Source organism: Schistocerca serialis, chromosome 3 (assembly GCF_023864345.2).
Source record: "Schistocerca serialis cubense isolate TAMUIC-IGC-003099 chromosome 3, iqSchSeri2.2, whole genome shotgun sequence".
NCBI classification, from domain to species: Eukaryota; Metazoa; Arthropoda; class Insecta; order Orthoptera; family Acrididae; genus Schistocerca; species Schistocerca serialis.
In genome coordinates this window covers 528754021-528959808 of record NC_064640.1, presented here as the reverse complement: position 1 = coordinate 528959808, position 205788 = coordinate 528754021, and the positions used below count along the sequence as shown (strand labels likewise).

The window sequence follows — 205788 nt, the reverse complement described above, 5'->3', positions numbered from 1 at the left end:
ACTGCGCGGAAAGAAGCGGTGTGATTTTCCTTTAATAGCGTGACAACCAAACATGTTATGAAGCGATATAAGACGGGTAAATTACAGACGAATTTCCCTAACAGCGGTTTGCTGCAGATTTGTTGAACATATTCTCAGTTCGATATAATAAAATTTCAGGAGGCCGAGAAGCTTGTGTCCACGAATCACCAAAGTTTTGGAAAGCATTGCTACGGTGAAACTCAGCTTGCCATTTTCTCTCATGACATATGAGAACTTCGGATGAAGGGAAACAGGTAAATTCCATGTTTCCAGATTTCCAGAAAGCATTTGACACGGTGTCCCCCAGCAAACTGTTAATGAAGGTACGAGCATATGGAATAGATTCCCAGATACGCGAGTGGGTCGAAGATTTCTTAATTAATAGATCCCAATATGTTGTTCTTGACGGCGGTTGTTCATCAGAGAGAAGGGAATCGTCAGGAGCACGCCTGGGAAGTGTAATAGGAGCGCTGTTCCTTTCTATACACATAAAAATCTGGCGGACACGGAGGGCAGCAATTTGCGGTTGTTTGCTTGCTGATAATGCTGTGGTTTAGGGGACGATGTCGAAGTCGAGTGACTGTAAGAGGATACAAGATGACTTAGACAAAATTTCTTTGGATATGATGGAAGGCAGTTAGCTCTAAATGTAGAAAAATGTAAGTTGATGTGGATGACTACGAAAAACAAACCCGTTATGTTCGGGTACAAAATTAGTAGTGTCCTACTTAACACAGTCATTGCGTTTAAATATCTGGACGTAACGTTGGAAAGCGATATGAAATAAAATGAGCATGTAAGGATTGTTGTTACGGAAGAGAAATAGTTGACCTTGTTTTTTTGGGAGAATTTGAGGAAAGTGTGATTCATCTGTAAAGGAGACAGCGTATAGCATGCTAGTATGACATATTCTTGAGTACAGCGCGAATGTATGGGATCCATATCAGGTCGAATTAAAGGAAGACATTGAAGCATTTCAGTGGCTGGCTGTCAGATTTCTTACCGTTAGGTTCGAACATCACGTAAGTGGTACGGAGATGCTCCAGGAACTCGAATAGGAGTCCCTGGAGGGAAGTCGACGTTCTTTTCGAGGAACACTATTGAGAAAATTTAGAGTACCCAGTATTTCAAACTGATTGCATAATGATTCTGTTGTCACCAACACACATTTCACGTTAGGACAACGAAGATAAGGTACGAGAAATTACGGCTCATATGGAGGCATAGAGACAGTCGTTTTTCCATCACTCTATTTTCGAGTGTAACAGGAAAGCAAATCACTAGTAGTAGTACAGCGTATCCTCTGTCAGGCATCGTACGATGGTTTACGGAGTATTATGTAGATGCAGATTACTAAAGGATGTAATTTTTCATTGTGTCCGTCCATGTCATGCTATAACCGCCCAGCCTTGCGGTTTAACCAAGTAATATCCACTTATTTCTAGAAGCGTACGAGAATTCTGTAACGAACATAAAGTTGATACTCCCGTCTGATCCAACCGTTTGGAAACGATCGATGAAGACAAGTTGTGGTGTGTTGTGCACTATGAACTTGACAGACACAAATGATAGATGACGCACGCGAATAACAGAGAGAACCATCGGGTGAGGTGACGCAGTGGTTAGCACACTGCTCGCACTCGGAAGGCGTGTAGTTCAAACCCGTGTCCGGCCATCCAGATTTAGGTTTCCTGTTATTTCCCTAATTGGCTCCAGGCAGATGCAGGGATGATTCCTTTAATATGGCATGGCTGATTTCCTGCTCCATCCCTGACACAATCCGAGCTCCTGCTCCCTCATGTCGACGGAACGTTGAACCCATTCTTCCTTCCTTTCTCAATAGTATGCGCGACATTTTCGATTTTGTTTTTTATGTTTTCAGAAAAAATTCTCTTTTAAAATTTACTGTAAATGTTTTATTACATTTTATAATTTTTTTCGTTTTTAAGACATAATTAACGTTTTTATGCTACATGTAACCATTTACACAGGCCAGCGTGAGCCAGGATGGGCCCTGAGGAACGAGTCAGTGTGTCCTCTGACTTGACTACTAAAAGTACATATTTTTCTTAACACTTTTCAAGGTCTATAAGTGGGATTGACACAGTAATGTTGACAAAAGAAGCACTGTTTTTATTGCACAGTATATTATTTAAATATAACAATAGTATATGCGAATTCTAACAAGATTGTCGGTGAGGTTTCTGATGCATCGACTGAATTAAAATGCTCGTAATCGATATTGACTACTTTCCGATCACTAACAACTTTAGGCAGAAAACAGCACTGTGTATACTGGATGTAAGATGCCAACAAATGATTTCAAAATAAATTGCAAATAACATTTCAGCGATCATTAACTAGGCGTATCGTTTTCTGCTCTCGAAGATGTAGATGTGCTAAACAGTGTTTTCAGCTAGTTCACGTCAGTTGCAGTTAGAATCAGTTAATACCCGTCGATGTCATTTGAATTCCATCGATTTAACTAGTCTCATCAGCCAGCTTACCGAGAGTTTTCTTAAAGTGTGCATGTAGTACGTGCACAGCAACTCACAATATAGAAGAGAATGGGGGACATACGGCCTAGTAAGATTTTGCAATCTACAGTACGAGGAATTATATTATCCCAACGGTCGGGCTACGCCTTCAGTCAACTTGACAACAGTACTTCGAGGAAAGGCAATAATAGAAGACGACATGCATAAGCCAGCCGCGGTGGCCGAGCGGTTCTAGGCGCTTCAGTCCGAAACCGCGGGACTGCTATTGTCGCAGGTTCGAATCCTGCCTCGGGCATGATGTGTGTGATGTCCTTAGGTTAGTTAGGTTTAAGTAGTCCTAAGTTTTAGGGGACTGATGACCTCAGATGTTAAGTCACATAGTACTCAGAGCCATTTGAACCATTTTTGACATGCATAAAAGAGAGGCCTTTTTCGCGCTTCCCTTTGTTGCGCTTCCCTTTGTTGCTAAAAAGTGCAGAAGGGGGAAGACTCAAAAGGGAAAGAAACTTACTCTCTATAATTCTTATTCAAAAAATGGTTCAAGTGGCCTCAAGCACTATGGGACTTAACATCTGACGTCATCATCCCCTAGACTTAGAACTACTTAAACCTAACTAACCTAAGGGCATCACGCACACCCATGCCCGAGGCAGGATTCGAACCTGAGACCGTAGCAGCAGCGCGGTTCCGGACTGAAGCGCCTAGAACCGCACGGCCACAGAGGCCGGCCCCCATTCTTATTACTTTGTAACAGAGAAGGTAGTATTCTTCGTGTCATAAATTGAAACTGCTATAGGAAAACTCGCCTTTCTTACAAATGGCTCTGAGCACTATGGGACTTAACTGCTGAGATCATCGGTTCCCTAGAACTTAGAACTAGTTAAACCTAACTAACCTAAGGACATCACACACATCCATGCCCGAGGCAGGATTCGAACCTGCGACCGTAGCGGTCACGCGGTCCCAGACTGAAGCGCCTAGAACCGCTCGGCCACTCCGGCCGGCTCGCCTTTCTTACAGTCACACTCAAAATTGTCGAATTAGTGCCTGCTATCCACGCCTCTTTGAGCAGTCTAATCCTTGGGGTAGCAACTGTGTCCCTACCCTCTCCCATCAGTCTTGCGTAGACGTAACGATTCTCTATATATGGTATTCAGTTCTACATGGTATGTGATACAAGAAATAAAAATGTTGCCCTGTGAAGTCTTAGCAGAAATTTGCAATCTATGTTAAAGAGGGCTATTATCAACATTGCAATTCAACACCAATTCAGCCTGGTAGGTGCTCTAGCTCCTGAAATTAGGCAAACCATCCCAAGGGGCGTCGAAGGGGCCGCCTAAGCCTCAGACCCTAGAGCAGCTGCCAGGCTGATTTAGTGTCGATATTTCCATAAGTGCTCTTTTAACGTGCTGTACAAAGGTACGGAGGGTGTTGCCAAACTGGGAGCCTTAGAGGGGCCCTTTGCCGTTCTATTCATGCGCATGTTAATGTTGCACTCCTGCGTGATCCACCACTGGAGGGCGGAAAACAGGTGGGCTGAAAATGCTTGGAATCATGTTCAAATTTCGTCGAATGGTTTTCAACCGTTCCTAGAGTTTCCAATCCGTACGCGCAGGAAAAAATTGCGGTCGCGCTGCACTCTAAAGGCGTGCGATCACGTTCGGTGAGGATGTAGCCCCACAATGTCCTTATAAAAAGGATGAAATGTCCGAGAGTGTCAGCAGTATCAAATGTTATCAAGAACGTCTTCCTGTTGCTCATAGCACTGCGAACTGTCGTTTCAAACAGCGAAATGTGTGGGAAATAACTGCGCTGAAAAAGGGGTGATTTCATTGACGTCCTTCCCCCCCCTCCCCGCGAGGCCCTTGCGTGTCGATTCTCAGCGGAGTTGTGTCTGAATTGTTTTCCTCGGTCACCCATAAGAAAATCACGTAATTTCAACAGTGGGACGCGGTTCTGACCTCCATCGCAGAGACTTCAAAGGAAGGGATGAAATGTAAGAGGGCCTGTGACGGGCTTCTCATCGTGTAACACGTCCGCGGTGGCGTTGGCAGAAATTGCGGTGAAATTTCATGCCAATATGACATCCTTAACCCGCCTTACAGCGCACGTGATCTTCCGAGCTGTCACCTTTTGTTCGCGTGTGACGACACATTGCTGTTTGAAGCGTCGGCTAGCCCGAGGGTGATGTCGCAGAGCGCTACGTTTTTGCAACATTACAGAGGAAGGCTGTAAGCACCTTTGACCCAAATTTCAAAATTATGCTCCCTAATGCGAGTCAATTATGAGGTTTCGAAAAGGTGATCCTGTAATTTTGTTGCGCATTGTAGTTAAGCTAATCCTTTAGAGATAGAATAGCACAGTTGGACGTGAACTACTGTATGTTAATATTCCACAGTTTTAAGGTAATTCGAGGCTTTGGTGTTTAACTTGTTAATTCGAATTTCTGCCCTGCTACTAGATCAAGACATGTGCTCCTTCAATATTTCTACGTTGCTATTTTTTTTTTTTTTTTTTTTTGTAAATTACATCAGGGAAGACCACTAGAGAGGAAGCAACAGGGTGAGTTACATAAAACGTGTCATTACTAACCTTGCAACCCTGCACAAATTTATCCGTATGGCAGTGACCCTCTTAGGATATTTTTCTCTGGAAAAAGCTAAAAGGCACTACTTACGAGTACATACCGACGACACCAAGTGATATGAAACGACTTGTTACAGCAGTCAGCGCTGAAATTTATGATGAAATGCAAGAAACTGTACATCAGCCTCTACGTGACGGACTAGTAGCTTGTACACAAGATGGTGGTCGGCATTTTGAACTCCACCTTTAAAAGCCAATTCCCTTTCATTTTCAGAATAAAAAGCGTTTGTTTGATCACTTTTTCACTTGATGTTGTGCAGATGCGTGAAGCAGACAAGTGCTGGTATTTACAATCTTCATACTGCGGTTGCTCGTTATTACGCCAAGGTGAAGTTGGAGTAAGGAGGCCACTCTAAAAGAAATTTAATTTTTACCAAACCATGGTTATTGATAGGTGCTTTCCACTTACATATTTTGAAACTAAAAATTAAGGTACCACATTGAATAAGTTACTGTAACTGTAAGATGGAAGTCAAGGGGCGGAACGATTGATTGAGTGTTAGGAGGCCGTTACTTTTCATATACATTTATTTAAAAAAACTAAGACACTCTAAACATTAATAAAATTCAACACGCAATAGTGTCTGAACTCATTGATTAACAACAGTTGCCCATAATTTAAAAAACACCACAGTAAACAAAATCTCTATTAAAAAACAGACCTGCAGCCTTCAGGCTCCTCAACATACCCAAACGTTAGATAAGAAAATATTCCAACTATTAAGTAAAAACTGGTACCTTCATGAAAAATCTCCAGTTGACAATAAGAAAATTTACACAGAGTCCTCCCAGACATGACTTGGCGACTTCTGCACAATCAAACATAATAACAGTACAAAACGTGACAGAGGAACAGCTCCTCTATGTTGTTGTTGTTGTTGTCTTCAGTCCTGAGACTGGTTTGATGCAGCTCTCCATGCTACTCTATCCTGTGCAAGCTTCCTCATCTACCAGTACTTACTGCAACCTACATCCTTTTGAATCTGCTTAGTGTATTCATCTCTTGGTCTCCCTCTACGATTTTTACCCTCCACGTTGCCCTCCAATCCTAAATTGGTGATCCCTTGATGCCCCAGAACATGTCCTACCAACCGGTCCCTTCTTCTAGTCAAGTTGTGCCACAAACTCCTCTTCTCCCCAATTCTATTCAATACCTCCTCATTAGTTATGTGATCTACCCATCTAATCTTCAGCATTCTTCTGTAGCACCACATTTCGAAAGCTTCTATTCTCTTCTTGTCCAAACTACTTATCGTCCATGTTTCACTTCCATACATGGCTACACTCCATACAAATACTTTCAGAAATGACTTCCTGACACTTAAATCAATACTCGATGTTAACAAATTTCTCTTCTTCAGAAATGCTTTCCTTGCCATTGCCAGTCTACATTTTACATTCTCTCTACTTCGACCATCATCATTTATTTTGCTCCCCAAATAGCAAAACTCCTTTACTACTTTAAGTGACTCATTTCCTAATCGAGTTCCCTCAGCATCACCCGACTTAATTCGACTACATTCCATTATCTTCGTTTTGCTTTTGTTGATGTTCATCTTATGTTCTCCTTTCAAGACACTGTCCATTCCGTTCAACTGCTCTTCCAAGTCCTTTGCTGTCTCTGACAGAATTACAATGTCATCGGCGAACCTCAAAGTTTTTATTTCTTCTCCATGAATTTTAATACCTACTCCGAATTTTTCTTTTGTTTCCTTTACTGCTTGCTCAATATACAGATTGAACAACATCAGGGAGAGGCTACAACCCTGTCTTACTCCCTTCCCAACCACTGCTTCCCTTTCATGTCCCTCGACTCTTATAACTGCCATCTGGTTTCTGTACAAATTGTAAATAGCCTTTCGCTCCCTGTATTTTACCCCTGCCACCTTTAGAATTTGAAAGAGAGAATTCCAGTCAACATTGTCAAAAGCTTTCTCTAAGTCTACAAATGCTAGAAACGTAGGTTTGCCTTCGTAGGGTGAGTATTGCCTCACGTGTTCCAACATTTCTGCGGAATCCAAACTGATCTTCACCGAGGTCGGCTTCTACCAGTTTTTCGATTCGTCTGTAAAGAATTCGCGTTAGTATTTTGCAGCTGTGACTTGTTAAACTGTTAGTTCGGTAATTTTCATATCTGTCAACACCTGCTTTCTTTGGGATTGGAATTATTATATTCTTCTTGAAGTCTGAGAGTATTTCGCCTGTCTCGTACATCTTGCTCACCAGATGGTAGAGTTTTGTCAGGACTGGCTCTCCCAAGGCCGTCAGTAGTTCCAATGGAATGTTGTCTACTCCCGGGGCCTTGTTTCGACTCAGGTCCTTCAGTGCTCTGTCAAACTCTTCACGCAGTATCGTATCTCCTATTTCATCTTCATCTACATCCTCTTCTATTTCCATAATATTGTCCTCAAGTACATCGCCCTTGTACAGACCCTCTGTATACTCCTTCCACCGTTCTGCTTTCCCTTCTTTGCTTAGAACTGGGTTTCCATCTGACCTCTTGATATTCATACAAGTGGTTCTCTTTTCTCCAAAGGTCTCTTTAATTTTCCTGTAGGCAGTATCTATCTTACCCCTAGTGAGATAAGCCCCTACATCCTTACATTTGTCCTCTAGCCATCACTGCTTAGCCATCTTGCACTTCCTGTCAATCTCATTTTTGAGACGTCTGTATTCCTTTTTACCTGCTTCATTTACTGCGTTTTTATATTTTCTCCTTTCATCAATTAAATTCAATATTTCTTCTGTTACCCAAGGATTTCTACTAGCCCTCGTCTTTTTACCTACTTGATCCTCTGCTGCCTTCACTACTTCGTCCCTCAGAGCTACCCATTCTTCTTCTACTGTATTTCTTTCCCCCATTCTTGTCAATTGTTCCCTTATGCGCTCCCTGAAACTCTGTACAACCTCTGGTTCTTTCAGTTTATCCAGGTCCCATCTCCTTAAATTCCCACCTTTTTGCAGTTTCTTCAGTTTTAATCTACAGTTCATAACCAATAGATTGTGGTCAGAGTCCACATCTGCCCCTGGAAATGTCTTACAATTTAAAACCTGATTCCTAAATCTCTGTCTTACCATTATATAATCTATCTGATACCTTCTAGTATCTCCAGGATTCTTCCATGTATACAACCTTCTTTTATGATTCTTGAACCAAGTGTTAGCTATGATTAAGTTATGCTCTGTGCAAAATTCTACCAGGCGGCTTCCTGTTTCATTTCTCTCCCCCAATCCATATTCACCCACTATGTTTCCTTCTCTCCCTTTTCCTACTCTCGAATTCCAGTCATCCATGACTATTAAATTTTCGTCTCACTTCACTACCTGAATAATTTCTTTTATCTCATCATACAATTCATCAATTTCTTCATCATCTGAAGAGCTAGTTGGCATATAAACTTGTACTACTGTAGTAGGCATGGGCTTCGTGTCTATCTTGGCCACAATAATGCGTTCACTATGTTCTTGGTAGTAGCTTACCCGCACTCCTATTTTTTTATTCATTATTAAACCTACTCCTGTATTACCCCTATTTGATTTTGTATTTATAACCCTGTATTCACCTGACCAGAAGACTTGTTCCTCCTGCCATCGAACTTCACTAATTCCCACTATATGTAACTTCAACCTATCCATTTCCCTTTTTAAATTTTCTAACCTACGTGCCCGATTAAGGGATATGACATTCCACTCTCCGATCCGTAAAACGCCAGTTTTCTTTCTCCTGATAACGACGTCCTCCTGAGTAGTCCCCGCCCGGAGATCCGAATGGGGGACTATTTTACCTCCAGAATATTTTACGCAAGAGGACGCCATCATCATTTAACCACACAGTAGAGCTGCATGCCCTCGGGAAAAGTTACTGCTGTAGTTTCCCCTTGCTTTCAGCCGTTCGCATTACCAGCACAGCAAGGCTGTTTTGGTTAGTGTTACAAGGCCAGATCAGTCAATCATTCAGACTGTTGCCCCTGCAACTACTGAAAAGGCTGCTGCCCCTCTTCAGGAACCACACGTTTGACTGGCCACTCAACAGATACCCCTCCGTTGTGGTTGCACCTACGGTACGGCCATCTGTATCGCTGAGGCACGCAAGCCTCCTCACCAACGGCAAGGTCCATGGTTCATGTGGGTAGGTCCTCTATGTTAGAGTCGCCCATTCTTTATGTCCATTCAATGATACCAGTAACAGCACTTGATGAAAGACAGAATAGCATATAATTGTGGTGCATTAAAGTTAATTCTTCAAGAGAAACAATATCATTATCATTGAACAAAATAAATATTGCAAACAGGCACATATAAAAAACAGTTTACTACAACTATTAAAGAAATGAAGCAACATGTCTTGCCTTCTATTACTGTGTTGCTGCTGAGTCAAATACTTCCATACGAAGTCAGTCTTTCCTCTCGATTCTTGCTTCTCCCGTCAGTAATGGTTCTCTCACACAAATCTGCTTTCGTGCTTGCGGGACAACACAGTGCAATAAAATGCGACCTGTAACAAACCTGAGTTAATAACCTGCAGGAACAGTGTTGACAGGTAGTCAGTTCCACAGTCATCCACAAGGCCACTTCGCTGGAAGCGCTATAAGCACTATAAGTGATTTACTATGACACTGTACTGCAGGGCTTAACAACAGGCCGGTTTTGGCGCGAGTACTCGCGTCTGCTCAGGCACGTGCTCGCGAGCAGGTGCAAGATCGTGGAGTAGGGAGGGAGGGGAAATGCGCGCGCACGTTTGAATGTGATCTCGCGTTCTTAGCAGATTTAACTAGCCATCTGAATGCTTTGAACATTTTACTACAAGGTAAAGATCTGCTAATTACTCATTTCATAGATCGAATACGAGCTTTTAAAATGAAATTGACACTTTGGGTGAGTCAGCTGGAAACAGGAAACCTAGCTCATTTTCCTAAATTATCATCCATGCAAGATGTTCACAAAGACTGTGAACGTTATTCACATAGTTTAGTTGATCAGCGCTTTCAAGATCTGACAGCACTAGACAGTGATTTTGATCTGTTCTCTCCATATTCAGCGAATATTTAAGAGCTTCGTCCTGAACTGCAGCAAGATATTATTGACCTGCAGTGTGACAGAGAATACAGAGACAAATTTCAGAACAAGAAAAACATTTTGGAATTCTACAGAGACTTCCCTCGGGATAGCTTTCCTCGTTTGAACAAACTGGCGGCTACAATAATACCAATGTTCGGTTCCACGTATGTTTGTGAACAACTGTTCACTGCAATGAAATGTAACAAGACGCGCCTGAGAAACGCACTGTCTGATCGAAATTTAAACTGCACGCTGTGCCTAAAATGCACAAGAACAATTACTCCGAACATAGACGCAATTGTAAAGGGCAAAAAGTACAAGATAACCGAGAATCCCACACTTCAGTGACACCTTTTATTGTGTAACAGTTCACAAATTAATGCAAATGTAAAGGCGTACACTAAGCTAATAAAATTATGTGGCAAGTGTACATTCTCCTTTATTTGTTTCATTTGTCGCAGTAATAATTCGTGAGTGATATCCCTGCCGGTGGCCGCGGATTTACATTGACTGGCGGCAGCTGTTGTGTGCCCCACGTGACTTTCCCCACTCTCCGCTCTGGTCCGGTAGTGGGGGTAGCGTGCTCGCGCTGCTCCGTGCTCGCGCCTTGCTGCTCACAGCTTGCTCCGCGAGCACGTATGTTGTGAAGCCCTGCTGTACTGTATATGGTCAGGGTAGGGGGAGTAGGTTATTACATACACCTCATGACGACAGTCTGCAGGAGGTCGAGCGGTCAGGACTTGAGAGTGGGCATCCAGGGCTGCCGTTAAGTGACAGAACAGGAAATTAGGTGCAATTGTTGTTGTTGTGGTCTTCAGTCCTGAGACTGGTTTGATGCAGCTCTCCATGCTACTCTATCCTGTGCAAGCTTTTTCATCTGCCAGTACCTACTGCAACCTACATCCTTCTGAATCTGCTTAGTGTATTCATCTCTTGGTCTCCCTCTACGATTTTTACCCTCCACGCTGCCCTCCAATCCTAAATTGGTGATCCCTTGATGCCTCAGAACATGTCCTACCAACCGATCCCTTCTTCTGGTCAAGTTGTGCCACAAACTTCTCTTCTCCCCAATCCTATTCAATACTTCCTCATTAGTTATGTGATCTACCCATGTAATCTTCAGCATTCTTCTGTAGCACCACATTTCAAAAGCTTCTATTCTCTTCTTGTCCAAACTATTTATCGTCCATGTTTCACTTCCATACATGGCTACACTCCATACGAATACTTTCAGAAATGACTTCCTGACACTTAAATCTATACTGGATGTTAACAAATTTCTCTTCTTCAGAAATGCTTTCCTTGCCATTGCCAGCCTACATTTTATATCCTCTCTACTTCGACCATCATCAGTTATTTTCCTCCCCAAATAGCAAAACTCCTTTACTACTTTAAGTGACTCATTTCCTAATCTAATTCCCTCAGCATCACCCGACTTAATTCGACTACATTCCATTATCCTCGTTTTGCTTTTGTTGATGTTCATCTTATGTTCTCCTTTCAAGACACTGTCCATTCCGTTCAACTGCTCTTCCAAGTCCTTTGCTGTCTCTGACAGAATTACAATGTCATCGGCGAACCTCAAAGTTTTTATTTCTTCTCCATGAATTTTAATACCTACTCCGAATTTTTCTTTTGTTTCCTTTACTGCTTGCTCAATATACAGATTGAACAACATCGGGGAGAGGCTACAACCCTGTCTTACTCCCTTCCCAACCACTGCTTCCCTTTCATGTCCCTCGACTCTTATAACTGCCATCTGGTTTCTGTACAAATTGTAAATAGCCTTTCGCTCCCTGTATTTTACCCCTGCCACCTTTAGAATTTGAAAGAGAGAATTCCAGTCAACATTGTCAAAAGCTTTCTCTAAGTCTACAAATGCTAGAAACGTAGGTTTGCCTTTCCTTAATCTTTCTTCTAAGATAAGTCGTAAGGTCAGTATTGCCTCACGTGTTCCAGTGTTTCTACGGAATCCAAACTGATCTTCCCCGAGGTTGGATTCTACTAGTTTTTCCATTCGTCTGTAAAGAATTCGTGTTAGTATTTTGCAGCTGTGACTTATTAAGCTGATAGTTCGGTAATTTTCACATCTGTCAACACCTGCTTTCTTTGGGATTGGAATTATTATATTCTTCTTGAAGTCTGAGGGTATTTCGCCTGTTTCATACATCTTGCTCACCAGATGGTAGAGTTTTGTCAGGACTGGCTCTCCCACGGCCGTCAATAGTTCCAATGGAATATTGTCTACTCCGGGGGCCTTGTTTCGACTCAGGTCTTTCAGTGCTCTGTCAAACTCTTCACACAGTATCATATCTCCCATTTCATCTTCATCTACACCCTCTTCCATTTCCATAATATTGTCCTCAAGTACATCGCCCTTGTATAGACCCTCTATATACTCCTTCCACCTTTCTGCTTTCCCTTCTTTGCTTAGAACTGGGTTTCCATCTGAGCTCTTGATATTCATACAAGTCGTTCTCTTATCTCCAAAGGTCTCTTTAATTTTCCTGTAGGCGGTATCTATCTTACCCCTAGTGAGATAGGCCTCTACATCCTTACATTTGTCCTCTAGCCATCCCTGCTTAGCCATTTTGCACTTCCTGTCGATCTCATTTTTGAGACGTTTGTATTCCTTTTTGCCTGTTTCACTTACTGCATTTTTATATTTTCCCCTTTCATCAATTAAATTCAATATTTCTTCTGTTACCCAAGGATTTCTACTAGCCCTCGTCTTTTTACCTACTTGATCCTCTGCTGCCTTCACTACTTCATCCCTCAAAGCTACCCATTCTTCTTCTACTGTATTTATTTCCCCCATTCCTGTCAATTGCTCCCTTATGCTCTCCCTGAATCTCTGTACAACCTCTGGTTCTTTTAGTTTATCCAGGTCCCATCTCCTTAAATTCCCACCTTTTTGCAGTTTCTTCAGTTTTAATCTACAGGTCATAACCAATAGATTGTGGTCAGAGTCCACATCTGCCCCTGGAAATGTCTTACAATTTAAAACCTGGTTCCTAAATCTCTGTCTTACCATTATATAATCTATCTGATACCTTTTAGTATCTCCAGGGTTCTTCCATGTATACAACCTTCTTTCATGATTCTTAAACCAAGTGTTAGTTATGATTATGTTGTGCTCTGTGCAAAATTCGACCAGGCGGCTTCCTCTTTCATTTCTGTCCCCCAATCCATATTCACCTACTATGTTTCCTTCTCTCCCTTTTCCTACACTCGAATTCCAGTCATCCATGACTATTAAATTTTCGTCTCCCTTCACAATCTGAATAATTTCTTTTATTTCATCATACATTTCTTCAATTTCTTCGTCATCTGCAGAGCTAGTTGGCATATAAACTTATACTACTGTAGTAGGCGTGGGCTTCGTATCTATCTTGGCCACAATAATGCGTTCACTATGCTGTTTGTAGTAGCTTACCCGCATTCCTATTGTCCTATTCATTATTAAACCTACTCCTGCATTACCCCTATTTGATTTTGTGTTTATAACCCTGTAGTCACCTGACCAGAAGTCTTGTTCCTCCTGCCACCGAACTTCACTAATTCCCACTATATCTAACTTCAACCTATCCATTTCCCTTTTTAAATTTTCTAACCTACCTGCCCGATTAAGGGATCTGACATTCCACGCTCCGATCCGTAGAACGCCAGTTTTCTTTCTCCTGATAACAACATCCTCTTGAGTAGTCCCCGCCCGGAGATCCGAATGGGGGACTATTTTACCTCCGGAATATTTTACCCAAGAGGACGCCATCATCATGTAATCATACAGTAAAGCTGCATGCCCTCGGGAAAAATTACGGCTGTAGTTTCCCCTTGCTTTCAGCCGTTCGCAGTACCAGCACAGCAAGGCCGTTTTGGTTATTGTTACAAGGCCAGATCAGTCAATCATCCAGACTGTTGCCCTTGCAACTACTGAAAAAGCTGCTGCCCCTCTTCAGGAACCACACGTTTGTCTGGCCTCTCAACAGATACCCCTCCGTTGTGGTTGCACCTACGGTACGGCTATCTGTATCGCTGAGGCACGCAAGCCTCCCCACCAACGGCAAGGTCCATGGTTCATGGGGGGTAGGTGCAATAAAGAGAGTATATTTCAATGTGTGGCATACAAGAGGCGCGCCTAGGGTCGCAAGTTACCAGGTTTAGGCCAGTCTAGGAGGTCGACCAATTAATTGAAATGGGCAACAGAAGGGGAAGCGGTTCATGTTAACTTATGTTGGTGGCCAGTCATGAAAAGCAGACACAGAGGGCCTGCCTTCTGGAAAGACGTCTGTTCGGCTCGAGGTCTGGATTACAACAGAGAGAGGCAACTGTGTTACGCGCTACAGAACACTCCAGCGTCTATACACGTGACATGTATTCCACGCACTCTGTTAGCTACAACCAATGGCGTGAATTCGCAAGAAGTTTCAGCAGAGGTCTCAGGGCGTCTCTTGTCAGCAGCTTTAACTGGGAAGAGCTGCCTCCGTTTTGAAATACAGGCACCTTGTGTCACGTAGGCACAGCGTAAGTTGTTCTAGGGGTAAACTTGTAAAGGTTTGACTGGGCCTCTGAAATAAATTTTTAAATCAATTCCCTAAAATACTCCTTGACTGGCTGCAACCATGTACATTCCTTCCCCCTTCCAGAGAAGTGGTGACAAAAATTGTTTACAAAATGGCGCCAGTCACTCCCCAGAAAGACGGTTTGGCCTAGTAGGAGCCTTAATACTATGGGAGGGGTCTGTTACAATATTTCATTTAGTGTATGTATGCAGGAGGGGACTTACATGCAGTCAAGTTTATCAGATTTCTTGAGTTAAGGAAATAATAAAATATTAATTATCAAATTTTGTGAAGAAATACAATGTTTTCTCCAATAACTGAAATCATTAGTGTCACAAAATACAACGGAATATCCACGATTATAACAAAATGTTTAATTCTATGGTAATCGAAATATTTGAGTAAGAAATATAATAAGTCGACTTATTGCAGCGCATTAACACCTGGCTTGGTTAGAATTGGATTAAGTACATTTGAAAGAGAGGAATAACATTAGTAAAATCTTGCTATGTCATCTGATTATTTTTGAGGGTAGTAGTTGCACAAAGTTGCTCAGGCTATGAAATATTAACACATTTCAGTAAAATGGAGGATTCACATACAAAGTCCAAGAGATAGGGTACCATAAAACACATATAATACAAATCTTATCTATATTAGTCCATGTTAAAATACAGAGTACAAAGTCTTTTCTTATACTGACAAAACACTGGAATTAAGGATGAAATCAGGGGATAGAAAAGCCTACACATTTAAATTACCGCAGTGGGTAATTTTTCTTATGCACATCACTTAATTTGTCATGTAAATTAATTAGTTAAAAGTGAGGCAAATGAAAATTAACGAGGTTGAAATGTGAGCAAGTTGTGGTCTGAATGGTTGAGAACTTCTCACTCGTCACACAGTTCCAAAATTTTTTCTAGTAGTGTCATTCAACCACAATGTTTTACAAACCTGTCACAGTAATCATTAACAAACTGTTCTCTATAGTAAAATTACAACTAGAAAAACTGAAGAACAAGACCAGAACTACCCTTGTTTGATTGTCAATTGGAAATGAGTATTGGTTACAACCTTACTTTTTCCTCTAAAACGGTAAAGTTGAAGAATAATATATGTCCTGTCAACTATTCTTAGAGTTTACAGTTTTCAGATTAACAGGGAACTGTCATATGACATAAAATAAGTTTGTAAAACACAGTTATAGACATGGAGAAACACAGAGGCAAAACCGTAGAAAAGATAATTAAAATGTGTGTCCACGGTGACAAAACAGCTAACAGTATCCTCGTCCTATTCATAAAACTTCACATAAAAAAGGGAAAGAATGCAGTGAGTTTATAATCAGTTCATTAAATACGAAAAGATTCACATCTGTAATGTGGTTCTGTGCGACAGAAGGGCAAGCACTGTTTGTAAACAAACTTTGACCCACCGGGAGAAGAGCACGTGGCTTGTCCGGTGGGGAAGGAGAGAGATGTTTGTGTAAAGGTGCGTTTACACTGCGATTTGTATCGGCACATGTATGAGATACATGTATATGCGACTTTGCGACATGTATCGCGACTTGTATGAGTTGACAAGTATCAACCTCATACATGTATGAGCGTGCGTTTACACTGGTTGATATGTATCACTGTGCGATAGCTTCCGACGACGATTTGGAAGTTTTCACATTTTGCTCTTTTGGAAGATGATAGGAAGAAAAGGCGGAGGAAGCGTAGATGATGGCACAGAGAGTTTCTCGCGAATTAACGCTAGAGGATGGCGTATATTTTAGAAATTATGTTAGGATGAGTATGGAGGATTTCCGCGGTTTGTTATCACTTGTGACTCTTCTTGTGTCCAAAACCAACACAAACTTTCGGGAAGCGATTCCACCAGAGGATCAGTTGGCAGTAACACTCCGTTTTTTAGCCACTGGGGATTCCTCGTGAAACGAAGATTTCATGACAAAACATTTGCATTGTCGCGCGATTGCTAATGCCAACGTCTCACACACGATTGTCGGCATCCGTTGTCAACATTATCACGCGAGGCCGCCGGAATAACAGCAAAACATTGATATACGTGTCAGATGCATGAAAAAATTATTTAATGTATGACATACTCTGATATATATAAAACTTTTACCTTCACTTCTTGGGATAAAACTTGCACAATGGCCTCGCAAACACGAAGAATAATGTTGCATATGGCACTTTTTGATATTCTATGCAGATACATTAACGTCGAAACGACAGTCGGCACCTTCAAAACTCAAACAGCCGCCAAAGAGCCTGGTACTACGCATGCGCTAATCGTCGAAATAAGCGGCAGTCGACAAGACGACAGGAAATGATAGTACTGCGCATGCGCGAGTTCTTCAAATGTCGCTCATACATGTCGCGTATATGGCCAAAAAGCGATATACAAAATGTATACGCGACATGTATGAGCTCGAGGGTCCGCATACAAGTTCCGTGAATTTTTGTATGAGGTGATGTATCGCGACATGTCAAATTGACATGTCGCTCATACATGTCGCGATACATGTATCCCAGTGTAAACGTACCTTAATGTCGACAGACTTTAATGGCGCTTCTCTCTAGTAGGGTGATGGAGGGGGTATTATCTGTGGCGTAACGCACGTCTTGCGGGGGAGTGGGAGGGGGGGAGAACGCAGAGGTAAGCGCAAGGGATGAGAAAGCGCGAGAGGGGCGAAGGGGAAGTGGCAGTGGCACTTTCAGCACAGGTGTGCCTGCTAAGGCAATCTTGAAGCAAACGTGTTTTGAAGCTCAGCTGGCGGCGTGTACCGGCGGTATAATGCAAAGTATGCGTAAAAACAGAGAAAAACAATGCTGGCTAACAGCCGGTCAAACACCGGTAATGATCCGCACAGAACAACACGAAATTTGTATATGAAGAGATCCTAACTGTTATAGGACAAAATCAAATGCATGGAGGCACGGTAAACAACGTTTAAGAAGGCTCAGTTAAGATCGTTAGTACAATACTTGCGTTAATTCTTAAACAGATATTGGACGACAGAGTGCAGCTCTATGTGTTGGTTTTCAACAAACACAAAATTCATGAAACTCTGGCCATCCCTTTAAGGAATTCGTTGTCTGCATAAAGACTACAACAGAGTCGCCTCAAGACGACGAAAGTTCTGACACGTAATGGTCGGAGCGTATGGCAGAGTACTGCAGGACTTAATATACTGTGCACAAGACGTAGGTAAGAAGAAAAGAAATGTTAATTTCACTGGACACAGGTCAGGAAAGTTTTATAGAGAGAGACTGAAGGGAAACAGTCAATTCTGCAGACATGAGAGTTAAACTCGTGTAATCATTTTTAACTCTTAGTGACAGCTTAAAAGAAAACATGGAAGTAAACGCTTCTAAACTGAAAATGGACTTAGTTCATCTGAAAAGCAGAGGAACATTAGTTCCAAAAGTTAGATGAAACTTCGAAGTATCACAATCCATTGGACAATAAAAGACAAATATAATAGACACCGCAAGGAGGAGCTCCACTTGTTTGACAACAAAACGAATCGTTCAACGACGTACGCTTGTAAAAAGTAGCATTGTAGAAAAACTTAAGTAAGGTAAAGTTGTTGCATTCTTTCGAAAGGCAAAACAAAAGCCTTGTCAATAAAAGAGATCTGCAAGTGAAATACAGTGCAACACCAAAATTCTGCAGCACAATTGAATAATGCAAGTAGCTTAATTCACCACAGCACAAAGACCTATACAGTAGTTGAGAGAGGGTACCTTTAAACACCTCAAATTCTTCAAAATACCTAAACTTCCCACATAATACAAATACTGTAGGTGTATGCCTGGGTCATCCAGTTCATACAAAATAGTAACTGTTACTTACAACCACTTAATATTTATACTCTATATAATACTCCCCATACATTCTCAATCAAAACTTACACAATAAATGACTTATAAATCGTATGAAAGTTAGACTTAATTACGACAGACAAGACGAAGAATAGGGAGAGAAGTGGTAGCGTTTGGGGGCGTGATTGGCTTATCGCAAGGCGACAGCTGTGCTAGTCCACGCGCTTGCACCATGCTCTGCTTATAGTAAGCGTTCACTGGTAACATAACATACAATTTAAACGACTCCAAAACTTTGTATCAACTGGAAACTCGTTGCATGGTAAAATGAATCATGGCTAGCGGTTCTTCTCTGACCTCTGGGGTGGCAGCATAAAACAGACCATTTAACATCACCTGCAACAACACACACAGGAACTCTTGCCTGTATGTAATTATTTTCAACCACATGACCACAGGACCTCGTGCCTGCTCACAAATAACCCCAATAAAACAATGTATTACATATCTTCATATCAAAAAAACTTCACTGCCCTCTGGGGGGTAACAGCTGGAAGCCATCTATCCTCTCTTATCAACTTACAGGGGTAGAACAAATCAATTCTCTTTCATCATTATAACTCTTATTACGGTACATCATGTAATACATCGTAGCTTTGTGCATTGAGTTAACCAATCAAAGAACTACCACTTACGAAAAACGGAAGGCATGGACAGAAAAAGAATGAATGGTCCGGAAAGAGGATGCAGAGAGACGGGAAAGAAAAGAATCAGAAGGTAGGAAAAGTTCATTTCTTTCGTTTCGCTATCCGGCATGTCACACAGCGTCCTATCGGTTTCGGCGACACATGTGCTAATCGTGTAATTACGACTGTGTATGAGCTTGGGGCCTAAAGTCGCCTAGTACCAATAGTAATCAGCAGAAATCACCAGGACCATCAGAATCCAATGGTTTATCGCTTTTCTTACAAGACCTAAACGCTGATTTCGCGTCTGTGCCTGGCCTTGCAATAAAAACAAACTCCCATCAAGGTAAAAAGATTTAGTGCGCCAACGATTTCGGAAACCTTGCAGACGCGGTATAACGGCACAGGGTTTACAGAGCCCTTAAAGCGTACACGTCTCTGGATCAAGGAGAAGGAACCTACTTTCATCATAGGGCGGAGAAATGATGCTTATAGGAAAGATGAAAGAAAAAAGAGTTGGTCATGACACGAAAACGAAACGGAAGGAAATGCCGTGAACGGCTGGGAGACTCTGTGGTTGCCAAATACATTGCGCAAGCTGCACATACCTGGAGATTAATCAATAGCTGTCAGAAAAATCTTAAAAAAAACTTTTTAACCAGCCAACCATAAAAGAGGTGAAGTGCTTGTCTACGAACAAGTTCAAATCGTCCTAGGTAAAGACACCTTCAAAAAACAGGCACTAACTGCATAAGACGCAAAATTTAGCTGTTTACTGTAATTTACCGATATCTTCACTGAACAAATGGCTGCAAGTGTCTCCCTACATGTCAACACTCACAGTACAGTCGTTGCGACACGACGTGCAGAAGCGGAGGCAGCTAAGGGACGTACGCACGCGGTACCCGCGTAGCAGCGGCGTGGGCGGCGGTGCGGCACTGCAAGTACGCGCCCCGGACGTTGAGGCCAGGACCTAAACGCAGATGGCAGCGGGGAGCTGACCGGCGGCCAACGTGGGGCGGCAGGTGGGCGGCGCCAGCGGCAGGGAAGGCGCGCCGACCGTGAATAGCGCGCCCATGCGCTCAGCGAGCCACGGCACCGGCGAGGACGCATCGCGCGGTTTCCTTTCGTGCTTCCGCGCCAACTCAGTCCGAGAAGCTGGGCCGTTTGGACCGTCAACTGAGGCCGGAGCGCACAAACTAAGCACGTGGGCTGTGAGGCACAGCTCGCTGTACTCAGCGCACGCGTGTTGATGCGGCGCGCTGCGAGAGGCAGGCGGTGGACTTTGTAATGGGTGCTGGTATGTGCGGACGCAGCATTCGGAGCGGCACCGTAGCTGATGCGCTGCAACATCCAGGAGCGGCTAGCAGCGGAATAACAGTGGTGAATATTGACCGACCACACACCGCCAAAAATGAACCAAAAGTAAGCGGCCACCCTATGGACCAAACGGAGCGAACGAATCGCGATTCTGACATCAATGCACTGTATATTTTTCAGGGAAGGGGGGAGAAGGCTGTTACATATGCCCCGTGACGGCAGTGTGGATGAGGTCGAACGGTCAGGACCTGAGAGTGGGCATCCAGTGCTGCCGTTAAGTGACAGAACAGGAAATTAGGTTCAATAAAGAGAGTATATATCAACGTGTGGCATACAAGGGGCGCGCATAGTGTCGGAAGTTGCCAGATTTACTCCAGTCTAGGAGGTCGACCAATTAATTGAAATGGGCAATGGAAGGGGAAACGGTTCATGTTAACTTATGTTGGTGGCTGGTCGGAAAAGCAGAGGCTCTGCCTTCCGAAAAGACGTCTGTCCTGTTCGAAGTGTGGATTACAAGAGAGAGAGGCAACTATGTTCCGCACCGCAGAACACTCCAGCGTCCACACACGTGACCTGTATCCCACGCACGCTATTGGCTAAAACCAAGGGCGTGAATTCGCTAGCAGTTTCAGCAGTTTGAAAGCCAGGCACCTTGTGTCACGTACGCACAGCGTAAATTGTTCTAGGAGTAAACTTATAAAGATTTGACTGGGCCTTTGAATAAATTTTTTAAACCAATTTCCTGAAATACTCCGTGACTGGCTGCCACCATGTACAATACTGTGACCAATACCAGTCTCCCCTATCAGAAACACTTAGCACCCTCAGCGGAATTGCCTATCCCCTTGGAAATAATCACAGCTTGGACATATAATCCACAATGCATGTCAAACGTGGCCACCCGAGTTCGTCCAGGCCGCCACGGTAACTTCCCTCGAGCCACACCGTCTCACCGCCCTCCTCGTCCCGTTGCATGCCTCACGCGCGCCAACGAGACTGCTGCCATCGAATAGCCGCGTCCTCTGTCGGAGTCGGACATGAACTCGATGTCTGTCGTAGATGTAGTCGCGAGTCGCAAGCGGCACCAGTGCCGACTCGACACTATTCAACTAAGAAGTTATGTAATGAGCAGGACCTATATGCATTTTTCTGAAGCCTTACATAGTGGCTACTTATCCCTGTCTAACGGGGTGAAGTGCCCAGTGAGGGTATACATACTCAGAAAGTGGACAGCAACCGTCTTCCGACTGAAGCAACGCTACCGGCTTGACGTCTTCCTGTAAATGTAAAGCTTGGATGAATTATATGAGAACATCTCCGGCGGTACTCCGAAAGGATACCGCCCTTCGATTCTGCCATTCCAGCACTAATCGAAGCGCTAGGTTTTCAGGTGCCAGCCAGCCGAGCAGCAGCGGTCCAGCCGAGCAGCAGCAGCAGCAGCAGCAGCGGTCCCGGCCAGCAGCAGCGGTCCAGCCGGCAGCAGCCAGCCAGCCCTCCAGCAGCAGCGGTCCAGCCAGCCAGCCAGCCAGCCAGCCAGCTAGCCCTCCCGCAGCAGCAGCAGCAGCAGCAGCGGCCCGGCCCCGTCCGCGGCAGCAGCAGCAGCAGCAGCAGCAGCTGCGGCATTCCTGCCAGCCGTCGTCAGCGCAAGCAGCGTGAGACTCTGGTCTTCGTCCGTCTTCGTCTTCGTCTTCGTCTGTCTCCAGTTTTTTTTTCCTTTCATTTTCGTCCTGTGCATTTTTGTTTATCCCTGTCGTCATGTCAGCCCCCACCACCACTACCACCACTACCACCACAGCCATAGTTTATACTTCCCCCTCCGTCGCCACCACCACCATTACATGGTGTGGACAGTCACAGCCCCGTCTTTCCATCCGTCCTCTTCTCACTCTCCCTTCGCCCTCGCTCTTTGTCGCCCCCTCTCCAGCTTCTTCCTCCCGCTCCTCTCCCTCAGATTCTTCCCCCCCCCCCCCCCCCACTCCCACAGCCTGTCACTGCAGCTCCAGCTAGGGTGGTGGCCCGTCGGGCCACTGCCCATGCCCAACTCTCCCCATCGCCTTCGCCATCACCGCCACCACCGTCGCCGTCGCCTTCACCGTCACCATCTCCGGCGCCGACTGCTGCGTCCACACTGGGACCTGCCTCTTCCCGCCACCTCCCTATAGCTCCCATCCCTCATATCACCACCCACCCTTCTGCCGCCGTTAAACGCCCTAGTGGCACCACCACCTCCTCCGCTCCCAAAAAGGCCCCGCCCCATTCTCCTTCCCCCCGCCCCCCACGGATGCCATCGATGTCTCCCCACCTGGCCATGCTCCCTCCGCCTCCTCCTCCTCCTTCTCCCCCCCTCTTTAAACAAATACCTCCTCTCCCATCTCAATCCTTCCCTTCTCGAGGCCCAGAATCTCTCCCTCCTCCTCCGCCAACACCTCCCTGGTGCCCCCATCTCCCTCCTCACTCCCAGACGGGATTCCATTCTCATCTCATCCCCCAGCCCCACCCTCCATACTGACATCCTCTCCCGCCTCCCCATCAACCGTTTTGGCCCCAACGCCTCCCTCACCCCTGCTCCTTCTCCATCTCCTACCCGCCAACCCCAACCCCCGTGTCGCCCACCGACCCTCACCGCTGTGATCACTCGGCTCAGTCCGACGAGCACGGAGGAGGAGGTGTTGGTGGAGCTCAAGGTGCATCCCACACTGGAGGTGCGGGCGGTCCGCCACATTTTCAACTCGGCCGGCCCCACCTGCCTTATGCGGGTTTTCTCCGAGGACGCCCCCTCCATTGACCATCTCCTCAAGGAGGGTGCCCTCCTCTTCAACCAGTGCTATAAGGTCGACCCCTCCCGTTCCCCTCCTCAATCCCTGCGCTGCCAGAGGTGTCTGCGCTATAACACACACCCAACAGCTGAGTGCTGCGAGGCCCCCACCTGCCCGCATTTTAGGCAAGTGCACTTCCTCCGGCAGTGCCCTAACCTTCAATCCCCTCCCTCCTGTAATACCTGCAATCTCCCCCATCCCACCTACTCCCAGAAGTGTAAAGGCCGACCCCTCTGACCACTCCTGAACTCACCGTCCCTGCCCGTCCTCTGGACGCCCCCACCCCTCCTGGCAATTCCCTTCGCCTCCCCCCCCCCACCGCTGAGGACATCATCAGGTTCCTCACCATTGTCCTACAAAACGTCCACCCTTTCCAGCGCCCTCACACCCTCCAACAGGTCTCCCTCGCCGCCCGTTCCATTTTCCACTTAAAAATGTATGCCACCTACTCCAACAACCAGGCCCATTTCACCTTCTCCCGTCTTGACACCCTTGTCTAAATTCCTGTCATGGCGCGACAGCACCGTATCCTTTTCAACAACATCCGCTCCCATCCCGCCAACAATTACCTCTTCCTGCACACCCTTGCCACCCACCATGTAGATGCCTTCCTCCTCAATGAAACCTTCCTCCAACCCCACCACACCGTCCACACGTCGCCCTACCTCCTTCACCGCTCCGATAATCCCCTCCCGATTGCGCGTGGTGGAGTTGCCATTGGTCACCACCGCCAGATCCCAGTTTGGCTCCAATCTCTCCTTCCCGATCCCACCGAACACCTGATCCTCAGTCTCTTCTTCCCGGGCCTTACCGTCACCTGCGCCACCATCTATGTCCGCCCTAACGCCCCTATTCCCTTCGACTTCCTCTCCCACAGTGACTGTACCTTCTCCTCCTACGTGACCGCTGCAGACCTCAACATCCATAGTCGTTCCACCACCCAGTTATGGCGGTGGCATCGGTTCCTCTCCTCCCTTCAAGGCGACCTCATCCCCATCCCCCAGCACACCCATCCCGAATCCAACTCCACTCCCAATGTTATCCTTTCCTCCCCTAACCTCCTTGGCCGCATAACGGTGGATGTCCTGGAGCCTATTGGTAGCGACCATCTCCCTGTCCTCCTCACCGTTTCAGACGGTCGTCGCCCCCACCCCGACCCTCGTACTGACCCTCTCCCAAAGTACGTCCATGACTATTCCTGTTCCAACTGGAATGCCTACCACGATACCCTCTCCACCCAGGTCGATAGCCACCCCTTCACCTCCCGCCACCCTGACGATGTAACCCATGCCAACTCCTTTCTCCAGCAGACCTTGTCTGAGGCCGTCGAGGCCCATGTCCCTACTGTCACCATCCACCCCCACCGTCCTACCCTACCCCCACAGGCTGTCCTCCTCCTCCGTGAATCCCGTCGTCTCTACCGTGCCTTTCTCCACACGCGTGACCCAGACACACTCTGACGCCACTGGCAACTCCAGCGACACATTCGTAATTTTCTCGCGGCTAAGAAACGCTGGGACTGGCGACAGACATGCACCCGTTTAAATGCTACCCTACCTATAAACTCGTCCAAGTTCTGGTCAGCCTTCTGTCGCCTTACCGTAACTAAACCCTCCCCCTACTATCCTCTTCCCCATAATGATCATCCCTTCCCTGACACCTTTAGTAAGGACAATCACTTTGCCTCTTACCTCTCTGATGTCTTTTCCATCCCCGATGATCCCCAGTTCGATTACTCCCTCTTCCCGGATGTCCACAATCGAACTGACACCTCTGTCCCTCCCCTCACACCTGGTTTCCAGTACTTGGACAACATGGCCCTATCACTACAGAGGATCTCATTGCTACACTCCGCACGAAACGCAACACCTCTCCTGGTCACGATCGAGTCACCTACCGTCACCTTCGTGAAGCTCCTGTCTCTTTCCCCTCCACCCTGGCCAGGCTGTACAATGTAGTCCTGTCCACCGGTTACTACCCTGACCTGTGGAAAACCTCCCGTATCCTGATGTTCCTTAAACCTGGTAAACCACCGTCCACCATCTCCTCCTACCGTCCCATCAGCCTTACCTCGGTCTTCAGCAAGGTCCTGGAATCTATCCTCACCTGTCGCATCCACCAGCATCTCCGCCAGCACCGCCTCCTTCCCATTACCCAGTGTGGCTTTCGGCCGTCCTTCTCTTCCGACGACCTTCTCCTTCACCTCACTCATCACCTTTCCGAACAGCTTAATTCCCGTCGCTCTGCAATCTTCCTCTCACTGGACCTCAAACGTGCTTATGACCGTGTATGGCATTCCGGTCTCTTCTTCAAGCTCCAAACCTTTGCCCTTCCCATTAATTACGTCCGTCTGATCGGCTCCTTTCTCTCCCAACGTCCTTCCTACGTCACCATCCATAATACGGATTCCTACACCTTTTTTCCCTCCGCCAGTGTGCCCCAAGGCTCTGTCCTCTCCCCCCTTCTGTACCTTTTATATACGGCGGACATGCCGCCGCCGTCACCCCCCATCCACCTTCTCCAGTTTGCTGATGACACCGCCTTCCTTGCCCTTGCCCCCACCCTGCAGCGCTCCCAACATCTTCTCCAATCCCATCTTGACCAGTTCACCGCTTGGTGCAACCAGTGGTTGCTCAAAGTCAATCCCTCCAAAACCCAGGCGATCATTGTAGGCAAAACAACCCTTTCCTTCTGCCTCCTTGATTTCTATCTCACCATCTATAGCCGTCCTATCGTCCTCACCCCCACCCTTAAGTACCTTGGCGTCACCCTCCACCGTCGACTCTCCTGGACCCCCCATCTCTGGACAATCCAAGCCAAGGCACGCTCCCGACTCCGTCTCCTCAAGCTCCTTTCCGGCCGTACGTGGGGTCTGGACCCCTCCACCACACTCCACACCTATAAATCCCTCATCCGCCCTATCCTTTGTTACACCCATCCGGCCTGGATCTCCGCCCCCCCTACCTTTTATAAATCCCTTCAAATCCTTGAACGCCATACTCTCCGCCTCGCCTATCGTATCCGTCTCCCCTCCCCCACATGGATCCTGTACGATCTCATTCCGTTCCCCCACCTCCTCCTTTTCCTTGTAAAGCTCGATCTGCCTCACCCCCTTGTCTCGCCCATCCTCTCCCACCCCCACCCACTGCCGCGCCTGTATTCCCATGTCCCACCCGTTCTCCATCTCTCCACCCTCCTTACCCTCTCCCAAGGTGGCTTCCGCCGGCTCCCTCTCCCTGATGATGCCCTCCTCCCCTCCATCTACCCCTCCTACCAACTTTGATCCTCCCACCCTCTTCCTGTGTTTGCTCCTTTGGGCACCCTCCCTCCCTTCTCTCCCTCTTCCCTCCCTCCTCCATTTCTCCCCACTCCTCCCCCGGGCTTCCCCTCCCCTGTCCCTCTCCTCCTCCCCCCCATTTCCTTAGCCATTGGCATCCTTGTTGTCCCCTCTCCCCCACCTCACCCTTATTTCCCTCTTGGCAGGTCCCCGGACTCGCACACGCTAAGTGGACATTCGCGCGCCGCAGATCATCGCCATCAGTGTCTCGTGTGTGCCATCGTGTTTAGTGTTCAGTGTTCACCGTCACACTCCATCGTTTACCAGTGCCATCGACATTTTCAGTGTTTGCGCTTCGTGTCAACAGTTTGTAGTGTGGATTGTCATCGAGTGTGAACGGCTTCATGTTTTTTTATGTTCATGTGTCTACTGTTTTTTCCCCGTCGTTTTGTTCCAACTCATGTGTCTTCTCTGTTTTTATCACTGTACTATCTTTGGCTGAAGAGCGGCGTATTGTGCTGCTGCCAGTCTACCTGTTCTACGGGTTTTAAAATCACAATAAAGAAAAAAAATGAGAATGCAGGGCTTCTCCGCGAATCTCGATCATAAAATCTTCTCGGGTTGACAGCTGAGTCAATGTGTTATTTTCCAGCAACGTTTCAGCAAGTTTCTTACTTGCCATCTTCAGAAGATGACAAGTAAGTTGGATGAATTGTTTGCGGTTTTATCCACACTATAAATATTACAAGCGGGATGAAATTGTTTTTCTTGCACTGTTTTAAGGATATCAAAAATCTAGTCTACATTGACATTGTTAAAAGCTTGTCCTCTAGCCGACTAGTATTACGGTCTTTGCCGGCTATCTCCGACTGTTTGTTAACACGATGCGATACTTTGTTCCAGTAGACCAACTAGAATGCTGATCTCCATAGGTTGTTCACTGTAAAAACATAAAATTCTGTTTCCATTTCAAAAACTTAATCAGGGATTTCTTGTTCTTTTCGAACACACTCCACGAACTTTCTATAATCTTCTTACTGCTTGATAAATCTCTATTTTTTCCTAGCACTATTCTTTTCAGCGTATTAAGTGGAATTACTTTTCTGCTGTAGAAGCCTCAAATGGCTCTGAGCACTATGGGACTTAACATCTGAGGTCATTAGTCTCCTAGACTTAGAACTACTTAAACCTAACTAACCTAAGCACATCACACACATCCATGCCCGAGGCAGGATTCGAACCTGCGACCGTAGCAGCAGCGCGGTTCCGGACTGAAGCGCCTAAAACCGCTCGGCCATAACGGCCTGCAGAAGCCTCAGTCGCATTCTCCAACGCAAAGTTTATATTTCTGACTTCTGGACATATTTACTAGGCATTTTGATGCCGTGCTATCTGAAAAAATACCAAGCGGCTGGAGCACACCGTTTTCTATATTACAGAACAGAGATGGTTTTAAATAACCTTAGTTAATAAATTCAAAGTCTCCGGAAAAAGGTAGAATGAAGGGTGGTAGTTTAGTATGTAAGTGGATTGGGAAATCAGTCTGTGGTATGATGTGCGATGTGTGAAAGTAGTAACGGACGCTTATTCGAGTAAAAGGAGTAAAAATGTACTGTATGAAAGCGTGGCGTCTGTTCTTTCGGACATAAACTGAAGGAGGAAGGGGGAGAAATGAAAGGGACTACTGATATCAGCTGCATCAGGACTTCTTGCGACATCAGCGGCGAGGAGTGAAGATGTGTTCGGGACCAATATTCGAACCTGGGATCTTCTGCTTACCAGGCAGCTGTGCTAACCACTGCGTCATCTGGACATTGTTTCTATCGTCATTGCGCGGTCAGTTTCGGCAAGCCTTTCGAACATGTCTGAAAGAACAGACGCCACGCATTCACAGAACTGATTCGCCTCGATGGGCAACGCACCCACCACATTCAGTGCGGATGCACAATTACGTCCGACCTCCTGCGGAAATCTCGAAGTTGTGAGCATGGAGGACATGGACGGGGACTGCTAGGTGGGAATGTGGGTCGCCCGAGCGGCGTGCCCGCGTAGTCCACGCAGTGACGATAAATGTTGTTCCCGGTGGCGTAGTGGTTAACGCTACTGACTCGTAAGCTGGAAATCCTGGTCCGGCACACATTTTCACTCGTCGCCGCTGATGCAGCATTAAGTTCTGATGTAGCTGATATTTTATCCCCTCCTCCTTCAATTTACAGAACAAAAATGAACTGCAACGCGTAGACTAGCGATTTTTCCCGATCGGACGCCATGTCTGAATTAATGGCTCACAGATGAAACTATAATACCGAATGAAACAACAAGAAACTACTTTTGTAACCCAAAAGTATTGTTTGAACACTGATGTAAAGAGTGATATTCTATGTTAAAGTGAAGTAACAAGAATAGTGTAAATGACTTATAATACAACAGACGGCTGAAAATCGGAAAAAAATTACTAAAAAGTAATGGAAGACGCTTGCTCTGTCAAACACACTGACAGCAATCATGGTGCATATTAGAACTAGTCTGACCACTTTTCGACAGGAATCAACACTGTTCAGAGCAAAAAATATGCAATGGCCACTTTTGCCGCCCTGACCGTTTTACCCAACGTTCTCCTACTAGACTACTGAAAAAATACAACCATTGACGTACGAATTTACTCCCGTTTCATTTTGTTAGTACCAAGGGATATTGTTCCATTAAAAATTTGACTCTTTAAAGTAAATACACTTTCTAGTGATTATTAACACGTTTGTGTGCGCTTCTGGTGATGCAGTTAAGACAGGCTACCCTAAACGTCTCCAGAACGAGTAAATGTATCTAGGTGCGGTATTCATTAAGTTATAACGGACAATGTGGCTTATTTCTGGTGTAAGCAAGAAATTTATAGCGTTTGTAGCTGCCGAATTACGAAACTGTTTTTCGGTTTTCTTAAGTGAACTGTAAACATTTCACGGTAATGTTGGAAAGAGGCTTCGAAGAGAACCTGAACGATATAAAATGTTGATCAAACTGTAACAAACCATTGGCTCATCGTCTGACGAAGAGGTTCCAAAAAAGTCTGCCGTATTGCACCAAATACAAGCATACAAGTAACTATGGTATTAGACAGTAAACCGAGGTGGAGATCCGGTCAGGGTGGCAGCACCGACGTGTGTACGGCCGAGAAACAGGAACGGGAGGCAGTAGTAGCGCACATTACAGTATTCTCACAAGTGGAGCGCTGTCACGTGCCTCACGTCTATAAGCCAATGTCCTGACTGTACTTCTCGCAGTGACTAGTCATGGTGTAGTGCGTTTCAAACCACACTTCTTCTGAATAAAACACTGGCCGCTTTAACTGAAATACTTCGTTGTTTCCTAAAACCTTGATGTATATAGCCGTTTGCAACCATGTCGTCTCGTTCGCAACGTGACGGTTCGTTTATTCTGCCACCTTCAAAACCTAATCCCATAGAGCAGACAGAATAAACTTTCTCAGAATTTCCTTGATAGCCTCTAAGTCGAGCTCGGTGCGACAGTCTGTAAAGTCTTCTTGAAGTTGGTCATAGTACCTTAGAAACTGCTGAGTAATAACGTATTAACCCACTTCGTCAAGCGGATATTTATTGCGTGTACTTAGTTGCTTTTTCTTTGAGACAGATATTTGCCAGTGTCTCTCATGTGATAATTTGCACTCACCTTTAACATTTTCCTATGGCATTGCTATTCTCTACACTCCCAGACCTTTCCTCTGTACATTTAATGATGTTAACAGCAAGCCATCGCGGCTGCTTGTGGAAACTTTTTCGTGGTCACTTTACAAGCTTGCATTGCGAGATGACAAAGGGCACAATTTTGAATTGGATCACGACCGTGCCTAGTCACGTGATTAAGTTTGTTATTGCTGTTGCTGGGTCTACGGTTCAAATTGTTTATCATTAAGGTTTATGAGTTTATCAGTGCGTTTTATGCCCATCAGTCTGTGCTCTGCTATTGTAGCGACTAGGCAGCTTCCTCGTGAAGCTTGCAGACTTTTAAAATGTATACGACTGCTGAAAGCGGGGTTTTTGATTTTGGTTTACTGTGAATGTCACCAAATTGCAGTTAAAGCAGCGGTGCAGTTGCATGCAAAAAGGTATCCTGATCGTGCCAAGCCCTCGCAATCTTTCTACGTGCCGGCCGGTGTGGCCGTGCGGTTCTAGGCGCTTCAGTCTGGAACCGCGTGACCGCTACGGTCGCAGGTTCGAATCCTGCCTCGGGCATGGATGTGTGTGATGTCCTTTAACTAGTTCTAAGTTCTAGGCGACTGATGACCTCTGAAGTTATGTCGCATAGTGCTCAGAGCCATTTTTTTCTTTCTACGTAAACACTATAAAAATTTCGAGAAACGGGTACTGTGAAGAATAAGATACACTAGCTAATGAAAAAATTGTAACTATCATTTTATCAGTGGTAATACACAACCCACTGTCACTTCGAGTCGGCTTGATTGTGGTATGGTATCAGTCAAAGGTGTGTTCTGCGATTACTCCGTTCGAACACATTTCGTCTTTTCCACTTTTCGCTCGATCAGCAGCTTCATGGCAATGACTTTCAAAACCCGTTACAGTTCTCGAATGGTGTTTATGAAAACTGTAAAGTGATATGGTGTCTCTATAAAGTATTTTGTTTACAGATGAAGTATCGTCTACAACCAAAGCCAAGTCAATCTTCGCAATATGCACTGCGCCTCTGCTGAAAATCCACATGACATAGAAAAGTAGGTAAACTACGACCTTGGCTTGTCAACTTCTGGTGCGGGCTTTCCAAGAATCGCATCATTGATCCCTGTTTGCCTGTTGGAACACTAAATAACTATAGTTCCTCACAAGGGAACCTCCCCATCGCACCCCCCTCAGATTTAGTTATAAGTTGGCACATTGGATAGGCCTTGAAAAACTGAACACAGATCAATTGAGAAGACAGGAAGAAGTTGTGTGGAACTGTGAAAAAATAAGCAAAATATACAAACTAAGTAGTTCATGGGAACATATGCAACATCAAGGACGCTAGGATCGCACCAGCGCCATGGTCTCGTGGTAACGTGGGCAGCTGCGGAACGAAAGGTCCTTGGTTCAAATCTTCCATTGAGTGAAAATTTTTATTTTTTATTTTCAGTTTATGTGACAAACTCTTATGTTTTCATCACTTTTTTGGGAGTGATTATCACATCCACAAGAAAACCTAAATCGGGCAAGGTAGAAGAATCTTTTTACCCATTCGCCAAGTGTACAAGTTACGTCGGTCGAAAACATATTCCTGTCATGTGACGCACATGCCGTCACCAGTGTCGTATAGAATACACTCCTGGAAATGGAAAAAAGAACACATTGACACCGGTGTGTCAGACCCACCATACTTGCTCCGGACACTGCGAGAGGGCTGTACAAGCAATGATCACACGGACGGCACAGCGGACACACCAGGAACCGCGGTGTTGGCCGTCGAATGGCGCTAGCTGCGCAGCATTTGTGCACCGCCGCCGTCAGTGCCAGCCAGTTTGCCGTGTCATACGGAGCTCCATCGCAGTCTTTAACACTGGTAGCATGCCGCGACAGCGTGGACGTGAACCGTATGTGCAGTTGACGGACTTTGAGCGAGGGCGTATAGTGGGCATGCGGGAGGCCGGGTGGACGTACCGCCGAATTGCTCAACACGTGGGGCGTGAGGTCTCCACAGTACATCGATGTTGTCGCCAGTGGTCGGCGGAAGGTGCACGCGCCCGTCGACCTGGGACCGGACCGCAGCGACGCTCGGATGCACGCCAAGACCGTAGGATCCTACGCAGTGCCGTAGGGGACCGCACCGCCACTTCCCAGCAAATTAGGGACACTGTTGCTCCTGGGGTATCGGCGAGGACCATTCGCAACCGTCTCCATGAAGCTGGGCTACGGTCCCGCACACCGTTAGGCCGTCTTCCGCTCACGCCCCAACATCGTGCAGCCCGCCTCCAGTGGTGTCGCGACAGGCGTGAATGGAGGGACGAATGGAGACGTGTCGTCTTCAGCGATGAGAGTCGCTTCTGCCTTGGTGCCAATGATGGTCGTATGCGTGTTTGGCGCCGTGCAGGTGAGCGCCACAATCAGGACTGCATACGACCGAGGCACACAGGGCCAACACCCGGCATCATGGTGTGGGGAGCGATCTCCTACACTGGCCGTACACCACTGGTGATCGTCGAGGGGACACTGTATAGTGCACGGTACATCCAAACCGTCATCGAACCCATCGTTCTACCATTCCTAGACCGGCAAGGGAACTTGCTGTTCCAACAGGGCAATGCACGTCCGCATGTATCCCGTGCCACCCAAAGTGCTCTAGAAGGTGTAAGTCAACTACCCTGGCCAGCAAGATCTCCGGATCTGTCCCCCATTGAGCATGTTTGGGACTGGATGAAGCGTCGTCTCACGCGGTCTGCACGTCCAGCACGAACGCTGGTCCAACTGAGGCGCCAGGTGGAAATGGCATGGCAAGCCATTCCACAGGACTACATCCAGCATCTCTACGATCGTCTCCATGGGAGAATAGCAGCCTGCATTGCTGCGAAAGGTGGATATACACTGTACTAGTGCCGACATTGTGCATGCTCTGTTGCCTGTGTCTATGTGCCTGTGGTTCTGTCAATGTGATCATGTGATGTATCTGACCCCAGGAATGTGTCAATAAAGTTTCCCCTTCCTGGGACAATGAATTCACGGTGTTCTTATTTCAATTTCCAGGAGTGTATATCAGATGTGTTTTCCTGTGGAGGGATCGGTTGACCTATGACCTTGCGATCAAATGTTTTCGGTTCCCATTGGAGAGGCACGTGCTTTCGTCTACTAATCGCACGGTTTTGCGATGCGGTCGCAAAACACAGACACTAAACTTATTACAGTGAACAGAGACGTCAATGAACGGATGGACAGATAATAACTATGCAAAAATAAATAAAGTAAAATTTTCACTCCGGGGAAGACTTGAACCAAGGACCTCTCCTTCGGCAGCTGCTCATGCTACCACGGGACCACAGCGCTCCTGAGTTCGCATTTGGATGATGTTGCTTATGTGGCCCATGGACTACTCAGTTTGTATATTTTGCTTATTTTTTCACAGTTCCACACAACTTCTTCCTGTTTTCTCAATTGATCTGTGTTCAGTTTATCAAGGCCTATCCACTGTGCCAACTTATAACTAAATCTGAGGGGGGTGCGATGGGGAGGTTCCCTTGTCAGTTATATACTGCCACAATAGTTGCGGACATCCCACTGGAAACTAAACAATCCATGTGGTAGCAACTTGATGAATGTTCCGCCCATTCAGCAAAGATAATTACAGGCATTCCTAACAGAGTATTTGGAGATCGTTGTAGCGGTCGCTCGCGAAACGGAAAATAGCCTGCACGCTCACCAGGCTTAGCACTTCAGGACTATTGCCTGCAACGAAATTAACCGTACAAGTGTACACTAGAGTCAATCTGACCCGAAAGATTTTTGTTTGTTATTGTGCATACTCCATCGGACATACACAGCCCGCTGCCAGCAATGCAAATTCAGCACTGTGTGACACCTATTAGAGGACGGACGTTCAGACTTGTGAGATAATATTCTTTGATTAATTTGGCAGAAATATTTTTTAAAGGGTCACTGTGACCCTGCAGTACACATTGTTAATTGTTCTGTCTCTGAGTGTAAAGTATATTTATGTGAAAATGGCACTTAGGAATGATATTTTACTAACGGAAGATGATAAACGGGAAGTATTTTTAGAAGAACTTAGTCGTTAAAGTGACGTAAGTGACTTTCCTGATGAAAGTGATTCTAAAGCTGATGATTGTGCAGCAGTTATGGACAATCGTGAAACTGACCATTCTGCCGAATTTTCGGACAGCGATGAAGAAAATGTAGGGCGTGCATAATTAAAACTCCAGTTTCAAAACGCTGTAGAAAAAAGAACCACAGATCAGAATGACATCAAATATGACCAGCATCTTATTGAAGCTAAGGGAAACGTCATGGAAAAAAAATTGACGACAACTTGACCAACAGATGATGCTGTAAGCGTCAGAATATGCACACCAAGAGGCACGCGGCAAACGGCTGTTTCTCAGTTTGCGTCCGAGACGCTCAACTTGACTGTCTACGTGAAGGATCGCTCATTGCTGGTGAAGCTCTTTTACATGCTGCATTGTTGTCCATAAAAATCATCCATGTTCAGAAGTTGCTTCCTGCTGACCTACCAGCAATTCAGGCGTTCGCTCTGGAATTTCTTGCTCACATGGAAGTGAAGAATTAATGGCCATGGAACATTCTGTGGACAGACGTTGCTCATTTCAAAGTCCAAGGACATACGAGGTGCGACAGTAAAGTAATGAGACTGATGTGAAAAAAAATGTTGCTTACCGTTTTAGTCAAGTTTAGTTTTGTCCCCTTCAAAGTATTTCCCTTCTGATTGCACACACTTTTTCCAGCGCTTCTACCATTGATGGTAATATTTCTGGAACTCATCTTCTGTAATATCCTCCAAGACCCTCGTCACAGCTTTTTGGACATCTCGTGTTGTTTGAAAATGGTGGCCCTTGACCGCCGTTCTGACTCTTGGAAATAGAAAAAGTCGCACAGAGCGATATCTGGTGAATAAGGTGGCTGTGGTAGTAGTGAAATTTGTTTTGAGATTAAAAATTCCTGTACTGACAGAGCAGTATTGGACGACGCATTATCGTGATGCAGAATCCAAATATCAGCAATGTTGGCACGGACACGAAGAACTCTTTTACAAAGTCTTTCTAAAATTTCTTTGTAGTAATATTGGTTAACTGTTTGTCCAGGAGCCACCCACTACTTATGAACAATTCCCTTGGAATCAAAGAGTTTGACAGTCGTCCACTGCACTCTTCACCTTCAACATTCGTTCTGCCTTCACTAAACATTTTATGCCTACGAAAAACTTGAGCTCTTGACATAACCTCCTCTCCAAAAGCCTTCTGAAGCTTACCGTAAGTTGTCGTCGCGTTTTCATTCAATTTAACGCAAAAAGAAATGGCATACCGTTGAACAATATTATGCGGACGAGAGACACAAACACGTGTTAACTTACTACAGCACAACTCACGACTCAGCAGTTGCATCGATGTCCCACTTGGACTAGAAGCAGCTTATAGACCAAGGTCAAAGAAATTGTGCCTACGCAAGCCTGCAGGGTTGCCACATCTTGCAAAGAAAATCAGTCTCATTACTTTATTGTCACACCTCATATCAATACGCAGAATTGCAGAATATGAGCAATGGAAAATCCGCACGCCCATCACCCCGTTCCACTTTATTCTGCAAAGTTGAATGTGTGGTGCAAGTCGTAGGGCTGTGATTTTTCGAGGAGATGAGTCCTGTGGGTCATATTACCTATACTGTCACTAATAAACTCTGTGAGTGCTTTTGTTCACCAACGTTATTCCAACCCTTCAACAGCATGGATGAATGAGTAGGATCATTTTTAAGCAAGATGGGTCTCCTCCGCACATTGCACAGCCAGTGAAGGGGCTGCTGCAGAGACATTTTGGAGATGCTAGAATTATCAGTCATCATTTTCCTACAGCCTGGCCGTCCAGATCACCTGATCTTACCTGTGTGATTTTTGCCTGTGGGGTTATCTGAAAGATGTGTTCAGTGCTCCAGCTACAAACGTAGCTAAACTGAAGGCATGCATTGCGCAACGCATTCTGAACGTGACCCGCGAGACACTCCTATATGCTGTGGAACGTGTTGTTTCTCGATTGCAGCTTTTGGCAGAATCCGGCGGACAGTATACTGAACATTTCTTGCGCCAGTCTCGTGACAGTTAAAAGCCAATGTCATTTTGATTTTTATGACGTTTTTGGCCCCGGGACAATTAAAAACCGATGTCATTTTCCTTTTTAAGCGATTTTTGGCACCAAGAAAAGTAAAAGCTGCTGGAAATTTGCGTTTTACGCTATTTTTGGCGTCAGAACAATTAAAACTGATTTTTTTTCCATTCGATGTGGTACAACCTTGCCGTGCTGGGTCGACTTACCTAACTAATACAGCCACAACTGTTAACTACCGATCTTGTGCAGTCGTGCACATTGAACAGTACAAATGTTGTAATGTGCAGCTCAAACCATAACCGTCATATTGCAGTTCATCTGTCATTTGTAGTCGACCAGATTAACGTTAAGACGATTACAGCGCCAACTATTGGTAAAATTTCCGTTAATTTTTTAAAAATTTCATGACGTTTCCCCCTGCGTGATTAATGTACTGTTCAAATTCGAAGTCATTCTAAGCAATGGTTCTCTTTCTACAGCGTTTTGAAACTGGAACTTTAATTACACACACCCTGTACATCACAGAGGTGAAATGGAATGTGTTTTCTATATCAGAGTCCAGTTTCCTTAAAAATATTCAATATTCAGGCAATTTATACAGCAAGCAACTGAGGGTCATTGCGCTCATCGTGTACAGTTGTGTGACAGTTTCAGGAGTTTACAGGACTGGAGTTAAGATAAGACGACTCCTGAGGACATGAAGTGTGGTATAACTCTGGCCAATGCTGCAATCAGTCCAGATGAAATACTACGTGCAGCGTTGTTTGTCTGGCGTAGCCTTATTCCGTGTATCAGTGCCCAAGATCCGATATAAGAGTACTACGAATAAACACTTTAACCGTAACTGAGTTACCTGTCTTCTTACATCTGGTACAATTCTTTGTGGTACGTGTTGTCCTGACGACGAGACACGGTTTACAGCGCTGCTACATGGTTATTATTTGATCAAGTTCCATACAAATTATGCCGTGGAAATAATCTTTGAAGACACTTTCAAAGGACACTGAAAAAGTTACATTAAAATATCACCGTCACTTTCATAATTCGGTCGTTACAAAAGTAAAAAGTAGCTTCCGTACGTCAGAAATTTCAGCACATTATTCGCTGACACTTGGCCAAAACCGCACCTCGATGTATTTAATTTTGATGGCTTGTCTCATTAGCTATCTCACGCTGTGTGTGAATATGTTTCCCTACTCTGCAACGTAGCCAGTACTTTTCGCGTAGAATGTCTTACTAAGATAATTATGACTTCTTCAAGGGTATCACGTGCATGGTCACCTATATAGCTTTTTAAAGATGAGGACAAAAACCGGAGACGTCAGTATTTAATCCACTGACACATGATCGTTTAACAACACCGAAGGCTCAGAATTTCGTGTTTTCCTCCCAAGATGGGTAGCATCAAAGCAAAGAGTAGTTTCAGTTGTAGTGTGTGTGTGTGTGTGTGTGTGTGTGTGTGTGTGTGTGTGTGTGCGTGTGAGAGAGAGAGAGAGAGAGAGAGAGAGAGAGAGAGAGAGAGAGACAGTGTGCGTGAGTGCATGTGCGTGCATGTGTGTATGTGTGCGTGTAAATAAACGAGTGAGATAGCGGGCAGCTGTTTGTACACAGATAAGGGTTGTGAATGACTTAGGCTCAAATGCGACCTTGTTTGTCGGTGGAAGATAACTCCGAGTAAACTGCAGCGGCAGCAGCAGCTCTAGCGTGCTTGAAGCATTAGCTTCAGCAGCAGTTGCTGCTGATGCTGCTGCTGAAGCTAGCGCTTCAAGCACGCTAGAGTCGTTTTTTTTAGCAGCCTCACTGAGTAGAGACAGAAAATTTAAATATCTTTGCACGGAAACCATTCAGAGATTACAAATCTACTACTGTTATATTTAATGACTCCTGTTATATAAGCAGCAAAATTTTACCTTCAGAGTTTTCAATAAAGCTCTGAAGTCATTGTCGCAGAGGTATCTGGTTAGAGTTGTGAAGGTAGGTTCAATCTTGGCGCTTCGTTTTTAATACTATGAAGCTTTCTAGACAATCCTCATCGTTCCCAAATTGCAAAGGACTTACCACGTTGCTGTCAAGACTACAGCGAACTGAATGGCTTACTTACCCTTTCCGCGCGGAGTGGCCGCGCGGTTAGAAGCGCCATATCGTTAATTGGGCGGCCCCTCCCGCCGGAGGTTCTAGTCCTCCCTCGGGCGTGGGTATGTGTTGTATTGTCCATAGCGTAAGTTAGTTTAAGTAGTACGTAATTCTAGGGACCAATGACCTCAGCAGTTTGGTCCCTTAGGAATACATACAGATTTGAACATTTTGAAATTACCCTTGTTTGCTAAAAATCTGCAATATTGCATTGAATATCTTACGGAACAGCGTCATGTAAAATAGTCACTCCTATATAATAAGCTGGAGGCATCCTCCCCATCATTCACAAAGCACTAAATGTAACGCGACCTGTTACTTTTCCAATTTTTATCGGTATTTTCAATTATTCATCACGTTGGTGGGGTGTCAGGTGGCATTGCCTGCAGCCCACATTTCTTAAAAATTGTACAACTGTATACAATATTAAAAGACGCTCAGAAAGAGAATTCAAACATATGTAATGCTATTATGCTTATGGCGAAGCTCATGATATGCAGATGCACGCTAGTGGTGGATGGGTGATTGCTGGTAGTAAATGTGGATGAACTGCTGCATGCCACAAGTATCAGCGATTGTGGTGGGCAGGTTGAAAGAAGAACTGGTTGTGGGAGTTACGGTCGTTAAGGTTGGCATTTGAATTCAAAGGACGCAAGTCCATACACTGCGGTTTCTACTGTATGGTGAACTGCTCTGTGCTGTGCCTAGCTCTGATGCTTCACGTGTTCAGGCTAACAAGGAGACCAAACGGCAATCAGATTTTTGAATTTTCTTTATATTTGTAGTATGTGAAGTTCAGACCTAAGATATCAATTGACCTAAGCAGTTGATTGCAACTTGCAGAAATTCTCAAAAAAATCGAATCTGAAGCTCTACAAATGTCTTTAACTGCCCAAACAGAGGTAGATTTTCGAAGGGCTGGATGGTTCTGTGATGCTTGTCTGCTATGCATGTGCTGGAGGGTGAATTTCTGTACATTGTAAGTCTTAAAACAAAGGATCATGTTTCACGAATATTTCTCTGAAAAGTAAAATTCTGAAACATAAAAAGTTAATTCATAATATTTTTAATTTAAAAATCTTTGTTAATTATATTTTGTAAAATATGAGTTACGTAATTTATATTTGAAATTAAAGCTGGATTTCTATGTACTGATGTACTCAGAAATAAATATATGCATTTTTCATTATAAAGTTAGATATGCGATTATTAGCATATATTTGAGGCACTTTACATTTAAATGACATAGGTATTCAAGCTGAACAGATATATGAAAAAAATGACCGAAATGAGACTTGAATCTATGATCCATCAATTACCAGTCTATAATTTTACGAACTTTTTTCCTTTTTTGGTTTTTATGCTTCTTGGAAATGTTTGTAGAACATGTACTTTTGTTTGAAAATTGTATCAGCTATGAATCGAACCAAGGTCGCCTACATGACGGACAAGTACTGTACTATAGTGCCACACCTCTGTTCAATAAATAATTCTCAGTTTTGGGAATTAACAACAACCAGAAAAAATTAATGTCAATTTTCTCGAGGATTTTTGAGAGTTGCAAGTAGCTGTTTTGGCGGATTGACATGAGTTCTGAACTTTATGTACTATAAACATAAAAAAATAGAAAACTTCTATTGCCATGTGGTCTCCTTGTAAGTGCCGACTGGATCCAATAGCCTGAAGTGGACTTGTACGACTTCATTGTTCTAAAAATGTTTTTATGTTAATGAAAGTAGACACAATCTGATATTGGAGTTAGCTTATTAATTAGTGTATTACTTTTCCTCAGACAAAAAAGAAAACATCTGTTTCTCACTTTGTACGATTTTTTGGACTACAACTTTTCTCACTCACTTTTGAAAAAAATGTTTGCTGAAAATATCTGAATTTTTAGTACGCAATAGGATAATATTTTAGCCTCATAGCAAACGCCCCAGTTGTCATAATTTGTCATGCTCTTTGCAAAATCTCATCATTAGTCAAGCATGTGCACATGATTCATGAATGTTGTATTGAAAAATTATGATTGGGTGTAACTTACTGTTCACTACATTTTGTAGCATATCTTAAGAGCATACGAAATGTACCTGAGGATTCAAAGAAGATTTAATCTTGGCAAGGTACTGACCTATATCTCCATTCATGAATGAGTGGTTGTGAAGTAAAAGTATTAGTACTATGTTCTGTATCATGTCAGTGGCAGAAAGCGTCAGCTGCAGAACAACTGTTGGCTTCTGCTCCCCACAGGTGATTATTTATAGCAACAATCTTAGCTGAACTTTCAGTGAAGACGAATAGCAATCATTTACTTGATTTGTAGATTCATCATCGAGAACAGTGTCAGATAATCCGCTGCATTAAAGAGATTAATAAAAACAGAGAGCCGCTTCGTGCTTTTCGACTCAGTCTGAATAACTAAGGCTCAACAAGAACAAACTCTTTTTAAATTTTTACTGAAACCCTATTGCAGGTTTCGACAAGATGCGCTCTCAGTTGATGAAACTACAATTGTAAAATTCCAAAATGAATTTTATTCCTGCCATCGAAGTGCTGGCGATTAGAATAATGTAAACAGTTATATCGATAAAGCTTTATATCAAAACACGAGAACATTAAATGAAAAGTTACAAGTCTCAAACCATTATGATAACTCAGAACTATTGTCAAAACTAACTTGTACTACTGCAGACTCTGTTCTGTCTATGGAGAGGTCGATGTGATCAGTAGGTTCTTCTAGCTCTAGAGTTTTCAAAATGGTTCAAATGGCTCTAAGCACTATGGGACTTAACATCTGAGGTCATCAGTCCCCAAGACTTAGAACTACTTAAACCTAACTAACCTAAGGACAACACACACATCCATGCCCGAGGCAGTATTCGAACCTGAGACAGTAGCAGCAGCGCGGTTCTGGACTGGTGCGCCTAGAACCGCTCGGTCACAATGGTCGGCTCTAGAGTTTTAAATTTACTTGATGTGAAAGAAGATGTCAGAATCTTTCTTTCTATAAGGTTACATATCTTACAACTCTTATGACAATACTGCGATTCTGATCTGATGACTTGGCAAGACTTTCTGAACTTAAAATTTTTGCATTAAACTCAGTGCTGTCATTTGGAGAGTGATGAAAGTATACTCACTGATGTCATTCATTGACCTCCTCAGTGTATGATTTTTTCCCTGTGTCTAGAGCCCGACAGTGCAAACAGTGTACACTTCTCTTGAGGCATTCATAGACCAGCTGTGATCTTTGTGTACATCTGTAGTCTCATAATGGAGCACAGGCGTTTCCTGCACCAAAGTCATTAATTCCTCTTTGTCGATTTCAGTGACCATTTTCCCACAACAGTACCATACACTCAATAAAGAGTGAAATGCTGTCGTTGTGCAGGAGCCAAGTTCTCGCCGTTAGCTTTCAAGTCATTGTTGGGAGATCGCCATTGCCTCACATCATCCTCCGCAAGTGGATAAAGGTATCCAACCATAGTGCAGCCAGCTTCTCAGTGCCAGACAGCAATTGCCAGAGTTCTATAGAACCCAACATAACACTGTGGGCTACTGAATAGCTGGCAATTTGCCACACGGTGAAAATCGTTGTGTGTAAAACATACCTGAGTGGAAGCATATGAGGAAGAACATGAAGGTCTATGAAAACTGCTGACTGGACCCAAACCAGGTATCAACTGCACGAAGGAAAGTAACCATTGTGAATGGAAGATATTATTTTATACTCTATACCACTACAGAGTTGGCTCATTGCGAATGAGAACGTAGAGGAATGCAAAAAGTAGCGATTTGGCACAAAGTATATGTGTAGAGAATACATGTGAGTATCAAAACAATTACAACACTCGATAGAAACGGAGAAAGATTAGAGTTTAATATCATGTTTGTTGTGGATTGGCAAGACAGCCAACCCATTATGAGAGGAAGCTGAAAGGCATGTGTTTTAGCTCATGCAGGCTGGCGTGAGGTCTGGAACAGGTCAAGGAAATGAGACTAACCAAAAACGCACGTAGCTGCTGGAATACTTAACTTTAATCAATAATTGGTGAACATCGCTCTTGATGGTACATGTTTTACAGCATCAATAGTAACTGGTAATGGCGCCTTGCTAGGTCGTAGCAAATGACGTAGCTGAAGGCAATGCTAACTATCGTCTCGGCAAATGAGAGCGTATTTTGTCAGTGAACCATCGCTAGCAAAGTCGGCTGTACAACTGGGGCGAGTGCTAGGAAATCTCTCTAGACCTGCCGTGTGGCGGCGCTCGGTCTGCAATCACTGATAGTGGCGACACGTGGGTCTGACGTATACTAACGGACCGCGGCCGATTTACAGGCTACCACCTAGCAAGTGTGGTGTCTGGCAGTGACACCACATTGTTCGTAATGAGGTCATTACAAACAGAGTGCAAACTCAGATTAGGGGATGATGCACGAGAAATTGGCCTAGTCCTTTCAGAGGAACTATCTTGTCATTAGGCTTCTAAGTGATTTAGGGAATCTTGGAAAACCTAAATCTTTATCTGAACCATAGTCTCCAGAATCAAAGTACAGTGTGCTAAACACTACCCTATGTTGCTGGTTCCCATCCATAATTCAGAGCCTGCCAAAGTAATGCGTAGGAAGAATATAAAAACAACAGAAATGATCTGATTTGGGCACAAATTGCATGCAGGAAAGAATACTTGAGAGTAATAAGGTACTTTGAGAAAGTGCCTTATTAGTTATTCAGCAGCAATATTTCTGGTGAAGTGTTAATAATAAATAAATCATCATGAAATAAGTGTTCAGTCCATATATAAATCCTCAAATTGAGTCATTTTCATTTTCTTGAAAATTTATCAGACATTTGAAAATTTTTTACAGCAAAATGTCTGTCAGAATGATGTTTACTGATCATTAAGGCAGTAGAAATATCAATGATACAAGAAAAACTAGGATATTTTAACATAATCTACTTGAAAACTTAAAAATTAATGAATATTGCTCATTTATAGCCTAAAATCACACAACTACAATTGTAATAATCAATAGATTATAAACATGAGTGTTAAGCTGATGAATAAATCATCAAAAAGAGATATTTTTCATTATCTTTAAATTTTATAGCACATTTACTAACGTTTGACCCTAAAATGCAATTTAGAATGTTGTTCATAAACCAATAAATGAGAATACAATATCTGAAATATTAACAGAAATGTTGCGTATTAACATATCCTATTTCAAAACTCAAAAATTAAGAAATAATGATCATTTTAAACATAAAAATAGCATGAGTGCAATATTATAAATCATCATCTTATCATCAAAATTAGTGTTACATTAAAGAATAAATTATCAAATATAGATGTTTGTCATTTTCTTTAGATTTCATCATGCATCAGCTAATGTTCAAAATAAAAATGATAATTACAATGAGATTTTTACATTAGTAGCATAGGTGAAGATATCTAATTAACCAAAATGGTTAAATTCGTGTATATAAACATAAAAATAGCATGAGTGCAATATTATAAATCATCATCTTATCATCAAAATTAGTGTTACATTAAAGAATAAATTATCAAATATAGATGTTTGTCATTTTCTGAAGATACCTTTCAAAATTATCTTCAAAAATTCTCACAATTTTGTTTATTTTTGACACCAAAATGCCAATTACGATGATATTAAAAAATTATTAAATCAGTTGAAATATTACATTCTCAAAAATTAACAATTAATGTTCATTTATAATCTAAAATCAGATAAAAACAATTTTAATAATCAGTAAGAGAATGTAGTAACATGCATTTTATCTCCATTTTCTTATTTATGTTAACCCTTTATGTGTTTCATCAATATGGTGTATGTCTATCACTACTGAATAATTCTTCTCTATTTTTAACATATCTATCAGTAAGTGAATTTTACACTTATCATCCAAAATGCGCTTTCTTGCTACCACAGTTGTTGTCAACTAATTTGAAGTGAGTATCATTATATATTCTATTTTTCTCTTGCTCTGAGATTAAAATTGAATATCGTTTTCAAATTGAATGAAACTAATTTTCAATTTCTGTTACTTTTATTAGACTTAAAGAATTCAAAATCAAATATAAACATGAAGAAGACATATCAAGTGTTTCCTTTACAATTTTTATTTATTTAAAGAATTTCCTTTACAACTATATGTGCTGCCAATATGCAACATTATTTTAACATATATAACTATCTACACAAACGTTTTTGAGGCATTTCATCATTAAAGTTGGCACACACTTTCATACTATTTTGTATAGCTGTTACATTTGTTCTATAATATGTACTGACACCACAATTAGGACAATTATGTATAGTATTATGTGGATTAACATAAACATTTACATTTTTATTGCATGACTATTGTGGATATATCTTCTTACGATAGGTATTATATACTTTTGCACAATAAAATAGTGATATCTGTATATGTTACTGGCTTTGTAACAAAATTTTCAATTACTTTAAGATTATTTTACCTTCATTTGCTATAAAATTTGTTCCATCTCTTTGCGCAACAAAAGTTTCATTTATAATTGAGCATGACTGAGACGAACCCACCCACCATGACCTTAATATTAATTCCAGCATCATTGTTAAGAATATTTAAATCGTTCTTGGTCCTCTCATTGAAACAGAATGAATGAAATTCGTAACTTTCAATTGTGTTCATTTCTACATAAATTTTAAAAAAGGAAAATTCTGTCATGTCAAAAATTATGATTCAATAGCACCATTAAAAGCAAACAATTTATCATTTAAATGAGTTATGGTTGTTCCTATATACTGAATTTTATCACAAACTGGAGGAAATAAAGGATTATTAATCTCATAAATGGCCGAATATCCAAATTAAAATTCAGCATAGAGGGTGCAATATTGTTAGATGTAGTTTTATATTTGGTTCCGCATTTCGATTATTAAAGCCTAAGAACTATCTATACTATTATCTTCATCGATGTAGACTTTTATATGAGTTTGTTAGTATTCCACATAACAGTTTATCTTCTCTGACATTTATACCTGTATTCTTTGTGCTTGTATATTTCTTTTGTTTATTTTTTCACAAATATTACCCCTCTGGTTAAGGTATGTTCTGTTTTACAATACAATTTGATACTTTTGAATTTTACATTAGGTGTGAAATCCATTAATGCTGTATGGTTTCTGACTGGCATATTTAATTTCCTTTTCTAGAACTGATGAATATACAATTAACTGAAATACACTGGAGAGCCAAAGAAAGTGGCACATCTGCCTGATACTGTGCAGGGCCCCCATGAAACCACAGAAGTGCTGCAACACAATATTGCATGGACTCAACTAATGTCTGAAGTAGTTCTGGAGGGAATTAACACCATGAATCCTTCAGGGTTGTCCTTAAATCCATAAGAGTATGACAAGGTGAAGATCTCTTCCATATGGCGCATTGCAAGGCATCCCAGATATGCTCAATAATGTTCATGTCTGGGGAGTCCGGATGCCAGCGGAAGTGTTTAAACTCAGAAGTGTGTTCCTGGAGCCACTCAGCAGGAATTTTGGATGTGTGGTGTCACACTGTCCTACAGGAATTGCCCAAGTCCGTCGGAATGCACACTGGACATGAATGGATGGAAGTGATCAGGCAGGATGCTTTCATATGTGTCACCTGTCAGAGTCATATCTAGACATACACTATATTATCAGAAGTATCTGGACACATGGCTGAAAATGACTTACAAGTTCGTGGCGCCCTCGCCTTGATGACAGCTTATACTGTCGCAGGCATATGTTCATTCAGATGCTGGAAGGTTTCTAGAGGAATGGTAGCGAATTCTTCACGGTATGCTGCACTCAGGAGAGATATCGATGTTGGTCAGTGAGGCCTGGCACGAAGTTGGTGTTCCAAAGCATCTCAAAGGTGTTCTATAGGATTTCGGTCAGGACTCTGTGCAGGCCAGTCCATTACAGGGATGTTATTGTCGTGTAACCACTCCACACAGGCCGTGCATTATGAACAAGTGCTCGATTGTGTTGAAAGATGCAATCGCCGTCCTCGAATTGCTCTTCAACACTGTGAAGCAATAAGGTGCTTAAAACATCAATGTAGGCCTGTGCTGTGATAGTGCCACACAAAACAACAAAGGATGCAAAACATGACCACACCATAACAGCATCTATTGGCACTACACACACTGGCAGATGACGTCCACCAAGCATTCGCAATACCCACACAATGCAATCGGATCACAACATTGTGTACCTTGATTCTTCACTCCACATAATGTTTTTTCACTGTTCAATCGTCCAATGTATATACTCCTTTCACCAAGTGAGGCGTCGTTTGGCGCTTAACGGCGTGATGTGTGGCAGTTTTCTCATGTCCCACCTAACTTTCATAGTACTTGCAGTGGATCCTCATGATGTTTGGAATTCCTGTGTGATGGTCTGGATAGATGACTACCTATTACACGTTATGACCCTCTTGAATTGTCGGCAGTCTCTGTCAGTCAACAGATGAGATCAGCCTGTACAGTTTTGTGCTATAAGTGTCCCTTCATGTTTCCATTTCACTATCACATCGGAAACTGTGGACATAGGGATCTTTAAGAGTGTGGAATCTCGAGTACAGACGTATGACACAAGTGACACCCAATCACCTGGCCATGTTCGAAGTGTGTGGGTTCTGCAGGGTGCCCCATTCTGCTCTCTCACGATGTCTAATTACTACCGAGGTTGCTGATATGGGGTACCTGGCAGTAGGTGGCAGCACAATGCACCTAATATAAAAAACGTATGCTTACGGGGTTGTCCGGATACTTTCGATCACATAGTGTATCAGGGGTCCCATATCACTCCAAGTGCAGAGCCTCCACCAGCTTGAAAAGTTGACATGTGGGTTCCCTGGATACATGAGGTTGTTTCCATACCTGCACATGTCCATCTGCTCAATACAATTTGAAAAAAGATTTGTCTGACCAGGTAACAAGTTTTCAGTCATCAACAGTCCAATACCAATGTGATGGGCCCAGTCAAGTCAGGGGTACACGAGTGGGCCTTTGGCTCTGAAAACCCATATCGATTGAATGGTTCACAAGCTAACACTTTTTGATTGCACAGCATGGAACTGCCCAGGAATTTGCAGAAATGTTGCACTTCTGTCACATTGAACGATTCTCTGCAGTCAATGTTGGTCCCGTTCTTGCAGGATATTTTTCCAGTTGCACTGCTGTTGGAGAGTTGGTTGTATACTGGAATTATGATATTCACAGTACACTTGTGAAATGCTCATAGGGTAAAATCTCCACATTATCACTTACCTTGGAGATGCTGTGTCTCATCACTCATGTGCCGAATATAGGACTACTTTTAAGCTCACTTAAATCTTGATAACCTGCCATTGTAGCAGTAGTAACTCATCTGACAATTGCGCTAGATGCTTGTTGTCTTACATAGGCATTGCCAACGACAGCACCGTATTCTGACTGTTCACATACTGCTGTATTTGAATACACATGCCTATACCAGTTTCTTTCATTCTTCAGTGTAATATACAAAATCTATTATAAATCAATAGATAATTTTGACTGGGATCTGAATATAACAATGAGAGATAAACATGTACATAATAAACATTCAGATAATAAACATTGTAATTATTGCAAGATTCTATTTTGTCAGCTATTTTTGGATTTAGTAGATGTGTTGGAATAACAGTAATGATAGACGATTTTTCATCAACAACAGGATGGATAAACTGGGATAAAATTAGTTATTTATATGTACATTCTAAAAGTTTAGGTCGTTATAAATACTTGCAAAATACAAATACATCAATATGACAAACGGCCAGAGCTGAAAAACAGCTCTTTTTATTATTTGGTGACAGTTTTAGGTTTTTTATTCACAACCTCAACCTCAAACCATCAATCGAATCAGAATAAATATTACTCCTCATAGGAAAAAGAATCATGGCAATCCTTATGCAAAAGAGTATAACACAATTGAAAACAGATCCGTTTATATCCAGTTTCATAATCACTTCCGTTGTACACCTTTGCTGAAGGACTGTCATGATTATTTTGCTATGAGGAGTAATACATATTCTGATTCGACGGATGATTTGAAAATGGATTATGAATAAAAGTTCGAACTAATCATTGCCAGGCAATAAAAAGAGCTATTTTGCAACTCTGGCTGTAAGTTATATTGAAACAGTATCAGAAGTTGCTAACCCTTCAACATCCCATCATGCCAGAAATCCATTAAAAATAAATTTTCAAAATTGAAGATAAATTTGCTGTCAGGAAAGTTACATTCGTTGAAAATAATGGATATATTATTCCAGTACATGAAATCAAAGTTTAAGTAAGAATATTATTTTATGATTTTATATTAAAATATGAAAACATTGTTATAGAACATTTTACTGGACATAAGCATAAAAATATTGATTGCTTTTACTTAATTCAGGAGGATACAATATTATCCAAACAATTATTAAGTAATAATTTAAAGTTTTAAACCAGTTTTAGACAAGATAAGCTAAATTTAAATCACATTTACCTGGAATATTTTGGTGATGATTTGAAATATGAATAAAAAAATATCAACAAAATCTCACGAATTTAGTATCAGTAATGGAAAAGGTATGCATTATTTCATTAGATTTTTTATTTTTTAATACATACTTGTTCTAAGACTGAGATACAAGAAAGAATGGTTTTTTAACATATTATTTAGTAAACCGCCATTTATATCCATTCATTTGGTTATGATGACTGTGGGCCAGACAGTAATTTACAAGACAGGTTACCTTGTGGTGGTAATGGAATAAATACCTTGTATAAAGGATGTAAGCAACATGATATTGCATAACAGAGATCATAAAGATACACAGAATAGACATATAACTGATAAACAATTACAAAACATAGCAAATTAGGAAATGAATAGCCCAGGTGCATCACATGGTTAAAAGTTTGCCTGCTATACCAATTACAGATAAAATATAGAGTAAAAGAAAATTAAAATTAGGAGTGAGATAAAATATAGATAATAATACTTAAGGATTATAAATTTGTAATTAATTTCTTTCATTATTTTGTTTAAGTTTCTTGTATACTTTTACATAATTTAAATCAATACTTGTACTATTGATAGTAATACCACACTATGTGGTAAAACTAATCCAAAATCTATAAAGGCTATTATTTCTGAAAATTATTTAAAATTGTAATATTTTATTATTACATATGTAACTCAAACACAAGGAAAACGATGCAATCGTTTGAAATTAATAGGTGGTGATGTAACTTTAATATTTTCTGTTCTATTAATAAAAGTATTTATGAATATCTAAATACTAACAAGGCACAATCGGGATGAAATAAACATGAGGGTGGATTTGTGTTATTAACATGAGTAGTATTAAGTGCAACAACACTGCATTTAGATGATGTTGGTGTAGTTGATTCACTGGATGTTGCACATGTAGCAGTTGCAAAGACAGTTATTAACATAAACAAAATTGAAAGAAAATTAACTAATTTAGTGAGAAAACAATAAAAAAATGAAACATGAAGTTTCAGCAGTTAAAAAATCATGTACATTATCCAACAAATGGTACTGAAATATAACAAAGTATTAAGTAACATTCTGTAAAAAAATTGTTAATTTATGAAAACTTCAATTTTTGAGATTTGAATAAAATTAACGAATAACCTAATATTACAAAAACATTGATTGTGAAAAAGTTAATTTATACACATTTAACCACCCTTGTACTTACTGGATTTGTTGTTACAAAAATAATAACCATACATATAACTTTTATTTCGTGACAATATAACATATTGGTGATTCTAATAATTTATTCTAGAATGAGGGGAAATTTTAAAATAATAGAAAATATACTGATGGTCATTATGATTATTTGTCTTAAAATTGTTTGCAGAGTGATATACATTTCGAAATTTTAAAACTTTTATGTAGATAAGTATCAGAACCAACATCTTAATAAACATATGTTAACCCAGATACAGAAAAATTAAATCAAGCTTGGACTCAAAAGTTTAATATAAAATAGATACTATAATAACTGACACAGACTCTAAATGTACTTAAGGAATATACAATAAATTTAAATATTAATTAGTTCCAAATCAAGAAAACAAATTAAATTACTGCATAGTTACTGAAGTAATTTATTCAAAAACACTAAATGGATATGAACAGCAACAAATTAACAGTTGTAAATCATCTACCTGATAAACTAAATGGAAGTAACAAAAATTTTAGCAAATAAATTAAATAAACATGCTACAAAAGCTCCATATAACGAACATCAAACACAGTTCATAACTACATTAGTATATCGCAATTTAATGAAGAGGAGAAAATCTAAATCTATCACATGGTAATGCTAGTAATTAATCAGAATGAATAATGCATGACACACAAGTAATTTAATTTACATTTATGATAGGAAATGAACGAGTGTACAATTTTGAGTATGAATTTGTACTGAAAAAAGCATTTTTATTAGTTAAAATATAAACAAATATTAAACATTTAATTATTTTAATTTTGAACTAAATATATGTGATAAACTATATTTAACAGATAATTAAAAATAAATCACTAACTGTACATTTATGTGATTTTCTAATCGTAAAACTAAAAAGTATCACTAGTGTTGTAATAGTTGATGTAAATTAATAATATTTGAACAATAATTGTCAGGTAAAGATAATTTTATGGTAAAAGTAGAGACTTAGAACTGTATAATGTGAGATACTTTTTATGTCAGTAAATGGATAGCTGTGGTTGATGCACAAAATATAAAAAACTGTGTTGATGTACACAAAAATATTAAAAGGAATTTTGTAAAAAGGAAGCCAATTCTGTGTTCATAAATTATTATAAATTATATAATGCAATGGTTCATCATTTCACTGTTGATACATACTGATACATACCGAAACATAGATTAACAATTAATGTTTTTTGTATGAATGCATTTGCTGATACAATTAACAATTAATGAGTTTAAAGTGAGACACAAGCATTAGATAATATGTTTCAAAGTAGATCAGCAAAAAACTTAGAAGGTGATAAGGAAAAAGATTTTTGAGATAATAATTGTAAACAACTGATGAAAAATGTAGTAATTATCAATATTCAACATACACTACAATAAAAGCACATGTTTATTAAATACAATTAGTTGATAAATGTTGCACACTGAGGGAGACACTACGAGAGTAGAACGTAGAGAACGTTGAAACACTGGTATTGATTAATGTGTAGAACACACACATTTATTGATTAGTACTCACCTTGGTGCAAATAGGCTCAGGCAACAGATCCTGAAATTCAGCCCCTATGCCACAAGCTACGGCTCGACATTTCTTGTCTCACTAGAATGTTCACTGAAGATGGGCTGGTGTGTACTCGCTAAATGCAGACAATGCATTGAGTACACAAGTAGGACATGGTTCTCTTGGTAGCTGAGCTAATTTGGAACAGCCTACTCTGCTGTGATTCGAGTGCATATCACTTCTCTGGCAGCACGTCCACTGCGACTTCTTGGTGCAGCAATTACTGGGTTACACACCATCTCTGGAGTGGATAGCCGACCTATCGACGCCTTTTGTGCTGCCTGGTGGTGCTTGCTGTGCTTACAACACCACATTCCTCCCTCCCAAATCTCCTGGCTTTGGTTGCATATGTTTGCGGTGTGAACTGATGGCAAGGGCGAGGTCTAGGTGCAGGTAGAGCAGGTGGGATGGGAACTGCGACTGAAGTCGGCGACTCTGCTCGGAAGGAAGGCCGCAGGGCACAGAGAAATTACCCAAGGTGACATGGGCAGCTGTGATGATGGCATTGTGGATGAGGGTGCATCCACCTCCATGGGCAGCTCCTTGGGCTAAGAAGCCATCTGGTTTGTGGTGGGTGTCCGTGACTCTGGATCCTGGCTGCATGATGAATCTGTAAGATAGAATGCAGCAACAAGGACATGGAGTCTCTGAGTGTGAATCTGGTCCTGGTGTCTATCGAGCAACGACCCTGCAGGTTGCATTGGATGATAGCCTAGCCCTAGCCATTCTCAATGTGTAAAAGTAAAACACCATACTGCACTGACAGGCTTGATGGTGAGTGAAGTATCAACGTTCTTCTGGACGAACAAGGTTTTAAATATTCTTATAAAATTAATAATGAGAAACATTGATAGAAATCTAATTAAATTGGTGTAATGTCATAAGATATGTCAAATATTCTACATAACATTTGTAATTAAGGGACATACAGTTTGTAGTAAATACAAAATTATATTTCAATTACATTTCAGTTCTCTGATATAAATTGATAGATTTTGTAGTAGTCCTTATGATCAACTGTTTATGGTAAGCATTTGATACAGCATTTTTGCAGTTAAGGAATATAAAATTATAATCATCATCAAATTTTTCCACTACTTTTAAAAACGAAATACTGATGTTAGATTCTTATTTTGAAAGTGTAGCATAATTAATCATTTTTCCATTAAAAACATTATCTGTAATACTAAGCATCATCTAAAATTGTAAGATCTCTCTGATTTCATTTACATCTTACAAATGGTTATTTTCTAATTTTCATGGGCTTAATCTGTTTTATATTATTTTATCCATTATGTCTAACTGACTGTATTACGTCTTCAGAATTTTTATCACTAACTTAATTTCATTTTATGGTTAAATTACACAAATAATATATACATGTAATAATTTGTAAATTTGTTTTACATATAATTTAACAGAATTTTTGGTTACAGTTACCAAAGAAATTACATGTTCCTTTTTATATAAATTAGAATAAATATGAGTGTACTATTATAAGACTGTTTGTTATTAATATTACCTATCACTGAGACCTTAAAAAGAAATTATCTTTATATGAATAATCGATGCCAAATCAAATAATGTGTACATTATTTTAGTTCTAATATAATCACAAAGTCAATAAAATAACAATAGATGATTAAAATATGTGTTAACCTCTAATTATATTAATAAAAAGATTAATACACACAGTACAGAGTACATGTATTCATTTAAATATTTCATAAATACATAAAATAATTTTTTTCAGTCAAATAAGTGATGGACAATGTACACAATATATTTTTGATTTGTGTATTGCAACATTTTAAAAATATGATTTAATCTGTAATTAAATAAATAATCTATGTTTGTACAAAGAGTAATTATTTTTAATTCAGTGAAAAGAGTTACCACAATACACAATATGATATACACTCCTGGAAATGGAAAAAAGAACACATTGACACCGGTGTGTCAGACCCACCATACTTGCTCTGGACACTGCGAGAGGGCTGTACAAGCAATGATCACACGCACGGCACAGCGGACACACCAGGAACAGCGGTGTTGGCCGTCGAATGGCGCTAGCTGCGCAGCATTTGTGCACCGCCGCCGTCAGTGTCAGCCAGTTTGCCGTGGCATACGGAGCTCCATCGCAGTCTTTAACACTGGTAGCATGCCGCGACAGCGTGGACGTGAACCGTATGTGCAGTTGACGGACTTTGAGCGAGGGCGTATAGTGGGCATGCGGGAGGCCGGGTGGACGTACCGCCGAATTGCTCAACACGTGGGGCGTGAGATCTCCACAGTACATCGATGTTGTCGCCAGTGGTCGGCAGAAGGTGCACGTGCCCGTCGACCTGGGACCGGACCGCAGCGACGCACGGATGCACGCCAAGACCGTAGGATCCTACGCAGTGCCGTAGGGGACCGCACCGCCACTTCCCAGCAAATTAGGGACACTGTTGCTCCTGGGGTATCGGCGAGGACCATTCGCAACCGTCTCCATGAAGCTGGGCTACGGTCCCGCACACCGTTAGGCCGTCTTCCGCTCACGCCCCAACATCGTGCAGCCCGCCTCCAGTGGTGTCGCGACAGGCGTGAATGGAGGAACGAATGGAGACGTGTCGTCTTCAGCGATGAGAGTCGCTTCTGCCTTGGTGCCAATGATGGTCGTATGCGTGTTTGGCGCCGTGCAGGTGAGCGCCACAATCAGGACTGCATACGACCGAGGCACACAGGGCCAACACCCGGCATCATGGTGTGGGGAGCGATCTCCTACACTGGCCGTACACCACTGGTGATCGTCGAGGGGACACTGAATAGTGCACGGTACATCCAAACCGTCATCGAACCCACCGTTCTACCATTCCTAGACCGGCAAGGGAACTTGCTGTTCCAACAGGACAATGCACGTCCGCATGTATCCCGTGCCACCCAACGTGCTCTAGAAGGTGTAAGTCAACTACCCTGGCCAGCAAGATCTCCGGATCTGTCCCCCATTGAGCATGTTTGGGACTGGATGAAGCGTCGTCTTACGCGGTCTGCACGTCCAGCACGAACGCTGGTCCAACTGAGGCGCCAGGTGGAAATGGCATGGCAAGCCGTTCCACAGGACTACATCCAGCATCTCTACGATCGTCTCCATGGGAGAATAGCAGCCTGCATTGCTGCGAAAGGTGGATATACACTGTACTAGTGCCGACATTGTGCATGCTCTGTTGCCTGTGTCTATGTGCCTGTGGTTCTGTCAGTGTGATCATGTGATGTATCTGACCCCAGGAATGTGTCAATAAAGTTTCCCCTTCCTGGGACAATGAATTCACGGTGTTCTTATTTCAATTTTCAGGAGTGTATTTTCTACATCAACTACATAACATGATTTTAAATCTTTGTGTTATCAACCATTTATAATGTGAATATGGTGTTGTATTAGTTTTGTGATTTAATGTAACTCTACTGTTTTCATGCGGGCATAAGAGTTTTTACTAGCTTCAAAAATATGAACTTCATTGTAGATACTTTTAATTAAGTATATAGTGCCATATTGGGATTTATTATTAAATAAACAATATTTTATTTAGCTTCTGTTATATTATTTTATACACCACTTTTTAATTTCACTTTATTTTTAATTTATTTGTTTCTTCTCTGTGTATATAAATCTTTGATCATAATCTGATCATATATCTATCATTATTATAAACTTATCATTTCAGACACTACTGTGTCAGTACATCTGTCAATCGATTTATCTAATATTTTTTATTTAATTATGGTTTATTACAAACATTGGTGGTGTAAATATAATTATGTCATATATATATATATATATATATATATATATATATATATATATATATATATATATATAAATAATCACAAAGTCAATAAAATAACAATGGATGATTAGAATATGTGTTAACCTCTAATTATATTAATAAAAAGATTAATACACACAGTACAGAGTACATGTATTCATTTAAATATTTCATAAATACATAAAATAATTTTTTTCAGCCAAATAAGTGATGGACAATGTACACAATATATATATATATATATATATATATATATATATATCAGCAATTTTGAAATATTATTATATTATATATTAAAGTCGACAGTCTAATAATTTAGGAATTCACAGTTACTTTATGGTGAATGCATCAAATAGTCCATCCATGTAAATAATTTGATTCAACATACACTATATATTTTCATTCGGCATTTATGTCATAATCCTTTGTATATATGTTATTTGCCTTAATGTCTCTCTTACAACTCTATGATACCTCACAACTAACACCAGTTTCAGCTATTGTAATGCATTACAGTCATTTACTAAGTCTACTGATTAATTAGTAAACATAAAATCGCATCCCATGACAATTTTTACAAAGTATTTCTAATTTTATGAATTTACACACATATCTCTAAAATGTTCGAACACATTTGCTAGTATTATTACTTCTGATTGTGATCAGCACAAAGTTCATTTAGGTAGAATTTTTTGTTATTAAACTCCACGTTGATACATTTTAACACTTATATGTCATCAAATTTGTTATAAATGTAATTTTAATGTGAAAATTTATTTTAATGTTATTCATTGAAAAAATTTAAGTAATAGTACTGGTAAATGCATATTCTGTAACTAAATCTTTGTTTTCATCTCAATAATGTATTGTAGCATTAGGCCTTTGACAGTTCTTATAGATCTGATACTAAACTGTCTAAGGAAGATGACACGCAATGAATGTGTCAAACAATCTAATATGCAATTTATTAGCTACTTTACAAAAGCTACATATTTGGTATTAAATTAACACCCGTTATCTCACCATAAGTCTTTTACAGAGAAATCTTAACCACATAAATCATGGAAAATATGGGTATAAAGGTGGGTTACTGATGAGTGACTACAATGGCTCTTGGCAATATCTCCCAATTATCCAGTTAAATGATCATGGTCTCACACTTTTATGGTGATTTCTTTTTCACTGTTATTTAGGCTTTCTAATTTCGTAAAATAATTTTTTTTGTAATTTTTAGAGTTTCCATTTCCTTTTTATTTTATTTATACTTGCTTGTTCCTACACACACTCTTATTTCCTTTTGTATTTAATTTTTTGTTCTAAATTACATTCTACACTCATCATATACATGGCATGTGGCATATTTAATTTCCTCACTGATTATAAAACGCTCAGTTTCCCTCTATTTCTTACCTGAAATATCTACCTCATTCAGAATTAATTCTTTAAATTATTTGTGTCTGTGACCATCTATATAGATAATTAGTAGTTTATTGTTTCATTATATATTTTATATAATACGAAAATCCAAATATCTTATGTTTCTGACACTTCATATTGTGAAACACATAATTTAATTTTAACTTAATAAGATTTGTTAGTTCATTGTTTGGTTTATATTTATCTTTTAATACATCCTTGTGTAAAACATTAATGAAACCATCCTCAGTCATTATTGGATACATTTCAATAAATTTAGCAATTTATTCACTGTTGGAGCAGGTTCATCTACGTCCACATCTACATCTGCATGGGTATTTTGCAAATGACTCTTAACTGCATGGCAGAGGATCCATCAAACTACCTTCACAATAATTCTGTATTATCCCACTCTCAAATAGAGCATGGAAAAACTAAACACCTATATGTTGCCTTGCATGCTATGATTTAACTTATTTTATTAAGATGATCAAATTTCCCTATGGAGGATGGTGTCAACAAAATATTTTCGCACTTGGAGGAGAAGGTTGGTCACTGAAGTTTTGTAGGAATATCCCACCACAATGAGAAACGCCTTGGTTTTAATGATGTCCACCACAAACCTATATCATGTCTGTGACACTCTCTCCCTTATTGCTTGAGAATATAAAATGTGCTGCCCTCCTTTGAACTTTCTCAGTGTATTCTGTTAATACTATCTGGTAAGGATTCCACACCATACAATACTACTCCAAAAGAGGATGGACAACGAAGGTGTAGGCAACCTTTTTAGTAAATCTGCTGCATCTTCTAAGTGTTCTACAAATAAAACCCAGTCTTTGGTTCCCATTCCTCACAACATTTTCTATGTCTTCTTTATAATTAAAACTGTTCATAATTATAATTCCTAGGTGTTAGGTTGAATTTACAGCCTTTACATTTGATTGATTTATTACATAGCCAAAGATTAAAGGATTTCTCTTAGTCCTCAAGTGGATGACCTCACACATTTCCTTTTTCAATTTGGCTGTATCTTTTTAAGAACTTTTCCAAAATCACCATAACTCTCAAATTCTGCGATATTGAAAATAAATGAGATTACATTTTGCGGGTAAAGAAATTGTAACTGGTCCACTTTTGTACAATTTTTTCGTGAATAATTAGTTTTGTTCTAAGTTGAAATGTATTAAATATCTCTCTCAAATTTTTTTCCATCTACTGGTTCAGTTAAAAGTATATCCAATAGCAATGTGCACAATAATGTGGTTAGCTTGTTTATTTTCTTTTATGTCTATTGCATATAAGACATAATGATAGTAATATGAATAGATGTTAGTAGATACATCTTTTTATTGTTCTGTCTTATAACTATGTTAATTTTAATGGGATATGAAAAGCATTTTTGATTATTATTTTTACAATGATACAAGATGTTTTTTCATATTTTCTAGTAAATTAATGAATTATGAATGCCTTCATCGACTGCGTTAATGCAGTGCCAAGTAATCTAGTTATCTTGTCCAATGAGTGCTTCTATCCTTTCTTTTGACAATTTATCTAACATATATTTATTTGCGTTTTTACATTTTTATGTGTATTAATAGCTTCATTAATAGTTACAAAACAATTATTTCATTGTAAGTAAGTAATTGAATTTGATTATTAGATTGTAGGTTAGCATTATAGTATAAATTAAATTAAGTTATAATCCAAGCTGAGCTCTCAGATTTTGCATTATTATGCTAGTAACTACATTTTAGATGATTTTCTTAAAAGTTATAGATATATTACATTATTATTGTATTCTTTATTAATTGTATGTAATATAATTTGTAATTCCTTTTAAATAAATCCTCTCATGTGAGGTCCTTTGAGACCACATATTGCTTATACTTTTTACACATCGTTACTAACTAATCCTGCAATGCTCATGGTCTCTGACATGTTCCTCATAGTTATGATCTAAAGGACTACTATAAAAAATACCAATAATTATCTGTTTCTTTTATTTATGGTGACTTAGTTTAGGAATCAACAAAACTGGGCGCTTGAGGTCTTCAAATACTGCAGCCTGACTCACTGTTGTCAGCAAATGGCTGAAGTTGGCAGAACTAATTAAAAATGTGTCTTACTCACTTGTTGAGCTTCAGGCAGCGTTGTTAGTGTGAAGGAAACATATGATGGCTGGCTTTGTTAGGCGAGTTTAGTGTTTGTTTCAAATCTTTCAGTTTCTGTTTGCATGATACTACTCATAAAAAGGAAGAAATGTCTGCTTATTACGACAAAAGTGACTCATGAATTATGATAATTGTGAGAATTTTTAGGAAAAGTAGTGTCTGATAACTTATGTTAGAATATAAATGTATAATAAATTTTTTATTCAGGGTTGATGGAAAACTTGTTCAGGCTTTTCCTCTTCAGATGTGAGATTATGCTGATGTTTATGAATGTGATGAATATTTGCTATTAGATAGTGAAAAGTAGGAAGACAGTAACATAAAGGAAAAGGAACAGAAAGAAGATGATGTAAGTCATTGTGATGATGATGTAATAATAAGTAATGATAACCCTATGAAAGATTGTTTCACTGGAAAAAATAGAATGATTTGGTACAGAGGACCTCCAACTAAGTGCCAAACTTCATCTCATAATATAATCCAGAATAAACCTAGCTCTAAAGTGACATCTTCCAATTGAACAAAAGGAGCCCTAAAGCTCCTAATTACACCAAAAATAATATCTATCGTGGTAAAGGAAGCTAACAGAGGGGCTAGGCGTGAAACCATCTAGTAGAATGAAGATTAATAGTTTACCTAATTATTTCAAGGAACTAGATAGGGAACGATTAGGAGCCTACATTGGTTTGGCTACATCTTCTGGATCCAAGAGATCAGGGAGGGAAGATCAGAGTGAACACTGGAATGAAGAATACAGTAGGCCCATTTTCAGGACAATAATGCCCCTGAAAAGATTTCAAGACATCACACATTTTCTCCGACTTTACAGTACAGAAACAAGTGCAGATCGTAGGATTCATTGTAAATTAGCTGCATTTAGAGATATTTGAAAAATGTTCATTTCATAGCTTTCTTCCACATACAGTCAAGGGTTTGACAAAACTGTTGATGAACAGCTTGTTGCGTTTAGAGGGAAATGTCCATTTCGATAATACGTTAAAAGTGATTCTAGAAATGCATTTTCTGTGAATGGACAGCTTTACTTGGGAAAACAGTCCAGCCATTGTCATAAAAGTTCTGTTTCAAAACGGTTCCAATAAAGCCTGCAGTGTTTCACTTGACAATTTTTTCGATATCATACCCTTAGCAAGGGAATTTAAATTCCTATGGAGATGCAGCCACATCGCTCAAGGGATGTCAATTCGTTAATTTTTTAATTTTCTGAATCTATCTCACTAGTATTATGTGTAAAAAAGAAATCAGCAGCAACTATATTTGTCTCCTCCCTTCACCTATTAAGAACTGTAGTGTGTGATGAAAAAAGGGAGTAATAGAGAATTGCAACAAACTCGAGGGAGGTGTTAACACTATGGATCAACTTGTGGGCACCTATAATGTGAAATGCAACAACAGGCATTGGTTTCTTGTACTATTCTACAATATGATAGACATTTCTGGAATCGCTCTAATGATTATATGCTTGTTTCATCACCCACCAAACCTGTCTTCAGAACAGAACAAGTGGCAGTTTATGTTGCAGTTAGGATGACAGCTTCTGCTTCCTTACATCAAAAGAAGACTACTTCATAAGAGGTACCTTCAAAAGGGAGCAAAATATGGTCTCCTTGTCCTTAGATGTGCCTATGAGCCTAAAGAACACAGTGTGCCTGTGAATCGCCAACGCAGGAACAAATGACAAATATGTTCTCAGTGTCCAAGAAACATAGACAAAAAAATGAAAGTAATTTCTGACATCTGTGGAAAATGTGTATACAGTCCCCACTCCAGCCTGATTGTGATGTGCTTAGAAGTTGAAAAAAGTGAGTAAGTGTTTTGTGTTACCATGACCATTTCTAAACATAGTAAAACTAGACAAGTATTTCATTGTAGTGAAGATTTAATTTTTACCATTTTTGTTGTGGTCACTATAGATATAACAAAAACTGAGAAACAGAACAAATTTCAGTTTCCTTCAAAAATGTAAAATGAAACAGTGTGTCCTGAAAATAGTTAATATGTAAGAATAACAATAGTATGTAAATTGTACAAAAGTAAACAAAGTTATTGTAACAAAAGGTTACATAAAACAAAATGTTGCCAAACATATAAGTAGAATTTTCTTCCACACAACATAAAAAACAAATTTTCATTGCCATATACGATCCACTAATCATAAAAGCAATGTGAAATACAATAATTTGAAGTTGCAATGAGGAAATGAGAACCAAATACAACAATAAACAAACTGCTCCAGAAAAATGAACTTTTTCAGTGTGCCCAGGGGAGGGCAAATATTACCAATTATCTGATTTTTTCTAGACAATTTACATACACTATCAGTGAAAGAAAATATAGTTTGTTGCTCAGCTGTTTCTAACTGAGATAGTTCTGATCCCAAGATTTCATTTAAGTAAGCATTATTAATTGGCAGTTCTGTAACTGTTAGCTTTTCGTTATATAAATATCTGTTTATAATATTAACTAACTTCATTTGTAATAACCTTTTGAGTTAGGTGATTTAATTAAAGTTCTTAATTCATTACCTTTAATAGCATTTGTGTTAGTCATTTGTGATGCTATTTATAAGGAATAATTATATTCAGAAACTGAACTTCATCTGCTGAATGTATAATGAAAAATTTATTATATGTTATTAATTGTAAACTTTTTATTTTCACAATAAACTTTTTCTTATAAAATTTTATTTAAGATTTTTCAGTAATATTTTCTCTATACAAATTTTACACCATGGTCAATTGTTATATATTATTTGCTTTTGCTTATTAAATTCATCAATGTTTTTTTCTTTGTTCTACTTTGTATGTATCTTATATATTTTACAATAATGTCTATTTAGCTATAAAAGTTTTTACATCTAAATAGATTCACAGTATTAAATATCTCACATGTGTTTAAGAAATAATGTGAATTGGAAATTAATAAACAGTACAATGCTACACACTTGAAATTAGTCAGCACCATATTTGATAAGAAATTTAACTGCACATAGGTAGTTAATATAATATTAACTTATCTGACATATATGTTCAAAAATATTTAAAAGCAATTTCAAAGTTATGAATATTTAACCTATTTACATAACATATATAGGATTAATAGAAATGAACAATGGAAATAAAATGCTTGATTCGTCCTTCACTTAACTATATCACTCATATCATTAGTATAATTAATATTCTCACACTTATATACATGAAGTTAAATATGAATATGCATTATTTGTTCATTTTTTAATACAAGTAGGTACGTTAAAACATTATATTTTTCACTTGTAAAGATATTCACGTGTAAATATATTTTCCACTGATATCACTGATCTATGAATATCATTTGAATTGGTATTTTGGTGTTGAAAATGAGCAAGTGCATGATGAAATCCTGAGAAAATGAGAAAAGTCTGTTTTTGAGGGTTTATGCATTGACTTAAAATTTATTTTTATTATAATTTATTGATTACTAAAATTGTATTTATTTGATTTTAGGCTATAAGTGAGCATTTTCCGATAATTTTTTGTATGAAGGAAGTTGTGTTATAAATGTTACATTTTAGCTAGTATTATATATATTCACTACTAATTTAATGAGTTATGAATAGCATTCTGTCATTTTTGCATCAAAAATAAGCAAATGGGTGACGAAATTTAAAGAAAATGAGAAATGTCTATTTCTGATGATTTATACATTGTTATTTTCTTTATTTTTGTGATACCTCCTAGTTATTAAAATTATCCCAGAACTCTCATATACCACTAGTCAACATCAGATATTATACCCTACAGCTCCACTCAGTATTCATGGTGAAAGGTCAGATCCTAGGTGTGGAGGTGGTGCTACTGAAAGCTATTGTGTGCAGCTGGCTATAAATTGTTCCCCACTTCCTTAACACAGCAGACAAATACAAGATGCAGCAACAGCTATCAATGTAGCAGAATAGGTGTGGCAACCACCTTTAGGTTTTTATGGATAGGTGACACCATCCACAGGTCCAATAAATATGTATGTACTGATTTAGTAGAGGGAGATTATCAGCCTCATCCATCACAGTAGGTAGCATTTGTATTTGCAGACCAGGAAAGAAAATTTTACTACAGGTTTAGTCAACTGCAGGTGCATCCATGGAAATGTCCCTTTTTTTCTGGAGGACTAATTAGTCGTCGTAACTGCCGTCTGCTTCACGTCTGCTGTGCAGTGAGCTACCTTAATTTAAGTATTAACTGTATTTTTCTTACTTGTCACTTCTTCCGTGTGTTTTTGCTTTTAGGAAGCTTTAATTGTCGAGTGCTAGTAATAGTGTTCCATAGATTTCGTGTTTGTTTTGAACTTAGTCAGAGAGAGTCCCTTTAGTCAACTATAGTGCCAGTAGTGCTAGTGTTTGTTTTCAATACAGTCCAGAGACAGGTAGCGCTATTTTCATTGTTTTATACAAGAAGTGGCTAGCAACCACAGTTTAGTCAACAATCAGCCGCCTTTAGTGAATTAGCAGTCTAGTTAAAAGTTGATTAACTCTCTACAGTAAATTGATGTCTTATGATGGATAGGATGTGTGACTGCTGTGTATGGACGCAGGAGGAGCTGGCCACTGTTCGCGAACAGCTGAACGTGTTGATGGCTGCGGTCAGCCGTCTTCATGCTGCTGCCTCGGAGTGTAGCGGCAGTAGGGAGTCTGGTGTGTCACATGGTTCTCCCCAGGTGTTACATGCTTCACCCACTGTCCCTGCTGTCGAGACATCTTCGCGGGTACCGGGTGCGGTTGGGCCACGCTCTCCCCAAGGGGAGTGGCGGGTTCAGCGACGTTCACGGCGCACGAGGCGGAGGGTCAATGTGGAGGCTAGCCGTGTGGCATCGCCCGCTCTGTCTGTGAGTGGACATGTGGCCGCTCCTTCGGCAAAGTCCAAGCAGGCACACGGGGGGAGGGGTTAATTAGTTATTGGGAGCTCCAACGTTAGGCGGGTGATGGAGCCCCTTAGGGAAATAGCGGAAAGGTTGGGGAAGAAGGCCAGTTTTCACCCTGTCTGCTTGCCGGGGAGTCTCATCCGAGATGTGGAGGAGGCCCTGCCGGCGGCGATAGAGAGCACTGGGTGCACCCGACTGCAAATTGTTGCTCATGTCAGCACCAATGACTCCTGCCGTCTGAGTTCAGAGGTCATCCTCAGTTCATACGGGCGGTTGGCGGAATGGTGAAGGCGGAAAGCCTCGCTCGCGGGGTGGAATCGGAGCTAACTATTTGTAGTATCGTTCCCAGAACCGATCGCGGTCCTCTGGTTTGGAGCCGAGTGGAAGGCTTAAACCAGAGGCTCAGACGATTCTGCGGAGATCTGGGGTGCAAATTTCTCGACCTCCGCTATCGGATGGAGAAATGTAGGGTCCCCCTGAATAGGTCAGGCATGCACTACACACCGGAAGCGGCTACAAGGGTAGCGGAGTACGTGTGGAGTGCACATGTGGGTTCTTTAGGTTAGAGAATTCCCTCCCTAGGCCCGACAAGACGCCTCCTGAGACGCGGCAAGGTAGGTTTAGGCAAAATGCAACAGGGAATAACAATATTAATGTGCTAATAGTAAACTGCAGGAGCGTCTATAGAAAGGTCCCAGAACTGCTCTCATTAATAAACGGTCACAATGCCCATATAATACTAGGGACAGAAAGTTGGCTGAAAACAGACGTAAACAGTAATGAAATCCTAAACTCAGATTGGAATGTATACCGCAGAGACAGGCTGGACAGTGAAGGGGGAGGCGTGTTTATAGCGATAAGAAGTGCAATAGTATCGAAGGAAATTGACGGAGATCCGAAATGTGAAACAATTTGGGTGAAGGTCACGGTTAAAGCAGGCTCACAAGGGAACCTCCCCATCGCACCCCCCTCAGATTTAGTTATAAGTTGGCACAGTGGATAGGCCTTGAAAAACTGAACAGAGATCATTTGAGAAAACAGGAAGAAGTTGTGTAGAACTGTGAAAAAATAAGCAAAATATACAAACTGAGTAGTTCAAGGGAAGATAAGTAACAATAAGGACAATACGAACGCAGGAGCGCCGTGGTCTCTTGGTAACGTGATTAGCTGCGGAACGAAGGGTCCTAGCTTCAAATCTTCCATCGGGTGTAAATTTCAATTTTTTATTTTCCGTTTATGTGACAAACTCTTATGTTTTCATCACTTTTTTGGGAGTGATTATCACATCCACAAGAAAACCTAAATCGGGCAAGATAGAAGAATCCTTTTTCCCATTCGCCAAGTGTACAAGTTTAGTGGGTCGACAACATATTCCTGTCATGTGACGCACATGCCGTCACCAGTGTCGTATAGAATATATCAGATGCGTTTCCCTGTGGAGGAATCGGTTGACCTATGACCTTACGATCAAATGTTTTCTGTTCCCATTGGAGAGGCACGTCCTTTCGTCTACTAATCGCACGGTTTTGCAGTGCGGTCGCAAAACACAGATACTAAACTTATTACAGTGAACAGAGATGTCAATGAACGAACGGACAGATAATAACTATGCAAAAATAAAGAAAGTAAAATTTTCAGTCGAGGGAAGACTTGAACCAAGGATCTCTTGTACAGTAGCGGCTCACGCTACCACGGGACCACGGCGCTTCTAAGCACACTTCTTCCATGATGTTGCTTATGTGGCCCATGGACTACTCAGTTTGATATTTTGCTTATTTTTTCACAGTTCCACACAACTTCTTCCTGTTTTCTCAATTGATCTGTGTTCAGTTTATCAAGGCCTATCCACTGTGCCAACTTATAACTAAATCTGAGGGGGGTGCGATGGGGAGGTTCCCTTGTCAGACATGGTAATTGGATGTCTCTATAGGCCCCCTGGCTCAGCAGCTGTTGTGGCTGAGCATCTGAAGGATAATTTGGATAATATTTCGAGTAGATTTCCCCACCATGTTATTGTTCTGGGTGGAGATTTTAATTTGCCGGATATAGACTGGGAGACTCAAACGTTCATAACGGGTGGCAGGGGCAAAGAATCCAGTGAAATTTTTTAAAGTGCTTTATCTGAAAACTACCTTGAGCAGTGATCAAAATGGTACTGGAACAGAGGATGACAGGCTAAAGGCCGAAATACTAAATGTCTTTTTCCAAAACTGTTTCACAGAGGAAGACTGCACTGTAGTTCCTTCTCTAGATTGTCGCACAGATGACAAAATGGTAGATATCGAAATAGACGACAGAGGGATGGAGAAACAATTAAAATCGCTCAAAAGAGGAAAGGCCGCTGGACCTGATGGGATACCAGTTCGATTTTACACAGAGGACGCGAAGGAACTTGCCCCCCCCCCCCCCCCCCCCCATCTTGCAGCGGTGTACCGTAGGTCTCTAGAAGAGCGTAGCGTTCCAAAGGATTGGAAAAGGCCACAGGTCATCCCAGTTTTCAAGAAGGGACGTCAAACAGATGTGCAGAACTATAGACCTATATCTCTAACGTCGATCAGTTGTAGAATTTTGGAACATGTATTATGTTCGAGTATAATGACTTTTCTGGAGACTAGAAATCTACTCTGTAGGAATCAGCATGGGTTTCGAAAAGACGGTCTTGTGAAACCCAGCTCGCGCTATTCGTCCACGAGACTCAGACAGCCATAGACACGGGTTCCCAGGTAGATGCTGTGTTTCTTGACTTCCGCAAGGCGTTCGATACAGTTCCCCAGAGTCGCTTGATGAACAAAGTAGGATCATATGGACTATCAGACCAATTTTGTGATTGGATTGAAGAGTTTCTAGGTAACAGAACGCAGCATGTCATTCTCAATGGAGAGAAGTCTTCCGAAGTAAGAGTGATTTCAGGTGTGCCGCAGGGGAGTGTCATAGGACCGTTGCTACTCACAATATACATAAATGACCTTGTGGATGACATAGGAAGTTCACTGAGACTTTTTGCAGATGATGCTGTGGTGTATCGAGAGGTTGTAACAATGGAAAATTGTACTGAAATGCAGGAGGATCTGCAGCGAATTGACGCATGGTGCAGGGAATGGCAATTGAATCTCAATGTAGACAAATGTAATGTGCTGCGAATACATAGAAAGATAGTTCCCTTATCATTTAGCTACAAAATAGCAGGTCAACAGCTGGAAGCAGTTAATTCCATAAATTATCTGGGAGTACGCATTGGGAGTGATTTAAAATGGAATGATCATATAAAGTTGATCGTCGGTAAAGCAGATGCCAGACTGAGATTCATTGGAAGAATTCTAAGGAAATGCAATCCGAAAACAAAGGAAGTAGGTTACAGTACGCTTGTTCACCCACTGCTTGACTACTGCTCAACAGTGTGGGATCCGTACCAGATAGGGTTGATAGAAGAGATAGAGAAGATCCAACGGAGAGCAGCGCGCTTCGTTACATGATCATTTAGTAATCGCGAAAGCGTTACGGAGATGATAGAGAAACTCCAGTGGAAGACTCTGCAGGAGAGACTCTCAGTAGCTCGGTACGGACTTTTGTTAAAGTTTCGAGAACATACCTTCACCGAAGAGTCAAGGAGTATATTGCTCCCTCCTATATATATCTCGCGAAGAGACCATGAGGATAAAATTAGAGAAATTAGAGCCCACACAGAGGCATACCGACAATCCTTCTTTCCACGAACAATACGAGACTGGAATAGAAGGGAGAACCGATAGAGGTACTCGGGGTACCCTCCGCCACACACCGTCAGGTGGCTTGCGGAGCGTGGATGTAGATGTAGATGTAGATGATAGTGGTGACATGTAGTGGCAAGGAGCAGTGTACCATGTGCCATTCCATCCAGTACCATTGTTTTGTCATGACTTGAGCAAGCACTTTGTGGTATGTGTAGAACATTTAGCATTAATTTTCGTGTTAGTTTAGATGTGGTGAGGTTATTTAATTACTAGAATGTTAATTATGCATGGCATAAAGCAAACACGACGAGTACTGCCATGATAAGCAACAGAGATAGTTTTCTGAGCTAAGAAGAGTCCAAAGCAGAAACAGTGGCCCAAAATAGCATTTATACAACTGATGCCAGTTACCAGGTTAGGCTGTGGCCTGAGCATGTGGTGTGGGACAAAGAGAATTTACTAGGAACAAGACAAAGGTTTCTTCTCGTCTCTCCACCCTCTTATTTTCACACAACTATGGTCTTTACTTATAACCAATAACAAAGCCCACACATCACTACAAACAAAATGCTGGCTGAAACCAGAGGTGAACAGCTAAGAAACTTTAAATTCCGATTGAAATGTGTGTTTATCACAAAGACTGTCTACACATCTGTGGCGGATGCCCTTTTCTAGCTATACGTAATATGATGATATTTGGTGAAGTTGGTATAGATTCTAAATGCGAAATCATTTTTGTGAAATAAAGTGTTCCAAGTCAAATGTTCTGCCTCAAAAGTTGTAGCGGTAGAATATTTCAAGGAAAACTTGAAGAATGTCATTTGTGAATTTTCTGATCGTATTAGAGTACTGCGGGAGATTTCAGTGTAATAGCTATAGATTCGAAGACTCAGCTGAACAGGGCAAGTTGTAGAGATAAGAATTCGTGGTATATCGTCATAGATTTACAAAATTTTCTTTCAGCTTCATCAAGGGGTTAACTATTCACCAGCTTTCAAATAAGTACTCCTTGGCAATTGTCAAATAGTGACTGTCATGTGATTGCTGTCTCCATCCTGCCATAGCTGTGGTATCACCTGAGGCGTTGCTGGTGCACAGTCGAGCATTAGTAAAGCTGCCGTTGTCATTATGTGCCCGCTGTGCCCACTCCAGCCTTCCAATGGGTGACTCCCAAGCTGTGCTTACTAACAAACCACCTGTAGCATTTTCCTTCTTAAAATGAGAGTTTCTCCCATGACACATTACTGTCTCAGACAAACTTACTGCGCAAGTTGTAGTTTTAGGTTACATATGGATGCCCTATGAGGAAATTCTAGCAATCTGCACTGATTCTTTCCTAGCTAATCAAGTACAGCCTAGCTTACCTCACTCTCCTAAAGCTGTCTTGATATCCTCATCGAATTTCTTGTCCTTAGGCCATGGCTCCTAAAATGCGATAAAAGATAATGAATTTTGGAGTGGCTTTAATGGATACTATTAGAACACTACAAGGAAGTCTTGATACATGGGTTGTCATCTTATCTATTAATTTAAACCTAAATGAGTAAATACATTTTCACAGTTAACCCTAAATGTGAGCCAGATTCAACCCATTAACCACAGAAGCGATTGTGTAATCTTATTACAAGCCTTCGAGCACATTAATATTCGACTGTCACAATTTTATCAGTAAACTGTCGAAGTACTCGTAATAAAGTTCCCGAATTTTCGGCCTTCCAGGAGAGTTCTCGCGTTCAAATTATTCTTGGGACCGAGAGCTGACTGAAACCCGAAGTGCAAAGCTCTGAGATATCTAGCGAGTCTTGGGATGTATATTGGAAACACAGATTAGAGGCCATAAGAGGAGAGTGTTCATTGCAGTTGACAAAAATATTGTGTCTATTGAGGTCATAGTTGACTGTGACAGTGAAATCATCTGGTCGCTTATAACAGGTGTAGGTGAAACCAAGTTAAGTTTTTACTGGCCACCCGATTCTGCTGTGACAGTTCTGGAGTCATTCAAAGAAAGTCTACAGATCATGCGATGCTGGTTGGAGGCGACTTTAACCTGTCGAGTATAGACTGGTATGTCTATGGATTCATTGCGGGGATACAGACAGACTGTCATGCGAAATACTTTGAGAGATTGCAGGGCACTCTCACTTCAGATTCGGTGTTATGCCACTTCATGTTCCTAGGGAAGATGATCTTTATTACTCTTTGACTTCATATATCATGATGAAATGGTGGGCAGTAGTTAATGTTCTTGCCTGTGTGCTCTATGGAAGGAATAACAGTAAGCTTTACCTGTGTTCAAATGGATAGGGTGCCGATTTAAACGACTGCAGTAAAAGCATGGCGACGGTGGGCCGAGGGAATCGTGTTTCCTCTGCGGACGCTGGGTGGAAACATTTCCGGACAGCTGAGTTCCGCGGTCTCATTGTGTAGACACGTTGGTTGGCGCTGGTCGGTCGGCATCCGCCTCCAGGTAGACTGACTAGTGCCGAGAAGTCGTAGCTGCAATGGCCAGTGTATTGTAGACTGGCAATAAAGCAGAGGATGGGCCCTTGTTAGGCAGGAAGCCGACAAGGCAACTGTGAGCGTTCTGCGAATTTCCGTGGGACAGGTCACTGGCGCCCAATCATACAGACTCTGTTAAAAAACATATTTATGAAAGCATGAGGGTTTTAGCGAGTTTATGGCCATTCTTTGGAAACTTCGAAATGGACGCAACAGGGGAGATAACAAGCTTTTTATCGAGGGGTGTGGTTCCATCCTGGTCATGTTGTTAGCAAAAGATATGGTGTAAACACGTGGGAAAGAGGCCGCGAAGCTAAATCTTTTTTCCTTTTCTCTCAATTAACTTTAAAGTCTCTGATTGGTCAAATCGGTGAATGCAGAGCAAGGGCGCTCTCCCAGCTTCGAATGCCATGCTCCAGCTCGTGATTGGCTTGTGCTAAAGTGGGGGAAGTCTAAGGTGTAAATGGGCTTTTGCTACTGAGCTGAGGAGGAAAGTGGACAGAAAGAGAAGATCACTCTTGTACTGGTGCTTCGCTAGTAAAGAACTTCAGGTCTCTACCTACACAGTGAGACTGGTGTCCTTTGCTAGTGTGCCACTTGGAGCCTGTGCCAGTCACCTCCTGAACCGTCAGAGGTACTGCTTCCAGCATCACGCACACAACGAGTGATGTGTGGGTGTCCTTATTTGTCTTGATTCGGCCGTCTAAACATTTGACATATTTCGTCACGCATAATCGTGGCACGGAGTCGAATTGGTATCGAACGCGAGACCGTGTACTTGCATTTTTCGGACGCTGGCCATTAATAATAGATTGCGACCGTCCATGACTTCAATCGCCGAATGCATCGTGTTGTGCTGTCTTGACCAGTAGGAAGGTAAAGTATTCGCTGCTACGGCGTATGGCTCCAATATATGTTTCTGAGCACCCTGTTCTTACGAACCATATTTTCCTTTTTTTAATAGCAGAGTACAGATGCTTGATGGTGCCGTAGTTTTTGTGCCAAAACCTGGATTCACGTGTATGAAGTCAGATAAAGCGATTAGTGTTCTGGTTAGTGTCGTCTGTCGATCCCCAGTTAATCACTTTGTCCTCCATAGACCCCATGTTAGTGAAAGCGTTTGTCAAATGAAAATGTTTGTGTGACGTTTCTTTAGTCATTTTTCTTTTTGCCTTAAAGTCCAGATTATAAAAGAAAGTAGTAAGCTTGCAACTTTTGAACACGTTTTCTGAAAATTGTCTCGAGCAGCTAGTTCGGCAGCCCACACGCAATGGAAATATCTTGGACCTTGTAGCTAGAAATAGGCCGGATCTTATCGATAGTGTCGGTATAGAAACGAGGATTCGTGATCGCGATGTCATTATACCAACTACGGTTGCAAAGGCTACTAAATCAGTCAAAGAGGCAAGGAGAGTGTTTCTGCTAGATAGAGCATATAAGCAGACATTAACATCTCACTTAGGAAGTGAACTGGCATCACCTAGTTACAGTAAGATGGATGTAGAAGAATTATGGACACAATTTAAGCAGATTGCAATTCATGGTCTGGAGACCTATGTTGCTAGTAAGTGGATAAATGATGGAAAAGACCCACCACGGTTTAATAACGAAATTCGGCAGGTGCTGAGAAAGCAGAGGCTGTTGCACTCTCGGTTCAAAAGCGAAAATTCGTGCGCCTGTGAGATCTATGTGCGAAGCATGCAGCTACCACCGTCACACCTTAGCAAAAGATCTGGCAGCGAACCTGAGAAAATTCTGGTCTATGTAAAATGGCTAAGCGGGACTAAGGCTTCCATTCACTCTCTTGTTGACCAGTCTGGCGTGGCAGTTGAAAATAGCAGAACGAATTCCGAAGTTTTCAATTTCACTTTCAAGAAATCTTTCACACATGAGAACCGTACAAACATACCGTCATTTGACCATCGGACAGACTCACGTATGGACGACATGGTAATAAGCATACCTGGCGTAGAGAAACAACTGAAGGATTGGAATGCAAATAAATCACCAGGTGCGGATGGAATCCCAGTTCGAATTTAAAAAGTGTGCTGTACGGTATTGACCCCTTACCTAGCTTTAATTTATCGTGAATCTCCCGACCACCCAAAGACGCAAGCTGGAAAAAAACGCAGGCGACTCCAATATATACGAATGGTAAAAGAACAGAACCGCAAAATTACAGACCAATATCCTTAACTTCTGTTTGCTCCAGAATCCTTGAACACATTCTCAGTTCGAATATAATAAACTTTCGTGAGATTGAGAAGCTTATGTTCACGAATCAGCATGGTTTTAGAAAGCATCGCTCGTGCGAAACTCAGCTTGCCCGTTTCTCACATGATATACTGAGAACGATGGATGACGGGCAACAGGCAGATTCCATATTTCTAGATCTCTGGAAAGCATTTGACACGGTGACCCACTGCAGGCTGTTAACGAAGGTGTGAGCATATTGTATAAGTTCACAAGTATGTAAGTGGCTCGAAGACTTCTTAAGTAATAGAAACCATTATGTTGTGCTCGACGGCGAGCGTTCATCAGAGGCAAGGGAATCGTCATGAGTATCCCAGGGAAGTGTGATAGGACGGCTGTTGTTCTCTATAAATGATTTGGAGGACATGGTGGACAGCTATCTGCGGTTGTTTGCTGATAATGCCGTGGTGTACGGTAAGGTGTCGAAGTTGAGGGACTGTAGGAAGATATAAGACGACTTAGACAAAAGTCCAGTCGGTATGACTAGCCCTAAATGTGGAAAAGCGGATGAGTAGGAAGATCAAACCTGAAATGTTTGGATACAGTATTACTAGTGTCCTGCTTGACACAATCAAGCCCATTAAATATCTGGGCATAACGTTGCAAAGCGATATGAGGAGGAACGAGCACTATTGAACTGTACTAGGGAAGACGAATGGTCGACTTAGGTTTATTGGGAGAATTTTAGGAAGGAATGGTTCACCTGTAAAGGAGACCGCATATAGGACGCTAGTGCGACTTATTCTTGAGTACTGCTCGAGTATTTGGGATCCGTGCAGCTCGGTCCGAAGGAAGACATCGAAGCAATACAACGGTGGGCTGCTAGATTTATTACTGATAGGTTCGAACAACACGTGTGACGGCGGTGCTTCGGAAACTCAAATGGGAATCCCTGGAGGGAAGGCGACGTTCTTTTCGAGAAACACTACTGATAAAATTTAGAGAATCGGCATTTGAAGCTGATTGCCGGACGATTCTACTGCCGCCAACGTATGTTGTGCGTAAGGACCATGAAGATAAGGTACGAGAAATTAGAGCTCATACGATGGGATACAGATAATCGTTTTTTGCTCTCCATCTCCGTGTGGAACAGGAAAGGAAATGACAAGTAGTGGTACAGGACACCCTCCGCCGTGCACCGTGTGGTGGCTTGCGGAATATGTATGTACATGTAGATGTACGTGGTGTTCTGGCATCCTGAGGATGACAAAGATAACAACAGTAATATGTCTCGAATCCTGTGGTCTGAAATCGCTATTTTACTGGAAACTACAAGTTTAGAAAAACCTAAAAAATAATTGTTATTAATTCAGCATTACCTTATAATATGAGGGAGTGCTGAAGAGTATAGCTTCTGAATTTTTTATGTGAAAACTATTAAACCTTTTTAAATAACACAAAAGTTACTAATATTCTACATCTTTATTCTCACGTCTACATATCTGCATACCGAGCGAGGTGGCTCAGTGGTTAGCACACTGGACTCGCATTCGGGAGGACGACTATTCAAACTCACGTCCGGCTATCCTGATTTAGGTTTTCCGTGATTTCCCTAAAGCGCTTCAGGCAAATGGCGAGATGGTTGCTTTGAAAGGACATGGCCGATTTCCTCCCCCACCCTTCCCTCTTCCTATGGGAGCGATGACCTCGCTGTTTGGATCCTCTCACAAAGCAACCAACCAACCTACATATTTGCAGACTTCTACCGCTAGAGGTCTCCAAATTATAGTGCGTAACATGGCAGTGTGTAACATAACCATGTCGGCACGAGAGAAATAGCGTACTGAAATCGAGTTTCAAATTCGAAGAGTTCGTCCGTACATGGGGCACCCTTCCCTTCATCATGACAATACCAGACCACACACGTGAGCTGCGACAATTGCAACAGTATGACGCCTTGCGTTCACTGTCATCGATCATCCTCCATAAACTCCCGACTTGGCCCCATGCGATGTTCATCTTTTCTAAAACTTAAAAAATACCTTCGAAGACGTCACTTTCATAGTGTTGAAGCAGTGGAAGCAGAGGCTGTAGCTTCGTCAACAAAGTCAAACATTAGCTTCGTCAACAAAGTCAAACATTCTACAGCGACGGCACAAAGAAACTGGTTTCTCGTTGAAAGAAATGTGTTCGTCGCCAGGGTTACGATGTTGAGAAAGAAGTATGTAGGAATGAAGAATAAAGACGTAGAATATTAATAACGTTGTTTTATTTAAAACTCTTCCAGAGTCTTCACAAAAAGAATTCGGAAGCATTACTTTTCAGCTCGCTTCGTATATTATGCATGTTCTATGACTGTTGAGATATTTCATCCCCATGTTTATATTTATTGTAGCATATCATCTGCAGTGTAGGTAAAATCTGTATCAGAAATTTTGCGCCTACATTATATCCTGAAAATCTTGTGCGTGGCGTATTTTAATTTTGATGCTTAAAGTTACTGTGTGGATCTCTTTTGGGTTGTGGTAGGTAAGTATTAGCGGTATACTATTTATTTACTAGTGTTTCTATGTCATTACAGTGGTGATTCTGTTATAAGAGGTGATTTGCAAATGTGGCAGACGTGTTTCTCTTCAGTTTTTTAGGTGTCCAGAGTATCTTATTCTAAAAATTATGTTTGTCTTTCATTATTATGCAGACTGACAGCCATTGAAGGTTAAATGACATTTGTTTTCCTGAATTTATGTGAAGATGTGCAGATTTTTTCTAATCTTGCTTTTCCATGTCATCACGAATCATCTCCGGTACGTAATACCACTTTTCTTTCTCCATCTCATGCAGTGGTTAAACTTGCCTCGTTATTCTAATAACTGGAGAAAGAGTGTACAGTACTACCTACGTTATTTTCGAGATGGGTATAGGTTAGAATAAATTCTAACCTCCTTGATAGCGCCAAAAACTGACAAAGTAGCCGGAGCCACTGTGAGCAAACCGGCAGCCGATATTATCGGGCGACCTCTGCGACGGTGTCTGCGACTGTTGTCGATGCCACTGTGGACACAACTTTAGATGTCTAGTGGTAGCGGAACTGCGGACATTGACATAAGGTACAGTGTTTCACAATTACAAACACTACCTTTCTGTCGTACTTCAAGCTGTTTATGACACCCACCGCTGCTTCACTGTTGTAGAAAATGTATGGCTCTGGATTCTCGCTTCATAAACTTGGATTTCGGGAAAAATTCTAAACGCAACAAAAAAATGACTCTGAGCACTATGGGACTTAACATCTATGGTCATCAGTCCCCAAGAACTTAGAACTACTTAAACCTAACTAACCTAAGGACAACACACAACACCCAGTCATCACGAGGCAGAGAAAATCCCTGACCCCGCCGGGAATTTGAACCCGGGAACCCGGACGCGGGAAGCGAGAACGCTACCCCACGACCACGAGCGGCGGACTTAAACGCAACATTTTATGTATCTAGCCCATGCTGTTTTCCATAGACCAAAAAGCCAGACATGTCATCTGTTTTTGTTGTTGATGAGGCAGTCGCTTTGCGCAAGAATTAGATGCGTGCTTTCGCCGAAAGAGCTTTGGTTTTGGGAAACAGAGTGTTTAAAGTGTATAATTACCGCCTGTCTAGATGAAGACATTTTACTGAATGTATATTTGGAGCATTTTCCAATAAGTGCCATGCCGGCCGCGGTGGTCTCGCGGTTCTAGGCGCGGAGTCCGGAACCGTGCGACTGCTACGGTCGCAGGTTCGAATCCTGCCTCGGGCATGGCTGTGTGTGATGTCCTTAGGTTAGTTAGGTTTAAGTAGTTCTAAGTTCTAGGGGACTAATGACCACAGCAGTTGAGTCCCATAGTGCTCAGAGCCATTTGAACCATTTGAATAAGTACCATATTTTTCACTGACCCTTCATTCTCCCTGTTGCGTTTTCATATTCCCAGTGCTTTAGTATACTTTTTTGTAACTATACTAGAGAATGCGAATAGCTGTATTCTTATATTTAATCCTTAAAAATTGTACAGATCAATAACGACAATTTGTAACTTTTGTCTTAAATTGGCATGGGAAGATCTGCAGTTGTACATGTATGTACGGTAAACATCTTTCTACAATTAATAAAATATTTTCTTATAATTTTCTACCCATGTGGTGACAATGTATGAAATTTTCTGTTTTATGTTTAACATATTTAAAACATTTTTAGTTTATTTAATTAATCAGATATGTCATTGTCCCACAGTACTGGCCTACTCGGTGTTTCTACAAAGAGCCTCACTACGTAGAATACAGTGATAATACGGGTAGCTGCTGGCAGACACTGCGTGCGAAGGACGCTAAGCAGTGACGCAACCGACTGGTGGCAAGCGACTCACTGCATTCCGTATGGAGGCTCGTATTTGAATAGATGGAAAGCGAGTAGGGGCGATTCTCTTTTCAAGCTAGACACCTACAGCTGTACTCTACAAACCACCATCAAGTGCATGGCAGAGAGCAGTTCACATTATACCAGTTATCAGGGCTAGTTGCCGTTGCATGAATGACTGTGTAAATTCCTCTGTATGAGCTGTAAGAAATAAAATCTCGCCCTCACTATCCCTACCGGAGCGATGCGTAGGTAGCTGTTGTATATTCCTAGACTCAGCTTGGTACTTGAGAAAGTTTGTAAGCAGGCTTCCACAATATAGTTTGCGTCCATCTTCAAAGGTCTGGCACATCAGGTTTTTCAGCTTCCCTATGACACTCTGCCACGGGTAAAAAAAAACTGTTTCCATTCCTGCTGCCCTGGTTTGTATAAGTTTAATATCCCTTGTCAGACTATTTGGCAACATTCTAGAATGAATCACATGAGTGTTTTGTAAGGAATCTGCTTTGTAAACTAATCGCATTTTCCTAGCATCTTACCAGAGAATCGATGACTTCATCCCTCTTTATCATCAGAGCTTACTTGATTGTTGAATTTACAATCAGGTGTTTGTATGAGTTACTCCATCTGTGAAACACTGACTTTGTACTCAAAAGATATTATGTCTTTTCCGTTTCTTGAGCTCACGAGTTTATATTTCCGAACAATTAAAGCAAGGGTCCCAGCAAATGTCATGAGGAATTCTGAAGATACTTCTACATTTATATCCAGCCAAGAGAACATGCTATCTCCTCCCTACCACAAAATCCTGAATCCAGTCACAATTTTCTCTTTAAACCACATATGATCATACTTTCGATAATATGTTGCTTGGCATGGTAGAAGTTATTATGATCCAGAGGTACACGTTCGAACTAACAGTATGTTCAAAGTTTCTGCAACAGGCGGATGTCAAAGATACTGGACGGTAGTTTTGTGGATAATTTCCACAACTTCTGCTAACGTCTTTTAGATGGGTGTGACTTGTGTTTTCTTCCAACTGCTGGGCACAGTTCTTTATTCGTGGGATCTACGGTATAATTAAAATAGGAGCAAATCCTGCACAAATTATTATAGGGTTCAGACTCTGTAGCTTTGTTCAGTTTTAGCGACATCAGCTGTTTCCCAACGCCACTCGAATTTCTCTCTCAGTCATCCTTGTAGTGGTGCGAGAATTATAATGGGGCAGTACCCCGGAGACAGTACCCCTGGATTTTACTTCGTAGAGGAACATTTAAAATGGCGTTCAAAATTTCTGATTTTGGTTTGTTATCTTCAGTTTCAATTCCTGTGTCAGTCATGAATGTCTTGACACTAATTTGTTGTCACTGACAGCCTTTATATATGATCAGAATTTCTTTGGATTTTGTAAGAGGTCTTTCAATAGGATTCAGCTAGGGCAGTCATTGAAGGCTTCACGCATAATGCTTTTGAGAGCCAAGCGCGTTTCATGTTACGTTTCTCTATCTACAGCCAAATGCTGTATTTTACCATATTTTTCAGCAGCCACTACGTCTTTGGAAATTTCTATACAGAAACTGTATACCATGGAGAGCCTCTCCCACAATGAACTATTCTGCTAGGTACACATACACTATGTGATCAAAAGTATCCGGACACCTGGCTTAAAATGACTTACAAGTTCGTGGTGCCCTCTATGGGTAATGCTGGAATTGAATAAGGTGTCGGCCCACCCTTAGCCTTGATGACAGCTTCCACTCTCGCAAGCATACGTTCAGTCAGGTGCAGGGAGGTTTCTTGGGGAATGGCAGCTCATTTTTCACGGAATGCTGCACTCAGGAGAGATACCTGTGTCGGTCGGTGAGACCTGGCACGAAGTCGGAGTTCCAAAACATCCCAAAGGTGTTCTATAGGATTCACGTCAGGACTCCGTGCGGGCCAGTCCATTAAAGGGATGTTATTGTCGTGTAACCACTCCACCACAATCCGTGCATTATGAACAAGTTCTCGATCGTGTTGAAAGATGCAATTGCCATCCCCGAATTGCTCTTCAACAGTGGGAAGCAAGAAGGTGCTCAAAACATCAATGTAGGCCTGCGCTGTGATAGTGCCACGCAAAACAATAAGGGGTGCAAGCCCCCTCCATGAAAAACACGACCACGCTATAACACCATCGCATCCGAATTTTACTGTTGGCACTACACACGCTGGCAGATGACGTTCATCGGGCGTTAGCCATACCCACACCCTGCCATCGGATCGCCACACTGTTTACCTTGAGTCGTCACTCCACACAAAGTTTTTCCACTGTTCAATCGTCCAATGTTTACGCTCCTTACACCAAGCAGGGCGTCGTTTGGCACTTACCGATGTGATATGTGGCTTATCAACAGCCGCTCGACCATGAAATCCAAGTTTTCTCACCTCAATCCTAACTGTCATAATACTTGCAGTGGATCCTGATGCAGTTTGGAATTACTGTGTGATGATCTGGATAGATGTCTGCCTACTACACATTACGACTCTCTTCAACAGTCGGCTGTCTCTGCCAGTCAACAGACGCGGTCGGCCTTTACGCATTTGTGCTGTACGTGTCCCTTCACGTTTCCACTTCGCTATCACATCGGAAACAGTGGACCGAGGGATGCTTGGGAGTGTGAAAATCTCGCGTACAGACGTATGACACAAGTGACACCCAATCACCTGAGCACGTTCGAAGTCCGTGAGTTCCGCTGAACACCCCATTTTGCTCTCTCACGATGTCTAATGACTACTGAGATCACTGATATGGAGTACCTGGCAATAGGTGGCAGCACAATTCACCTAATATGAAAAATGTATGTCTTGGGGGTGTCCGGATACTTTTGATCACATAGTGTAAAAACTTCGAAACAGTTCCTCTACATTCTCCTGCCCAGATCTGAACGTCAATAAATGTCACTGTAGGACCTCTTGATTTCCCATGTGACGGCCAAACGCGTTTTATGTAGCATCTCTGTATCCATAAAATTATTCTTTGTTTTACATTTATTGAGCAATAGCCACTGTTTCTTTAGCAGTTTCCTTACAGACACTGTATACCACAGAGGGTCACTCCCATCATGAACTAGCCGGCTGGTGTGGTTGTGCGGCTTTAGGCGCTTCAGTCTGGAACCGCGTGACCGCTACGGTCGCAGGTTCGAATCCTGCCTCGGGCATGGATGTGTGTGATGTCCTTAGGTTAGTTAGGTTTAAGTAGTTCTAAGTTCTAGGGGACTGATGACCACAGATGTTAAGTCCCATAGTGCTCAGAGCCATTTGAACCATTTTTGAACCCATCATGAACTGTTCCTCTAAATGGTCGTACCAGAGGTTCCTCAATGAGATATGATCCTACTGTCTCTTTATATAGTTTACTCGATATATAAATCTTTCTGCTTGTTTTAGTTGTCCTTTGTACATTAACAATCATTGTTGCTACAACCGCCCCATGGGCACTGATACCATATTCAACGTACATTTTGTCAAACAGGTAAGCACTATTTTTTGCGGTTGGATCCAGTATATTTCAATTATGAATCTGCTTCCGAATCATTTGTTCCAAGTGGTTTTCGGAGAAATCGTTCGCGGGATGTCTTCTCTTCCACTTACAAAACTGTAATAATCCCAATCGATTTTCAGTTGACTGAAGTCTCCTTTAAGGATGATAGCATGACTGGGAACATAGGTAGGCTCACTAGCGGTCTGGAATGTTCTCTAAAGTTGCCGTTTAGAACTTGGGGTGAGGGAGGTGGACGACAGAAACATACCATTATAAATTTATTCCCAACATCGATATTGAGTCTTGCCCACTCTTTTATGTAGCTCCTATTTCTATCTCCGTAGATCGGAGTTTCTTGTCTACTGCGACAAACACACCACCTTCATTTTCTCCTAGGCTAGCCCTCCTATATAAAGTTACACAGAAAACGCACTGCTGTCAATTTCGGGTTTTAACCACTATTTGTACATCTTATTGTGTGAGCGCAGCTGTTTTTAGGAGCGCTTCAAACTCGATACTTGGCGTGTTATTCCGTATGCTATTGCAGTTGATTTTAATGATTTTAGTACTATCGTCTGTGGGAAATGATACTAATACTTTGGGGTCTCCTACAGCTATCATTATCTGTAATGGATAGAGTCGCCTAATATAAAAAATCCTAGCGTTCACCCCGCACACAGTCAACTACTTGAGTAGCAGCCTCTGATGTACAGTGCACATCTGACCCATTTAATGGATAATCCAAATTATCATTTGCTGCCATTTCTCTAAGGGTATAATTATTTGCCTTATGGCTGGGCTTCCAATGATCAATATACTCCTACACTTTTTGCACTCGTTTCACCCTGATATGGGTCACAGCTAGCTTCGCAACAGGTGATATGTGTGTCACTCCTCAACGTCAGTTTCAGAAAAAAAAGCTAACACCTCAAATTAGTTTGTTACGGGGTGGATGTAATACCTTGAGTTCTGCCTTGTACCTGTTTCCCCTGCGTCCGCAGCTCGTGGTCGTGCAGGTAGCGTTCTCGCTTCCCACGCCCGGGTTCCCGGGTTCGATTCCCGGCGGGGTCAGGGATTTTCTCTGCCTCGTGATGACTGGGTGTTGTGTGATGCCCTTAGGTTAGTTAGGTTTAAGTAGTTCCAAGTTCTAGGGGACTGATGACCATAGATGTTAAGTCCCACAGTGCTCAGAGCCATTTGAACCATTTTTTTTGTTTCCCCTGCATACCACTGACAAGCCACACACTGTCAGATGGATGCGTGGTGATCGATTCTGTACTTCCTGTTGAGGAGGTAGTGCCTACAGGGAAGAGAAGACCAAGCTCTGTGCCTCTCGTGTGAAATAATACAAAAAGTCAATGTAGAATGAATTCCTACAGCTCTCTGCATTAAGATTGAGGTACGCCATTACTTTTTGACGGAAGTTATTGCGGTACCCTCCTCGTATGTTCTAACAGTCACCGCTGTTATAAAACAGTGAGCCATTAGTAACATGCACTAACAGATATATATGAAGACCTGTGTCAGCGAGACTGAAATATTGCGTTTATGCCTATAAAGGCAATTCCTTAACGGGACCTAAAGTGAGCGTGTTCAGTTTCCAGATTTACAAAAGTTAGGTGAGAAATGGACACCCTCGGTGCTCAGAGAAATTTTCATCCCAATGAAACAGTCCATAGTAAGTATGAATTAATATTTTTTCTTTCTGTGGCCTAAAATTTCTACTAATGAAGCAACTGTGATAATAATATTTATTGTGTGATATTCAGAGCCACAACACAAATTGTCGCACAGTCCAGCACACATTCACGTTTAGAAATCTAATTCTAACCCTTTCGTTATGTTTGCGGGTGTATAAACTAAATTTTCCGTCACATGCTGTAGATAATTTCCATGTTTCACTTGAGCGAAACTGGAGAAGTTTACGATGCTCCCTTAGATCGTCAATGTGTAAATAAAAGTTAGTTTCTTAACGAATGAGGTGATGTGAGCTTGTGATTTGCTTGTTCAAACTGGCTCTGAGCACTATGGGACTTAACTTCTAAGGTCATCAGTCCCCTAGAACATAGAACTACTTAAACCTAACTAACCTAAGGACATCACACACATCCATGCCCGAGGCAGGATTCGAACCTGCGACCGTAGCGGTCACGCGGTTCCCGACTGTAGCGCCTTGAACCGCACGGCCACCCCGGCCGGAGATTTGCTTGTGTTACGACTTCCCTATCCACCCCCCCCCCCCCGCACCCCCCCCCCCCAACTCACCCTCTTTCAACAGCTTTCATTCGTGGAAAGATTCGCAGTTGTATACTGAAAAAAAAAAAAAAATAGCAGCCTTGGTCCTATGCAAATGCATATATCATCGACGGATATGTGGCCTGGTATCGTGTATGAAGTGCGTGAATAACGTCAAATGTTATGTGATCACTGTGAAGGTCATGGAGATGTCATGTACTTGTATGAGACAGCGTTATAAGCCCCTGACACAGTTGGAAAGGAGGCTCGTTGTGAGTGGCTGGCTGGTAGAATCGTGAAATATATCCAAATTTTTGAGACATTCGGATGTGACAGTGGCCCGATATAGGACTACAGAGACAATTGGGGGCGGGCATACCCGTCGTCAGCATTGCAGTCGACAAAGCCTGGCCACCAGGGGAGGTTTGCTATGTCGTGCACCAAGCACACAGTAACCTCTTCACATCTGCGCCTGCCATCCGAGAATAAGAAACGGACTGTCTGCAACATTGTGTATCATTCCGCACCATTGGTCGGATGCTATCAGAAACCAGTCTAGGAAATTTGCAATCGCATGCGTAGGATCCCGTTAACATCACAACAGAAACGGCTGTGTTTGGAATGGTACCGTAACCAGGAAGCAAGGACTGATAATAAATGGGGCACATCTGGGTGTCTAACATTCCTTGTCAGGTAGCGTAGTTTTAACGTCAGTACTTCACGAAACACGTAAAACGTTTATCTATGTACATGGTTGTAGCACTGAAGAAAATATCTGTCTTGTGAAACGATAATGTTGTGTTTATTGATTCATCAAGGTTCAACTGGTGAAAACCGCAACAGCTGCATCAAAATGATAGGCTACTATCATGACATTATAGTCACCTTCAGGTGGCAAACTGTTGGTCTTCCAATACATAATGTTATTACGGTCCCGTAAGGGTAAGCAGTAGAAATTCGCTATCTTCCTGCACAAAATTGGCGTCATGAAGTTCGCAACTGTTGTGAATAAAACAACCAGAAAAACAAGAGCAGAATCCAACCCAGACATAGGCAGTACGTCTTCTCAGGAACAGCGATCAGCCAACTAGTGCAAGACATTCATCTAAGCCATGTGTCCGAGGCCATCACTCAGTGTTTACCTTTGTGTGGAATATATGTTACCTGTGTTACTTTTGAAGTTAGATGATTGCGGAAACTTCCTGATAACAAAAGATGACAACTGTAGTGGATGAAATAGTTAGTAATTGTCCTCAAAATTTAAATACACTCCTGGAAATTGAAATAAGAACACCGTGAATTCATTGTCCCAGGAAGGGGAAACTTTATTGACACATTCCTGGGGTCAGATACATCACATGATCACACTGACAGAACCACAGGCACATAGACACAGGCAACAGAGCATGCACAATGTCGGCACTAGTACAGTGTATATCCCCCTTTCGCAGCAATGCAGGCTGCTATTCTCCCATGCAGACGATCGTAGAGATGCTGGATGTAGTCCTGTGGAACGGCTTGCCGTGCCATTTCCACCTGGCGCCTCAGTTGGACCAGCGTTCGTGCTGGACGTGCAGACCGCGTGAGACGACGCTTCATCCAGTCCCAAACATGCTCAATGGGGGACAGATCCGGAGATCTTGCTGGCCAGGGTGGTTGACTTACACCTTCTAGAGCACGTTGGGTGGCACGGGATACATGCGGACGTGCATTGTCCTGTTGGAACAGCAAGTTCCCTTGCCGGTCTAGGAATGGTAGAACGATGGGTTCGATGACGGTTTGGATGTACCGTGCACTATTCAGTGTCCCCTCGACGATCACCAGTGGTGTACGGCCAGTGTAGGAGATCGCTCCCCACACCATGATGCCAGGTGTTGGCCCTGTGTGCCTCGGTCGTATGCAGTCCTGATTGTGGCTCTCACCTGCACGGCGCCAAACACGCATACGACCATCATTGGCACCAAGGCAGAAGCGACTCTCATCGCTGAAGACGACACGTCTCCATTCGTCCCTCCATTCACGCCTGTCGCGACACCACTGGAGGCGGGCTGCACGATGTTGGGGCGTGAGCGGAAGACGGCCTAACGGTGTGCGGGACCGTAGCCCAGCATCATGGAGACGGTTGCGAATGGTCCTCGCCGATACCCCAGGAGCAACAGTGTCCCTAATTTGCTGGGAAGTGGCGGTGCGGTCCCCTACGGCACTGCGTAGGATCCTACGGTCTTGGCGTGCATCCGTGCGTCGCTGCGGTCCGGTCCCAGGTCGACGGGCACGTGCACCTTCCGCCGACCACTGGCGACAACATCGATGTACTGTGGAGACCTCACGCCCCACGTGTTGAGCAATTCGGCGGTACGTCCACCCGGCCTCCCGCATGCCCACTATACGCCCTCGCTCAAAGTCCGTCAACTGCACATACGGTTCACGTCCACGCTGTCGCGGCATGCTACCAGTGTTAAAGACTGCGATGGAGCTCCGTATGCCACGGCAAACTGGCTGACACTGACGGCGGCGGTGCACAAATGCTGCGCAGCTAGCGCCATTCGACGGCCAACACCGCGGTTCCTGGTGTGTCCGCTGTGCCGTGCGTGTGATCATTGCTTGTACAGCCCTCTCGCAGTGTCCGGAGCAAGTATGGTGGGTCTGACACACCGGTGTCAATGTGTTCTTTTTTCCATTTCCAGGAGTGTATATTAGTGAAAGATGTTCTTGTTGTTGATGATAATGATAACGATATTGAGAGTCGGGATCAGTGGTCGTCAAACTTTCTTGATAAAGAGCCAATACTGACATTGTAAGGAGGCACCTCGTGCCGCCTATGTACCGATTTTGTTATTAGTTGGAAGCTTAGGTAAATTAGCGTGTTACGAACGCCCTATAGAGTAGCTATATTAAGGGCACGATAAGTCCTTCCACCTCCCCTTCCACCCCCCTCCCCCCTAGTACAGATCGTTTAAAGTCGATACTATTCGGATCGCTTCGTGTCATCTGTTCTCCATTTGAGATTGCTGCGACCCTCCGCGACCAGAGAGTTGTCACACTGTAATTACCTGTTTTGTTGTCGTTGTTGTTTTTGTTGCTGCTACTGTGCTGTCTTTGGCTGAATGATTAATTGGTTAATAATAGTAGTTGTACTTATATTTGAATGCAATGTGGGACCCAATCACAGATTCTTCATTTGTGTGGCCATAGAATCCTTAGTTGCTTTACAATTCTTGAAGGTATTTTTGTTCTGTCACTGCAGTTTCAAAAAAGGGTGATTTTTTTTCACCAGACGCGTTTTGCATTATTGAGGTAAAGCATCATTAGTGGTCTGTAATTAAATTATTTACATTGTGATTTGCTTTTAGATCGAAAAACAGTTCGTTAACAATATGTTGATTCATACTTACGGTGATTTTTGCTTGATTTTCTCGCTTATATAGGGAAATACCGTCTGCTAGCACGTCGTTGCTTTTCTGCGTTAGACGTTGATAATTTTGGTCTAATATTTAGTTGTTCTGTAGCACCCTGCATTTCTTATGTTTTTCACAACACACTTTTATGCACACCACTGCATAAAAGTGATCACAGAAACTAAATTGACAGAAAGAAACAGTGTTATACATCAAGTGATGGGGTTAATTTATGTTATCTAACTGTTGATGCTGTAGGCTATGTGTAGCTTACATTTAGGTTGTTTAGAATAAAATATTTGCACAAGCAGAAAAATTATTTCTGCGACAAAGAATCATTTTGCTGTTGAAGAGCGTGACAAATGATTTGTTTGTGGGTCATCAGTTTATAAATAACCGTAGTATAATATTTACGCTGAAGCAGAGTATATATTGCTCTGTCAACATAATACTTAACAATTATATGAACTGAATGAATGATGGTTTGAAAAATAAAAATGTCATGTCTGTAATATATTAAAAATGTGAATTTCTGTAATATACAAACTGAAAGAAATAAAGTATCATTTGGATTACTGTTGTCAGTAACATACCATGCTTTCTGAATACCTTTCTTTCGAACAAAGATATTCGTAGAACAAATTTTTTTATTTATAAAACAACAAACTTTCTTTCCCAGTTTGTATCTGTAATGGGTTAATGAGTGCTAATAGTTTCATGAAATAATCTTTTCTTGAAAACTCGGACCGGCCGGAGTGGCCGTGCGGTTCTGGGGGCTACAGTCTGGAACCGAGCGACCGCTACGGTCGCAGGTTCGAATCCGGCCTCGGGCATGGATGTGTGTGATGTCCTTAGGTTAGTTAGGTTTAATTAGTTCTAAGTTCTAGGCGACTGATGGCCTCAGCAGTTAAGTCGCATAGTGCTCAGAGCCATTTGAAAACTCGGGTAAGTGCTACGTCACCTAGTTTGGAGTTTTCGTTTTAGCACTTAAACATTGATAGCCGTAAGTACGAAACAGAGGCTATAGATACCGTTTTTATGTGGTCAACAGCCGTTTGCAGCATGAATTCCAAAGTTTTTGTAAGTACTAATTTACAATAACAGGTGGTACGTAGCGTTAACTCTTATGTAGCTGCTATCTAGACGCCGCGCGGAGTATCCTCGCTGTCTGAGGCGTCCTGTCACGGTTCGCGCGGCTCCCTCGTCGGAGGTTCGAGTCCTCCCTCGGGCATGGTTGTGTGTGTTGTCCTTAGCGAAAGTTAGTTGAAGTGTGTAAGCTTAGGGACCAATGACCTCAGCAGTTTGGTCCCGTAAGATCTTACCACAAATTTCCAAAATTGTTATCTAGACACAACTGCATAAATAACATTATAACAGTCGGAATATTATTTTTATAGTCACGATTACGTTTTAACATTCGAAATAACGTGCTGTTTCTATGGTAGTACGAATGACGTATTGTCAGTGTTTTCATTTATAGGATCATTACCGCGAGACTCAAGTATGCATTTACACCAGCGGATGGCACGTAGTGTTAATTGATATTTTACCAGTTATACCGAGACAATCATAACTGTCGGAACAACATTATAACAGTCGAAATAAAATGTTATTTCAATGATAGAACTCTAGGTACGCATATTGATAAACAGATGACGCACAGCTTTGGCTAGTATTGAAATAATGCATATATCGTGTTGTTAAGAAACTGTGAAATCTCAGATACTTGTTATTTACATGATATGACAAAAGTCATAGGATACCTCCTAATAACGTGTCGGACCTCCTTTTGCCCGGCGTAGTTCAGCAACTTGAGATAGCATTGACTCAACAATCGTTGGAAATCCTGTGCAGAAATATTGAGCCACACTGTCTCTATAGCCGTCCATAATGGCGGAAGTGGTACCGGTGCAGTATTGACGTGTCCATCATATCCCATAAATGTTTGACGGGACTCAGGTCGAGCGATCTTGGTGGCCAAATCATTCGCTCGAATTGTCCAGAAAGTTCTTCAAACCAGTCGCGAGCATGAAGTCCAATGAATGGCTACAAATGGTCTCCAAGTGGCCGAACGTAACCATTTCCAGTTAATGATCGGTTCATTTGGACAAGAGGACCAAGTCCATTCCATGTAAGCACAGCCCACACCATTATGGAGCCACTATCAGAGTGGTTTCGTGGATTCTACGCCACTCTCGAACCCTACCACCAGTTCCTACCAACTGAAATTGAGACTTAGCTGACCAGGCCACATTTTTCCAGTCGTCTAGGGTCCAAACGATATGGTCACGAACCCAGCAGAGGCGCTACAGGTGATATCGTGCTATTAGCAAAGGTACTAGCGTCGGTCGTCTGTTGCTATAGCCTATTGACGCCAAATTTCGCCACACTGCCCTAACGGATACGTTCATCGTACGCCTCACATTGAATTCTGCGGTTTTTTGATGCGATGTTGCTTGTCTGCTTGTCAACTCTAAACAAACGTCGCTGCACTCGGTCGTTAAGTGAAGGCCGTCGACCATTGGGTTGTCCGTGATGAGTGGTAATGTCTGAAATTTCATTGTCGGCACACTCTTGACACTATGAACATCGGAGGGATGAGTTCCATGACGTTTTTCGAAATGGAATGACCTATGCATCTAACTCATACTACACTACTGGCCATTAAAATTGCTACACCACGAAGAAGACGTGCTACAGACGAGAAATTTAACCGACAGGAAGAAGATGCTGTGATATGCAAATGATTAGCTTTTCAGAGCATTCACACAAGGTTGGCGCCGTTGGCGACACCTACAACATGCTGACATGAGGAAAGTTTCCAACCGATTTCTCAAACACAAACAGCAGTTGACCGGCGTTGCCTGGTGAAACGTTGTTGTGATGCCTCGCGTAAGGAGGAGAAATGCGTACCATCACGTTTCCGACTTTGATAAAGATCGGATTGTAGCCTATCGCGATTGCGGTTTATCGTATCGCGACATTGCTGCTCGCGTTGGTCGAGATCCAATGACTGTTAGCAGAATATGGAATAGGTGGGTTCAGGAGGGTAACACGGAACGCCGTGCTGGATTTTTGGTTGGTTGGTTGTTTGGGGAGGAGACCAGACAGCGTGGTCATCGGTCTCATCGGAACTGGGAAGGAAGTCGGCCGTGCCCTTTCAGAGGAGCCATCCCGGCATTTGCCTGGAATGATTTAGGGAAATCACGGAAAACCTAAATCAGGATGGCCGGACGCGGGATTGAATCGTCGTCCTCCCGAATGCGAGTCCAGTGTCTAACCACTGCGCCACCTCGCTCGGTGCCGTGATGGAACCCAACGGCCTCGTATCACTAGCAGTTGAGATGACAGGCATCTTATCCGCATGGCTGTAACGGATCGTGCAGCCACGTCTCGATCCCTGAATCAAAAAATGGTTTAAATGGCTCTGAGCACTATGGGACTTAACTTCTGAGGTAATCAGTCCCCTAGAACTTAGAACTACTTAAACCTAACTAACCTAAGGACATCACACACATCCATACTCGAGGCAGGATTCGAACCTGCGACCGTAGCGGTCTCGCGGATCTAGACTGTAGCCCCTACAACCGCTCGGCCACCCCGGCCGGCTCCCTGAGTCAACAGATGGAGACGTTTGCAAGACAACAACCATCTGCACAAACAGTTCGACGACGTTTGCAGCAGCATGGACTATCAGCTCGGAGACCATGGCTGCGGTTACCCTTGACGCTGCATCACAGACAGGAGCGCCTGCGATGGTGTACTCAACGACGAACCTGGGTGCACGAATGGCAAAACGTCATTTTTTCGGATGAATCCAGGTTCTTTTTACAGCGTCATGATGGTCGCATCCGTGTTTGGCGACATCGCGGTGAACGCACATTGGAAGCGTGTATTCGTCATCGCCATACTAGCGTATCACCCGGCGTGATGGTATGGGGTGCCATTGGTTACACGTCTCGGTCACCTATTGTTCGTATTGACGGCACTTTCAACAGTGGACGTTACGTTTCAGATGTGTTACGACCCGTGGCTCTACCCTTCATTCGATCCCTGCGAAACCCTATATTTCAGCAGGATAATGCACGACCGCATGTTGCAGGTCCTGTGCGGGCCTTTCTGGATACAGAAAATGTTCGACTGCTGACCTTCCAGCACATTCTCCAGATCTCCCACCAATTGAGAACGTCTGGTCAATGGTGGCCGAGCAACTGGCTCGTCGCCGTCCGCGGTGGTCTCGCGGTTCTAGGCGCTCAGTCCGGAACCGTGGGACTGCTACGGTCGCAGGTTCGAATCCTGCCTCGGGCATGGATGTGTGTGATGTCCGTAGGTTAGTTAGGTTTAAGTAGTTCTAAGTTCTAGGGGAATGATGACCACAGATGTTAAGTCCCATAGTGCTCAGAGCCATTTGAACCAGTTTTGAACTGGCTCGTCATAATACGGCAGTCACTACTCTTGATGAACTGTGGTACCGTGTTGAAGCTGCATGGGCAGCTGTACCTGTACACGCCATCCAAGCTCTGTTTGACTCAATGCCCAGGAGTATCAAGGCCGTTATTACGGCCAGAGGTGGTTGTTCTGGATACTGATTTCTGAGGATCTATGGACCAAAATTGCGTGAAAATGTAATCACATGTCAGTTCTAGTATAATATATTTTTCCAATGAATATCCGTTTATCATCTGCATTTCTTCTTGGTGTAGCAATTTTAATGGCCAGTAGTGTGCCGTTCCGCGTCCAAAGTCTGTCAATTACCGTCGTGCGGCCATAATCACGTCAGAAACCTTTTCACATGAATCACCTGAGAACAAAAGCCCCGCCTATGCACTGCCCTTTTGTACCTCGTGTACGTGATACTACATCCATCTATACATATGGGCTCATCACTGTCCCACGATTTTTGTCACCTCAGTGCACAGCACATAGGATATTGTTGCCAATTACTGCTCTGCATTCAGATGCACCACTGCCACGAGGGTACGAGAGGTATTTATAGCGCGAAGGAGGAGACAGTACGCTGTAGGGTGGGAGCATTTATTGAACGAGCGCGGTCGGCGGCCGGCGCTGGTAGGCGCGCGTGCGGCGCAGGTCCGGGCGGACGCAGGCGGTGAGCAGCAGCCCGGCGGTGAGCTGCGCGCAGAGGGCCGCGTGCGCCCAGCCGTGGCCAGCCGCCTCCAGCAGCCAGCCGTGCGGCAGCGTGACGGGCACGCCCGCGCTCTGACCCGCCGCCGTCAGGAACGCCGCCGACACGCTCTCCGGCTCGGGGTACGTCAGCTCCGCTGCGAACTCCATCGCCACCGGGATGAACCCTCCGGAAGCCAACCTGCGCACACACTCGTCTTACATCAACGAGTTTCTACACTGTTACTCTGCAATTCACACTTACTCATCGAAATAAGTGTCCAAGGAATAGAGAAGCAGCTGGAATCGCTCAACAGAGGAAAGTCCACTGCACCTGACGGGATACCAATTCGATTCTACACAGAGTACGGGAAAGAACTTGCCCCCCTTCTAACAGCCGTGTACCGCTCTCTAGAGGAACGGAAGGTTCCAAATGATTGGAAAAGAGCGCAGGTAGTCCCAGTCTTCAAGAAGGGTCGTCGAGCAGATGCGCAAAACTATAGACCTATATCTCTGACGTCGATCCGTTGTAGAATTTTAGAACGTGTTTTTTGCTCGCGTATCATGTCGTTTCTGGAAACCCAGAATCTACAATGTAGGAATGAACATGGATTCCGGAAACAGCGATCGTGTGAGACCCAACTCGCTTTATTTGTTCGTGAGACCCAGAAAATATTAGATACAGGCTCCCAGGTAGATGCTATTTTCCTTGACTTCCGGAAGGCGTTCGACACAGTTCCGCACTGTCGCCTGATAAACAAAGTAAGAGCCTATGGAATATCAGACCAGCTGTGTGGCTGGATTGAAGAGTTTTTAGAAAACAGAACACAGCATGTTGTTCTCAATGGAGAGACGTCTACAGACGTTAAAGTAACCTCTGACGTGCGACAGGGGAGTGTTATGGGACCATTGCTTTTCACAATATATATAAATGACCTAGTAGATAGTGTTGAAATTCCATGTGGCTTTTCGCGGATGATGCTGTAGTATACAGAGAAGTTGCAGCATTAGAAAATTGTAGCGAAATGCAGGAAGATCTGCAATGCATAGGCACTTGGTGCAGGGAGTGGCAACTGACCTTTAACATAGACAAATGTAATGTATTGCGAATACATAGAAAGAAGGATCCTTTATTGTACGATTATATGATAGTGGCACAAACACTGGTAGCAGTTATTTCTGTAAAATATCTGGGAGTATGCGTGCGGAACGATTTGAAGTGGAATGATCAAATAAAATTAATTGTTGGTAAGGCGGGTACCAGGTTGAGATTCATTGGGAGAGTCCTTAGAAAATGTAGTCCATCAACAAAGGAGGTGGCTTACAAAACACTCGTTCGACCTATACTTGAGTATTGCTCATCAGTGTGGGATCCGTACCAGATCGGGTTGACGGAGGAGATAGAGAAGATCCAAAGAAGAGCGGCGCGTTTCGTCACAGGGTTATTTGGTAACCGTGATAGCGTTACGGAGATGTTTAGCAAACTCAAGTGGCAGACTCTGCAAGAGAGGCGCTCTGCATCGCGGTGTAGCTTGCTGTCCAGGTTTCGAGAGGGTGCGTTTCTGGATGAGGTATCGAATATATTGCTTCCCCCTACTTATACCTGAGGAGATCACGAATGTAAAATTAGAGAGATTCGAGCGCGTACGGAGGCTTTCCGGCAGTCGTTCTTCCCGCGAACCATACATGACTGGAACAGAAAAGGGAGGTAATGACTGTGGCACGTAATGTGCCCTCCGCCATACACAGTTGGGTGGCTTGCGGAGTATAAATGTAGATGTAGATGTAGACGTGCCTGGCAAAGGGTTCATCGAACCATTTTCATACTACTCCTCTACGATTCCACTCTCGAATGGCTAGTGGGAAAAAGGAACACCTAAATCTTTCCGTTCGAGATCTGATTTCTCTTATTTTATTATGATGATCATTTCTCCCTACGTAGGTGGGTATCAACAAAATATTTAAGCATTCGGAAGAGAAAGTTGGTGATTGAAATTTCCTAAATAGATCTCACCGCAAAGAAAACCGCCTTTGTTACAGTGACTGCCACCCCAACTCCCGTATCGTATCAGTGACACACTCACCCCTATTGCGCCATAACAAGAAACTATCTGCCCTTCTTTGCACTTTTTCGACGTCCTCCTTCAATCCTACCTGGTAAGGATCCTATACCGTGCAACAATATTCCAGCAGAGGACGGACAAGTGTAATGTAGGCTGTCTCTTTAGTGGGTTTGTCGCATCTCATAAGCGTTCTACCAAGAAAGCGCAGTCTTTGTTTCGCCTTCCCCACAATATTATCTATGTGGTCTTTCCAATTTGAGTTGCTCGTAATTGTAGTTCCTAGGTATTTAGTCGAATTGACAGCCCTTAGATTTGTGCGATTTGTCGTATACCCAAAATTTATCGGATTTCTTTTAGTACTCATGTACGAGTAGATGACCTCGCACTTTTCTTTGTTTAGTGCCAATTGCCACTTTTCACACCACACAGAAATTCTCTCTAGATCATTTTGTAATTGGAATTGATCGTCTGATGATTTTACTAGACGGTAAATTACAGCGTCATCTGCAAACAATCTAAGGGGGCTGCTCAGATTATCACCTAGATCATTTATATAAATCAGGAACAGCAGAGGGCCTATGACAGTACCTTGCAGAACGCCAGATATCACTTCTGTTCTACTCGACGATTTATCGTCTATCATTACCAACTGTGACCTCTGTGAGAGAAAATCATAAATCCAGTCACACAACTGAGACGATACTCCATATGCACGCAATTTGATTAGTAGTCACTTGTGAGGAACGGTATCTTCTGGAAATCTAGGAATATGGAATCGATCTGAGATCCCTTGTCGACAGCACTCATTATTTCATGGGAATAAAGAGCTATCTGTGTTGCACAAGAACGATATTTTCTGAATTCGTGTTGGTTATGTATCAGTAAGTCATTTTCTTTAAGGCGATTCATAATGTTCGAATACCGTATATTCTCCAAAATCCTACTGCAAATTGAGGTCAGTGATATGGGTCTGTAATTCAATGGGTTACTCCTATTTCCTTTCTTGAATATTGGTGTGACCTGTGCTACTTTCCAGTCTTTAGGAACAGACCTTTCGTCAAGTGCTAAGAAAGGCGCTTTTGTGTCTGCATACTCTGAGAGGAACCTGACTGATATACCATCTGGACCGGAAGACTTGCCTTTCTTATGTGATTTGAGTTGTTTTGCAACACCTAAGATATCTACTTTTATGTCACTCATGCTAACAGCTGTTCTGGTTTCGAATTCTAGAATATTTACTTCGTCTTCTTTGGCAAAGGAATTACGGGAAACTGTATTTAGTAATTCCGCTTTAGTGGCACCATCATCGGTAACATTTCCATCGCTATCGCGCAGTGACGGTATTGACTGTTTTTTGCCACTGGTGTAGTCTACTCATAACCGGAATCTCTTTGGGTTTTCTACCATATTTGAGACAATATTTCATTTTGGAAACTATTAAAGACATCTCGCATTGACGTTCGCACTAAATTTCGAGTATCCGTAAAACTTAGCCAGTCTCAGGGATTTTGCGTTCTTCTGAATTTGGCATGCTTTATTCGTTTCTTCTGCAACAATGTTCTGACGTGTTTTGTGTACCATGGTGGATCAGTCCCGTCTCTTATTGTCTTATGCGGTATGAATCTATCTATTGCTGTCTACATCTACATGGATACTCTGCAAATCACATTCAAGTGTCTGGCAGAGGGTTCATCGAACCACCTTCACAATTCTCTATTATTCCAATCTCGTATAGCGCGCGGAATTGATTCAGAAAGAACATAAACAATAAGTTTACTATTATCAATTACAATGTATTTATAACGATAAACCGTTTCGAAGGTTTAAACCTCCATCATCAGGTGAATTTACATATGTTAGTATGACATATGTATGTGTTGTGTTACGATTTTGCAATAACTGTTTAGTATAGAAACAGGAACACTATTTCAGAACATGGTTTTGGGGAAATTTTTGACTAAAATGTAAGCTTATATCGAAAGTTGAAAATAAAACAAGCAAAATAGAGTACTTCCAGCGGTCACAGACTCTTTTCTCTGCCGTAACACATCACATGTAAACTGTCAAATTTTGTTTACAAATTATTTTGCTAAGAAAATATGACACTTCACATGTGATGTGTTACGTCAGAGGAACGAGTCTGTGACCACTGGAGGTATTCTATTTTCGTCTTTAGATATAAGCTCAGAGTTTAGTCAAAAACCTCTCCAAAACCATGTTGTGAAATACTGATTCTGTTTCTTCACTAGACAGTGCCACAAGTTACCCCAAAATCGTAACAACACACTCATATATCATACTAACACAGGTAAATCCACCTAATGAAGGAGGTGTAAACCTTCGAAACACGTTGCGGATATAAATAAACAGTGACTGGTAATGGTGAAATTGTTGTTTCATTCGATGTCAGTAACAGTCACGGTAAAGCCTAACCTAAAATGTTCCCATTTAAAGAAAGAACAGATTTCAATTGTTTATTGCAGACAAACTGTGAAAGATAGAAACACATTGCGCATGTCGCTGGATAGTGGAAGGTTCAAAGTTTTATGTTCTTGCAGACACTATACCATACACTCAACGTGATCGCCGTGAATTGCTCGAGAAACATCGAAACGGCAGTCCATTTCATTCCACACCCCAATCAACAGGTCCTGTTAATTGAATCGACAGCTTCAACAATTCGATTTCTCAGATCTTGAAGAGTAGCTGCCATAGAAGGGACAAAGACTCTGTCTTTTATGTAGCTCTGCAGAAAAAAATTGCAAGGTGTGAGGACTGGTGAAGCGGGAGGCCAGAAACATTGAACAAGATCTTGTTGTACACCTCTTCCAATACAACGTTGTAGAATGGCGTTGTTAAGATAACACTGCACCTCAAGTTGAAAGTAAGGTGGGGCACCCTCGTGCATAATAATGAAGTCACTGGAATATTCGTGAATTTGAGGAATCAATCAATTTTGTAGCATATGCAGTATGACATCCCTGTCATTGTTTCCTCCACAGAAAAGAAAGGTCCAAAAACTTTGTGAACAGAAACGACACAAGACACATTCAGTTTCGATGGGTCATGTTTGACGAGGATTTTGTGACCGTCAAATTCTTACGTTGTTACGCAGAAGTGTCAAGAGATAGATGGTGATCATTTTCAACGTCTGCTGTTGTCAGGTTACTACCGTACTTCCTTTCCTCTGCCGTGTTTCTTTGTGCCCTGGAACTCTGTTCTCCAGGTCACTTCTATTGGCCCCACCTTCTAGTTTGTCTGTGGTAAACAACAGAAATCTGTGCTTTCTTTTTGAATTACTCTGTACTAACTATAACCGAACAGTGGCCATGCAGGAACATCATAAATGAAGTGAGGCAGCTAAAGCCACCCCAAATAAGCACACTAGACAAAAAACCATTCCTCTGCTTCCTCCCCCCCCCCCCTTGCCCCTCAACCGCACGCACCCCCAGGAGACATCATGCCAATACTGTGTTAATGTATAATACCTAAAGTCTAGACACTGACCTCAATTTGAGGAGGAAAAAAGTCCACAAGGTTCTTACAGTGTGCCATAACAAGTTGAAGCTACTCACTGATGACTAGATCCCGTGTAGCTACCGTATTTCTGGATTGTTGATTGCAATGTTTCACCCACTATTTCTAATAATCCGAGGCATTTTCTATGAGATTCAGATCGAGTTATTTAGAGGGCCCATGGTTGTGTGATAAGGTGCCTGAATGTTCATCAAACAACGAAAGTATGCATGCAGTAGTGTGAACATTGCTGTTGTCATCAAGGAAGATGGGAGTGTCCTCAACATACTCTTCATGAAGCTGTAGAACAATACTTAGTAATCAAAAATGTTGAAATAAATACCCAGGTTAATCTTTACGGTGATCTGAATGAGAACTCATGATATGATGAACACACAAAACCATCACAGAACCGTCTCCTGCCTAAACTACACCCTCTGCATCACGTTCTTTCAAATCTGTCCCGTTAGACGGGACTCTGTGTGTTCTAGCCTGAGAGCTTCGCGGGCATGCGCAGGTTGTATAGGCTGCCCACTAGAGGAAAAAAATTCGTGTAGTTGCGAATTGTTGTACAGTAGTAGGGGAAGTGCACTGAACAACACACTAAAAATCCTCACCGGTGAGGTGAGAGTGGGGGGGGGGGGAGGGGGGGGAGGGGGAGAGGGGCTCTTGTAAAGATCACTTCTTTATGTTTTTCCTGAATATCTCTAAAGCGGCGGTTTCCATCGAAAAGGTTTCCCATTACTGAATTAAAATGCATCAAACTTCCTACAGAAAAGGTCCTCTTCATTTTTCTCTAGAAGTAATAGTTCCCAGGATGCAGGGGATGGAAATATCGCAGATTATTAAAAATAGTGTTTTAATGGTATAAAATTGATGTTTAATGGTAAATGAACTAGATTAAGAACAAATGTTAAATGTGTGTACCACATCTAAGTGTAGGATAACCGTATTAAGGGATAAATTCTGTTCTGAGTGGGTAACTGTGTGGAAAGAGAGGGGTCGAGGTTAGAGGCATGACGGCAGGGAGGTCGCCAGATAGTTTTCATGCAGTTCCCTCCTCCTTAAGTCTGCAAACTGAACAGCGACCAGGCGATTCCCCATTCTGTCTACCTCACTACATCACTAAAAGCAGCTGCAAGGTATTTCATACTTCCGCAGCTCGCCTTATGAATCACTAGTGACTGAATGTACAGACATGCCCAGGTCTGTGTATTTTCCACAATATGCTTCAACACGGTATGGAATACGTATATTAATTATTAATAACACTAACGTAATAAACGCATAAGAGCATAATCTACGTAAATCTCTCCACACTGTTCCACACTGCTAGAGGGGAAATTGATTCTTAGTCATATTGTATGGCAACATTTCTTGTCTATTTTTCCCATGTAAACAAAATAACTTCACTGAACTAGTGTTTACATAGTTGAGCTATTTTCAGCTTACTAAGTGAGTATTTATTTGCCGTTGTTACATGAGCTATTGTTTTAAAAAGCTCCACAGCAGGTGCTATCAGCTGTCTGCCAGATTTAAGAACTTCTGTAATGTAATGTGTTGGCAAAATGTATTCAACAATGTTGATTTCATTGACTCCACTATCAGTGCCTGGAATACTTTCCGCAGAATGAGAGGTAGAAAATGCATCACCCCAACATCTGAGGAGGGACCATTAGCTGGCTCTGTAACAGGAGCAGGTTGCCGTGGTGTTATGGAACTTCAGATATTTCAACATGAGTCCATCATTAGTGCAACTGCCATTCTAGATTTTAACATGATCAGTCCTATTCCATCAAACATACTAATACCCATCTTGCAAGATATTCTGTGGAAATGTGGCAAGTGACTCCACTCAGTGTAAGTGCCATCAATTCGTGAACTGATGAGATTGTTATAGTCTACTAGTAACACAGTTAATGGTGAGAGAAGTGTAGTAACTTTGTGGTCATCCATTAATTCACCAGCAAGTGACTACAACACAAGTACATGGCTTTGCAATATGCTGTCAACAACAGACAGCAGAAAGATGCCAAATTTACCAGTCCAATCGCTTTCCCACCAATACTACACAAGTCACTCACAAAATTACAGTTAAAATTAAACATTTCTCAGACAATGTTCATAGGAACGTATTTTATATAAATGTTCATTTAACAACTAAAATAATTACTTATTTAATAAACTGAAAACATCTTACTGTATAAAGATAAGCTCAGTGACGTTTTTTTGTCTACTCACATAAGAGAACTGGACAGTCTGTCTGCAAACTGAAAAGTGAACGGCACTTGTTGAAGGGGAAGTTGCTTTCCTGAAAGGACACTATAGTTGCCGTACAGGATGACTAAGAATCAATTTTCCCTCAAGCAGTCTAGAACAGTGTGCATAGATTTACGTAGAAACTGTCCATTAGCTTCTCTTTTGTTAGTAATCTAATTCCACTTCGCAATTCATATCTGTATTCAATATAGTGTTAACACATTCGTGCAAATACACCCCACCAACCCTCCCCCCCTCTCCCCCCCCCCCCCTCGCCATCCGACACCGGAAGTGTCTGCACACTGCATCTCCAGTCTCCAGTGATTCATAATGCGAACTGCGGAAGGGTTGATATAACTTTGTGAAATACCCTATAGTTGTTTTTTGTGATTTAGTAACTAGAGAGAGTGGGGACTCACATGCTCGCTCTGCGGTTCACAGACCTATAAAGGAACTGCATGGCCGCAAAATCACGACCTGCCTTCCCTCGCATATCAACTCTACACAGTCTCCGTCACCCTCTCCAACCAGTAACTACCCAATAACACAATTCTTCTCTTAATATGCTCTTGCACTTATATGTCCTAAACACGTTTAATATATGTTCTTCACCCACTTCATTTAACAATAAACGTTAATTTTATACCATTAAAACACTATTTTTAATAAATTGAGATTTATCTAGCCCCTGCAAAGCGGGAACTGTCAGTCCTACAGGAAAAACGAAGGGGTCATTTTTTGTAGGATATTTAAGGCAGTCTAATTTAGTTGTGGGAAATATTTTCACTAAAAGCCAAAGGTTTCGAGATATTCTAGAAAAACATAAAAAACTAAACTTGTAGCGCCATCTCCCCATCAGCATCATGCTCACGCCCCACTGTTCAGGATTTTTAGTATACTGTTCATGACACAAATGTTTTATTGAAGATGATTCTTGTAGTAGCAAGATAGATGATAGTGGAAACTAGCCGCATGGGAAGTTGCTCCCCAAACCGACATTCCGTTCTGTGCATTGTACAGGAGCATGTCTATGAAGGCATTACCCTCTGTCAGGGGTACAATATTGTTCTACGTCTGGAGCTTATGTTCGCTCGAATTGCACTGCGCTTGCTGTTTCGAAGCACTTATACAGGGGTTGCAAAGAAGTATGGAAACACCAAAAGCGCAAAACGTTTCCATGACTGTTAAGGTTTAGGAAACCTGTTGGCATTGAAAACAACTTCCAGTTGTCTTGGAATGAATCTATACAGATTCTGTATGGTTTTCAAATGAATCATATACTATTCCTCCTGCAAAATAGTGGCAAGATCAGGTAATAATGATGGAGGTGGATACCCATCACGTCGCCTTTTCTCCAAAGTAGACTAAGAAGGTTCAAGATATTGGGATCTGTGACTGTCATGGTCGGAGGAGATGCGACAGTTCATCCTCACGCTCACAAAACCAGTCCTGGACTATGCCAGCTGTGTGACCAGGAGCCCCGTCGTCTTGGAAAATAGCATCATCAATAGTGAACAAACATTTTACCTTGGAATGGACATGATCAGTCAAAATGGTCACGTGATGCTTGGTTGTAAAGCGACTGCGAAGAGTGCCGTCGGAAAACCACTGTATAGCTACTCAAATCATCACCGAATCCCCTTCACGTTTCACTTTTGGGATGTAAACTCGGCCAGAAGTTGGAAACAGTGTGAAGTAAGAGTCATTCGACCAAACTGCTTTCTTCCATTGCTCCACAGACCACGTGTTATGTCTTTATCATCATATTTTCCTGTTGCGGACATTTGCATCACTACTGAGTGCTTTTGGAATTCGGTTCTCCCTTTAAATACCGTGGTTATGGAGCTCCCTTCGTATTGTTTTGGTAATCACAAGGTTCGCGAGTGCGACATTCGTCCTACAGTGACTTTTGAAATTGTCGTCCTCTTATTTTTGGTCACAATCCTCTTGAATAACCGGTTGTCACGATCATACACTTTCATCCGCGTTGTGACTTACGGTGTCTCTTGAAACCCCAAACACTTCTGCTCTCTTGTTTACGGAAGGACCCATCATGCGAACATCAAGACGTAGCCCATTTTCTAATTCACGTAGCTCTGACATAATGCACTCAGAACTACGGAGAAAATTATGCTGACCACGACTGCCACTTGGAAGGTTCTGAGACACGGCACAGGTGCTGCATTTATGTTCAAGCATGGACGTCTCGCTGTTTTCCCATATTTTTGTCTAACCGTGTAGTTCCACAGAAATACAGCAGATACCCTCGTTGTGGTAAAGGAACGTAAGTCACCTAATATAAGCAAGTCTCCCAGCTAAGACTGTATACCAATTACGTATCTTTCACAGTATGGTGATGAAATCGATCGCTCTTTACCAGTCATGAACAACTGTTTGTTCGACAAAAGATCTGTACCTAAGGACTGGAACGTTGCGTCGGCCACACCGCGTTAGCACATTGTTCAAATGGCTCCAAGCACTATGGGACTTAACATCTGAGGTCATCAGTCCCCTACACTTAAAACTACTTAAACCTAACCAACCTAAGGACATCTCACACATCCATTCCCCAGACAGGATTCGAACTTGCGACCGTAGCAGCAGCGCGGTTCCGGACTCAAGCGCCTAGAACCGCTCAGCCACAGTGGCCGGCTAGAACACTGTGAAATGCCTCGAAGAAAATTACCTAGTGATACATAACCAGCATGGATTCAGAAATTACCGTTCTTTTGAAATACAAATGGCTGTGTTTTCACACTATGTAATGGAAATGAGCGTTTGGCGTCATTGGCCTGGAGGCCCCTTGCGGGGCAGGTCCGACCGCCTTAGTGCAGGTCTTATTACATTCGACACCACATTGGGCGACCTGTGAGCCGGATGAGGATGAAATGATGATGAAGACAACACAACACCCAGTCCCTGAGCGGAGAAAATCTCTTACCCAGCCGGGAATCGAGCCCGGGCCCGTAGGACGGCAATCCATCACGCTGACCACTCAGCTATCGGGGCGGACATACTAGGTAATAAGTGCTATCGGCAAAGGATCTCAACTTGATTCCGCATTGTCAGGGTATATACCTATAAGAATGACTGAAAACTTAAAAAGACAGACACGGCATCTTTTTGCGATGTGAGGAACAGGCGTCTGGGCTATAGTATGTTTTGACAATCACGGAGGCGTGCAGACCTTCTTGGGCTGAGATCTTAGAGGCCGCGCAAGAATCGCGTAGGAATGGGAAAAACGACCGGTTAAAACCGATACCGGTATTTTAGTTCTGAATAATCGGTATTTTTCGATATTTGTTTCGTCTCTGTTATAACAGGACTTCACATTTTTTACTAAAATCCGAGTAAAAAAACCAGCATATCAATTTATCATAGCAGCAGTGTGAAAATTTTTGGTTTTAAAATAAAACCCTTAAAAGTCACTAACATTTATTTGTAAAATTTCAATTTCTTTAAAATATTGGGTCATTCCAGAAATTGGAAAAGCCATGAACCCTATTTTAATAACAATGCCTGCAGTTAAAAACAAGCAACAGACACATAGCTTAAGAAGCGGTACAGCATTACAGAGACAATAACGTACCTGTTGCCGTGTGGCGTGATCTCTTTAGTTTGTACGCACGTACGTGCAATGTGGAAGACTTGCCTCCCACTTGGTCTATGCGGTAGTTTCTCGCTATCGTCGTCGGCTCAGACATTAGTTGTATTGCAGAATGATACCATTTTACGAAGTGCGGTAGCAATAGAAAAATCGACAGTCTTCCTAAGAAGTGAAGGTAAATTTGATCGATATATCTATAACTTCGTTGAAGTGCTTTAAACTTGGTGTAATAATTGATCCCTTAATTTTTTGGTTATTTCAGGGTGAAAAACTGATACCATACAAAAGTGACGCTGTAGGGAGGCAGTCATCTAGCGAGTTTTCGCTGTCGGTGTCACTAGGCTCGTCTCCTTCAGCTTCGCAATCTTTGCTGCCGACCATGAAATCTATTTCTGCTGCCCCTCAAGCTCATATCGATCGTGAGCTCCTACACCTTCACGTTCATTATAATTTTTCAATGTTTGTTTGAAATTTATGTTTATTACTGCAAGTGACAATAAGACCGAAGATCTATTATTTCGGAAACCAGTAATTTTTAGTGGTTTTAAGGGTCATGTTAAACTTCTACATCTACATCCACATCTACATGGATACTCTGCAAATCACATTTAAGTGCCTGGCAGAGGTTTCATCAAACCACCTTCACAATTCTCTATTATTACAATCTCATACAGCATGCGGAAAGAACGAACACCTATATCTTTCTGTACGAGCTCTGATTTCCCTTATTTTGTCATGGTGATCGTTTCTTTCTATGTAGGTCGGTTTCAACAAAATATTTTCGCATTCGGAGGAGAAAGTTAGTTGGAATTTTGTGAGATGATTCCGCTGCCACGAAAAAAGCCTTTAATGATGTCAGTAGCAGGGCAAGGATGGGGTCACACTACTCTGCATTGTTGCCAAATTTATTAAATATGGTGGGCCCAATATGGCAGCGATAGATGTGGCAATGTCGCAGTGATGTAATGGCAGGAAGTTCAAATTTTGGTGGGGAAACAGGTCAATTAGGCTACCTCCACTAACCTAACCCCTCTCCTGGCCTCCCCCCTCCCCTCTCTTCCACCTCCACAAAAAATGGCGGGAAATTCAATTTTGGTATGAAAAAAATGTCAGTTGGGCCACATCCACTAAACTAAGAAAATTGTGGAAAAAATGTCACTTGGGCTACCCCCAATAACCTAAGTCATCCAACCACCATCTCTTCCTTGGAACTGGAGGAAAAACGACACAGCCTGTGCTGGATAGGATGGACATAATTCTTTATTTTGTATGCAGTGTTTATTTAAACAATTTTAGTTGTCACAGGCAGTAGCTCCATCCAGTATGTTTACCATGAGGCCCAGAGACTAACTGAGCTAGTACCCAGTACTACCACAAGAGGACACTGTCCTCCCATGGCGGTCTGGGGAAAAATGGCAGGAAAAGGAATGAGTAGGTGACCGGATGATGGAGACAGGAAGAAATATACCTTATATATTTTGGAACAATTTATTTATGGATGGATTTCACTTAGTTCATTAATTACATATATACAAAATACTCGCTCTGACATGCTTGAGGTCATACTACATAGCATACAGACCTGCAAACTACTCATGTATCAGCGAAATAATGCAGTACACTGATGAACAGGCACGAAAAAAACTCGTAAATTGTCAAAATAATGCTTGTAAACCACTTACAAATACGCTTACTACTTGAAAACTGTCGAAATAATGCAGTGCACAAACACTCATTGCATGTAAAAACGCTTTTAGTGATCTGCACTTAACCTGTTGTTCTGCTCCATGTCACCAACCCACCCACCCCATCCCCTTAACTATTGCACCACTAACACCACGTTGATACAACAAATGTATGCAAATTAATTATGCATATTAATAAAAAAGCTATCCTTCACAAGTGGGGAAGCTTCTTTATTTCCCAGCACCCTATTGGTGGGGGAAATCTATCGAATATATTTTACACAAAAGATAACTAATAAAAAACATCCCGCCACCCGCCACCCGACGCAGATGCTGCCAAATCCGCACACGTGCTTTGCAGGGCCAGTCAGATCCGAGTCACTGTCGTAGAGATGAACGACGAGGCATGAGCCACTGCTCTCAGTCTGCTACCGCCTGCAGCCATGTCTGTTTATAGGTCTACAGTTAGAGTTCTTCGAGTTTTACATTGATGTCTCATGTCTATGTAAATAACAGTCAAGTTCCCCTCTGGACACAATATATAAATATTTTGCAATGCTTCCCACAGTAATACTCGGTGGATTATCCATGGTGAACCTGATGGGAGTCCCAGTCCCACGTGAAGGATATGTTGGACTGTGCGTTCATGTATAACGTTGCTCCAGCGATGATGCATAGCCTTTGTACCTGCAGTCCAGCGAAGACCTAATTGCCGAGCGACTCACCATCTCAAGCACAGCTAAAAGGTTGTCAATGTTATACTGACGTCACAGGCCTATGTAAATAAGAGCCAAGTCTCCCTCCGGATGCGCTATAGAAATCTTTTGCAGTGCTTTCAGAAACTGTTAACGAAAATAGTCCAGAATAACACCGAATGCATTCTTTCTGATGCTCCTAACGGCAGAGCCCGTTGATCACATATCGGCCTTCCATGAAAATCGTAAAGTGTCGCAGAAATAGTTATTGGTCGCTTTTGTTGCTGTTGTTGTTGTTGTTGTAAGAGCTTTAGTGATGTCTCAGCTTGTCTGCATGGAAATTCTTGCCCTAATAGGAGCTGTTTACAAAGTAGCTCAGAATAACACCGAATGCATTCTTTCTGATGGTGCTAACGAGACATCCCGTGCTAACCTTCCTGGAAATCGTGATGTCCTGCTTTCAACAAACGCATCTGAAATGGTAAACGTTCTCACCGCTATGTAGAGGCTCCTATGTGCCAGCACAAAGAATGTCTTGTGAATGAATCGAGCATTCTGATTGGCTCTTGCTGAATTTACCACGACAAATTACTGCTACTGCCAGTATGGGAGCACTGTCTCCCATTTTTTTCTGCAGACGAGACTTTCAGCAGCAAAAATATTTTTTACATATCGCCATATTGAACTGACAGTTAAACCTTGCAAAAGTGGTCTACACATCGTCAAATACGGGAAAACACTTCGACAATTACACTGATTTGCCACTGAGGACAGAAGCTTGAATATTTCAGCGTGAAACCGATATCCATGTACCATATCGATGTAATTAATACACAATTCGTATCCTGCGCCATACAAAATCACCACACCTGCATCCTGCATATAGCTATCTACCACCAGACCACTAGTACATATACCACAAAGACTGTTGTACAAAGGCTGAGTCTGGCGTGAGGTCAGTCGTTTGACGGCGCGTTTCGGGGCGGGCCCGCCCGCTGCCGGCGCGCCGTAGGGCACGGAAGCTCGCACTGGGGCGTATCGCTTTCCAGTCGGGTGTGCCGCGGCCGTCCTCACAGGGGAAGTGAAGCGTCTCTCATAGCCTCTCCTTCCCAAGTGGCTCTTTCCGCCTTCCCGTGGTGCCAGATGTTAAGCTTGGCGTTCTGCCTTGCGACAAAAGGGAGAGCTGCGACCCAACCCGATGCGAAAGCGAAGGGTGCGTGGCACAGGGGGAGCTGTGTCAAGGGACCGAACACCAGTCCCTTTCTGTTCGCAGGGCACAGACCAGCAGGTGCTCTGCATGCCGGCGACCTCGTTTGTCGGCGTGGGATCGCGGCGCGAGTCGGCAAGGGTGCTTCGCCGCGCCCCTGGGTAACCGGGGCGTGTTCTGCCAAACCCAGGAGGTGGTGACATCGCCTGGGCTAGGTTAGATGGGCCCAGACCGCCGAACGACTGGGGGACCGACCCACCACCTGAGTAGGAGTGGGTCCTTGGCCTTCCGGTGGAAACTCGGGCTAGTAGGCGGCGAAGGGCGAGGGGTGCATCCGCCTCTCCGGAGTGCGGGGTGCACTTGCCGAGGAGCGTCGAGTGAAATCGTCGACGACGAGGCCTTCGACGGGGACCAGTGCGCTGGCAACGGCGCGCTGAACCCTGCAGCTCTGGAGTGCCCTTGACCTAGGGGCGAGGTCGGTGGGCGAGCTGCAAGAGTCCCCCCCCATGCCAGAGGAGCCGGTCCGGGGCAAGAGACGGGCTCCCACTTCTTTTGTTATCACTCGTATACAATGGCCACACCAGAAACGAGTGATATTAGTGCGCCTTCGAGAGTTTCTGTTGTGTCTGATCCCTCTCAACAGGACGAGCTGGGACAGACTGAGGAGGATTATACAGTAATGAGGAGACATTCCAAAATTACGTTGCTCCTGGAGCAAAGTATCAAAAATGGAAAGATAAGCCAGGCCGCAATATTGCAAATAAAGAACGAACTGGCTGCATGGGCAATTGCTCATGCCAAATTGGAAGGAAGAGTGGAAGAATTGGAGAAAGAAAACACCAGGCTAAGACAACAGCAACAACAACCAAGCAAAACCTGGGCGACGGTGGCTGCACAACCCCCCACCAGACAAAATAACACAAAAGAAGCAATTGACAGGGCAACTAAGAAACAGGAGACAGCGGTCTTCCTTAGGACCTTGCCTGGGAAAGACACGAGTGTCAAAAGGATTCAGGAACTCCTGACTACCACAATTGACCCTGTCAAAGATAAGATTAAGATAAAATGTGTCAAACCCAGCCGCAACTCAGTGATAGTAGAAGTTGCGTCTGAAGAAGACAAAACTAAATTGCTTGAAAATCCAAAATTAAACGCAGTTGTTAAATGTGAACCCCCCAAGAAAAGGAACCCCTTGATCATATTATATGATGTCCCTACCATAATGACAAACGAGGAACTGTCTGAAGCAATAAGGAAGCAAAATTTTGAGAATATTGATGAAAATGAATTCAAAAGCAATTTCAAACTAAGATTTAAAACGGGACCTCGGGACCGGGATGTCGTGCATCACGTTGCCGAGGTCTCTGCAACAATGTGGAGGAAAATAACATCACTGGGCAGACTATACATGGGTTTCCACGCAATTAATACTAGAGACTACATAGTGGTACCTCGTTGCCATAACTGTGGCGACTTGGACCACATACTGAGGCACTGCACCAGGGGGTCGGCCTGCTCCAAATGCGGTGACAATGGACATACCAGAATAGATTGTAAGGCCACAGGTGTCTGCATCCCCTGTAAGAATCGTGGCAAGAAGTCTTGTGGAGCCACAGGACGGAACTGCCCTACCTACAGGATGCTTGAACAAAGATTGATCTCACGAATAGATTATGGCTGAAAACGGCATACCATGCAGGATGCCAAAGCATAAATCCCCGAGCAAAAGGAGGAGGGATGCAATGAGAGCAAGTAGGTTCAGGAGCTTCCTGAAGTCGCTCATCAACCCAGACATTCAAGTAGTTGACAAATCTATACAGACAGAGTCCCCCACCAGGGACATTGGTATTCAAACTGAGCTCCCCTCAGAGATCAGAGCACCCTCCTCCCAATGCCGGGGGACGCTGCCGATTAAAAATCTACAACGGCAAGAGCATCCTGTGGTAGTGGCGGATAAAATCACAAAACCTATACAAGATAACATAATAACAAGCTCCACCGCCAACTCTGACGCCAAAGATAGTCCGGTGGTCAGGTTGCCACCCGTAGACCCGGTGAGGGTGTACCCAAATCTAGAGTACACCATGCAATTAGCAAGACTGGAGCAGCCGGCTACCCTGACCACTGCCTTACGTCATGTGGTCCGGGTGGGACATGAGTACGGACGAAGGGTAACCTTCTCGGTGATGGAGGCTGTGGATAGGATACAATTAAAGTCGGTGAATCTCCCCACTGACTTCAGAGCACTGCGGGACTTACTAAAAAAAAGTCTTTGAAAGACGAGGTGAGAAATTCGACCTGGACGACATTTACAATCAATCAGTAATAGCAAACGGCCGACTGGCTTATGACTGGAACAAAACCTGGCCGCATGACCATATACATACTTATTTTCCATGACGACTAGAATAAAAATCGGACAACTCAACACTCATAACAGTCGACTCGTAATGCAGGAGCTCCGAAAGGAAGTGGTGGAAAAGAGACTGGATGTACTCTGTCTACAGGAGCCGTACTCTCTGGCTGGAAAAATTGCGTTCACTGCCGCAACATGGCAAACTATCAGCAGTGGGGATATCCCCAGAGCGGCTATTCTAATAACAAACACGGCACTGCGTGCAACCCCCTTGACACAGTTCTCCAATAGTCACTGCAACGTCGTGGAGATACAATCTCCTGCCGGAATCGTTATCATCATTAATATGTACTTCCAGTACGGGGAGAGAATTGAACAATATATAGACCATCTAGTGAGTGTAGCCACGGCGTTGCGGGGACGCAAAATCATTATAACTGCTGACATAAATGCTAAATCCCCCCTGTGGTACAGTGGCACTAGGGACGAAAATAGAGCCAAAGCTGAAGAAATGATAATGGCTCTCCAACTAGTGGTGGCAAACAGACCAGGAAATCCCCCCACCTACGTGGCTGGAGGAGGACAGGGTACCAACATTGACGTGACGTTGGTCACGCCAAACACAGTGAGTATTCTCCGGGAGTGGAAAGTGGAAGACAATGCCACCACTAGTGATCATAATCTGATTACCTTCATGATTGGTGACAGAGAGTGCCGCTGGGCCATGGGGTGGGAGGTGCAAAGGAACTTTAGGAAAGCAGATTGGGAACGTCTAGCCAGAGAGTGCGACATCCCTCCATTACCGGAAGGAGACGAAGGACAAGACATGAACGTGGACGACAGAGCAGAAGGACTGGTGCGCGCAGTATCAAGAGCGATTGAGGTAGCCGTACCAACCAGGAGAAGGGCCGTAGCGGCCACACCGGCACCATGGTCAACCGAGCTGCAGGAGCTACGTCAGTCAGTCAGGAGACTGAGGAAGCACTACCAGCGCAGTGTCGTCTGGTGGGAGAAGCAAAGATGGTTGCAATTATACCGGGAGGCAAAAGAGAACTTTCAAAAGGAACTACAAAAGACAAGAACAACTAGCTGGGAAAATTTCGTAACCAGTCAACTGGCCCTCGATCCTTGGGGCGTGCCATATAGACTGGTAAGGGAAAAGATTCGTTCCCCAACAATGATTTCTACGCTCAGGCGCGGGGACGGGATGACGGAATCTTGGCAGGAAACTGCCGAGGTCCTCCTCCAGTCGCTGTTGCCTGACGATGATAGAAATGAGGACACTGAAGAGCAACGTCAATTACGTGAAGAAGACCTTCATAGGTATGAAAACGACGTGGCGGTCCTCCCTTTCTCAGAAGAGGAAGTTGCTGCCCTTATTAAGTCCCTAAAAAAGGGGAAAGCCCCCGGGCCGGACGGCATTGTGGCGGAGGTAGTGCAGTTTTTAGCCCCACAGTTAGTTGCGCCACTCACACACACTTTCAATGCATGCCTTAGGCAAGGCAAATTCCCTAAAATATGGAAAACTGCGAACGTGGTGATCATTAAAAAGGGCCCCGAGAAGGACCCTGCAGAGGCCAAATCCTACAGGCCCATTTGCCTGCTGGACGGCTTCGGCAAACTACTTGAAAAGCTACTAGCAGACAGACTGACTGCTCACCGCATGCTGCACGGGGTGAGCGACAGGCAATTCGGTTTCAGGCCGGGCCGATCGGCATCTGATGCAATCGCCCTAGCGGCCGAGGTCTGTGGCTCAGCCCCGTGTAAGTATGTAGTTGGCATCATGGTGGATATCAGTGGCGCCTTTGACAACCTGTGGTGGCCTTCGCTCTTCTCCTGCTTACGGGAGAAGGAGTGTCCAGGGCTGCTATATGGGTGTCTGAGGAGCTATTGTGAAGACCGGGAGGTATGGCTATCATCCCCTAGCGGGAAAGTCCGGAAAACTATCACTAAAGGATGCCCTCAGGGCTCTGTGCTGGGTCCCCTTTTTTGGGACATCCACATGGAGCCTCTTCTGGAAAGTTTACAACAGAGTGATGATGTGCTAGAGGTGATAGCTTACGCCGACGACCTCCTCCTGCTGGTTGGCGGCTGAAGTCGCGAGGACATAGAACCAAAAATACAGAGAGCAATAGACATACTGCAACTATGGTGCCACAGGACCAAAATGACTATTTCACCAACCAAGTCGACTTACTTGCTACTCAAAGGACAATTGATAAGGAACCCGACCGTGAGAATTGACGGCATACCTGTTCTTAGGAGACGAGAGACACGATACTTAGGAATCATCATCGATGAAAGGTGGAATTTCGCAAAGCACATAGAAACCGTGACCCAGAAAGCACTACAATCACTAAATAATCTGATCACCATAGGACACAAGAGATTTCACCTTCCGCCTCAATTAATTAAACTCTATCACAACAGAATACTGACGTCAATAATGGGTTACGGTTCAGGAGTTTGGGCTCACAGGCTCACGAGGGTGGTGCCTGCTATGACGGTGAGGAGGGTACAAAGAAATATGATATTAAGGTCTGTGGGAGCTTACAGAACATCCCCAGGAGGAGCCCTGTTAATCATAATGGGACTCTGTCCCCTAGATATAAAGATTAGGGAACAGGCAGCTTGGTACTGGGTAAAAAAGGGGGTTATTACCAAGGTAGAAGAAATTATAGGAGCACCAGTCAGGGACAAAGGTGAGATTAGGGAAAGGGGGGTAAACCTGTGGCAGGAAATATGGGAATTGGATGAAACTGGTAGAAGAACCTTTCAGTTCCTACCAGATGTAAGGGAAAGATTGAAAATGAAGTACTTCAAGCCAACTCGGGGATTGTTCCACTTTCTCACCGGTCATGGCCCCTATCCGACATATCTTTGTCGGTTTGGGAGAAAGGCTACGCCTGCGTGTGACTGTGGCGCACTGGAGGGTACTCCTGACCATGTGGTTTATGAGTGCCCCCTTTTCGATGATGTAGCCGGGACATTGAGACAACAATTACCTAGCACAAACACCTATGACCTTTTAAGACAGGAGGAAACATTTCACAGACTAAATACATTGGTAAACGAGGTATCACACAAAGTTCTGACAACTTTCTTGAGAGAACTTCATTAAGTAAATAGACAACACTGAATGCGACCACCGCCCCAATCCCATACCGCCGGTTCGTGGACAGGTCGACTTTATAGTTGGAATCCGCCACGACCAGGACCAGGGGGACTGGGGCAAATCCTGATCAAGACACGCACCGATTTTGACATAGATTAGAAAATAGACGTAGTTAATTAGAATAGGATAGTAAGATAGGAACCTGCAGCGATAATTTAACCCTTGCCTGCCCTGTGCCAGGGGCTCGCTCATAGGGATTAGCTCTATGAGCAGGGCATCAAGTAGGTTTATATCATTAACTGGCACAATGTAACGCTGCAGGCAGTTAGTATTAACTAGTAGTAGTAATTAGAATTATGCTAGATAGTAAACTAAGAAGTAGTCTGCCTAGTTGAAATTGTTGAACTGTCTGTAGTTAAGTCAAGGAAAATGTATAGCTGCTATTGTAAATTTAGGAATGTAGGACCCACTAATCATTAAGGTGGTGGGTCATTATTGTATAACTATTATGAAAGGAAATAAAGATTTAAAAAAAAAAAAAAAAAAAAAAAAAAAAGGCTGAGTCAGTACCCCTCGGCACAAAGGCGTCACTGTTTCTGGCCCCGACTTGCTTGGTTTCTACACAAATCCCCAGACTCTGGGATTACAAGAACAAATTTATTTTCACATGGATTACCACAATATCATACCATTTTCGCGATACTTCCCGATATCAAGCTCATAGTAATATCGCTTGCATATCAGTATTGCTTACACAACATAATTCCGAAGATATAGACTGGAAATTACTTCTCTAGAAACCCAAACCTTTAGCGATGTGCGGCGTACTGTAAACTGCTAACTAACTAGAAACGTATGCCGTCTGCAAAGATCTTTACGTGAAAACTCGAAAAACTAGAGGAATCAGATATTTCCGCTTGTGGATACTGATGTCGGTAATATAACAGATTCCAAATCATCCTTATAATTTGCAAAGTCAACTTAGTTGTTTGTTACATCTAGAGAACTAGAAAACGTGTCCTCCACCTGTCTTTCACCTGCTAGATGTGCACACCACAATCGATGTTCTCTCAACCAAATGGAGGTGATAAATGTGCAGACGCAGCCGATCGGACAATTTACATGGGAGGGAATAATGGTCCAGCGCAAACACATGTCCATATTGAATCTTCTCAGATTTCCACGGACATGATCACGAAAGCTGTCCAACACATACTGAGTATTAGTTCGCTATTCAACCGTGTAGAGGGCGACAGAGTTAGGTGAGCTACATTCCTGTACTCCAACTGAGCCTTCCATTTGGACGACTAATGCCATTAGCGGGAAACATGAGTCATTCCCACCACAGGCCACCGACGTCGCGCGCCATGCACCCATAGACAGGATCGTCCTAGGAAACCGGCTACATATGTATTCGATAACTGTATTTACAATGAAATATTACCATTGCAGTCTCAATTGGAAGACATTCGATGATGAGCGAAATACTCGAAAAATGCCCTGCTGAGAGCAGCGGCTCTGGAAATAGAGATATCTGTACCATTCTTATGACTTGACATGCTTTTGCCTTTGCTACCACAGTATTGAACGTCAAATCCATGCCTTCCTTACGATTGCGCACAGTCGTTTTCTTTGCATGTGTCAGAACACACACACACACACACACACACACACACACACACACACACATATATATATATATATATATATATATATATATATATATATATTTATTATAAGCCTGATGCTCAAGGTGAACCTACTACGCATTCCACACTACTAAGTATAATACTTCGCCAATAACTCATTGCTGGCGATACGAAACAATACTGAGCGAAAATCAGCGGTTCAAACGGTTCAAATGGCTCTGAGCACTATGGGACTTAACATCTGAGGTCATCAGTCCCCTAGAACTTAGAACTACTTAAACCTAACTAACCTATGGACATAACACACAGCGATGCCCACGGCAGGATTCGAACCGTAGCAGTCGCGCGGTTCCGGACTTAAGCGCGTAGAACCGCTCGGCCACCGTGGCCGGCGAAAATCAGCGATTAGTGGACATGTTTCATTATTTTTTCTTTCGAGTGGTACCACAGTGTCTTGGAAAGAGAGACATAACAGTCTTACAGGGTGTCAGGTGTTAATAACAAGATTGCGACAACTATTTTACTGTCACATGCGATCTTGGTTTTATAGGTGCTTACAAGTATCGCTAACGATATCCGTGTTAAACTCTATACAAGCCTTATAAATCGAGGAATGGCATTGCCTCTGAATGAAGTTTTTACAGAGAAATACCGCGGCACTTAATACAGACGGTAACTGCCTGCGTTTATATTATCATATCAACAGTTCGGTTACATATCGCCAATAGGTTTAAGCACGAAATAAAATCACCGAATTTAGAAAGTGATTCGTCTAAGGCACGTGGTATGAAGCTGTCATTTGCAACTCCCTCAAACCGCCACTAGATATTTCTCCAATATTTTTAACGCATTCTGTTTCGGTACCACGTCTGAGGTTCTGTGATATTTCCACTGGGTTATAGGCGATGGTTGATTAAGAAGGATCACAAACAGTAGATGGTATGCTGATTGAGGTCATAAGAAATGTACAGTAGCTTTTCAGATCCCTAGTGCTACGCTTTCCAGTAGAAATGATGTCTGTAATTTGGAACACAAGTCTTTCCATTCAAGCACATACCTGCGTTGGATCCTATGAAGAAGTCCTTTAATGATCACAAGCACTAGTGAATCATATTCGCTGTACTCTCATATCTCGAAACGAGTCACCTTTTTCAAACCTGTCAGTTACAGTAAAATTCCAACGTGGCTTTATAGGCAGTCACTATGCCTCTTGCAACTGCTGCCATACCTGCAGATTTGCACATGTGATCATTCCAATTTAAGTCGGAAGTGAGCAGAAGTCAGAGAGAGCTATATCTACCACCTTCTCCAACCCATGTAGAAACAGGCTACGCTGAGTTAGTTCGATAGGACCGTGTTTTGACCATTCGATGGAAATGGGAAAATGTCGTAGCTCCACCAACATTGTATGATGTGTAAGGTCAGCGCCAAAGGAAACCCGCTCCTCCAACACGGGGTAGTATAAAGACAGTATGAACAGTTGCAGTGGTGTTTCTTATCGGAAAAATTAGGAAGACTCAACATCATACAGGTACTGCAGTCCGAAGCAGATCTGTGTGCCTCAGGGTCCATTCATGTCTATCATCCCAACAGTCTATCATTGTTATACCGTCCCATCAGCCGGCCGGCGTGGCCGTGCGGTTGTAGGCGCTTCAATCTGGAACCGCGTGACCGCTACGGTCGCAGGTTCGAATCCTGCCTCGGCGATGGATGTGTATGGTGTCTTTAGGTTAGTTAGGCTTTAGTAGTTCTAAGTTCTAGGGGACTGATGACCACAGATGTTAAGTCCCACAGAAAATTAGACGTCGCACAGTGTAAATAATGTTGCTGCTGCTACTACCATAATACACACACACACACTGGATGATTTTAAATAAAAGACAGTTACAACATAAGGAAATTGGAATAGTTTTGTGGTGTTGAGGAGCGTTCCCAAACTGCTGTCCAAAGGTGATTAAGGCCTCTACATTTAAACTCATCTGTCACAGTGACAGGACAGCTGATGAGTCTGTGTTCCGTTTCGATTGATTCCTCATACTGAAATCACGTATGTGTTCACTGTTTCAGTGCTAGCCGCCTCCAGAAAGTGTCACCCCTCCACCAGGATTCTTTCTCCATCTCAAACAATCGATGTCAGTCAATCATTATGTGGCAATCAACAGTGTACCAGTGGATGGAACAGATGGACAAGACACCATCGATATATTGTAACAGTAAGCATCACAGTTGATAGTGCAAACAATTTTAGAAATTTGAAAGTAATTTCAACAGTGACCAATAATGTAACAGCATGCTTCCCAAGGCCGGCTGGGGTGGCCGTGCGGTTCTAGGCGCTACAGTCCGGAACTGTGTGACCGCTGCGGTCGTAGGTTCGAATTCTGCCTCGGGCATGGATGTGTGTGATGTCCTTAGGTTAGTTAGGTTTAAGTAGTTCTAAGTTCTAGGGGACTGATGACCTCAGATGTTAAGTCCCATAGTGCTCAGAGCCATTTCAACCATTTTTTTTGTAGCACCTAGAACCGCTCGGCCACCCCGGCCGACTCGGAAAGTAAGGAACGGTCATTCGCGAAATGGAAAATACAGTGAAAATCTGATGAAGCTTTGCACAGATGCGTTGGGCACCGTGGCTAGTAACCCTGTCGATCGCATCATGTCGTTCTTTTCAGTTATGAGCTCACAGTGAGAACGTAAAGATGGCTAGAAATCAGCATCTCCCGCTAAGAATGAGGGCATGACGAAAGATTTCGCCTGAAGCTATGCAATCCACATAACGTAACTGTCATGTGGTTCGTTCTACACGACAATTGTCAGCCGCACTCTGCATGGGCAATGAAAATGCTCCTGCAGCGTTTTCGATTGGCAGTGTTTGATCACCCACAATACAGCCAATAATTGGTATCTCTGAGGAACCTCTGGCTATGATGACAATATTTTTTCACAGACAACGAGCTGCAGTCCAGAGTAGAAAATGATCGAAAAGCACTGGCGGCTTTCCTCTATAAAGACGGAAATGAAAAGTTGGTACAACGCTACGATAAATGTCTAAGTCTGAGCGGCGACTGCGTAGAGAAGGACCTGGAACTTGCAGCTAACCATTGCAAATAAAACAGTTTTGATTTTCACTGTGGTTTCCATTTCGTGAGCTATCTTTCCTTACTTTCCGAATAGCCCTCGCGCACGCAATGAGTGTTTGTGCACTGCACTACTTCGACAGTTTACAATTAGTAACCGTGCTTGCATAGCGTTTTAGAAGCAGTATTTTGACAATTTTATGAGTAGTTCGCAGTACCACAACAGCAAGGCCGTTTTGGTTAATGTTACAAGGCCAGATCAGTCAATCATCCAGACTGTTGCCCCTGCAACTACTGAAAAGGCTGCTGCCCCTCTGCAGGAACCACACGTTTGTCTGGCCTCTCAACAGATACCCCTCCGTTGTGGTTGCACCTACGGTACGGCTGAAAGCAAGGGGAAACTACAGCCGTAATTTTTCCCGAGGGCATGCAGCTTTACTGTATGGTTAAATGATGATGGCGTCCTCTTGGGTAAAATATTCCGGAGGTAAAATAGTCCCCCTTTCGGATCTCCGGGCGGGGACTACTCAAGAGGATGTCGTTATCAGGAGAAAGAAAACTGGCGTTCTACGGATCGGAGCGTGGAATGTCAGATCCCTTAATCGGGCAGGTAGGTTAGAAAATTTAAAAAGGGAAATGGATAGGTTAAAGTTAGATATAGTGGGAATTAGTGAAGTTCGGTGGCAGGGGGAACAAGACTTCTGTTCAGGTGAATACAGGGTTATAAATACAAAAATCAAACAGGGATAATGCAAGAGTAGGTTTAATAATGAATAAAAAAATAGGAGTGCGGCTAAGCTACTACAAACAGCATAGTGAACGTATTATAGTGGCCAAGATAGACACGAAGCCCATGCCTACTACAGTAGTACAAGTTTATATGCCAACTAGCTCTGCAGATGACGAAGAAATTGAAGAAATGTATGATGAGATAAAAGAAATTGTTCAGGTAGTGAAGGGAGACGAAAATTTAATAGTCATGGGTGACTGGAATTCGAGAGTAGGAAAAGGGGGAGAAGGAAACATAGTAGGTGAATATGGATTGGGGCTAAGAAATGAAAGAGGAAGCCGTCTGTTAGAATTTTGCACTGAGCATAACATAATCATAGCTAACACCTGGTTCAAGAATCATAAAAGAAGGTTGTGTACATGGAAGAATCCTGGAGATACTAGAAGGTATCAGATAGATTATATAATGGTAAGACAGAGATTTAGGGAACAGGTTTTAAATTGTAGGACATTTCCAGGGGCAGATGTGGACTCTGACCACAATGTATTGGTTATGAACTGTAGATTAAAACTGAAGAAACGGCAAAAAGGTGGGAATTTAAAGAGATGGGACCTGGATAAACTGACTAAACCAGAGGTTGTACAGAGTTTCAGGGACAGCATAAGGGAACAATTGACAAGAATGGGGGAAAGAAATACAGAAGAAGAAGAATGGGTAGCTCTGAGGGATGAAGTAGTGAAGACAGCAGAGGATCAAGTAGGTAAAAAGACGAGGGCTAGTAGAAATCCTTGGGTAACAGAAGAAATATTGAATTTAATTCATGAAAGGAGAAAATATAAAAACGCAGTAAATGAAGCAGGGAAACAGGAATACAAACGTCTCAAAAATTAGATCGACTGGAAGTGCAAAATGGCTAAGCAGGGATGGCTAGAGGACAAATGTAAGGATGTAGAGGCTTATCTCACTAGGGGCAAGGTAGATACTGCCTACACGAAAATTAAAGAGACCTTTGGAGAAAAGAGAGCCACTTGTATGAATATCAAGAGCTCAGATGGAAACCCAGTTCTTAGCAAAGAAGGGAAAGCAGAAAGGTGGAAGGAGTATATAGAGGGTCTATACAAGGGCGATGTACTTGAGGAAAATATTATGGAAATGGGAGAGGGTGTAGATGAAGATTAAATGGGAGATAGGATACTGCGTGAAGAGTTTGATAGAGCACTGGGACCTGAGTCGAAACAAGGTCCCGGCAGTAGACAACATTCCATTAGAACTACTGACGGCCTTGGGAGAGAGTCCTGACAAAACTCTACCATCTGGTGAGCAAGATGTACGAGACAGGCGAAATACTCTCAGCCTTCAAGAAGAATATAATAATTCCAATCCCAAAGAAAGCAGGTGTTGACAGATGTGAAAATTACCGAACTATCAGTTTAATAAGTCACAGCTGCAAAATACTAACACGAATTATTTACAGACGAATGGAAAAACTGGTAGGAGCCGACCTCGGTGAAGATCACTTTGGATTCCGTAGAAATGTTGGAACACGTGAGGCAATACTGACCTTACGACTTAGAAGACTTAGAAGAAAGATTAAGGAAAGGCAAACCTACGTTCCTAGCATTTGTAGACTTAGAGAAAGCTTTTGACAATGTTGACTGGAATACTCTCTTTCAAATTCTAAAGGTGGCAGGGGCAAAATACAGGGAGCGAAAGGCTATTTACAATTTGTACAGAAACCAGATGGCAGTTATAAGAGTCGAGGGACATGGAAGGGAAGCAGTGGTTGTGAAGGGAGTGAGACAGGGTTGTAGCCTCTCCCCGATGTTATTCAATCTGTATATTGAGCCAGCAGTAAAGGAAACAAATGAAAAATTTGGAGTAGGTATTAAAATCCAGGGAGAAGAAATAAGAACTTTGAGGTTCGTAGATGACATTGTAATTCTGTCAGAGACAGCAAAGGACTTGGAAGAGCAGTTGAACGGAATGGACAGTGTCTTGAAAGGAGGATATAAGATGAATATCAACAAAAGCAAAACGAGGATAATGGAATGTAGTCGAATTAAGTCGGGTGATGCTGAGGGAATTAGATTAGGAAATGAGACACTTAAAGTAGTAAAGGAGTTTTGCTATTTGGGGAGCAAAGTAACTGATGATGGTCGAAAAAGAGAGGATGTAAAATGTAGACTGGCAATGACAAGGAAAGCATTTCTGAAGAAGAGAAATTTGTTAACATCGAGTATAGATTTAAGTGTCAGGAAGTCGTTTCTGAACGTATTCGTATGGAGTGTAGCCATGTATGGAAGTGAAACATGGACAATAAATAGTTTGGACAAGAAGAGAGCGGTTCTGGGCGCTCAGTCCGGAGCCGCGCGGTTGCTACGGTCGCAGGTTCGAATCCTGCCTCGGGCATGGATGTGTGTGATGTCCTTGGGTTAGTTAGGTTTAAGTAGTTCTAAGTTCTAGGGGACTGATGACCATAGATGTTAAGTCCCATAGAGCTCAGAGCCATTTTTTTGAACAAGAAGAGAATAGAAACTTTCGAAATGTGGTGCTACAGAAGAATGTTGAAGAAGAATGTTGGGTAGATCACGTAACTAATGAGGAGGTATTGAATAGGATTGGGGAGAATAGAAGTTTGTGGCACAACTTGACTAGAAGAAGGGATCAGTTGGTAGGACATGTCCTGAGGCGTCAAGGGATCACAAATTTAGCATTGGTGGGCAGCGTGGAGGGTAAAAATCGTAGAGGGAGACCAAGAAATGAATACACTAAGCAGATTCAGAAGGATGTAGGCTGCAGTCGGTACTGGGAGATGAAGAAGCTTGCACAGGATAGATTAGCATGGAGAGCTGCATAAACCAGTCTCAGAACTGAAGACCACAACAACAACATATGAGTAGTTTGCAGGTCTGTAGGCTGTGAAATGCTTCATATCTTTCCCTACTTTCCGAATAGCCCTCGCGCACGCAATGAGTGTTTGTGCACTGCATTACTTCGACAGTTTACAATTAGTAACCATGCTTGCATAGCGTTTTAGAAGCAGTATTTTGACAATTTTATTAGTAGTTTGCAGGTCTGTAGGCTGTGAAATGCTTTATTTCGAAAGTTTGCAACTAATGAGCGTATTTGGATAGCGTTTTACAAGCATTATTTTGACAATTTACGGGTTGTTTTCGTATCTGTACAGCATTGTACTACATTATTTCGACAGTTTACAATTAATGAGTGTGTCATCAGAGCGCATTACATGCATTATTTTGACAATTTACGAGTTGTTTTTGTGTCTGCACGTCAGTGTGATGCATTATTTCAGTGATTTACGAGTAGTTTGCAGGTCTGTAGGCTATGTAGTGTGACCCCAGGTACGTCAGAGGGCGTATTTTGTACCTATCTAATAAATGAACTACATAAAATCCATCCCTAAATAAAGTGCTCCAAAATAAGTAAAGTAAACTCCTTCCTCTCTCCATCAGCTGGACACAGACTGAGTCCTTTTCCTGCCCTTTTCGCCAGACCGCCATGGGAGGACAGCGCCCTCTGGTGGCAGTTCTGTGTACTAGGTCAGTTGGACTCTGGGCCTCATGATCATCACAGGAATGGAGCTACAGCCTGTGAGAACTGAAATTGTTTAAATAGGCACTGCATGCAAAATAGTGACTTACGTCCATCTGTCCAGCACAGGCTGAGTCGTTTCCCCACCAATTCCAAGGAAGAGGTCGTGGCTGGATGACTTAGGATAGTGGAGGTAGCCCAAGTGACGTTTCTTCCCGCCCTTTTCTGAGGTTAGTGGAGGTGGCCCAATTGACCTTTTCTCCCACCAAAATTTGAACTTCCCACCATTTTCTTGGGTAGGGGTGGAGAGGGGGGGAGGGGACAGGGTTACGTTAGTGGAGATAGCCTAATTCACTTATTTTCCAGCCAAAATTTGAACTTCCCACCATGACCTTATTTTGACATTCTCACTTCTATCGTCGCCATCTTGGATCCACCATCTTGAATAAATTTGGCAGCATTGCTCAGTGGGGCGACGCCGCCCTTATCCTGCTACTGATGTCCACCCCAAATGCTGTATCATTTCAATGACACTCTCCCCTGTTTTGCGATAATACAAAATGTGCTGCCCTTCTTTGAACATTTTCGATGTGCTCCGTCAATCCTATCTGGTAAGGATCTGGTATTCTAAAAGAGGACTACAAGCGTATTGTAGGAAGTCTCTTCAATTGACTTGAGACGAAAAGTACCGGTGTAGTCAAAAACCGGTTGTTTCAGCCATATCCGCCATCTCTAGTAATGCAGTGTCGTCGATGGTTGGCGGGACTTACGAGTTTCAGTGACTGGTGGACACTGTGCGTCTGAGAAATATCGTGTCTTCAGAACAGCGTGCAGGTGAACTCATGTTCGGCGCATGATCGGGAAAAGCCCACGCGTTTCAGCCGTTGGCGAAAAACGTGGAGGGGGAAACCGCGATGGCAGAGCTGAGTGACAAGCATAAATATTAAATCAGACCAAATTCAATAAAACTGAATCCCATTTGTTATTGAGAAGCTAGTAACATAGTTATAAAGTCAAAAATAAGACGAGTGCGTGGGCGAAAACGCGCCTACGATCTGAAAAGTAATCCTTAAGTTATTTAATGTCAAAGCTTTTGTTACTGAAATGATCTTTGAAAATTAATATCTTGACAATGCCTTGTGAGACTTTCAAAAGCTGTCTACGTATGGGGTTCATCGAACACTATCAGAATATCAGAATAGGTTTCTTATAAACATTACATGTTTTAAATTACAGACTGTAATGTGCATACCGTGCGTAATAACACGGATTTTTATCACAATTATTAATAAAATATTGAAGAAAGCGGCAGAATTGTGAAGTATAAATGTATTTAGTTTTATTTGCTTTTGTTAGCAAAAACACAGCGTAAAGTAGCCTCTACCATAGCAAAATCACTATTATTGAACAAAATATTTGACGTACGAAAAAACTATAAAAGAGCAGTGGGAAGCTGAGAAATTTGCATGTATAACAGAATGTGTAAAAATTAATAGTTTCTAAGAATGCTCTGAAAGTGGACATGTATGGTCTTATATGATCTTGACTCACGACATATCGAAAGCTTAAATACTCGGCAGCTAATTTATTTGCGGGCAGTTGAGATCAGTCGACCTTGGGATTTAAAGGAAGCAACACGTACATATTAGCGACGTTTGGGTCGCGTCTCGATAGTGTCCGAAACTCCCTAAGTGTTTAAACGGAGATTTAGTGATATTCACGTGTGTCGGTAGCGAATACTTTGAAATATTTCGATTTGCGAACTTAGGATATTTCAGGTTACAGGAACTAGCCTGAACTTCAAAAACTTACTGCGATTATGTGCGGGTGGTCGGAACGTGCGATTTTCGACTGTTTTGGTGATATGGACTTAAATTTAAAACTTAAGCTGAATGAACTTCGATTCATGACAAATGATAAATACGTTTGGTAGTCTCCCAGACATTAGCGTAGCCGAAGCTTAAAAAGCCAACTATGTATTCGGAGACCCTACGAACGAAAACTTCCAGCTAACTTTCAATCTATAATTCGTTCAGTTGCAGCTGGGGGTTAGCGAGGTAAATTCTACAGGACAGTTTCTTAGCAGAAACTATTTGTTTCCAAGCAATACGTTTGTAGTAAGGGCACCTATCCGAAAGATATTCATATGGTAGCAGTATTTCAAAATTTCTCGAAAGCTTTTGACACCGCTCCTCAGAATCGGCTTCCAATAAAACTGCATGCCTATGGAGTATCGTCTGAAGTGTGCGACTAGATTCATGATTTCTTGTCAGAAAGTTCATAGTTCCTAATAATTAATGGAAAGTCGTTTATGAAACTTTTGTCAAATCGAGGGTTTCCGAGGGTAGGGTTTAGAGTCCCCTACTGTTTGCAGTCTATCCAAGTCTATACAAGCGATTTTGGAGAAAACGTGAAAAGCGCTGTTTGATTGTTTGCAGAAGATGTTGTCATTTACCGTCTAGTAAATATATATGATGACGAAAACGAATTTCAAATTGATTTATGCAAAATATCTGAATTGTGCAGAAAGTGGCAGTTGACCCTAAAAAATACGGAAGTGTAAAGTCCTCTTCATGAGCACTCAAAAGAATCGTTAAATTAAGTCACACTATAAATCACTCAAATTTAAAGGTTTTCGATTCAACTAAACACATGGCGATTGCAATTACGAGCAATATATGTTGCATTCGATCTTAGGGAGCAATCTTTCATTGATGAAGAGGGAAATCTTCTGCAGCCAAGATCGTTTGGTATTTTATTTCCAATGAGTGGAAACTGTTCTCGTTGTGTTGGTGCCATGAATGTATGTTAATAAGAATTTTCCAAAGATCCGATGATGACGGCAAGATCCTGTCGAAACAGGTCATTGTGGAATAAAATAAAAATACCGAAAGATCTTGGCTGCAAATACGAACAACTTAAGTTGGAACCATCAAATAGAAAATATTGTGGGGGAGACCACGTTTATTGGCATAATACTTAAACAATGAAAAAGATTTACTAAAGCGGTTGCCTACACTACACTTGTCCTTCCTCTTCTGGACTGTTGCAGAATGGGATTGTTACTATATACGATTGACGAAGGACATCGAAAAACTTTAGAGAATGGCAGCTGGTTTTGTATAATCGCGAAATAGGGGAGGAGTGTCACGGGTATGACACAAGAGTTGGAGTGGCAATCATTAAATACAGGCCTTTTCCGTTGCGGCAAGATTTTTTCGAGAAAACTCAATCACCGACTTTCTCCTTCGACCAAGACAATATTTTGTTGACTTCCACCTACGTAATGAGGAATAATCAACGTACTAGAATACGAGAAGTGAGATCTTGCAACGAAAGGTTTAGGTGTTCATTTTTTCTATATGCTACTCAAAAGCGAGACGGTAGAGAAATAGTCTGAAAGTGGTTCTATGAACCCTTTGCAAAGCACATGAGTGTGAATTGCACCGGCCGGAGTGGCCGAGCGGTTCTAGGCGCTACTGTCTGGAACCGCGCGACCGCTACGGTCACAGGTTCGAATCCTGCCTCGGACATGAATGTGTGTGATGTCCTTAGGTTAGTTAGGTTTAAGTAGTTCTACGTTCTAGGGGACTGATGACCACAGCAGTTAAGTAGTGCTCAGAGCCATTTGAACCATTTTCGTCAGTTGCAGAATAGTCATGCAGCTGCAGATGTCGGTGCAGTCGCTTGAACAGCTTACCCGATGGTTCGATTGTCTGCCGTAGGATCATAATGGGCGATTGTGAGCCCAAAAGAAGTGCGAAAGCTAGACTACATTCCTAAGAATGTATTCTCATTGTGAAAGACGGTACTTGTAGTACTGTTTGCGAAACATTTTCAGTTGTGACAAAATAGGATGGAAATTCTGATAGTTACGTGCACTGTGACAGATGCTCTACAGTTCTCTCATTCAGTGCCATTGCGATACAATTCGAGGTATATATCTGCAGAGTTCGCCGAAGTGTATGTTGTAAAGCATTACGGGCTTCTGTGAAAAAAATATATGTAGAAGACGTATGGAAATGTCAGCCAAAGATTTCCGTTTGTTTCCATAAGTATCACGTGGAGAATATCGGACCCGAAATGAGTAGCTAGGACGGGTGGACATCTCCAACAATCTGCCTCATCTCACAGTACTGTCAGGCAACATGAAATGACAGGTCGATGAAATATTACTGGAAACGATGGTTGGCGTTGTTCAAGCCATAGGAGTCATTGCCAGTTCGTGTGCGGCAGATATGCACATCGATTCATTTCGAAAATGGTCATCATCCTCTATGTGTCACGAAGCCTTTTAAATGATATTTTAAAAAATTCACGATATCTTGTTTTCCACACAGATTCGCGATCGAAGAAAATCAAATTAAACTCTTCGTATTCTTCAGTCTTTGCGTATGAGGGGATTCGCTTGATATACTCGACAAAAATACAGCTACATTCATTACGACTTCCTTTTCTTTATATTTATACTTTTACTTGTTATATTGCAGCTATTTTTGTAACTAGTTGAACTGAGGGAGTAGGTCTACGGAGTGAATTAATTTCTTAATGACACCAACGGATAGAATTTAACGTACAGTTGACAACGAGATTTTTGAGAAAACGGACGAGAATTCTTGTAGATACCATTGAGGCATTCACCAGAAGTGATTTTAAGAAACCATTGGAACTGGGCTCAAGATGTCTGCACTGGAACATGAACTCTTCTCTTCCAGAATGTTTACTATGGAATGACTGAAATGGTCAAAATAGCAAATATCCCTCAGTTCGACTGCCATTGTCGATATATAATTAAGTAAAATGCATAGAGCAACACAGTAGCTGCGCTCTTTCAAAGCAGCCCTACCGGAATTTACCTGGAGCCATTTAGGAAAACCAAAAAATGCTTCAAATGGCTCTGAGCACTATGGGACTTAACATCTGAGGTAATCAGTCCCCTAGAACTTAGAACTACTTAAACCTAACTAACCTAAGGACATCACACACATCCATGCCCGACGCAGGATTCGAACCTGCGACAGTAGCGGTCGCGCGGTTCCAGACTGAAGCACCTAGAACCGCTCGACCACTCCGGCCGGCTTAGGAAAACTGCGGAAAACCTAATTCTGCTTGGCCAGATGCACAGATGGACTGTCGTCCTCCAGAAGTCACCTCACTCGGTTTTAGTACAACGATTTTTTAATTGACAATTTGCGTTGGATCTGACACAAGTCATCTGTAGTGGAACAAATGAGGAGAGAATGATAGTGATTTGCCAAAAGACGTGGACAACTCTGCGAGTACCCCACTGAAACAAAAACTCTTAGAGTTAAATTTCAATGGTTATGAGTGCAGGGAGAATGGAGAAAGGCATGGGCCGAATGGTAAGAAATGGTAGAAGTACTTGAGGTTGTGCTCTGTTTTTAATGATTTTGCAATGAGAAAATTGAAAACACGGATTGTTTTTAAGTTCTTACCCCATTACGGAGATGACTGCGTAGACCAAGGCGCGGTTCCCGAGGTGCACGACCACCGCGAAAGCGGCCAGAGATGCCAGGAACAGAGTGTATACCACCAGAACCGTTTCCCTGTACACAAAACACGTTCACGTCTCAAATTTAATTTATACTATTTACGACATGGATTTTTACCTATGTGAGCGGAAAGGTATGATCCAGTTATCAGAACTACGCACGGCCGCTACCGGAGGTAAAACTGTGTATTACAAGTACTAAGGACTGATGTTTTCATGGCATGACTGGAACCTGCGACACTAGATCAGTGGTAGCTTGCATGAGCACACGTAGATAACTAATCAACAAAATTTTACAACTAAGGGATAAAAATTAAAAATAATAAACAAACAAACAAGAAGCTAGCGTAACACTCAGGACATGAGATTATAAACGAATGTGAGCCAAACGCTGAACAAATTCGCACGCCAATTTGAAGACCGTCGGGCTGTGGCAACGCTCAGTTTAGTTGTTTTTATTCCGTTCGCCGCAGTCGAGGATGTAAATGACGGGGTGACTCCCAGCTTAATATTACACACATAGTGAAGAGGATAAAACACGAAAATACACGGCACAGAAAATACACTACATACCGATTGGTGGAGCATGTGAGACGTTTTCCTCCACGGGTAATGATGGCAGACTGAGAAGGCCCAAGTCTGGAAACTGCCGCAGGGTAGTGAGACGGTTGACAGTACGATTATTGGCTACTCTTTTTTTTCATGTTGGGTGCTGTCAAACAACCAGTTTGGATGGAGAAATCTCCAACATCCTTGGCGCTGTCGTAATTGTGCCTGTCACTCTCTGGGGAAAGGGCAGCTCATTTTGAAACTCAAAGCTGATCAGGCCGTAACGCAGGCAGAATTAGATGAGCTGAGAGCTGCAGTTGGCAGCAGTAAAGTTAGGAATAGAACAGATTATTTGGCCGTGATGAAATCGGCCTGATCAGGCAACAGCTTTAGTGCTTTGGAGACTGTAGACCAAAGTGCTATGACAACCCAAGGAGTCAAGAACACTCTGACGAAATAGGGGAAAAATTGTAAGCCAAGGCTGGTAGCAGTCAGAGGACTAAAAATGTCGTTATGATCCTTCTGCAAGGGAGTAGCCATGGGAAGGGTGAGAGGTGGCATGAGCCCCCTCTCATATTTCTATCTTACGATTCTCCTCTCTAATTGCATGCGGTGAAAAGTTGCTATTCCTTCACACGCGGACTTCCCACGCAGCGTCTCTCGTCACCCGGGTGGTCCGGTGACAGGCGGGCTCTGCTAAGCCGACGGGTGTGAGGAAGTCGAGTGAATGCTTTGCAGACGCCGACATTGTCAAAAGACACACCCGGAGGGGTCTGAAGTAGCGGCTGGGCTAGAGTTTCCATTACTTCGCAGAATCTTAGCGAAAACACTTTCTGGCGGGCTACCAGCGAGGCGTGGGAATGACTTGTATACCCAGGCATTTGTGGCGGGAAAATTCCCGCGCTTTCTGCAAAATAGTAACTGTGATTGGCTTGCTCAGGGCATAGCTCCGTGACGTAGCAAAATCAGCGCAGAAATTGGCGCCAAGAATCTCCATTGGTGGAATGGTAGTGCTCCGGCAATGGAGTGGAATTTTCCGCCGGTTTTCGAGTTGCTGATTGGAACGTTTACCACGACCACTGTCGTGGGGGCGGGAATGTTCGGTGTTCGGCATTGTACGGGTGCTCTGGGTAGTCGGCTCTCGCCTTTCGGTCGAGGACGTCGAAGCAACCAGCCATCGCCTGCGGTACGCCAGATCGTGTTCTTGCAGTTAAGAAGACAGTTTGGTAATGTATGTCCGCAGCACCGGCAGATAGGGATTTTCCTAGGTGATAATCAGAGCTCAGCAGAGCGCGCCTGTTCGTCTTTTTCTAACTTTGTTCTGTCTTGAGTAGCAGCAATTAATGTTGAGTTGGCTGTGTGTTTTCTCTTAAGATTTGAGTTGCAAGGAATTGGCTCCACATACCACTTCGTCATAATCCTCACAATCTAGTTTAGGGACAACTTCACATTCACAGCGTTTGTTTGAGTATCCAATTTGAGTCAATTTGATGTATTGTAAAGGTTTCAAGTGTTTTTGTTTATTATTTTGTGTTTAGTCTTAATAAATCATATTATTATTTTAGACAAAACTTTCATTCTGTTAATCGGTAGAGCAACCCTATCATTCCTCACTATGTTAATGAAACCTTCGTTTATTTAACTTATTCATCAAATTAAATTACTGCAGGTGTCAAACTCTCTTCTACTCCACTGGCAGGGTTGATTAGAGTCAGTTCGCGTATTTATTTTATCCTTGTGCAACAGCAAAAGTCGGAGTTAGAATAGGGGGGCTTAGAGCATCATTTACATATGTGGATTCTAGAAGAATTTAGTGTTAAATACACTTCTAGCCCCGGCACCTCGCAAGGGAACGTCCAAAATCATAGGTAATTGCCTGGGCATGGAATACGAGGTACTTAGTGTTTTCAGCTAAGTGCAGGGCTCAGCAATTTCAGCTATGATTGAGGTTCTCTGAGGAAATATCTCGGTAAAGAAGATCGTATAAGGGTTATTCAGGGCGCCAGAAAAACTTTGGGTCATAAACTGAACTACGCAATTGAAGAAGACATCAGGCGCTTCGCTGGGAATGCTCCTCACACCAATGCGAAGATTTTGTCACCCTCTGAGCGATATGACGAGCCCTGAATGGATGAAGCGCTCCGTCGAATGTGTACATGCAGAGCTTCTTCAGTCACTCACTAGACTACGGCAGTCACACGTGGGTGCGATCAAAAACTCGCCCCTCATACAGACACACCAAACAGGGATTTTCTCTGCCTCATGATGTCTGGGTGTTGTGTGCTGTCCTTAGGTTAGCTAGGTTTAAGTAGTTCTAAGTCTACATCTGAAGTTTATGGAAAGAGATTACTAGCACGACTAATTTCCAGAAGCATTCAATATAACCAGATCTGTTCAATCCTTATGATTTCCAGCTTTTTTATTAGACCTTTTTTAAGCTAAATGTTTCCAAAGACAGAGCTAACGAATAACTAGATACACATTTGTAACACTAAAGGAAGAAACAAAATACTGCAGCTTGGACAGAACAATGGCTAACAATCATAATACATTTGCACTTTTCCATCAAACATAAGAAGCATGATCAATAAGAACAATGAACTTGTCGTATCACTACAGGATATTGGAAAATACGTCCGTAGCTCGTGGTGGTGGGGTAGCGTTCTCGCTTCCCGGGTTCGGTTCCCGGCGGGGTCAGGGATTTTCTCTGCCTCGTGATGACTGGGTGTTGTGTGCTGTCCTTAGGTTAGCTGGGTTTAAGTAGCTCTAAGTTCTAGGGGACTGTTGACCATAGATGTTAAGTCCCATAGTGCTCAGAGCCATTTGAACCATTTTTTTATTGAAAAATGTAAAAGTGTTTCTATAGGTGTGCTATGCATAAAAGAACATCCTATGGAAGTTAAAGAAATATAACAGGTGCTTCTGGATGAATACAAGTTAGTATCACATTAGAGCGGGTGTAAAATAAGGATACATATAAAATGAAATAAAATCCCAGGGAATAGATCTCAGTGAATATTACACAGAACAACTATTTGAGTGCTGTACATAAGTAATAGACTGATTGACATACAAGACAATAGTTCTGAATGTATGTAGGTTCCCAACAGGAAATGTTTTAAACTTCATTAAGCAATTAGATGGAGTACGAATAAGACTTAGTATAAGTGATTGGAAAGTGACTGCACGTGGAGTGTACAATGTACATTTCACCTCTGATAATCCTGAACGAGGGTACCTAGAGTTACTGATGTCCATCTTCGATTTGACTCCCACAATAACATTCCCAACAAGAACAGACGGACACAGTGCAACATGAATTGATAGTTTGAGCTAAATCCAATTATTTTTAATAAAATAGGTGTGAGAACCATAATAAATGGTTTATGTGACTCTAATTACAGCAATAAAGGAAAGGAAAATTTCATATAATTGTAAGTGCTGTCTAAGTTACACTATTCAGAGAAAATTTATAGTATGAAAAAGGGATATATTTACCACGGACACACAGTAGATGAGAAATTTAAACGTTTCCTAAAAATCTTATTAAAGTTTTCCTTTGCAACGGGTCAATGATATTTACAATGAAAGCTGAAAGAAGGAACAGAGAGTTTTACATAATGCAAAGGATTAACTCTATTCAAGGCTTAAGAATACATTACAAATAATGTAAATTCTTCAACGTGTGTTCAATAAGGCAAATATAGGTACATTTCCAGAATCTGCAGCGGAGTGTGCGCTGATATGAAACTTCCTGGCAGATTAAAACTGTGTGCCCGACCGAGACTCGAACTCGGGACCTTTGCCTTGCGCGGGCAAGTGCTCTACCATCTGAGCTACCGAAGCACAACTCACGGCCGGTTTCATATCAGCGCACACTCCGCTGCAGAGTGAAAATCTCATTCTGGAAACATCTCCCAGGCTGTGGCTAAGCCATGTCTCCGCAGTATCCTTTCTGAGCTTCTGTAAAGTTTGGAGGGTAGGAGACGAGATACTGGCAGAAGTAAAGCTGTGGGGACCGGGCGTGAGTCGTCCTTCGGTAGCTCAGATGGTAGAGCACTTGCCCGCGAAAGGCAAAAATCCCGAGTTCGAGTCTCGGTCGGGCACACAGTTTTAATCTGTCCGGAAGTTTCACAGGTACATTTCCCAAAAAATCAAAACTTCAAGGACAAGGCGAAGATAATCTGGAATATTATCAGGCACGAAACGAATAACTCGGCAACGAGAATGACCTTAAACTCCCAGATGACAGTAGCAGCGAGACACGTGGTATGACACTCAGATCATTAGCTACCGAATTCTCTGAGTTCATTCTAACTATAGCCGATAACATGAGGACGAAAAATGGTCCATCGAAACCAAATCCAATAAACTTACTTAGACAGGCAGTGCATACTCCACCAGCAGACATCGTTACAGCCGAATCGTCTACCAGATAGAACACTACCAGATAGAACACAAAAATCATTAAGTCACTAAAAAGTAGTAAATATTCTAGCTATGATGGTATCGAACCAAAATTACTAAAATTTTGCTCTGTCTTCACAGCAAGGGAAGTCAAACGGCGTTCAGAATAAAGACACTTCGACTGTCACAATTTTATTAATAAACTGTCGAAGTATTCGTAATGAAGTTCTCAAATTTACTGCGATCCAGGAAATTTCTCGCGCTGAAATTAGTCTTGGTACTGGGAGCTGGCTGAAACACGACTTGGAAAGCTCTAAGATATTTAGTGGATCGTGGAGCATATATCGGAAAGGCATATTAAAGGCTATAGGAGGGGGAGTTTTCATTGCAGTTGACAAAAATATTTTCTCCATTGAGGTCGAAGTTGAGTGTGACAGTGAACTCGTCTGGTGGCATACAACAGACGTAGGTGAAACTAAGATAATTGTTGGATGTTTTTACCGGCCACGTGAATCCTCTATGGCAGTTCTAGAGTCATTCAAAGAGTCTATGGCAGATAGCGCGTAAATACCCAGATTATGCAGTACTAGTTGGAGGCGACTTTAACCTGCCGCTTATGCACTGGGATGCCCATGGATTCATTGCGGGGGGGACAGATAGATGGTCGTGCGAAATACTTTTGAACACGTTTTCTGAAAATTGTCCTCAGTAGCTAGCTCGGCAGACCACACGCAATGGAGATATCTTAGACCTTGTAGCTACAAATAGGCCGGACCTTAATGACAATGTCACTATAGGAACGGGGATTAGTGATCATGATGTCATTATAGCAACTATGATTACGAAAATTAATAGTTCAGTCTAGAAGGCCAGAAGAGTATTTCTGCTAGGTAGAGCAAATAACCAGTTATTAACATCTTACTTAGACAGTGAAATGGCATTATTTAGTTCCAGTAAGATGAATGTAGAGGAAGTATGGGCAAAGTTCAAGCAGATTGTAAATCGTGGACTGGTGACTTATGTTTCTAGTAAGTGGATAAAGGATGAAAAAGACCCACCATGGTTTAATAAGGAAATTCGGCGGATGCTGAGGAAGAGAGACTGCTGCACTCTATGTTCAAAAAGTGACACACAAATGACGGCAAGCGAAGGTTAGTGGAGGATCGTGCGTCTGCGAAAAGATCTATACACGAAGCATACAAAAACTACCATTGTCGTACCTTAGCAATACATGTGGCAGAAAACCCGAAAAAATTCTGATCGTATGTAAAATCACAAAGAGAGTCTAGGGAATCTGTTCAGTCCCTTGTTGCTCAGTCTGGTGTGGCATTTGAAGATAGTGAACCGAAAGCCGAAGTGTTCAATTTCTCGTTCAAGAAATTGTTCACACGGGAGAACCGTACAAACATACCGTCATTTGACCATCGGACAGACTCCCGTTCGGACGACATAGAAATAAGCATAAATGGCGTAGAGAAGCAACTTAAAGAATTGACAATAAATAAATCAATAGGTCCGGATCGATTCCAGTTCGATTTTACAAAGAGTACTTTACAGCATTTGGCCCTTACCTTGCTTGCATTTATCATGAGTCTCTCGCCCAGCGCACTGTCCCAAGCGACTGGAAAAAGCGCAGGTGACTAGTGTATAAGAAAGGTAAAAGAACGGACCAGCAAAATTACAGACCAATATCCCTAACTTTTGATTGCTGCAGAATCTTCGAACACATTCTCAGATCCAATATAATAAACTTTGTTGAGGCTAAGAAACTTATGCTCACAAATCAGCATGGTTTTAGAAAGCATCGCTCGGGAGAAACTCAGCTTGCCCTTTTCTCATATGATATACTGAGAACTACGGATGAAGGACAATAGGCAGATTCCACATTTCTAGGTTTCTGGATTGCATTTGACACGGTGCCCCATTGCAGGCTGCTAACGATGGTACGACCATATGGAATAAGTTCACAGATATGTGAGTGGCTCGAACATTTTTAAATAATAGAACACAGTATGTTGTCCTCGACGGTGAGTGTTCATCAGAGACAAGGGTTTTGTCAGGAGTTCCCAATGGAAGTGTGATAGGACCGCTGTTCTCTACATACATAAATGATTTGGCGGACCGGGTGGGCAGCAATCTGTGGTTGTTTGCTGATGATGCCGTGGTATACGGAAAGGTGGCGAAGATGAGTGACTGCAGGAAGATACAAGACGACTTAGACAAAGATTCCAAATGGTATGATGAATTGCAGCAAACCCTAAATGTGGAAGAGCGTAAGTTAATGCGGATGAGTAGGAAGAACAAACCTGTAATGTTCGGATACAGTATTACTAGTGTCCAGCCTGACAGAATCAAGTCGTTTAAATATCTGGACGTAACGTTGCAAAGCGATATGACGTCGAACGAGCATGTGAAAACTGTGGTACGGAAGGCAATTGGTCGACTTCGGTTTACTGGATAATTTTAGGAAAGAGTGGTTCACCTGCAAAGGAGACCGCATATAGGACGCTGCTGTGACCTATTCTCGAGTACTGCTCGAGTGTTTGGGATCCGTGTCATGTCGGATTGAAGGAAGACATCGAAGCAATTCAGAGGGCTGCTAGATTTGTTACCGGTGGGTTCGAACAAAACCTAAGTATTACGGCGGTGCTTCGGGAACTCAAGAGGGAATCCCCACAGGGAAGACGGCGTTCTTTCGGAAAAAAACTATTGAGGAAATTTGAAGAACCGGCATTTGAAGCTGACTGCCGAACGATTCTGATACTGCCAACAAATATAGCGCGTAAGGAACGAGACGGTAAGACACGAGAAATTAGGGCTTATAAGGAAGTGTACAGACAGTCATTTTTCCCTCGCTCTATTTGCAAGTGGAACAGGAGGGGAAATGAGAAGCATGGTAAAAGGTACTCTGCGCCATGCATCCAAAGGTGGCTTGCGGAGTGTCTGTGAAGATGTAGATGCAGACTTGGTAGCTCCATCCTTGAGTTAATTTTGTAACCAGTCGACGAATCCAGGTATATTTCCTGGAAGACTTAAGTATGTGATAGTAATAACAATACGCAAAACTTTGGATAAGCAACTGACCTCAAATCATTTATTGATATCCCTTCTTCCCGTATTCTCGAAAAAGACTGCCACAGAATACTGAATCGCCATTTTCAGAAGAACATCTTAACAACAGTTCAGTTTGGCTTTCGTGAAGGCTTCTCTACTGAGAAGGCAATATATGAAATTTATGATTTCACGAACTAAATTGTAGTGGAACTAAGCAAGAAATAATACCACTTTGGATTTTTTTGTGACCTAGCCAAAGCCTTTGATGATGTGGATCATTAAATTCTGTTAAGTAATCTAAAATGATATGGTATGAAAGAGCTTCCCCTTTCATGGCAGTAACCCTATCTTAACAATAGGAAATACGATGTGCCACAGGGTTCAGTGCTTCACCCGCACCCGTTCTTGGTCTACATAGCTGATTTACCTGGAACATTCAAGGACTCTTCAAAAACTTTAATGTTTACTGATGATGCATGTACATTGATAAAAGGCGCAATTCACATTCTTAACACACACAGCAAGAAGAACAATACACACATCTAAAAAAGTTTTGCATCACCCACTCCTGAAGAAAGACGTTTACTGTGGATGTTGTATCACAGACACAGTCCCTTTCAATGTTCAGAGATGTCACTAAACCCGCCCAAAGATGTAAACAAACATGCATGAGCAGCGTCTGTTAGATGGAGGGGGTCCAACAGCCGATCAGTTCCAGTCATTCCTCCATGAAGGAGGTACATGGCTCATGTTGTCTGTAGTTCAACCATTCCTGGACGGTCAACAACGCGGTTCGATGGCGTTCGCGTAATTACTTTGTGCCAGGAAGGGCTCTCAACAAGGGAAGTGTCCAGGTGTCTAGGAGTGAACCAAAGCAATGTTGTTCTGACATGGAGGAGATACAGTGAGACAGGAACTGTCGATAACATGCCTTGCTCAGGCCGCCCTAGGGCTACTACTGCAGCGCGTGACCGCTACCTATGGATTGTGGCTCGGTGGAACCCTGACAGCAACTCCACCATGTTGAATAGTGCGTTTCGTATAGCCACAGGCCGTCGCGTTACGACTCACACTGTGCGCAATAGGCTGCATGATGGGCAACTTCACTCCTGAAGTCCATGTCAAGGTCCATCTACTTCGACACCATGCAGCGTGGTACAGATGGGCACAACAACATGCCGAATGGACCACTCAGGATTCACATCACGTTCTCTTCACCGATAAGTGTCGCATATTCCTTCAACGAAACAATCGTCGGAGGCGTGTTTGGAGACAACCTGGTCAGACTGAATGCCACAGACACACCGTCCAGCGAGTGCAGCAAGATGGGCATTATGTGGGACCGACATACGCCGCTGGTGGTGGTGTAACGGCTGTACAGTACGTGAATGCCATCCTCCGACCGATAGTGCAATCATATCGGCAGCATATTGGCGAGGCAGTCGTCTTCATGGACGACAGTTCGCGCCCCCATCGTTCAGGATAACGACATCGCTCGACTAGAGTTTCCAGCATGTTCTCCACACATGAACCCTATCGAACATGCCTGGGATAGATTGAAAAGGGCTGTTTATGGACGACGTTACCCACCAACCACTCTGAGGAATCTACTCCGAATCGCCGTTGAGGAGTGGGACAATCTGGACCAACAGTACCATGATGAACTTGTGGATAGCATGCCATGACGAAAACAGGCATGCATCAGTGCACGAGGACGTGCTACTGGGTATTAGAGGTACCGGTGTGTACAGCAATCTGGACCACCAACTCTGAAGGTCTCGCTGTACGGTAGTACAACATGTTATGTGTGGTTTTCATGAGCAATAAAAATGATGGAAATGAGGATATGTTGATCTCTATTCCAACATTCTGTACAGGTTCCGAAACTCTCTGAAAAGAGGTGATGCAAAACTTTTTTTGATGTGTGTATTACAGAAACTCGTATTACGCAATTCCAGAAAAAAGAAAATGGCTTACAGGTACCAGAAGTAGAGGTCAATGCGCATATGTACACTGGATGAGACTCCATTTTTGAATTCCTGGGCACTGACACAAACTCACATAAACTGAGGTGATACCAGCATGTGCGTAAAATAATAAAAAGTTCAATTATGCTTGCTTTGCACTCAGAAATCTGTCTCATTGTGTTGACCTGCCGACAAGATTGGCTGCACACAGTTCTGTAGTATGACAGAATGTTCAGGGACATTGCAGCTAAGGTGAAAACAATAGTTATTCCACAGAAGCTTGCTATAAGAATATTCTGCAAAGTTGCTGAGCGGACATATTGCTGAGGCCTCTTCAGGAACCTGGGGCATCTTACACTTACATGCCAATTCATACACTCCCATATGTTATTTTTTGTTAAAAACAACCGTGTATTTAGGATGAACTCAGTAATTCACAATCACAATACTAGGAACAGAAATAATTTCCATATAAATTAAGCATTCTTCTCTGGGATTCAGAAAGGGCTTTTGTATTCTATTGCAAAATGTTTTCATAGGATGCCAGAGGACATTAGGGAGAAAATTTAAAAATACAAATATTTAAAAACAATGTAAAAATATTTTTCATTAGCCACTCCTTCTACAATTTATCAGAACACTTGGACTCAAGAATATTATTCCACACCTAATTCTAATAGTTATATTAAAGATAGCCTAAGTTTTCCAGTATAGAGAAAGCTGAAACTCGTCTGTGTGAAGTTACATAAGTACTTTGTCTGAAGTATTAGCAGCTGAGTAGTATAGGAGGAAGAGCAGTGGCAGTTTTCAAAATATCTGTTCTGCTCTTAATATAAACCTATAAAGTCATCATCAGTTTGTGCAGATTAGCGCTAGTCATAATTTGTTATTAGAATACTTTACAATAGTAGCCAGCAGATGCTGCTTCTGTCTGTTAAGGTATAACTTGACTCATTCCACATCCATGAAGACTCTCCTTCATGATAGTATTTACGGGACACGCTATGTGAGGGAATAAGAGAATGAATGAACGAATTTGGTTAAAGAAAAAAAAAGAGAGAGACCGATTATGGAGCACGCATGTATCCATCATCTGCAGCATACACCAAGGCTTTCATAAATTAGGGAAAAATAGCCAAAAGTCATGAAAATGCGAAACCAATCCCGCCAACCTTGAGTTTGTTATTACCTTCCTAGTGCTGCAGAAGTTCCCCACAAGAAGACCAGAGTGTTGCAGTCCACTAGCATCATTTGAACATAGCAGACAACTTCATGTCTGGTGCTGTTCTGCAAATAATTTACTGGCCATGGGTGATGAAAATTCAGACACCTTCGACAGAAAACGGAAGAAGCTGTGAAAACGTATCAGTTCGTCCCGCCTAGGAGAAGTTACGTCAGGGGCTATCTGCTGACATGGCACCTGCTACCCCCGAGGCACTGAGCAGATACCACATAGCTCGACACAGCAGGAGGACCAAAAATGTGATATCGTCATCGCAGCAGAAAAGTAGAGCCAATGTGGCTTAGGTGATTTGATTGCTTCACAACCGATCCATGGTCCTGTTATAACTTATGTCATAGAAGCCAATGCCTTAGCAAAACAAGGATAGGTGAAGCCTATATAAATACTTCTCATTTCTAGTCAGAGGTATTGCAGTGTGACAGCCACCAGCTCCGAGGGGGGACCTACGACGGTCTGGAAGTCTTCAAGTGTACATGGATCAAACAGTCTCCACCTCCGGACTCTCCCACTGCTAGCTGCAGTCCTGCTGCTCGAGCTGGGTACAATGCAGTAGTAGACTTTACACCCTGCAATCAGTGGGTCAGTGGGTCACCTGTGGATCTACTTCAGCCACTGCCGGCCTGCTATCCTGGAGGCCTACCATTCGAGCGTGGAGCCAAGCAGCTATCCAGCCGCCATAGACCATGCAGAAAAACTTCTTCCTACCTGCCTCTCCTCGTCTAGGCACACAGCTACTGCTGTGAGCCACAGCATCCACACAGGGTCCATGGCGTTACTCTGTGCACCTCTGTGTGCCTTGTCCTTTGCTGCCAGCAGTCTCTAGTCTGCACAGCGAGCCACCTCTGTGAGGCCACATCATCAGACTATTGTAGCTGATCAACAAAAAATGAATGGGTTAACAGTGATGTTCAGTACGATAGACGTCTACCAGGCATCCGCTTACCGCTCCACTGTACTTCGCCTCGCTACAAATCACAGCCGTGACCTCTAACCTGGTAATAAATCGACAGTTGATACCATGAAAGTAAACCTCTGTGAGAGCCATCCTGATAGAATGGGATCAGTGCGACATTCACCAGACCAGTTGCGATGGAGAGTAATTAGCATATTTGAGGTAGACCGATCAAACAAAAATGGCCAGATGGTTAAATGCTTGTCGTTCCGTTTTCTTATACAATTTCAATTTATCGTCACGAATTTTGACCCATTATCTAGACACTCTAAACAGGTCGTACATACTCAGTAATCATAGTGACATGCAGTGATTTATATTTTATGTACAGTAATAAATAACGTTGACAACAACCATTGTAATATTAATGTAAGAAAAAAGCAGAAAATTGAAAATAAGAATTGATTTAAAAAACAAAAGGAATTAACTCAAGTTCCAAGTGAACAACTTCCAACTTATATTACTATACATGTTACTGGCAGCCCCAGAATAACTCGACGTTTGCCGACTAACTACAACAATACCTACTTCTAAACCTACTGCTGCTACACTATTCTAAATTGCCCACACTGGTATGTGCGTATCATATATGGCTTGTGTCAACAATCTATAAATACAAATTCGCCGTCCAGAGGTTGCAACCATGGAAAGCACAGGACTACATAGTGCGCCAATGAGTGATACTTGCTACTACGCATTCGAGAGCTTATCAGGACACTATAACAACTACGATCTGCCCTTTCTGCAGGAATGAGAAAGGTAACATGATTGAGTACTATGCTCAGATGATTCGTTAAGAGAGTACAGAGGACAGTGAAGGAGAAATAATGTCCATAAAGGGAAAATTATATTATAAATGTAGGTGATAATAATATCATCCTACAAAGCAATCTACGCGAATGATTCTTCTGAAAGAATGGAAGAGCAAACTTGTCTTTGTCTTTTGATGACAACATTATGCCATCTGAAACTTCTGAGTACTCATCACGTACCAACATTAAACGTTATTTGCTAGTATTGTTTTCTTACTTTTATCAAACTTCACGTATAACCCCTGAAAAAGTTTACAGTCTAAATGCTTTTAAACTAGTTTCTCGTAAAAGTTACATGGCTTCAGCGATATATGAATTCTCTCTCTCCGAGAGATAAGTGATCATTGCATTGACATGGAAATAAACGTTGTATGTCAAAGTGATGACTGCACATATGTCACGACAATTACACAATAAGTGTACATGATTAACAGACGAATTGTATATATGCAGATGTCTTGAATAAGCAGTACTGGATCTTCAGCTTTAAGGTAAAAGAAGATTACATCGTCCTAAATCTGTAGGTTCTTTTGAAAACCAGTCCTAGACTAGGTATAAATCTCTTGGAGATGCCGTCGTCTTCCTTCGACTACTGTACTGACTTAAGCAGCCTGTTGTAGGGAGGCTACAGCTAAACGCGGACTTTAAACAAGGGGCAATATTTCACATACAGGGTGTTTCGCGACTCATGTTACACACCTCTAGAGATTGTAGAGGGGTCTAGTAGATCAAGTTTTACATAGGAACCCATGTACGGAAATTGTTCGTTTCTATGTTACCAGGAAATCAATAACTACTTAATGGCACGCTAGATGTTTCTTACGCAGTTCGCCTGTCGTGGTAGGCTACCCACATTCAAGTGGATGATACAGTGACACGATGTCACGTGATTTGTTCGTTTCCATCTGCCTTGTTTTCGTGCTTCCTGGTGATGCGTCTGTTGACATTACGGTGACCAGTACTGTAGTAAAAGGATGCCTGAGTACACTTTCGCAGAGCACACCAACATTTTGTTAATTTACGATGAAGCTCGCCGTAATGAAAGGAAACCTCAGTTACTGTAGTATGAGTACTTTCCAAATCCTGTGATTCCGTCTCATCCCACGTTTACTAGCGTAGAACAACGGCTGCGGAAGGCGGGAAATTCATAAGCGATAGTGCAAACTGTGGTGCTCCAAGAAGGCGGCGATTGGACGAGGAACTGCTTCATCAAACTGAAGATAACCCATCGACCAGTACTCGAGCCGTTGCACATTACTTGCATGTGTCTCACGCGCCTCTCTGGTGCGCTTGGCAAGGACAGCAACTCCACTTATATCACCCTCAGAAGGTGCACGCTATGCTCCAGGCGGATTTTGTACCACATGTCAATTTCTGTTCTTGGTTTTGGTTTTCACACCGTTTTACGGGTGTACCTCAGATGCCAAAGCAAAGTTTGTTCGTCGACGAAGGGCATTTCAACAGGGAAGGTGTTTTAAATCCCCGAAATAGCCACATTTGGGACCAAGGAAAAAATGGCTCTGAGCACTATGGGACTCAACTGCTGAGGTCATTAGTCCCCTAGAACTTAGAACTAGTTAAACCTAACTAACCTAAGGACATCACAAACATCCATGCCCGAGGCAGGATTCGAACCTGCGACCGTAGCTGTCTTGCGGTTCCAGACTGCAGCGCCTTTAACCGCACGGCCACTTCGGCCGGCTGGGACCAAGGAAACTCCAAAGCCACATGTACACGAAGATTTCAGCACACCTTCGGCACAATCTACGATGGTCGTGTGATTGGGCCCTCCGTCCATCCGACCCCCCTAATAGGTGCCAAGTACTTGATATTCCTGCAACACGTGACGGTGGAGTTTTTGGAAGATGTGCCACTGGACACTCGGCACGCATTGTGGTTCCAGCATGATGGAGCGGCAATCCATTCTGCAGTTCAAGTCCGAAAAAATTTGAACGTAGTCTCTGGGGACAGGTGGATCACTCGAAGTGGACCACATGCTTGGCCACCAAGATCCCCAGATTTAATCCCTTTGGACTTTTTCTTGTGAGGCCGCATGAAGAGTCCTGTTTACGAGATCCCTGTCCAGTGGAGGAAAATCTCGTTGCACAGATCACTGCTGTGGCAGAAGTGATTAACCATGCACCGCACACGTTTGACAGAGTTTATGGGAACTCGTGATGACTGGGTGTTGTGTGATGTCCTTAGGTTGGTTGGGCTTAAGTAGTTCTAAGTTCTAGGGGACTGATTACCATAGATGTTAAGTCCCATAGTGCTCAGAGCCATTTGAACCATTTATGGGAACTTACTGCGCAGATATACTGTGAGCACCGAACGTGGAGGTCGTCATATCGAAAACAGTAAATAGGAGTAAAATTTGTACATCTTGTTTTCCCTGTAAAATGCAAACAAACCGTTCCCGTACATGGGTTCCTAAGTAAAACTTGATCTACTAAGTCCCTCTACAACCTCTAGAAGTGTGTAACATGAATTGTGAAACACTCTGCATACAAATCATTACCAAAGGTGAAACACAGGAAAAATTCAACGAACTGACGAACCGTTGAACCCAAGACCTTCGAGTTTGTAGCCTGACACAGATGCAACAAGCCAGGTAGAATCGCTGATCATGGTAGAACCCAACGAACCGAAGAACGGTAGAACCCGTTTTAAATAAACAAAACTAAAAGGACATAAGGTAGCTTAGATATCATTTGCTCTTCACCAAATAACATTACTTTTCTACGGTTCTTGCAACAAATATCGCACAAAGTCTCATCAACTAACGTAATGGATCATTGTGCACAGGGAATCAGCAGATATCATACAACTTTACCGAAATACACACAAGTGCGCTCACAGTGGAGCGGGTTTTCAGGACCGATGAAGAGAGCAAGCTGATACGGGTTAGAGAAATCGTAATTTACGAGCCATCCTCTCTGCTCTTTGTGGTCAGCGTTATTCTGCTATCGCCGAGTATGTATTTGAACAGATTTTGCATGACGTGCTACGGATAAAGAGTAGGTGAACCATCCTCTAATTCATCTAAATGGATAGGGGAAACAACCTAAAACTACATCCAATATTTCCAGTTTTCTAGACCAGTGGTCGTTCGTACTACGCTTGGATACGTACCGATGTTAACTCTTCTTGCTTCACAAGCTAGTGCTCTAAGCGTTAGTGTGAGAAAACAAAGAAAAACTGCATGGCGACTCCCCGCACCGTCCAGCACAGTTAAACGTACCTGCCTGCACGTGCACACAGAGAACGCTGGATAATCGACCAGTCAAGGAGCAGCAGTATCACCAGTATAACGTTGACTTCGTAGTCTTTCTCAAACGATTTTTAAAAAGCCAATTAGCTAGTTAAGAGAAAATTCAGCCATCTTACGAACGTTTTAGCTAAAGTTGAAATATATTCTAATAATTTGGACTTGTAGATATTTTAAGTTTCCTTTATTAAAAATAAACCGTACTAGATTAAAGGATTATTTAGAAACAGTATAAGTAACAGAAAGTTGGTTGCAACCGGAAGCGGATAATAATTAAATCCTAAGTTCAGGTTGGAATATTTATCGTAGAGCTAGGTTATTCGCCAATAGTGGGTGTAAATTTATTGCAGTAAAAAACTCGACAACATCTAGCGAGGTCATCACGGGTTCCGAGTGCGAATTAATTTAGGTGAAGTTAAGCGTCGAACGTTGGTCAAAAATGGCAACCGGATGCTTTTATTGACTGCCTGGGTAGATTTAGTGGTAGAGTACTTCAGAGAGATCTTGCAGAAGATCGTTAATAATTTGCTAATCATGCCGTTGTAATAGGAAGTGACTTCAACTTGGCAGATATAGATTGGAGGAGTCATACTATCAAAACTGGTGCCAGAGACAGGAATTCGTCTGGCGCTCCTCTGAATGTCTTGTCCGAAAATTACTTCGAACGGATAATTAGAGAACCAACTCGTGAAAGTCACGTCTTAGAGCTCCTGGCAACAAATGGACCTGAACTTACCGATTTAGTCAACGGAGAGGAAGACGGCAGTGATCATAAAGCTGTGGTAGCAAATATGACTATGGGTTTTATAAGGAATATTTAGAAAGGTGGGAAAATATTTTTGCTTAGCAAGAGCGGCAGGATACAAATTTCAGAATATCTGAGTGGTCAGCATCAAATATTTAGTGCTGATGACTAAGTTGTGGAGTAAATATGAAAAAAAACAGAAGTATCGTTCAATATGTCTTAGACAAGAATGTTTCGAGAAAGTCTTAAGGGATTGGAAAGATCCATCAAAAGTTCTACGTAAACAAAGACACCTTCGTCACAGATTCAAAAGAAATCAAAACCCAGCTGACAAACAAAAGCTGAGAGAGGCGAATATGAGCGTAAGGAGAGCAATGGGAGGAGCGTTCAATGACTTTTAACGTATAATTTTGGTAACCGATCTGAGTAAAAACCCTAAGAGGTTATAGTTTTACATAAAATCAGTGAGCGGTTCGAAACATTCAAACAGTGACCATGCTGGCACCGAAACGGAACATAACAGACAAAAGGCCGAAATACTGAATACGGCATTGCGAAATTGTTTCACCACGGAAAAACGGTCCCTCCTTTCAACCAACGCACGTACGTCGTAATGGCAGATATTGAGATAACCGATGGGGAACAGAAAAGTAACTACAATCGTTTAGTAGTGGACCGGGTGAGATACCTACAAGATTCTACAAAAATTATGCGATAGAACTTGCTCCTCGTGTAGCAGCAGTTTATCGTAGGTTGCTGCAGCAGGAAAGGGTACCTAGCGAATGGAAAAATGCGCAGATAATTCTAGTTTTCGAGAAGGGTCGGGCCATATCACTGACGTCAATATGTCGTAGAGTTATGGAACAAGTTTTATGCTCAAGAATTACTGCTTTTTGGAGAACAAAAATCTCCTCTGTAAAAATCAACATGGATTTTGCAAACAGAGATTTTGCGAAACTCAGCTCGCTCTGTTACTCTATGAGATCCATAGCGCTATAGACAACGGCGCCCATGTCGATGTCGTGTTCTTTGACTTGTGGAAGGCATTGGACACCGTCTGGCACCGCGGTTTAGTGAAAAAAAATACGAGCTTACCGAGTATCGGACCAGATTTGTGACTGGTTTCAGGTCTTCCTTGCACATAGATCTCAGTACGTTACTCTTAACGGAACAAAATCGACAGATGTAATTTCCGGATTACCCCAAGGAAGTGTGATGGGACCGTTACTGTATATGTATATAAATGGTCTAGTAGAAAGCGCAGGAAGCTCTTGAAAAATGTTCGAAGATATATATCTATAAGAAAGTATCAACGCCAGAAGACAGTATTGATATGCAGAATGATCCATAGAGGATGATTAATGGTGCATGTTCTGGTAGTTGACACTGAACGTTAATAAATGTGACATACTGCGCTAACGTACGAAAAAAAATCCACTACTGTACAACTACACTGTTGATGACGAATTGCTAGAAACAAGATCTACCGTAGAGTACCTACTATCCAGAGCGACCTTAAGTGAATAACCACTTGAAACAAACAGTGGAAAGGCAGGCGCCAGACTTAGATTCATAGGAAGAATCTTAAGAAAATTTAACTCATTCATGTAGGAAGTGACGTACAAGGTGCTTGTTCGAACGATTCTTAGGTATTATTCATCAATCTGGAATTCTTATCAGACAGGACTGATAGTGGAGATACAGAATATCCAATGAAGAATGGCGCATTTCTTCGCGCGTTCGTTTAGTCAGTGCAAGAGTGTTACAGAGATGCTCAATAAACCTCAGCGGCAGACGTTACAAGGGAGAGGCCGTGCATCACGGAGAGGTTTACTCTTGAAATTTCGACTGAGCACTTTCCGGGAAGAGTCGGACAACAGTTACTTCCTACCACATACATCTCACGAAATGACCACGACGAGAAAATTTGAGAAATCAGAGCTAATACAGAGGCTTACCCACTATCATTCTTCCCACACGCCATTCGCGAATAGAACGGGGAAGGAGGGATCGGTTAACGGTACCAGAAGTACCTCTGGCCACACACCGTTAGGTGGCTAGCAGAGTATGGTGTACACGTAGATGAGCTTGCAACAGAAGTGCTGATCCTTAATCCCCAGGCTTGTTACCCTTTTTTTCGTCGGAGAAGCGTCGGTGACGAGTAACTCCTACGTTTCTCTTTTCAGGATTTTAATTGTACTTTTTTTAGCCAATCGCAGCGCCTTAATAACATGCTAATGCAATTGCAGTTGTATCGAAATCCTGACACGTAATGTATAGGGTGACAATTATTGAACTACATGAAAAAAGATGCAAATTAATTACAAACTACGGCGTGCACACACTTTATTCAACATTTAAAAGTCATTACTGATATTCGGATTTAGGTCATGACATGTTCGATATGCCTGCCATCATTGGTGATGATGTAGCGTAGACGAATAGCGAAATTTTGCATGATACTCTGAAGTGTCGGAATATCGATGCTGTCAGTGATCTCCTGAATGGATATTTTCAGCTCAGCAATGATTTTGGGGTTATTTTGTACACCTTTTCTTTAATATATCCCAGAGAAAGGATCCGGATGTGTTCAGGTCCCCAGAATATGGTGGCCAATCGAAGCCCATGCCAGCGGCCTCTGGGCATCCCAGAGCCAGAACGCGGTCCCCAAAGTGCCCCTCTGAGGCATTAAACACTCTCCTGCTTGCATGAACCACATCTTGTCCGAATCAGGATCACTTTGGATAATGCGAATGAAATCATGTTCCAAAACTTTCACGTACCGTTCGGTAGTCACGGTGCCATCAAGGAATATCGCACCGATTATTCCGTGACTGGACATTTCACACCACACAGTCACCTGTTGAGGATGAAGAGAATTCCCGATCACTAAATGCGGATTCTCAGCTCCCTAAATGTGAAAATATTGCTTATTGACGAACTCATCCAAATGAAAGTGAGCTTCGTCGCTAAACCAAACCATGCAGGCGCATACTAATTCCCATCATGCTCCGCTGCCAGCCATACAGTTCGAACGTCTTAACGCAAACCCTTCAGAAGTTATGACGATTTTATATCATATAGTTCAGTAACTGCCACCCTGTACAAGCAACTGACAACCCTACAGGTCAATAGCTTGTGGAAAAGCTCATTGTCAGGATGAAATAAAAGCAAACGTGAAATTTCTTCACTTATGTTCGCGAAAAAACTCATACATTCTCTTTTCACGAGCTACCAGCTGCTAGTGAAAGAATACATTATTCCATTGAAAAAATGTAATAACTCTAAAATCGAGATAGATAAGGGAGTTTCGCATATTAGCCAAATGGAAAAACGTTCCCTTCTTTGAATGCTTTTATTTGCGAAAAACTCGTTTCGGTATCTGGAGCCGTGTATGTAATATGATGGACGCTACGAACAGCTCACTCTCTCTGTATTGTGGCGCACGAGGGCGAAAGTGGGCGCACTGTATACCACCCATTTCCTCTAGATTGGAAATATAAGGCTCCTCCCAAGTATTTTCTTTTTAATGAAATTCAGCGTGTAGCCTCCCTATCGTACACACCAGTATATAAGTTAACGTGTACAAGAAGGACTACCCACCTGGCTGACACTGTGTGCTTCAGCATTAGATGGCATATGGATAATCTTCGGCAACCGACTTACTCTGGCATACAGCATGCTTTCAATCTACTTCCTTTGTGTGTGTACCGTACGCTATATATACGTATTAACATACGGATACCACACAGAAAAAGGAAACTCTGAGAGCTACGCAACACTATTTGGTTTATAAAAAGTAACACACGACAGCAGGATTATCACGAGATTTACTAAAACGATGCAAACACACACACACTTACATTCAGGTGACAAAAGTCATGGGATACCTCGCAACAGCGTGTCGGACCGCCTTTTGCCCGGTACAGTGGCGCAACAATATGTGCCATGAGGCATGGACTCAACAAGTAATTGCAATCCCCTTCAGGAATATAGAGTCATGCTGCCTCTACAGTCGTCCATAATTGCGAAAGTGTTGCCGGTATAGGATTTCTTGCACGAACTGACCTCTCGATTATCTCCCATAAATGTTCGATGGGATTCGTGTCTGATGAACTGTGTGGCCAAATCATTCTCTCCAATTGTCCAGAATGTTCTTCAAACCAATCAGGATATTGTGGTCCGGTGGCATGGCGCATTGTCGTCCGTAAAACTCCCGTCGTTCTTAGGAAATATGAAGTCGATAAATGGCTGCAAATGATTTTCAGGTAGTCGAACATAGCCATTTGCAGCCGATGATGTTTTCAGTTAGACCAGAGGACCTAGTTCATTCCATGTAACCACACCCCATAATATTCTGGAGCCACCACTAGCTTGTACAGTGCCTTGTTGACAATTTTGGTCCATGACTTTGTGGGATCCGCGTCACACTCGAACCGTACCATCAGCTCTTACCAACTGAAATCGGGACTCATCTCACCAGGCCACTGTTTTCCAGTCATATGGGGTATCCAGCCGATATGGTCACGAGCGCAGGAGAGGCACTGGAGGTGATGCCGTGCTGTTACCAAAGGAAGTCGCCTCGGTCACCTGCTGCCGTAGCCCATTAACGCGAAATTCTGCCATACGTTCCCAATGGGTATGTTGTTCGTACGTCCCACACTAACTTTAGCGGTTATTTCGCTCCGTGTTGCTTGTCTATTAGCACTGACAACTCTACGCAAATGCCGTTGCTCTCGGTTGTTAAGTAAAAACTGTCAGCCACTGTGTTGGCCGTGGTGAGAGGTAATGCCTGAAATTTGCTATTCTCGGCACTCTCTTGACACTGTGGATCTTGGGATACTGAATTTGTAGGGAAGCAGCCTACTCACGCCATAATAAATTCACATCAGTCTTTCCATTGTGTGCCAGCCAGTACGCTATAACTAGCTCTGACGTCATAAATGTTGCACAATACTTTAAAAATCAAGTAAATAACCTAAAATGTTTCTAGCATGTCAGGAGTAATACTAAATTAATATGTGTTGAATATCAGTTCGATAACTTTAACCATTTTCGAAATTTGGACAGTTTTCTGTAAAAATCATTGGCGCAACAGAAAAGAGCTAGAGACTTAAAAATTTATATTTAGATTCCTTTTTCATAATTATTTAATAGAAACAGTCCTCTGGATCTCACGAATTAAGATTTTAGTTGAAATTCATAATTTTCTGGTTTTTGGTCTTAAAAATTAAGGAAGCAAGATAGATTAAGTAGGCTAATAAATAAGGCTAGGATGTTTATATTTAAGTAGAATGGAGATCCGCTATAACCATAAAGATGTGAGAAGTTTCATTTGAATAACTATAAAACTATAGCGATAGCGTATCTCCAAAGGGCAAGTTCAGAGCTCGTCCACTGCGTGCAGTGTAATTAAATTAATTCTCTCGCCCAAAATATTTTACTTAGCCACGTCAGACATTTATTATGATTACTTACCTGTGTGCTGAATGCACATTTAAATTGAGAGTTTCATCGGCCATCAGCAAAAGAAGCTGTGATTTATTCAATAACTTAATGTGGTGCATTACTAGCCCAGTGGCTATTCGGGAGAGCCGATTTGATCAGGCGTTCTTTTAGCCGTCCGCACCGCGGCTTTATATATAAGAACGCGGCGCAAGGAAGCAAGGCCCCAGTTCTCTCCAGACGCTGAATAATAACACACCATCTGCGTCGGGAGTCGCGTCGCGTCGGTATCATTGCTATAAACAGCCTCGGATACCATATTAAGTTACTCGGGATATGCATAACCATGAAATCATTTTCGAGTGGTGTTAATTCTGGGATGACTTTAATTATGTATCTTCAGTTTGCGTATGTCGTATTTTCACGTGCCGCCGCGGGACAGACATTCTACCACTATTTAGCGTGGCGTTTGATGAACATTATCATCAAATTATGGCGAGCATTCACTTAAACATTTAATTTGGACAGTTATAGTTGCATCAGCGCATTAGACTCTGAACTGCTCTGTTAGTGAGATTGTGTGGATTCTTTTTTTTCATCTGTGACTTTCAGAATACAGAGAACTATTTTTTAGAAAATTGTTTTTGATTATGAATCCCAGACAATCTCCTAATTTCTCAGAGCTATAAGCTACAGCTATAAGTGTGTTTCTCAAATGAAGTGGGCACTAGGAATTCTAATTACAGGCTTCACGTTTTGTTAATCACTTTCTGGTTACCAATATTGTAGTTAGAGAGCCAGTGTTGAGAACGGCAAAACAACAGAATAAATAATAGGAACATTTTAAACAACATTATTCCACCTGCCGCCCTACATATGGATAATCGGCCGGGAAGTGTTTCTACATTCAAACATTTATACAACAGTAAATTTTCTAACCGCCGCCCCACATATGGTGCATCGGCCGGGAAAAAACTGAGTAAAAGTGAAAGTGATTTTTAAATATTCGGATTTGGGAATGAAATGCGACACGCAACTGAGTAATAGAACAGTGAATGTTTACGTGTGCATTTGGACGACGCAATTGGATTAACAACGCATCTGGATTGACGGAGCTGGCACTGAGTCTAGCGGCACTGCCGGCATCGCGAGAAGCCAGTTTCGCCTCACCGCAGTCGTCCGCCAGAGCAGCCGGAGCCGCGCCTGCAGTTGCGGGCCACGCAAACACACAACAGCCATCGGAGTGCCGTCTGCAATTCAATGCGCCGCGTTGCATCAGTAATCCTGGTACGCCGCGCTGGCAACGCCATACGTCGTGCAGAAGGAACTAAGTTAAGTGAAAAGCTGTTAAAAGTTTTACTAACCTGCACTAAAAGACTGTCGGAAATGGAACTGCCAGAAGAAACCGAGGTGAAACTTAAATTAGAACCTATGTATGTTGAAGGAAATGTAAATCCAGACAATGGTTCAAGTGTAAATATGCATGAAAATAGTAATGTTAAAGTGAAAAATGTAGTATTGTCTCCTGACAGTAGTGTGAGAAGGGGCAATGATTTAGTAATAGAGACCCCTGTAGTAAAGCAGAAATCAGAAATTGTTAATTTATTGGATGATAGTTTCTCTGATGAATTAAAAATGAAACAGCCATCAGAGGTGGTAGAGTTTAAACAGGAGAAGTTAGATATGACTGATCAATCAGATGTTTCATTTCGTTTTGATGATTCTGGTGTTGGAGCTAGTTTTTCGTCACCTGTGTGTGATAAAAAGCCAGCTAGTGAGCAACCCAAAGATACTGGGGCTATTGATTTAAATGTTATATTGCAAGCAATAGCTGCCAGTAATGCAAAATTGTTAGCCAGTAATGCTAAAATGACAGCTGAATTAAAGTCTGAAATAACTGAGGTCAAAAGCAGTCATGCAAAAATGTCAGCCAGTAATGCTAGAATGAATGCTGAATTAAAGTATGAGATTGTGGCTAGCCAAACTAATTTTAATAAACGATTGGAGGAAATGGACAATACCTTCAAAGCTGGTTGCAATAAGTTGAAATAGGATCTGGACAGTTTGAATTATAAAATTGATTACAACCATGAGGATATTAAGGAAAAGGTTGCTCAACAATTTTCTCAAATGTATAAAACAGTAAAATCCGAAGTTGCTGAGTTTCACAGAGAGTTCCAATGGAAGATGCGAAGCTGGAGCACAAGTTAACAGAAAAGATCGAAGTGGAATCTGAACTGTGCTCAGATAGGTTTAAAGATGTTGATATAAAGGTAAACATATGTCAAGCAGAAGTAGATGCAATCAAAACTGATACTACTCATATTGTGCAAAGAGTAGATAATGTTGAAATGAGAGTAGAAAATATTAGTACTAACATTGCTAACATTGAGAGTAAAGTAGCTTCAGTAACTTCTGGTAATGGTAGTATACAAGTTGTAGCTGCAAACGCCGCTTTTATCGGGTGTCGGCAGTTCTTGCGGTTCGCTCCAGATAAAAATATCCACCTGCTAGATTTCTGGAACGATTTTGAAGATGTGATTGCACCAACTTGGTCTGAACGAGAGAAAATCTCATTTATTTGAAGCCATTTAGCAGGTGACGCCATGCGTTGGTCAGCTGATGTTATGTTGAAGTGTAAAACATTAGCGGAATTCAAAACAGCTTTCATTAATGAGTATTGGTCTAATAATAAGCAAAATGAAGTGTTGAGAGAATTTTGGAGTGGAAAACGCTTCAATGCAGGCAAGGAATCTATTAAAGAGTTTGCTAGGTCATGGATCTCACGTTTGTCACATTTGGCGGAAAAGCTGAAACCTGAAATGATAATACTAGGTCTGGAAGCCAGACTGCCATGGTATTGGCAAACTAGAATTATATCTGCCCCTAGAGACAATCTTGATCGATTCATTGAATATTTGGAACGTGTAGAACGTGTTGCTGCCAATGAGGAGCAAGCATGTAATAACAGAAATGCTAATAACACTAGTAGTAATTTTAAGAACGAGCAGAATGGCAATGTAAACATCAGAAAAGTAGGTGTTCGCCATCCTAAGAGAGGTAGGAATTGGAGAAATAATTATCAGAACCAACAATGGCATCCAAATGATAATAATTTTGTTCCAAACAAAATTATGCAGGTAAACAACAGTATGGAAAGCAATGCTGTGCCAGTTAACTATAATGGAAATAAAGGAAACAGTAGTAGGCCGAGGCAGGAAAACTAGTTCCCGTCTATGAGGACACTGGCGCTCACCAGGCGGTTACTTTTCCTAAGCCAGTAGTTACGGTAATTGGTAAGACAGATCAGAATACTCAAACTAAACAGGTGGATGAAGGGTCGGTAGCATCTAAGAATACAGCAGAAATATTAGATCACTCACAGTATTTGATAGATACCGTGTTAGAGACGCTTTCTGAGAGGGAAGAGAAAGAGAAGGCGCAGCAGTGTAATGGTAGGGAAGAGCTACAAAATACTGAATTGTCAGGTGAAGAAGCAGAAGAAATTCATGCTTATATTTACGATGAGGATGATGTGCTCTTATCTAAAGTGCCTGTGCAGGATGTTGATACTGTACTAATAAATTTAGGACTGGAGGTAAGTGCGAATGTAGAGGGTGGCCTGTTGGGGGTCGATGAACCCAGTAGCTGTGACCAGTTGTCACTTGAGAAGGAACCCGACGATAATGGTGAAAGTGGTTTAGCTGTAACTAGTGTTATGCCCGGTCTGGAGGCGCAGAATCGCTCAGACTACAGTAATTTGGGCCATGTTCAGCAAACTAAATGTAATGAAGTCGTGCGGTGTTTCGATTTGAAATTAATAGATCGACTGGAAAAGGCAGCTGAAAATGTAATTCAGGAAACCCCTACACACTTTGACCTAAATGTAATGAAGACAGATGTCGATCACTTTAGTTGGAGGCAAATCCAAAAGGAACTATTGGATGAATTTGAGGAACCACCTGTACAACCTAGAATAAGCCACCCTATAATAATAGTGAATATGTTGGGTATCAAGGTACGTTGTCTCTTAGACAGTGGAAGTGAGGTGAGTGCGATATCTCAGTCCTTCTTTGATGCATGACCTGGTAAAGACAAGCTTACAGTAATGAGGGTATCAGGACTAAGAATAATTGGTGCTACTGGCAAGGTGTCAAAAACGGTAAAGCAAGAAGCTTTGCTGCCCTTTAACATTAATGGTAATTTAATTGATCATCCATGATTAATTGTAAACAATCTCAGTATTGAGGTTTTAATTGGCATAGATTTCTTGTCGAAATATCAGAGTGTTGTTGACTTTGAAAGAACCCAGTTAAAAATGGTCTTGCCGATAACCGGAGTAATTACAGTACCTTTTAGTGATAAACATGTAGTAACTAATGATGAAACTTGGGAGCTGCCTATACGAGTTCTGATAAATAGGGGATATTGGGACGAAGGTGTTAATTTTAGTAAAAGTAAGGTAAACACAGAAGAAGAAGAAGCAATTATTTTGGACAAAATAGAAACTAAATTGCAGGAAATCGATAAAATTTCAGCTAATCAGAAGGGAGAACTGAGAGAGGTTCTAAAAAGGCATCATAACGTATTTTCAGATCGACGTGGCGTGGTCAAAGGTTATGAATGAATGCTGCAGGGAGCAGGTTGTTCTGTAACCTCTACACAGTGTGGCAGCTGTGCAGTCACAGCTGTGTGAGATCTTCTTTCCATTTTAGGTCTCACTCTCTTCATCTTTCCTATCCACATAAAATTTCGACCTCTTCTTTCCAACACATTAAAATCTTCCGTTATGGTTATCAAGCCAATAATAAACTAATGAATGCTGTAGGGAGGAGGTTGTTCTGTAACCTCTACACAGTGTGGCAGCTGTGCAGTCCCAGCTGTGTGAGATCTTCTTTCCATTTCAGGTCTCACTCTCTTCATCTTTCCTATCCACATAAAATTTCGACCTCTTCTTTCCAACACATTAAAATCTTCCGTTATGGTTATCAAGCCAATAATAAACTAATGAATGCTGTAGGGAGGAGGTTGTTCTGTAACCTCTACACAGTGTGGCAGCTGTGCAGTCCCAGCTGTGTGAGATCTTCTTTCCTTTTCAGGTCTCACTCACTCTTCATCTTTCCTATCCACAAAAATTTTGACCCCTTCTTTCCAATATGAAAATTTTCTGAAACCAATGAATGCTGTAGGGAGGAGGTTGTTGTGTGACCTCTACACAGTGTGGCAGCTGTGCAGTCCCAGCTGTGTGAGATCTTCTTTCCTTTTCAGGTCTCACTCACTCTTCATCTTTCCTATCCACAAAAATTTTGACCCCTTCTTTCCAATATGAAAATTTTCTGAAACCAATGAATGCTGTAGGGAGGAGGTTGTTGTGTGACCTCTACACAGTGTGGCAGCTGTGCAGTCCCAGCTGTGTGAGATCTTCTTCCTTTTCAGGTCTCACTCATTCTTCATCTGTCCTATCCACAAAAAATTTCGATCCCTTCTTTCCAATAGAAAAATTTTCCGTCATGGCTATCAAGCCATGAGTTCTGTAATCATTCTATCCACCGATTAGTGAAGAAAATACCTAATGTGACAAACCTAACTGTGACATAAACAACAGAGAAGTATGATGTAATTAAGATACAAATGTATTTGAGTAACAAGTGTGTATAGAACCTAGTAATATTATAAGTAGAAAGTTGTTGTTTTATTGGAAATGGTCCCACAATAATATTTTAAAAAGATATACAAATTCGTGTACAAGCAGGATCTGAAGTTGCAGTGAAACCTAGTGTATGCATTAGAGCTAACTAATTAATAGTAAAAGAGATTGCTCAGTGTTATGAAAAATATGCAGATAAGTTGTAAGAATAAACTCACCATGTGTAGCAAGGAATGGCAGTATAATAGAATTGAGTAGTGTTTGTGGTTGAGACGTGAAGAACACGTCCCTGAAGTATTTATAAGGTTGGAGCTGGCCGTTATTTGGTGTAGTGTGTGACAGGACACACCTACATGTATTGAGGTTATGAGTTGAAGGCGTGAATGCGACCATAGGTACCCTTATGTTAGATGAGACAGAGCAGCTCATGGTGTCCTATAGGTTTAAGGAATTTAGCATTACGCTCGTCCATAATTACTTAATGCACTTTAGTGGTAGGTCGAGAGAGACTACCTGTGGTTTCAGCGCCCGATCGAGTGGAAATGGATTGCCACGTGAGCAAACTAATCAGCTGCAATACACTATAGATATGAAATAAATGTGCTGTCCTATGCTTTAAATGGTGTTTTGAACACTCAGAACTGTACTATTACCAAAAGCTACTCACATGTACAAAGAAGCTGAGAAAACAACTACTAATCAAATATACTCATACTATCTCTAAGAATAAGGTAATCGAAGATGAGTCAGCTAAGTAAATAAAATACAAATGTATCAGGAATGTACCGAGCATTGGTTCAGTGTTCCGGCCCAGAAATAATAAATTCAGATTAAATAGGATTTATGATTGTATGCCTTGAGCATAAATTTTTCTCTAGTACGTGACTAACGGCGTTTTGAGCCATTTGTTTATCGATTTTATGACAGTTAAGTAACCGCTAGAGAAAAATTGAAAAAGTTCTGTTAACTTTGTTCCAGTAACATATTGAAGGATAAAATGTATATATCCCCATTTCATTGTGACCCACCCTTAGATATTAAGTGAACAGAGTCTGAGGCACTCTTTTTGTTTGTTCTATAGGACAAACCAGATAATGGCAGCCTGGTAGCTGCGTGAAAACGTGGAGTGACTTGGACACAACTCACAGTGACCCCTCCCCTTTCCCCATGTAATTTAGAATGAACGTGAAGGATGCACACCGTAGCAACTTTCCCTCCTCTACCCTTGTGAATGGAATTGTAGAACGCCTGCCAAAGCGGCTACAACCACGCGTGTAAAAATTATTTGTGAAATTTTCTTTCAGGTTTGGAAAAGACTGCTAAGATATAATCATCTGTTTATGTATCTTGAATAACTGTTATTTTCTTTGAATTTGTGTATGTAAAAATGTATTTAATGGATTTAAGATTTTCATAATTTTACATATTTTAAGTGTTTCTTTGTCTAAGGCAATATGTATGCCAAAGTGTTTCATTGATTTTGCTTAAATTTTGAGGGATAATATTGCTTAAGAGGCAGTGAACATGCCCACAATTTAAATAATTAAAGTAGTTAATCAGTTTTCTTTTAATATTTCTATATGTTAACAATTCAATTTTAATTTTCATAAGGAGTTAAGCTGTACTCTTGCTTCCCTTTTTGTAATTAAATTTTTTTTTCGCTCATTAACATTCAAAAACAAAAAATTTAAGTAGAGGGTGATGTAGGGATGCAGCCTACTCACGCCATAATAAATTCACATCAGTCTTTCCATTGTGTGCCAGCCAGTCCGCTGTAACTAGCTCTGACGTCATAAATGTTGCGCAATACTTTAAAAATCAAGTAAATAACCTAAATGTTTCTAGCATGTCAGGAGTAATACTAAATTAATATGTGTTGAATATCAGTTCGATAACTTTAACCATTTTCGAAATTTGGACAGTTTTCTGTAAAAATCATTGGCGCAACAGAAAAGAGCTAGAGACTTAAAAATTTATATTTAGATTCCTTTTTCATAATTATTTAATAGAAACAGTCTTCTGGATCTCACGAATTAAGATTTTAGTTGAAATTCATAATTTTCTGGTTTTTGGTCTTAAAAATTAAGGAAGCAAGATAGATTAAGTAGGCTAATAAATAAGGCTAGGATGTTTATATTTAAGTAGAATGGAGATCCGCTATAACCATAAAGATGTGAGAAGTTTCATTTGAATAACTATAAAACTATAGCGATAGCGTATCTCCAAAGGGCAAGTTCAGAGCTCGTCCACTGCGTGCAGTGTAATTAAATTAATTCTCTCGCCCAAAATATTTTACTTAGCCACTTCAGACATTTATTATGATTACTTACCTGTGTGCTGAATGCACATTTAAATTGAGAGTTTCATCGGCCATCAGCAAAAGAAGCTGTGATTTATTCAATAACTTAATGTGGTGCATTACTAGCCCAGCGGCTAGTCGGGAGAGCCGATTTGATCAGGCGTTCCCTTAGCCGTCCGCACCGCGGCTTTATATATAAGAACGCAGCGCAAGGAAGCAAGGCCCCAGTTCTCTCCAGACGCTGAATAATAACGCACCATCTGCGTCGGGAGTCGCGTCGCGTCGGTATCATTGCTATAAACAGCCTCGGATACCGTATTAAGTTACTCGGGATATGCATAACCATGAAATCATTTTCGAGTGGTGTTAATTCTGGGATGACTTTAATTATGTATCTTCAGTTTGCGTATGTCGTATTTTCACGTGCCGCCGCGGGACAGACATTCTACCACTATTTAGCGTGGCGTTTGATGAACATTATCATCAAATTATGGCGAGCATTCACTTAAACATTTAATTTGGACAGTTATAGTTGCATCAGCGCATTAGACTCTGAACTGCTCTGTTAGTCAGATTGTGTGGATTCTTTTTTTTTCATTTGTGACTTTCAGAATACAGAGAACTATTTTTAGAAAATCGTTTTTGATTATGAATCCCAGACAATCTCCTAATTTCTCAGAGCTATAAGCTACAGCTATAAGTGTGTTTCTCAGATGAAGTGGGCACTAGGAATTCTAATTACAGACTTCACGTTTTGTTAATCACTTTCTGGTTGCCAATATTGTAGTTAGAGAGCCAGTGTTGAGAACGGCAAAACAACAGAATAAATAATAGGAACATTTTAAACAACATTATTCCACCTGCCGCCCCACGTATGGATAATCGGCCGGGAAGTGTTTCTACATTCAAACATTTATATAACAGTAAATTTTCTCACCGCCGCCCCACAAATTCCCAAACGATTTCCGAAATGGAGTATCCCATGTTCTAGCTCCAACTACCATTCCGTGTTCAGAGTCTGTTAATTCCTGTCGTGCGGTCATAATGAAGTCGGAAACCTTTTCATATGTATCACCCGAGTGCAAATGACAGCTCCGCCGATGCACTACCCTTTTATACCTTGTGTACGCCATACTACCGCACCTGTATACGTGCATATCGCTATCCGATGACCTTTGTCACCTCACTGTAATCAAAACACGTTCTGTACATGCACACATGGACACAAAAGTACTGAAAATGGGGTTAAGAAACGCTTCTGAATTATGTAATGGCTGTTGCTGATGTGAGCCACCTGAATCTGCGGGTTCTGTCCAAGATGAATCCACAGATGACGGCTCCCACTGTTCCTCCGATGATGAGCGCAAGCCCCACGGTGCCAGCGAACTCTTCACCATTCTGAAACGAAATGGGATGAACAACATAAAAAGGATATGTGCTGATTGCGAGAATTTCTATTGAACTGAAAATTCACACAAACGCCAACCTCTGTTACTCACTCATTTCACATTGTGGAAGATTATATTAGTGCCGAGAGCTGCGAGGAATTTTGGCTTAGAAGTTAAAAGGTAGTAGGACTTGAAATCTGAAAGATTCCCGGAGAAGAGGAACCAGTAATGCAGGGACATTGTCCATGAGGCGGAAGAAGTCTTAAACAGCCATTGTTGAAGCAACGGGTCTATGTTTAATTCCATGCCCATCTTTGAGCTTTATTTACCGTAGTTTCCTAATACGTCATTATTAACTCCCTCACTTGGAATAACTTTGTAGTTGACCAGAAGAAATTAGTCAAACAGAAAATGAATGCACAGCGCTGGAGACGATAGGGAGAAAATTCAATACTTATTTGTGAATTTCAAAAAGCTATGCATGAAATTCGAAGTGACAAATGCCCAGACAATGATGAAATAATAGCGAACGTCTCAAGGCGTAAGCGTACCACTCACCGTAGCTAAGGGCAGTGTACCTTATTTTCCATCGTTAGTCTCTTGAACTGCAGCACGGCTTGTGCGGCCGATAGGCCGATAGGAGTTGTCGAGTCTTGGGCCGGAGTATGGACTCCAAGCGTGTAGTCGGGGTAAAGATATTAAAATGGATGTACATCAGTTAGCAACAGGAGAGAGACGAAATGATATAGCGAGTGATTTACGCAGACTGTATCTTACGTAAATTATTTCATACAACTGGAAGAATTTATTGCTGGTAATTGACTTCCGTGTGTGAAAGTTTTAAACGTGATTTCAACAGTATGGATGAAAGAGCTAGGAACCATAGCGAATAGTATTTGATAATAATCTCCAAAAGCGTTATGTAACTTGAACTGTTACTATCCAGTACTTTCCCAGATAGTAAGAGTATACATACCCATAATAATGACGTTAACCGTTGTCGAATTCGTTAGGACACACGGTCATTGTTAGAAGCGAATACGACCAAAGGATGTGAGCTCTGCTACTAATTTAACAGTCTGATGGCCGAAAATTAATTAACTTGAGATAAAAATTGACCAGTAAGTCAAAGGGTGGTACAAGAACTATACAAGCTCTCGAGTTAAATTTATGAAACTAGGGAAGTTCCAATAGATTTTCAAAAGAACGTGGTGATTATGCTTCCAAAGACAGAAAAAGTGGACAGATGTGAAAATTACCTCACAATCAACTTAGGGTCACATTGTTAAAGCGAAGGAGTGTTCTTTAATTCCCTGACTATCTCTTGCCCTTATGTACGATATTTTTCTAATATGGCAGTATTACACCCCAACATTGAATAAATACTCACAACAGTAATTTATCGTAGAAATGAACAAAAAACTGAGAGCAGAGTAGGAGAGGGCCATTTTGGTTTTAGGAGACCTAATATTAACACCAAATTTAATACTGCAGTTACGAAACAAAAAGGGTTCTAACTGAAGATAATAAACATCTGGAACCCCTGATATACGTTACCCCCACGCATACCACCTTCTATTCTGACACTGACATGCACTTGTTGTTCCTTTGATTATGTAAATAACGAAGCCTAGTCCCCATTTTATTTAGAATTTTTGACCACTATTCCAGTGAAATCTCATTTTCATCTTAGCAATACACAGGATATTGTTTGTTATACACGGTTTATAGGAAGGTTTTTGTATTCGAGAAGGAAGTGATTCCATAATTTATTTCGCAAAGCAGTTTTCTACCTTTAGCAGTGCCCGGCATAAACAGATTTTAAAGTGTTTCATTCTAAGGAACGCCTAATGGAAGTGGTCTGAGTGCCATGGTTGGATGTTCTAGAAAGATGCTGTAGATGGGAAGTGCGGGTCAATGACCTATAGTGTGATAGGGTGCATCGTATGATAATATCGAATTACGTACTTGTAAGACTTCCCTTTTAATCAGTATAGAGTTACTAGATATGTTGGGAAAGGTAGAGACGTGGTTGTGATAAGGTTAGAAGGCCAGAGGTTTTAGGAAGATTTTATTGAACTCTTTCCCCTATTCCCACCAAGAAAAACGCAGGAAAGTTACTGACCTCGTAATAAGTCAGAATGACAGGGTTAAGGAGCGTGGCGAAGGCGTTGAGCACAGCGTAGCTTAAGCTGAAGGCCGAAAGTAGGACGAGGAAGTTGCACATGTGTAGCAGGCGACGCACGACGGACAGCATCCTGTCCGGCGCCGCGTTGGCTCGATCAAGCGCCGCGCTGCTCGGCGGAGTTGGTGGCCTGCTCCTGAAAACTGAAAATCAGTGAAACACTACATGCTCTCTGTTCGTTATATCTAATATCGCTCTCCTTCTAGTCTTTATAGGGTCGACACGGAACTTTTTTACATGGATCTATTCTTTAATGGCTCACATTAAATGGCGAATTTTCTTCACTTACATCTGTAAGTATTTATTCGCCCCGAGTCTACTGATACGAGGTCGTCCTCAGTAATGCCGACGTTCCTTTCCTTCACTTTTCCCTTCCTTCCCTCTGCTTTACAGTTTCGACAGCTTTTACACAACGATGTGATAAATAGCGTATTGGTAAAGGTTTATCTCGTAATATGCTCAGAGGAAGAAAGGTAAGTCAGAGGATAAGAGTCCATTGACATGGAGCCAACCATAAACCGAAGAATAGCTCAACGACCGTGACGTTTCTAAATGTGTCAAGTCTGCAATCTTCTGAGCAGATTTAAGGAAAGCGCAGCACTCCGCGGGAAATAGGATCAAATCCCTATCTGGCCATCCTAAATTCCACTATTTCTCCTTCAGATGAATGTTGAGATTATTCCTACAGAAAGTTAGACCATCTGATTTCTCTGTTCTTGTACAGCTTGACTAGATTCTCCCACTGACGACGCTGAAGAGATTGTACATCTACATCTACATCAATATCCATACTCTAAAAACCACTGTGCAGTGCATGGTAGAGGATACGTCCCATTTTACCAGTTATCAGGGCTTCTTTTCGTTCCATTCACCATTGGAACATGGGAAGAATGGCTGTATAATGTCCTTTTACGCGCTCTAGTTACTCTAATATTGTCCTCGTCATCCCTATGGGAGCGATATGTAGGGGATTTGTAGTATATTTCTAGAGCCTTCATTTAAAGCCAGTTCTTGAAACCTTGTAAGAAGGCTTTCTCAAGATAGTTTACGACTACCTCCAAGAGCCTGCCAGTTCCGTTCGTTCAACATCTCTGTGACACTCTCTCGCGGATCAAACAAATCTGTGACCAATCGTGGTTACCTTCTTTATTTACGTTAAATCTCTCCTGTCAGTCCTATTTTGTGCGGGTCCCACACACTAGAGCAGTATTCTAGGACAGATTGTGTGAGTGATTCGTAAGCAATCTGCTTTGTAAACGCATTGTATTTCCCTAGTATTCTACCAGTTAACCGAAGTCTGCTACCTGCTTTATCCGGAGTTGAATCTGTGTGATCGTTCCATATCATGTCCCTACAGAGTACTATATCCAGGTATTTGCATGAGTTAACGGACTGCAGCTGTGACTCACTGAAATTATAGTAATAGAATATTAGGTTTCTTCGTTTTGTGAAGTGCACAATTCTACATTTCTGAACATTTAAAGCATGTTGCCAATCTTTCCACCACTTCGAAATGTTTTCAAGATCTGACAGAATATTTGTGCTACTTCTTTCGTACTGTACTTCATTATAGATAACAGTACCATCTGCAAAAAGTCAGAGGTTACTATTAATATTGTCTGCAAGTTCATTAATATACAACATGAACAGCAAGGGACTTAACACACTTCCCTGGGGCACACCCGCGAAGTTATTTCTACATCTTTCGATGACTCCACATCCATGACAACTTCTTGCGTCTTTCCTACCAAAAATTCCTCAATCTGCGCATATATTTCTCTTGATACCCCATACGATCGGTTTTTTTTGTGGTAAGGTCTTATGGGACCAAACCACTGAGGTCATCGGTCCCTAAACTTACGCACTATTTAATCTACCTTAAAGTAAATTACGCTAAGGACGACACACACACCCATGCCCGAGGGAGGACTCGAACCTCTGACGGGGGCAGCCGCGCGGACCGTGACAAGACACCCTAGACCACGCGGCTACCCCTCGCGCCGATCGTTCTTTTGATTGTAGTCATGGTGGGTTTCCAGCCGGAACATATTGTCATCTGCACACAATATTTCGGTGGCCCATCTAGACGCCATCTTCAGGTGAATAGGCCCTCTCACTAACTCGCCGGAATTGAAATCAAACATGCCGCGGCGGCTCCTTCATACACCGACCGTGGGTTCACCGCGCGTGCGCGAGCATAACTGTGATCTAACACAAGGCACAACAGCGGTACCTTGGACACCACTGAGTTGGTAAAAAGAGCTTACGCCATTTCAGATGCAGATAGTTTAACACAAGAACTAGATCATCTAAAAGCTATGTTCAAGCAGAAAGGCTATACTGACAATGAGACCTTCGAAGGAACTAACAGAAGATACGAGCAAATCGGTGGCATTCCTACCTTTTGCGGGGAGCATATCTCCAAAAGTACGAAGAATTTTAAAGAAATTTGATATTAAAAGTGTATTCCGTCCGCCAGCTAAGATCAGAGCTCTACTGGGCTCGATGAAGGATGATTTGTGTTTGAGAAAGAGCGGGGTCTACAAGATTCCCTGCCATTGCGGAAAAGCCTATATTGGACAAACGATTCGTACGGTTCAGGATCGTTGCGTGGAACATCATCGCCACACGCATTTATTTCAGTCAGAAAAAACTGCAGTGGCGGCACATTGTCTTACTGAAAGACATAAAATGTTGTACGATGAGACACAAGTGGTTGCCCCTGTGTCACGGCATTGGGGCTGTGTAGTGAAAGAAGCCATTGAAATCCGGCTTTATGACAATATTATAAACAGAGATAAGATGTATCCTTTAAGTAAGAGTTGGAACCCTGCTCTGCTTGACATTAAAAAACAACGGTCCTTGTTTCGGTCATCAAAAGCTGTCAATCGCCTTTGATATCGATTTATCGTTCCGGGAGCTTTCACCACTGGTGTGCTGTTGTGCCTTGCGCTAGAGGGCAGTTATGTTCACTCACGCGCGGTGTATAAGGGAGCCGCCACGGAGTGTTTGATTTCAGTTCCGGCGAGTTAGTACGGCGGCCTACTCAACTGAAGATGGTGGCCAGGTGGACCGTCGAAATATTGTGTCCAGATGACGATATGTTCCGGCTGGAGACCCGAAATGAATACAACCAATTATTACGCAGGAAAGTTTACGGAACCACGATTGTTCTTTTGTTAATAAGCGCAGGTGTGGTACCGAGTCAACTGCTTTTCGGAAATTAAGAAACACTGCATCTATCTGACTTTCTTGATCCATCTAAGAAAAGTGAGATTTGGGTTAAATGATCGATGTTTGCGAAATCCATGCCAATTGGCATGGAGGATGTCATTATATTAGAGATATCTTATTCTATTTGAGCTCAGAATATGTTCTAAGTTTCTGCAACAAATGGATGACGAGGGTATTGGACAGTAGCTTTGTGGATAACTTCTGACACCCTTCTTGTAGTTGGGTGTGACCTGTGTTTTCTTCCAACTATTAGGTACTGTTTTATAATCGTGAGATTTACGATAGATTATGGTTAACAGAGGGGCTAACTCAGCCGCAAATTCAGTACAGAAGCTGACACGGATTCTATCTGGCCCTGGGGCTTTGTTGAAATTCAACAATTTCAGCTGATTATCAACGCCACTGACACTAATATCTATTTCGCTCATCTTGTCAGTGGTAGGAGACTGAAATTGGGGCAATATTCTTGGGTTTTCGTTTGTTAATGAATATTTGTCAGTGGGGTTATGGTTTCTTGCTTTCGTCTTGCTGCTTTCAATTTAGTTCCTATCCGTCCTTGAATGAGTGGAGTTTTATAGCACTACCAGCCTTTACGTACTACCAGAATTTCTTTGAGTTTTGTGTCAGATCTTCCGACAATATTGAGCTGCAGCAGTCGTTGAAGGCTTACGCATTGTTCTCTCTACAGCCACGCGCTTTTGATCTATAGCACTACACCTGGTTTTATTCCCATTTATTCCAACGCTAAAAATGTGCCGATTTCTTGCTATATCATAATCTCCTGCTATATCCAGTCACTCGTCGATCAGTCTGGTGTGCGTAGTCGAAGACAGCAGAAGAAAAGTTGACGTTTTAAAATTCGAGTTTAAGAAATCATTCACCCAGGAGGATCGTACAGACATCCACCCTTTGACCGTTGCACCAACTACTGCATGGACAAGATAGTAATAGGCATCCCTGGCGTAGAGTAGCAGCCGAGAGAGTTGAAAATACATATATAAGTCAACAGGACCGGGCGGAGTCCTAATTCGGTTTTACAGTGAGTTCTCTACGGCACTGGCCCCTTACTTAGCTTGCATTTATCGCGAATCTCTCTCTCACCCTTCGCAAAGTTCCATGTGGCTGGAAAAAAGAGCAGGCACTCCTTTATATAAGAAGGGTAAAAGAATGAACCCTCACAATTGTAGACCAATATCATTAACATCGGTTTGCTGCTGAATTCCTGAGCATATTCTAAGTTCTAATATAATAATTTTCCTGGAGACAGAAAAGCTTCTGTCTACAAATCAGCACGGATTTAGAGAGCATCGCTCGTGCGAAATTCAGTTTGCTCTGTGAACCATGGATGAAGGGCAACATACGGATTCCATTTTGCTAGCGAAGATACGAGCATACGGAGTGGGTTCCCAAACATGTGAGTGGCTCGAAGACTTCTTAAGTAACAGAACCCAGTATGTTGTCCACGACGGCTAGTGTTCATCAGAAACAAGGATATCGTCAGGACTGCCCCAGGAAGTGTAATGGAACCGCTGTTATTTTCTATACACATACACAGAAGAGCCAATGAAACTGGTACACCTGCCTAATATGGTGTAAGGCACGCGAGCACGAAGAAGTGCCGCAACACGAGGTGGCACGGACTCGACTAATGTGTGAAATAATGCTGGATGGAACCGGCACCACGAATCCAGCAGGGCTGTCCATAAATCCGTAAGAGTACGAGTGGGTGGAGATCTCTTCTGAACAGCACGTTGCAAGGCATCCCAGATATACTCAATAATGTTCATGTCTGCGGAGATGTGTGGCCAGCGGAAGCGTTTAAGCTCAGAAGAGTTTTCCTAGAGCCACTCTGTCAATTCTGGAAGTGTAGGGTGTGGCACTGTCCTGCTGGAATTGCCCACGTCCGTCGGAATGCACAATGGACATGAATGGATGCAGGTGATCAGATAGGATGCTTACGTACCTGTCATCTGGCAGAGTTGTATCTAGACGTATCAGGAAGCACACATCGCTACAATTACACACGCCCCACGTCATTAAAAAGCTTCCAGCAACTTGAAGAGTCTCCTGCTGACATGCAGGACCCATGGTTTCTCGAGGTTGTCTTCATACCCGTACACGTCCACCCTTTCGATACAATTTGAAATGAGACTCGTCCGACCAGGCAACATGTTTCCAGTCATCAACAGTCCAATTCCGGTGTTGACGCACGCAGGTGAGACGTAAAGCTTTGTGTTATGCAATCATCAAGGGTACTCGAGTGGGCCTTCGGCTCCGAGAGGCCATTTCGATGATATTTCTCTGAATGGTTCGCACGTTGACACTTGTTGATAGCCCGTCATTGAAATCTGCAACAATTTGCGGAAGAGTTACAGTTCTGTCACGTTGAACGATTCTCTCCAATCGTCGTTGGTCCCGTTCTTGCAGGATCTTTTTCCGACCACAGAGATGTCAGAGATTTGATGTTTTAGCAGATTCCTGATATCCACGGTACACTCGTGAATTGGTCGTTCGGGAAAAGCCCCACTTCATCACTACCTTGGAGACGCTGTGTCCCATCTCTCGTCCGCCGACTATAACAACATGTTCAAATTCACTTAATTCTTGATGACCTGCCATTGTCGCACCAGTAACTGGTCCAACAACTGCGCCAGACACTTGTTGTCTTATACAGGGTGTTACAAAAAGGTACGGTCAAACTTTCAGGAAACATTCCTCACACACAAATAAAGAAAAGATGTTATGTGGACATGTGTCCAGAAACGCTTAATTTCCATGTTAGAGCTCATTTTAGTTTCGTCAGTATGTACTGTACTTCCTCGATTCACCGGCAGCTGGCCCAATTGAAGGAAGGTAATGTTGACTTCGGTGCTTGTGTTGACATGCGACTCATTGCTCTACAGTACTAACATCAAGCACATCAGTACGTAGCATCAACACGTTAGTGTTCATCACGAACGTGGTTTTGCAGTCAGTGCAATGTTTACAAATGCGGAGTTGGCAGATGCTCATTTGATGTATGGATTAGCACGGGGCAATAGCCGTGGCGCGGTACGTTTGTATCGAGACAGATTTCCAGAACGAAGGTGTCCCGACAGGAAGACGTTAGAAGCAATTGATCGGCGTCTTAGGGAGCACGGAACATTCCAGCCTATGACTCGCGACTGGGGAAGACCTAGAACGACGAGGACACCTGCAATGGACGAGGCAATTATTCGTGCAGTTGACGATAACCCTAATGTCAGCGTCAGAAAAGTTGCTGTACAAGGTAACATTGACCACGTCACTGTATGGAGAGTGCTACGGGAGAACCAGTTGTTTCCGTACCATGTACAGCGTGTGCAGGCACTATCAGCAGCTGATTGACCTCCACGGGTACACTTCTGCGAATTGTTCATCCAACAATGTCTCAATCCTCATTTCAGTGCAAATGTTCTCTTGACGGATGAGGCTTCATTCCAACGTGATCAAATTGTAAATTTTCACAATCAACATGTGTGGGCTGACGAGAATCCGCACGCAATTGTGCAATCACGTCATCAACACAGATTTTCTGTGAACGTTTGGGCAGCCATTGTTGGTGATTTCTTGATCGGGCCCCATGTTCTTCCACCTACGCTCAATAGAGCACGTTATCATGATTTCATACGGGATACTCTACCTGTGCTGCTAGAACATGTGCCTTTACAAGTACGACACAACATGTGGTTCATGCACGATGGAGCTCCTGCACATTTCAGTCGAAGTGTTCGTACGCTTCTCAACAACAGATTCGGTGACCGATGGATTGGTAGAGGCGGACCAGTTCCATGGCCTCCACGCTCTCCTGACCTCAACCTTCTTGACTTTCATTTACGGGGGCATTTGAAAGCTCTTGTCTACGCAACCCCGGTACCAAATGTAGAGACTCTTCGTGCTCGTATTGTGGGCGACTGTGATACAATACGCCATTCTCCAGGGCTGCATCAGCGCATCAGGGATTCCATGCGACGGAGGGTGGATGCATGTATCCTCGCTAATGGAGGACATTTTGAACATTTCCTGTAACAAAGTGTTTGAAGTCACGCTGGTACGTTCTGTTGCTGTGTGTTTCCATTCCATGATTAATGTGGTTTGAAGAGAAGTAATAAAATGAGCTCTAACGTGGAAAGTAAGCGTTTTCGGACACATGTCCACATAACATATTTTCTTTCTTTGTGTGTGAGGAATGTTTCCTGAAAGTTTGGCCGTACCTTTTTGTAACACCCTGTATAGGTATTGCCGACGCAGTGCCGTATTCTGCCTTTTCGCATATCTCTGCATTTGAATATGCAAGCCTATACCAGTTTCTTTGGCGCTTCAGTGTAGATATCAAGTGGCTGGGGTGGGCAGCTATCTGCGGCTGTTTACTGATGATGCTGTGGTGTACGAGAATGTGTCGAAGTTGAGTAACTGTAGAAGGATGCAGGATAACTCCCAGAATTTCTATTTAGTCTGATGAATATCTGCTTGCCCCCAATGTAGAGAACGCTAATGAGCAGGAAAAATAATCCTGGAATATTTGAACACAGCATTTTTGGTGTGCTGCTTGACACGTCACATCGATCAAATATCTAGGCGTACCGTTGCAGAGCGATGCGAAGAGGAACGGGCACTTAAGTATCGTAGTAGGTAAGGTGAACGTTCGAGTTCGATTTATTTTAAGAAAGCTTAGCTCATCTATAAAAAAGAGCACATCTTGAAGATCAATGGGTCCCATTCTTGAGTACAACTCGAGCGTTTGGGACTCCCACCAGTATGGATTAAAGTAAGACACCGAAACAGTTCAGAGGCGTGGTGCCAGATTTGTTACCGGTAAATTTGATCAACAAAATATAACTTCAATCGTAACATATGTTAATTTTTTCAGCTTCACGATCTCATCATACTTATTTCCTTTATTCATAACTTGAACACCGTTTTAGTCCTTTGTCGAACCAGTGTGATATTACACGTAATTCATTCAACTAGCTGGTGAGAATAGGAGCGTATGAGATGATAAACTCAGATCACCGGCAATCTCTCTCGTGTCATATTGTTTCTGTTGGATCTTTCATGTGACACTATCACTAACAACAACAATTGTGGTGTCACCGCCAGACACCACACTTGCTAGGTGGTAGCCTTTAAATCGGCCGCGGTCCGTTAGTATACGTCGGACGCGCGTGTCGCCACTATCAGTGATTGCAGACCGAGCGCCGCCACACGGCAGGTCTAGTCCAGAGAGACTCCCTAGCACTCGCCTCAGTTGTACAGCCGACTTTGCTACCGATGGGTCACTGTCTACCTACGCTCTCACTTGCAGAGATTACAGTTTAGCATAGCCTTCAGCTATGTCATTTGCTACGATCTATTAAGGCGCCATATTCAGTTACTATGAATGTATTCTGAACAGATAATATTACCTCACGTCAGTATAGTTCTTCCCTCCTCACGCCAGCCTGCGTAAGCTAAAACGCGTGCATTTCGGCCTCCACTAGTAACACGGTGTTAGCTCTTTTGCCAAGACAACAACAATAATGCCCAGTTATAGAAGTGATGACAGCTATTCCGAAATATGAAGGAAGGCTATAATTTATAGGTTTCCGCTACTTCAAGGTAATTAGAGACGGAACACAAGCTCTGAAAGGACAAGTTTGAGGAAATTAGTAGGGGCTGGCTCTTTTTAAGGAAACCAGCCAACTTGAGCCTTGGGAACTACGAGAACCCTCAATCAGAGCGCCCCTGCGGTATTTCCACTTCACTCCTCCCAGGTGTGTGTCCAGAGTTTCATTACACCGTTGGGCGAGTTCATTCTGTATTATTTGAAGACTAATGTAAATGGGTAGTAATAACTGAAGTACTCCTTACATTTTATAAATATGTATGTAATCTACATGAACATGAATGTATTTTTTAATATATCCTCCTAAACTGTTGGACCGATTTCAGCCAAATGGTTCAAATGGCTCTGAGCACTATGGGACTTAACTACTGTGGTCATCAGTCCCCTAGAACTTAGAACTACTTAAACCTAACTAACCTAAGGACATCACACACATCCATGCCCGAGGCAGGATTCGAACCTGCGACCGTAGCAGTCTCGCGGTTCCGGACTGCGCGCCTAGAACCGCTAGACCACCGCGGCCGGCGATTTCAGCCAAACTTGGTACATATTTCACTTGTTATCTGGAAAGAAACACTCTGGCGGTAAGAACCACCTCCCTCCCGAAATGATGGGAATGGGGCTGAAAAGAATCGTAGCTCACGGCACGTAACTACCCGAAGTACATTCATGTGTTTGAGAATGAGAGCACTTAGCGAACTGCAGCAAACTTAACACAGTTTCAAATCTTTATGCAACTTTTCCCTGCTGACACTCGACACAAAATGACGAAAGAAAAAAGTTTATAGCCGGCCGCGGTGGCCGTGCGGTTCTAGGCGCTGCAGTCCGGAACCGCGGGTCTGCTACGGTCAAAGGTTCGAATCCTGCCTCGGGCATGGATGTGTGTGATGTCCTTAGGTTAGTTAGGTTTAAGTAGTTCTAAGTTCTAGGGGACTGATGACCTAAGATGTTAAGTCCCATAGTGCTCAGAGCCATTTGAACAAGAAAGTTTATAGCTTACTGCATTTTCGCTTTTCATGCAGTAACGCTGTCGCAACGGACTGTTTTTTTAATTTATTACTTTTTTACTACTAACTTTATTCGTAACATATTTTGCAGACAGTATCCACATATACTACTAAATGTAACTGCAAAATGATACCATTTTACGACCCATAGTTCGGGAGATATGACGTCATAAACATTGAAATACATGAAGAACTGGATTTTCTTAAAACGGAGAGCGAATTATCGATACTAAACTCATCCAGTGTTTGATAATGAGAACACTTAGCTACTTGCAACTATCTTTTAACATAATTTCAAACCTTTCTTAAGCTTTTTCCCTTTTATATGTTTAACGTCAAATATTTGCCACATTAACTCATGTATAATCAGAAGTTGGAAGCTGTGTTACACAGGGAAGTTAGGCGCTTTAAACAGTCGGGGTTTACTGGTTACTTGCTGCCTGGAAAGAAATACTGTGGGCTTAAGAACCACCTATTTCCCATAGGGGTCGCAATGAAATGGGGGTACCATTGAAGCATAACTCAGGAACACATGGAGCATTTCCAACCATATTTGTTAGGTACATGACTTAGTATTCGTATAAAAATACTGTAGGATTATGCTTCCCCACTACCGATTGGTTGGGGGTTTGTATGAGAAGAGGCGACTTAAAAATGTTCGGAAATGACCGGTTTCTATTTGTTTCCTGTATTTATTTGACTTGAATAATTTTAAATGTATGAATTACTGTTTGTTTCTTATTTGTGCTGTTCAGTGTGTCAACTACGACCCGAGAATGAGCACTGCAGCGAGCTAACAATTTTGTCAGCGTGTTTCTGGATTTAAGGTCAGGTCACATAGCTGAATAACTCAACAAACTGACCTTCCTCTTTGGAGTCGAATGATGTAAAACAGAAGAGAATCAGAGTATACTGTATACGTGCAATCTGTGTCACGTAAAGATATGTTCAGCATCACCTCCTAGACCCATTGATCGATTTCTACTAAACTTAGTACACATGTTACTTACAATCTTGAAGTAAATACTGTGGGATAAAAAACACAGACCTCCGATTGGGATGGTGGGGGATAACGAGATGATAGACAGAGACGGGGTGTAGGAGAAGGTAGGCAGAGAGAGGGGGAAGAGGCCCGGACGAGATAGGGGGGAGGAGAAGACGGACAGGGAGGGGCTGGAGTAGGCCATAGGCGAGAGAGTTGGAAAAGGAGATGGACAAGGAAAGGGAGGGGATGATGGGCACAGCGAAGAGCATGAGGAGGTGGACAGACAGAGACAGGTGGAGGAAGAGAGGGGCAGAGAGAGAGGGGAGCAGGAGATAGACGAGACAGGGAGGAGGAGGAGATGGAGAGAGAGAGAGAGAGAGAGAGAGAGAGAGAGAGAGAGAGGAACTGGAAGGAGGTGGGCCAATAGAAGTTTGGAATAGATAAATACGTGGCCAAAGCCAAGCTAGTAATTTCAATAAATAAGAACTGTCTCGAAGTACAAATGGCGCCTCTTTTCGGTTTTATTTATTTAGAAATGTTTATTTGTTTAGAAATGAAGCTAAATGCTCACTGGTTACATCACAAGATGTGCATTCAAGACTTGTTTTTCCCACCAATAATATTGACTGTTTCGTGGTTTTCTAAAATCATTTCACTCACTTGCCAAAATGATTTCTTCGAAACACGACAAGCTCGTGTCAGCCTCTATGAGGTGAGCTACACTGTGCGGTCACATTAATGTGTCTTCCTGTCATAAGCCTGAATACCACCTTTTGCAGCGCCAACCGCTGAGAGACGTGTAGGAAGAGTATCAGTGAGATTCTGGAAGGTACCGACAGTGATGTGGAGCCATGACGGCTCAGTGCTGTGGCCAGCTGTTCTCGTTCGAGGATCCATGGCGCGAACTGCCCGATCGAAGTGGTCCCACAAATTCTCGATTGGGTTTAAATACAGGGAGTCTGATGGCCAGGGAGGTACGGTACACTCATCCTGGGTTCTTCGAACCACGTACGTACACTGTAAGCTGTGTGACACGTTGCATTGTCCTGCTGATAGATGCCATCGTGCCAAAGAAAAACAAACCGCATGTAGGGGCGGAAATGAACCCCAAAGATAATCGAATACTTTTGTTGATCCATTGTGGCTTTCAAAATGACGAAATCACCGAGGGAATGCCACGAAAACAATCCTCAAACCGTAACGCCCCTCTTTCTGCTTGGAATCCTCCAGTGATTGTTGCTGGGTGTCTGCTTTCATCTGTCCAAGGAGCATAAAATGTGATTCATCTGAAAAGGCCACCTGTTGCCACTCAGTGGACGTCCGGTTGCCGTATCAGCACGCAAATTCCAGCCTCTGTCGCCGATGAACAGCAGTCCGCATGGGAGCATTGGCCAGGAGGCTGCTGCGGAGGCCCATACACAGAAACGTTCGCTGAATGGCCGTTAGGAGACGCTGTTGGTAGCCCTTGGTTCATCCGGGCAGGCAGTTCCTCAACGGTTCATGTCCATTCGGCCGTAAACATCTCCGCTACCGTCGTTCACCCTTGTTATTTATGGCCCGTGGTACACCATAGTTAACCTCGGCACCGGTTCTGGATAACGCCATTTCGTCATACATGCTATACAGTGAGTTGACAGAAGTCATGGGATAGCGATATGCACATAATACAGATGTTGGTAACATAGCGTACACAAGCTACAGTATAAAATGCCAGTGTATTTCCGCAGCTGTCATTTGTACTCAGATGATTCATTGGGAGAGGTTCCCGACGTGATTATGACCGCCCGACGAGAATTAACAGACTTTGAACTCGGAATGGTAGTTGAAGACAGACGCATAGGACATTCTATTTCGGAAATCGTTAGAGAATTCAAACGTGCCGAGAATACGAAATTTCAGGAATTACCTCTCACCACGCACAATGCAGTGGCCGACGGCCTTCACTTAGCAACCGAGAGCAGCGGTGTTTGCGTAGAGTTTTCATTGCTATCAGACAAGCAACACTGCGTGAAATAACGGCAGAAATCAATGTGGGACGTACGGCAATTGTATCTGTTAGGATAGTGCGGCGAAATTGGGCGTTTATGGGCTAGTAGCAGACGATCGACGCGAGTTCCTTTGCTATAGCACGACATCACCTGTAGCGCCTCCCCTGGACTCGTTACCATACCGGTTGGACGACTGGTAGGTAAACCGTGGCCTGGTCAGATGAGTCCCGATTTCAGTTGGTAAGAGCTGATGGTACAGTTCGAGTGTGACGCAAACGTGACGAAGCTAAGGACCCACGTTGTCAGTAAGACACTGTGCAAGCTGACCGTGGCTCCATAAAGGGATAAGCTGTGTTTATATGGATTGGACTGTGTCCTCTGGTCCAACTGAACCTATAATTGGCTGGAAATGGTTAAGTTCGGCCACTTGGAGACCATTTGCAGCCATTCATGGACCACATGTTCCCAAACGACGATGCACCCTGTCACTGCGCCACAACTGTTCACGACTGGTTTGAAGAACTTTCTGGGCAATTCGAGCGAATGATTTGCCCACCCAGATTGCCAGACATAAGGCCTGTTGAAAATTTATACAACATAATTGAGAGGTCAGTACACTTTAACAACGGCGGCACACGAACAGTTTACAGACTTAGCCGTTTTGGAAATGCTTCCACCCTTGGCCCGAAAGCCAATAATCATACCCTATTGGACAAGAGATAAATCGTTCCCTCTCCACATTATAACAACTGCACTGTTTTCCATGTCCCATGAACAGCCTCTACCGGCTGTCACCAGTCGTCTGTGAGTGGTTATTGCACGTTGACGTCAAACACAGGTGGGGGTCACATTAATGTGACAGGACCGTGTAGTAATCCGTTTTTAGTGGCCTAGAAACTTATGACATGTCATCCTTTAAACTTATTTACTTTTGCATCCAAGAAACCAACACGTGTACAGGGTGTCCGTGAAATCATATTCGACAGATTGTAGAGGGTAATTACGAAATAAAGTTATAAGCAGAAATATTTGTGTCAAAACGGTCTGTTTTCTTGTTACAAGAAAAACTAAATAAATTCACGAATTTGAGAGCGACCGAAGCAGATGTGGAGGAAAAACGCAACGCTATAGAAGCATGCATACCAATGGGAAAGAAGCAACTGTATAAATACCAAGAGCTCAGATGGTAAGCCATTGCTAAGAAAAAAGGGACACACAAAGGAAACGAACTTGTAGACAATACTATGCAAGGGGAAGGGAAAATAGATGGAGATGATACTGTGAGCACTGAAAGACCTAAGTCGATACAAGGCACTTGGTGTAGATAACATTCTCTCATTAATTAGAGCCTTGGCTGTACGGACTATGATAAAACTGTTTCATCTTTATGAGAGAAGTAAACAACCTCCAGGCGTCAAATTGAGTATAATATTCCCCATTACAAAGAAGGCTCATGCTAACAAGTGTGAATATAGCCGAACAATTAGTTTAATAAGTAATGATTTCAAAATACTGACACCAATTAGCTACAGAAAAAATAAAAAACTGGTAGAAACCGACCTCGGAGAAGATCAGTATGCGTCCCGGAGAAATGTAGGAACATGCGAGGTAATACTGACGCTATGACTTATCTTAGAGGACTGGAGAAAGGCAAACCTACGTTTATATCATTTTTACATAAAGGAAAAGCTTTTGACAAAGTTGGCTGGAATACACACGTCAAAATTCTGTAGGTAGCATAGATCACATACAGCAAACGAAGGGTTATCTACAAATTGTACCGAAACCAGACTGCAGTTACAGGAGTGGAAGAACAAGAAAGACAAGCAGCACTAGAGAAGGGAGTGAGATAGGTTTGTAGTCTATTATCTGATGTTTCTTCACTTGTACGTTGAGTGAGCATTAAAGTAAATCATGGGGATATCTGGAAAGGGAATTAAGGTTCAGAGACAAGAAATAAAAACTTTGAGGATTTCTTATGATATTGTTATCTTCCAAGATCAGTGCAACGGAATGGATGGTATCGGGAAAAAGGTTATAAGATAAATATCAACTAAAGTAAAACAAATGTAATAGAACCAAGTGAAGTAAGGCAGGCGATGCTGAGAAAATTAGATTAGGAAATGAAACATGAGTTTCACAATTTGGGCAGCAAAATAACTGACCATGATCCAAGTACAGAGTATAGAAAATGCAGATTACTAATAACAAGAAATGTATTTCTAGACTAGAAAAATGTGTTTACATTGAATATAAAGTTAATTGTTAGGAATCATTTCCGGAAGGTTACTGCTGGATTGTAGCGCTGTGCGGCAGTGAAAGTAGACGCTGAACAGTTCAGACGAGAAGAGAATAGAAGTTTTTGAAATGTGAGGCTATAGAAGCATGACGAAGATTACATGTATGCGTCTGATAACTAATGAAGAGATATTATTCGAATGGGAGGCATAACCTTAATAAAAGAAAGGGATCGGTTGACAGGACACATTCTGAGGTATCAAGGAATCGTCAATTTGGTAATGGAGAAATGTGTGTGGGGGGGGGGGGGGAGGGGGATGAGTGGAGAGAGCGGGCGAACGGAGGGGAGTGGCGGGACGGGTGTTAAATATTGTAGGAGAGCAAGGCTTGCCTGCAGTAGGCAGATCCAGACTGATCTAGGTTGCGCGAGTTATTCAGAGATGAAAAGAATTGTACAGCACAGGCTACTGCAGCTGCTTAAAACAAGTATTCGGACCGAAGACCAAAACAACACCAATATGGAAGAGTTTCATCTCTGAACAATGTGTTTTCACGTCAATTACCAAGAACTAAAACATCAAGTAAGAAATTCCCGGAGGAAGGGCGACTGAGTTACACAGGCAAAACAAAGAGTAAATGTGCCATTAGATAAAAATGATAAAGTAATACAATAAAGAATATATGTTAGAGTGTTTACAACATGAAGTTCCACTCACAGAACAAAATGAGTAGCAGGATAACGGTTGCTGCTGCGGCCACGCCGTAGGCAGACACGCGGAGATCGTGCCCTATGTCCTCAATGTTCTCGTGGTCCCGCACCAGCAGAGGATTCACCAGCAAGCTTGTAGCCACCCCTATCTGAAACATGAGGTATATTTCCAGTTTCCCGAGCTTTGGCAGGTTGCATTCATTATATGAGATAGGGTCTAAAAGTACCTATGGACTAGGTGTTACTCTAGCCACTCAGGCTGTGTGTGAACAATATAGGTGGTAGTAAAGATGACTATAGCAGCACGGCAAGAGATACATGGTTGATGCTGTCCACTTCACTGTTCATCGAAGGCAACCTCTATACTCTACATCGACGTCTTCTCCAACAACGGCGCAGCTGCAGCCTATGCTAAAATTTGTGGTAACGCACAGTGTATCTTAAATAATCACTTAGCTGTTCGCTTACTACTAAAACAATAATCAACATCAACGTTAATAGGATACAATCTCTGTTTACAGTAGCCTACTGTTAATAATGTATTACAAGAAACTCCCCGACCACTATATACCTCACAGTAAGTTATCTATTATGGCAAAATATACCGCTTGTAACCTCTCATGTTCATCAACAATAATTGTAAAAAAGTTACTAATCTTCAAGCAAAATCTCCGTTGGCGTGAATGCAGGCAATTTATACCTTCAGAACACTCATAAATATCTTCTATGATTGAGCAATGCAGGTAGTGTTCGGGTATTTTTATTTTTTTAAAATATGATAGTAGAAGTGTGAAACAAAATAAATAGATTATGAGTATGACAACTGAGTTACTCCCGGCGTATAAAACGTTGGAACAACTTACGGGAATGCAGAAGCGTGATTTCTTCGACAACAGCTAATAGTCCGACAGATGAAGACAGTGTCATTTTCAAGAAACAAATGCACCGAGAGATCTCTGTGCAGGGAAATTTAAACCCTTAGCAGGTGAGGTAATACCTACCAAAAACCATTATACGGCATGTGCCGAAAGACAGAAAACGCACACACACACACACACACACACACACACACACACATACACACACACACACACACACACACACACAGAGACAGAGAGAGAGAGAGAGAGAGAGAGAGAGAGAGAAGGAGTGGACGATAATACGGAAACACATTCCGATGCCTAGTACGGTACATGAAAACATCGTTGGCGCTCAAAACAGATTCCAGTCGTCTGCAAATGGTTAATAACACGTCCTATACGGTTTTCAAGGGAATCTTATACCGTTATTAAGGCAAATTAATGGCAAGTTCAGCTAACGAAGATAGAGGTGGGTAGCGATCACGCATCCTTCACTCCATAGCAGATGACATAGGTTTAATAATATTGAGAGCTGTGTGAACAGGGGCCCTATCTTCTTGGAACATAGCGTCACCAATGGGGAACAAATATTGTGCAGTGAGATGGGCCTTATCAGCCAATACGGTCACATAATCCTAAGCGGTAATGCGACGTTACAGAATAACCGTGGGGCCCATGTAATACAACGATATGTCTGCACAAATCACCCAGCCTCCGCCATGTTTCACTCTTGGGACGTAAACTGGACCAGAAGTTGGAAATAGTATGAAACAAGACTCATCTTACCAAATGACGCTCTTACACTGCCCCGTAGTCGAGGTTTTATGGCTCCCCCACCACATTTGTCGGTCACGGGCATTTCCAGCACTAGCGTGCAATTTTGGAATTCCAAGTCGCCTCCAATTCCCCGCTTCTTGATCTCCCTTCGTGTTGTTTTGGTGCTAACAAGGTTCGCAAGTGCGACATTCAGTTCTGTAGTGACTTTTGCCACTGTCGTCCTCTTATTTTTCGCGTCCGCAGTTCGTGGTCTAATGGCTAGCGTTGCTAACTCTGGATTACGGGGTCCCGGGTTCGATACCCGGCCGGGTTGGGGATTTTCTCTGCCCGGGGACTGGGTGTTTGTGTTGTCCTCATCATTTCATCATCAATATCATCATTTGTGACTGAGGCTAGATTGGGCTATGTACAAAAGTTGGACTGTGTAAAAATATTGGGACTTTGTACGGGCGCTGATGACCGCCCAGTTGAGGGCCGCGCCCCCCCCCCCCCCTCCCCCCTCCCCTATCAGTATACGGTATAACTTTTTTTTTTTTTTTTTTTTGAGGTGCCTCTTCGAACACCAGAAATTTCGGCTAGCTTGGTTACGGAAGCACCCACCAAACGAGCACCAACAGTTTGCTACGTGTGAACACACTTAGCTCGGACATAATGCACTCATACTACACAGAATACTGTTCTGACCACTACTGGCACGAGTATTGTGGACACTGCACAGGAGCCGTTTGTCGTCAAATGCAACAGCGTGACCTGCAGGTTTTCCTAGCATCTGCATTTGTGTTCAAACATGAATTTCTCGCAGTGTTCCCGGTTTTTGGCCAACCCCTTGCACATACACACACCGAGAACAACAGACCCTAATACAGAACCAAGTATGAACTGCATCAGAAGTTGTCGATAGTAAATATTAATTACCAGAAGGTGAGCAAGTAGCATTACCTTTCCCCTCTGTTGTGTAGCCAGATAGAGAGTAGGTCACCCGTTGTGTGGTGGCATTAGTTGTTAACGGTTTGCGTGTTGTCTTTCTACATATGCCGTATTACGGTTCTCGGTCGGCGCAGTCCCGCGTACTGACGGTTAAATTTCTTCACACAGCGCTCTCTCTTTGCATGTGTCTTGGAAAATTATGGCGTGTCCTTATGTTGAAATAGCGGCAGTTATCGAAGACGTAACCCGGTCGCATTCCCGCAAGTTCTTTTTACAAATTATTAGTAATTATGTAATTAATGTTTCTTGTAATTGTATGTTTTTGGCCGGCCGGAGTGGCCGTGCGGTTCTAGGCGCTACAGTCTGGAGCCGAGCGACCGCTCCGGTCGCAGGTTCGCATCCTGCCTCGGGCATGGATGTGCGTGATGTCTTTAGGTTAGTTAGGTTTAATTAGTTCTAAGTTCTAGGCGACTGACGACCTCAGAAGTTAAGTCGCATAGTGCTCAGAGTTATTTGAACCATATTTTGTACGTTTTTGAAATCTTTTAGATCACTATATGATGTGTGCACGTACCGACCAAAGCTCTTTTAAAAAGAGAAGTAACTAATTAGAAACCCAATGAGTTAGGTGGCCTGGACAAAAAAAGTAGGTCAAGAAAAGTTAGAATACAAGCACATTCCGGATGAATGTAATATGTTAAATCTACGGTAAGTATCGCGCATTTCAAATAACGGGTCCGTACAGCGACTTGTATTTACGATTTCACCCCAGTTCCTAAGATCTCGGATTAGAAATGAAGGTAGGGAGAAGGATTAGGTTTGAATGTCGAGTCTATGTCGAGATCATTAGGGACGGAACACATTCTCACCTTTTCAAAATTACTAACGCGAAATTCGCCTTAAGCTGTGTAGGAAAGATAAGGAAAATCTGAATCCGTCTTAACCGGCGTCCTCTAGAATGCGAGTCCGGTGTCTTAGAACTGTGCCATTTCTGCTGTAAGGAGAGGTTTACCTGGTAGCCGAAGAAGCCGAGCGAACAGGCAGTGGAGACCTCCTTGGGGCCGAACCAGATGAAGGCGAGCGCGGGTGGCACGGGCAGCATGAAAGCCTGGGCGATGGCTCCCAGCGTCTGGCCGGCGAACAGCAGCCAGAAACGCGCCACCGCCCCTGCCGCCTCCACAGCTTTGAGCCACGTGCCCGCCGCGTTTAGTGCAGATCCCACCGCCAGGCACAACCACAGACCCTGCAATCCATATGCAGCTTCCAAAAGCACAACCCCTAGTATGAGAGACTAACGTAGAGCTCCGTTTTTCAAGCTACAGTAACAATAGAGTTCCTACTCCTCGCTCTATAGGCCCAAAGGATGTCTACCGTCCGCCCGTCATCCTCCACCATGCAGCGTCTTGTAGATGCGGTATGGAGGGACCTGTGGTCAGTACACCGCTCTCCCTGTCGTTTTTCCGACATTCCAGACCTTGGAGCCGCTGCATCTCAATCATGTTGTTCCTCAACTGGCATCATGACGTTGAGCGAATCCTGTACCAATCCACCCACCAAGCGAAAAGCCTTGGCAGTCTGGGAATCGAACGCTTGACCTCACCTTGGCAGTCACCTACGCTGGCCACTCAGCTATGGAGGCGGACTTCCGTTGCCCGGAAAAAAAGGAGAGAGAGAGAAAGAGAGAGAGAGACAGAGAAAGAGAGAGAGAGAAGCACCCACGGCCAGCCGTCAATGTAAGTAACTTCGAATATGTACACGCCATCGTCGGGTAGTTAAATTATTAGAGTTGAAATTATCCTGACAGATATTGCATTACTGTTGTTCATTGTTACTATTGTTTCCATGTCCAATGGGGGAATATAAGGCGCATGAATAACGTCAAATATTGATTGATCACTGTGGATAAGATGGAAATGCCGTGTACTCGTATGAGACAGCGGACAGCGTTATCAGATACTTGCAGTGTTTGAAAGGGGTCTCGTTGTTGGTCCCCATTTGGCTGGCTGGTCGAATCGTGCAATATCCAGACTTCTGGGGCATCCGAAGGTAAAAGCGGTCCGATGTTGGACTGCTTGGGAATTTGAGGGCAGGCATTCTCTTGTCAAGGTTCCAGTCGACCGCGTCTGACTACCACAAGGAAGAATGACCGTATTGTGCACCAGCATATAGTAACCCTTCCACAGGTGTCCCTAGAAACCCTAGAACAAGTAATGGACTCCTTGCTACATTCTGTCTTCCCGCTCTATTGATCGGAGACTAGCAGTAGCCGGCCTAGGGAACTGCCGTCCGACGAGTAGGCTGCCATTAACACCACAACACTCACGGTTGTAATTCGAATGACGCCACGACAGGGAAGTATGGACTGTTGATGAATGGCATTACACTGTGTTGATAGACGAATCGTGATCCTGTACTATCCCAAATAGTCACCGGTGGCGGGTATGGTGGCGACCTGGTCCTGTTTTTCCAATGTTTTGAAGAGGCACAGCGGTTTTACTTCTGTCATCATGGTGTGGGGAGCCACCAGCTAGCAGTAACTGAGGGATTCCGAGCGGTCTAAGGCGCTACAGTCATGGACTGTGTGGCTGGTCCCGGTGGAGGTTCGAGTCCTCCCCCGGGCATGGGTGTGTGTGTTTGTCCTTAGAATAATTTAGGTTAAGTAGTGTGTAAGCTTAGGGACTGATGACCTTAGCAGTTAAGTCCCGTAAGATTTCACACACATTTGAACATTTTTGAATTGAGGGACTATGACACCACAACGGTACGTCAAGGACATCCTGTGTGCTTATGTGTCATCTCTCATGTGACAGTATTGAGATGCGACTTTTCAACAGGACGATGTTCGTCCACATAAGAAATGTGTGGCTGTGGACGGTCTGCATGATGTTGAGGTACTCTAGTGGCCAGCAAGATTCCCAGATCTGTGCCCGATACAACATGTGATGGACAAACGCGGACATCAACACCGTCCCAGTGCCACTTAAAATAGTTATGGGTCAGCTTGTCTCAGGAGAGGATACAACGGCTTTATGACAACCTTCCCAACCGAATCAGTGCATGAGACCAAGTCAGAGAAGCTACAATGTCATACTGGTAAGTGAGCTCATAATGCCAAGTTCTTGGAAAACGTGACTCGATTTTTCAATCACTGTAATAAAATCACAAACCTTCTTAACCCGTGAAGTTTCATTTCATTTCCTCCTCTTCTTCTTGGCGTATAACGTTTATTTTCTTCTTTCTTTATTTTTTTCAGGCAGTGTACATTCAACCCTCGTTAAGAGATTCCTTCATTTGATGTGACGTTTTCACAGTAAGCTTGTTCGCCCCTTTGTGCTCACCGGAGAAACCGACATCTGGTGGCTCAAGCCAAGCAGCTCACGAGCAACGTACACGTTTGGGAGAATGGTGCATGCGTGCCTCTTGTGAGCCGCTCGGCTCGCAAATGCATACGCACCTTAGGAAGGAGGTCAGGTGACGAGAGCAGTGAGTGGTGAAGAAATATATTGTGACGTGAATAAAAAGTGCAATGGGGCGAGCGTGCGAGTTCAGTCAAGAGAGTTGCTACAGTAGGCCGCCGTCAGGCGACAGCAGTGTGTTTGGGAAGTTGTATACTAGCTACAGCACTCATAAATGCAACAGAAACAAGTACCTGGCAAAGTGAACTGTAGCCCTGAATAGCAACGTCGAGTTCATGCCCTAAAAACAGGGAGAGGAGATTGTTACAGTGTACAGACCAACAGTCTTACACCTCACACTCCACACGTCTGTAGACCTATACTCTGCATAGCACGACACTGAAGCACTGACCAATACTTCTCGGATACTATCATTGTGACAAAATTTGTTCAGAGTTTAATGAATATGAAACTATATTTCGTTTGAAGAAGCCACTGAATGCTTTAACTCTAACGCTTCATTATTCGTATAAATTTAACGCAATATTTTTTAAAACTATATCGCCTCGTTAATATGTGATGATTCTTTTTTTAGCATCTCTTCGAAGTAATTTTGAAAACAGAATGACAAAAGCTGTAAAGTTTACGGACAGCTAGTATTCCTTTGTATTGTTCATGATATTGTAGAATTCGCTGTCTAATAACACATTTATCCATAACGTAAATGGGATACTTATTGTGTGCTCTTTGTTCCTTGTTCTTTGCGGTAGATACTTGAATCCTACTCCACTTATTACCGTGTCCTTTCTGTCATAACATCGATTTATTCAGCTTTACCGTAAGTACCTTTCTCGTCAGTATTGTCACTCCTTCCTCCTTATCTTCTTTAACCCATTTAACGATATTAGCAGAAAGCTGTCGCGAAGGCTCTTTCGCCATCACTTTACGTGCTTACACTGCAAGTATAACGAAGCATACCACTGAACCAGAATGTGACTGTATCTAGTCAGGCGACCAAGTTAGTTCCTGTTACGGCCGGGTCTTCGGTTCGCTTTGAAATGTAATAAAAATAAAATGGGATGTACACTATCCGTCCAAAATGTTTCGATACTGATTTTATTCATGGCGTACAAGTGACGTCAGTGCAGCAGCTATAGTGGCAGCTTAGATTAACAGCAGTAAACAGCAGATGTACATTCGACCAGTCAGTTGTAATTAGGCAGTGTTAATTACTGGAAGTGTGGTGGTCGTGTGTCAACGTAGTTGCTAACAAATTGCAGTGGAGCGAAAAGGAAGTGTTCACAACGTTCTCTAGACTGTCTTCAAAAAGAGAAAAGTGTGTGCGAAGTTTGTCCCACATACTCTGACTCCCAAACAAAATCATCGACGCGTGGACTCATGCCGTGACTAGCCTGAACTGCAAATAGCGGGCAGTTCTTTTCTGGCAATATTCATCACGGGTACAAGACGTAAGAACCTACTGCTAAATAACGAAGTGCAGAAATTCACATGAAGGATCAAAAACTTGGACAACATGAATGACATTCAAGCCAGTGCGACTCACCAATTGAAAAACGTTCTGTGCGTTGTAATCAAAGTTGTGGGAGACTGTAGAACACTTCAGGCATTAATACCTTCTTAATTTTTCTCTTTTAAAAAAAAAAATCCAGCCTCGAAACTTTCTGAACTGATGGGGTATTTGTTGTGGCGTAACAAGACAGCTACGCCACACTGAAGTAGCCGAAAGGCACGCGTAATCTCACTTAGGCTAGAGAAAGGCTATTCTAACTATCTCTCGGCAAATGAGAGAAAGGCTTCGTCAGTGTAGTCGCTAGCAAAGTCGTTGTACAACTGGGGCGAGTGCTATCCCGTATCTCGAGACCTGCCTTGTGGTGGCGCTCGGTCTGCGATCACACAGTGGCGACACGCGGGTCCGACATGTACTAAATGGACCGCGGCCGATTTAAGCTACCACCTAGCAAGTGTGGTGTCTGGCGGTGACACCACATTCCTCCCCCGCAAATCGGCGAACGGTCGTGTTATAAGGTTTCCGCCCGCCGTGGGGAGGACCCCATGTTGACGTATGCGATGAGGTGGGGAGCCTAACAACAGGCGAGGCTGTGCCACCCGCAACCGGCCATTCGGTTCGAGGGGATCTAGAAAACGCCTGAAAACCTAGTCCTGGGTGCACGTCAACAGGCGGTGTATGCGCCCGTAAAGAGACAGGAGGGGCCGAAGGGTCGACCTCCATGGCGTCGGGGTACCCGACGCGCGATGACGTCATGTGGTCCGGAGCGGGCAAGAGTTCCATGGCGGAGGACAGCTGGTCACGGGAAGCGATCGGCGGCGCGTGACCCACGGAGGCGCTTGGCGGCTGCAGCGAAGCGTCCACTGCGGGCGGCGCCGGCGGGAGAACAGGCGGCGGTGGCGGCTGCGGCGGCGCGTCGCCATGGGGCAAAATGGAAGGCATCGTCGGTAACACCTGGGGATGAGGTGAGCCAGTAGATGGGTCCCCAGGGCGCTGACCGGACGGCACCGTCGCTGAAAGCAGACGGGGAGCGGCAGAACCCGTGCGACGACAGAGGCGCAGCTGATTGAGATGCCGACGCACCTCGCCAGAGGCTCCCAAAACCAAATACATCGCGCGGCCGAGGCAGCGAAGAATGCGCCCTGCGAGCCAACGCCGTGAACCTCGATAGTTGCGATAAAATACAACGTCGCCTGGAGCAAAATCAGGAGTCTGCCGCTGCACAGGAACCTGATGCGGCGGATGCAGCAAAGACATCAAGGTTCGCTGAGGACGACCGTGGAGCAACTCAGCCGGCGAGCGACCATCTCGGGGCTGAGAGCGATACGATGACAAAAAGAGCAACAACGCGTCCTCCCGAGAATGCGATTCTTTCAACTTCAACATCTGTGACTTGAAAGTCCGGACCAATCGTTCAGTGGCACCGTTTGACTGAGGCGAAAACGGCGCGTATGTCAGATGTTGAATACCATTGGCCTGGCAGAATGACTGAAATTCAGCGGACATGAATTGTGGGCCATTGTCGGAAACAATAGTCTGCGGAAGACCTTCAATGCAAAAGATAGCAGACAACGCTTGGATGGTGGCAGAGGACGTCGTGGAAGACATCCGGACAACAAAAGGAAAATTACTGAAGGCATCTACCAGAACCAACCATCGAGCATTCCAGAATGGACCAGCAAAATCGATGTGCAAGCGCTGCCAAGGGGAAGTGGCTTTTGGCCATGCAAAGACTTTCTGCGGCGGTGCGGATTGTTGTTCGGCACACGCCATGCAAGAAGAACACATATTCGTAATCGCAGCATCGATTCCTCACCAAGTACAGTGCTGACGAGCAAGTTGTTTCGTTTGCACTATACCCCAATGTCCTTGGTGAAGAAGCCGTAAGACAGAGGACTGTAACGAACGTGGGACCACGACTCTGGACTGATCATTATCAGAACGCAACAACAAAACACCACGTCGTACAAAAAGTCTCCCCCTATGAGCAAAAAATCTGCGAACCAACGGATCCTCGATCCGAGACTTTGACAAAGGCCATTGCGTAGCAACAAAACGCAAAACGGTAGCAAGGACCGGGTCAGCAGCTGTAGCTGTAGCTACACGACGAAAATCAATCGGAAACGATTCGACCACTTCATCGGTTTCCGCATCAATGAACATGCAAGCAAGTTCGGAAGAATCGAATGCTCTATCCTCAGCAACAGGCAAACGGGACAACGCATCGGCGTTTCCGTGCTTAGCAGTGGACCGATACAAGATATCGTAGCGGTACTGCGAGAGGAAAATAGACCAGCGAATGAATTTCTGCGCTGTACACGGAGGTACAGGCTTGTGCGGATGAAAAAGCGACGTCAAAGGTTTGTGGTCTGTGATGATGGTAAAGTGACGACCATACAAGAAATCATGAAACTTAGTAACACCAAATATGAGAGCCAAAGCTTCTTTCTCTATCTGTGAGTAATTTCTTTGCGCAGACGAGAGCAATTTTGACGCAAAGGCAATAGGGCGATCATGCGAGCCAACTTCGTGCGCAAGCACAGCACCGATCCCGAATTCCGATGCATCTACCATCAACAAAAGGGGTTTCTGGGGATCGAATGGCGTAAGGCAAGTATTAGAAAGCAACGCCGATTTCAACTGGCGAAAGGCGCGTTCGCATTCCGTCGTCCAGACGAACGGAACACCCTTACGGCGTAAGCGATGAAGCGGAGCTGAAATGGAAGAGGCGTTGCGCAGAAAGCGATGATAATAGTTAATTTTACCCAACACACTCTGTAGCTGCTTCACATTCCGTGGTGAAGGCAAATCTTGTATGGCACGGAGGTGCTCTGGACTCGGATGTATGCCTTGGGCATTGATGACATGTCCCAAATACGGCAAGTCCCGAGCAAAAAACACACATTTGTCCTTCCGCAAGCGAAGACTATTTTGTCGCAATACCTGAAATAATGTTCGTAGGTGTGCTAAATGCTCGTCGGCTGTCTTTCCGGAGATCACAATATCGTCCAGATAGTTCGCAGCAGTAGGGATCGACGCACAAACAGTTTGTAAATATTGCTGAAACAATGCAGGGGCAGATGCACACCCGAATGGCAGTCTTTTGAATCGGTACAAACCAAGATGCGTGTTAACCACCAAGACGCGCTGGGATTCGGCGTCCACTGCTGATTTGCAAGTATGCATCAGCTAGGTCCAACTTGGAAAAGTATTTACCCGGGCACAATTTATCAAAAAGATCTTCCGGGCGTGGTAAGGGAAAAGTTGCAATCACGAGTTGTGGATTCACTGTTGCCTTGAAGTCCACACAAAATCTCAGTTTTCTGGAAGGTTTTGGCAAAATTACTAAGGGTGAGGCCCAGAGAGAAGCTTGCACACGTTCAATTACACCTTGTGATTCTAAATCGTTTAATGTTCTTGTGACCTCATCACGCAATGTGTGGGGAACATTGCGCGCTCGGAAAAATTTCGGTTGCGCGTTTACTTTCAGTTCCAAATGTGCTTCATAATTCTTAGCGCAACCTAAGCCCGGTGCAAAAATGTCTGCAAATTCTTCACACAGACGAGAAACACTGTCTGAAGGCACAGTCTGGTTCACTGATAGGACCTGATTTACTACAGACAAGTTAAACAATTGAAATAAATCTAAACCAAACAAGTTCACTGCAGAAGAAGAACGAAGAATGTAAAATGACACAAGTTTTGTTTGTCCCTTGTATGTTGCAAGAAGAGTGCACTGTCCTAACACAGGGATCTGCTGTCCTGAATAACTTTTTAACTGAACATTTGTGGCACGCAACGGAGGTTTGCCCAGTTGTTTGTACGTGTCGTGATTGAGCAATGAAACTGCAGCTCCGGTATCGAGCTGGAATGGTATGACCTTTCCATTAAAGTCCAAATCTACAAAAAGTTTATTGTCCTGCTGACGACAAGAGCGACTGTTTTGTGCAATTTGAACAGACACTGGTACAGAATCTCTTGCTAATTGACGTGATTTCCGGCGACGTCTATGCACACTGTTTGTGGGACGAACACAGTCACTGATAGAGACAGTGGCACTGGACGAAGTGGAATTAACTACATGAATGTCCATGGGCGAAGGTTCACGAGTCTGAGTGTCCTTGGTTCGATTCAGGCGCGAAGCAAAAGGCCGGGAATGATTGTGATTGTCGGATCGGAGCTTTTTCTGGCAAACACTTTGAACATGTCCTTTCTTAAGACAGAAAAAGCAAATAGCTTGGCGTGACGGGCAATTGTCACGCAAATGTCTAGTTGCACACCACGGGCATGATTTCACTGCAGTTGTACGCTGGCGCGGCACACCTGGTTTAGAGCGTGGCGGCAGCTGCGTGGACGTGCGCGAGGGCAGTTTACGGGGCCGCCCAGCGCGCCCGGTGGGCCGGTTAATGTTACACACGGCTGGCGAAGTTTCAAAAGATTCCTGAGCAAAGTCAAGCGTGTCTTGTCTATCCAATATGTCTATCACTTGTTGAAGGGAGGGATTAACTAGTTTCAAAATTTGCTCCCATATACGAACATCAGAAACGTTTTGTGCAATTGCATCACGTACCATTGTATCTGAATAAGGGAGTCCACATTCACACTCAAAAGCACAATCCCTTGTAAGGCCTTGCAATGTTGCAACCCACTCCCTATTAGTTTGACCGGCCGTACGTTTTGTACGAAAGAAAGTATACCTTTTTGCAACTACATTAACTGTTTCTTCGAAATAGGCGGCCAATGCCGACAAAATTTCTTCGTAGGACAGAGTTGCTATGTCGCATCGGGGAAACAATTTCACTATCACACGGTAGGTGGACACACCGACACATGCCAATAAATGAGGCTGCCGCTCGTTACCTTGAATTCTGTAGGCGGCGAGATGAAATCCAAACAGGCGTGACCATTCCGTCCAGGATTCTTGCGTCGCATCAAAATTGCGAAACTGCGGTGCAACTGCATGTTGTGGCTGTGGGAGCGGTGAAGCGGCAGCTGCTGCATCGTTGTGCAGTGCACGTTGACGAGCTGTCCAAGGGCATCGAATAACGCCTGCGTCTGCTGATTCTGCAAGCGATAAAATTCGGACAGTACATCTGGCGAAGCCATGACACAAGTAATGTAAGCAATTAGAAAGAACAAAACCCTTTCCGTTGCCTCGTCGCCAACTGTTGTGGCGTAACAAGACAGCTACGCCACACTGAAGTAGCCGAAAGGCACGCGTAATCTCACTTAGGCTAGAGAAAGGCTATTCTAACTATCTCTCGGCAAATGAGAGAAAGGCTTCGTCAGTGTAGTCGCTAGCAAAGTCGTTGTACAACTGGGGCGAGTGCTATCCCGTATCTCGAGACCTGCCTTGTGGTGGCGCTCGGTCTGCGAACACACAGTGGCGACACGTGGGTCCGACATGTACTAAATGGACCGCGGCCGATTTAAGCTACCACCTAGCAAGTGTGGTGTCTGGCGGTGACACCACAGTATTATTAAATAATTGGAATTTTATAATTACTTCCAGGAGGATTTAGGCACATCGAAATATTACGTTGTGGGATTAATGATGGCTCCTCAACAATTCGGTATAGCTGTGTCACGTAATCGAGCTCCATGTGCCTACGTAGTAGTGCATGCAGCACGGTCGCACCGCTATCAGTGTGCATCGTACAAGAACAGCGAGCTGTTATCCGCTCCTTTGTAGCCATAAGGATGCGAAAATGACTGATTTAATGCGCGTGGAACTGAAAAACAGCAGAACAAGCTCGATATAGGAAGTATCGCTGGATTTGATCGTAAGTGGAGTATTTGAGGTAAGGAACCAATGGTAGGAAACGAATATTTCAGGTGGTCCGAGGTTTCCAGTGATCTATACGCGTGAGGTACATGTTTGTAGAGCGCTTATGTTTCATAACACGTCTGTTGCCCAAGTCGTTGCGGGTTCAAATGGCTCTGAGCACTATGGGACTTAACATCTGAGGTCATCAGTCCCCTAGAACTTAGAACTACTTGAACCTAACTAACCTAAGGACATCACACACATCCATGCCGGAGGCAGGATTCGAAACTGCGACCGTGGCGGTCGCGCGGTTCTAGACTGAAGCGCCTAGAACCGCTCGGCCAGAACGGCCGGCTAGTCGTTATAGGAAATGCAGACATTGTATGGTTCAGTGTGATGTAGACTCTAGAAATTCAGACGAATTTACAAGAAAAGTGACATTACCCTTCCTGTCGGTCTCCGCTTTAGCTTAATTAATAGTCCTATCCTCAACAATTATTTCGACCGGTTGTGCTGGTGTGGCTAATTGAAATAAACAGATCATAGACGGATGCCATATTAACGTACTCCAGAATTGTTCAGCAAGAGTAACCGCTCACGGTAACCAAAATTGTACTTACAGACGTGCTCTGGACCAAGGGCATTCCTTGGATCCTATTTTCAAGGTTGGCCAGTAATATTGTAACCGTGGATCGATTCCAGATCTGCTAGCTCAGTGGCACCCAGCCTTTCTGAGATCATTACTTCTGAGTTCACTCAAGTATTAGCTATCAACCCCCACTCCCTGACCATCATCAACGGTAGGGCCTAACTAAACTTTAGAATGAAAATGAATTTTATTTGAAACCTTTTACTTTTGAAATGGCGAAAGATAAATTACATTTGGTGTCCTTACGTCTTAATTAAGCCATGAACTAATGAGGCAATGAGACAACTGGTGCTGGTAATGCTTATTTCTAAGAATAGTTTTTTTATTAAGTGATGAAGCAATTCTGAGCGCATCGTGAGTGCTACCTGCAACGCCTCAGAAAAGAAAGATAACTATCCTCACTATGGCAAGCACTTGTTACAAAATATGTTTCCTCTGCATCACTCCTCTCCCTAGCGACAGTTGTTACACCCAAAGCTTGCGTCCCTATTTAAAATCAATCAAGTTGTCCGCCTCTGTAGCGTAGCGGTAGCGTTACCGCTTACCACCCAGGGGGCCCGGGTTAGATTCCTGGCAGTGGACTGGGTGTTGTGTGTCCATCATCGTTATCATCATCATTGACTCGCAAGTCGCCGATGTGGCGTCAACTAAAGAGGACTTGCAATACGGCAGCCGAACTCCCCCACATGGGGCCTCCCGGCCAACAATGCCATACGATCATCTCTCTCTCATCCCGTCTCATCTCATCAATCAAGTTGAAATTGGTGCTCTACATTTAGTTTTCAAATCAGTTGATTCCTAGACTCCTTACTGCTGAACGGGTGGAAATTGGAAGACTTCAAATTTCCAATGCTTTGTGTATGACAGCTGCCAGCAATGATAATAATAGTAATAATAATATTACTGTGTAGACCCTACAGAAATATAGTAGCCATTAGATAGTTACTATTGCGTTGTGCTGTTCGGTTATTTTTACCACGTCTTTTTTAAGTAGCATTCTTGTCTGTCTGTTCGGTAGAGGTGGGTGTGGAAGACTTTGGTAAAGCCTGACATCTAGGGTGCTCCACAAGACCAGTAGTTGTATAGGTGGTATCGAAATGCGTTTCAGTGGGCATACTTGCATACAGGCACAGCTGAGCAGAGAGCTGAGGGAGGAGGAGATGAACAGTGTGAGAGGGAAGGCTGAGATGGTCAGAGAGAGGGTTGAGGAGCAGATATTAAGAGACAGGGGTAAGGATTGATAGGGAGTGGAGGAGAAGGAGACAAATGGGAAGAGAGGGGAGGAGAAGATGGACAGAGAGAGGGGGAGGAGAAGATGAACAGAGAGAGAGGGGGGAGTGGGAGATGATCAGAGAGAGGAGGGAAGAGGTAATAGACAAAGAAAGGGAGAGGAGGTGATGGACAAAGAGAGTGGGGCAGGATATTGAGCTGAGTATTGAAATAAAAATGTTATAAAAATTTTAATTAATTTTGCTTCCTTCTTTATTTTATTTTTGGGAAAATAACAATGAAGTAGATTGATATATCATCAGCATGTAGATACACAATTATTCTATTTCAGAAATTATCAAGTGAAAAGACACTGACACAAACCTCAGACTTAACATTTGTCTTTCTTATAATCTCATCAACACGTTTAAAATCCATTGGAAACTCACACACACGGTTCAAAGGCAGAAAGTAATTATTTAAATAAAAATAAATTTTCTATATACCACGTTTTTAAAATGGACTGAAACGTATAAAAATTTATCCTGGTCCCATACAGATTCCTAACCCCATACAGATAGTCCTGAAAATTTACGGTTCTGTGTTTTTAATAGCTATGAAAATAGTTGTAAGATTTAAAAAGAGGAACGTTGGTCGCATGTAATACATAACTGATACATGGATAGTTCATCTCTGTAATATTACACTACTTACTAGCTGATGCATGAATAGTTCGCCTCCTTACAGTTATCTATTACACGTGTCTCACGTTGTTCATTTTAAGCCTTACACGTCTTTAAGTCTCAGAAGTTCACACTCAGAAATTTTCGAAACTATATGTATGGGATTAGGAATATGTATGGGGGTAGGGGAAATTAATATGTATTTTTAGTCCAGTTTAAAAACTGGGCACATTAAAAATTTATTTTTATTTAAATAATTATTTGTTGTGAAATGAATAATGAAATAAGGTTTGATCCACTGCAAGAACCACTTACAACTCGGACAAGGCTGTTTCATGAAATATTTAAATAAGTGTGATGCACATGTCTCCGTTTTACTGTCATAAATGCATCGCACAGAGCAAGTGTGTGCTAGGTGGACTGTGTGAAGAAGGTGCTCATACATTCGTTTCATAAGCTGTAATTTCCACCTCACTGTCTCACACGTTATTGCTAATACTTTTTTAAAAAATGTAGTTATTCGTGACTAACATAATCAGTCAATATTACAATCTAACAAAATAAGGATAATAGTAATGACAATTTAAAAATAATTTAGTTTCGTACCGAAACGTAATGGCACCCTTTTGTTTTTACCGATCAGAAAACTTAATTTTAACTCTTAGGAGGTAATTAACCCCAGGTTAATTCACTGTGCCAGGTGCATGTGGAGAGCAACGCACAATCTACTGTTGGGCTGGTCATGGCTAAGGAACTGTGAAGAGTTTTGATTAACAGGAACTGTGTACATTGTTAAAGAATTTTACATGGAGAATATCTTATGAGAAGAAAACACAAAATTCCCTTCACACATGGGATGGTATTTGATAAGCTATCAATCTTGCTAGCTCAGTCCGATAATGAGCTAGAGTAATAATTCATCGGCACAACTGTAATCAGAAGCTGACTGCAATACCCATCGAATCATGACTGAGAAATGTCGTTTGAACACTGAATACTGAAACAATAATTGTTGAAGTGTGCTAAATTCCATTCTATTCGATGCGTTTGAGAGACGTCAGACGAAAAATCACGGCAGGGCTTTGCTGCGCACGGAGAATTTACACGCATGGTACAACGTGGATTACGGAAGCGAGCAGACTCCGCTGTAGTTTGGGGGTGATGTGGATGTTCTCAGAAATTCAACAAGCGTTTGTCATCATCTAAAAACTTCTAAACGGTAATTACTAGATGTTGGAAGTTACGATGAATTTGATCACTTTTCAAGCAGAGGCTCATCTTTCACGGAAAATGCAGCTGCGACACATCAGCTCCCAAACAGTGGTCGTCTGGAAATGGCCTCTTCTTTGGCACCGAAAACCATTGGCCTTTTTTTCGGCGGTTGGCTTGGTTCCACCCAAGTTATAAGCCCACGCTTCTCCTCAACTCTAACAGGAACGACAGATGAAAACTGTCTCTGTTGGCGTCTTGTAACTCAGATTTATGCACGTGACCTGCGAATGATATCATCCTTGTCTTCTTGGCGTGTTCATACGTGAAATCTGAGGCCATTTAGATGAGAATTTAATCGAAAAGTTTACGTTTCAAACACATGTGTAGTCATTAGGAAATAATTTTATACTGAAGTCAGTAGTGGATCGTAAGCCCATGTTCGCAAATATATCCCAAATGGATTGTCTGCGGACACATAAGTACCCGAACGTTTTAGCTACTGTCATAGTATGATTCCACCCGTAACGCTTTTCGAAATTAATTATAACGCACCCTGCTTTAGTTCAACTGTGTTCATGCTCAGTTTTAATCAGGAGGTAAACTCACAAAAATTCAGTTTGTATTGTTTAATAATACACTTCTCACCTTACCTGAGAAATGATTAAATTCTAGCAAAGTGTTCTGTTACTATAATCAAGCGAAACAGTATTGTGGTTTTGCTGCTACACGTAAAAGTGTACTTTGCATATTGTGAAGTACAAAGCCGAAGTCATATTTTCTTTGAACAATGTAAAAAGAAGGTTCTTCTGTTTGTATTCTTGTGGATACACCACAACAACAGGCATAGCGAACGATGTAGGAAGTGCAGCGATCTCGAACTGTCAAAGTAAGTTTCATAATGTTAACTTTGCTGTGGGCTAATACAAACAGTCCAATAATATCTTTTCTGTCATACTCTACATAGTTATAACACCGCTTACGATCACTGTCACTGGCGGTGAAGCACGTAAATAAACTTCCGAACTCCACTTTGCCTCGTCGGAGCAAGCGAATGATTGAGAGGCGGGGGGAGGAGAGGGGGAGGGATGGGGCGACATGCTACAGCTTGCAGACTGTTATTGGTTTTGTGGTAGCTGTAAGAGCAATTCCAGTTGTTGTTGCTGGAATTCTCACTCCTGTTCTGCTGTTGCTGCTGCTGCTGCAACTACTGCTGCAATTGCTGCTGCCATATATTTAGGAATTCAGGATGCATGCCTCACACTAAATGGTTTCACAGTGAGCAAGTCCTCGTCGCCACTTTTCTGCCTTGCTCTGCATAGGTAAACACGGTTTAGGATCACTTGAACTGGCGGTGACGCAGAGACCGGTGGAACAAACAGGTGATTCCTGTGGTAGACGTCAGTAGAGTTCACGAAGTGAATGGGAAGCCAGAGGAAATGTCCAGAATGTGGCGGAAGTCGACGTAAGGGAGTGAAAATAGTTCAGGGAGCGATGTGTATCAAAAAAATATAATCACAGGGCAGATGAATCACTCTACTGTCAATGGTGCATATCGACCACTTCAGAGAATAGCGAGAACTGCCGGACAAATGCGGGGCTGCGGTATTTACAGGAACTCTCGCGTCAGTAGATAGGCACACACGAGGGGCCAACTAAAAATACGTGTCGCGCAACGAACCTGTGACGTCACACTAGTCGCCTTGTCCGCCATAATTCTTGAACGCTCGGCTCCGTGCAGGCCCAGAGGAACTCAATACGTCAATCAAAAGGTAGCCACTAAAGGTCTTAACTTAGTCGTGTGCTATCGAGAGCTTGTATACATTTAAATGCGCAGTTAAGAATTATTAAACTCGTCTAAAATAATTGCTCGCTCCCTTCTAGAGATGACTGCTGGCACTTGTAAGACTTGCAGTGTCATGTGCTGTCGTTTCTTTCTCGTGGGTCTCGCTCACACGCCATGCCCGGAGGGGCGGGGGCGTCCTCTGGTGTGATATGAACCTTGGGTATCTTACTTCTGTGTCGGTAGTTGGGCTAAGCAAGAAATCCGAATCACTGTTAGATACAAAAGTATCAGATGCAAAATCTAAATACACACACTAGGTTCTTATCAACAGACAGCTATGTTGCAGACTACAGTACTAAGTTTCATGAATGGCAGGGATCTAATGTGAACAGATATTTAAATAGAGTGGCTCTGCCCATTTCGCATCACCGTTTCCAGCCTGGCACATGGAATGGGTACTGTCCATGCCCGTCGATACTTGCTTGGTATGGTCGAACCTGTCCAGTATAGGTTTCTGTGTCCTCAGAGTGCACAAGCCTCACCACCACATCAAGGTCACATACCAACAGGAGGTTTTTTGTTTTATTTACTTTAATTTTTTTCTAATTCTCCAGTTTTTATTATTTTTGTTTTACATTTTTAATATTTTTGTGTTTAATTTCTTATTGTTTTTTAATTTTTTCGTTTCATAGTTACACACGTTTTATTCATATACGCACGAGACTGTATACACAAACGTATGGAAAACAACCGTAAATACTTAATACAGTGCACAAAAAAAGATGCGATACTGAACGAAATATTAAATACTGTGCAGAGTTGATGATAATAATGTATGTAAATAGTTTATATCACGTAGATAAACTTACGATTCGACCGTATTGCGTAGATAAAATTACTTAAAAGCTTACTATATCGCAAGATGAATGTTTCGCGCAACAAATAATAAACTATTGAAAAGTATACAGCTTGTAATTATTTCTTATCTTAAAATTCTTGATAATGTTTGTTTAAAGTGTCAAATTATAAAAGTTGAAACTTAAGAAACAATCACCATAAAAAATTAACGTGAATTATTTTGGTGCGAAATGTTGCAACAACCAAGCCGAATTAAGTATGAGTATGATTGGCTGAAATAAGCAGAACAACTATGAAACGATGTATTCACTACAAGATACGATCAACTATTCAATCCTGTATGAAAACCGACGAACTTAAGCTTATTTTGTCCAAAAATAAATTTTCAACGAGATAGCATACTATTTTTAGAAGAAAATGCAGTAAAACATTTTCTGTTGGTTAGAAATAAGGCGACCTTTTGTCTGATAATTACTTTGATAGTAATTTTCTAGTTAGTTTAATTTTCTGTGTGATCATCTATAAGGCTTTAAATGCTCGATCGAACAGTGTATCGTTTTGTATGGGGCTGAACATAATTTTGGTTTGTTACACGCATTGTTTTGCAAGTCCAAAGATTTTTCGGTATTTTAAGCGACTGGTGAATGCAATTTTTAACGTATTAGCAACGAAACAATAATCGAATCCAATAACCATTTTTTAAAATTATATCCAAATGCAGCGCTTAAATTGTAACGCTTTTCTACGAAACACTGTTTCATGTTCAAAGGCGTGGTTTTTCGCATGTAAAAGCCGAACGATGAAAACTTTTTGCCACCGTTCCTTACAGTTATTGTAAGAAGATATTTTTATTATTATTTGTATCACTTTAAAACATCTCAGCGCGTACGATTCGAGTCAAATCGCATTTTACATGCATTTTATGTCCAAATTTGGAAAGCTGTATCGTAGGAACGGATAAAGCCTTCAGAAAACAAGATTACGACCGTTAATTACATGTGTCTTTCTGCCTTCTTACAAAATTTGTTTCGATTCGCAGAAGTCTGAAACACAGAAGCGGCGTAAGAAAAACTCACAAAACATGTTTTTTGCACTTAAAATCCAAATGAAGCTACATTTTTGAAAGAGAGTTTTCAACTTTATCTCAAGAATTCATTTTTTTTAATTTATTTGATGCACGTTAAACCGTTTCCGCGCATTCAGTTCACGTGAGAATAATGTTACATGGTACATTTAGCTCGACTTCAAATCATCATATCTCGACAACGGATAAATATTATCTACTGGATAAAAAATTTTCTTTTGATTTTATCTACCTTCTTGCAAAGTTTGAACCGATTAATACAGGTTTAAGGTATAGAAATGACGCACTTCAGAAACCTTCTAACGAAGCAAGATTTTTTTCAAATGGTTAAAACTTATCTTAGGCTAAAGTCAGATACACAGGTGGACGAAATTTGATCTATCAGTCTCGTTCCAGTCCACAGTTATTTGAAGGCGACTGTTTTTGCACATAAAATCCGAACGAGGGAGACTGTTTTTGCACCTAAAATCCGAACAGTGCACATACAAATGGTGCCATTAACTGAGCATTTATTTCAATCCAATTAAAATCTTTTGTAAAAGGAATTAATCGATTCGCACAATTTGCCTGACGCCAACTCCGGTTTGTCGTTCAAACCTTGGTTAATATACTGTAACATAGATCCAGTAAGACAGATATTCGAAAGACTGTATAAATGGCAGCTGGTCCGGGCTAAACCAAAAACTTTTCACCCCATGTTCCTAGTTCAAATAGGAACCATGCACCAAGATAGCCTGCCCCCCCCCCCCAAAAAAAAAGCCCGCATCTCGTGGTCGTGCGGTAGCGTTCTCGCTTCCCACGCCCGGGTTCCCGGGTTCCCGGGTTCGATTCCCGGCGGGGTCAGGGATTTTCTGTGCCTCGTGATGGCTGGGTGTTGTGTGATGTCTTTAGGTTAGTTAGGTTTAAGTAGTTCTAAGTGCTAAGTTCTAGGGGACTGATGACCATAGATGTTAAGTCCCATAGTGCTCAAAGCCATTTGAACCCCCCCCCCCCCCCCCAAAAAAAGGAACTGCGATTCTACGCAGGGCCTATGCATACATATTACTGTCAACGTTTCTGTGCTGTAAAGATTGTACAACACTTATTCCAAATGTGAACTGCAATGTTGATGATAATGATATTTATTTGGGAGAGATGACATCAAACCATGGTTCGAAAAGAAGCTTAGCGTTGAAAGTCTCGTCAATAGTAAGTCCTTATAGACTGGGCGGTAACTCCGGTGGAGAAGGACTGGACAGGAAAAGGCCATCCTTGTATTTACCTGAAATGATTTATGTAAACTATAAAAATCTAAATCCGTATTACCGAAAAATATTTGAACTTTGCTTGTCCCGAACGCGAGTCCCTCGTCTTAGTCACTTCGAAGTCACTTGTATCGGTGAAGATTTTTCATAATTTCTCTAACTCAGTTCGGATGTGGCTGGATCTGTTGTCAGTGTCAGGAGTAACTCCACCTAATATCCTGTTACAGCGTAAAGTTAAGCTCCGGCACGTCAGTTGGAAACGAGAGAGCAGAGAGGGCTGTGGAGAAGTTGTGGCTGTGAAGTCAACTGCACGCTGACCGACCCCTCTCCAGGACGACAGCGGCGTCTGTGTGAAGAGGACATAAGCGCCGCGCCGACTGGTCGCGCCGGTTCTGCAGTAACATCAAGATTAGGCACGTCAAGATCAGCGACTAAGGAATTGTATATACAGAGGAACAGTGTTTATTTTGTCTGTCGCCCTTTGCTTGCTGCGCATCTGTTTAACACAAAGTTAAGTATTGTCATCTACTTTTCGTAATAAAACTCATTAATACGATTTGCTTGAATTGTTGTCTAGCGATCCGAGAAGCCGGTTTCCTAGGCACCCCATATTCGAAGAGCAGGCAGTGGTTATAACGTGGGGACAGAGTGTGGGAGGAGGAGATGGGCCACTAGAAGACTGGAATATATACATACCTGGGCCTACCCAGCTACCTTATAACAGATTTGAACTAAGGTTACTCGTCTTGTAAAGTATGTCATTAACGTGTGCTAGTGTGGTATCTTCCGTCCCATGTAGCAGGTTCTAATACCGGTGGCAGAAGAATTTTCACCATCAGTGTAGAGATGGTAAGGGGACAAGAGTTGGTGACATCCTGATTGTCAACAACAGACTATATGTCATTGCCCCGAGTTAGCTGCCATACCTCTCTGCAGAATCTCATCTAATGACGGAATATGACACGTCTGATGCCGATCATTCCGGCAGATTAAACTCTGTTTCCTCTATGTTACCATCCGAGAGTAGTCCATATGTTGATACCGGGTTATTCTTTCTCCTTTCTGTCTCTCAGCAAGATAAACACGGCACTACACGCTACAGGAACTCAGTGTAATCACTGACACTATACTCTTATATTTCTGACACGTCGGACACGCAAGCTGTTGAAATAGCATCGAGTTAGGTGACTTGTGCTAGAAAATATGCCACACAGAAAGTAATTATGTACACTAAAGGAAAAATTACCTCGTTTCATTAGCATGCCCAGTTGAAATTTTTCAACCAACATTAACAAAATTAAGTCACAGCTTTTCAGTATGGCGTACTGACTAAATATAACTCCGACTACGTACCTTTTTACTGATGAAGAGAGACGCAGGGAAGATGAAAGGCACGGACGCCAGCATGTATATGACAGACGTCCAGTCGACAGCGAAATTGTCCACATTGTAATATTTTCGAACAACGTTTCCGACTATTGTGTACTGCATCCATTGCCAGTTGTTGGACATGGAGAACAGAACGTACATCAGAAGCATTAACCATCGTCGGCGGTAGACCTTAACTCTCGTCTGCTGTTCACCGTCAACCGGTTGCAGCTGTTCAGCTGCCTTGCCATGGACATGAATCCCTGTATAGTCACCTTTCAGTGCCATCGTCCCCGCTCTCTCACGCAGAAGCCCTGTGTGGTTATGAGATAATGAATCCTTCTGCAAAGCCACAACCGCTTTTAACTACATTGTCCCAGCTGCCCCACCTTCTCAACCGAAAGAGGTAGCACGTGATGTGTGCCCAGGAATCTCCGTACAATTCCTCCCAAAGTAGGTGGCGGTCTTTAAAAGTAAACAGCCCAAGTGTCATTCATTCATATATACGACAGAAAGACAATGCTTCGGTGTTGGCATAGATTAATTAGTCACTGGGAGAGCACATGCTGGATTTTACTTCAGCAGGCAGTAGTAATCTAAGACTTAGTGAAATACTTTACTGATTTTCGTGAAGTTCTTTACTACTGAGCTACACAGCAAACCCATAAGAAGTTCCGCTTCTGTCTCTCAGCTCGAGCACACAAATACAAGGTCACTATACGCAGTCATTAAACCTTATCACGGAAACCAGAATCTGTTCGCTATTTAGATAGTCAGATGGCATACTGAATGTGCCACAACTCGTGCCCAGTGCGTTAGTGGCGACCACATATCTAATTTAGTAAAGTTTAGCCAGTTTTCTACTCTTACTCAAATTGCTGCTCTAATTTCCTTTACATACAATAAAGGTTAGTACTGAAGGTGGCATGACACAGGGGTATGACGCATTTCTAGAGACTTTGAGCTTGTATTCGGGAAGTTTAGGGTTGAGATCCCGTGTGGACATCCTGGTTTAGGTTTTGCGTGGTTTCCTCAAATCCCTTCAGACGGCTGCTGGAAGAGTACCTTCGTTAAGACGTCTTTGTGTTCCCTCTGTGTTAATGCTTCGTCTCTAAAGACTTCGCAATCGACGAAATGCTTCGCTCTCAACTTCTTGCCGAGTATTTTCTATCCTAAAACCTTCCAGGACAAGGCTTGCTCTATTTTTAGACTTATTTATGGCGTCAAACAATTTTGATGCATTCAGATGGCTTACCGTTTGAGCATCTGAAGCAAAACCGTCCTAGGTCTCTGATTCTTTATTGCACCACAATTTCGAGTAATATGTTTTCAAAATTGTATCTGTAATGTCATTTATAGGAACTTCTATTTAGTTAAATACATCATAATTTTGAACTTGAAATCTTGTCGCAGATGTACTCGTACATCGTAAACTGCACCTCAAATAAATCTGTCCCATCATCCTCTACGCGCACTTATAAGGACTGTTTTCCTTCTTCTTGTTTCTTTCGAACTAGACTGTCTCTCTTGTGCTTGTTATTTTAAACAGAACCAAAGAAGATTATTTGTTTTGTTGCAGCGTTAATGTAGTGTGGTCTTTCCAGGTCCTGAATCCAATCAGCTCTATCAGCCGTTTTGTTCTTCTCTTTACAGGTGAACCTGTTTAGTGTTATTCCACTCTGATTCAGTCACTAGCTCCAGTCGTTTCACTTTGTGATACTCTCTAATACTTCGTCAATATTTATCTAGCAGCATTAAATGCTCCTCCTTTCACAGACGCAGTCCTTTATTGCTTTGCTATTAAATCCCGTTTCCTAATAAGGAATCAGTAATCCTATCTTATTTGCATCCGACTTTGATTTAAAGATGTTTCACGTCCTATTAATATGTCGATGTTTAGTTCGATTTAATGCAATCATTTAGTGTATCTTGACCCTCGAGTTGCACATTACTTTATTAATGTATTCATAAACAAAACAAATCAGTCATTTTGAGTTTAGTGTAAGCACAGAATTCCGTTAGTCAATATCCAATTAATTTTAAGTTACTCAGACAGACCTGTTAAAGTGTAACGTCGAGTTGCTTGTTGAACTGGAATATAGAGGATAATACACAGCATGACAAAAAAGTACAGTGCCCGGAAGGAGTGGAAGAAACGAAATGAAACTTCACAGGTTGAGAGGGTGTGCGACGTTATTTTGGTGATTACAAAATCGTGTCAAAATTATAAAGAACTTGTCAGTATCAGAGCACTTATCCTTATGAGGTTTCACGCCCTCTGGCACGCATGCACGCGCTGATTCACGTCATAGGCCGTTGTATCCCCTCCTAAGTCAAGCTGGCCCACATATGTTGTAGCCGGTCATTGACATCCTCGATACTGCCACTGGGACGGGGTTAATGTCCGAGCTGGTTCCACAAATGATCTATTGGGGACAGATACGGAGGTCTTGCTGGCTACGGGAGTAACTCAAAATCACGCAGACAGTTGATAGAGACACATCCCATGTATGGACCATTTCTCATGTTTGTAACTGTACCCATTTCTGAATTTTACTCTACTTTATTGGATATTGATGTATCGTGTAACATTGGTATTGTGCATTCATTCCTGCTACTGGAAATTTAGTTCTAACATTTATCCTAGCTTGATCAGTTGTTACTTCTAGAATAACTTATACGATAAAATAAAGCTGTATTTCTACTCGTTATTGGTACGATACGCTGCAACCCTTCGGCAAAGTCTCTTTGTGCTTGTTGTAATGCTACGAGAATCTGCTGTGGACTTACTGATGTTGCCGCGTGGGATTAGCCGAGCGGTCTGTGACGCTGCAGCCATGGACTGTGCGGCTGGTCCCGGTGGAGGTTCGAGTCCTCCCTGGGGCATGGGTGTATGTGTGTTTGTCCTTAGGATAATTTAGGTTAAGTAGTGTGTAAGCTTAGGAACTGATGACCTTAGCAGTTAAGTCCCATAAGATTTCACACACATTTTTTTTTTTTTTTACTAATTTTGAACTCAACTGTCCATGAGTGGCATGGTGTATTGCCTCATGTAATGTCTCTACCTCTAATCTTGCGTCGCCTTATGTGTTCGCTAGAGTGCGTAGTGATGTGGCTACTAGCATTTTATCATCTCAACTACTCAAATGAGTGTGAATCTTCTCTAAATTACTATTCAAAACATTTCTGTTTCGACGTGCATACTTCTCTAATTTCGCTGTTAAATTTCTTACTGTTCTAACCACATTGAATATTCCTCGCTCCATTCCCTATTTGTGTCGTGTGCCATTTTACTTTTGTTCTCAAATGGTTCAAATGGCTCTGAGCACTATGGGACTTAACATCTATGGCCATCAGTCCCCTAGAACTTAGAACTACTTAAACCTAACTAACCTAAGGACGGCACACAACACCCAGTCATCACGAGGCAGAGAAAATCCCTGACCCCGCCGGGGATCGAACCCGGAACCCGGGCGTGGGAAGCGAGGACACTACCGCAGGACCACGAGCTGCGGACTTTTGTTCTCATATCCTCTCTAATTCCTGTACACTCTGAATCTTACTGCGGATACTCTCTATATCTTCATTATCTTCTGTCTCAAATACCATTTTTAAATGCCCGCATCTCGTGGTCGTGCGGTAGCGTTCTCGCTTCCCACGCCCGCGTTCCCGGGTTCGATTCCCGGCGGGGTCAAGGATTTTCTCTGCCTCGTGATGGCCGGGTGTTGTGTGATGTCCTTAGGTTAGTTAGGTTTAAGTAGTTCTAAGTTCTAGGGGACTGATGACCATAGATATTAAGTCCCATAGTGCTCAGAGCCATTTGAACCATTTTTTTTTTTAACCATTTTTAACAGCTTTCCTCCTGCATCTAACCAACCTCGCTTCCTTCGTACTGATGCTCACGGTACAATTTCGTTTAGCTGTTGCAATTGAGTCCTCAGTTTTTCATACGAGAGTTACAACTCCTGGTTCTCACTTTTCATATCCTTCAACAGTCATTCTCTATCCACCTCTCTCTGTAGTGCAACAAACCTGTCTTGTAGTCTTCTTACTTCGTTGCTCATGCCCCAAACACCAAATTCAAACTCAATTATCCAATTGTGGCTTGTTAGTAGGGCATATACTTTTCTAACGAACCGGATACCATTCTGCAGGGGTTCATTCTGCATTATATCTCCTTTGTGTCATTAGGCCTATAGTAGTGATACGCACAGAAGAATTTTTCTGGCCAGTATCTCGGCACGTAACCTGAGAGAAAGGTAAACATCATCATTCCCCTCCCTCCTTTAAAGAACTAACTAAAGACAAAACAGTATAATAGAAGAAAAAATCATACTAACGTAATAACAACTATCATTATACTTGGATTACACTGGAGAATCCTACTTTACTTACCCCTAGATGTAAGTGAATAAGGTATATCCTTCTTAGGTAGTTGCTTCTTTCGTCCTTCTGACCTTTCAGGTCCGCAGCTCGTGGTCTAGTGGCTAGCGTCGCTGCCGCTGGATCACGGGGTCCTGGCTTCGATTCCCGGCCGGGTTGGGGATATTCTCTTCCCGGTACTTGGTGTCTGTATTGTCCTCATCATTTCATCATCATCGTCCGCGATGGTAGCTAGATTGGACTGTGCAAAAATAAATGGACTATGTAAAAATTGGAGTTTGTATGGGCACTGATGGCCGCATAGTTGAACGCCCCAACACCAAACATCATCCTCATCATCATGATCTGATCTTTCGGGATTGTTTGAAGAGATTTGCGACAAGGCGTCAACTACACCCTTAACTGGTTTGGCTTGATTGACATGCACTATCGAAGTTCTTGTTGGGAACTGCAATTTTACGTTGACCGGCGAAGTCATTTCAACAACTTGGTACGGTCCTTGATACTTAGTCAAAAATTTCTTAGTTTTGCCTATTAGAGTATAAGGATTAGTTAACAATACCCATTGTCCTATTCTGTACTGTGGTAGTTTACTTGCTCTTTGCCCAGTACACTCTTGTTTTCCTAACACTTTTGTATTGTCGTATTTCACCATTTTCCTAATTTCTTTTAACTTTTTTGCAAATTCTTTCACTGGTTCACATTGTAGACCCAGTTTATGTAGGAGCACATGGAAAGGTGATGGTATTTTCCTACCATATACAACTTCGTATGGCGAGAGACCCGATCCAGAATAAACTTTTGCATTGTTAGGTTAAAGTAGTCATCCCAGTTTAAATGCTGTGAGTCAGTGCAGTGGCTCGACATTTTAGATAACGTACGGTGAACTCGTTCAGTTCACCCTCTTGAGGATGAAATGGACTGGTACATAACTTCTTAACTTGTAATAACTGACATAGTTGTTTCAGCAGTTCAAATACAAAATGTTTTCCATGGACTGTAATCATAGTTTCAGGTATACCATACTTCAGTAGCCAATTGTTCACCACTGCCTGTGCTACTGTACTAGTCTTCTGATCAGGAATAGCTAACATAACCAAATAACGTGAAAATGACCCAAAATTGTTAAAACAAATTTGTTCCCAGCAGGTGTTTTGTTAAAATGTCCCAGAATGTCTAACCCTAAAAAAGAAAATGGTCTATCTTCTTCAGGCAGTCGTTGTAACTCAATCTTTTGATGACTTAAATCCAATAGTTGCACACATGGAACACACTTTTTTTACATATTGCGCTACATCATTGTGATGTGTCTTCTACCAGAATCTTTCAGCTATTCGTCGATCTGTTGTACGTTTACCTCCGTCACCTGATAATACATGGTCATGAGCCTGACAGAACACTTCCTGTCTCAGCACTGCAGGAATGACAAAGCGTGGTCCGCACTTTGTAGTTCATGTATTTCAAACTGTGGCTGTATGCAAAACAGTGCACACTCTCTGTCAGCTAGTTGTGACTTTATCCTGTCAATCCGATCAAAATCTATTACGTGTACAGCTGCAACCTTTCTGCTTAGCGCGTCAGCATTTTTATTTGAAGCTTCCAATTCATGAATCAGTTCATAATCGAATTCATTTACAAATTATCCTGTTGGACGAACATCCACAACTGGGCATTATACTAGAGGTTGAAAATACCCCTTTAGTTGTAAATTTCTTTTATTATCACGACGGTTTCGGGCTCTCATAAGCCCATCATCATGTGTCGCAACTGTGCTGTGGCCCCGGAGCGCCATGGTGGACGTGTACTAGGAGCGGTTTGCTACCTATGAGCGCAGAATAGGGAGTTC

General features: G+C 42.6%; 1 protein-coding gene across 1 annotated transcript; it reads right to left on the bottom strand.

Moving 5' to 3' along the window:
* Positions 1-91366: 91366 nt before the first annotated feature.
* LOC126470980 (feline leukemia virus subgroup C receptor-related protein 2-like) lies at positions 91367-199847 on the bottom strand. Its single transcript, XM_050099025.1, has 7 exons — positions 199545-199847; positions 179792-180022; positions 176223-176364; positions 160372-160574; positions 158153-158256; positions 126415-126525; positions 91367-91655 (listed from the first exon to the last, which is right to left on the bottom strand). Exons 1-7 carry the CDS (start codon positions 199845-199847, stop codon positions 91367-91369), a joined length of 1383 nt encoding a protein of 460 aa, XP_049954982.1.
* Positions 199848-205788: the final 5941 nt, after the last annotated feature.

Bases quoted from the DNA above. Each gene is read 5' to 3' on its own strand.
- LOC126470980 (XM_050099025.1), bottom strand. From the start codon at position 199,847: ATGGCACTGAAAGGTGACTATACAGGGATTCATGTCCATGGCAAGGCA. The intron at 158,257-160,371 runs GTCAGTAACTTT...ATTTCGTTTCAG, and splicing joins TCATTCTGACTTATTACGAG to AATGGTGAAGAGTTCGCTGG. The intron at 126,526-158,152 runs GTGGCTCACATC...TTTTGTGTACAG, and splicing joins GACAGAACCCGCAGATTCAG to GGAAACGGTTCTGGTGGTAT.